Source organism: Carassius gibelio, chromosome B16 (genome assembly GCF_023724105.1).
Source record: "Carassius gibelio isolate Cgi1373 ecotype wild population from Czech Republic chromosome B16, carGib1.2-hapl.c, whole genome shotgun sequence".
Taxonomy (NCBI): domain Eukaryota; kingdom Metazoa; phylum Chordata; class Actinopteri; order Cypriniformes; family Cyprinidae; genus Carassius; species Carassius gibelio.
The window spans coordinates 23743942-24032299 of record NC_068411.1 but is presented as its reverse complement, the minus strand read 5'-3'; the positions used below and the strand labels follow the sequence as shown (position 1 = coordinate 24032299).

General features: G+C 36.7%; 17 protein-coding genes across 42 annotated transcripts; 12 read left to right on the top strand and 5 right to left on the bottom strand.

Annotated features, from left to right (window-relative positions):
• The first annotated feature begins 74387 nt into the window (after positions 1–74387).
• Positions 74388–76291, top strand: si:ch211-198c19.1 (uncharacterized protein LOC100151013 homolog). 2 transcript variants are annotated; one of them, XM_052579325.1, is made up of 3 exons: positions 74388–74805; positions 74925–75012; positions 75728–76291. In XM_052579325.1, the coding sequence occupies exon 3, from the start codon at positions 75738–75740 to the stop codon at positions 76263–76265; it is 528 nt and encodes a 175-aa protein (XP_052435285.1). In that variant the 5' UTR covers positions 74388–74805; positions 74925–75012; positions 75728–75737; the 3' UTR covers positions 76266–76291. The 2 variants fall into 2 exon arrangements, with proteins under 2 accessions (XP_052435285.1, XP_052435284.1); XM_052579324.1 differs by lacking the exon at positions 74925–75012 and having other exon boundaries at positions 74410–74805.
• Positions 76292–83754: 7463 nt separating this feature from the next.
• cep162 (centrosomal protein 162) lies at positions 83755–99512 on the top strand. 10 transcript variants are annotated; one of them, XM_052579318.1, is made up of 26 exons: positions 83755–83921; positions 84271–84336; positions 84561–84705; positions 88067–88204; positions 88279–88453; positions 88568–88638; positions 88732–88802; positions 89541–89571; positions 89655–89780; positions 89869–90030; positions 90715–90796; positions 90875–91115; positions 91316–91535; positions 91640–91788; positions 91867–92055; positions 93903–94040; positions 94547–94659; positions 94777–94882; positions 94986–95112; positions 95210–95478; positions 95935–96183; positions 96999–97648; positions 98252–98393; positions 98562–98660; positions 98764–98898; positions 99047–99512. In XM_052579318.1, the coding sequence occupies exons 2-26, from the start codon at positions 84277–84279 to the stop codon at positions 99266–99268; spliced, it is 4110 nt and encodes a 1369-aa protein (XP_052435278.1). In that variant the 5' UTR covers positions 83755–83921; positions 84271–84276; the 3' UTR covers positions 99269–99512. The 10 variants fall into 10 exon arrangements, with proteins under 10 accessions (XP_052435278.1, XP_052435277.1, XP_052435274.1 ...); XM_052579317.1 differs by having other exon boundaries at positions 88052–88204; positions 88580–88638; XM_052579314.1 differs by having other exon boundaries at positions 88052–88204.
• A 989-nt stretch (positions 99513–100501) lies between these two features.
• mrap2a (melanocortin 2 receptor accessory protein 2a) lies at positions 100502–103828 on the bottom strand. Its single transcript, XM_052579323.1, has 3 exons — positions 103319–103828; positions 102730–102829; positions 100502–101645 (listed from the first exon to the last, which is right to left on the bottom strand). The coding sequence occupies exons 1-3, from the start codon at positions 103434–103436 to the stop codon at positions 101219–101221; spliced, it is 645 nt and encodes a 214-aa protein (XP_052435283.1). The 5' UTR covers positions 103437–103828; the 3' UTR covers positions 100502–101218.
• Positions 103829–116639: 12811 nt separating this feature from the next.
• Positions 116640–137994, bottom strand: plekho1b (pleckstrin homology domain containing, family O member 1b). 2 transcript variants are annotated; one of them, XM_052579319.1, is made up of 6 exons: positions 137599–137993; positions 136291–136437; positions 126822–126962; positions 124083–124187; positions 120592–120693; positions 116640–119833 (listed from the first exon to the last, which is right to left on the bottom strand). In XM_052579319.1, the coding sequence occupies exons 1-6, from the start codon at positions 137623–137625 to the stop codon at positions 119159–119161; spliced, it is 1197 nt and encodes a 398-aa protein (XP_052435279.1). In that variant the 5' UTR covers positions 137626–137993; the 3' UTR covers positions 116640–119158. The 2 variants fall into 2 exon arrangements, with proteins under 2 accessions (XP_052435279.1, XP_052435280.1); XM_052579320.1 differs by lacking the exon at positions 120592–120693 and having other exon boundaries at positions 137599–137994.
• Positions 137995–149273: 11279 nt separating this feature from the next.
• Positions 149274–155548, bottom strand: si:dkey-23o4.6 (retinol dehydrogenase 13). The gene is made up of 9 exons (XM_052578243.1): positions 155406–155548; positions 154711–154845; positions 154442–154633; positions 154193–154354; positions 153540–153659; positions 153213–153379; positions 151681–151718; positions 151473–151607; positions 149274–150484 (listed from the first exon to the last, which is right to left on the bottom strand). Exons 1-8 carry the CDS (start codon positions 155470–155472, stop codon positions 151502–151504), a joined length of 987 nt encoding a protein of 328 aa, XP_052434203.1. The 5' UTR covers positions 155473–155548; the 3' UTR covers positions 149274–150484; positions 151473–151501.
• Positions 155549–156896: 1348 nt separating this feature from the next.
• pogzb (pogo transposable element derived with ZNF domain b) lies at positions 156897–174024 on the top strand. 2 transcript variants are annotated; one of them, XM_052578242.1, is made up of 21 exons: positions 156897–157047; positions 157531–157599; positions 157815–157927; positions 158024–158140; positions 158553–158737; positions 158832–158931; positions 159011–159262; positions 160050–160229; positions 160335–160435; positions 162492–162772; positions 163230–163384; positions 166147–166247; positions 166526–166672; positions 166879–167013; positions 167117–167310; positions 167398–167538; positions 167638–167688; positions 167770–167882; positions 168861–170513; positions 170771–170804; positions 171090–174024. In XM_052578242.1, exons 3-21 carry the CDS (start codon positions 157819–157821, stop codon positions 172861–172863), a joined length of 5823 nt encoding a protein of 1940 aa, XP_052434202.1. In that variant the 5' UTR covers positions 156897–157047; positions 157531–157599; positions 157815–157818; the 3' UTR covers positions 172864–174024. The 2 variants fall into 2 exon arrangements, with proteins under 2 accessions (XP_052434202.1, XP_052434201.1); XM_052578241.1 differs by having other exon boundaries at positions 157531–157608.
• Positions 174025–174906: 882 nt separating this feature from the next.
• selenbp1 (selenium binding protein 1) lies at positions 174907–186254 on the top strand. The gene is made up of 12 exons (XM_052578666.1): positions 174907–175149; positions 179850–179906; positions 180556–180668; positions 180796–180981; positions 181715–181835; positions 181913–182095; positions 182169–182350; positions 182445–182523; positions 182949–183070; positions 183166–183258; positions 183473–183591; positions 183737–186254. The coding sequence occupies exons 1-12, from the start codon at positions 175146–175148 to the stop codon at positions 183897–183899; spliced, it is 1422 nt and encodes a 473-aa protein (XP_052434626.1). The 5' UTR covers positions 174907–175145; the 3' UTR covers positions 183900–186254.
• An 870-nt stretch (positions 186255–187124) lies between these two features.
• On the top strand, positions 187125–204765 carry pi4kb (phosphatidylinositol 4-kinase, catalytic, beta). 3 transcript variants are annotated; one of them, XM_052578663.1, is made up of 12 exons: positions 187125–187371; positions 189690–190732; positions 198494–198538; positions 200753–200980; positions 201099–201326; positions 201412–201521; positions 201610–201714; positions 201799–201922; positions 202103–202368; positions 202450–202582; positions 202692–202812; positions 202927–204765. In XM_052578663.1, the coding sequence occupies exons 2-12, from the start codon at positions 189713–189715 to the stop codon at positions 203106–203108; spliced, it is 2562 nt and encodes an 853-aa protein (XP_052434623.1). In that variant the 5' UTR covers positions 187125–187371; positions 189690–189712; the 3' UTR covers positions 203109–204765. The 3 variants fall into 3 exon arrangements, with proteins under 3 accessions (XP_052434623.1, XP_052434624.1, XP_052434625.1); XM_052578664.1 differs by lacking the exon at positions 198494–198538 and having other exon boundaries at positions 187129–187371; XM_052578665.1 differs by lacking the exons at positions 187125–187371; positions 189690–190732; positions 198494–198538 and adding an exon at positions 191393–192134.
• A 357-nt stretch (positions 204766–205122) lies between these two features.
• Positions 205123–218261, top strand: LOC127974988 (unconventional myosin-Ie). Its single transcript, XM_052578661.1, has 27 exons — positions 205123–205493; positions 206519–206656; positions 207041–207130; positions 207511–207605; positions 207714–207801; positions 208308–208397; positions 209016–209147; positions 209368–209502; positions 209594–209726; positions 209871–210067; positions 210564–210644; positions 210734–210820; positions 210904–210990; positions 211088–211255; positions 211852–211937; positions 213337–213418; positions 213655–213860; positions 213958–214102; positions 214729–214843; positions 215039–215208; positions 215325–215470; positions 215918–216064; positions 216171–216328; positions 216736–216810; positions 216901–217093; positions 217486–217655; positions 217745–218261. Exons 1-27 carry the CDS (start codon positions 205491–205493, stop codon positions 217819–217821), a joined length of 3294 nt encoding a protein of 1097 aa, XP_052434621.1. The 5' UTR covers positions 205123–205490; the 3' UTR covers positions 217822–218261.
• A 327-nt stretch (positions 218262–218588) lies between these two features.
• prune (prune exopolyphosphatase) lies at positions 218589–229096 on the top strand. 2 transcript variants are annotated; one of them, XM_052578660.1, is made up of 9 exons: positions 218609–218756; positions 221684–221770; positions 221847–221951; positions 222076–222278; positions 223198–223382; positions 223590–223748; positions 223871–223965; positions 225612–225770; positions 226884–229096. In XM_052578660.1, the coding sequence occupies exons 3-9, from the start codon at positions 221883–221885 to the stop codon at positions 227295–227297; spliced, it is 1284 nt and encodes a 427-aa protein (XP_052434620.1). In that variant the 5' UTR covers positions 218609–218756; positions 221684–221770; positions 221847–221882; the 3' UTR covers positions 227298–229096. The 2 variants fall into 2 exon arrangements, with proteins under 2 accessions (XP_052434619.1, XP_052434620.1); XM_052578659.1 differs by lacking the exon at positions 221684–221770 and having other exon boundaries at positions 218589–218756.
• Positions 229097–229851: 755 nt separating this feature from the next.
• On the top strand, positions 229852–238669 carry LOC127974986 (BCL2/adenovirus E1B 19 kDa protein-interacting protein 2-like). 3 transcript variants are annotated; one of them, XM_052578656.1, is made up of 11 exons: positions 229852–229907; positions 230037–230089; positions 232608–232688; positions 232771–232841; positions 233329–233580; positions 233675–233866; positions 233939–234041; positions 234140–234271; positions 236560–236646; positions 236751–236849; positions 237651–238669. In XM_052578656.1, exons 2-11 carry the CDS (start codon positions 230046–230048, stop codon positions 237673–237675), a joined length of 1086 nt encoding a protein of 361 aa, XP_052434616.1. In that variant the 5' UTR covers positions 229852–229907; positions 230037–230045; the 3' UTR covers positions 237676–238669. The 3 variants fall into 3 exon arrangements, with proteins under 3 accessions (XP_052434616.1, XP_052434618.1, XP_052434617.1); XM_052578658.1 differs by lacking the exons at positions 229852–229907; positions 230037–230089 and adding an exon at positions 231981–232080; XM_052578657.1 differs by lacking the exons at positions 229852–229907; positions 230037–230089 and adding an exon at positions 232075–232223.
• A 1906-nt stretch (positions 238670–240575) lies between these two features.
• On the bottom strand, positions 240576–249696 carry LOC127974985 (CDC42 small effector protein 1). 2 transcript variants are annotated; one of them, XM_052578654.1, is made up of 5 exons: positions 249528–249696; positions 248178–248502; positions 244706–244810; positions 242497–242568; positions 240576–242411 (listed from the first exon to the last, which is right to left on the bottom strand). In XM_052578654.1, exons 2-4 carry the CDS (start codon positions 248238–248240, stop codon positions 242500–242502), a joined length of 237 nt encoding a protein of 78 aa, XP_052434614.1. In that variant the 5' UTR covers positions 248241–248502; positions 249528–249696; the 3' UTR covers positions 240576–242411; positions 242497–242499. The 2 variants fall into 2 exon arrangements, with proteins under 2 accessions (XP_052434614.1, XP_052434615.1); XM_052578655.1 differs by lacking the exon at positions 249528–249696 and adding an exon at positions 249252–249473.
• An 812-nt stretch (positions 249697–250508) lies between these two features.
• LOC127974983 (GA-binding protein subunit beta-2) lies at positions 250509–255868 on the top strand. Of its 2 annotated transcripts, none has more exons than XM_052578650.1 (8): positions 250509–250800; positions 251569–251676; positions 251765–251932; positions 252020–252214; positions 252358–252508; positions 253305–253472; positions 253548–253666; positions 253753–255868. In XM_052578650.1, exons 2-8 carry the CDS (start codon positions 251569–251571, stop codon positions 254086–254088), a joined length of 1245 nt encoding a protein of 414 aa, XP_052434610.1. In that variant the 5' UTR covers positions 250509–250800; the 3' UTR covers positions 254089–255868. The 2 variants fall into 2 exon arrangements, with proteins under 2 accessions (XP_052434610.1, XP_052434611.1); XM_052578651.1 differs by having other exon boundaries at positions 250512–250800; positions 253308–253472.
• Positions 255869–255914: 46 nt separating this feature from the next.
• Positions 255915–257833, top strand: LOC127974984 (elongator complex protein 6). Its single transcript, XM_052578652.1, has 8 exons — positions 255915–256046; positions 256212–256338; positions 256415–256493; positions 256669–256739; positions 256839–256963; positions 257074–257278; positions 257364–257519; positions 257599–257833. The coding sequence occupies exons 2-8, from the start codon at positions 256285–256287 to the stop codon at positions 257719–257721; spliced, it is 813 nt and encodes a 270-aa protein (XP_052434612.1). The 5' UTR covers positions 255915–256046; positions 256212–256284; the 3' UTR covers positions 257722–257833.
• A 638-nt stretch (positions 257834–258471) lies between these two features.
• On the top strand, positions 258472–266685 carry LOC127974982 (succinate-semialdehyde dehydrogenase, mitochondrial). The gene is made up of 10 exons (XM_052578649.1): positions 258472–259171; positions 259976–260059; positions 260160–260330; positions 260443–260559; positions 261039–261182; positions 261256–261399; positions 262298–262456; positions 262588–262751; positions 263009–263067; positions 263608–266685. The coding sequence occupies exons 1-10, from the start codon at positions 258884–258886 to the stop codon at positions 263817–263819; spliced, it is 1542 nt and encodes a 513-aa protein (XP_052434609.1). The 5' UTR covers positions 258472–258883; the 3' UTR covers positions 263820–266685.
• kiaa0319 (KIAA0319 ortholog) lies at positions 266425–276029 on the bottom strand. 5 transcript variants are annotated; one of them, XM_052578646.1, is made up of 21 exons: positions 275816–276029; positions 275348–275479; positions 273839–274545; positions 272878–273034; positions 272667–272765; positions 272503–272600; positions 272310–272397; positions 272127–272222; positions 271903–272035; positions 271504–271732; positions 271181–271304; positions 270969–271098; positions 270501–270649; positions 270029–270180; positions 269789–269927; positions 269199–269358; positions 268924–269060; positions 268723–268845; positions 268385–268475; positions 267379–267470; positions 266425–267239 (listed from the first exon to the last, which is right to left on the bottom strand). In XM_052578646.1, the coding sequence occupies exons 2-21, from the start codon at positions 275394–275396 to the stop codon at positions 267076–267078; spliced, it is 3117 nt and encodes a 1038-aa protein (XP_052434606.1). In that variant the 5' UTR covers positions 275397–275479; positions 275816–276029; the 3' UTR covers positions 266425–267075. The 5 variants fall into 5 exon arrangements, with proteins under 5 accessions (XP_052434606.1, XP_052434603.1, XP_052434607.1 ...); XM_052578643.1 differs by having other exon boundaries at positions 270969–271102; positions 271182–271304; XM_052578647.1 differs by having other exon boundaries at positions 270969–271102; positions 271182–271304; positions 272503–272597.
• A 381-nt stretch (positions 276030–276410) lies between these two features.
• Positions 276411–287938, top strand: LOC127974343 (tyrosyl-DNA phosphodiesterase 2). 3 transcript variants are annotated; one of them, XM_052577538.1, is made up of 8 exons: positions 276411–276636; positions 280960–281045; positions 281199–281256; positions 284192–284754; positions 286122–286213; positions 286292–286410; positions 286516–286686; positions 286770–287938. In XM_052577538.1, the coding sequence occupies exons 2-8, from the start codon at positions 281005–281007 to the stop codon at positions 287073–287075; spliced, it is 1350 nt and encodes a 449-aa protein (XP_052433498.1). In that variant the 5' UTR covers positions 276411–276636; positions 280960–281004; the 3' UTR covers positions 287076–287938. The 3 variants fall into 3 exon arrangements, with proteins under 3 accessions (XP_052433498.1, XP_052433497.1, XP_052433499.1); XM_052577537.1 differs by having other exon boundaries at positions 280928–281045; XM_052577539.1 differs by lacking the exon at positions 280960–281045.
• The last annotated feature ends 420 nt before the right edge of the window (positions 287939–288358 follow it).

Here is a 288358-nt window from a genome sequence, read left to right as displayed (position 1 = left end):
CTAAAACAAGGGAGATATCTGATTGGTTGCAGATCATTCCCTGTTTAAAAAAAGGCATTTGTGTGTCGAGCGAAGTCAAGGGAGTCTCAAAATTCACACACAAATGCAGTGAAGTTCACAGACCGCAAGCAGTTTGTAAATCAAGATATATGTGTGTGTGCATCAGAAATACATTTCTGAATCTTGTCCTGTGCATTTGTGAATCTTGAGTGCATTTGTAAATGTTGTTTGCATTTCTGAATTGTGTGTGTATTTCTGAATTTTGTGTGCATTTCTGAATTTTGTATGCATTTGTGAATCTTCTGTGCTTTTTAAATTTTGTGTGTGCATTTGTGAATTTTGTGTGCATTTGTGTATCCTGTGTGTGTATTTATGAATTATGTGTGTGCATGTATGGATCCTGTGTGTGCAAATGTGAATGTAGTGTGTGCATTTATCTTTATTGAGATTCTTCTGGCTCCATAGTTTGAGATCACATGCCTACATTTTAGTGCATAAAGAGACATGCCCAAAGAGCAATAGTCTGGAATCAGTCATGATGATTTAGAGGACGGACATGTTGATAAATATCAATGCTTATTTAAAGCAGGATCCAGTCAGATTTCTTTCCAGAAAATTTCAGATTTTGGATTTTAGCGTTCCGGTAATTGTTTTTAAGGATCCGGCATTATATCGTGACAGTGCATGCGTGCATACGACAGCGAGCACAGGTTTATATAGATGTATTTGGAGGTTATGTAGCCTTTTGGTCCACAACATATTTTTGACCATGACCATCAGCTTTCTTAAATTCAAACACACTCTCATTGATTGGTGTTTACGGTTTATTGTTTTGTCAGTAGAGGAACGTTTGGAGAGAGTGTAACAATACCAGAAATAATACTAAATAAAGTGAAATGTTATAAAGTATAAACATTTAAATGTAACTGTATTCAGAACAGAACAAGAATGAAATAAAAATATATAAAGCTAAAGCAACCAAAACAAAGCTAAACTTAAAGAACCAGGCATTGGGCTCACATACCTATCTCATTCGGCACAAATCCTAATTTTTCATATTCACAATGTATTTGAATGTTAAACTGTTATTGAATGTAGAAGCTTGTACTTCACACACGTTCAACATAAGCAAAAATGAGCTTGGCATAATAAATTGGACCAGTTATAGCACAGACTATTTAAATTGGCCAGTGTAACCTTTATATTTTTGGTTGACTGTATTTTATTTTGATAATAAACAGAACTGCGATCTCAAGTTTGAGTTGTGAATATGTGGTGTGTTTGTGTGTGAGCGCGCGCGAGGCACCAGCGCCACTGAACAGCTGAAACATATAATACATACATTTTGGTCATAAAGATGAGAGTAAGACATAATTCAAATCAAAAGTGCAAAGGGTTAACTTATTTTTGCACACTCAAAATAACAACAGAACATTTGTGCTTCTGTAAAATAAAGCAAGGATGTGCGTTTGTGGAGCACCGCACCTAGCATCTTTTTAAAACTGTTAATTTTTTAAGTCAGATATTTTTCAAATATCTAGCTATGCGTTTTATTTATATACTATGAGTAAATTGTATTTTTATGATTTTTTTTGTGTGTGTGATTTTTTTATAGCTAATATCTTAGATATACATTTTCCTTAAATCATGCTGGCGACCCATTTTTGACCCAGGGTTTGAAATCCTGTGCCCTAGTTAGGTCCATGCAGAAATTGTGAATGTTGCTATACTTATGGCATCACTGTTTAGTGATGTTATTGAATGTTCTCTGAAAACTGAAGTTGAATTGGCAGTGTCAGTCACATCGCCTTTTAATTGCTTTTTTAGATGCGGTAATTATTCATTTAAAAATTAAGCACTGACAAATATGGTTTAAATCTGAAATCTAAAGACTGCCCATCCTCTCTTTTGACACCCCTCAGAGCCAGATCAAAAGTGAGAAAGAACCAACGAGAGACGATCCGATAAGAATCGGTGTCAGCTCAGGTGATATCACAGCTCCACTGAGTCCTGCATTTCCTCAGAGGAAAACATTCACCCAGCACCAACTATAAATACACCCCACCCACCCAAAACCATTTCCTGCCTGATAAAGATCTATATTCCTGACGGAACTGCGAGAATGGACATAGAATAATGAAATTCTCCATTGGAGAGAAACGAGAGGAGGAACAGTGTGTTCTTAGTCTCAGTTGTGCGAATTTCTCTTCATTTTGTCTCCAGCAAACATGGACTGTGTGACAAGACCCATCACCCTGTGAAGAAGAATGAGACACAGTAATGAGACAGAGAGAGTAAGAAAGTGAGGGGGGAGGGGCAGCGAGGTGGGGGCGTTGAGTTAGAGAATAGTGGCGATAACCTTGTTTTTGTCCTTAGGGAAACCAAGAGACGGAAGCCCTAACTTCCTAAAGGTCAGTCACCATAAGGAATACCTTCTGTAGACAGAATGGAAAGCACATCAAGGTATTCCGTTCATAATGTCAAGTGGCATAAGCGTTTACTGTAGAGATAATTCATGAGGTTTCTTCTTCTTTTTTTATTGCATAATGGAGGTATTGCATAGTCACAGTGACCCTGCTGTTGTCAACCCAAAGTGGTCTAAAATGTCTGGAGATTTTATAATATCTGGAGAAGCCATCTATTAGCATTCCCATTTATCTCAGTGACCAACTGGTAAACGATTCCCCTAGAACAGTGGTTCTCAACCTTTTTTGGGCCAGCAACCATTAACCAGGTCCCTCAGTGCCCCCCACCCAAAAAAAGGTATAAATGTCTTTCCTGAATATACATTTTTTTAATTATGTTTTATAATAATAATAATAATAGTTTTTATTTATTTATTTATTTATTTATTTATTTATTTATTTATTTATTTTTTTTTTTTTTTTTTTTTATTTTTTTTATGCCTTTCTTACTATATCATATCATATGATTAAAAAATGCAATGGTTAGAAATTCAGCATTCAAACATATAATGTACATTATGTGCATTGTCACAAACAGCAGCCAATCAGCAAACAAGAAGCATTCTTATTAATTATTCCAGACAGATCTGGTTTAAATGTCTTGTCTGGTTTAAATGTTAGACACTGAGTTCACAGGAAGTTCGCCAGATCGCTAGCAATAAACACAAGTAAAGGGTGGAATACACTTAACAAATTTTTAAATCGGAACACATTTGAAAGCACTAGGGGCCAGTTTTACCAACAGTTTGTGCCAGTGCAAACCATCTTTTGGCATTAAAATTCTACTGTCAGGTTTTACTAAAGGCACACACTGAATAATTATTTCTGAAAAATATACAGTTATTTTGGAACCTGACCTTACTGAATATGCATTTTTAGGTGTTTCCTTTCAGATGCAAAATGCGCTTGGTATATAGTATTGTGTTGGTCGTTATGTACATAAGATGTTGCGTCCGTGTTCTTTAATTTGCGCATTATTGGTAAATCACTCCCAGAAATTTCCATTTTGGAATTGCGCTCTCGTGCTTATTTGCCCTGTTTAGTAAAACTTGCCCTAGGGATCATACAATTTCCAACTTTGTAGATAGTAACAGTGGAAAAACTGGACATAAAACACCACGAGATTATCAGTATATGAAACTAAATTTGAATGCCTGTCAATGGAGGAATGTTTTTGTAACCAAATGGCACTAACAAACCTTTACTCCTTGAGCTAGTCTTGGGCCGTTCATAGCTGGGACCCAAGATTTGTTTCCACATCCACATTGTGTCCATACTCGCCCAGACAACAGCATAGTGTTAGCCCAGATTTGGCCCACATCTGGAAAAAAACAACTGTTTAAACCCAATTGTAATTATTTTGCCTTGCATAAATTTTTCCTTACTTTATGGCATATTAAGCAGCTGAAAAATTGTTTCAGAATTCATGAGTATTCTATTCTCACCCAGATTTATCAGACCTTTTAGGCAGCCTCTTGACAACTTTATCTCTGTTCTGCCACTTTAAAAGCTACAGATTATTTCTAAATGTGAAAAAAGTGGCATCATTTACCACAGTGTCCATGTGTGTGGAATCATTTGAACCCAATTTAAAATGAATTATTAATGTCACCCAACAGTGTACTCACTTACCAGATGACATGAAGTCAACAGTTCTACTATTTGAAGAGAGCCATCTAGAACATGATGAGCCTGGTGGTCTGCAGAACAAAAGGACCAGGTGTGTTGAACAGGTGTTTTAACATATCCAGTGCTAACTAACCTAGGAAGCCTATAATAAATGGAGACAATCCGTTAAAATCCCCTTTGGTTTCAATGGCAGCTGCTCTACTGGCGCAGAACCCACTAGAAGAAGATGATTACAAATTTGCAATCTTTGCTTCTGACAGAACATGGCATACAGAGACAAACAAGGCATAATTGCTGGTGCTGATTGCATGATGGTACTGCAAGAGAAGGAAGGTAAAGGAAGTTAAACTTGAATCGGTCATGGTGGGCCACCTGTGGTGCCACATTTGTCACATTAATAAAACATATTCCTGATCCCACTGCCACTTCTCCTATGTGTACACAGTAAATATTCTATTATTTCACACCTCACAAAATGACCTGCCCAGCAATCGGGCACTTGGCCATCATCACGTTTAGATGGCAGAAGATCAATAATTTTGTTCCTACATCATGAATGATGGAAAACGATGCTTATTTGAGCAGAAGTGCAAGGCACTAAAAGATTCACTCGCCTCCCTCTGGGGTCAGCGGTCTCGTACGCCTACTTTGTGTCTTTCTCCTGATGGTGGATCGGCACACATTGGCTGTGGGAGGGCTGACTCACCGCCTCATTGCACTGAATGGCCTCTTATGGGTTTAATTGAACATGAACAGGAGCTGTTGGAAACGCGGTGTGTGTGTGTGTAAGTGTGTGAATAGGTATGCATAACATGGCACTATTTAGCTGTCATCCATAAAAAATTGCATGTAATGGCTCATCCCTTTAGAAGGAAGATGAGAGGGTGCTATCACTGTCATCAGCGACTGCAAGCTGACAATTGGGCCAACAGACAAGGTTATAATACCTCACCTTCCGATTGAAATCTGTTACCATTACAGGACTGTCACAAGAAGGAAAGCGTGTGTTTCTGTCAGATGCTTATGTCAGTGATTGTCAGTTCATCGTCCTCTGGCCCCCTCACGCAAAGCCTGCTAAAACACCTGGTGATACAAAAGTGTGTCATCGATCAATCACAAAGAAAAGAGTGTGGGCAGCAGCAACATCAGTGCAAAAATGTCCTATTCTCATACTGTGAGTTCTTACTCGGGTTAATTGAATCTTTATTTTTCCCTTTCTCATTTCATGTCGTTCTAAGCACGGAGGGTCGTAATTTAGGGGCAGCGAACTGAAGCTTCAGCAAGCTGTAACTGTAGGTACATTTCACTCTGCAGAGACCCTCGCTGGGAGGAAGTGGGCAGGAAGGGAGATGGGATAAGAAAATCAATAAAGTCATCAAACATGAATTGCACTCTGAAATGACTTCTTAAGTCCCATCAGGCAAAGGTTGAGGAGCAGAGGGGACTCAGGCGATGACTTTTAAACGTCCTTCAGTAGCGCAGACGCTCAGTCAACATCTGTGCTACCTTCACTGAATGGATGCCTACACTGTAAATGCATTTGCCTATTCTCAGTCCCGCTTTTCTTCGATTCCAAATGCACATAGACACAAAGATTTGTTACTATTGTTCAGACTTCAAGTCCTTTATTGAGGATGTTTAAATATGGACAAAAATTCTTAATTTTGACTCCTTTTAATTTTGAAACAGAATCACAAAAAGAGGAGATATGGCACTGCTATCAAAAGAATTTCCATATTTACATATTTTGGTAGTCCATCACAAGATTTATTTAGAAATATTTATATATAAATATAAAAAACACTAATTTTGACTAATTATGCCTATTAATATGGAAGCCTGTTTCCACAAGTGAATAAAGTCATTGCAACTTTTTATCTCACAATCCTGATTTTTTCTTTTCTTGAAATTGCATGTTGTGGGAAGTCGTGGCCTAACGGTTAGAGAGTCAGACTGGCAATCGGAAGGTTGTGAGTTCCAGTCTCGGGCCGGCAGGAATTGTGGGTGGGGGGAGTGCATGTACTCTACCTTTTAATACCATGACTTAGGTGCCCTTGAGCAAGGCACCGAACCCCCAACTGCTCCCCGGGCGCTGCATCATAAATGGATGCCCACTGCTCCAGGTGTGTGTACTTCGGATGGGTTAAATGCAGAGCACAAATTCTGAATATGGGTTATTTTTGTAAAGTCAGAATTGTGAGATATAAACTTGCTATTCTGAGAAATTAAGTCAAAATGTCAATACAAACTTGCTTATGTTAAAAAGTCAGTAAAAAGAAGTCAGTATTGTGAGATAATAACTCACAATTACCTTTTTTTATTTTTATTTAGGAACAGAAGTGGGCTCGTGAAATGTAAACACACTTTTTCAAATAATTAAATTCTTAATTAATTTAATTTAAAATTAATTTCAGTATTTGCAGATTTTGACCCAATATACATATTTATGCTTAAAGGGTTAGTTCACCCAAAAATGTAAATTATGTCATCTCACCCTCATGTCGTTCCAAACCCGTAAGACCTCCATTCATCTTCGGAACACAGTTTAAGATATTTTAGATTTAGTCCGAGAGCTCTCAGTCCCTCCATTGAAAATATATTTACGGTGTACTGTCCATGTCCAGAAAGGTAATAAAAACATCATCAAAGTAGTCCATGTGACATCAGAGGGTCAGTTAGAATTTGTTGAAGAAACTAAAAATATATTTTGGTCCAAAAAAAAATAAAAAATTACGACTTTATACAGCATTGTCTTCTCTTTCGGGTCTTTTGTGAGTGTGTTCACAACACTGCAGTGATGCTGCTGACGTAAAACACTGCTGACATGTTATCTTTGTTTTCAGGCACACCAGAAAACACCTTAAGGTGCGGTCACACTAGCCTTTGAGCGTGTGAAATTATTTCGGACGCCGCTGCGAAAATGGGCGGGAGCAAGATATAATGGTTTCCCCTCAGTTATCACAACATGGGTTAATCTGTGCTTTTACTGTGTCTTTGGCGACAGCGTCGAAAGCGTATTATATTGTACTCTGTCTTTCTCTCTCTCTATGAATATATACACAATAAACAATAAAAAAATATACAACGTGTCTTCATTCAATTGTGCCATCTGTTCCTGTTTCCATTGACACTGCGAACCATGCAGCTTCTTTTTTATTATCTTTTAAATATGTATTTTATAAAATAGGATGCTGTGCTACGGCTAAAATTAGCACTTCTTTTTTTAATTTCTGTACAGAGAGGTCATGCAGTGACGTATCGATCATCTACTGGTCACACGACTTCATGTGATGCGAATTTGCAGGTCAGAGTTCAACAAACTTGAATGCAGCGAACGCAGCGAAATGCGGAATTTTTCGCATGAGCCTGCGTTTCCGGTCTGACGCATTCGCATGCGTATGAATGGAAGTCAATGGAACGAAAGTGCAGTGTGACCGCCCCTTTAGCAGCGTTGTACATCTGCTGCTTCGTGAATGCACTCCCAATTTTTGTTATTTTTCGACCAAAATGTATTTTCAATGCTTCAACAAATTCTAACTGACCCTCTGATGTCACATGGACTACTTTGATGATGTTTTTCTTACCTTTCTGGACATGGACAGTATACCACACACAATGGAGGGACTGAGAGCTCTCTGACTAAATCTAAAATACTGTATTTTAAACTGTGTTCCAAAGATGAACAGAGGTCTTACTGTTTTGGAACAACATGGTGAGTCATTAATGACATAATTTTAATATTTGGGTGAACTTACCCTTTAATATACATTCAATATGACACACTCACACACACACACACACACACACACACGTATACATAAAATCAATAATTATATAAATAAATTATAAATTAAATCAATAAATTATAATGATGAAAAATATAATAATAATTTTGAATGTGCACAATGTGACACTTTGGTAATCTAAGTATCCATATCTGTTAAAATTACTAGATTACCTAAATGTCCCTGTTCTGCTTGAAATGTAATATTATTATAAATATTTACTAAAACTTGTGATTCAAACTGTTGACTCAGTGGGTATTCTTTTTCCAAAGTTTCACTGGAGGCATTGATTATTCCATAAATATATGTTATGCATTGCCAAAGAGGATAGCTGAGAATCTGTTTAAAACATATTGTACTCCCACTCAGACCTGATAATAAATCCCTTTATAAAGATCTTAACTTTTCTATCCAGCTTGATAATGAGTTGAGAATTTCACAATCAAGATTTAAAACACCCATACACCTCACATATATAAAGACTGGACCTTCAAATTACCATCATTATCTAAAAACACTTATTTCAAGCCTTTATGACACTTTTAATTTACGAGAAAATATCCTTTCATTTTAACAAACAGAGACGTGACATTGTTACAAGCCCAGCGTATAATGTGTAAGAAAGACTCCATCCCTCTCTGGAGGATTTAAATGGCCTTGTACGCCCTTGTCTGTTCCCACGCAAGAGGTAAATAAAGGTGAATTAGCGAGATTACTCACTTATCCTAATTAAGCTGCTATGAATGACCCCTTGACAGTGGCAGAACTGCCCTTATGAGCTTCTAACCGAGGTGGTGTAGGAGGAGCCCTTCCTGAATGTGGCTTTTTATCTCTTTGAGTCACAATAGAGTCCCATCACACTTAAGTCTTGAGAGAGAAACATTACTGAAATAATTAATTCCCAAACACTTATGTACCCAGACGTTTCTTTCTATTTTTACTCTCTTTTTTCCTAAAGACACACAGACATATGATCCAACACAAATATGGGAATATGGTGGTGCAGTGTATCTTCAAAGGTTGCCCACACACATCATTGTAAATAAATATATATAAAGCTATAAATTCGCTGCACCTGGTGGCTCCTTCTCAGAGTAAATGACAGACAATTATTGCAGTCCGGATCCACAGTAGAAGGGCATCAGCTAATCTGTAAAATGGACCTGAATGTGAAGGGAGGAAATTAAAGTCAGGCCAGTCAAAAGAAAGTTTAGTTGTCCTTTGATCCATTAAAGGAACAGTTCACTCAAAAATTTGAATTTGTTAAAGGAAATTTCACCCTCAGTCCATCCGAGATGTAAATGAGTTTGTTCATTTTGTCTTTTTTGGAATGGATTTGGAGAAATTTAGCATTACATCACTTGTTCACCAATGATTGTTCAGACAGATAAAAACATCACAATTATCTATAAGTCTACACATCTGTAACTCATATGACTCAAGGCAAGAAATGAATACCTCATGAAGCCAATAGCTACGTGTTCGTTCATAAGAATCAAATCCGTCATTTTAACTTCAAGCTTCAAAAAAATCCTGAAGTCCTTTATCCATAATATTAAATTCTTGGGGGGGGGGGTTTAACTTGTCTGAATTATTCACAAGACATTAATTGACAGACTGAAGTGAAATAGATTACTTCTGGATTATTGTGATGTTGTTTTTTCAAAGATATATTTATGGGCTTTTTTATGCCTTTATTTGGACAGGACAGTATAGAGTTGACAGGAAAGCATTGGGTGGTGAGAAGGAGGGTGGGCTTTACTCACAAATATTGCAGTAAAATGTATATCTCACACACACACACACACACAAGGGATTTCCATTAACACTTCCATTTTGTTTTTTCTTTATCCATCATTTTGTGCAGTTCTGCACATTCTGGAGCAGTAACCGTGTTTTTGACGCTGTGACCAGCAGCTGGCACAGCTTTTTCCAGCTGCCTTTAGCAGTGGATTCATGCTGAGAAATGACCAGCTCAGCAAATGACACACAGCAGACAGAGAGGAAATAAGAAGAAAGAATCAGGTTGCTTTTGCCAAACAAAAACCCTTAAAAATGTTCAAATGGAATCTCTATTTGGAAAATAGAGAAAAAAAAGTATGTTTCTTTATTCATTATGATGATTTTCTCTGTGAATATGGAAGTAGGGCAAGCAGTCCATTTGAAGCTGAATTCTACACCAAGAGCAATACAGTTCATCAGGCATGAAGACAGCAAAAACGGAGGCAATAAAATTCTGCCTCAAAACTCTTATGCTTCCCCATTTAGCCTAAACCAGGCTGCTTATTAGATTATTATTATTTATTTATTTTATTAAGTGATATCTAAAACTAAATCAAAGATGAAAAAAGTAACCCAGTATTCAGACACTCACTGAAAGGACAAATCAGACTCGAACAAGAAAAAAAAACTGAAGGATAGACAAAAGGGGTGAAATTATATTACCACCTTTACCGCAGGGTGGAAAAAAGAAACAAATAGGTAAGGAATCAAGAGATAACATGAGAGCGAGAAGCAGCCTGGCATCAGCTGCTTCAACAGCATTTTCTCTGCTGTTCCACCCAAAATCCTGAGCTTTTTACTGTGCCTCCACTGCAGCACAACTGTTTGCATTGATTGATCTGATTGTTTCAGAGGGAGAGAGGGTCTGCAGTTAATGGGAGGATGATCACGACTGTGTTTCCCAAAAGCATTGTAAGCTTAAATAGATTGTAGAAAACATTGGCACCAATGATCTGTACAATCCAGTTAGGCTTATACAATGCTTTTGTGAAATGCAGCCCACAGGTCTCCAGCCTCTCAAAGGGTTTTTGACATAAACTGTGCTTCCTCTTGTCGATCCATGAGTTGTACTATGTGTAGTCATTATAGAAAAAGTGAACTATTTTAAATAAAATCTAAATTAGTATCCAAAAGCCTTTGGATTAATAAAATCAAGCATATCTAAATAGAATTCAGCAAGGTCTAAAGCAGAGAAGAATGTTTAATGTGCTGATACCTCATATAGTTTTCTTTTTCTTTTTATACCTTATAGTTTTTCTCAATTTGTATAATTTAAAGGGGTCATATTTTTATTGCTAAAAAGAACATTATTTTGTGTATTTGGTGCAATGCAATGTGTTTATGCATTTTAAGGTTCAAAAAACACATAACATATTTTCCACATAATGTACATTATTGTTTCTCCCTGCCTTTCTAAAACACTCATCGTTCTGAAACGCATGGTGTACACTGATTGGCCAGTAATCCAGTGCATTGTGATTGGCCATATGCTTTAAGCATGTGATGGAAATATTACGCCCCTTACCATAGTGTGATGCCATGACCTGGTGCGTCGAAACAAAACCAAATAAAACCCATTACAAATGAGGCATTTGTTACATCCAGTGGGGACATAATTATGATTATAATAACTTATACTGTTGTTTTACGCGTTGCATACCATGCCACGTAAACATAAAACCATGTTGTGAATGGAGAAATGACAAACAACAAGCGCTACTCTACACTGCTCAAAACTCGCATTTGAATCATCAGTGGCAAATTATTTTAATATGAAAACGTACTTATAGACTGTGAGTCAGAAGTGCCAGACTGTCCTTACAAAGTTGGAACTGCCCCACTCTATAGAAACCTTTGTGTGGATGGCATTGTAGGCCACTTTCCAAGGTCCTCCGTAAAATGCGCTGCACAAATCTGAATATATGGGTTGAACAGTGTTGTTAATACAACTTAACAACTGCTTAGTTTTGTCCTCTTTTAGAATTCCAAACAAAGTAGTTTCGCTTTCCTACTGAAAAACACAGCATCTCCACAACAAGGTGGCAGCAACAACAATACTACACAGAGAATAAAAGTTACGCCTTCTTTCTTTGCGTGAACATTTGGGCGCTGTTATGCAAATCTTCCCACAAAGTCACATAGAACTGTGGGGGCGTGATTAAACGAGGCGTTTTAGAAAGTAGTGGTTGAGTCTTAACTTTTACAAAGAATATCTCTTTGGTTTTGAAACCTTAGTCTTTGCAACTTTAGGGCTCTTATAGGCACAAACATTTTATAACACTCCAAAGAGAAAGGAAAACTTGAAATTGCATCATATATGACCCCTTTAATTGTTATTTCCATCATTGTATTGTATTGCATTGCATTATATTCTAATGGTAATAAAGAAAAGACAAGAAAGGAAAAAAAATAAATAAAATAAATAAATAAAAATAAAGCTATATAGAAGTATATAATAGAAAGAAAGAAAAGCAGCCAAAATACTAAATTTTAATAAAATTAATTTTACTAAAATTACAACTGAAAATATAAAAGCATAAACCTTAGAATATAAAAATAAAAGCTAATTCAAAATTGTAATAAATAACATAATAGCTTATAAATAATGCTAATACATAGCTACAAAACTACTGCAAAACTACTGCACATTTCACCTCATATTTATGCATCTCTTAATCCCCAACAGCATCTTCTGAGAGCAGCTTTATCTAATAATTTCATTGATTAGTCTCCACTCATAACATACTCCATCTCCCTCTGCTGCACATCTGGTACATCAACCGCTGAGACTCAAGAGCACTTGTTGTTCCACTTCTCAAACACACACACACGCACACACAGAGTCAACAGTGCATTAACCTGCCAATACAACTATACAAAAGAACATTTTAGAAGCTCAGATCTAGCAAACCCCAAACTGTTACATACTCTGTGGCAAGAACCACCACAGGGATAAAACCTAAGCTGAATTCCCTATCATCTTCCATCATCGAGAGACAAAAGAAGCACCACTCATTTATACTGAGTGTTCTGACGGCAGGAGATTAATCAGCACAGCCAGGTCAGGGGGAACTGCACGGCTGAATAGCCACACGAGAACACCGCTGGGTCTCAGTGGAGAGCTAACTTCCTGCTGAGACAGGAAGTGTTCTCATCTTTGGGGCCAATCAAGATGTAATCTGCACTGCTGTGTTATGGAATAGTGGCCTTATTCTGAGGAATGGGGTTGGCAAGAATGGCTTCTAGAGGAAAAATAGTAACACCAATACTCATTAATTCTGTCAAATGCCTTATGAACAATATTAATAATACATTCAATGGTTATAATGCTCTAAATGCTTTGTCCTTGTGTTCAAAAACATTTCTGCAATGCAGACTACCAACACTATACATATTATTTTCCAGTTTTATGATTGCAAGGAAAATGCTTCACTACCTCAAAGTAATTTTTCTTTTCCTGTTTTTTCCTGCTGTGTTGATAAAACTGTTATGAAGCCCGTTGGTCACAGCAGTTACGGTCCAGTGAGCGTCACTGAGTATTAGGCAACAACAGCAAACCCTGATCAATAATTCCAATTTAATGAAACTGTATATGCGTCAACACCATATGGATTTTTGCTTTATGGCCTGGACCTAGAGGTCATTGTTAGACAATAAGGTTCGAGCCGTCATACCGAGGAAAGCAGATTGAAGTTCAGGCTCTCCTCCCAGGAGCTGATTTTGATGAGCTGTCAATGGATGCGGCACAATGAAGCACCACAGAAATCTATGCTCAGTGACACATTAATGTTATTATCTCCCTGTCACACTAAACAAGCCGTTCACAGGAGCAGAGGAAAAAATTACAAGCACGCTGAAGTAGCTCATTGCCTGCCCTCGCCCGTTACCTTAATAATAAGGTATTGATTGGATTTGCACAGACGGAGTTAAAGGTTCAAGAGCAGGAAAAAAACTGGAACGTGTCATTTAGAGAGTAAAATGGCTATTAAGAAAAGCACACTTACTCTTGGGGTTTACAATGGTGCACATAAATGTCACACCAGGTTATGGCTGCAAACACACTTTGTTTTCTATACCTGTGCCATGGTATATGGGAATCTGGGGCAGGGAAAAAAGGTGAGAGAGGCAATAAAATAGTCCATTATAGGAATGGACCTTGTCACGGCAAAATGGATATTTGATTTGCTTTTGTAGGTTGGTGTAGGTCAAGGTTTGGCTGGTAAGTATGGCCTAGTTAGTGGCTGCTGGTCGATGTCCTATACACCAGCTGGCTTAAAAAAAAAAATTATATAGAGTATATATATATATATATATTAAAAGAATGTTTCTCAACTGATACCAATTGATATAATATGCTAATTTTTCATTATTAAGTGGATGCTTTACCAATGCCCAGTTTTTGGAAAGCTCTTTAATGCATTAAAATGGACATATTTCCTATAATTTGTTTTTTTATAATAATAAAAATATGAAAAAATGTGCAAAAAATTTAAAACAATATATATATATATATATATATATATATATATATATATATATATATATATATATATATATATATATATATACACTGCTATTCAAACATTTGGGATCAGTAATATTTGTACGTTTTTTTTTAAGTCTCTTTGTGGCGAGTGGGGCGGGGCCGAGAGGCGTGGGAACGAGGAGTGAGGCCAGGTGTAGTGATTGGAGATGAGCTACACCTGAGCCCCACCGTCGGTATCGAGTCCCACGTAGGAGATGGAAGGATATAAAACTGGAGTGACGACCATGGGACTCGATACCATGGCACAGGTATAGAAAACAAAGTGTGTTTGCAGCCATAACCTGGTGTGACATATAGGGCCCTATCTTGCACCCAGCGCAATTGACTTTGTACACCGACGCATGTGTCATTCCTATTTTGCACCCGCGCAAAGCGCGCTTTTCCCTCCACAGAAGCACGTCGCTAAACTAGTGAATGAACTTGCGCTCCCTGGGCGGTTCAGCGCAAAAAAGGAGGCGTGTTCCGGCGCAAACAATCCCTGGTGCTATTTTGCTGTTCCATTAATCAATTGCGCCACTGACCAGAAAAAACCTAGTCTAAAGTCAGTGGCGCGTTGCGCGTTGTTCATTATGCTATTTTAAGGGCGCATGCTTGACCATAATGTATAGCGTGCACAACGCGCATATACTTTGCTCATGTAATCTACACAGATGCTACAGTTATTTTTGCAAATCATAAATTGTTACACTAAAAAAATATTAACACATGAGATGACGGAAATCATTGTGAAATCTTGCTTACAAATTATTCAGGCTAATTGTAGTAATTAAGGATCAGACATGTTTGAGGTCATATATGTATATAAGGACATCTGACAAATTTGTTTGTCCGTCAAGAACCAGGAAAAAAAAAAATCGATGAAACAATTGTGGCTATTTCCTCCCACGCCTGTTTAACCGACGCTATTTTGGGTGGGTTTCTCCCATCCCCATACAACACAACTTCTCTGTCTTTCACTGCTCTTACAAGAACATCAGTCTCCTCGGCTGTGAACCGCTCCTGGCGTGCGCCTGGTAAATACGCCATAATAATAGCAATCCATAATGGAACTTGCGCACCTGCTTTTAAAGGGAATGTTGGATGACGCTCTGATTGGTTTATTTCACGTTACACCCAAACCACACCTATGAATAATGAAGCTACTTCAGAGCAACCCATTTTAGATTTGCGCCGGGCGCAAGAGCCATTTATCCCGCCGGGAAAATAGCAACAGCGCCGAGACCCGCCCACAAAGTTACTTGCGCTTCGCGCTTTGACACTTGCGTTTCAGATCGTTAAAATAGGGCCCATAATGTTTCTCAACTGATACCAATTGATATAATATGCTAATTTTTCATTATTAAGTGGATGCTTTACCAATGCCCAGTTTTTGGAAAGCTCTTTAATGCATTAAAATGGACATATTTCCTATAATTTGTTTTTTTATAATAATAAAAATATGAAAAAATGTGCAAAAAATTTAAAACAATATATATATATATATATATATATATATATATATATATATATATATATATATATATATATATATATACACTGCTATTCAAACATTTGGGATCAGTAATATTTGTACGTTTTTTTTTAAGTCTCTTTGTGGCGAGTGGGGCGGGGCCGAGAGGCGTGGGAACGAGGAGTGAGGCCAGGTGTAGTGATTGGAGATGAGCTACACCTGAGCCCCACCGTCGGTATCGAGTCCCACGGTCGTCACTCCAGTTTTATATCCTTCCATCTCCTACGTGGGACTCGATACCGACGGTGGGGCTCAGGTGTAGCTCATCTCCAATCACTACACCTGGCCTCACTCCTCGTTCCCACGCCTCTCGGCCCCGCCCCACTCGCCACATACCCCCATCGCCCCTCGCAGGCCGGGGGGTACTCCCGAGACTGCGCTCTACACCCCCCCCCTTCCCTCCGGGGGAGACCGCTCACGGGGACCTGCGGGAACCTGGGGGTAGGACAGACGAGGCGAGAGAAAAGGAGATGGAAGGAGGAGCGACAGGGACGAGAAAGGAAAAAAAAAATAAAAAAATTCGGTTCCCAGACGCACTGCTGCTCGCCCTCCACCGGCTGGGTGATCTCCTCCGCGGTGCCCGGCGGTGGCACTGGACGGCCCTCGGCGGACGGCACGACACTCCTCCGCCGCCCGGTGGACGGCGACGGCTCCTCCGATTTTGGGCAGCGGCAGGAGTCCCCCGTTCCCTGCCCCTCCGGATTCCGTCACGGAGGCGGCAGGCTCCGGCCCCCTGGCGAACGGCGCCGACTCCTCCGCTCCCTCACGGACGGCAGCCGCCCCTCCCTATCGTGGGCGGTCGGCAGCGAGCTCGCCCGTCCCCGGCAACTCGCTCCAGCCCACCGCCTCGAGCGTCCATGGCGGCACATACTTCGCCTGCTCGAGGGCACCGCGGATTCACCACAGCGGCGAGGGATCTTCAGCAGCGCGTCCCTCCTTCTCCCGGGCTTCGGCACCACTGTAACGATATACAAATCTCCATATTCATCGGGAAGAAGGAGGCGGGAACCGGCGCACAATCAAAATGAAACTTTAATTACAAAAATAAACACAAAACAGCGCGTCAGCCCCTCACGGCGACTGACGCGCACAAATAAAAGCCAAACACATAAAATAATGTCCCAGGCCTGGTCCTCTCTCGTCCTTCACGGTCGTCACTCCAGTTTTATATCCTTCCATCTCCTACGTGGGACTCGATACCGACGGTGGGGCTCAGGTGTAGCTCATCTCCAATCACTACACCTGGCCTCACTCCTCGTTCCCACGCCTCTCGGCCCCGCCCCACTCGCCACACTCTTATTCTCAAAAATACTGCATTTATTTTATCAAATATAAAGAAAAACACTATAATATTATATATAAAGTAAAAGATTACTGTTTTAATACATTAAAATATAATTTATTCCTTTGATGTAAAGCTGAATTTTCAGCATCATTACACCAGTCTTCAGTATCACATCATCCTTCAGAAACCATTATGATCCGCTGATTTATTATCAATGTTGGAAACAGTTGTACTGCTAAATATTTTCTTGGAACCTATGATTCTTTTTTCAGGATTTTTGATGAATTAAAAAAAAACTTTTAAGTGGTATTTAAAAAACCCTAAACTTTTAAGTGGTATTGTTATCTATAAATAATTTATTTATTTTTGGTTTTGCACTCCATGCAATATAACCTTACCACCAGACCTTCAATTCAAATTTAATGATCGATTCAGGTCAAATGTAGAGTAGAACAATTAAATCTAAATTAGAAAACTTACTTCTACTTCCACCCTAGCCACTGTAAAAATCCTACATTGCACTTTTCCAGAAATGGGACAGGAGAGGCCAGGAAAAAAGCACAATCGCAGTCATCACATGGCTTTGTTTGACATTTTTAGAGGATGGGAAAAAAAGAGTAGATAATTTAAGCTAAAGGAAGTACAGTGGGTGGGAGAAAGTAAGAGAGCGAGAGGAAGATTTCAAGCCTGAATAATAATCGCAAATAAACTTGAAGCAGTAACACCACAATGACCCAGCAATAGCCCTCCCCCATACCTCATATTTATTCATCAGATATGGCTTCATGATCTTTTTATGGAAAACTCAAACATCTTTCAAATGCTTTCCTTGCTCCATGAACCAATCCGGCACATTTGAGTGTGTGTTTGCGAGCGAGTTTCTCCTGAGAACCCATTTCAAACTACACACCTCTGTTCCTAATCGATGATCTTATTATTTTTGATGCACTCCCCTTACTGCCTGGAGCGATTTAGCCGATAAATGCAAGTCTCTGTATCAGTCACTCTCGCGATCTGATCAATCTTTGTTCTGCTATTTGAGAGAAAAGCTTTAACGTGGATCTAATTCTGTTACACCAAAGAGACTTATAGATTGAGGGAAATCTTTGTTCTAGCAGATCTCGGGCCAAAGTGAGTTTGCTAGAGGATTTTTGAAATGAAGCGTTGATAGATATTGGTTTCCACGGTCATTTGTGCTGCCCATTGTTAGTAGGCAGGACAAATAAAGCTTGTAGTATTTTAATAAGTCTTTTTTTTTTCTGTCAATTTTTCCAGACTTGCCAAATATTGGACTGTCAGTGCAGTATATCAGCTTTATTAATGAGCCTTTTCTCTTGGGTAAAAACAAACAGTTTTACATGCCAACTCTGATTATGTCATCATTGAAGGATAAACTGGATACAGACAGTTAGAAATTCAAGCTAACTATACTAAACAAATGATGTACTGTAGTCTATTAAGGTTGATTTTATTCTGTGGTGGGGTTTTTTCATTTCCAAATTTGACTCTGATAACAATCACCAACCTGTAGGTGACCTTCACACATTTAATGTGTGCAAGAGCTTATTCCGGGAAGATTGAGTTTTAAAGTGGGTCTAACAGCACACGTGAAATCTCACACTGACGCATCTCATCTGGAATTCGAAGGCGTTGTTGTCCTCAGGCGGCGGGCTGGACTGCCAGCCATCTTGGCGAGGCCTAATCTCATTTTAGATGAATGTAAATATTTATCGAGCCTCTGATTTAATCACAGAGAAGCATACTGAAAATGCAGCACTCGCCCATTAACTTGTAAATCTTGCCGCACACTTCTCCTTTTTCTCTATTACTGCACACCGTAATGAGTTGAGGACTGCCTAAAGGAATAATCACCCAACATGCTGAGTGGCCACGTGCCTCCTCGAGCACTTTTTTTACAGCACTTGTCCCTGGCTGTCACATCTTATCCTGGATATCACATATCTTAGGAACAGAATTATTGGCTCAACAACTTTAAATGTTAAGTGTCTTATTTAAAAAGAGGAATGATTTAAAGCTGGTTTATGCTGAAATATATACATACAAATATGAAGAAACTGTTTATGTGCATGTGTGCGTACGTGTGTATGTGTGTGTTAATTTAAATAATTAATAATAGTAATACTATTATTCCACTTTTAGTTAAAACAGTAAATAAAGCAATAATTATTATATTTTAAAGGGGTCATATGATGCAATTTTTCAATCATTCCTTTCTCTTTTAAGTGTTACAAGCACGACAAACTGGCACTTCTGAATCACCTATTGTAAGTATGTTTTAGTTATTAGTTTAAGTCTTTTCTATTGAATGTCACGTTGCGCGCATGTGTGTGCGTGTGCGCACATGCACGTGTGTGTGTGTGTGTGTGTGTGTGTGAAAGAGAGAGAGAGAGGGTCATACAGTGTTAGCTGTCTTAACCGTCTGTGGCTTGTGTACTGCAAACACATACAAGCTTCATCACTGTGTCTGTCATGCGTTTCTGTTCCCCTTTTGGGCTTGGACTGATGGTAAAACTATAATAAACTGGGACCTGGGAGTGGGACATTATTAAAGGGGCATTTCCGACGAGGGCTTGCGGTGTTCAGCACAATGCACTGGGTCATTTGGCCAATCAGAGAAGACTGCTCTTGTCTGAAGGAGGGGCTTTGTAGAAAACGACGTGCTAGAGAGAGGCAGGGCAAAGAGGACCTACAATAATGTACAGTATTTCAAAAATATTGTGTTTTTTGAACATTAAAGCATGTCAAAATATTCTGTTACACAAAATACACAAAATAATGATCTTTAAAACAGCATCATATGACCCCTTTAAAATAAAAAAGTATGAAATAAAAATACAGTATTTTTTTTTATTATTACATTTTCATCATTTTCAATCCTAAAATCAGAATTTTATTTGTATTTATTTTGCCAGGTGAAGTGCATCAGTGAATGAAATATCATGAATTTTATTGTATTTTGCTCTGAAACTAACAGAGCATAGCATAGTCATGCTTTTAGTTTGAATAAAAATCGTATATACAGTTTTAAAGTTCAAAAACAGCTGTCAACCCTGTCAATATGCAAATGAGTGGTCTGTACCTCTTTACCCAGCACATTTTTTATCTTGGCCACACATGTGCACCTGCCCACCATCCCAATTATATGTAATTCCACAATAGTGTGTAATGAATGCTGTAACTTTTTCCTATGTGAACTTTCACCTCACAATAGTGCTTTTTGCAGTCGTCACAATGGTATTTCGATGGTCTTTCTGCAGAAGGCCATAATCTGTGGAAATCACTCAGAGTGAAGTCCAACCTCGGGATCTAGAAATAGATTTTTTTAAAAGAGAGAGAGATCCAGGTAAAGTCACTCACAATGTAAGATGTTGTTTCTTAAAGGTTCAGTGTCATGTCTCCTCTTCTCAAATCTTTACTTTGGTTTACAATAGAGTTCTGCTTTTTCACACTCACTATGCTTCAGAGGATTTAAAGCACCGTTAAGCTTTCGACTTTACTATTATGGTTTTATTTCAAATATTTTAACTTCAATCAGTGTGGCACTTGAATACATAGCACATTTTTGTTATATGTTCTGTTTTAAAGTATGGTTTTTACCAGTTTGGGCCCATGACTTCTGATATTCAATGTCAAATCAAGATCCTCAAATAAAAAATAAATAAATGGTATGATTTTCTTTCAAAATGCATCAGATAGAAAGTCATACGGAAAACATTAGGGGTTTTTGGTAAACTATTCCTGTAATTGTGCATGTCTGTTAAGAGTCTGAGGTTTTTGACCTCTCTTAAAGTGCCTTGAATGGGTAAATGTTTTGAGTCTAAGGTTGACGTGTGTAATGCAGAAGCTGACATATAGCATGTCAGACACATCCCAACCCTAGACAACTTTCCCTGTCGAGCTTCAATCAAACTCCAGCCGACAGGTGAGATGACCTTTTAATGTCAATGCTTGGTCTTTTGTTGAACCTCACTGACAAATTAGAAATGAGAAAGGTCGATCAGGCCAGGGTGGAAATTAGGAGGAACACGGAAGGCTGTTTTGAACGTTTGTTAGTCAAAACTCTTGTAAACTTCTGTTTATCGCACACAAAATAGGATGCATTCAAAATACCACTCAGTTGCACAAATGGGTCACTGATTTTTGGGTAAGGTCACACTGCCTGGAGGTAAGTAAAGTAAGGTTATTTAAATTATTAGTGAATTTTACTTTCAAGTTTGTTGAGGTGCTTCAAGATCCGTAACTGCACGTTTTAAAAAAATTATAACAAACTACCCTTGACTTTTTTCAGTGTAGCTTGACCAAAAATTACTACACACATTGCTTTTGATTGTGCAGCAAGCATACTGAGCACATACTGAGCTTAAACAGCAAAATGTTTTTTGCTTTTCATTGCCACAACTAAACAATAGACATTAACAATTCAAATAGCCAAACAGAGCGGCAGTAAATTAGCTTATAGCTTTGGCACCTTCCAAACATATTGACTCCGTGAGGTCTGAATAAGGGCTCCCCTAATTGTGCACGGCACCAAATTTACATTTATGACCTCAATCCGATATAAATCCTCATAACTCTAGATTAGATTGATATTATGTCAGGCAAGAGTGCAATAAAGAGTTGATCAGAGGTCCGGACAAGCTGCATCAAATCTATTTCTGATTTATTCTGAAGACCGACGTGGCTTTTGCTGATGCTAATTTGGGAGTGATGAATTGGCACAACTCATTCTTGTAGCCAACTCCCTGCAGAACATTAACCATCCACCTGGCCACCGCACAGCCAATGATGTGCAGCACTGATATATATATAAGGCATCGATGCGCTCTGAGAAGACGCAGACCCCAAGGATGCATGTGCCCTAGAACAGATTCTGCAAGGCTGATAAACATTATGTTGTAGATTTAAAACAGTTATAAATTAGGTAAGCCAGGTAATTTTCTTGGAAGAATTTTTCACAATAACAGCATATTGGTTCATTACGGTGGAAAGTATCAGGGGAGTGATACTACACCGATGAGCTGAGAATATAATGTGCAAAAATCTATGCCAAAATCCCCTTGGTAAAATTGTTGTGAAAATCACCCTACTGTATCCATAATGCTTAGAATAGACACAGTCTATGAGCATTTGACCTGTTCTGTGACCCAAAAACAAAACTGTGTATCCTGATTCCGACGGAAGGATAGATGGATGTATGGATGGATGCATGGATGGATGCATAAATGGATAGACGGATAGATCAACTTTCTGTGGGGTGTGGCCAATTGAGGAATTGTGAGAAATGGTTGGGTGGCAGCATTGTACCGAGTTACTGTGGATTTTTAATCTTTCGTAATGCCACTGTAGGCCAAACTCTGTCAGGAGTGATTCGTCGGGCCGGATAAAAATGGAAGAAGGAAGGGAGAGGAGAATTTGGGTTGATTTATGGCAATGTCAGGCAGATGGTTATGCCTGCATGCTTGAGGTTGTGCCCTGTAATGGAGCGTCATTAGCGAGTCGCATGTTTGCTGAGGACGGGGCTGAGGCCTGGGCATGGGGCTCAAGACCGCTGATTAGATATGCAGAAAAATAACTGTGACTGCCTGAGGGGAGGAACTTGATGTGTGGTCAAACGAAAATGAATTTAACGGGATCTAATGGGGTTTGAGGCCTTTCTCTCCCTCCCGTGAAGTCAATGGCATAGTTAATATAGCGGGAAGACGGGCAGTTCATGGAATGTAGACTGAAGGGAGCATGGAAGGGATTCTGGGAGCTCTGGAGTCAGTGCCGCTTCTGGAGAGAATGCTCACGACTTGCTACTGTCAGATCTGAGATCAGTGGAGTAAGGCTTTCGTCTGCCTCGATGGAGCTGCCGCACGAGTTGTCGCCTTGAGTTTAGCTGATGCCAGCGTCGTGCTGTTTAACGTGCAGGGCATGACTAAGCAGCCGAGCTGCTCCGCATTACTGACTGCTGCCTCTACGAGACCTTGGTGAGACATTAACAGCATGGAAGAGGTATAATTGCCAACGTTGCATATGGACGAGCAGAATGGACTCACCTTGAAAATGTTTTACAGCCAAATGGGGAACGGACCCTGGCAAGTGTACTTTAGTTCCCCAGTGAGGTGTTTAGCTTCTTTATGGAACACACAAATGGCATAATGGTACAGTTTTTGGTTTAACTGGTCATTTATGAGGAGGTCATCTCGTTTGATGGCCGAGGTCCACGTCAGCACAATGTTATTGATTCATATTAGAGAGCTGCTGCTGTTGATAAGAGTTTTGCTGCCAGAGAGTTTTACTGCTTCTGCAAAAAAGAAAAAAAAATGATGACAGCAAGAGAAGGCATTAGGCCGGTGTTTTTTTTTTTTTTTTTGAGAGGAGGATTGTTTGTATGTGTTTGACAGGGGCAACAGTTTCCTACTGTAATCGCAACTGTTGCCATGCAATTTCAGAGCCATTACCGCTGGCCTGGATGGAGAGAGGTATCAAAACTCCTATTGTGAATGGCACTCCCTAATGACCATCAACTTTGCAGTTGTTCTGTTCTGTTCTCTCTCTCTGTCTCTCCTTTTATTTATTTATTTCCCCTTTGACATTCCATTCCACCTGTTTGTGGAGACTTGCATGCAGTGGTATGTGAGTGTAATAATAATAATAATAATAATAATCATCATCATTATTATTGTTGTTGTTGTTGATAATGTTATCATTAATAATGTTTCTTAACTCCAAAGGTTTATATTGATAATAATAATTATGATTATGATGATGATGATGATGATGATGATGATGATTATGATGATTATGAAAAAAAATATGTTAAATAATAATAAAAACTATAATAATGATTATAATTATGTTTAATAATAAAATGTTTTCTGCCCACAATGTTTCTTAACTCCAAAGGTTTATATTGATGATAATTATAATAAAAATGATGATGATAATGATGATGATGACAATGATTAGTTAAATAAATAATAATAATAATTACAGCAACAACAACATTAATAATAATAATAATAATAATAATCATATGTTTTATGGCCACAATGTTTCTTAACTCCAAAGGATTATAATAATAATAATAATTATTATTATTATTATTATTATTATTATTATTATAAACGTTAATTTAAACCATTGGCAAGATCAAGGTCACAAGTAATGTGCAATCGAACAACTAACAAATCTAATTTATTATACATATGAAAAAAGAAAAAAAAGAATGGTGCAGTCACATGGGACTTTGCAATATTATATACTATACACTACTGTGCAAAAAGTGGAGGAAATGTGATCATACATGCATGCATAATTATATAGCATGTACAAGCCTTTATACAACAATTAAAACAGCAGTAGTCCACATTTTGTATGCCAATTATGGTTACTGAGCGTAATCACATTAACATAATCACAGTATTCTATGAGCACCAACTAAATTGCAGTATTGCTTTAATTACAGTATAGGATGCATGTAAGTCTAGCCATTGACACACCCCTGACCAAAGCTTTGTGGACACTTAGCTGTTAGAGAAGGAATCGTTGGGGTGCATGTTAATGTCCATGGTGTCTGCTGAGTACTGTCAGGTGCGAGCGGTACAGTGCTTCTATAATGAGCATGGCAGACTGTGAGCCAAGATCTGGAAAAGTGTGTGTGGGGGAGAATGTAAAAGGTCACCTTGTTTTGCACCTCTTACACTCCACCTAGCAGTGAACTCATTCGAGATGTCAAATTTTGTCTTCTGAAACTCTGAAAACTGTCCATGTGTGGCACTGCAACACACCAAAGATATTGGCATGCACACAAATACACAGACATTGGCATGTTTGTTTTTCTGGAACTGTGCCATGTTTGCAGACACTAATAAATAAATCTGTGCAGTCATGAACATGCAGAGGGTGCATTGTGGGATCCTCTTCTGACTCCATCCACTTGACAGAGTCAAGATCATAAAAAAGTGTTGTGTCTCTCACTTAAAAGGTCACTGTTAATAGTCAAGGCTCAGGTCACTGCAACTGATGAATCTCATCTTTATAAGTGCAAGCTCTCTCCAGTTTTGCATTTTAATCACTATAATTGAGTTAAATGAGAAAGTTCACTTCTCTGGGTGGAATGCTTTATGCACGGACAGACTAGCTTTGTTCAGACTGAACAAAAATCTGTTTTTTTTTTCTTAGCATATCCAAATCAAATCTATTTAAAATAAATAATCATAAATGCATTACATCATATTTTATTTTTTTTTTAATTGGAAAACTTTTATATGATGTAGCAGTCTTTTACATTGCAATTCAATTGCTCATTCAATCATGCATATGCGACTAAATTTTGAGCTATAGGCAACTAAATAATGTCTACAGTTAGCCATTGGATAATAAATTGTAAAATTTTGCTCAGCAATGTTTGGGTTAAAAGCTAAGAATAAGTTTAGTATAGATTTATTTTTACACATTTTCAGCCTCTGAGCGCTGGAGAGTTTCACTCGGCATCTATACAACGCACTATTCTCATTGATATTAATGGATGCGCAGTGTATTTGACATGCTGTAGCTTCTAGTGTAGGCGGCCATTGTCGCTTGGCTATGAGAACTGTGTTTCTCACACAAATCCAAAGACAAAAAGTGAGAGAGTTTTGCATACCACAAGTAATTTGCATGCTACATGTTTGTTTGGAATTATTCAGCCTTGAAGAACAAGCAGAAGACACTGCCGGTTTCTTCAATAGTGGGCGGAGCTTATGCCCAAGCAGCTGGCGCATTGGCTAGTGCTCATTGATTACTGTCCATATTTTGATTTTAGTAAGTTCAAATCAAAGCAGACAACATGATTAATACTCATTAGCCCAGTAGCTCATCAAACTTGTTTTTCTGTTGTCATAGAGGGTTGTAAGGGGGTACTGTATTCATAATATTTAAAATAAGTTTTAAGAGTATTTACAGAATAGAGGTCCTCTCGGTTGTATCTGGCCGTGTTTGATCCAGCTTGCCAAACATGACAGCATCATTAACCACCCTGTATTGTTGACAAGAAAGATATGAGTGCTAATCCTAAACCAAAGTGTTAAGTGCTAAGATGTTGTTCTGAGGACAAACTGCAATATCATTTTGAACACCTGGGCACCTGCTTCCTGTGGCTCTGACTGTTCTGCTTCATCTTATTGTAAGAGCACAAGAAAAGCAAATGCATATCAATATTTGCTAAGAAAAGGCCCCAGATAGAAATAATTTTAATGTTAAATTGTGGCAGTTAAGTAAAGCCCTGAATAGACATTTTAAAAAAAATGTCATTAAAAGTCAATATATTTATTTTTTCTGCATGCATTTTTTTATCATTTTGAATGGTAAATTAGAAAAAAAAAACATATAATTAAACACAAATTTGGAGGAATTATATTTGGTTTATTTGTTGAGCATTTCTTCCAACAGTCGAACCAGCGACATTAATTCTGTGACAACAGGCCCATCTGTGCTACAGTACTCTGACAATTAGAGTCGTTTTATGAAGTATATTCACAAACACACACAAACAAATAGACGAAAAAGGGATTTAATTCCCTTTGAACCCGAATGCTCCCTTAAGAGGGACTAGACCTGATTAACACATCAAAGAACTAAAAATCACAAATGCAATCCACACAAGTAAATAAACAATGCCACATACACACACACACATACAAACACACACACACACACACACACACACACAAACACAGACAATGTCCACAGACACACATGCACACAAAATTTACTTCAACAAACAGCCTGTGGAAATGAGATTCTTTTCATGGCTTAAGTGCTTCTCCCAAATTTTGCACATTTAATCAGAGCAGGATAAATGCTAGGCAGAACATCAGCAGACCGATTCAACAAAGCACAGCATATAATCGCTCTAAAAAGTTCAGGGCCCGACCGAGAGAATAGTGCTTTGAGGCAATGACATTGACGTCCATCCCATTGAGAAATTGGCCAGAGGACATTTACAGGCAGCCAAGTCTGGTAATTCTCAAACCATCGCGAGCAATAAAAGCATGACTAGAAGCCCATTGCACATCTTCCTCATCCTCTTTTGTCAGAAACGCTGGCTTCTGTAGCCTTTTATCCACTAAAGGCACTGGATTTCAGACAATTCCAATGAGGTATGGATTTATATAATTAGTATTAGCTACACAACAGCCAATAGAAGACAAGATGAAATTATATCATTGAGAGAGTTGTCCATCTCACAGATTTTAAAAGGTATTAGAAGCATTTAAGAGATGAAATCTGCTCCGCTCAGAACCGGCCATTTTGGCATTGCTTGCTTTTTTGCTTTCTCTGTATGATTGATCGCAAAAAAAGGAAGAGAATTAATTAAGCCAACACAATTAAACAGAAATTCTCTGGGCTGTATTCATCCCCTCTGATATTCAATCATGGAGTAATATTGTTTCTGCCACTCACATATTGATTTAATTGTCTCATCTACTGTGTTAATTAACCAGGCTTGACAGCCAAGACTGGTGCCCACCGTTTGGAGGTTACAACCCTGAGACAAAGAGCTAAACAGGAACAGCTGCACAAGTGCAAAACTAAAGTGGCACATGGGATGCAATGTAACACTATGTACATTCATGCTTTGGTTAAACCAGAAAGCTTACTGTGGCAAAAATACAATAGCTAATACTTTATGAACAGTGGAGTGTTGAATAGAAATGCATAAACTGGTCATACATTGAAGCTTTGAATGTTTTTTTTTTGTTTTGTTTTTTTTTTAGTGTGATTAACAGACTGAGATTTTAAAGTAATCTGAGTGGATCAGTTGATTCAATAATAAATCAGTTGATCCACCAAATAAAGATACGGCAGATATTACATGATATTTAAAACATAAAACCTTTGGTGCTTCAACATCTATTTTAGAGTTATGCAGGTTTGGAATGCTAAGATGAGTAAATGATGACAAGCTATTCCTTCAGCTGGCTTGTCTAGGACATTTCCCCCATCACTGATCAATATAAGTGTAATGAGTCGGCTCTCCAGTCTGGATCTGTATTGAGCATTCCACATTAATCTTTCATCTATCTTTCCAAAACTTCTTATGTACACTCCTTTTTTGACCCCGTCAGAGAAACCAGCCTGCAAGGCCCAGATGGTAAAGACGGGAGCACAGCATTTTTAATTAGCACGAATGAATCCTAGTCTGTTTGGACTGGGCCGTTCCACCTCCTGGCAAGTGTTTTTCTGGCTCCTTATGCAAGCCTGACATTTGCCGCCCCAACAGAAGGGCTGATGGAAAAGCTAATGGCTCTGTGACATATAGGGGTCAGGGGGTCACAGGATAAGTGGCCCTAGACCCACCTGAGAATAACATGCACATATGGAGTCCATTGGTGCTTGTGTGTGCATGCATCAGATAAAGAAACCCATCTGAAAGACATATAGGTTTGCATGAGAAATAGAAAAATTTGCATCGTCTGCCAAAATATATTTTGATGCATGTGGCTTTCACCATGGGAATAAATGTTGTTCCCACCACATATGCACACACACAAGCACAAACATCTGTTTTAATTACTCTTCCTTCTAATTGAGACTGTGGAGGAATTCAATTAGCCATATTCTGCGTGCTAAGTGGCTGCGCCGCTCCACAAAAGCAAAGGTTTCCAAACAGGCCTGGGCAGCAGATGGGCTCCATTCAATGCAAATGGGCCCTCCTATTGAGGTAAGGCTGATGACATATCACTGCTAACAGGTTTGCACCAGCTCGCCACATATCATTCACATGCTAATCAAGAGCGGGTTGCGTGAGGACTTTTTTCCACCCCACCTCTTATTACCCACGTCAATTCAGCTCCTGCTCTAAAGCTTTCATTGACTACAGTGCCAATTACAGCTCACAATATATCATCATCTGCTCCCGCAGACACGGCACGGCCGAATTCATATATTAGAACAGATGATAATATGCAGAAGACTTGTTATATATGGAGTGTAAATGCACTTGTGATGTTACCCGAAGTGACGCATGGGAAAATCTGATGAAATATTTATTCAGCACAGAGCGAGCAACATCTTTGACCTCTCTTGGCTGGCAAACCCAGACCACTCGGTGTAAAATTTAGTGTATCTCTTTCTATCTTTTTGTCATAAAGTTTTTATAGGTATAACGAAATTAAAAACAAGCCGTAATGACTGCGTCTCTCAGCATGATTGAACCTTCATGAAAATTTAATGGGGTTTCTTGGCATGCCACAGAAGCCCACTTCAATGCTGACTTCCAAATAACTTCCTTCTCAAAAACCAACACAAACACATTTGTTGGGAAGTGACTAACTAAAAGTACCAGCATTTAAAAATTAACAAGCATTAGCACTGAAAAATTTTTGTTCATGCTAGTGAATCTCTTCATTTGAATGGTTTGTGTAAAAAAATAAAATCATAATTAATTACTGTTTTTTGTAGTTGTTGTTTTACTAAGTTGTGTTTTGATCCTGTTCCTTGCACAGAATTTTTTCTTCAGAGCCCATCACATGACATGCAGAAGATATATATATATATATTAGAGGTGGGCATAGATAAATTTTTTAATCTAGATTAATCTCACTGTGATCTCGAAATGAATCTAGATTAATCTAGATTAATTTAGATTAAAATGGCTCATTCGAATTCTGCCAAAGGCATTCAGAATATGTGTGTTACCCAAATAAAATTGACAAACAGTAAGTCTTTGAGAAGGGGTTTATCAAGCTAGGTGGTGCATTAGAAAAGGGGCTCATCTCCTGTTTCCAAAATGTATCATAAAGTGCTTGAAAAAGCTGTAAACTAATTCCACATTGCACAAGGTGCAAACAACATTACTCCTGTTTCACACCAATGTTTAAGTTTTTCTTTTGAAGTTTGTAGGTGTCAAGGTACAGAAACCAAATAATCAAATGTAAAACAGCACTGGACAGTCTTCAATGTAAAAATGAAATATACAATCAAACCTTTATTCAGACACCTTCAACATTTCTCACATTATTACAGTTTTGCTATATATATCAAAAATTATATCTGGTTTCTGAATAATTTTTGGTTTGACTGTTAAAACTACAAAGTAATTCAGTCAAGAGCAGTGAGTGATTTTCATTTTCTTTTTCTTGGATTAACATTACAGCAGCCAGTAGCTAAATTAGGCGCGGTCCCTTTAAGAGACCATGAACGCATCCAATATAATACACATCCCATTTTTTTCCTCAACTGTTTACTTTCACTTAAGAAATAACTGACAGTTTTTTCGAGCATAATTTCCAAGGTGGATATTTTGACATATTTTGTATGTATGTGTCGGCACAAGAGCAAAAATAAGCAAATTTGATGTTCTAGTGTTTTGAGACGCCTTTCCCTGCGCGAGCCCTGAACACCAGAACACCGTGGTATTGAATTGGTCTCTTTCACATCTTTTTGTTTGTTCAAACTGCGATTTGCATTTGTTCGTTCGGGTGCAGGAGGAACTTCGAGGTGAACTTCGCAGAAGAGAGCTCGGTTCAGTCTCGCTGTCCGTGATACGCGGCTCTCTCTCTCGTAACGGCACGCGCTACTCTTTTCAGCTTTTCCGAGTCTTGTGTTTGGATGCTTTAATGTTTAAATCGACAAGCGGTACGGCTTAACAACACGTGAGAAAGATAAGCTTTCGTGACGATGCACAGCAGTGGCCCGTCAACTGTTTTGAGCATCTTTTTAGGCTGGCCTCAGCCAGTCGGTTATATAAAATATCAAGGTGAAAGTCATCATAGATTGCTTAGTATAGACCCAGCTCCCAACCCAACTTTGAGAATAGATTAACGGCGATATTTTTTTTATCGCCCAATAAGAGTCTCGCGATAACGGCCCACCACTAATATATATATATATATATATATATATATATATATATATATATATATATATATATATATATATATATATATATATATATATAAATGTCTGTACTCTAGATTTATATAATTTTATTTATATAACTGATATAAATTAATACTAATTATTTTTATACAAACAAGCATTTTGATTGGACAAACATTTCTTGTTCATACACCTTCCACAGAATATATTAATACAGATAAATACATTTAGACCACTTAACTTAATGATTGCTATCGGGATGTGAAGAGATTTTTAACCAGCATAACAAAATACGTTTCTGAAGACAATCACCTATTGCACCTTTAACAAGTTTATGAGTAGGCAACTACTTCAACTTTAGAGTAGCTTCCCCAATGCTGATATACACACATAAATATGCATATGCTGCTATGCTGTAACCCTACAGATTTCTCTGGAAATAAAAGTTCATAAATCTATCACATTAGCCATCCTCTTGGCAGGTTTCTTGCATTGGTTTTCCTGCTATATACGTTAGCCAGGTCATATCAGAAACATGGCCGTGACCTCAGCACATAGGCAACTCAAGAGAGAAACACATACTGTACTCCCACCTGTGTTTCCACACTGCAGACCAGCACACAGAGCACGTGTTCATCGTTTATGGTCCTGCTGTATAGTTTAATGTCTCTCTGCGCTGTATGACAGAGATTATGTGTAAGATATAGCAAATATTGGAAAGGAAATCTCTCTCGCTTCAGTAGACGCTCAGGTTTTTGTGTGTTTGATGATGACAGCTAGAACAAATTTAGAGCCATAATCCTCTTAAATAGTGTTTGTTGACTGCAATCATTTTATTTCTGTTAGACGGCACAAACAAGCTTTGAATGACAGATATTATCACTTGATTCAAGCAGATTATACCAGCACCACATGTCTGTTTAGGTTTTAGATTTATGAGGTCACTGGGCCAGCGGTTAAGCTATTTTGCAGTCCCTTTCTGTCCACAAAGACTGAAATTATAGTAACCGAATTTGGAAGCAGAGATTACAGGTTGCAATATTGTCTAATTTTTGCGTTACATATTACAGTATTATTGCAAAAAGATCAATGCAGTATTATTGATCATGTATATATTTCCAACTCTATTTAAAGGGCGCATTATCTTTTCAAGGATTGTCTGTGTGCAAAGGATTGTGGGATATTATGATTTCAAATTAGAAATACATCGAAGTCATCATGATCATCAAAGACCCTATCAAATTCACCCATACCACCAACTGCGCCTGTTTGTGTGTGTGTTTGACACATCTGTATCACTGCATGTGTGTCTGATTAGACAGAGAAGAGTGTATTACCCCTAATGAGGGTTAATTGTTACTGTTGTGTCAGAACATGTTTCTTGATTAGCTATGTGCTCCATGCTGCGAGGGGTTCAAACCCACCCCACTGGAATGGATCCCATCTCATCATTGAGTCGATTCCTCAACACAATCTGACACTGCTCACTGCAGAACAGCAGCAGACAGACAGCGGGCAAGAGAAGGAGAGACAGATAGACAGCCAGCACTGGGGTGATGTTAATTGCAAGTTAGAGAGCTTTGGCCACAGTTTTACATCTGGACGACACGCAAGAAAGGCCCCTCACACATCATAATTTATGCATCTTTTTACATGCATAACATGATTTACACAAGTATGACATGCTCTTGGATCAACATCATTTGTTATTCGTACAACAACATTCCTGTCAACCAGTCATAGATCTAACTATAGCTGCCATATTGCCATATAAATATCACTTTTATGTTTGCACAGCTTCACTAACCTGCAATTTTGCATTGAAGATCCACATATGCATCCACTCCTAATTTACATAAACAGGATGCCACCAGTCACATTGTCTACTGCATTAAAAAAAAAAAGAAGTAATACAGCATAATGTTACTCTCTGACCATTTTGTGTTTTCTGTTGTCCTTTAGTGTTATATGATCAATATTTTGTTCAATTCAGACTCATAGTTACAGTTGATTTGCATCACAGTTCACATACTGGCTGAACTGTACATGGAAAGATGTGATTGACCAGGCTTTCCTTATCAGCATGCCACTGATTGTTTTTAATTCATAGGAATATTTCACCCAAAAATAAATTCTATTTTCCATGAAATTAGAAAAAAAAGCAGATTTAAATGCTTTAGGACAAACAAAAAACAAACAAACACATAAAAGTATCACCAAAAGTGTTCGTATTACTTGTGCATTACAATGCAACTCTTCGAAGCCATTATTAAATCATAAGATAAAACAGATAGAAAATAAGTAGTGATTCGTAAAGAATCTTTACTTTGTGACAGATCTTTCAAATGAACTGGAAAACAGATTTGAATAATTTGTTCCCAAATTGGACCAAATCCTTCTTGAATTCAACTCATTGACTCGGTTCAACTCACTGAATGATTCAGTTGCAGTGGTTAATAGCTCAACAGAGGGGAAAATTAACAATGAATAATGACTTGAATTTTAGTCTTTTCTTCACACAAAACTATTAAATTAATCCAGAAAATTTAGAATATAATGCACAACCTACATTTTGAAAACACTTTTCTGTTGTCCTTTTTGAAGCGTTAACTACCACGAACTTCCCTTTTAATTTATAGCTTGCAAAAATACATATAAAGGCTTTTACTTATTTCTCTTTTCTTTATCCAAGAAAACATGTTGTACTGCAGTGTAGCATCTGTGTTTTATTATTATCCACGTGTACTAGATCTACTCAGACTGATGACCATCAGGAATAGATCAAATAATTAGACAACAAATCTCCTCCATCTTTCATTCCCGCATACACATAAACAAATGCAATCTCAAGAGCTAAAAGAGCCTCGTACAGTGGCTACCTAGTGATTCCTCCTTGTCCGCCCACAGCTCTCTGATTATGCCTGCACATGGAAGATGCTTGTTTGGATTGGGTTCATCTTTCCCACACAAAAACAAAGACGACCTCCACAACACCATCTACTAATAGAACAGGCCAGCCTGCTCTAAAACAACCACCACCGCCTCGATGCGTGACTCCATCAGAGCACTCCAGCTTAAGATCGCTCCATGTTTCGCCAGAGTCTGAAATACAATGCAGCTTCTTAAACATTTACTGATCCAAACAAAGACATCTTATGGGACTTCCTCAACAGTGGTGGTGTACAGAGGGAGTAAATTAACCTCTGGTGCCTTCATTTTTGAATCCTGCAGAAACTAAAGCATCATGAATATGGAATATGGAAGTAAGGAACATAGAAGAATGAAAGAGTAATATAAAGTGACACATCTGTGGTGGGCACTGAGTGAAATGGCGTGCCATTGTGGGGTGAAGGGGGATGAAATATTCAAATGCTTCTGAATGAGGCACGAGGCAAAAAAGCCACTCGTATACTCATCACACTGGAAATTTGAAGGCCTGCGGCCAAACTCAAGCATGAGCGATAAGCATAACATCTGCTTCCCGTCTCCTTTGTACGTGATATCAGCTGTGGAAGAACATTCTTTCCATGGCGAGCAGCTTCTCAGATTCCCTTTTGGAAATGAAGCTAACTTTGACTAGTTTCTCTCTCATGAATATGTGGGTTTTACCATAATAACAATAGCTAAAATCATGTTCTATCCTAGAAAGACAGGCGTAGGGGTGCTAAGGCCTCAACATTGTTGGTCCTCAATTGGTTTACTTCAGGAACAGGATTTTACAATTGACAACAACAAATGGCAACTCGACATAGTTTCAAAGTTGTACAAAATGTCCTTAACCTCACACACTGAAATAAATCAATATCAAGAGGAACTACACTCTTGGTTCCTTGAAGAAATGAATTGAAAATGATTTTATAGTAATGACACTTGGTGGAAGTAAGAATAATAGTGAAACCAAAAAACAAAATATGAGTTGTGTTTCCATTACCTTTCAAACTGCAAAAATTGAAATAGTGAATTTATGCCCAATGGAAACACGTCAATTTTGCAAAAACTCACATATATCAGAAAAAAAAAATATTCATGATAGTTCATCCATAATAATCTCCGGCGACATGGCATACTGTATAAAAACTTTCATGTAGCATAAACAGTAGCACATGGCACTAGTAACAAGGCCATGGGTTCAATCTCCAGGGAACATAATGGACTGTTAATACGTGTACTTTGATTGCAAATAAAATTTCTTTAGATAAAGCCATCTCTATGAATGCAATGTAACTAACTAATGTAGCTTGAGTACAGTAATTTTGATATCCCCCTCATGTTGTTCCAAACCTGTATGATTTTCTTTCTTTTGCAAAACAAAAAGACGTTGAAAAGGTCATGTTATTTTCTTACAAAAGTCACTGGGGTCCAATGTTTAAGGTGGCAATTTTTTATACAAATATGGCAGTCTCTTGACCATAGGTTGCTTCTTAGAACAATTTACATCACTCTAAACATGATAATGATGAGGCATCCAGACACCACAGTTATGTTAAATATAGTTACTGTACTCTGCAGGAACAATGGATTCATGACTGTAGATGATTTAATTACTGTTTAAGTAATCTGTTGTTGCTTTTATTCAAAAGAGCCTTGTTTATTTATAAAGTCATGCCAAGAAGGGTTTTGACATGCGTACGTTTTTGTGATCTCTGACAGCAGAGTGGCTTTGTAGAGGACAGGGTTGTAATCATCCATATGGGTGTTGCCAGTCACAAAAGATGGTGTGTTTGCTACAATAGTAAGAGCTTCCCTTTATCTACCAAAAGAACATGGTGTCTGATCTGATGCCAGAGTTGTGTTGCACACAGGGGGAGAGCGAGAGAGAGCAAAAGCAAGATCCAGTTTCCCTTTATCCGCTCATTTTTATCTAAAAGCCTGTCTCTCCCCACATTCTTGTTAACGGTGGTCGTTTTGCGCTCTGAGGTTTCAGCAAAAGGCGATAAATGGAGCTACTTTAACACTGGTCATTAAAAGAACCATGGAGAAAAAACTGAAAACATAAAAGCTACCCATTCATTTATGAACACAAAAGATAAATCACTCTGTAGTTCCTACGTACGCGTTTGTGTTTTGTGTGCATGCATGCTTTGTGAGGGAAACCAGCAGGGTCGCCACCTCAGGGTGTCAAATCTTTTTAAAGCAACCAGCTAAATTCACTGGCCGTACAACCTGCGTTTGCTGCACAATAGAGATGTTTAGACAAAGACGAATGGGGGGTAGATAATTTCAGCCATTTGTTATTCTTGATTACCGGCACCCATCGGTGCTAATTGGGTTCTTTCTTTCATTTTTGCCACTAATACAAAGGCATTTTTCCCCTCAGGAAGCCAGCAACACTCCAGAGGTTTCCTCTCATCCCTGATAAAACCCTAGAGTTGTCCATGACGTAGGCCCTAGTGGGGGACTTCCTTATTTTTAGCATTTGCTGGATAACTTTTTGATACCAAGCACCACCAAATATGATTCCCTTCTTTATCACATATTATATGCAATATTTAAAAGACAACTGTGTTTGTGGGCAGGCAAGTAGGTGACCTAAAACATGGGCAGACATTGCGCAAATGTGTTACTTCGTGACGTAGAGCCGTAACAGAATAAGATTCAAATTCCTGACAACTCGTTTCGGCGATTGCGAGCAAACTCTGTTTTGTTTTTATTTGAAAGGAAACAGTCAACAAGGCATAATATGGCCACGTTAAAATTCTGTCTGATATAAAAAAGTCTCTAGTACTTATTTTTTGTCTGATTTTTTTTTTTTTTAATACTACAAAAAAAAACTGAAACTAAAATAAGTTATTTTTAATGCTACATGCGAATTTAGGCATCACATCATTATAATGTACAAAATGAAAACGTTTTGCAACATTTAACAGTTTTACAGATTGCTTTAAATGAGCATTAAATGATGGTGAATGTAATCTAAATGAACAAATAGGGGAACAGAGTATGATTAAGATGTCCAATATTGCTCTTTACCAACACAACACAAACATATGTTAGTAGCTCGAAAGGAGAAATGAGCACTTTTATTTTATCAGCAATATGTTTTTTTTTTTTTTCATGCTGGTAAAAATTAAGTATATTAATAAAATAAATTACTGTAATTGTAATCTCAATTTCAAACCGGTCTTGCTAAAATATTTATAATTTGTTACAAGATATAAATAAAATGAGGTTTCACAATAGAAGTTTTTCACAATAGAAGTTTTTACAACACTAAAAAATTCCCCTCTAGCACCCTCTTGCGGCCCCCTTAGAGGTCCCTGGACCCCAGTTTGTAAACCCTTGGTCTCGATAATTGGATGATGGGAATGGGATTGTTAGTGCTTCCATCCTGACCTCTCGACTCTACACAGTTCATATCAAAGCCATTTAGTCCTACCTGATAGCATCTCTCACTTGCTCACAGAGCACATGACGATGTAGCTTGAATGAGCGGCAGCGCTTTGGGAGACCCTTTGCACCGGCGTCCGTGGCCCCTACTGCTCAAGGGCCACCAGCGAATAATCAGGTGCATCGAGCACAATAAAAATCAATGCGGAAAAAGAAGAAGGTGAGGCATTTACAGGACCACTCCTGCTCTGCAAAAGCTCATCATTTTTATTGACTCTGCTTTTAACTGCCTCACGACCAGCTTGCAGTGCGTGCATTTCTTTATTGGCTTCAGACTATCTATAAAAAACAGTGGGGCCAAAGCAGCTGCATATCTCCTGAATAAATCATGCATGCACATACACACACGCACACACAAAATGGGAAATGCACATAAGCGCCAAGGGCAATAAGTAAACCGACGGTCTCAGAGAGACTGAGGAACATGGTGCCCCTAAGGTATGAAAGTCTGGTATCATTTATCTAATCAGTTGTGGGATTAGTGGTAAAAATATACTTTTATCTGTTCAGTTCAAAATGATTACATCTCTGTGCATTATATAATGTTGAACGTTCATCCAGTTTTATCCAACAGGCAGCAAGATTCAGAAACATGTGCAATATCATACAGCACAATCTGACATAAATGGGCATGGGCTGCAATATGTGTACATACACATACAGACCAGCGCTGTGAGTGAGTGATATCTCTGTTATCCAGCACCTATAGGAAGCTCCTGAGACAATGGGCGGCTCTGATGTCTTCTGGGATTAGGTGTGAAGCTCACATAACAAACACAATGGCCTCTTATTGATCCCAGTGTTTCTCAGAAAGGTTTATGACCCACCGATGCTTAATTTGCCAGGGCGTTACAGGAAGTCTTGGACCAAAATGGTCACAGATACTATCAGTGACCGTATGCTTTTTTTTTTTTTTTTTTAACTTGGTGCTCCCTTCTCCTTTGTGGGAATTGATTGCATGGTTCATTAACCGAATGAGTGGTGCTTCAGGATGCAGAATAAGGCAGATGCTTGAGTAATGTGCTCGTGAAATATGAGAGAAAATTCGTTCGAGAGTACAGTTGAGCAGACATTAAATAGACACTGGAACTGCAGTGGACCACTGATAATAAGAGGCTCCTGTCTGTTTGGATAGAGGTATAAGAGGAAATCATGATGGAGAGAAATAAAGGCCTGGGATTGTGCTTGACTTATTCAACTTCAGGCTAGTGTGTGCATGAGTCTGTCCTTGTGGGAACCGAATAGGGACCAATATCCCATAATGACCACCCTATACCCATACAACATACTTTGTGAGAAAACATCATGATAATGTGTTATTTATCATGAAATGTGTCAAAAGGTATCTGTAGGAGGTATGGTTATTATTAGCTTAGCATAAAAACAATTCAATAGTCAATTGTTGGGTATTACCTTGATATAAAATATGAGATGTGTGTGGTCATGGTGGCCAGTGATGGGGGCATCACTGAGGGTCAACCTTGGTGCAGCGTTTGTCCTTTGAAAGAAAGGGCGAGGAGACAAACAACTAAAATTGCTGAACACATCTTCTTTGGTGTGTGTATGTGAGGTTAAATGCCAGTAAAACCTTATAATCAGACAACTAATACAGCCACACGCAGGTGTCTCGAAATAAATTGAAAAACACGTCCAGCTGCTTGTGATTATACTAAACCAGACATGTGTGATGTGTGCTGAAATATAATACACTATTAAATATAATAGAGTACAACCGCCTACCTTTTTGCTAGTCTTGGTTCTGGTAGTTTTTAAAAAGAAAAAAAAATTCTCCATAGCGATAATTCTTTAATAAAGAGTTATATGCCATAAATCACAACATTACATATATATATAATGGTGTTTGATTGTTGTGTTTACCAAGGCTGCATTTATTTGAATTAAAATTAAACAGTAATATTTTTAAGTATTACAATTTAAAATAACAGATTTCTATTATAATATTTTTTTAAATGTTATTTATTCCTGATAATTTGGCGCTCAATAAACATTTATTTTTGTTATCAACATTCAAAACAGCTTAATATTTTTGTGGAAATAGTGATATATTTCTACAGGATTCTTTGATCAATATTAAGTGCAAAACATTAGTATTTATGAAATATAAATCTGTTGCTATATATTAGAAAGGTTTTTACAGTCAGTGTTGATCAATTTAATGCATATTTTCTGAATAATCCTTAATTTTTTTAAAGAAGTTTTTACTGATGCAAAACTTTTGAAGTGTATTTTGGTTTTAATACAATATAATATAAATCAAAATATTATGTAAATACAGTCTGTATATGATTTTTTATGAAAAAATGAGCTACATTAATCTCTGCAGCATTACTAGACAATGTAAAGTTCTATTGTGAACCTAAAATGTAGCTATTAAATGTAGCCATTTTTTTATTTTTTTTAGTTGAAATTACACTGACTGATGGCTTCAACAGAAGCTTATACAATTTATTCATAACGTCAGGGCCCATGGTAGGTTAGTCTTGTAAAGTTTACACAGAATCGTTAACAATCAATTTCTTTATGGACAAAATTAATGACATTTTTTTTATTCCCAGAAGCCCATATAAGCACTACAGCACAGCAACTCAATCTCCCCCTCTCTAATACACACATATTTATCCGTACATACCCTCAATTACTGAGGTCAAAAAAGGAATCAAGCCAGGTTTTTGCCACACTTAAGGAGAACAAAGGAACATTCAGCAACATAGTTGATTAGCCATTAAGAGTGTATGTATAAGAGAGAGAGAGAGAGAGCGAGAGAGAGAGTGAAAGACATGATGGACACTGAGTGGCAGTCAAAGCAATTTAGCACTGACCTCTTTCCCACAAGGAGACTAAAGCCTAGCGCTAATGAGCTAGTCAAGTCAAACTTATGTACATTCATAGTGTCAAAGCCTAAACAGGCAGGAAGTCACCCTCAGAAGGAAGTTGAATCCTTGCCATCAAACCCGGGGAAGGAACCTTGTTGAGCCTTGTCTTTATTTAAAATGCTTTGAATGACAAAAGAGAGAGTTTAGTTCATCCAGGCACACAATGTTTTAAAGACTGGATTACTCTAACTTCCTGCTTACTTAAAGTCAAAAACACAGGTTTGCTTTGAGAACTGCTCTGCTCAGACTCATTGTGCATTTCAAACAACACACTGAGATACTACCATGTCTTGACATTTCATTAAACGGGCTCCACTCTCTACAGCCAGTCTGAGCTGACAACATTGGCGGCACAGTGCCATCTATTGGTAAGAGGAACCTGAAAGCTGGAGCAGGTTTTCTCTTTTTTTCTATAAATCATAATATTTAGTCTACAAGTCTAATGCTTAAAGGAATAGTTTACCCAAAGAGGAAAAAGATGATACGTTGAAGAACAGTTAAGCTATTTTTGTACATACAAATGCAACAAAAAGCCCACTAACTACCACTGAATGGATTAAAAACTCTTGGAGACATTTTCAAAAGATTCCCAATGCCACGGAATAAGAACATCACGCGTTTCGATCAACATGAGGGTAACAAAATTGTCCGAATTTGCATTTTCGGTGGACTATCCTTTTAAGAACACAAACTCACAATTTCGTGATCATCAGCTTACCAAGAAGAATGAAACATTCATTTAGACCAACAATAGAGGAGCCACTAGCATGGCTAAAGCTCCTCAATAAAAACCAAAAGCTTGCTGGTCTGATTCCTATACAGGAAGAAAGCTATAATCCATTAAACTGTTCTTTTAAACAAACCGCTTAACCTCATTTTACTCTAGAGGGATTGTCCCTTAAGTGTACTGTAAGTTGCTTTACATAAAACAGTCTGAGAAGTGCCTACTTAACAAGGAAGCAAACATGCATGACAATAAGACACAGTTTGGCTCTAACTGCTTAGCAGAGAGACCACTGTATCCTTTAGCCTTGCTTTTGAAGATGGATCATTTTGGGAGGTCACTGAAAATCGATGTTGACTACACAGTGTAATCATCGCCGGGAATGCCATTAGCATATCTTAGCATGGATTGAGTTGTCTGGCTGGCAGGCAGAGGGAGGGAGGAGTGATTAGGGATTGATTGTTCTGGCTGGAGAGGCTTCGAGTTCGGAGGACGGTATGGGAGAATGTTAATGAAGGCTGAGTTGGAGCCTGTGGCCCCCGCTTCTTTAATTACCTGAGCATATCTACATGTCCAGGGGGCCCAAGCCTGCTCCAACGTGTCTGATAAACATTGAGGGAGAGTGTGCGTCTGACTCGGGCTCTGATTAGAAGGTTAAGACTGCTACTTTCTGGATGCTCTCCCCTTCCACACTTCGTTAATGTGGAGTGCCTATAAACTCTATCTCTTTAATGACTAGTTGATCTGCTGAGTTTGGATAGCCTCGACCAGTATAGGATCTTTGGCTTAGTTAAAATACAGGGCAAACTAGAGTTGTTTATGTCCTTTCCTTTATTCATGATTTCTGCTATACAGACAGACAGTGTCTCCATCTGCTATGGAGCACCCGCACTTCCCCATGATGCTTCGGTTCAGAATTGGCATTAGGTGCGGGCCACAGACGTTTATTAATATTCATCGGATCTCATTCTGCCTGTTATAATCTTTGACACAGCTGTAGAAAGCTTATCTTAACATGCTCTCAGTGTTTAGACGTACATTGAAGTAAAAAAAAATAATAAATAAAAAAATAAAGTGAAAGGTGGGCCAGTGGCATGATGCAATTTTTTTCTAACTGGTTAATAAAAAAAAAGATATTTATTAATATAATGACTTTAAAAAGTCTCTTCTATGATGGTTTTACAAAAATGTCAGGGTATAATATATATATATATATATATATTATACAAAATAAAGAAAACAAGCCTCATTAACAAAAATTAAACTTGAGAAAATAAGTAGTTTGACACATAATTCCTTTATTTCTTAAAAGAAATTGTAAAGAGCACCCTCGCACACCCATATGTGTATTAATTTTTTTTTTTTTAAATATGGTAAACCTGAACATTTTATGACAAGAAAAGATTAGTTGACGTTGTATGTTGTCATGCAGTGCAACTCACCCAGAACTTAATAAATGAAGTAATAATTTGTTTTATTTGTAAAAAAAAAATACATAAAAATATAAAATATATAAAAATATTTTTGTTAAAAAATGTACAACTGTGTATTTTTTACATTATATATCTTTCTTTCTATCTATCTATCTATCTATCTATCTATCTATCTATCTATATATATATATATATATATATCTATATATATATATATATATATATATATATATATATATATATATATATATATACACATACATATATATATATACACATACATATATATATACATATACACACACACACACACACATATATATATATATATATATATATATATATATATATATATATATATATATAGATGTAGATACCAAAGAGCAATGATATGCAAGTGCTATAAACAGCAGCTTAACACATAGCAAGGTTTTTTTTATAATTATAATTATTATTATTATATAATAAAGAAAGAAAGAAAGAAAACAGTTTGATTGGAAAAAGAATAGAGCAAGCTAGGGTTAGAGGCCTTTTTTGCTTTTGTTAAATGGGTCAAAGGATGCTACTTTAAAAGTTGTTTGAACTTAAATGTGTGAAACTTTTAAATGTGTTAAAATTTTAATAAAAAATAACAAATTTAAAAGTATATAGTCATAATCTATGACAGAAATATTATTATAAACTATGTTAGTGGATAATTCAGAAGCAAAGGATACTCTAGATTCTCGAAAAAAATCTAGGGTGCACAATCAGTTTATAAAATCTAGTAAAATATTTCATTTACAAATTAAAGTGAATAAGTCTTAAATCTGGTAAATGTTGCACATTGCTCTTTGTGTTGTTTTAAAATACATTCATGAAAAAACAAGTATACATTTATGTAGAAATCGAAAAGACATTTCTTTCAAATGTATAGCACAGTAATAAAGGCAGCAACATGTGAAAGATAGGACAGAGCAAGAAAGACTATTAATAGTCTTTGATTGCACAGAAAAGTATTATAATAATAAAGGTGAGAGAGGCACAGAGCGCGTATGCGTGTCCCGTGTGCAGAATGATAAGCTTGAAACAACACAGAGTCACAGTGCACAGGCTGCACAGCCCTATGAGTCCACATAGAAAAGTTAGTACAACACACCAGCTGCTCGGATCGAGTTCATCTTCAGTTCTCTCTTCACAGCAGTTCAGTCAGTGTGCTGTTTGAGTAAATTAATTACTTCAGGATATTGGTTGATTTTGACTCAGAGGGAGTGTTAGCCATGTTAAAAAAGTAAATAACCTAAGTAATTTGTTGATTAATGCTTACTAAGCCCCTTTCACACTGCACGTCGGACCCGCAATATTCCCGTAACATTGCCTGGTCGCCTTCTGTGTGAAAGCAACCACGTCCCGGAATTGATTACCGAATCGAACCCGGGTCGGGGACATAGTAACATTGCGGTAATCGATCCGGAACGAGCGCTGTGTGAACAAAAGCCAGATCTAATTCCGTATCGAAGTGATGACGCGCGTTATCGCGCGACCCTTTTACCGGCTGTTTTGAAGGAAGATCAACATTCGCGACGAAAACATATGTGCAAACTGTAATGAAGCAGAGATCAGTTAGTTCCTCACTTTCCGCGCTGACTCAGAGATCGTTTGCTTGCTTCAGTTAAAGTATAAAGTGCCAAGCGTCGTCGACTCGTACATTACACGTCACACGCTGATGTCACGTGTCGTTACGGGATCTTCAAGGGTTGTGTGTGAAAGCACGCACATATAACGGGTCATCACTGGCAGTGTGAAAGTGCCAAATCTAGCGACCAGGGAACAATTACAGGAACACTTTACCCCTGTATTTGCCGGAATGGCAGTGTGAAAGGGGCTCTAGAGACACGAATCGTTTCAAACAATTCAGTCGGGTTTGGTGAACTGGTTCAACCGGTTCACTAAGAAGACCCAGTTAAATTGAACGTTTCGTTCAGCCAAATATGGTGATCCATACTAGGAATTCATGCTCTGCTTTTAACCCATCCAAAGTGCACACACACAGAGCAGTGAACACACACGCACACTGTGAACACACACCCGGAGCAGTGGGCAGCCATTTATGCTGCAGAGCCCGGGGAGCAGTTGGGGGTTCAGTGCCTTACTCAAGGGCACCTCAGTCGTGGTACTGAGGGTGGAGAGAGCACTGTACATTCACTCACCCCACCTACAATTCCTGCCAGCCCGAGACTCAAACTCACAACCCTTTAATCGCAGGTCCAACTCTCTAACCATTAGGCCACGACTTCCCCTATAAATCTGTGTGTTAGTTTATTGAGCCTTTTCTTTGAACAGTTTTAAACCTCAGTTACTGTGTGCTCTTGAACAGGAAAGGCTCTTGAAGAGAGTTTCATCATTTTGACCATAGTAACCGAATGCAACACGACAGACAGCCACAATGGAAAGAAGAGTTTAGGTGAACTTGAATTTAATGACTTAAATATTAATTTGTACCTCACGCTGAACTATGGAACAGCTTCAGAACACTTAAAATATAGTGCACAAAAATGTGTTGGTAATGTTTTTGTGCCTTTCGTGGGGCTCAGCAATAACACAAACCGATACCTGATCCGCAGAAAATGCCAGTATCGGAGCCGATACCGATCCTGAGTATCGGATAGATGCATCCCTATTTGTGATCCAGTTTCACCTACAGAAGAAGGGAGTCTAAGGTCTTTTAATAAATCTTTGCAAATCACCTTTCCTGATAATGTGCTAATTGGCTAGTTTCACATTGAATGCAGCTAAAGTAAACAGTCTGTCTGAGAGCAGAAAATGCAACAAGACGTTTTTTGACGGTAAAAAAAAAGTGTTTTTTATACTACCATTGAGAATTATTAACCACAGACTTTGTATTAATACGCTAAAGAATCATATTTACATATGGAAAATGGGCATCCGATGACCCCTTTAATTGTATAATCAATAAAAAGAAAACAAATAGATAGAATACAAAAAGATTAGATTGTTTTAAACAAAACAAGCAGTTAGTAAATGAATAGAGTGCAAGTCTAAAAGGGAAAAAAATAATAATAGAATTAGAAAAGAGAGTGCTAGAGTTTGAGGGTCAAATAATTGTCGTATTTTTAGTGATTGTTATACCACCTGACATCCTTAAATTTCAAATGTTTTCAAAACCAAATGAAACTAGCATAAATACAAATTTTCAACATGATATCTCTGGATTGCATTGAGGAGATAGCCTGAGACAACAATCCTAATGGCTTGTTTTAATGGTTGTATTCTGGCTTCTGCATACATGATTTTGGCAATTCCATTTTTATTTACAGTAGGTCATATCATGTATGACTGGCATATGACATATTTGATTAGCTGCAGTCATCTGATTGGCAGGTGCTACATATCCATCATTGTACATACCTCGACTGATTTAAAACAAAGCATGGAATCTAGCAGACATCCCTAGAGGACATAAGCTACTGCTAATGCTAATATCCTCCTACAAGCACAGCTGGACATTTGGATTTGGCCCTGCTTACCAAGAGTTCACCCAGATAAGCTATCAAAGCAAGGACAGCCAATATACCACCACCGATTAAGGGCAGCCTGCCCATAATTAGAGAAGGTCCCAATAGACATTCCCTAGCCAAACGCTCTCCCCCTTTGAACACCGAGACATCAGCCATTCAGAGACCGGTACCTCCTGTTGTCTGGGAGGGTGGCTTGATGCCACCATATTCTCATTGGATTGTGCCAAATGCAATGGTTAAGTGTAATTAGCGAGCTCAGTGTCCTTGAGATGTGAATGTTGCTTTCCAATAGTCTAGTCCCCAACAAACCACATGCACTGTACTGCTCATAGACGCCAGCCAAAATTCTTGTGCCATATTGCATGGGTTCCATAGGCCACCAATTGCTGGTGTGGTTTTTTTGTCCCTCAGGCTATTGCAGATCTACTTAAACCAATCTGTCCAATGTCTCTCTCCTATTTCTCAAAATAGCATCTCGCACCATTCCAGATGGATTGGTATCTTTGAAAGAGGTGATGAAATAGAAAATAGGAAATTGGAGAAGAATCTGTTTTCTGAGCATTCACACACTGAAGTTTTCCACTAGGATACATTTTCTCTACCTGGTGTTCTGCCAAAGCCTGCGATATTGTTGTGAAAGAGGAAAAATTGCTGTCTGTGTGTCGATCTCCTACTCCCTGCTGTATAAAACTCTAGCAGATTCAGGTTGTACTTATGGTGGAACTCAAGTTGATTGTGCATATGTATCAGTTTTGACAAAAGAGTTGGAATCGAAATTGGTCTGGAACAGCAGAGTTGTTTGCTGTTCACATATGAGTGAGTATGGTATGAAAATACCTGTTAAATTTCAACTCAGTTTCTGAATTTGAATAGCAAAAAGGATCCAGTTTTTAATCAAATAAAATGAATTGGGTTGATTGAAATTGTATTTGAATGTTTAAAAAGCCTTAAAGCTGCAGTCCATAACTTTTGCCGTTCTAGAAGTTAATAAACAAAACTGTATGCATCTTGCAGTAGAACATTGTAGCCGGAGCGAATCATGCAGGTACTGGGCTACTCCGCTGCTGTACCTTCCCGAACCAGTCTAAATAGTCTGAATATAAAAACACTTATTAAAGGTCTACCATAGTGATTCAGGACAAGCCTAAAACACTGTTTGGAAAATGGATTCATGGTGTAATCGCTTATGGAAATGTTGAACATTTTTAACACAAAAAAAGTTACGGGTATGCAGCTTTAAGGTTTGAAAATGTATATGCCTACCTGTAGATAGATTTGTTACTTTTTATTTTACAGTATGTGTAAATACAGTGCTCTTAAAGGGCCCTATCATACACCCGGCGCAATGTGACGCAAGGCGCAACGCAAGTGTGTTTGCTAGTTTCAGTCCGGCGCCATTTGCATTTTCCCTTCCAGCACCACATCGTTTAATTAGCAAATGCATTTGTGCCCATTTGTGCACCCATTTGTTGTAAAAAAAAACAAAAAAAAAACAAAGACTGCGCCATAGACCAACTCAAACGTGGTCTAAAGTCTAAAGTCAATAGCGAAATAATTTTTTGTTATTTAAAGAGCGGATGGTAGCAAATGCGCCTCTGGGGGGTCCACAGTGCGCGTTGACTTTGCTTATTACACACAGGGATGCGCATCACACAAACATGCCAAATATTAAAAACAAAAGGATTACAGTGTAAAATAATATTATTGTGTAGGCTACATAAATATAAAAATGGAATGATGGATAGTCATTGCGTGTATTAGAATTAGGCTACCTGTTTGCAATTCAGCCTATTACTACTTATAATGATAAGCTTTGGTGGACTCCTGCTTGTCCCATAGATGATCTGCTCAGTTATAGGTTCAGGGTTAGAACCTATTACCAAGTTATTGTAATTACTACAATAAGTACACTTTTGGTTAGCGATCTGCAATGGACTACCTGTAACTTGTCAATTTGTGAGTCATTGTCATCTTAGACTAGTTATTAGCGGCTGGTTAATGGATGAGTACAGAGCAATTCATCGTAAATCAATGTATTTTCCTTTTTCAAATTGAAGCAGCACATGATTTGTGTAAATACGCCAAGACTAAACAAATTGGCTTTGCTGAGTAAATAAAATAGTTACTGTGCAGTTGGAGCTTTAATAGAATAGATCAGTGGCTGGGCCAACACAAAGCGGGAAAAAATCATAATGTATCATATCTAATCCTGTCTATATTAAAAAGAAAAAAAATCATGCAAAATACAGTTTCATGGCTGGTGAGAAATATAATATAATAATCTAATTTGTCTTACCATTAGTAGGTGTAGCAAAAGTTAATTTTGGTCCCTGAATACATTGTAATGTATTAATGCTTTGAGCAGTTACTGGTAAAACAAGTCCATCAGTGATATAAGATTTCTGAGAAGAATGACTGACGAGGTTCTAAGAAGATACAACTTCTTGACTAAGATGCAACTCTGACATCTGAACTACAGTAACCTCTTTTAACAAGCATGTGGCTATTAATCCAACCAACAGCTGAGGCTGTGGACAGTAATAAAGAGGTGGGGCTGCTAAAGCAACGGTGAAATGCGTGTTTCTCCTCGTCAGATCATCCGGTGCATAACTCAAAGCGACGACCAAAACCAGCACCAGAAATCAAAGTCTTCATTCAGCTTTCCAATCCTCTGACTGAAACTGTTTGAGTGGCTCGGAGAAACTTCAAAGCGGAAGGAAAGGGGAGGGTTTTTTAATTTCAGATAAGGCCCCCTGAGCTGAATGTGAACTGCTGGAACTCTAAAAGTTCACATCTTAATCGACGTGACCAGCTGAATTGGGGAGTGAAGAACTCATCTCCAGAGCCCTCATCTCCTGGCCTCTTTTTTCCTCTATAATCTGTATAATCAAAACAGGACGGAGAGCCTACAGCAGAAAGAGAAGAAAAACAGCTACTCTCACTGAAGCCCAGGCTGCTGAGAGACTTAAGCATTATTATGTAAGGAAAAACACATTTGTATTGTTGAGCTGGAGTCGCATCAAGTTTATTGATTTACTGTAATGCTGCAATCATTATCGAGGTTGTATAAATCTCTTCTAAAGCAACCAGTCTTTTCTGGTTTATTTGGTTTTTCTTTTCTTTTCTTTTTTGTAAAGGTTTAATATGTTAGATCATTGAATTTCAATTAATAGGAAAACTCCATAAGTGTGTACATTTAAAATGAAATGGCCAGTATTACTTTTTAAAACTCAATTACATAAAGTTATAATAACAATAATAGGGCAAACAAGTGAGAAACATTTGAGTTGTTTTGCAAATATCATGCACTGTATTCACATCAAGTGCATTCACATTAATTGATACGCCCACAGTACTTGAATGCAATAGCAGCTGACAGAGCATAGTATGATCCATTAGGCTTTTCAATGTGCTCTGCTATGTTATCTACTAGTAAAAAGGTAACCCCCACTTAATCTCCAAATATTAAAGAATTAAGTTTACTGCAATTAAAATATTTCCAAATGTACGTTTCATAAAACTCTTGTCGAATTGAAACAGTTCTACTCTGAAGAATATTAGTACAAAATTCAGCATTTCAGTAATTAATGCTGAAAAATTCAGCTGACCTGAATGTATTAAGTAAAAAAAAAAAAAAAATTATTTTGTTTAACAGGTTTATAAAAAGGTAACATCAGGTAGTTACCAGTACATTACCAGGAAATAATAACAATAATTGCTGGAGTGATATTGTATTTTTTTAGGCCAATCTGAATTTTAAAACACTAAAGGTGTTTTCCACTAACTTTTGGATTTTTGCAGAAAAAAAGCTCTGTGACCAACAAATGTTTATAATACTCAACGTGTTTAATTCATCATTATAATTTTTCGCAAATGAATTTATGAATTCTTAAGACTACATACAACTGGCAGAAGTACAAAAGCTTTAAATGAGTGTTCCTGTAGCCCATTTGGTAGTGCATTGCGCTATCAAGCGCAAGGTTGGAGGTTCGATTCCCTGGGAACACATGATAGCTAAAAATTGATAGCCTGAATGCACTGTAAGTCGCTTTGGATAAAAGTGTCTGCTAAATGCATTAATTTTAATTTAAATGAACTAGTCAATTAAAGTCTGAGTTAGAATACTTTGTGTAATTATAAATGTGAGGCCCTGAAAGCGGACTAGTGAGTAGATGAGATGAGTTTACTTGTTCAGCTTGATGATGTTTAATGTTCCAGGCATCTTCTGCAGTCCCATTTAGCTACTTGTTAGTAACCTCATTTTTCAAGACAAGTAATTCACTGGCCAAATATAGGCTAAATTAGCTCACAATCAGCTTGTCTCATATGGACACTGTAAAAAGTGGTAAAAGTGGATAAATTAGTATTGTCACTATATATTAATGAATTTAGGTTGATCCAGTGATGTTAAATAAGACCAGTACGTATAGATGGTACTATTTTGAGGTTACCATTTCTTATATATAATTCAAAACATGACTGAAACAGTCAATATTTGCTCCCATTACCTTGATTCTGCTCTGTATGTAAATGCTTGTCTGTTTGCATTTTGATGTTGAAAGCAACCTGACAATTTCCTTGCAGCTATTTTTTTTTTTCAGGCTGCACCACAACACAACAGCTAACATAGGGAGGAAAATCTTGGAATGGTCTGCTTTAAATAGCAGTATAGTGTGAGTCTTAACAGAGTGTGGCGAGCAGATCAGATAAAGGGTTTTCTGTGCAGAATAAAACAGATCCTCTTCCGAGGCATTGGCCAAGAGTGAAACAAAGAATTGACTCTGGGTTGATTCAACTAGCTGCGGTGCTGGGAATAAAACTATAGGGACAGCTGATGTGATTATCTGAAAGAGTACTAATCCATCTATGCATGTGAATCAGAAGGCAACCATTTCCAGCATGTTTTTGGAAAAATACATTAGAACATTGTAGTGTTTACAAAATCTGGACTGCAGAATACTTTCTGGTGAAATATTTATTATTATACTGAAAGCAGCTGTCCTGCTTAATATTTTACTGTTCATAAATATTTTCAGTCTGGTCTTACTTAAGCAAAACAACTCAAATATGAAAAAAATGATACAGCAAAACAAACCATCAGCCCTAACATAGAGGGCAATAGAGACCATGTGAGTTGGCACATACTTGATGATTTGAATTAGAGAGGACGAAAGCCTCTATAACAACATATCTGTATTTACAATTTTCCCTCTCTTAGTAGTGCTTATCTTAAACAATAAAGCATCGCAAACTGGTGAGGGCCTATTTCTTGTATTCATAAATGAACTGAAGACACTGTGTCCTTGCCTGCCTGAAAATCTCAGACATCATTCATAGGAAAGATGACAAACAATGGGGGAAAAAAATTAGTTTACAAAAGAGCAAAAATGGTGCACATTTACAGTAAATAGCCCAAGCTCAAGGTTTCTAAAAACGTTTTTAGAAATCATTGTATCCACACTCAGGGCCATTCAGATATGCCCGATTACATTTTTTTTGAGCTGAGTGGATTTTAGATGCAACTTAGCCTTTGGAAATTACGTGTTTTTGTTTTTTGTTTTTTTGTTTTTTGTTTTTTTCATTACAGTGGCACTTATAAATCACTTATTCACGTGTCAGTCAGTCCAAGTTAGTCAAACTTTGTGCAATCTTCACACCAATATGTCATTGAAAATGCAAAGTACTCATTGGCTGTCTAGCTCAGATTAAATTTTGGTTAAATATTGAAATATTATAAATATAAATATGCTGGGATTTGCTCTTATTTAGCATTTTCAAAAATGTGTGAAGTAAAAGCACAGGTCTTACACTGTTCTCCCTTCGGAGCACTTGGTTTGTGTGTTTTCTGCTCTCTTTTTTCTTGCTGAAGGCCTCTGAGTTTGTTTTTGCAGTAACAAAGTGTGGTAAAGCAAGCCCACAGCAATCATAATCCAGCGGTCTGTGGCCCTTTCCATGGCGGAAATTCATGCCTCATCTTTCAAAAGCGGTTGTTCACACTTCAGAGGAGTTAGACAAGCTGCTGGAGGCTCTGGGATACCGCAGAATTCACAAGCATGAAAATAACAGTACATGCAGACGAGCTGAATGGTTATGAACAGAAGGGCAGTGGTATGAGAAAAAAAAAATCATTTCAAGCTGATCCAGTCTTTGTTTATTTCACGCGTGGTGGTGTTCATCATGACCTCTCCGCAATCTAGACGATCTCCATGGAGAGTCTGTTACGTTCTCACAGTTTAGCCAGAATACATTTACATATATTTGCTAGTTAGCTCTCAGAATTGTTTAAATTCAGTATGTGTTATGTCAATGTTTTATGCCGTTTAATTCATGAGGGTTCCTTTGGAGATCATTTATATGCTAGTGTATTCCTAAATGTTGACTATTTATTTTTAAGCATATACTGTATACACAAATGTACAGTCTCTCTTTACCTATAAACACAGACCAAAATATTGATGACTCATCCAGCACTAGCATACACATTTTTTTAAAAAAAATCAAATGCTTTCAACAAATGACAATGTCCCTTTCTATGAAACCACCCTGTTAAAGTTTTCAAATACTGTCAAAGCTGACAAATATCATACAGATATACAGATTTAAATTGTACAGTCTCCCACCTTTGGGAAAACAGAGCAAAAACACTGATGACACATCTTGCACTCAGAGGCATATGCAGCACAAAGGAAACACATCAACACATGATCTCACTGGGCTTTCCGCCTCCATTCCACATCATTAAAATTGTAGCTGGAAGCAACAGTAATAAGCTTTTTCACTTCACAAGACAGTAATTATTGTATGGGATTATTGTGATTATTGTGTGTTTTTATCAGCTGTTTCAACTCTCATTCTGACAGCACCCATTCACTGCAGAGGCTCCATTGGTGAGCATGTGATGTAATGCTACATTTCTCCAAATATGTCAGAATGAATACATAAACTCATCTATATCTTTGATGGCTGGAGAATGGATGCATTTCATTTTATTTCTAGGTGAAGTATTTCTTTAAATGTATATTAAGACTTTTGGTAATGAATCAGATTTAATAAGATCAACATCATCATCATCATCATCATTACAGTGAATTTCAACATTATATGTAAAAGCAGTTTTTCAACTAGTTGCTCAGCAGGTGTGCTCTCTCTCTCTCTCTCTCTCTCTCTCTCTCTCTCTCTGTCACTATTACTTTTAGTGTCTCTCACACACACATTTCTCTTGATTCATTTCAGCCTCCAACTATTATTCACATCTGATACTACAAATAAGAGCATTTTGACATCCCCACGGTCTCTCTGATGCGTTCACTCCCCCGCAGTGCTGTTCCCATTCCTCTTTCCCCCTCTTAAAATCTTTGCCATTTTTCTTCATTTGGTCTCAGGCTCTTTACACTCATGTCAGTCCGATCGTGATGTCTGAGGTATCATTTTGCAAATAAAGGTTGACGTTCCTTCAAGCTTCTAAGTTACTCATAATGGGGGGGGGCAGGAAAACGAATCATACTGTCAACAGGAGTAATTTTAAAAGGCCAGAATAGGCAGTGAAATACAATGCTGTAAGATTGCATCTTAAGTCTTAGCTCACACACCTAACACACAGGTATTATTTTTCACAACCTTACAATCATAACATCATGTCACCTAATTGCCTATCAAATTTGCACAGCATAGCAGTGCCCCTGAGGTCCCTACTGAGACCGCTCTGATTTGATTTCAAGGAGATTTGTTGGCTGGATTCAGTGGACCACTGAAGGAGGATTAGAGAGGTTATTTCAGGATTAAAACGGGCTTGTCATTTAATTTGCACTCTCTTAGGCAAATGAGATCAAGCAACATTGCCCAGGAAGGTCTAAATCTTTGATATATTAAGTATGCATTTTGCCTATTTATATTGGTGAGTGGCACTTTAACCCAGCGTAAGATTTGGCATTTAACCCAGAGGACCTCAAAGGTGCACCAGCTTGTAAAATTCATGAATATGTGATAATATTTTTGGCCTATGTACTTACAGTAATACACCCAAAGTCAATTTATAGTTACAGCTTTTAAAATAAAGTGTTTAACATATAGTGAAAGAAAAATGTGTGAGAGGAACAGAGATCAAATATAAACAGTCAAATTATCGTTTTATATTTCTTTATAATAATTTGATGTTCTGAAGTATGCTGTATGATTCTTGTAAATCTACAACAACACCTTACTGTATCTGAGACTTGACCTGAGAAATTTGCTGTTCAAAAATTATCAAAAAAATCTTAAGAATTAACTATTGCTGTTTAAGCCTTGTTTAAAACCTAGTGTTTAAATATTGTGGTCTGTAGAACCTGTTTTCATATTGACAAGTTAAGTATACTTAGAAGACACCTACCAAAGTTACAAACAAAAATTAAATCAAAATTACAAGACATAAACTGCACGTCATGTCTTAGTTACATTTTTTTATTATTAGTGTGTTTAGTTAAATATATTTTAGAATAATGTAATAATAAAGACAGAATGGGTGACAAATAACAATATAATAAAAACAATTATATAAAAACAAAACAATAAGAAAACTTTAACCAGTTTCAAATCTGGAAATGTGCATAAAAAAATAAAAAAAATAAAAAACCATGAATCCAATACCAATAGTTTGTTTGCAATCTTGTCAGGTTCAGTGTTATTTTAGTATGATTAAGTTTAATTTTAGCATTTTAATTTATGTAATTTTTGAATAAATAATGTGTAAATTATAATATTTTTGTAATTTTTAATAGTCTCTTTTTTAAATGTAGTCCTAGATTTAGTTAACTATAAAACCCTTGGTCAGGTGGGAGATTCCTACCCGGTGAAAATACTGCATCTTTTTTGTCACTTCCAAATGCTGTGATGGCTTTGATCAGGACTAGTTCTATATCGTCTGCATTTGTCATTGTCAGTTGAGACAGTGCATATTTGGCTTGGCCAGTCAGCTGTGAATATCTCGTGTCTTTCCTCAAAAGCTGAAATTTGCTCTGAGAAAGCGGAGGCTGCTGTGATTGATGACTACACTCGCCCCAAATCTAAATTAAAAAAACTAAAATGATTAGTTCTTAAAAGAGATTAGAATGAAAGACGAAGCTTCCAACTACCACACAGAGTGATCTGGGAATCAGTTACACTGACAGACAGCAGGGTCTTCTAATGAGACACTCCCTACTGGTGAATATTCATATTTATTTGCATTTATTCTCTCAGCAGATGCTTCCTACCGAACTAAAGCTGATGGCATTCGCGTGGCAGGTAGATTAGGATAAAAACAGAAACAAAGTGCCAATAAAACCATTAACAGGAGGGTTGAGCAAAAGCTTTTTACACACAAACAAATGATAAACAATAAGTCTCCACAGAGAACAGCATCTGTAAGAGAAAACATTTTAGCTATTTCTCTTGTGAATCTATCAAACAGTTCGTTTAAACAGACCCTCTTTTTCCATCCAGAGGCTCAAAGCATTGAAAGTCCCAATAGTCAACATGACAAAATTCAAAATCCCTACGTTTTATCCTGTCAGCATGTCTGAAGCAACAGAGACTTGCAAAACATGAAGCACAATAAAAAAGAGGGTTTTCTTTTCCCCCATGACAAACAATGACAGACTTTTTTTAATTTAATTTTTTTAGTACAACAGAAATTGATTTTTTGAATCACTTGTCTACCACAAAAAACATTGTCTCTGCACTTTACATCAACATCTCGACCTCCAAAATAGTCTGTCTATACTGTCTGGACTTCATGTGCCAAACTATTTTTGTCCAATGGTGCCAATGGTGCTAAAATAAGAAAAAATTCTAAAAGAAATCAGTTTTAAATTAAACTAATAAAAATACAGCACAAAGCCCCACAAACACTTTTTCGTAATTATAAATACAATTATATAAATCTGCAACATTTAAAAAAATAATTATAATATTAACCTCTTTAATTATAACAATTTTGACAAGTGTATAGAAAACAATTCGAAGGGCTATGCAATAAACAATATCATATCAAGATTGTGATCAAATTTATGACAATAGCAATGATAAGATCTGGACAATTTTACTAGAAATTAATTAATTTAATAGCCTATCAAATAAATTTGACAACAGCCAACAAAGTCTGCATGTTCTGCATGTCTTTGTGTGAAAGAGTGGCATAGTTTCATCTACTACACAAACTCATGCTCAAAGTTTTTTCAGTGCCATCTCAACATGAGCACATAAAAGTTTGGTTTAACTTGAAGAAATTATGACAGAATGTACTAGTTAATAATACTTTTATAATTTAAAAATAATAATAATGTTTCATGGTAAATTAATTGTTATATTTTCGTTTTTCATATTTCATTTCATCAAATTGTTAAAATGAAATTAATTAATTTCATTTTTGATGATAAATTTGTCAGCTCATCAAAACGCCAATCATAAAACACAGATTCCAGTAAAAAAAAAAAAAAGTGAATTACAAGATTTAGAGGAAAATAAAATGGATTTCATGGGGCCCTGATATGTTATATTCATTCATTCATACTCAAGGTCTAACAAACAAAAAACATTTCCTTACCCATTATTGGTTTAGGAATATTGTGATTTTGTATGGCATGGGGAAAATATTGGGATAATATTTCTGGCCATGTTGCCCAGCCCAAGTGAGTGAAAATGAAAGGTCTTTTTACCATACTGTACTTAAAAAAAGAAAGTCATTTATTTTGTCCCTGCTTCCATTACCGCACATTTGTGACCCTACACTACCTCCTCAATAAGTGGCCCATCTGTAGATTAATTTTACAGTAATGCTAGGCAATATTTCTTAGATTTTTTGAGATGTATGAGGAAGGAGATTAAATAATTACCAGATGAATTAGAGGTCTTTTAAAGATACTTGACCCTCTGCTTACAACCATTCAACTCCGCCCATGCGCATTCGTTAAGTGTGCTCCTTTCCTTATTAATAAGCAGATATACATGACAGCAAATGACGATCCAAGAGAACAGCCTAGGCCTGAGACACAAACAGCTTCCTTCCCTCTCCAGAGCACCATAGAAACATAGCAAATCTATCATTACTGTGACATCACCACATCCTGCCTGTATTCAAACTGATGATGGCCTTCATGGAGAGCTCAGATGGAAGTTTTATTCAAATTATATGCCGTGCACAGAGGGGAATCAGCCATGAGGAGAAATTTGCCATGGCTGAAATGTGGTCCTTGTAGTCTGTGAAAGGTGATTAAATGAAGCTTCTCTTTATAAATTAGTATCAAAGCACAATCGTACACTATGCACCAATATATATCTACATACAGTGGGTCTAAAGGATTGAGACCACATGAAAAAGATCAAATTTTAACCTTAATATTTTAGACATTATTATTAAATTATATTTTTGCATTATATTATTATATTTTAACATAATTACTATTATTAGAAATGTTATATCATTTCAAAAGTTTATGGTTTTAGACAAATTGAAGATCAAAGAAAAATAACAATGTGAAATCGGGGGAAACAGACTGGATTAGCTTAGATTTCTATTCTCTCCTAATTGTGACCAATAAGTGGTGCATCCCGGTGGTCCACTTTCAGCCCAAACACATTTATAATAGCTGTCACTGCCTGTATGCAACAGCCTGCTGTGATGACTGAGAATAAGTGAGGTTACTTAAGTTTCTTAGTGCGTAGAAAAGCCAATTAATCTCCTCTTATTCAGCTCATCGATTGCGTCAAGTGATAAGTCTGAAAAGGCAATTTCAGAAACTAATGCTGACAGTTGCTGTTGGCTCATCACATCTTAAAACTGCTTAATGGTGTTTCAGTATATCACTAAATACACAGTGAATGATATCTGTCTTGATTGTCTGTCATGGGTGGATCGATAAACCCTTGGAGATTTCGTTTTGGTTCTTGTCCTCAAAGTTCATGTGTACTTGTATATTAATTATGATGAGAGAGGTTTTATTGCCCATCTCAATCAGTCTCTCCATTTAACAAAGTTAGACTGTGAAACTGCTTTAGACACTGCTCATCAAAAACTCCTGTTTTACGTTGTGATCTGATCTATCAAATAGACCGTTTAAATTGATTACGTAACACAGAGTAATATTGGACCCAGAAGGCAGCTGATACAACACAAGAAGACTTGTGAAGCACAGGGCCTTCACTGTCAAAATACTGTGACATAAACACACAACAATGACAACAGATCAACTCCCTGCACTCAGTTCACATGCTGCCTGTGGGCTTTGTTTTAATAGGAAAGACAGAGATCAATAAGAAACCAAGAAGAACTGTTAATGAAAGCATGTCATCTAGGGCAATAAAGTGTCTTTACGTAATGAACTATCACACTTCAATTGTTTCCTAATATTCTCAACATTAAGAAAAAAGGAAAAGAAAAGAAGTTTAGAAACTAAAAACAATACGTTTTTTTTCTGTGCAGGGTTGTGTACTATTCAGCACTGGATTCAGAATCTCAAATTCAAATTGAATTGCTTAATTTGATTTGACATTAAATTGAGATAGCAAAAAGAATTCCAATTTTATTCTGAACTTAAAAATTAAATTTAAACTTAAATTTAAATAAATTTGACAACTTAAACACTAATAAGCCAACATGTAAATTAGCTTATTACACGGCTCTGTGGAATACTTGATTCTGATTGGTCAGTCAAGGTATGTTATCCCTTGATAACAACTGGTAAAAGCTTATAACACAGCTTAAACTATTTTTTTCTTGGTGGAAGCTTTGTGTTTGTTTAGCTAATAAAATATTGAAACTCGATTCAAAATGGTGTACAAGTATTTAATTATGTTATCCTGGTATCACAGACTCGCTTCCGATTCATACAAACGCAGCTGCTGCCATTTTGCTACCATGGTTTTGTACACTGTAATGGATTATAAGAGAACTAACAAACTGGTAACTCGTAGCTTCCTGTTCATCCTGTTGGGGTTTATTCTGAGATAACAACCGGCTGGGTGTACATTATTCCTTACTTAAAAAGTTGTAAAGTAGCCCAGACGGACAGGCAGATATAGATAGATAGATAGATAGATAGATAGATAGATAGATAGATAGATAGATAGATAGATAGATAGATAGATAGATAGATAGATAGATAGATAGATAGATAGATAGATAGATAGATAGATAGATAGATAGATAGATAGATAGATAGATAGACAGACAGACAGACAGACAGACAGACTCTGATATACCAAACCATGTGTTTTTTGTCCCTTAAGCAGAAGTCAATTATTTGCCTGCTGTTGTGTGGGTTTGTTGAGTCCCTCATATGAAGCTGAGACTGTCTGCTCTGGAAGTCTGTGCTCTCTAATGATGGCAGGTTAGCATGAGAGTTTGACAGGCACATCTGCGCAAGGTTTGCATGATGCCAATTCTAACTCTTTGTAAGCTACGGACTGAGGGCACCACAGATTGTTAAAAGGTTTCAAGCATAAACACCCACCAAACTCCAGCTCCATTCACTGCATTATTTCAATTGTATTTTTCTCTGTCAAGTCAGCATGCAAACACCTGTTCTTGTCAACGTCACAGCAAAAAACTGTGACTTCTGTGACTGTGACTTTAAATGAACTTCTTAAAAATGAGCAACTATTTGAATTTATCATTGTGGTCCTGAAATACATCCAGAGCCACTTGTATCTGAACCCTTTCACTGAGTCTATTCTTTCCGAACACTTTTCTTCGCTACTCATTCATTCCATTGAAGCTTTAATAACATGTTTCTTTTTACCAGGTGTGCCTCATGATAAATGTGAATGTTTCTCATCTATAGCTGCACCCGTTATTTCTTTCCACTAATTATTATACAGCGACTTTGCGGAAGGAAAATCGCTACTTTCCTTCATGTCTTTGACTTTGTGTGATCTCGTTTCCTTTACACAGCGGGGATCAGAATTTGCATGTTAAATTTTGCCTTGCACAAATCAAAATCATCTTTTCCCCTTACAATACACTGTCAAGCATAAATATTTGCATATTAATCTCATCAGAAGCAGAGTTTTTCCATGCTAAAATTCTATTCCTATTCCTATTCTTTAAAAAAAACAATGCCATTATTAACAACAAAACTCTATTGTGAATGTGTACTAAATTACTTCATATAAACAATCAGTCATTCAGTAAAACAATAAGTTGTGGTCAACTGATGCACACTTTGGAAGACTACAGGTTTTTTTTATTAAATGTTTATTAAATATTCAAAGACTTGTTTAAATAATATAAATGTGTTCATCCTGAATGCTGACAGTAGATGAAAAAGCATTATAGCATTTGTCTATTACTAATATTAGATAAGTAAAGACTATAATACTTTTTCATATACCAGTTCCTTCAAGTATTTTAATAGACAGAGGGTATTGTAGTTTTGCTGGAAATCAAACTTCTGGAAAGGTATAAATAGTTTTAGCCCATCTTTACCAAATGTCTTCAACTTTATCAGACTCAGCTTGCATTCACAGTTTGTTGACATCTACTTAAGTTGATTTTAATTTCAATATATTACCTCTGAGAGATATCCTGTCATGTGAGGTTAAACTTTAATGAAGTCTACAGACAGGCAATTTGCCAAGCCACAGGGTACATTGCTCCTAATTCTACCGGAGGATGCGAGACAAATCAAACTTTATAGACATTAAGAGAAGGAGAGCCCTTCTCCACAAGTCAAACTGTGCTGAGTAGCTTTTAATCAAAAGAAAGAATCACAACTAAATTGAATAAAACGTTATCTAAGAGCCAGAAAGTGAAGGTGGAATTTATGGTACATTATGTTGCCCTGATAAACAGACTTGATCTGAAATTTAGCCCACATATCTCATTCATCACCCACTGTTCAAACTCCTCTCTCCTACTCCTCACCTTAAACCAGCTTGGAACATTGGCCAAATTGATTTCATGAATACTTCTACAATACACTGGAGACGTTCAGAGTGGTGAGAAGCACTTTTCATTCATCAGGCATTTCATTTTCATTTTTGCTTTTCATTCTTCAAGTACAAACATAGACAAAAATACAATAATAATAATTAGTGTCTTCATGGACCAAAGCATTAGGTCTAACAAGAGGGTTTTGTGCTGTATCAAAATGCTTCAATTATTGTTCTCATTTGAAGTATTTTATCACTTCTGCTTTGTTGGAATTTTATTACTAAAATATTAATAAGACTTTATATTCCTGGTGTAGGTTAATACTAATAATGCCATATACTGCATGAAAAATAATGCACTCAATTCTGCACTCGTGTGTCCCATTCTTAATTTATGACTAGCTCTCTGCTTTTTCAAGTCAGGTGTGCTGACTGAATGTAACATCTAGTCATAATGGCAGATAATAAACGTCTGATATTTGCATATTGTACTTTTCAAGCCAAAGACAGTTTCTGCGTTGCAGGGATTCAGATAATCTCCCCCACAGATCTCCAGCCTAAAATGCCCAAAATTGACGATGACTGGGAGATGAGTACAAAGTAGCAGACATGGGGACTTGTGACTTGGTGACTTGGACTCGAGTCGACTCGAGTCGCTATTTTTAGGACTTGAGACTTGACTCGGACTTGGAAGTTAAAGACTCGGGACTTGACTTGACTTGAGACACGATGACTTGAATGACTTGAGTGTTAATCACATCATGTTTTCAGTTTGAATATAAAATATATAAATTATTTTTTTAAATAAAGTTGATTACTCAGCTGGAGCGCAGGCTGAGAATAGCGTCGGACACTGGATCAGGACACTATCATCAGTCATGCCCTCTCTACCTTACACACACCACGCCCACTTAAATCAGATATCACATCACATCAACATGTCAGCCTGAGAGGTACCGAGGGTCCTCGCCTTTGTCTTCAATAGTTCGCGACTAAAAACGCGTGGAAAACGCTAGTCGCGCCGCTTTCTCCTTCTTTCCAAAGCGCTCGGACAGAAATGCTCCTGGGGCGTCTGTCGTTGCTAAGCATTCATGACACGCTCTCTCTCAATGAAGACGCTGAAATTTCAACAAAGTATAAATGGATTTGCAGCACTAAAAATCGCTCGCAGTAGCTCTGCTACTAAATTCGTTTCAAAATGGCAATCCATATACAGCTATGAACAGCTGTTCCTTCATTTTAGCTGAGCTTTCAACGTTGATACGGGAAAGGATGAAGCTGATTGGTTAGTTATTGTCACATGACCTGCGGTGCGCTTGCGGCATTCTGAAAAGTTTAGATGTTTTTAACTCGATGCGGTGCGACGCGCGCGCGTTGCTTCCATTATGAGCGCGCATACCGCGCGCCTACATTGGAAATAACGAACTTGCAAAAGACGTGATGTGAACGGCCCCGAATATTTTGTTACCTTGTCTTTCTCATAGAGCAAAACAATTAATCAGAAAAACTAATGTAGCTGCCGCGATTACCCAATCATGAGAAGTGCATATATATATATATATATATATATATATATATATATATATATATATATATATATATATATATATATATATATATATATACAGTACAGAAAATAAATATGACGTATTTTAAGTTGTTTCATACTTTTTTGTTATGTACAGTACAGACCAAAAGTTTGGACACACCTTCTCATTCAAAGAGTTTTCTTTATTTTCATGAATATGAAAATTGTAGAGTCACACTGAAGGCATCAAGGGCTATTTGAGCAAGAAGGAGAGTGATGGGGTGCTGCGCCAGATGACCTGGCCTCCACAGTCACCCGACCTGAACCCAGTCGAGATGGTTTAGGGGTGAGCTGGACCGCAGACAGAAGGCAAAAGGGCCAACAAGTGCTAAGCATCTCTCTGAGAACTCCTTCAAGACTGTTGGAAGACCATCTCAGGTGACTACCTCTTGAAGCTCATCAAGAGAATGCCAAGAGTGTGCAAAGCAGTAATCAAAGCTAAAGGTGGCTACTTTGAAGAACCAAGAATATTACATATTTTTGGTTGTTTCACACTTTTTTGTTATGTATATAATTCCATATATAATTCCACATGTGTTAATTCATAGTTTTGATGCCTTCAGTGTGAATCTACAATTTTCATATTCATGAAAATAAGAAAACTCTTTGAATGAGAAGGTGTGTCCAAACTTTTGGTCTGTACTGTACATAACAAAAAAGTATGAAACAATTGAAAATGCGTCATATTTATATTCTATACTCTGAGAGAGAGAGGGTGTGTGTGTGTGTGTGTGTGTGTGTGAGAGAGAGAGAGGAGAAATGTAACAGTTTAATGTTGTATGTAAACTGTGTTTGAGAGAGAGAGAGAGAGAGAGAGAGAGAGGTGTTCAGAGAGGAGTCTGTTGGATGTTTAGCTGTTATTTGTTTTATGGACTCAATGATGAAAATGTAAAACATTTCAAACACTGTTGGCAGAAGTGAAAAATAAATAATTTTAGGAAGTTACAATTTTGTTTGATTCCATGATGTATTTTACTGAACATGAGTATTTACAATGCAAATCCAAATTATTTTAATTTACTGACAGTTACTTATATCTTGTCTTTTAACTTTATTAAGATCAGATTCTGCAGGTAAAATAACAATATTAAGGTGACTTGACTTGGACTTGACTTGACATAGCTTGTGACTTGACTTGACTTGACTTGCCCAAGAAAAAAATACTTGGGACTTACTTGAGACTTGAAGGTTAAGACTTGAGACTTACTTGAGACTTGCACATGTGTGACTTGGTCCCATCTCTGCAAAGTAGGCACACAAAGCCATAATAAACAGTCTAGCAACGGTCCTAGAAACCAGAACTGATTTGTTTCTCAGCTCCAGGGTTGATGTTCCATTAAAGTCTTACACTACGCTACACGTTTATTTCCTCACCCAATGCTTTGATTTATTTTTGTTTTATTAATCCTGTCTTATCCATGCTTGGTTCTCCCTGAAACTTTCATTTTAAACTTAAGGTCACTTCTGCCCAGAGGTCAGGGGACTTCAGAGTCCGACAGTAATTGATGGTCCAGAAGCGAGATACAAAGATGAAGTTCAAATGTTCAATGGACCAGATAGGTTTTCCTAGCGGCAAAAGACCATCTCCCCCCTCCTTCGTTATTTCACACATTTTCTTTCCTTATCTTCATTTAACCTTGAATCAGAAGATAGAAGCCCTCGTCTGTGGTCTCAGCCCCCTGATAGACACAATTTATTATCTTGTCGCTTGTTCATGCACTTTCATATTTCCCCCCCCACCATCATTCCTTTTCTTCTCTCTAAAAATAAATTCAAAGCCCAGGCTCAACGACAGGAACAAATCAATGTGTTTCTCATTTTGGACTGTAAATTCAGACTTTGTTCAGAAAGCTCTCGCTTAATCTAATGTTAAAAAGTGTGTGGAATGTGTTGAAAGAGCAGGCGATGGATGAGGCCATTTAGTTTTGATGGGATTCTTAGATCATTAAGTTGTGCTGGATTTCATTGGGCAAAAGGGGGAAAAAATAATCTTTCTTTCATCTGCAGCTGTCCTCGTCTTTGTAATTCACCACCGATGTAAGAGTCTAAAATAGACTCTTGTAATTTAACTGGAAATTTTGGAAATGGCATTTAATTTAAGTAAAACTGGGAACGGTTTGAATACTTTTTGAGTTTGTTATAGTTTAGTGCAATGGTTCTCAACTGGTTTAGTCAGGAACCATATTTACATTGGATATCAACTAGTGACTCAACATTATACAAAAATAAGCTAAAAATGTCATTAAAGGGATAGTTCACCCAAAAATGAAAATTATGTCATTAATGACTTACCCTAATGTCGTTCCAAACCTGTTAGACCTCCATTCATCTTCGGAACACAGTTTAAGATATTTTAGATTTAGTCCAAGAGCTTTCTGTCCCTCCATTGAAGCTGTGTGTACGGTATACTGTCCATGTCCAGAAAGGTAAGAAAAACATCATCAAAGTAGTCCATGTGACATCAGAGGGTCAGTTAGAATTTTTTTAAGCATCGAAAATACATTTTGGTCCAAAAATAGCAAAAACTACCTCTTTATTCAGCATTGTCTTCTCTTCCGTGTCTGTTGTGAGAGAGTTCAAAACAAAGCAGTTTGTGATATCTGGTTCGCGAATCATTCGATGTAACCAGATCTTTTTGAACCAGTTCACCAAATCAAACTGAATCATTTGAAACGGTTCGCATCTCCAATAAGCATTAATACACAAATGACTTAAGCTGTTAACTTTTTTAATGTGGCTGACACTCCCTCTGAGTTAAAACAAACCAATATCCCAGTGTAATTCATTTACTCAAACAGTACACTGACTGAACTGCTGTGAAGAGAGAACTGAAGATGAACAAAGCCGAGCCAGATAACGAACGAAAGATTGACTCGTTCTCGAGTTAGATTAGAGTCATTAATGATATAATTTTCATTTTTCGGTGAACTAACCCTTTAAAAAATCTGAATATAAATTTATGAATGGTACCTACAAATCCCCAAAAATATACTGTACTATTGTAGTTACTAAACTTTTTTGTGGCTTATGTTCTAGTAACACAAAACAATAATAAAAAAAAATGAATTGCTTTTTATATAAGAAAATATGCAAAGAAAAATGATATATAATATTTTAAAAAAAAACTAATTGTGTTTCTTTGCAGGGCAAACTCTCTGCACCTGCAGTCCTGATCCCAGTTCAGACCATCTGTCACAGTTTATGAAGAAACCTCTTGAGTCTTGATTGGTTTGATTTACGGTTAGGCCATTTCATCCTGTGTTGTCCACTATTGTCACAGACAATGAATGTAATTAGCATTGACAACTGGATTAGAAGGATACGGTCACTTAGAATTTGCACGGTCTTCTAAACATTTATATTTACATTTAATCATATTGCAGACCATATCATTTTTTATCCAAAGTGACTTACAATTGGGGAATATATAAAGCTATTCTTCTTAAAGAGGAAAACAGACACAGGCATGCTCATAATGCCAAGTTTTAAGCATTGTTCAAATAAATAAATACTTTTTTTAATTTAGGATGAAGTCAAGTAGCATCGAAAGAGATGAGTTTTCAGCTGTCGCTTGAAATTGTCAGGGATTCAGCATTCCGGATAGAGGTAGGAAGATCATTCCACCAGCCAGGAATGGTGAATGAGAATGTTCTGGAAATTAATTGCCGCTGCATTCTGAATCATTTGTAGAGGTTTGATAGTGCTTGATGGAAGTAATCCAGCCTAGAAATGACAAGGGCCTGGACAAAAAGGTGTGCTGCATGGTCCGTTAGAAAGGGCCTGAGCTTACTGATGTTGTGCAAGATCGAGCAGTCTTTGCAGTGTGGTCTTTGAAGGTCAGCTGGTCATCAAAGATTACAATAAGATTGATAGAAGAACGCAGCTTAATGGTGCAATCATGCTGTGGAGTTGGAGTGGCAGTGAAGACAAGAAGCTCAGTCTTTTCCAGGTTGAGCTGTAGGTAGGTGATGTTCAGCTAAGTGGAATCCATGTGATGTCAATGATGAGAGGGCAGACAGGAGGATCTGATGATTGACAGTGTCAAAAGCAGCAGATAGATCCAGCAGGATAAGAACTGATGATTTGGAGTCAGCTTTTGCAATCCGCAAGGCTTCCGTGACCGACAGTAGTGCATTCTCAGCTGAATGGCCACATGAAACCTGACTGGTTAGCATCCAGTTTGTTGTTCTCTGAAAGAAACAATGATACCTGGTTGAAAACAACTCATTTGAGGGTTTTCACAATGAATGGAATGAGTGAGACAGGTCTGTAGCTGTCTATAAGAGAAACATTTTATGTAGGTTTTCTTTTTAGCGTGGGTTTACCTGAGCCTGCTTGAATGCTGTGGAGAAGGTGCCTGTGAGGAGAGATTTGTTGATGATGTGTGTGAGTGCTGATAAGAGTGTAGGAGAGATTGCTTGGAGAAGGTGTAAGGGGACTGGGTCTAGAGGGCATGTTGTAGGATAACTGGAGAGGAGAAGCTTTAATACTTCTGCCTCAGTGAGGGGACAGAAGGAGAAGATGGCAGTATTAGCAGTGAGTCTGGTTGGTTTGAAGTCCTGTGTGTTGGGAGCTGAGAACTGACAACTGATAGTTTTGTCTAGAATGTGCCAAAATCATCAGCTGTTATAGAAGTGGTGGGAGGTGGTGGAGGGGGACAAAGGAGAGAATATAATGTTTTGAAGAGTGATTACGTGTGTCTGGAGTGCTGTTGATCTTGTTGTAGAAGTATTAAGATTTGGCAGTATGGACATCAGCTGAGAAAGATGAAAGCTCACACAGAACATTGGATAACCAGGGGTTAGAAGGGGCAACCCGTGTTGGCCTCGAGGAGAGAGGACGAATATTGTCTAGACAATATCCAGAGATGTGAATTGGGAAGTTGAGGGAAGAGAGGAGGATACTACAGAGGAAAGATGTGAGGGGGAAAAGGGTCATAGGCTTTGTCTTAAAGTAACTGGTATAGGGATTGGAAGCACACAGGTAGCAAAATGTAGTTTAAATGTAATGAAGAAATACTCAGAGATATGCAGGGGTTCTACCAAAATGTTGTCAGCAATACAATTGTGTGTAAATTAAGTCAAGTTGTTTGCTTGATTTGTGCGTGCTTGTAGTGATCATGATAGTTAAAGTGTTTACAGCTTACAAACCAAACCAAAACAGTCCACAATTAAATAATCACTTACTGCAGCATCTTTGTAGTTGAGTTAGCTTTGATTAAGCAGTATTCAGTAGAATGAAACATTTGGAAACTGTAAAAGGTTTTGGAATTACCTAGACGTAAAGACAGCACATTAGATTACTCTATTTGATTACTGATGAGTTTAACAATGGTCATTACCAGTATGGGGAAAAAAAACTTTTCCAATTTGTCAAAAACATAGACTCTAACCAGCATTCCACTGATCTTCTTAAGTCTGCATAAAAAATGCATCCAGGCTGTAAAAATTACCATTACAGCACCATTTCCTATTACCAACCTCAAGTTTTACCGGTTTTATTAATTTTGATGGGTGACTATGCTATTAATTAATGCAGCAGATTCCATTTTCATCAGAAAACTTGCCAGTGCCATAATGAATTTTAAGTCTTAGTGCCAATTCATAATAAAAATGGGAATTGTTAAGAGATCATGGATGAACTAATAAAGTTTCTGGGGGTAAAATGGATAAATATAAACCAAGTGCCATTTGAACAGGCACTTCAGTTCTAATGTGTGACCCCTTTATCTACTGTAATAAATTTCCTCTTAAAGAAATATTAAAATGACTGCTACACCGTGGAGCTCTTCTCAAGCCATCAAAACAAAGTGCTCAGAAAAGCCCCAGCATTCAAATGGCCATTAAAAATGACCCCACTGCTTAAATGACCCTTGGAGTGGAAATTAATTGGGCAGGGTGAGTGGGAAAATGATTGAATATAACGGCTATGAAAATCTAAATTCTTAAATACACCTTTTCACATATCACAATTCAAACACTCATGTGTTGCCTAAGAACAAAAAATATAATTTCACAGTAGATTTCTAATAGGTCTGTTGTGAATAAATTAAGGTTGCAATGGCTAATAGATAAAAAAAGATAATCAAAGTAATCAAAAACAAATTTCAGTAGTTTATTTGGGTCAGCACACTATACATGGAGAAGCAACAGTTGATAGTAATGAAAAGGGTATGACTGTTCAGAGTAGAACACTAGCTTACTACTGTGCAGTGCACTACACAGTATGATGCTTGCTATTTTAAAAAGTAAGTATGCATAATATTTTCTGAATATTTTTTATTATTTATAAAGTCTTTATTACAAAGTATTCAAGAATCTTTTTATTTTAAAATATTATATGTATCGGGGTTATTGTAGTTGACTAAAACTAAAACAAAACAATAATATAAAAAACTTTCATTACTTAAAATAAAAGATAAAAAAAGGAAATAAACATTTGTCATTTTCATTTAGTTTTAGTTATTTTAAACTAAATGAAAATGAGATTTTTTTCTCTATTTTATCTTTTATTATATATAGTATACAGACTTATTTATAAAAAAAAAACATTAAAAATATTAATTTTAATATATAGTATACAGATTATTTATTAAAAAAATTAAATGACAATAACATTTTAAACTATAAAATGTTTAAAAATATGAATTTATTTTTTCATTAATTAAATAATCACTTATTGATTTATTTATTCTAAACTATAATTAATATATCAGTGGTACTTAATCAATAAAACTATAGTTCAGCGTAAAGAATTCCATTTACAAATGAATTACTTAAAAATTACCAAAAAACGTCACTGCAATTGTAATTTACACTAATTGTAAAAGGTTATGGCGATATAAGGATCCTAGATTCAAATCCCAATAAAACTGTTGTCAGGTGGCTCGGCATCTTTCCAGGTGGGTGAGCCAAAGAATAAGTCCTACAGGGTTTCTTATTCTTATCCTAAAAACACCTTGTTATTCAAGCTGCCACGGCCAAATCAGAGTCAAAATGTGTAGTGTTTTTACACTGACCTCTACAAGGGCAGTGCTGTAGCCTTTTTTATATGATCACTCTTCATCCCTGCCTCGTGCCCTTCCATTTGTGTCCCATCTTCGATGCCAATCATCTTTCCATTAGTATTTATTTATCTCTTTATAGCGTACTCCCTCTTAGCCTCAGGGAGGTGTCGCTCCCATCTTCCTCCCATTGTTTTTATCTGCCCACATCGACATGCTTGGCAACCTGCCACTCCGCCACATCTCTCTCTCACCAATACACACACAAAAAGTCCATCAATTAATGGTCTGCTGGAACAGGGACACACAAACTTGGACTGAAACACTCCCACCATAAAAAGGAATATAATTGCCATGTGTCATCAATGTACTTTTTTATTTATTTTGCTGTGACTTCATTTCGCTATCTCATGTTCACCAGCTTGATGCACTTTAATAATTATTAGCCAAATGGCACAGATTATAGTATTCCTTTGATTACGTAGACGATTACGAGATTGTTCAAATGGCATCCTGGCCTGTTGCAAAGTGCGGTTTGATGAATAGAAATCACATGTTGGATGAGCTCTCATTTGAATTTAATGATTGCAAAAAACTTTCTTTTCGCCCCTAAAAATGAGCTGCCATGTGATAATGCATTCAGTCATTACTCTTTGATTCTCTAAAAGTTTCTAGATTATTATTTTTGGGCAGCACACCTGGCTTCAGTCAAACTAATCAAACAGCCCCCTGTTTTTTGAATTTGTGCTTCAATTCGGTGTAAAACTAGCCGTCATGAGGATATTTTTTTTTTTCTATTCTGCAATTTGACAGCATTATTCCTGATTTATGGCTTCTTAACAGGATTGCTAACAGATATTTTACTTCACAAATGATAGCGCTTCTTGACAAGCTGTATTCACAAACTTCAAGTTTGTCTCTCTTGCCCCCTACACTCATTGCATAATTATTACAAGCCTACATTCCCTGTCTCTGCATAAGCACACATCAGACATGCAATATGATGATGCACTCAAGATTCATTATAAGAAACTACATGTAAGAATGATTATACATGTCTTCTGCTGTGGGTTTGATGGAGACCCGTTTCATTGGGGAGAAACACAGTGTAAATCGAGTGTGCAGAGCAATTTAAAAAGTGCCTTCTCGTGCAGGCTGACACTGCAGAGAGAGGATAAAATATAAAGCGGACCCTGGAGCGCTTGGCAATGCTGTGATAGAAGTGTCAAACACGCTTATAAGAGAGTTTTTACTGCCTCTCTAGCCCCCGCAGTCAATGCAGACAGACACTAAAGGATCTACCAGCTTGTGTTCCTATTGTGCCCCAGTGGGACTCGGCTGTCAATTCATCAGAGATATAAATATACGTTCACAAAAGTACAACAAGAAGTGGCCTCTGCTCACTCTTCTGTTGGCTCATCAGATGAAGACGTTCCTGGTTGGAACTACATTAGGTCGCTGAGCGCACAACATACATCTTCTTAATATCACTTCATTACTGTTGTATCAAACTCTTCAGCTCCACAGTGATCTAAACTAACTTTTATATTCCTTGCTAACTGAGTGTCCTCCAGCTGTTTCAGATGATGGAGAAGCAGTAACACCCTCACCCTTTTTAAGCGTGAATCATATATTAAATGCAAAATGGTTGCAGTTCTTGATTGATTAGTTTAAATGAATAATGTACACAATAAGTTCAGTTTTTTTTTAAACTGATTGTGTTTTAGTAGGGGATGCACATATAAAATATACAAAAAATGATCAATAAATATATCTATTAGATAGATAGTATAGGTTTCTGTAAAATGTCAAACCTTTTCTACACAGTCAAGTATAATAATGTTCACTTTTGATATAATATAATTGCTGTATCTTTGCCATTGTAAAGTATCTTCCAAATATTTCACACCAGGAAAGTCCTCTAGTTCACTTGCTTTGGTCCGGACTAAATAAAATGTTTGCAGTTTCACTTTCACACTTACCTTTTTTGCAAGTGGACCAGAAATAGTAAACAAAACCGCACTTGTGCTAAGGTCATCTATTCATTGGACAGAAGTTCTCAAGCTGGGAAAAACAGGAAGTGCAAGAACAGGCTAATCATGAAGATCTTTCACAGTGCAATTTTTATTCTTTTACTGATTATAGTGTTATCAGATACTAATGCAATATGAAGAAATTTATAAGAATCATATGAGATAATGTCATATGATGTTGTAACTATGACTTGCCGAAAATAAAATCTCTCTCTCTTCTCTCTCTCTCTCTCTCTCTCTCTCTCTCTCTCTCTCTCTCTCTCTCTCTCTCTCTCTCTCTCTCTCTCTATACATCTAAAACATTTAAATTATATAAATGTGCACTTTTAGGTGCATATCCAATTGTTTGTGGGCAGAGCAGACATCAGTTGAAACCAATTAAATTCGGCATCATTTTTGCACATAAAGGTTAGAATAATACTTCGTTCGTAACTCGTAATGGTCTATTTTTATTAGCGTGCACCTGCCATCTCTGTCTTGAACTGGAGCGCTTTACAAAAATGAACTGAAACTTAGCAAACATTTTCCTTACAGACATGATGAATATAGAAAGCTTCAAATGACTACAAAATGAAATAATTCAAATCCAAAACAAATACTCGTATTATTATGTAATCCGTAAAAATTTCTTTCTTTCTAAAGGAGCATCCAATGATGAGATGGCGAGTCAGGATCATCAACTTCATTGCTACACTGACTCATGTTGAGATCATGTTGAGGTTTTTGTTAAATGTGATCCAACCTCATCACAATTAAAAGAACCAAAGACTTCAGTCTTCAGTCTGTGTCCATTAAATTTAATACACAAGTGTTGAATTACTGAAATACTGAAGAGTTGAATTACTGATATAAATGAACTTTTCCATGACATTCTAATTTATGGAGCACTAATTTATGCACCTGTTTATGCAATAATGGCAATATTATTGCCCAATATATAATTTTATCATGACGATAAGCCTTTTGCGCCAGCATATCGATGCTAAGGGTTTCTTATTCATAGCAATGTAGGACCCTGAACATTGAAAATGTAGTCTAAAGGGGGAGTCCTGTGCGTCAAAAAGCAACGCCAAAGTGTCCTGACCAAGCGTCAATATATGACGAGTTGGGAGTGAGAATTTGTTGCTTCAGCTGGGTCTTGGTATGGTTGTTCGGTCCGCACCCGAGTGTGATTGCTGTATTCACACCTACCAAAAAGGTCCGCACCAAAAGGGGACCAATCGAACCAAACAAGACAGGTGTGAATATACCTCTACAGACTTTTTTAAAGTATCTATAATTTATAATAATATATTACACAATTAAAATATGAATGAAATATATTTTAAAAGCCCCTTTCACACTGCACGTTGGACCCGGCAACTTGCCGGAACATTGCCGGGATTGATTCCGGCATTGAACCCGGGTCGGGGACCTAGTAACATTGCCGGGTTCAATCCCGGGACGAGCAATGTGTGAACAAAAGCCAGATCTAATGTGTGTCGTAGTGATGTCGCATGTTATCGCGCGACTCTTTTACCGGCTGGTTTGAAGGGAAGATCAACGTTTCGCGACAAACAAATATGTGCAAACTGTTATGAAGCAGAGATCAGTTGGTTCCTCACTTTTCGCGCTGACGCCGAGAACGTTCACCAGCTTCAGTGAAAGTATAACGTGCCTAACGTTTTCGACTCATACATTACACGTCACGCCGTGATGTCACGTGTCGTTACAGGACCTTTACGGGTTGTGTGTGAGAGCACGCACATATCCCGGGTAATCACTGGCAGTGTGAAAGTGCAAAATCTAGTGACCCAGGAACAATTGCTGGAGCACTTTACCCATGTATTTGCCGGAATTGCAGTGTGAAAGGGGTTTAAAGAGATAGAGCTGTGAAAGGGGCTAAAGAGATAAAGCAAAGCTATATAATAAAGTTCACTATGAAGCATGTTACATTTACCACAAACTATAGCACTCAAAATTGTCAAGAATTCTATTGTTACCTAATTTCCATTATTTTATTAATGAGTTGGCCACTAAAAATGCAGACAGCACACACACCGAAACAAACAATAGGCCTACTGTTAGTGGCAGCAGTTCTTTTTTAGTGAATTCGCCCCATAGTTTGTATTCCACCAAGTCGTTTCAGTCAGACTCAGTTGGTTAACTTCAGGTCACACTCAGCACGGAATGGAAGAAACTGATCTTTACACTCAGTGCAGCTCTGGATAGCTTATAGCACCCAGAGGCAGGGGGAACTAATACGGTGTGACCCTAAAGTCGTGTATACATACACCAGAGGAATTAAAGAAACTACCCAAGAGCGAGAGTGCCACGTTGCCAGGGAGATTAGCCCAGCGAGCTTTTATGTGTGCATCAATGTAAGCAGGAAGATGGCAAAATAAATAAATAAAAGCGGCAAAATGGAACATTATTTGGTGTTAAATCTGTAAAAATGAAACGCTAATGCCTGCTCTATCTCGCTGCCTTCCTGTCTCTGTTTTTTATTCATACCTTCCTCTAAAAGCTGAGCTTGTTTGCCATGCTAGGATCATTTAAAAGTCTAATTTATTTGTAATGAAGTCAGGAAGCATTTGATATGACACTGTGAGTTAGAACGAGGGAACAGTCAAGAGAAAAGCCACATGTATTACATGCAATGTGTACAGGAATGTAACCATCACGGTCGCTGCCCACCTCAAGGCACATGCTAAACCTATTCATTTCATTATAGTGAAAGTAAAGGGAAATCATGGAATATGCTTGACGTGAAATCGAGTACATTCACATTTTGAATAGTTTGTTTAGTCTGAATTATACATTAGCTGGACCTGCTTGGGAAAAAATGCAGTGTTTTAAGATGAATCTGAAACAGTTGTTGTCAGATTTAGTTGAAGATGCTATTGAAACATGATCTTGACAAAAAGTTGACACTTTTAATGCTGATTTCAAGAGTTGCACTGAAAATAGCTGCCTGGGGGGTTTCCAAAATGGTCATGAGTGAACTGACTTTAAAGGGAGGAACTTTGGACATAATCTGTGAGCAGAAACTGTACTTTCCACCTGCAAAAATTCTCTGAGAAAAAAAATCTCAAAGCACAGATCACCTGCAGGCTATTGCATGCCATATTTGCTTTTCTGTAGGAAAGAAGAAATGTGTTTTCTCTCTTTTCAGTCTGCACATTATGTGTTTTAATTTCACAGCTGTCGTGTTTTGAATTGAATCAGAGCTGTTAGGATTAAGATGAATGCATTTTGATAATTCATAATCCGGAACTGAGACCGGGCAACAGGGCAGAACACATCTGTCATGTAGGCTTCACATATTTAACCACTTCCTCTTATAGGGTGAAAAATTGCTGCAGAAAACATAGCTCTCAAACTAAGAGCCCACATACTCTGAACAGACTCTACACGCACACAGTTTGTCCCAAAATATCCACTGCCTCCTCAAGACATTCCTCACCCACGTTCTGCTGACTCATTCAGGTAAATTAACATGAATACCGCTTAATCGAGAATGCTATTTTCACTGTTATTCTTTGCTTTAAACACCTCAGCACAGGTTTCAAAACTGTAAATGAGGTGCAAGTGTTTTATTCACCTAGAAATTTAGAAGAAGTGTCTATGTTCCTGTTTAAGTTGGGAAAAAAAAGAGTTTGTCTGGATATGTAACAATACCAACAGGAGAAGCAGGTACAAGACATTATTTCATGCCAACATTATAAAAATAGGTGATAGAAAAAATGATTGCTAAAAATGTTGAGCTTTTAAAAAGAGTGTATTAAAGTCAACAAGAAACAGCATTTTCTAATAATTTGTATTTCCAAATTCTGACATGTTTCAGATTGAAAAATTAAGGATGCTTAATATATAGGTGTAGTCTCAACTATCAGTTTATTTAAGAATTTTTCAAATCTATCATTAATCATCCATGTTAGATTAATATCAGCCAATATTGTATATTAATTGTTGATCTGCTTTTTTTTCATTTAAAAGAGCTACTAACATGCTCATTTTACTTTAAAAACACTATAAATGTAATAACATCATTATCTTTAGCAGTTCTTATTATATCCAAATATCAGTTTTTCATACTGTTCATTATAATGTTTTCCTAAATTAACTTTTTAGCATTTTAAATGGTTTTAGTTCTTAATGTTTATATTATTTTGATTTAGACAAAATAATATTGAATTTTAATATTGTGTCATTTGGTAATTGGTTTTGGCAAAAAATTTAATTATCAGTACATTGCTTAGTTGAATTTTTTTTAGGAATTAATTAGATTATGTGTCTTTAGTCAATATTTGGATGTGCATAGTAAAAAATGGCAAATTAAAATGATTTTATATTTCAGTCATTATTTTCCAGCTGTTTTGATCTTAAATTGCTTTCTTTCTCCCTGCAGATTTTATCCAATGATGACAAATCATTTCAGCCTTTTGATTGCCATCTTGGTCATAGCCATTCAAACATTAAACACTGAAGAAGAGCTGAAGGAGACTGGATTTGGATATCCACCTCCCCGACATGGACTTGCCTTAATAAAGTGGTATGTGAAAGCGTGCATTGACAATAACATGGTGGCTCTCTGTGACCCTTTGACTGGACAGTTTGGGTTCCATGAGTTCCATAACAGCGGGTTCCTGCTCCCTCCACTGAAGGACAAAAGCATGTATATGTACTTCACCATAGGAAACCTCCACTACCACCACTCTGAGGATCTTCCCTATGAAGTAAGGAAATATTATGATCCACATAACAAAATGAGCAACATGGACAGAGTCATTGTGAAGCTCAACAGGAACAAGAACAAAATCGAGGAGATCTACATATCAGAGCACTATACACCTCAAAGAACTTTTCAGTTAGGAGCCTCTCTCATCAGTGACTTAAGACAGCAGCAGAACTCTCAAAACATTTCACATAAGATCTTCCATTATTAAAATAAAATAAAAATCCTGTATTACCACATTTGCTTCCACTATTTCCCCACAGCTGCGCCTTTTTGCACTTTCAGTTTACTAGATATTTTAACTTTCACTTCTGAGTTTTTCTTCTGTACAGCCTATTTTATACCACTTCTCTTTTTTATTCTCTTCATCACATGCCAAAAAACAGTTTAGTAACTTCCTACATGAAGCTGAATGTGGACTTTAGATCTGGGTAGGTTAACAGTTTACGGCAATGTGATTAATTCTGCCTACCTTTGGTCATATCAATTATAAAGATGGGCTTAAAAGGTGAAGTGTGCAATTCTTAATTTTTTCTATCCCAACTCATGCAGCCTGATCTCATTAGTATTCATAGGTATTTGTATAGAATTTACGTTTGCATTTCTTTATATTCGAATATACACTGAAAACACAATACATACAAACTGGCAGCATCTTAAACAACCATATTTACACTTGCACAGCTAAAAAAAAAATTTCTTTTTATGATTAAATGATGAGCCCTTAAACCTCCCCCTATCCTGATTACTTTCTCATATATATATATATATATATATATATATATATATATATATATATATATATATATATATATATATATGCAATTGCAAAATGTCTGTAAAATTTTGCAGAGCAAAAGGTCCTTAAGTGTTAACTTTGTGTTGGTAAGCTTGGCAAATTTGTTTGATCAACTTGATGCCATTGCAGAATCTGTAATGATTGAAGTTACTGGAATGATCCATGGCAATAATCGTACCTCTGAAGCGCCAATACATATTAAACGAACAAAATCACATTGCAGAATACAAAAACAACTATAAGTATTTTTGGTAGATCTTCCCGGGAAAGCATATACAACAACCAGCCCAACAGCAACACTAGCTCAATCAGTGTAGGGGAGTATTCAGGGAACATTCAAATATCTTAAAACATTAGTAAATCCATTTGGTGTTGTGGAAAAATTACACATTTCACCTTTAATTCTAATGTAATTCAGATTATTAAAATCGCTCCTTGAAGAAAGGTTACATTCATTAATTCTGCTTTAATTAATGCAAATGCAAGACAATTTCACTACTCCAAATTTAAAAAAGGAAGACTTCTGACAATAAACTGTGATTCAGCTTTTTTTGAATAATGTGTTGAAACATGTGTATATGCATATGCATAAGCAACAGACAGATAATGAGTAATGCTTACTAATGCACAGACGAAAGTGTTCATTGTGACGTGCTATGTAAATGCATCCAGTCTGAGACTATTAAAGACTGTTGCAACACAACAACAAAAAATGCTTGAAGTTTCTTATAAGTGTTCCATTAGTTGTTTTAATTTAGTAAGAGGAAAAAGAGTCTCAACCTCACTCAATTCAAGTACTGTACAACATATTCACTGTAGAGGTGTAAGTGGACAGTGGATTTCAATCATGGGACAAAAGATGTGAACATGTACAATACAATAGTTTGAAAATCAAAGATTTGGGTGAAACTTTTGGTCTCTGAACAGCAACGCTGCCACCAAAACCCAAAACTGTTTGAGACATAAAAACCAAGATTACAGTACATATTGCTAAATGTCTTCAGCGTCAAAGATAGCTCATCAGTGTCTAATGTGTCTAATTTAATTAGATGCGAAGATCATAGACTTGATTGTACATTTCGCTCAGTATGTCTAGGGCAAAAAGATGACAATTTTGGGCTTTTTTCCACCACCACCATTTTCTTTTCTTTTTTTACATTTTCCTTTGCAGCTATAGGGGGGGAAGTCAGGAGTACTTTGACAGAATTCTAAAGCAGCAGACAGAACAGATGTCTTGGGATGATTAATGTGCCTCTCCTCCTCTCCTCTGAAGAGCAGTGCGTCTGCGCCTCTTGCACCCTCCTCTCCAGAGTTACTGTGCAGAGTCCCTCCCGGAGTCAGGGCCACCCTCCACCTCTGCGCCTTGCAGCCCATCTCACTCTTAACCGAGGAATGATGGGACAGTGAGCTGCAAAGTGCCGGTCAATGAGGAGACACGATAATGTGCCATCTGAAAATCCAGCACTTGTGAAACGTTTAGGGTAGGATAGCTCACTGGAGAAGGGGCCTCTGAGAGATGAAGTGATTCTGTGACGATAATGAGCGATATTGAATATTGCAGTTCTGTTTTCTCATAGTAGGCTGTTTTGACAGAGTGTGGACGCCTTTGTATTGGTCTTGAGATTCTTGAGTGGGCTTTGGTCGGTAAAGGAGGAGTTTAGAGGGCAGGTTTGTATGCTCAGGGGATTACAACGAAATCCCATAGATAGAGGAGGGCAGAAAGATGAGCAGAAGCCAAGTGTGACTGTTTCTAGTGGTGAGGGTTGTTACAGCTGAAAACACTTCCATAGAGCAATCCTGCCCCCTTCTGGAATATGTTGTATGTGCAGTTTTCCCACGCAAGCAGACTAAATAAATAAAGGCTGCATCATCACATGCAAACTTCTGTGCTATAAGAACAGACTCTGAAAACAGTACGGACGAAATGACAGTATAAATAAAACAGTAGACCAAAAATACTCAGTTGACCAACAGTACAACTTCTGATAAAATTACAAAGTTTGCATCCAGTGGTCGCTTTCTAATCGCATGTGGCCATGGGAGAGGATTTGTGAATGGCAGCTACCAAATTAATGTTGGAGGGTCACATGAGGATGACAAGATTATGGATATATAGTATGTTATCATACATTTAAGTAACAAAGTAATTCTACTGATTTAAAAGAAGTAGTTTGCAAATTTTGAACACTTCCTAAGTGTTTTGGACAATGTTCTTCTTCTTCTTCTTCTTCACACCAGTTTGTTTCTACAAAGAAAAAAAAACAGCTTAACCAGATTATTTCGGCTGGTTTTAACTGGCCATCCAGCCTGATCAGTGCTGGTCAGCAGGCTGGTTTTAGAGGGGTTTTGGCCACAACAACCAGCTATAACCAGCTTCACCAGCCTAGCCAGGCTTTTTTTGTACTCTGTTTGCTTCATACGTGGAATATTGTGCAATAACCACCTAAGAGAAGAGGAAGTGAAAGTAAAATGACATACAGCCAAGTATGGTGACCCATACTCAGAATTGCAAAATTCCTGCTCTGCAATTAACCCTTCCAAAGTGCACACACACACAAACCATGACCACACACAAAGCAGTGGGCAGCCATTTAAGCTGTGGCACCCAGGGAGCAGTTGGGGGTTCAGTGTCTTGCTCAAGAGCACCATGATTTGTGAACAAATATGATCACATATGCCAGAGGCCCTGTATAATTCAACAGGCATACAGTTTCTTGTGTAAAGACCCAGTTTACACTGAGAACTTAGTTATATGTCTAAAATATTAGTAGTTTCTATTAGTTTCTATTCAATTCGTTGAATTATTACGGAGTATCTTACTCATTATAGTGTTTCTCTTTCTTTCTTTTTATCATTTCATTTATTTATTTACCCATATATTTACTTTTAATTCATTTATTTTATTTAACCTCATTTTTCTCTAAACTTTCCTTTAGACCCCCTAGCCCTCTCTCTGTGTCCCTTGTTTGAAAACATCGCCCTAGACAACCGCTTATTACATTTTAACCATTTGACTATGATAGAAAGCTGGTATTAAATATTAATGCCTAAATTTTGTATTACATAGAAAGCCAATAGCAAGTGCACTTAAACATGACATCTCTGGATATTAAAAGTTAAAGTTCTCCAGGCCCAGTCCTCATAATTCTCCATTTATTCTCCCAAAACTCTTGGTTTTCATCAACAGATGTTACGGCAGTTCAACAAAACTGAACAGAAGGGCCTGAAACTTATTGAAACTTAGATCATGAATCACACTTATAGATAATGAGTCTATTCAGGCAGGAATTACAGTGAAGAAGCTCTACGAGTGTGTGTGTGTGTGTGTGTCCGCACCACAGACCTTAGTGTCACGTCAGGAGCAGACTCACACGTCTCAATGGCCAAAGTCCCCTCTCATACCATCATAAACAGCTTCTTCCCCTCCTCTCCATGGCAGAAATGGGCCTGAGGCAACGAGCCCAGAAAGCTGATGATGAAGCGGGCTGCCAGACTTGAGTGTCCCCCGCCAAAGCGTTTCAGGAGGCAGTAGTAATTGATCGGCTAGGAGAAGAGCACAAGTGAAGAGATGATGTCTGAGAGACTGCCAGCCTTAGTGTCTAATGGGCCTCATCTCTTCTCACACGTGCAGGCTCATTTTTCTTTACCACTTCTCAATCTATCTAAACCGCATTTAAGGGGGAATCTACATTTATATCCTTCTTTTCTTTAAACTTAAGACTGGAGGGTGGACACGAAATTGACTATGAATGACTATTTTTCAGATTTGTTTTGCTTTTGTTTTGTTTTTTAAATCTAAATGAATTTATAATGTAATGTTCACACTATGACTGAACAACAAAAAAGATAGCAGTGTTATTTTAGTATCGAGATACCACAGTATTATAATTTTAATTAATATTTTGAAACAGGTTTTGATTTCATGTTTTGTTTTATATTTTAGTTTTAGTCATTTTGTTGTGTTTTAGACATTTTTAGTATTTTTTTTAATATGTCTTTTTTATTATTTTAGTTAAAGTTAAAACTAAATTCAAATAAATGTTGCAATATATAATGTTTTTATATATTTTATTTTAATTCAGTTCATGTTTTATTTCAAGTATGTTATTTTATTTATGTTATGTTTTATGTTTCAGTTTCAGTGGTAATATTGGTAATAGTGGTAATATTTTGGCTGTTTTTTTTTCACAATTATATCTCTGAAAACAATTCAGTATAACAGGACAGCAAAGTTAGAAGGACAGCACTACATATTGTTATAGAATCTAAAGAATTGGTCACCAATCTGACGGATGTATTCTAACTTACCTAACTAATTCATTTCAGAGCCATTCCAATCTCCAAAAAAGCTGAGCCTGATGAAAGGTACTCCATGTGGATTTTAAATGTATAAGTTTGCAGAAGGACAGTCAATGTCAGTGTACTGTATTACGCTGAAATACAACTGAAGGTCAGTTCAATTATCTGTAATGGAGCCCCTCCTTTGCGAGATGCCCACCCCACCAAAATATTAACAGGCCCTTGCATGAATATGAATTACAGTGAGGGTGGGGTGGACGGGGTGATCCTGTCCGGCTCCTATCAGCTAGCACACCAACATCCCAATGTCAAGTCGACAGGAGAGGACACTGCCTTCATTAAGGTATAGGGTGCGTTTGGTGGACGATGGGGCGCATTTACATGAGAAAAGAGGGAGGAGGGAAGCATTCACATCCTAATCACTCATTCACTTATCTCATTCAGTCAGAGTCAGATAGAGCTCTGATGACACCAGGGTCACGATTAAAATGCATTAAGCATTGATTTAGAAAAATCGGAGACAAAGATGAGCGTGAACCATGCTCTTAGATGTTAGTTTTTCTGTATTCCCGGCAGTGATTTTGCTGATTGTCCCATTTGGGCACCCATCAGGGGGCTAATGCAACAGAAATGACAAGGCAGATGACATTCGATGAAAGAGGGAATTTTATGATTTTCCTCACTTAAGGTTCATTCATACAGCATATGCTCGATTATGAAATTATATTTCAGATGGTATCAGTAGTAGCAGTTGCGACTCTGTGTATTGTTGGGGATACACTATTATTTGCTGTCTACAAATGTTCTAGCCCAATATCTGTATGCAAGACTTGACAAGGTAAGAGTGGCTGATTTGTGCAGCAATACTGCCCCTGGAGGTGATTCGTGGTCAGTACAGGACACAGTGTCAGAAGAGGGCCTGAATAGTAAGTGGTTTTGGAATGCATTGATTAATGCTATGGTGCATGGAAGTTTTATTAAAAAGGAGGGTGGTGTTTGATCATCTGTTATCCAGAAGTAAAAGCATACTTTTAAATGCTTTTAATACCTTTTAAAAGCATAAGATTGTTAAATAATAGTCAATTATTATTATTATTTATTTTTTCCGATATATAAATAAATGGTAACACTTTAGAATAAGGTTCCATTAGTTAATGATAGTTAAATACTTTATTTAACACGAATTAAGCAAGAACATTTCTTCAGCTGCATTTATTAATCTTAGTTCATATTAATTTCAACATTTACTAATGCATTATTTAAATAAAAAAGTTGTGCTTGTTAACGTTAGTTAATGCACTGTCAATTAGCATGAACTAACAATGAATAACTGTATTTTCATTAACTAACATTAATAAAGATTAATAAATATGGTAATAAATGTATTGTTTATTGTTTGTTCATGTTAATTAACACATTAACTATTATTAACTAATGGAATCTTATTCTAAAGTGTTACCAAATAAATATTCAATATGTGCTTTATTGGCATGACAATTATTACAATGCATTGTCAAAGCATGTTTACACAGAATCTAAAACAGATACGTATTAAGAAAAATGTAAATGTATATATATATATATATATATATATATATATATATATATATACATATATATATGTAATGTGTGTGTGTGTGTGTGTGTGTGTGTGTGTGTGTGTGTGTGTGTGTGTGCGCGCGCATGCATTTAGGTGCATCCCTGTTTTGTTGACTTCTCCCTCTTTTATGACAGGCATCAATATATTGTGCAGCTATATATTGTTTTCACACATAATATATATTAAAGTTGTTTTTTCAGCTGTATCTGGGCAGCCAGTGCTGTCGATATCTGTCCGTCTCTATCATTAGAATATGACTGCTCAGTCTGTACCTCAACATTTGTCTTCTTAATTTACAGTCTTTCACTGTACTCAGATATTCTGCAGTGTAATATCTGTTTAGGGCCAAATAACATTCAAGTTAACTTTGTTTTTCTGTTGTTTCAGTCCAATAGGTTAGATCATTTTATTTTTGTGCTTTTATCATTTGGTTAGGCCGATTATTGTGGATGAATATTTCAGAGTCCTGATGCTGGATTTTGTTAGTCATGTTAGTTTGTTTCTGCAGCTTCGGGAGCATCTGAATCAGGGGACTTTTGCAGGAATCATTTCATGGCTTTTAAGGTCGGTAGAGTAGGGGGTCACTCATTTTTAGGGGTTTCCAAAATTTGATGGCTCATTTCTCAATGCACATTAGTAGAGGGTTTTGGTCTAATTCTACCCTGCATGCGTTGGTCGTAGTGTTCCTCTGTACTCTGAGGATAATTTACTCTCTCTCTCTCTCTCTCTCTCTCTCTCTCTCTCGCTCTCGCTCTCTCGCTCACCATTTCACTTATGCCTTGTCCAAATACTCACACTTGTGGTCTTTGATTTCGACAAGGCTCTTAATTATTATTATTATTATTATTTTATTTATTTATTTATTTGCTTTTTATTTCATTTTATTTTTTTTGGTAGCTTGCAGGCTACATTATTTCCAAAGATGTAAGCCATGGTGATGATCAGGCACAATTTATCTGGAGGGTGGCGGTAGTGCGCTAAGTTAGTACGCATCCGCCGTTAAGCAGCCAAAGAAGAAGAAGAAGACGTATCATGGCCAATAAACTGTCAGTAATCCCCCGGTTATTGTAGCGGGAAACTTTATGATAAACAGTAACAATACCAAAACAATGTGAACATTAAATTATTTACTGAATAGCGTTTTTCATTTTTCAATTCCTTATGTATGGGTGAGTCTTTTGATTCCTGTTTTCCATTACTTTGACTAACAGTTGAACGTTTCGCTCGGTTGCCATAACAAACAAGCTAACGTTAGTGAGCTAACCTTAATAACGAAACCTAGAATCACACAATATAAACATTTTCTCTTTCTTCAGTAACAGCCTGTTTGTTTATAATGCAGCTCGAATAGACGCTTCTGTCTCTCTTCCAGACTCTTTTAGGATGTGTATTAAATGTGATTTAGCATTGTTTACTTGTTTGTATGCAGTTATTCTTATATAGCACTTGTACGTTAACGTTTTATAAAACTTAGTTTTTTATAAAACTAATTCTGATGTTTGTCTCGCAATGTTTCAGTGAATTATGGCTCATAGATTGACTAAAGAGGAGCTGGATCAGCAGTTTGAACAGTTCTTGAAAGAGGTACAATATTTTGTTAACTATTGACAGTTTTCTGTTTAACTATGTATATATGCTCATATTATATGTGAAAGTTCGTGCTTCTTGTTATATGACACGTGTTCTTTTCAAATTATTTTCTAATTTTTCTATATGAAGTGTATTAATTGAAAGACAACATGCGTTACATTATTGTTGAGCAAAGTATTCCAGGTACATTTTATTCTGTTGTGTATGCTTTTTTCCAGTCTGTCTCTGATGACTCTGTTGATTTGGGCACCAGGCATACTAGTGTTCTTGACAGTTTGGGACAAGCACCTGTCAGGCCAGTAAAGAAGGCTTCAGTGTCTGTGCCGTGGTGGCAGGATGATGATTACAGTGAAGAGGGACCAGGTGAGTGCTGGAGTCCAAAAGGAGCTTGGCTTAAATCTCCAGCCAAATCTTTAGCATAATCTTTGTCCTGGATATGAAACCCAAAGGTTTACGGTTCAGACATTGAAAGAGTTTCTGAAATCCATTGAGATCTCCTTTGAGCAAGATACTTTATCTCAAATTTCCAGGGACGCATGCTCTTCTAGTAATAGATGTATTGTGTGTGTGTGTACGTGTGAATAGGCAGGTGTATCTGTCTAATAATAATCTTGAGGGTTCAAGTATCAAATATTGTAGTTTAGAGTTTGTCCACATGAGGGCAGCAAACACAAAGCAGTAGACATTATAACTAACGCGAAATCAACTGAAGCTGCAGATGTGTCATCATCATGGATTCTGATGACTGTGAGTTGCACTGCCTTAGTTTGTTTTGTTATTTTTCTGACTAGAATAAATTAAATAAATAGGTGGCTGTTGTTGTTTTATGTTGTTGGCTTACATATTATAACTCAAATCTACATATCAACTGATGCATGTGTTTTTTGATATTATTACACTTGATTTAGTCATCACCTGCTGTTATTCATCTAGGCAGCTTAATTACTTCGGTGATGGAAGAGCTGCCATTTTCTTGTTTCATTACATGCTCTTAATAGGCTTGCTTTGTTTTGGGGATTTGGGTTTCCCAGTGCCTTTGCACTTGCTTGCATGTAAATTGACTTTGCATTTAGTCATTTAGCAGATGCTTTTATCTAAACTGACTTACAATTGAGGGACGTAAAGCAATTTATGATGGGTGCTAATACCAACACCTAACAAAAAATATTGTGGGAAAGTCTGTCACAAGTGCATTTATATCTGAACAACAGTAAAGAAGTGTGCCATAAAAAGAAAATACCTAAACTAATTGTGCATTGTTTTACCATCCCTCAGTGATTATGGTGTTGTTTGCTACATAAACATATTACTTGTTTCTCAAAGTCATTCTGTAGTTCTGAGATACGACATCTTTATTTTCAGTCATTCTGAAATTATAAGGTATGTGTATGATTCTTGATATTTTTACACGCAGTAGTGTATTGCTTTGCTTTTCCTCTCAATGCATTTTGAGTCGGAGGAATTTTTAAAGTTTTAAATATTGTCTGCATGGTTGTTAAGAAGTTTGTGGTCATTAGGTTAATTTTTTTGTTGTTGAAAGAAATTGATATTTATATTCAGCATGGATGCATTAAACTGATCAAAAATATATATTCATCAGGAAATTCTGAAAAGTTTCCACAAAGATTTTATGATACACATTTTCAACATTATTAATAATAATAATTATAATTAGACAAAAATGTTTGTTGAGAACCAAATCAATCAGTATATTAGAATGATTTGAAGCATCATGTAACACTGAAGACAGGAGTAACCATCAAAGGAATAAACTACTGATATATTAAATATATGAAAATATCAAGCATTTGTTTTATTATATTTCACAGTATTACTATTTATACTTTATTTTTGAGTAAATAAATTCAGCTCTGCTGAGTTTTTTCTAAGGATATTTAAAAACATTAAAAATATTACAAGCCCTGAACTTTTCAACAGTACTGTGTATCTGATATATTAGCTTTTTTTTAAGAAAAGAGCTCCATAGGCAGATCTAAGAGACATCAGTAAGTCTAGTTTTCTGTTCAACAAGTGTGTTGTAAACACATTGTTCTGTTTTAAGCAGTAAACCATTTTTGTGTCTGATAAATAGTAATATTTCCAAGAATGGAGGTTGTGTTCACTTTTTCTTGAACCTCTAAAGTGCTGTGCACAGAGATGTATCATTTGCTGCTATTACTGTTATTAGCGTTTCAGTAGATAAAAAAGAGTGCCCCACAGGGACCACTTAATATGTCATTTGTCCAATTTCACATTTTATCCATCAAGCTTTAGTAATTCTTCCTTTCTTTTTTCTATTTGATATAATCGTCTCTCTTTCATTCTGCTTTTTTTTCCCCCCATCCCTTTTGCAGAAAAAGCCACTAAACGCCGTTTTACTAAAATTACAAAGTCCCAAGCTGTGGACCCTCAGGTGGAATCCAGACACCGAGAAAGCCCTCCTCTGGGTACATCTTATTCAGTAGTCAATGATGTACATGCAACATAATTGCTAAAAATACTGTTTTCAATCAGGTTTCCTTTAAGTATAGTAACATTGAAAACCACACACTTTTACCATAGTATTACTTGGATATTCTTTTAGATCTTTAATGGATGTCAACATGTGTCCTGTGTTATTTAGTTTTTTTTTTTTTTAGGTTTCATACTTGAAAACAACTCATTTAGAGTAGCTGGTTAAAACTTTGTGTCATTTAGTATTTTCCTGATCATTTTATGATTTTAACTCTCATTTGGAGCCTTCTTCCTGTTTTACGAACTTCTTTCATCTTGTTTTTCTTCCTTTGTTCATTACCCCATATAAAAGTAGTCCCTATTAAACCCACCCCTAAACCTCGTAGCAATGCACTTGACAGGGTGAGCCAGTTGTCCAATCAGAGGGCATCCCACAACACGAGTCCTGAACATGATGCAGTAAATGAGAAGATGCTATCACCTGACCATAGTTACTCTGTAGAGGAGCAGAGGGTCTCAGAGGAAGACTCTTGCTGCGTACCAAGTCCAGCGCCTGATAACCCCTCCAGTACATCAGGACACAAGAGTCCCATTCACTCTGGTTCTGATGAGTTGTCTGTGCAAAGTGATGCTAGTGATTCAGTCGAGAGAGAAGATGGTAATAGTAGATTGTTATTTAGATTTGTAATGTTTTGTGAGAGTTTACTTACCATTATTGGCTTTATTTCTTCATAAGTTTACCTTAATACATAATTATATGCCGTAATTAAGCACAATAGACCAGAGCTGTTGTTTTGGTTATATGTAATTGCAGCTGTTTTTGCTGTAAACAAATCCTTGGAATAGTGCCTGTTTGAAGAACATGTAGTGCCAGTTAGTAATTTCTCTGATGTCTAGTTAATTGAATATGTGCTCCTCAGCATAATAATGTGCCACACAGTGGGCCAATATATCAAACAGTGGATTTGCTCATAATAATTTATCTTTTATATATATATATATATATATATATATATATATATATATATATATATATATATAAGTCGGTTAAACTCTGTAGACATTCTTTTGTATGTTCTGACATTTAGAATTTTTTAGAAATTCAGTGGCTTGTGAAATAAAAGTCTGTTCTGGATAGTTTTATTTATTTGAAGGGTAAAGAACAAACAATAACTTTAATAGTATGTGGTACTTTTTAAAAAGGTCTGGTTTGGAAAAATGGCCACTGCAATACTTATGTTTTCTTGACTTGTAGGGATGTCATCAACAGGAAAGTCCTTCCTGAAGTCTCTGAGGAAGACTCCGTCCATTAAGGAGGTGGATGAAGAACAGCCAAAGGAGCTATTCTTGGAGGATGAAGGGAATAGGGACCAAGTCATCTTTAGCAGAGACAGCCTTGAACCTGAAGGTCAGGCTCTTTTAACCGTTTCATAATATTTATCTTCACTCTCTTTATTTGACCTGTAAATTGCTTCTTTACAGATTCTGTAATGGTGTCTGGTATGGTATCAAGTACAGGTGTTCTAGGGCTGGATACATTGGATGAGGATGAGAATATCAGGTTCTTATCCAACCTGAAGAAAGAATCATCATCTTCCATTGACTATCCCAGAGTGAATCAAGAACAGGAGCCATCCGCCCTCACGAGCCCACAAAGGTGCACCAAGAAATGACATTTCTTTACTTTAACTTTAATTATGTGACTTAAAGCACAATTAATTCCTAGGATTCTTTTTGGAGCATTTGTATATGTCCCTTCTTTTAAATATAGTGTTCCTTTCAGAAGAGAAGAAATGGATTTAACAAATGAAGAAGGACAGAGAAATAATAAAGACTCTGCTGGTAAGAGCAAAGCAGAGAGAATTTCAAAGGGATGTGTTTTGTTGTTATTGCTTTCTGAGGCAATAAAACACTTGTATATTGCTTCTCTGTCAGCATCGCCTGCATATAGTGAAGATTTTGAGGAAGAGGCCAGTGAGAAAAGTGACAAGGTGCCTCAAGAGAAGGTAAATATACATTTTTAATGCACTTTAAGTCTATGAAATGAGCTCTGCCTTAAAAACTGGTGAATTCAGTCGTGAGTTATGTAGAGATGCATGAATACAAATGCAGGTCCCTATCTACATCTTGCAATATATGTTGCCTGAGAAATAATGAGTTCATATTAAACAATATTTTATTTTAAGAGTGCTGGGCAAATTATCAAAGCAAATATTTCGTAAAAGAGTGTGTTATGAATATTTGCAATTATTTTGTTTTATATAAATTTGTATGCATTTATTTATATTTATGCATTGGACAAATTATCAAAGCAAATATTTCGTAAAAGAGTGTGTTATGAATATTTGCAATTATTTTGTTTTATATAAATTTGTATGCATTTATTTATATTTATGCATTTGTTCTTGTAAATAAAATAATTATGTAAAGTTTTTAACACATTTACTCTAAAACGCCAATAGTAATCTATCTCTGTGTTAATATTAAATTTGACAAATTCTTAAATTGACTAGAGGTAATTACTGTAGTCACTGGTGGCCTAGAAAAAGCTGTTTTATTCTACATTAGGTCAGTCACCTTCTCATGTGGGGCTGATGTTTTTTTTTATAAAATTATGGATGACATTGATTTATGATTTTTTTCGTACCTTTATAATACATTTAAAAAATAATTTAGAATATATAAAACATAATGTAATTGTACGCCCCCTAATTTTAACAATTTCCTGCTCTTTTTTTTTTCAGAAACCTGAAAGGCAAGGGATGCTGGCCAAAGGTAAACCACAATTTACAGTGTGTAATGTTGAAAATGGTAATATCAGGAGGTGAAAGGCTGTTCTTACTGTTCGTATATCCAAGTGTCACTGCATGACTCTCTCAATTCCACGGATGGAGCGTTGCCTCCTGCAGTTCCCAGTTTGGCACCCAGGACAGAAAAATGGCCAGACATCAGACAAACAGAGATGCCATCATTGGAACCTGCAGGTTTGAGAATCTGTCTCTTTGCTTCGAGCTTGTATTGTTGAAGTAAACTTGTAACAAGTGATTTAACATTTTCTCTGCCATATGTAAGTTCAATCATATGGTCAGAGTGGAGGGAGTGAGATGGAGGCACTGCAGGAGGCGTACAGGCAGATCAGCGGCTCAGCAGGGGAGTGTGAGGACAAACGAGCCGAGGGCAGCAGGACGCCCCTCTCTCTCTCTACGCTTCAGCCTGCCTCCACCGTGGAGTCAGGTCAGAATCAGCACCTAGCTAATTGTTGCCAGTCACTGTGGGCATGCCTGCGCTTTAGAACTTTTGATTTGCAGCTTTTCCACCACAAATGCTTCCAGTTATGCTTGAAACTGAAGGACGTGAGGTTTTTAGCTTTGGCTTTGTTTGCGGCAGGAGTCCCGCTAGCTGACTCTAAACAACTCGATTTTGTTGAGGATGTCACAATGACTAGTTTTCCTGGAATCTCGAAGTCTTCTATTGGAGGTCTGTCACCCTGATTGAATGTGAACGGAGGGGGTGGTGGACTAAACTACTGCCTCTGGCATTTCTTTCTAATTCTTTCCCACATGTTCTTCAGCGCCTTGTTTTGGAAGCAAATCCATGTAAAGCTTGCCAAAGCAAGAACATAAGTTTTGTTCTTTTTGTAAATATTTACAATCAAATAAATGCTGTTCTTTTGAACTTTTAATTCATTAAATAATCCTGAAATAAATATCATGGTTTCCACAAAAATATTAAGGTATCACAGCTGTTTTCAGCGTTAATAAGAATATTTATTTTCCACTTACTGGTGACTACCAGAGAGACACAGCCATGCACACAATATCCCTATCATTCTAAATAAAGCTTACCACTGAAAATTGGCTAGTATGATTCCGGCCTAGGTGAAATTTTTGTCACCAGGGTCTCGTTTATGCACCACAGATTTACCCACTGCTGAGGAATTGATGCGTCCGATTGGACCAGACTCTGGATTCACCCGTGGCTTCTCTCTCCAGCCCATAATGTGAGTTAACTAGTTACATTCACACACTATGAGTCATGTTTTCTCATTTCAACAGCATTAGACGTTTTTGTCTTACAGTGAGGCTGTGCCTCGAGGCAGCGAGAATCACAGTCCATTAAAGATGTCTTCAGATGGGAGCCCTTTCAGTTCTGTTAATGAGGGCTGTGGAGGGAGTAATACAGCTGGTGTTACAAGAGAGGAACATCCAGCCTCTCTTCAGTACACTCAGAAGAGCATCGCTGAGGAGATCAAACGGCTGATGCAGGAACAGGACAGCTCCTCCGTGGAGCCACCTCCTGTCAAGCCCAAAAAGCGCCAGGTTAGAGACTCTGCTAATATGAGTCATTTGCCTCATGAATTTCCTCTGTAAATTAGATCCTGTAATTTCTGGGGTTTTGATAAATGAAAACGGAAAGATAGGAGCACGGACTTTGCAAAGTAAATGATAGCTTTTTATTCACATCAAATGTGATAATCACATTTATATAGCTTATAATGAAATATTAACTTCTCTCTCAGGTTCCTGCCAGAAACAATGCGTTTGCATCCGGTTACTCTAGAAAAACTCCTGTTCCATCAGCAAGGTCCAAGAAACCCGAGAGCAGGCCATTACCCAGAGCACCTGCACCCAGCAGAACCACCCAAGCTGCTAAACCTCCATCTCCTCTAACACAGAGGAAAACGCAGAACCAGCCCCCTAAACAGACTCAAACCCTCAGCCAAACACAAACGGTCAAAGGTACCTGGGTCACCAAAACGGTCATATATTTAACCTCAAAATTAAATAACACAAAGAATGCAATTATTATTATTTGTAATTAACATTTTTTGCATCTCTTACAGGCTTAGACACAAGGTTAGGACCAAGCAGTGAACTGGTTGCATCTGTGCAGTCCTTTGCTACATTCCTACAGCATCAGGTTGAAGCCAGCAGTCTACAGGATAACATCCCTCCTCGAGCAGACAGGATCTCATCCGAAGCAGTGGCAGGAGTGAGTTAACTGGGACTGAATCAGAGCATTGAATCAAAACCCCGAGCTCATTCATTTCCTGTTATGTTTGTCTGTCAGCACCAGGTGATGCATGAGAAGGTGGATGGTGGTCCGACCTTTCAGCAGGAGCGCTCATCGCTGGAGCGCTTCCGTCTCCAGCTCGCACAAAAAGAGAGAGAGCTCCATCTGAGGGAAGAACAATTACAGGAGGAGCACAAGCAAGAGCTTGCAGCCCTGAGACAGGAGAACTACGTGTTACAGAGCAAGGTGAGCCCCTGTAAAACTAGCTGTAAAACATATATATTCAGAAAATGTTTAAATGTAAGAAACTTTTGTTCTTTGGGGGATCATTCTGTCATGGCTCTACCTCAAGGGTGGGTAATTTTGTGTGGTCAGATTTTGTATAAACCTCATGGAGCTGCTTTACCACTTTGTAATTGCTGCTGACAGATAACTTAAAAACCACTCAAGTTCATCTATTTTCCTGGCCTATTTATCCAGCCTTAAAGCACTCATGACCTCGTATCTTTTGTTAAAAAATCAATAGAAAACTCTTGCTCTCCTTAATGTGAATGTGGGGGAAATTATATGTGTGCCACAATAAGTGTGTTTAGTAAAAAGGGCAGGCTTTACTTGCAGGTGAATGCTTTGGTAAAGTAATCATGATGTCTATAGCAAACAAATTTCTGTAGCTACTCTGCCCATGGAGATTTTTACTTGAATGCTGTTTAAGAAGCTGTTCAGCACTCTTAGCGATGATTAATTGTGCTTTTAGCATAAATGCATTAGGTAAGGTTTGTTCTAGGCATTTCTTTGAATACCCTCAAAGTATTGAAGTATTGTTTTTAAAAAAAAAAGCCATGCTGTGCTCAGTATTTGGTAGTGCTTTTTGTTGCACTAGCAAATAATGACCCTCAACAAAATTCAACCTTGGATTCAATAGGAAATGAACATAAGACATGGGACATGCAGCATTTTATTTACCCTTCTGGTGAAGTATAAATAGTGATTATAGACAACAGATCTAAGGAACAATAATTCTTATATAAAGTGCTTTTGTCGAATGGCAACATAAACATATTTGAAGGACAATTGTTCCTGGAGAAACTTGGGGTTAAGGGCACAATGGTGAACAGCTCACTCCTTACTGAGCCACTAAACTACATCATTAGACCTTTTGAAATTAAATAACCACCTAATCATGATTATTTGATCTAATCAGGCTTAAGTTAACTATAATCATCATTCATGTTTAACTTCCTATTGTTACTTGATTCTAATAAAATTAAAGGCTATTTTTTCGCCAACCTTTGCATTGCTAGTGCATTGCGCTATGGTTTGAGCTACAGAAGTGCCTTTTCTGATGCAGCAGTGTTACGTGAATGCTCCATCCTTTACAAATTGGCTGTCTTCTTGGGAGGTTTTCTGAATATGATCCGAAAAACACAAAAAGCTCTGTTCACTTTTACATTTACCTAGTCTTAAATTATTTTTGCCAGGTAACCAGCTTCAAAAGAATGAAAAGATGAAAATGTTTCCTCCATATTTAGAATAAAGAGAAGATGAATTTTTCAAACTTTCTTCATTTGTGTGAAAAAAAAAAAACGTACATTATTACTGACATGAGCAAAAAATAATTTACCAAATTTAAATTATTAATCTAAATTATTTTCACTACCATTACCTACAATAGTGAAATCATTGTGATTAAACAGCCATATTTACCTGGAACATATTTTATATTTTATTTTTCGTGAAAAGTATAATGATTTCAAATTATTTTTTGCTGCTGTTTTGTAACCAATTCATTTACATGGACCTGTCTAAACAAAGCTGCTATTGAAGAAAGACTGACTAGGAGGAGGACAGCCCATCTCTGCCCACTCTGTTTAAAGGTTTATACAAATGTTACAGCAATGTCACAAAAAGAAAAACGTTGAATAGAAAAGCTACAATATAAAAAAAAAAAAAATCTATTTCCATGCTATTGAAAAATATATTTAAGTTAGTAGTTTCAATATTTAGTTACTGTTCCTAAAAACTGTCTAAAATCTGAACAAGCAATCCTCATTTATCCAAGTTAGATTCTGAACCGTTAAATGCTTTCTCCATAGCTACACCGTGCCGAGGAGGCCAGTAACAAGCGAAAGTGGAGTTTTGGCGAAGCTTCGGACCCTGTGACTGAAGAGAAACTCAAACTGATAGAGAAAGAGATGAAGGAACAGGAGACTCTGATTCAGGGTTACCATCAGGTAAGTCTGTCTCTCTGTCTCTGCTTATTTTCTGACATATATTAGAATGAGGCATTCTGAAACATGGCTCTTATGACATGCATTCATTATATAAAGGTTTCATTTTCTTATCTCTATTCCTAGATGCTTTCTTTTGGTGAGCTATTACGAATGTCAGTGAATAATACAACACAAAACTCAGTAGTCATTTATTTTTTAGGCCATTTTACAGTATAATGAGACATGTAATTAAACCCAGTTCCATTAAAATTACACTATTACCAGCACTATTACCAGAATTTAGAATAGCATTGATAATTACTTCTCACATTTTCTGTAATTACAGAAGAACTCGTGGCCTTTCCAGAAACCAATTCCAATTCTTTTTTCTTTTTTTCTTGAACTATATACAGTGTAGAACATGCACTGAATATATTTGCATTTCTGTCATTAGTATTCATATGCGCACAAATAGGTTCAGAGCAAAACATGTCTGAAACTTCTTTCTGATGATTTTAACTATAAAGGAGAACGAGAAGCTTTATCTGCAAATTAAAGCACTCCAAGCTCAAAGCAAACAAAACGAGGAGGCTTTGTTCATGGAGAACCAGAGACTTCTCACTGAGCTTGCCCTCACCAGGTCAGTGAACTAAAAGTTTGCCGGTATAGTGATCTAATACATATCACAGCGGGTCGTTACTATTCATGCTGTTCTTTGCAGCAGCTCATATAAAAGTGATACATATTCATTTCCCAGGGACCGACTGAACCTGAACAGCATTCAAAGAACCTTCGGAGGGAGAAACGTTGCTGACCAAAGCTTCACCATTGCAGATTTGACAAGTCAGGTACAAGCCGCACAGGTAATTGATCTGCAGTACGTACGTCAACAGCTCTTCCAAAACCTAGTAAGCTGCCTTTCTAGATCGCAAGGTGCACTCCTGATACAAAAGTCTTTGTGTGTAGAAAAATGAGCAGCGACTGCAAGATGAGATCCATAGGCTAAAACAGGAGAAACAAGCACTGCATGTAGACCTGGACATGATGAGGAAAGAGCGGGACCTTGCCAGAGTTCAGGCTGTCTATACATCAGGTAACAGCTTCAGATGTGGAAACATTATGGTGGCAGTCTGTTTTCAGCCATGTAATTGTCATCATGATGATAACAAGCATCTGGATGTATCTGCCAGGTGATAAAGGTTTCGAGCTAAAGATGCTCCAGGAAAAACATCGAGAGGAAGTCACAGAGCTGAAGAAGAGACTGCAGTGGTATGCCGAGAACCAGGAGCTACTAGACAAGGATGCGGCCAGGCTCCGAGCCGCCACCGCCGAGACTCAAATGCTCACTGAGCAGGTGGAAAAGCTAAAAATGGAAGTCAGCAAGAGGGCCAATGAGCAACAAAGAAAGGCAAAAGAGAGAGCGGGTGAAGCTAAAAGAATCCAGGACCTGGAACGACAGGTCAGACACATACTCTCCACAGACTTTTGTTATCTTATTCTGCAGGTACAGCTAATTCAGGGCACGTTCTTCTTTGTTCTCTGTTTGCTGAGAGGTGGAATTATCCAACCGTGTCTGTGAGTAACAGACCATCTGTCTGCTCTTTCTGTTTACCACCTTCTCTTTCTGTTAAACTCCTTTCTTTGACTGATGTGCAACTGAATGACTAAATTAATAACTTTAAATTTAATTGGCTTAATGGTAAGTGTGCTCTCTCTGTTCTCTTTAAGTTGGTTGCTCATGTAGGTTTCGAGTCTGGCTTGCAACATTGCCCACACCCTTAAAATGTTCCTGTCACTGTCTGCTGGGTTTCTATTCCACTTCCTGAGTGTGTTGCAATAATTAACATTAGCTGCCTCAATAGAACTCTTTGCATTCTGTTCCATCTATCACTCATGTTTCCATTTCCTGACTCAGCTCAAACAGATGGAAGAGCTCTTGAAACGCAGGCATCCAAACTCCCTGCCAGCCCTGATCTTGGCCGCTGCGTCTACCGGAACAGAAGATAATGGATCAGATGTTCGTCCCCCAACTGCCCCTCATTCCTCCCAGACAGCAGCTCTGTTGGAGAGACGTGTCCATCGACTTGAGGCGGAGCTAGAGGGCCGCGATGAAGCAGCCAAACGCAGTCTCAGAACGATGGAACAAGAGTATCACAGAATCAAAGTATTCATTTCAGATTTAATACAAATGGGATTTAGTTTAAAAGCACTAAACATTCAATCCATATTAGTTTGAACTATTGGAAATTGGTGATTGTGAGCTCACTGACTGAAGTACAGTGTTTTCGTTTTTAATTAGTAATGGAGAAAGCAACTCAAAACTACTTACTTTTTTCCAAGCATGTTTTTTTACCAGAGCACACAGCTGGATCAATCTATTTCTAGAAAAAAAAAAGCTTTGCCAAGGAAATTAGGTTTCTATTTAAAGTCATTTTGCGCAGGGCTTTTAGTGTGCTATCAGAATGGCATCATTTCTCTCATTTGTAAACCCTGCTGTGTGCCCACATAACTTATATTATATTATTATTATTATATTATATATTTGATTATATACATACTACACTACTGTTCAAAGGTTCAGGGACATTAAGATTTTTTATGTTTTTGAGTCTCTTATTTTTACCAAGGCTGCATTTATAAAAAATAACAATAAAAACAGTGATATAACATGAAATATTATAATAGTTTAACAGACTATTTTCTATTTTTAAAAATATTTATTTATTTTTTTATTTGTATTGGCCTCAAACTTTAAAATAAAACTAAAAGAATATTGTTTTGAAAATAAAACAATATTGTAAATAACGTAGTTATTATAATGCAAATTTTATTAGTCCATAAAAACTGTAGAATTTGTAAGTTTGGTTCATTGTAAAGAATCAGTTCAGACTGTCCCATTTTAGTGAATTGTTACTTTTGAGTTTATTTCGGGCCAGCTCAATTAAATATGTCTGCATGTGTCCTTTTCTCCATCTTCAGTTGCAGTATGAACAGCAGATCTCAGATCTGGAGCAGCGTTTGGCTGAGAAGAACCAGAACAATCAAGTCATTTCATCAGAAACTTTGTCACAAACTCAGGGATTGAACGCAGAAATGGAGGAAGTGAAGAAGGCCTATGAGAAGCAAGAGAGTTCCCTCAAGGCAGAGGTGGCCTCTCTGCAAGAACAACTCCGTCAGGCCCAGTCTTTGACGCAAGCAGACAAGCCTGCCCGCAGCCCCTCACGCCACCAGCTCCATGCGGAGGCGGCACAAGCAACCCGCATTGAGAGACTGACCCAGGAACTGAGCTCCAAGAGCCGCACCATTCAGGAGCTGAGCCGTACTGTAGAGCGCCTGCAGAGGGAGAGGAAAACCATGCTGTCAGGTCCTGGCTTGGATCGCGTCGCCAATGAGCCCAAGCGACATTTTGGTACAGCCAAAGATCCCAAAAAACCTGCAGCTGAGACTTTTCCCCCTACCCAAGATGAGAAAGACTACCATCCTGGAGCGTTCTCAGGATCACACATCTCAGAGGTGCAACTGGAGAATGATAGTTTGAGGATGAGATTGGAACAGCTAGAGATACAGAAAGAACAAGAGAAAGCTTCCTTGCAGGCTGCAGTCACACATGCACAAAGTCAGCTCCTCAGGTAAACTCTTTTGGAGTGCTTCAGTCATGTTTTTATAAACCTTTTACAGCACCCTTGAAGTGTTCTGAACAAAACATGAACAGTAGCACACAAGGCCCTATTAAAAGAAAACAAATTCCTTAAAAATAATTATATTTTTCATCAAGAACATTAAGGCCATTGTAAAAGTAATGAAAATCAACCCATCGCCCCAACAGTTAATTCAGCATAAATATTCAGCACAACAAATGGTGATAAACAAATGGCTTCAAAACTTTACTTTAAAACTGAAATTAAAAAAAATTCTATACATTATAATAAGATAAAGGCAGTTGGGGATTAGTGGCTTAAATGTGCTGAATTGTAAACTGTTATTGGTCCTAAAATAAAATGAAAAAAATAATTAAGCTTTATTTTCATCATTATAATAATAAAAAATTATAATAATATGAACAATATAATAACATTTATTTTATACTAATATAAAAAATGTGAAGAATTGAAATGCACTGTAGGATGTAAAGAATGTATATAAATTTACAGTAACATTATTCAGAATCAGTCATCTCTGAATCTCAATTAATGGCGCATTAAATGCATTAAAATAATTTCTTTTTTTTTCAGGATTCAGGAGCAGCATGCTGAGCAGCTTGCCTCGGTCAAGGCTGAGCATCATAAAGAGATTGAACGCCTCCTGGCTAGCCATGCCCTTGAGCATTCCTCCTCCAAAGTCGCTGAACTCACGAATCAAGTGAACACACAGGAGGTTGGTCATTCCAACAGTTCTATTTATACGGCTATGTGCATTTGTTTGGTGCTAAGTGTTGCCTTGGCCTGCTACTAAAAACATCAAGGTCATGGGTTTGTTTGCAAAAGTCACTTTGGGTAAAGGCATCAGATAATAAAGCTTTGGATTCTGAATTTCTCTATTCAGATCATAGTGCAGCATTTAAAGGGGCAAGTGAAGGAGCTCCAGGGAGCCAAAGATGCTCTGGCTGTGTCTAAGATTAGAGAGGAAACCCTGCAGAATCAGGTAATGAGTGAGACTTTGCCACCCAGGTTTGGTGATTCAGTTTCAGATTCTGTAGGATTTCTCAGGTCCTCTTCATGATTTCCTGTTATGTGTATGTCAACAGCTGTCTAAGCTTCTAGAAGAGCTGAAACAGGCCAAAGAAGCTCACAGTCCTGAACTACGACACTTCACTAGCCTGGAGCAGAAGATTCAGTCCATGGAGCTCCGTTATACTCAGCGTGAGAAACAGCTTCAGCAGGTAACACTCACACATTCCCACACACACATACACACATACATGCACTATACATACACTTCAGTTCAAATCTAGTGTTTTGTTCCACTACAGTATATAGTTTCTGCACCTTGATTATATGCGCTGATGTCAGGTGGTGTTGTGTTTCCAGGTGATTGCAGACACACGGCGGGTGGTGGAACAGGAGCAGCAGGGTGAGCTGGAGCGCTGGAAGAGACTCGCTCAAGGCAGGGCTAAAGAGCTGGAGGTCTTCAGACTGGAGCTGGACTCCATACTGGACGTGCTTCGTGAGCTCCAGAGACAGGGTGTAGTCATTCCCATCCCAGAACACACCTCCACCACCACCCACACATACCTGCCCCTCCGCTCCTGAGCTGTCTTTGCTTCACTCAAAACACTCAAACCTCTGTCTCTGGCTAGCAGAATTCCTGTGACAGAACTAATCTTTGGTTTAAATCTGTGGGAATATTTATTATTATAATATAGTGTAAAAACATTATTTAATTATTGTCAAGGAACATGCAGGGTGTCTAACATCAAATACAAACAGTTTGGTGTTAGTAAATTGTAGCATAAATCCAAATGTTATGTTGTATTAAAGTTAACTGTTATTTGTACTTTTTGTCCTGTTTTGTTGCTCCTTTGGGTTTTGCAACATCTGCTTGAGCAGAATCCAGGCTACTTGAACAAGCAACAGCAGTAACATTTCTCTTGATACACCACCCACCCAAGAGTTCTAAAAAATGCTGAACTCAAAAGCTCAACCCCTAAAAGTACATTCGCACAACAAATACTGCAGACGTCATGATTTATTACTCTCCTTAATGCTGGGCTCAGAGGACATGGTCTGAATGCTAATAAACTACTAAAGAACATAAATTGCGTAAGAGGCTGGAGATGGAGCAGCAGTGTTGTGTGATGATTGATAAGAGCTGATCAGCATGCAGCACTGTTTATAAACACCATGGGTCCTGATAAAATATTATTTAATTGGGCACACAGGAATACATTTGAGGAGAAGTCGTGGAGTATAAAGAATTTAAGTGACAAATTTACTTGATAAAAGCAATTAAAAAAATTATAATTATTTGTCTGCAAGTTAGAAGGTTAAATAATGTCACTCTGTAAATCATGAGTCATGTCTTTTTTAATTTTTCCGCAGGAACAATTTTCAACAGTGCTTATTTTTATTTGGCTGATAGTTTATAATGACCTGTACTGTAATATATTACTGTACTGAATGTTTTTAAGGTTTAAACATCGTATGTGATCCCATAGTTCTGCACTATAGATTACAACAGTATATTAAAGACTTTTTTTTTTTTTTTTTACATTTTCTGAAGAAATAAGTGGTGCTTTCTCATCACCTGTCACCTGAGTCTTCTCAGTGGTTGCCAGGACATTGCTCAGTGGTCGCTAAGTAGCAACTTTCAAAACCAAGTTGAGACATTCTGTTCTCAATATTGGTCCCTCAAAAATGTGTGTTTTATTTGTCACCTGTTTTATCATTTGTCAGCCTAAAAGTCAGGTCAAAAAGTAATAACACAAGCTGTATAATGTGAGGTTTCTTTCAGGTGTGGATTTAAGTGAAGATTTCACCACAGGAAGCTTTGAACGGAATTTTATTGACATGTTAAATGTTCAATAAAATGGGAGACAGAACTGTAATTCAATTGTTCAGGCAGCTGTATTCAGACAGAGTTAGTATACAAGTATACTCCAGATATTCTGCAGAAAGCCACTGATTCAATTGACAGGTGCAGACAGCGAGCTATTTTCTACACAGGCATTTGCTCACAAGGCCAGAGAACCAGGCAATACGCTTCAAATTTTCCATTAGGTTACATGAGTACAATACTGCATAAAGCATCTTCCTACTGCACATCAATTTATTTTATTCCTTTATTTTTTGAATCATGCTGATAGTTGAAATGAAGTTGGAACCAATAATGTATTGCAATCTACTGGAATGTCTTCCTACAACCAGAAACAACATCCTTTCCCTTGATTTCATTGTTTTTCTTGAAATATCTGGCATTTTTTCCCAACAGTCTTTTAGCATGCTGTCGCTGCTGTCAAGTACACAGTTGCCAAATCCCTTTCGTGCAATCCCTCCTTTTTTTTTTTTTTATCTTGCGGCCTCACATCATGAGTCACTGTAGACCCCAGATGTCAGAAAATAGCTCAGCCTTAAAGCGCGCGCTGCAAAAGCTAAGCTTTTGAAGCAAAATACCATCACTTTTCACTTTTCGAGATCACAGGCTGAGTTGAAAACAATAATGGAGCGGTATTGAGTGAAAAAGGGCACCTTTAAACGGGTGGATTAGTCAATGATATGATGGGTACAGCGTGGACGGGCCTCCTCCATGATGATCGGTGGATCGCCAAGTAGTAAATCTTCATCCCCCAACACAGAATTCAGTTCTGAGTTCACAAAGTTGGGGATGTTAAAATGCGCCAAGAGTGCCGCCTCTCGTTCCGCCCTGGTGTCCATGACCATGCTTTGCACAGCTAGGCCGACCGTTTCCACCTGGTCTCTGGAGTTGCCGCTTCCTGTACATCCATGGGCGGCACCAGCAGTGGCCCTGCCTCCTTCTCGCTCTTCTTCGTTTATGTAACAGTGAAAAAAAGACCGGGACTCTTCCAGCAATGGGCGAGAGAGACTCGTTCGGGGGTCTGCCTCACGTTGGCGGCCCAGACCCTCGGCGCAGCTTGTGAGACGCATTCGTTTCTCATAAGGCTCCGTGGCCCTGAGAGATTGAGACAGATATTGAACTCATTGCCTCATCACCAGGTTTAAACAGCTTTATTTCCCTTTTCTAATAGAGGTAAAATGAGCACTGGTGCTTCTGGTGTGTGGGAGCACCCTCATCTTATATTCTATCCTCATCCTGTGTCTGTGTGTGTGTGTGGGAGCACATATTCCTATCCTCTCTTTTCAATGATCTTGAGTGTAAGAGGTTTCTGTTGGACTCTGTTAATGGATGACACATCTATAGAGCAGTTTAATTAAAAGAGCATCAAACAGACTGTCAGACCGGCCCCTAAGCTTCCCAACTGCTCCATTAGACGAGAGGCTGGGGACTAATAGTGCTGCACTATTATAACTGAGGATAATTACATGCAATAAACAATAAACGCCCTTAAAATTATTTGGCCAGTACATTTGAATGTAGAAAGAGGGCATTATTGGGCATGAATTTGCTTTTAAATGAATTCTGGTTGGTTACCAGTACACAAGACAGAGATAATTATTGTGTTTGTGTATGTGCATGCATATGGGGGTATTTGTACGCATTAATAAACATGAGCTTGCGGCAAAACAGATGCAAGGATTGATTGGATTAAAACAGCATGAAATGAAATGACTGTCGCAGTGCCTGTATTTCTGAGTTTATGAAGGTTAAAGTTGCCAGACTTCATGCTAATTGGACCAAGATTTCAGATTGTTGTTTGTTTAATCAAAGTTTTCTGAAAAGAATCTTTGTTGGTCTAAAGAAGTGTTACATCGGAGACACTGACCTAGCAGAGAGCTAATGAGAGTGAGGGAGGCTGTAAACTCGGACACACACACGCAGAGAGAGCTCTCTCTGGAGCTAAGGATAATGAGGCAGCTAGGTGGGCAAAACGCAGGCAGCGGGAAACCGAAAACCCATGCTGAAACACTGGCTTGGTCCAGTAAATCGTGCTTGTGGTGCAGATGTGAGAGAGATGAATTGATCTACTGGGTATTTACATGGTCTGGACTTTTGTTTGGTCTGTTCTGTCCTGTCCTTGCCACAATGCCTGATCACCAAAACTGGTATTTCACAGAATATTAAAATCTATACTTACTCTGGGTGTGGTGCTCCTGTTTTGGTCAGAAGAGTCAGAACAAAAAACATAAAAATGACAAAAACTGCAAGACCCACCCAAAAGCCGATCACAATGGAATCTGCAGAAGGAAACAAAGCTGAGTGATCTAAAATGCAACTGATTTTTTTGCTACTGACTCTACTGGCATTAACCCAAATTACTCAAAACTGGAAATACAGTTTATATATAAATTTATATTTCGATTTTTAACTGACAATGTTCCTACATATTGCATAGATAGATGACTGCTACTTTTTATGTGATTTTATATGTGTGTGTGTACAGTGTATATATGTGTATATATATATATATACTATACTATATATACTACGTTTTAATGTCATAATTCACAATGTACCTATAAACAATTATATTTACACAAATATCTGAATAATTGTTATTGTACTGTGGGCTGGATAAACTTTTGTTATTCATTACACATTACACAAGTAGCATTTTTATATTTAAACATGCATCTTATAGTATTTTACTACTATCCTACAGAAAAAGATGACAAACTGGAGAAAACACATCAAGCTATAAGGGACTAAATGCAGCAAACACTTACATCGATGTGCTTTGAGTCCCTCAAAAGACACAGGTTCTTCGTCGTCGTAGTATTCGTAGCTCCATTCATAATTGTGATTTGGTATACTAGTGCTGTTTAAATGCTGGAACCTCGGCATCTTCAGTCACAGATCAAAACTGCTAATAAGAGCGCTTAGGGGAAAGAAACATCACGGTACCTCACATCAGTCGGTGATATCTCACAATCATCTGCAGCATCCAGAGCTGAGAACCTAAGCAGCTGTTTTAACACCGATACTGCCGACGAATTCATCCTTATCTCGCGAACATCTCACGTCTGTGTGCTCAAATGCTAAAGTCAAAGAAAATGTGCTGTAGGTGGGCGTTCTGTAAGTAGTGCTACTAGTGAGGACTCCAGTGGAGACTGAATATGATGAGATCACGCTTCTATCTCATCCATCAGCTCGCGCGTGAATGGAGAGATTTCACGCGCCGCGGGTGGCATCCGAGAGCGATTCTTTCATTCTTACTTTATTTTACAGCCTATGATATTTTTTACATTTATAATATACGTTTAGCATTTGTCATACTTTTTACTTTAATATTTTCGGTACATCATAGTTTCATTTTTTTTTTTATTTCTACTAGGCTATTTCAGTATGGGGCATTAACCTAAGTATTGCAATAAAATCTATTTTATTTCCACAATTATTGTCTAGAAAAAAATACAGTTCATCGAACGTACTTTTCTTTTGTGACAGCATGCCCCATTTTGTTTCATTATCCACTTATTTTTCAGAGCGGTTAAGCTATTTTCTGTGAATGTGCGAGACTTCCGATTCATTCGCCGCTAATAAAGGATAACGAGTAACGTTAGAAATATAACAAACGCGCTTTAAACGGTAAAACTATTTGCGCTTCAAATCAGTGTGTTTATAATTACAATATAGTAAAATAAAAAGATAAGAAACAAATACCAGGGAACACGAACTGAGATCCGTTGAATAGCAAATCATTGTTTTGGGCAAAATAACGACATTAATTCGTAATTATTTTTAAGAAGTGGCAACTTTTAATAATTTTTTTTTAAGTATAGTTATTTTTGTATAGACTAATGATATTTTCCAGTTGTTAATATATTAAACTTTCAAACGTGGGTTAATATAAAAAAAAATTACACGCAACTGGATAACAGTTCTGTAATTTGAGTAATGTGCTGTTCCTGGCTCAGTTATTGATTGGAGATGCAATCTTATGTCACTGAGACAAGAACATAGAGAATACTGCAGTCTGCTCAGTCATGTTAGTGTTTATTTTTGCAGCAGGCAGAGCAGCTTGAGCCCTGGGACTCCTCTCACATTAGATGAGACAAATATGATTTATGGTTCAAGCTAATTAAAGCAGCATGTCTGAAATCTGTTTATAAAAAAAAACATTTTTGAAGAGGTCACCCAATAATCAGTGATGAGTCTGCAAATGCACAAATATGCATTTCTCACATTACTATTATTTATATTAAAACTTTTGTTATACTTAAAATAAACTTTAACAGAAAAAAATATATATATTTAATTTCAGGCTAGTTGCCAAGCCAACATTTCTCATTTCATTTAGTTTATATTATCTTATCTTCGAAAAATAAATAAATAAATGAAAACTGATACTAAAATAACCGTGCTCTTCGGTGCTTTTAGCCTCATCATTTTGTATTATTTTTGTCCGGAGTGTTTGTTTATTTTATTCAGTTATTATATTAGTACCTCATTAAGAATTTTTGAAATATATAAGGTTTGCACTTGGAGCTGTTAAAGGGCTCATGTGATTTCAAGTTTTCCTTTCTCTTTTGGAGTGTTACAAGCATAATGAGGATCTGTAAAGTTGTAAAGACTAAAGTCTCAAATCCATAGAGATGTGATTTATAAAGTTAAGAGTCAACCACACACCCCCTAAAACAGCTCGTTCCAACACGCCCCCACATGACTACGTCAATGTGTGGGAAGATTTGCATAATGCCGCCCAAATGTTCGCGCAAAGAAAGAAGGCGTAAATCTCTCGCTGTAGTATTGTTGCTGCTGCCATGTCGTGGAGACACTGTGTGTTTCATTGTTAAAGCACAACTACTTTGTTTGGCCTTCCGAAAGAGGATACTACTAGAAATTAGTTGTTAAGTTGTATTTACAACACTGTTCCGGAAGAGTTCAACCCAAATATTCAGATATGTGCAGTGCATTTTATGGAGGATGAGGACTGTTTCCTGGAAGAGTAGCCTACCGTTCCAGTGTTCTGACAAATAATGCTGATTCACAGTCTGCAATTTTAATATATAAAGAAGTTTTCAGCAGTGTAGAGTAGCGCTTGTTGTTTTTCCTTTCTTCGATCACAAATACAGACATGGTTTCATGTTTACATGGCACGATGCAAAGCAGGACGTAAAAAGACAGTATAAGTCATTATAATCCGTAATTATGTCCCCACTGGATGCTACAAATGCCTTGTTTGTAATAGGTTTTATTGGTTTTGTCTAATATTTCCATCACATGTTTGAGGTATAAGGCCAATCACAATGCAATGGATAGCTGGCCAATCAGAGCACACCTCGCTTTTCAGAACAATGAGCTTTGTTAAAATCAATGCGTTTCAAAAAGGTGGGGCATAGAGGAGAAACAATAATGTACAGTATGTGGAAAAAAGTTTTTGTTTGTTTGTTTTTTACCTTAAACGGCATAAACACATTGCATTACACCAAATGCACAAAATATATTTTTTTAGCAACATCATATATCCTCTTTAATCAGACATCCTGACTTGTGAAAGCAATAAGTAAAAAATACCATGTTAATTTTTATTTATTTTATTTTTTTATGCAAAAGTGAAAAGATTGGTTGCAGTTTCATAAAGGCTTCTAAGATAATGATTGTTGGATAATTCATAGACCCAGTAAAGCATCTTAAACAGCATAAAATCTGTGGTAATTTCAAATCACATATTAAAAGTTTAACTGCCTTGAACAACACAGATACATTTAGTAGAAAGATTTTTCTTTTTTCCAAAGCTCCCGACTTTAATTCAGTGAAAATCTCAGTTATGATGTCACATGTGCAACAAAGAGGATGTTCTGGTCCTTCCTCGTAGAAGACATCAGCAAATCGGTATCTTTAAAATATAAAACAAAACATGCAAGAAATGACTGTAACACTGTTATCTGACATGTAGCACAATAATAAATGATCACACTGCTGTAGCTATTATAATATGCTAACAGTTCAGAATGGTGCACTTAATAGAGATTTCATCAGTCTCTAGACAGATGTGACTACATATAGATTGATTTATGCATGATGAACAATACATTTCTAAGAAAATAACAGTCACTCCAAGCTGTGAATGGACTGTAAAGCATCATAGAGGAAAGATGAATAAGAGACATCGAAAAAAAAAACTCACTTTTGTTTAGTCAATAGTAGATTTTCATGTCTGCTGGCAGAAGTGCAGCACCAGCAGTCCTGCTAGTATTCCACAGTGTATATACACTGACACCGAATCCTAAAAAGCATAAAAAGAGTTCATTGAGCAGTCATTATAGTTAAATATTGAGATAGTTTGCTTTTTGATTTCCTTTTTTGGCCTGCAGCATTCTTGATAAAACAAAGCCATCAAACAATAGCTTGTTCAAAAGATGGTCCCTTAAATTTCTACAAACCTATTTTTGTTTTAGCAAATCTCTGCCCCTTTCCTGTCCTCCATCATTTACGAATCTGCTTAATTGCTTATTTTTTCACTTCATGCCATGACAATCTTAAGCCAGTTTAGTTCTATTCATTTCAATTGTCACAAGTACCAAAAACTGAAGGTGTTTAATCAGGCTTTTAGAAATGAAATACCTGTGGATAACATAATAGAGAGTTTATGCCGCCATACCGTATTTCCTTGATTTTTAGTATCTTTGAGAATTTCATAACCCTCGTAGTTAATTGGCGTGCCATCTGAAATTGAAACGATTATTAAAAATGTCTTTAGACTTCAGGACAGCTGTCTGTTATATGCTCACCAGTGCTCAAGAATAACATGACTTACTGTAGTCGTAATCTGGTGTTGGCGTCACATCTTCATCATTATCTTCACCGCCTAATGTGTTATCTGAGAAGATTTGGCAAACACATTTCTCTTTCATTGGATATGAAGGTAATCTTGAGAAATGCTTTCAATCTATTTTCCTTTTTTTTACACAACAATACCCCTATATGCAAGTGATAATAAATGGATATTCAACTATTAATGCAAAAAAAAAAAAAAAAAATTTCACACTGAAACAGTATTGAGATACTATTTAGTTAAAGTTTTTATTTCTTTTTTTAAATTTTATATTTAGTTTTAAGTTAAAAAAAACATATTATATGTATTATATGAAACAATAGAACAGTTACATTTATGGTAATACCCACATTTTGCCATTTATTGCAACACATTTTAATTTGATAATAATACATGTTTCCTAGAGAGCAATGTAAGGGGTCATTTGATTTTATGAATTGGCTGACTTGTAAAAAGTGTCACATACCAGAATCAGGCCAAACAATAAAAGTTTGCTAACACAGCACCTAAATAGCTATGGCTATTGGTAAACATTATGCATAATTGTTATTAGATGAATCTCTGGAATACTCAATTCTGACTGGTCAAAAATGGCAGCATTCAGTGTTCAGATATTTCGTAATATCTACTGCCGTCCACTGTAAAGTTATTTGTCAGTCCATCCATCCAGTATTATGTATCTCATGACATTACAAACTGGCACTTTCAGATTGTATTAAAAATGTCTTTAGATTTCAGGACAGCTGTCTGCTATATGCCCACCAGTGCTCAAGAATAACATGACTTACTGTACGTATAGTAGTCGAATGTAAAATTGTTGTAGTCGTAATCTGGTGTTGGCGTCACATCTTCATCGTAATCTTCACTGCCTAATGTGGTATCTGAGAAGACAGTTTAAATAAATGCATCTTTGAATCATGTTATTGTCATTGTAACTTTTTTAATTAAAACTATTTGGGTGTTGGGTTTCTATTATTCATTGTGTTGATATCATCTTTAGCCAAGAACGGAGAAGTTATGATTTTCGATTCAGGGCCTGTTTTCATGTGATGCTATCTTTAATTCCAAAGAATGATATATGATCAATGAGAAGACAGCACAGCAAGAACAGATGACGAAACAGCCAGATGACTGAGCCAAATCTATATATGATTTTCAGGGCAGAAGCCTGTGGAGTCTGAGTCAACACCCGTTTTAGCCTTTTAGATGAAAAGCAAAAGGACCTTCCCATTTGTGTGAACCGTTCTGTGCTAAGGAACTTTTCTGGCCTTCTTATCTAAACATTCTTTCTTTCATGCATAGGTCATTTTCCATTTTATTTAAGAAAAGCATTTCTTAAGCATGCCATTGAAAGCCCACTGTGTCCAATCCATCTTTCTTTATAGCAATATTTTGATATCAAACAAACTGTCAATAATTTCAATTTAAGAGACCATTATTCCTGTAAAGACGAATGCCGCGGTGTTTGAATGGGTTCTGTTTTAGTGACCTCAAGTGAACTGGACCTTCACGGGGCAAAAGAAGACATCTCCTCATAGCATCTGTCCCACCAGAAACAAATGAGACAAATGAGCCTTGGCAAACTGTCATTTTGGCAGGTTCTTTTTTGCCTACATTTTACAACAGGCAGAAACACGATCTAGATGTGCTCTAACCTTAAAGAAGATTAAAGAACTCATTTTCCCCCAAAATTCCTATCCTGTCTTCCCACCTTTAGCTTTCTTTTGTTATTGAGACTCACTACCTTGGGCTATAGTTTGTTGAGTGTAAGATGAAGCTAGTACAGATGTGTTTCTTCATGTTTTCTTGGTTACATCACAGGCCGTGCAATACACTGACAGAGACAGCCTTTATTTCATCTTTGAAAGCTTTTAAGCAGCTTTTAAAAGAAGAGTTCAACCATAAAAATAACAACATTGTCATAATTTATTAACCCTCACGTCACTCCAAACCTGTTTCACTTCACCATTCACTTTTTTATTTATTTTTACAAAATCAGAAAGAAATCAGGGTTTGGAACAGCAGAATCGTGTGTAAACATTAATAGTCATTTCTGAGTGACATGTCCCTTTATATCATGTTTGTTATGCTTCGGCACTGTTGTTGAGTGCTGTTGGCATATTGGCTGCAGTGCTGAAGAACTGGATGTGCCAAGAACAGGGCCAAAACATTCTCAAATTATTGCGTGATTCTTAAAGATGCTATATTGCGGTGGAAATTCCCTGCAAATGTCATCTATGTGAACAATGCCAGTCATGCCCCCCACCACAGATAAGGCTCAAAGCAGACGCTCGTCTCTGTTACCCCTCAGATGGGCATCAATACAAGAAACAAGATGAAGAACTGTAGAATATTGCACTTAAAATGAAAAAGGTTTATATAGCGTATTAATTTATTATTCAGACACCATAAAAGATTGTTTATATATATATATATATATATATATATATATATATATATATATATATATATATGTATATATATATGTATGTGTGTGTGTGTGTGTGTGTGTATGTATATATATATATGTATATATATATATATATATATATATATATATATATATATATATATATATATATATATAATTTTTTTTTTTTTTTTTTATGTAATGTAATGTATTTCTGTGATGCAAAGCTGAATTTTCAGCAGCCATTACTCCAGTCTTCAGTGTCACATGATAATGCAAAATTATTAATATGCTGATTTGGTGCTCAAGAAACATCTCTTATTATTATCAACACTGATAAAAGTTGTGCAGCTTAATATTTTTGTGGAAACCATGATCAGTTTAGTTCTTTGATGAATAGGACAACATTTTTATTTATTTTTACAGTTGAAGTTTTTACTTTCACTTTTTGATCCTGCTTTTGAATGGCAGCTTAAGCAAGTTATGACAGCCATTGTTTCTGTTGCAGTGACTGTGTCCTGAAAATCTAAGCAGATCGCCTTCAGTTCCTGAAAAATGACATTTGTTCTAAAACCACTTTTTTTTCCATCACATCTTGTTCCTCAAATTGTCAAGAAAAGCAGTAAAACGGCATAAAAGCATTCGGAAATTTCTTCGGTGGCTTACTTTTCTGCTAAATAAACCCAAGTAAGCATCAGGCAAATCCATTCGCAAAGGAAAACAAATAAAGTTAAAGAACTATGAAGGGAAAGCCATTTCCAAGGCAGTACAGAATATAATATGTGTGAATGTCCTCTAGCTCTTGTGAGAGGTTAAGGGCAACAGTTTTGTTCTTACCCCAGTTCAGGAGCAGCAGTAACGCCCCAGTCACCCAGAGAGAGAGCAGCCGTGTGAACATGCTGGAGGAGACAGAGGAACTGGCTGGGATCCTGGCTGCTTGTCTTATTATCTATCTATATATGAGCACATGCTGAAGTGTAAGGGTGGGAGTCAAGCCTGGGAAGGGCTTGAAACGGTTACGGGAAAAGTTGTGGCAGCATTGCTAGATCATTTAAATCCAGTTGCGTAAGTTAAAAGTGTTTAATTTATCTATCAGTAATTCTTCACAGCTGTCTTAAGGTCAAAATACTGTCCCTTGCTTCAGTTTTTATGCTTTTTATTGTTCTTTACGAGTCTCAAGAGGCTTTGCACCCCTAAGAGAAGTGAAACCATAAGGTTTGCACACTGACAAAACCAAACATGCTCTAGATATTTATCTGTAGTTTCATCTTGACATTTTTAGCTTGATTTAAGTTTCAATCTTTCATGGACTGAACGTTACTGTCTCAGCATTAATAATATTCACACGATCTGAATGAAAACAAAGGATCCTGGGAAGGTGAGAAGGCTCTAATCAAAAGGCTCTTTAGCAAATATAATACTTTCTAAGGATTGCTTTCACAATCTCACACGATAACCACTTCTAAGTCCATTTCAGTTTTTCCTTTTTCCTTTCTTCTCTATTTCTAATAAGATTTCCATATATTTTGAATAAAAAGATTTTACTTTTTCACACAGGAAGATCAAAGTTGGCACACCTCTCGTCTCAGAAAATAGTAATTTCTTGAGTTATCAAAACGGATGACATTTTTCACATCTGCATTGAGCTTTTGGTCTTTTGGATGTGCGTACTTTGATTGTAATCTTTGTGGGTCATTTTTTATATATATGTTTTTGCTGTTCCAAGTTTCATAGCTGTGAGCAGTAAACCTGTTAACATCATCTGAGAAATAATTATGGGACAAGTTTTGACAAATATTTTGAAGCCACTCTTTTTCTTGCTAACCATAATTTCAGGCTGTGATAGATTTAATTTTAATAATGCAAACAAGGCTGACAGTAAATTTTGGTTCCGGGTACATCATCCCCCAGGACAAGATGCTGTAATACAAGGTATTCAAAAATGTGCTAATCAAAAATAATCTGGAGAAGTCAAATTCTAAGTGTTAAAGACCATTAAGGCCTGACAGGGCTTAGTTTAAGCCAGGACTAAGCCATAGTTCAATTAGGATTTAAACATGTCTTAGAAAAAAAAACATGACTGGTGTGTATCTCGAGACAAAACAAGGGCACTGACATATTTCAAGATCAATCAGTGCAAGTTTCTTTGTGCAAACAAAATCAAGGCTGTGTTGGCTGTCAAGTGTAAATCTCTCCACAAGATGGCGCTAAATACTACTATTTCAGAATGAGTACAGTCTCTGAAGTTTCTCCTCAAGCTTTTCCTCAAGATTTCCTAAATGTTTTATGAGACACCTTTTGAAGCTGAGAAAATTGGTAATGTAATAGATGAAAAGATTTTAAAGACAAACTTTAATGTTGTCTTGAGAAAGCCTAGCCTGAAAGCTTGTTGTAAAAGCTTGTAGTCTGAAACAGTTGAGATAGATAGATAGATAGATAGATAGATAGATAGATAGATAGATAGATAGATAGATAGATAGATAGATAGATAGATAGATAGATAGATAGATAGGCTACAAGGTTAGATTTACCTGGATAATATGTACTAGTTTTATGGCGGTTGTTTAGAAAAAAACACAGAATCAGGTTTATAATGATAGTAGCGACGCCCTTTTCGCCGAAGAATCACTCTTCGAGTCGATTGGTTTTAATGAATCGATCACAGATCAAACAGTCTGAATCGATTCGTGAATGATTCACTCTTACGACTGCGAGTCAATTATGAATCGGTTTCAGGGGTTGTCATCTGATCTCTCGCGTACAGATTTGTTTTAATCTTTGTCTAACTGCGTAAAAATTGTTATGTTTATGAACGGAGGACAAAAAAAGAGCAGCTGAATAGTTTCTGACTACTCAGTGAAAGCATCAACCCCGCACATTTCTGTTACAGGCTATAATTCACAATGTTCTTGTTTTTATAGCATACAGAAAGGTTAAGCGATATCACATGAGGAAGAGTACTGTTTTTCTTGAATATCAGCATGATTACAAATATGATATTGACTTTATAACCATTCAAAAACACTATGTTATTATTAATTTACTCATATTATGCCTTTTTAATGTTGGGATGCTTTTGAAGCATGTTTTTATAACTCATTTTAAATTGTGTTAATGTTAATGTCTCTATAAAATAAGTACAAACACAATATTACCACCTTAGTTTTATGTTAATGCTCAGTTCTGTAGTATAGAGGTCACTGGTTAGTGGACAGCTTTCCTGACTGGATCTTTCCAGATCACAAACTTTTTCTTTATGAATAAATGTAATTATAAACAGCCTCAAATGTGGACAAAAGAATATTAAAACATTACTTGGACTGTTTAATCTCTTTCTGTTAACAGGATGTCCCCCTGTAGTGTCTTATTGGAACATGTGGACGAGCTCAACAGCTGTAGGGTTTCAAACTACTGGACCTTTGAGATTAATTATTGCTTGGTACCAAATGCATCATTTCCCATGGAAGTCACCATGGAAACTCTTTTTGCCAGTTTCAGAGTGCTGGTTTTGTATGTTTTTTCTTTTCACAAAACATCTTGGTACTATGAATAGAAGCAGGTCTGCTTGTGATGTTGATAACTCAAATTTTTTAAGCTAAAATCAGAAAAAGTCCATCTAGTTTCCCCGTTGCAATATCTGACATGGTATATGTTAAGTGGTTTGTGCTTGTCTGAGATGCTTATTAGATGTTGCAAGCTGATTTTTGGAACATGCTGGGTGGTCAACCAATAAATAGCAGCTAAGAACCAGTTTAGACCAGCTAGAAACCAGCTACCATGTTTCAAAAAGACAGCCACTAGTTTAAGCTGGATATTACAACAAACTGCTTTCATAAACCTATAACGGGAACAAATATTTGCAGAAGTGAAACTTGCATCAACATAGCATGAGATATGGTCACATTTGTCTGAGACAGTGTTATTTTAATATTTTAGAGATGCTTGTAGTTTTTTTTTAAATATTTAAAATGATTCTTTTTTTGTTTTTTGCATTTTTCATTTTAGTCATTTTTCTGTTTTAATTCATTATTCATTTTATTTCAGTTTTAGTTAGTCCTCCTCATCATTAAACCAAATGAAAATGAGTTCTAGTTGAGTTTTCTGTAGTTTAATTTTATGTAACTTTTTTTGTTTTTGTTTCAAGAAACATTTTTTTAAAAATGGTTTAATAACCCATTTCTGAGTTGAAGCACTCCTTGGGTATGTCCTACAGCTACAAGCTCTGTGATTAGGAAGAGCCTGGTAACGCCTTCTCACTTCCCTGTATGGAGTGTTGGGAATGCATTTGACACCTCTTGACACAGTCCTAACTAGGTGAAACGTTGCTGCCATAGCAACACTCCCTACTCGGCTCATAGCCAATCAGTGGCTTCTGCTGTCACTTGTCTGTTAGTTTGCTTGTATTTCAGACCACATGCGGTTTGTAGAGTACGTATAGCTCCCTCAGTATAGTTTATTGTTTGTTTTATTTCAGTGTAAATGTGTAAACCATGTAAGAACTCTGTTCATAATTACTAATTGAATGAAAATAAATAATATTCAATTTCATTTTCAAGTAATAATTCATTTGACTTTTTAGATAATTGTTAGTTGTGTGATTGTTAATAATCCAAATTTATGTCATGAAACTCTAGATGGTGCAGTCCAGTAGGTTCTAACTTAGGCTGATATAACGTCATCATTATTCACATTGATTGATTCTTTTAGTATCAGCAGCCAATGAGCTTGATGCTTAACATTCAAATATTTAGCTAGTGCTAACTGTGTTAGTTGCAGTGCAATCCAGAAACCCTCCACCTTCCCCAGCTCCACCTGTATAGACCTGCTACAGCATGAGTAGGCAACGTCAGTCCTAGAGTGCTGAGTTTAGCTCCAACCCTGAAAATTAGTAATCCTGAAGACCTTGATTAGCTTGTTCGGGTGTGTTTGATTAGGGTTAGAACTAAACACCGACGTTGCCCATCCCTGTGCCACGGGATGATTGTGTATTTTATATAGAGTTGGTAAATTTAGAGATGTGTTTCAAATATTTTTAGTGAAATTAAAGATTTTGTAATATAAGTCTCAAGTAAATTTACTACATTTTGCAGTTAAGATATGAACACTCAGAATTCAGGGATGTTGAATGAGGATCACTTTAATTGCACAAGTGGTTGTGTCTCAAGTACATCAGAGATTAGCCAGTCCTGAGCTTACAAACACCCATTGAGAGGGTTCTGCTCTCCACACTGCAAACTGACCCCAATTTACAATAAGCTACAGAAGTGTGAAATAATGTACACAGAGATTTACAAATTGTCCATAGAAATGTGTTTAGCAAGAGCAGTAAAGACATTTGAGAATCTTGAGTTGTTTTACCAGCAGCTTGTATCTAACTGTCCATCTGAGAGATTGTGGGTTTGTGAGGATAATGGAAAAATTCCAAAAAACATTCAGGTTTTCTTCTGTATTAGATGTGCATGTCTTTAACATAAACCTTAAAATAGCCAGACTCTGTCATTTGAAATCAATTGTTAGTTCCTTTGTGATTGCATAAGACTTTTTCCAGTGGCAGTGACCCACTAGCTCACAAATACAACATCCCTATGCAAAATTACTAGTTTGACCACAATAACACAGTCAAGAGTCAAATGAGAGATTTTTCTCTTCATTCACATTTTATCAAAGGTCTGCAGAAGTTCCGGAAAATAGCGACAACAGGTGAACAATCTTATGGCATACATAAATAGTTCAAAAAAGCATGACGGAAACATCAGCTCTAAGCAGTCCCATTGTTTATGATGTAGACTTAAAGTAATAGTCATAAATTATTAATGTATGACTATCAGTGTACAGAAATAGTTTGGCTCTGTTTCTGTTATTGTACGTGATAGGACCTGTGCGATAGGAAAGATGTCAGGATTGGTTTTGATGTAATCGAATATGATTCTGGCTACCTGACAGATGCTCAGGTAATTAGATTCACCTTCCGCTGGCGCTGGCAGAAAAATCAGATCATAAAAGCCAGCTGACCAAACAAAACCAGTTCATCTGATTAAACCTGAAAAGATCACACAACATTGCTCTGTTTGAGATAAGAGTTGTATGAGGATTGAGAAACAGAAAACCTTTGGCATCTGTGTGGCGATAATATAATAAGAATAGATTTAAAATGTGAGGGGTAGTGAATAAAAGCAATTAACTATACTATTTTTTATTTATTTTATTTTTTGAAAGCTAAGGACTGCCATAGGCTTTGTGCTTTATTACCTTTGGAAGCGAAAATGTACAGTTTTTTTTATGACAAAATTCCAAAAGCAAGGAATATCCAGTTGAGTTGCATTTCCAGGGGAGTGGTCAAAGTCAAAGTAAAACGTTTAAAAAGCAAAAACTCTCCTCAAAGTCTACAAAAAAGCACTTTACAATACAATGTACAAAAAATATAACACTGTTTATAATCAAGTCTCCGTAACAGAACAGGCTGACCTGTACCCATAGAATTGTGCAAACACATTATTAAGCTACTAACTGTAAAACAAGGTGTTTTATACTGGCAAGACATACCCTTTGGTCGTTTAACGCAACACCGTACTGCACATTACCAGTAAATCCTGATACATGTGGATTATTTCAAGCTTATATGTGGGGGAATCTCACTAAACCTGTCTGAGTCACATCTTACACCTAAATTAAGAAAAAAAATATATATATATTGCATAAAGATAATGAATTGTATATTTTTTCTTTTATGAGGTTTCCTTATTATTACAATTTTGCACTTGTAATGTATTATAGTCATATTTTTGATATTGTATATATATATATATATATATATATATATATATATATATATATATATATATATATATATATATATATATATATATTAGGGCTGCACGATTCTGGATAAATTGAGAATCACGATTTTTTGATCTCATATAGAGATCACGATTCTCCTACGATTCTTTATTATTATTATTACTATTAACATTATCATTATCACAAGTATATAAATTAATTATTTTATTTTGCAAGGATTCTTTAAATTGATCAAGTGTGACAAAGACATTTATAACAAAATATTTCTATTACACACAATTATTGTTCTTCTGAACTTTCTATCAAAGAAACCTGAAAAAAATCTACTCATCCGTTTTCAACATAATAATAATAATAATAATAATAATAATAATAATAATGTTTTTTTTGAACGGCAAAACAGCATATTAGAATGATTTCTGAAGATCATGTGACACTGAAGACTGGAGTAATGATGCTGAAAATACAGCTGCACACCACAGAAATAAATTACATTTTAAAATACATTCAAGTGAAAGCAGTTATTTTAAATGGTAAATATTTCAAAACTTTACTGTTTTTGCTGTACTTTGGATCAGATAAATATAGTTTGGTGAGCAGAAGAGACTTTAAAAAAACATTACACATCTTATGGTTCAAAAACTTTTGACTGGTAGTGTATATATAATATATTTAAAACCCCAGTTTTTTTAATATTAGAATGATGAAAAAGTTGTTTAGATCACTGATTCAACGACTCACTCATAAACCTACTACACTTGTTTCATTTCTGAATGAATCAGCGTTTTTGAACGATTCTCTTGAATGAAAAATTAATTCATTGACAAATAAATTAAGACACTTATCGCCACCTATTGGTGAAACAATGCAATCGACACAAACGTTATTTAAAGCGCAGTACTTTCAAAAGGGGATTTGTTATATTTTGATTGCTGCCATATAGACATCAATGTTTATATTTAAACTATAAACTTTATCCCAGTATTTCTGTGATAATATAAATGACTGTAAGACAGATATAATACTGTGTAGTTGAAAAGACTGTTTGTGAAGATGTTTCTTAACCAAACATGGAGCTCTCTCTGTGTCAGCGGCAGTGCGCGCACGGATTTGAATGATCCGGTAAGACTTTGTCAAAGGTTTAACAGACTCGGGGAATCGTTGTCTTTTAGAAATGAGATCGAGAGGGTGTCTGAATCGAGATCGCGATCTTTTAACGATTAATCGTGCAGCTCTAATATATATATATATATATATATATATATATATATATATATTGCATTTATCAGAATAAATTGATTATGGTAATGAGAATTGGGAGGGGATATGTGCTTGATTTTTCGTAAAAAGTAAGAACAAAAAAATATTTTTACTTCTTTCTTAATTAAATTAACAAATAACCTTCATGTACTTTAAGCAAATCACAATTTCTTCTTTTTCTCAAAGCAATTTTGGAACAAAATATGACTCTTGACCGATTTTGTGAGTTTCACCCATGCAACCTTGCATAGTTCCCCAGAGACGAAAATCCTGCAAAGCGCAAGCAAAATAAAATCCTGCTTTAAAAGCTTCTCTTGAGGTGCAGGCAACTTGTAGGTAAATTTTGGAAAATTAAAATATACAAGCATTCAGAGTCTTTGAAGAGTTTGAAATGCAGTTTGCATGTGCCCTTTTGAAAATACACTAAGGCAGCTTTTGATTTTCAGAGATGCCAACATATTTTCAGAATACCACTTAGGTGTAAAGACTAGGAGCTACACGCCCCATGTTTCCCTACCTACAGTAGATTGTCTGTTCTGCCTCTTAGGTTTGAAAAGATAGCTTGCCAGTGTCACTCTCGTTTTACAGCATTCTCCATAGTGCAAATGTGTAATTATTAATAGTTTCCTTTACTGCATGGAGTCTCGTCTTTAATGGCAGCTGACTTTCCAATGCAACACTGGCACCAGACGTCATCTGTGTTCATGTTCATGGCTTTGTTCACAATTGGATATTGAGTGCCCCCGGACAAGGAACACGCTCAGCTGTCCGTGATCGTTCCCGCCAAACGCCTTTGGCTGCATCCTGATTGCATCTTATTATGAGCTTAGTTTGTGTTAACAGCAGAGCAAGTGTGCTGGGCATTATTATTATTATTATTACACACACAAATGACCCTTGAGGTCTGCAACCATTTCGAAACGAAGCTCCTCCAGTGTATTATGAATCAGAAGGAAAACATTCACATTGTGATTGGCTGGTGATGATGACAACATCACCGCCGTCTGGTGTTTCTCACCCTGTCTTACCCTGATGGGCCGCTCAATGACTCGGATCTTTTACTGTCCCTGTCGACGTCACTGTGAAAACTGATAGCGCCGGGTACGACGCAACAGCTTGTGTTTGGTAAAACCACCAGGCCCTCGTATTTCTGCTCTGACTCTGATAGTAGGGAGTGGAAGAAACTAGATTTGCTCTTTAACAATGCATACATACACGTATAGCTCATGTTATTTCATTTTTTGTCGATTCCAGCAATGCTAAAGCAGTCAACAGGAAGAGTTTACTGAAAAATGGCGCCATGGAGGACTTTGTATGATCTCACATCTTGCTTTTCTGGTGGTTTGCTTGTTGAGGGCTGTTTAGTTTGCCGTTCTGTGGAGGACTGAGTGTGACGGAAGAGGCGGGGTCAAGCTGCTTGTATAATGCTCGGAGTTCTTTCACTTCCTCCAGCACGTCACGAGCCTGTCCCCAAGTGGACGTTGCCTCCTCCAGAAGCCTCTCTGCCTCCATCCGCTGACCCTCCAGACCTGAGCTCTTCCCAGCCGGCGAGCTCTTCCCCTTGCCTTGCCCCCGTACCTCAGTCAGCAGTTTTTGAGTTCTTTCTAGCTTCTGGGTGATGAGATCCTGGAGCTGGCTGATGGGCTGCACGGGCGCTGAAGTCGAGCAGTGAGGGAGCGCTCGCGTCTCGCAGTGCGTCAGGATCTCATCCATGGAAGCGCAGCGGTTCTTGTCAGATGTGCCATTTTTTTTGCTGAACTGTGGCGTCCTTTGGTTCTCTGACCAGTCGAAGGCGCTCTCACTTTTCCGCGGCAGACTCTGGGACTTTCCAGGTGTCTCTTTACAGTTTGAGAGCTTGGAGGTGTCCGTGATGGAGTGCTGAGAAGCAGCTTTGTCGAGGGTATCCTCGTGAGAGTCCTGACACTGTGTGGAGGGGACATCTTCTTCCTGGATGAGGTCAAGTGTCAGCATGCCATCCGAGTTTGTGGTAGAAGCCTGAAAAGGGTGGGGAGATTTTAGACTTTAGACTGTGCTTCTGGAGGGTAAATGCAAAAATAAAACTTCTTCATTCATAGTGACGACTGAAATTAAATATTGCTGTCAAACGATTAATCGTAATTAATAAAAGTTTTTGTTTACAAAATATGTTTTATGTATAAATACACAGATATGCATATTACTGTAACTGTAAATTGATGGTCATGGAAGAATTAGTAAAAATGGTTTTGAAAATTACAAACCGGTTATTAATGTTTTACTATGTATGACTTCATCATACGTTCTTGAATGTTATTGTAGCTTTTGGAGTAATTGAAATTCATGCATTATTTTTATTTATTACCGCACACTTTCTTTGTTAAGAAAGTTTAACATTTCGAAAAATAATATATATCAAATAAATTATGAAAAATATTTATTATAATAAATGATAAATGTAAACATTATAATTATTTAAAATTATAAATGCAAACCTAATTTTGTTAAATATACAGTATATAATGGACTAATGAAAATGTAGGAGGGGAAGTAGAAATCTGGGCTGGCCTGACCTGGACAGCAGAAAGATTCTTATTGTTTGGCCCTAAATTGTTCTAAAATTAAAAGTATGTAAGAGAAAGTATTATTTTTTTCAGTAAAATCTTATTTACTACACACTTTGTTACTTTAGGGACTGTTTCATATGTATCATTCCAGTCTTTTCCCAAAATGAGGTTCACATTTAATGAGATATTCAGAGCAAATAGACTGCTAACCACAGCCATGAGATGCCCGCGGGTGGGCAGACGGCGAGTGTGGGGTATCTTAGCTCTGTCGCGCGTCGGATGGGCCAACAAGCTGTCCTCTTCCACTGTCACCTAAAAGGGGTCGAACAAAGAGCACTGGAATGAAGCCCAACTGAACAAATCAGTCACATACAAACTAGCAGCAGCTACATGTCTCACGCAAGCCTGCAGGAGGACAGCCAGGACATTGATCAACCAGTCAATGGGTCTGCCTATTATTTGTAAGTGATGTACAAATAATGACACAAACAGTTCGGCAGTCTGGATGAATGTTTGAGTTCTGGGCAAAATGGTCTTACAAGGAGATAATCGGAGAATATGTTACACCGAATCAAGTGTGTCAGTACAGCCTGTTGTTTACGAGAAAGCTTATGCTGTGAATGCTAAAATCCAAGACTGTGTGTTCTGAGATGGCTTTTGTTTGTTGGGCAGGAGTGTACGGCTAATCTTACTGTGTTTGGTCAGGGTTTATGAACAAAGGGAGGGGTGGTAAACTGCCACCGGTGGTAATGCACGTGACACCGTCCACTCTATGGCAAGCATAATACGAAGTTTTGTATACATGTGTAATAACAGTAATAGTTGCAAATTGTTTTATTTAGACTTTAAGTCTATGGTAATTCACAAATTACCTCAAGCACCATACACAGGATTTCCTTTAAACTGGCAGGTTTGAGCGCAGGAAAACAGTTTATGCACTCAGAAAATAAATTTTTTGTTGGGCGATGGACCTCGCTGGGTACATGCCGCTCACGTCCGTTAGACAGGGTGTATTTAACTTTCTTATTTAGGTTACGTTCTTGTTAAATGTATTATTTCTTTGATATTTTTTTGAGTGTTTTGCAGACTGCATATTCATTGATGGAAGTGCTAAAATAAACACAAGCTGATGAGTTAAATTGGGTGTCTTAGATGAGTGAGACAGTGTTGGGCTGATTTCAGAGAAGTGTATATATATATATATATATATATATATATATATATATATAGCTTTAATCGCCTTTTTTCGCCATTCTTATACATATATGTCAGTTGTTGGTCCATTACCACCGTGGTAGTAAAAATCGGCCACCGTCACAGCCCTACTCTTGGAACACTATACCAACTAACTAGCAACCATGTATGATGGGTGACCAACATATGACTACTTCCTGTATCCTACCCTTACCCTAACCGTGGTGGTGAGTTTCACACAAGCTCAGAATGTGTAAAGTTCTTGTATGTATTTTTGTGCATTGTGTTGTTTGTGGCTAAACCTGCTGCCTACACATTTCACATACTTGTAACATACAGCAGTGCTTGGCAACAGATAAGCAGCGCATTGACAAACTATAATTTGCAAAACCAGAAAAAGAATATGGCCGAAATTGATTATTAAAATGCGAAAATCGATTGCTCCTTTGATATGTGTTTTCCTTTGATGCATGGAAAATAATGCAAAACAACTGTAGCATGCCATTTGTCTTTATAGATGTTGGCAAATCAGTTGCGAATCATGGGGTGGGTGCAACTGGTTTCTCTGTCACTTTTAATTCCACAAGCAATCTAAATAATTGAAGCATGCCTGTAAGTGAAATACAAGCAAATTAATAATTATAGAATCAAACAGAAATCAAAAGGTAGACCTTAGTCAACAGAAACTTTCAAAAGGGAAAGTTATTGTTGAAAACACTGACATTTTGTCAGCTGAACAGCAGTACAATCTATTGAACTGCATTTCTATCCCTCACAGGCTCATTTTCATTCCTGTCATGAATGAAATACGTTGCTTCCCTCACTAAGGTCTAGTGGAATTGAATTGACTTTGAATCAATACACCCAGCATTATAAAAAAAAAAATATAAAAAAATATGCAAATGCAAAAGACCCTTTTATCATTATTAGTTCTTTCTTCATTAGCAATATTTATTAAATTATTTGATCCATATTCGAAGACTACATTTTTAAATTTGTTAATACTTAATATAAAAAATAGCACTTTAGGTTTTGTTTGAATGTTTTTGTATTTAAATATTTGTATGAACTATGTGAATGTTGGTATTGCGACAACCCTAAAAAGAATAATGTGACATAGTTGTACCATTTTCTCATTTTTAAATTGGTATAATGAATAGCCATAACAACAGTGTCTACTAAGCTTCAATAGAAGATCTGACAACATAAACGGCTGTTCTCGAGTGCTGACTTGTCTGTTTCCTCTCCTGTGTTGAGTGGTTTGAGAGATCTAGGGTATGAATCACACCACATTGACGTGAAAAGGAAAACACATGGTCTCTCTGGTCTATTTGAAGTCCACATGAAATCGAAATGAAAGTTTTTGGGTGTTAGTATCAATATGTTTGTCTTAATGTTATCTATAAGGCATTGTGCTCCAAAAAAGCATTTAGATAGAAGATACAACCATTCAAAACTTGCAATTCGTCACTTACGCCAAAACGGCTCAACAATTTTTTTTCAGCATATCATCATATCGCACTTCATCTTCTGACCAATCAAATGCTTTCCGAAGAATCCGAAGCACCTGCCCCTGCACTATAAATAGAAGTTGAAGCACTGGCTAAGATCGGTCACTTTAATTACCACTATTTTGTTTTACTAAGAGTTTCATATTGAATTTTAGGTGGTAATCTATTATACTGTGGCTGTCAAATGCTGCTTTACCAAGCTCAATGGCTCTGGACCGTGCAGATATAAATATGTCCCGCCCTCTCTTCCTGTTTCAGTTGAAATTACGTCACCACATAGAATAATTCTGTGTGTTTCAAGGCACTTCAGGGGACCTTTAAATTCATATCTAGTACACTGAGTGTGCTGTATCGTTGTCTTGAAATGCCTTAGTGAATGTTTACAGTCCCAAACAATGACCTGGTCCCCAGGAAATATGGAGGATGCCAACAGCTTAGGCCAGGATAAATCTTGTTCATTATCTGAAGCTGAAGGTGAAGATAGGCTCTGATCCACCTGGTACAACGCTGAAAGTCGTGACTGCCATCTATTTTTGGCGGAGTGATTCATTTTCTCCCACTGTGTGCCGAGCGTGATTATAGACCAGCTTTTAAATTGAGCAAATCCCTTCGCAAACAAACTGTGAAAAGATCAGGGAATGAGAGGGCAGGAAACTTTGCGATTAGAAGTTTTCATAAAAGAGGCTCGTCTAAGGACCTGTGAATGACAATCCGTGATTTCACATCTTTTGAAGAAATTGGAGTGGTGCTTGTCTATGCTAATTGCCGCTAGGGTGTTGTGGGAGGTTGTCTGAGCATTACTGTGTAGCAGATGTTCAGATGTTGCAATGCTAGAGTTTTTGGGATGGTTGTTTATATCCCTAACCCTATGCCCAGAAACCTACTTAATGTAAGTGTACAAAATACGATTGCTTGGTCAGTGTTTGCGGTCTGGTTGTAAATGATTAATAGCAAGCAGCACTGGTATATGCAAAGATATGGAAATGTCTATCTTACCTCATCCAACACGTGATTCTTGGCCCTAGTGATGGCTGCGTTTAATGAATTGATCCATGACTCCTTCTCTTCTGGACTGACAGCCAAAAACACCAGATTTGGGACCTGCATGTGGCAGATGAGAGAAACTTTAATATAGTGTGCTGCTGTTTGAAAAGATCATTTATCTAAGCACAGTGCAGGTTATAGAGCAAACACAGTTTGATGTATGACCAATATGCCCTGAACCCTGCTGGCTTTTAATTTTACGCCTACACACGTGGTGAAAATTCCTTCAGGCTTGTGCTAGGCGGACACAAACATGTAGCGAGCCAAGCATAAATGAGCAGGTACGGCCATATGGCTCTGTCTATGGACAGCTGATGCAGCAACAGCGTGAGGCAGAGACCACCATATTAGGCAACAACACTGCAAGTCTTCCAAACACAGTCTGCTGGAGCTGTGACAGGCGGCCCTTCTGTTGATGCTGCAGCTGTGTAGATAAGACACTGCTATGCGCCCTATGCTACGCATTTGTACAGTTGTTGACGAATCACTTTGACCATTAAAGAGAACATATCATGGGAAACAGAGAAACACCTTTTCGGTCTGATTGCTGCTGTCTTTGTTATTATTTGGGGTCAAAATGATTTATTTTTAAAACAAATAAATTATTTTGTTCAGCATAAATACATTCAGTTGATCAAAAGTGACAGTAAAAATATTTATAATGTAACATGTTTACTATTTAAAATAAACAGTTTTTTCAAAGAATTAAAAAAAAAAAAAAAATGTTTCATGGTTCCCACAAATTTTAAGCAGCTTAAATCTGATAATAATAAGAAATTATTCTTGAGCAGCAAATTGAGCTGATTTCTAAAGGATCATGTGACACTGATAATTTGAGTTATTGCTGGGTAAAATTTAGTTTTGCCATCATAGGAATAAATTACATTTTAAAATATATTAAAATAGAAAACAGTTATTTTAAATTATGAAACTGTTGTAACTATATCAAAAATGTGTTGTTGTTTTTTTACATTGGTGGTGCTTGTCCGATGCAAAACCAGACATTATGGTGCACTGTTATGTAATTTCTAATGTTTTTAGTGTTGTTGCTAAGTGTTTTGGTTGGTTGCTAGGGGAAGTTCTTACAACAGCAAAAATGTTCTTTAAGATTGGGTCCAAGAAAACTTGGACTTGCTTCATAGGTGGATCTCAGGGGTAAAATATAATGCTATAAAATATATAGAAAATGGTTTCTGTAAGGCTTTTGAATTCTTTGGTAATGGAAATTAGATCATTCTGTTTTTAAAAGGTGCAAAAAAGAGGCAGGAGGCAGAAAAGAGCAGAAGGATGATGATTTTCATGAGGTCATGTATTAGGGTGTTTCCCCGTTGAGCTGCATGTGGAACAGCTGTAGTATGTGGGACAGAGGGACTTATTAACCATGTAGTGCCATGTTTCTGTGGGTTTGGAATTGGAGGGTGGCTGCTGCTGGATTTTCCTAAGACCCCTCCATGTTTGTTTCCTGGGGATTAACCCCTTGTCTCAGCGCTGGATTTTAAAGGATTGGTCAGACGTAACCCCTAATGTTTCATCAGAAGTCCTTAAAATGTGTTATAGACAACCAGAAAAAGCTTTAAATCTACATAACTAATGCAGACTTCTAAAAGGACTGATACTAATCAAAAAAACGCATTTCAGAAGAGGTGAAAATAAAATTATATATAAAACATTTCATTTTCCAATTGCAAATTGTAATCGAACTGCAAAAATGATTTCTCTACAGATTCTCCCCACACAATAAGTTGAGCCAGGAGATCAGAATTTTATTTGACTCAGAACTGAATTGAAAATGCCTTGTAAATTCCTGAATTTGTTCTGATTTTTAATAACGTTAAAAAAAACAGGAGGCTGAATTGCAATTTGAGTGTAATGCCAGAAAGCAGAATAAAAATGTTTTTTTTTTTAAATAGAAAAACAAAGTTTGTCTAGACTAGACTAGTTTGATGCTGGCTTTAAAAAAAGCTCTGAAATAGTTTGTAGGTTTATGGATGGATGGATAGAGAGATAACTTATAGTCTATGTATTAATTGGAGACAGGAAAAAAAAAAGATATAATGAGAATAACATTAAAAAAATCACATACTTTGCCTTTAAGAAACAAGAAGCCTTGACAAAATTGGTAAGATGTGCTATTTGTGATGGTCTAAAGGATGAAGGATATCCGCGGTGGCCTGTGGTGTGCTAGTGAAAGCAATAAGCTGAGCCGTTCTTACTGAAAGCCAATTACTCAGGACAGGATGACTACAGAGGTCAGTCCAAGTCTGTGCTTACAGACCAGCATGCCAACTATGCTGGAGTATGATTTATTGTCTAATATTGTCTTAGACTTGAGACGTAATGGGTGCGTTCACACAGTCAGTGTTTGGGTATTTAAAACCGTGTTCTCAAACAGTTGTGACTCTTGAATTGTCCTGTTCAAAGTACAAAAGCCGTTTGAATACTTTCTGTGTATAAAAAATAACCAGTCAAAACCCCTTTTTTATTCCTGTTTAGTTTCCTTTTGCTATAATATGTTTGAATGTATGTAGAGACACAGATCTTTGAGTTGTGAAAAAGGTGATCACTGTCCCACAGCATGACTGCAAACTGACTAATAATGAAGAAGCCCAGCAGTGCTCTAATGCTGACTGAGGCATAAAGCCATTAGCTATTATCCACTGCTGTGAAGCCCGACTTCCTGTTGAGACTGACCGTGTTGCCTGGCTGCCGCGAACGTAGAAGCGTGAACTTGCTGTGATTCTTTTTACTCCTGCTTTTGGCCTTGCGAAGTTCTTCAGACCTCTCGTAGTCGGTGAGATCCACCACCTCCTGGATTTTCTTCTCATCTTTGACCTGTAGAAAGCACAGATTTGGTTTTAATACTGTGCTTTACATTTGTTCGATTGCGCACATCTCAATATTTATGTATTTGTTCTTAAATAACTTTAAGGGGTGATTTAATAGTTTGTTTGACTTAAAATATTGATTAATAATAATAATAATTAATAGTATATTAATTAATAATATAATTAATTTAATTATTAATCATCAATATAATTATTATCATTATTAAAAATAATAATAATAATATTTTTGTACTTTTGTACTCAATGTGTGGTGGTGCAATTTTTGTAGACTATGTAGAAATTAGAAAATAAATTTCATTTTGCTTGATTATTCCCAACAAAACCTTTTTAAAATCAACATTTTTAAGGGAAAAAAAAATTAAGGGCAAAAACAACAACAGCACGGCAGTTTGTGGTCAGTGTTTGGTTTAGTGTAGTTGGTGCAGGGGCATCTGAATGAAAGTGAAAGTGAAGTGACATTCAGCCAAGTATGGTGACCCATACTCAGAATTTGTGCTCTGCATTTAACCCATCCGAAATGCACACACACAGAGCAGTGAACACACACACACACACTGTGAGCACACACCCGGAGCAGTGGGCAGCCATTTATGCTGCAGCGCCCGGGGAGCAGTTGCTCAAGGGCACCTAAGTCGTGGTATTGAAGGTGGAGAGAGAGCTGTTCATGCACTACCCCCACCCACAATTCCATCCGGCCCGAGACTAGAACTCACAACCCTTCGATTGGGAGTCCAACCCTCTAACCATTAGGCCACGACTTCCCCTTGACCAATGATACTAACTTTTAACTGGAAGAGACCTCAAAACGTAGCTCCCAAATATCATTGGTCCAAACATGGAAGAAGAGAACCTTTTAACCCATATTCCCAGTGAACACCATGGTCTGATTTGCCATCACCTGCCAAACGTACTCATTAAGTCACAATCAATTTCCATTAGCGTTCCACTAAAGACAAAAAACACTGTCTCTGCACGCAAGCACACATCTGGTTGTGTTCTGTACTATAGAGCCACTCTACAGTGCAGTACTTAAGAGATTGGCATCACACCCAGTGCACTATGGGGTGTCACGACAGGGAATGGCTGTACAAATAGTACATCTACTGTTCCAGCAGTACAAAGGCAGCAATTAACTGGCAATCTGATGCAATCCTTTTTTCCAGGAACGGAAATTTGGGGCACAGTACACAGTATTTGCACTCAATACTGGACATTAAGACATTAAGAAGAAAATACTGAAGTATGCTGTCATGACTTACAATGCACTGTAGTGAATGAAAATGAGGCATAGAAGTGAGGTATAGAAATTATGTTAAAAAATGAAAATGATTGATACCACAATAAGATTCGTATATTTCCCTGTCATTACGTGTAAAATGATCCTGATATATCTGATGACAAATCAGGCACAGTAAAAGTAATCTGAGATCCCACAGAATACGGATTAATTTAGTGGTGAAATTCATTGAATGAACGAGGACTACACTACTATATCTGTAGTTTTGCTCTTTGCTCCTTTAAACGAAGTATGCACAGTCTAATTAAGTGGTTGTATATATGAATCTGACACCATGTCTTTATGCTTTATTTGGATTTCATAACATTTGAAACTGCATCTTTAAATAAGAACTGCCAGATGCTTGAGCAACAGGCCAATTTTCGCCTTATAATTACCTTTTTAACTGCAAATAAAGAGCATCATTTATATTTAATGTTGTGTGCATTAAGCTTTAAACAGAAACATAATTTTGCAGAGGAGATGCACGCACACACACACGTATACTGTGAATAGATCAAAATAGCATCTTAAATAACCAAAAGAAGGCTAGAGAAAATTGTTTGCCAAACCTTGTGCTTCTCAACAGAAAGAGTGAAGGGACAGAGAAATACTACTGAGAGAATAATTTCACAGTTTTGTGAGGCTGTCTGATATGTACTCTGTAATCAAGCTACTTTCTGTTATGTAACTAAAGCTGTCTGGAATTGTAAACAATATTTTTGTTGTGTGAGGTTACAGAAATGTTCCTGGTTTTAAAAAAACTTGAGCTCTACAAATAGCAGCTGTGGCGTGCTGTTGAGTCCCACAGAAAATCATTTTGGCACAAATTTGTGTTTACATCGATGCACTTATAATGGAAGTCGATGGAGCATGTTTCTTAAATATGCCACAAAACTGCTGTTCACAAAAGTTACAGACTGAACAGGATATTCAAAGAAAAAAAATTTGCAAGGAAATCAACTGAATCCAGAAAAGAGTGGATGATTAACAATTTAACCTTTAAAATTGTACAATTATTGAAGTTAAAAAGTCCAAATGCTCAAATTTTTTAGTCCTCTGTCATACAAGTCAACTTTTTTTTTACATTATGCCAGCAGTTTAGAGCTTAAAGGGTTAGTTCACCCAAAAATGAAAATTAGCCCATAAATTACGCACCCTCAATTCATCCTACATGTATATGACTTTCTTCTTTCAGACGAATCCAGTCAGAGTTATAGTAAGAACTGTCTTTGATCTTTCAAGCTGTTTCATGCCACTCAGCGGGAGTTGCATGCATCAGTCCAAAAGAAGTTAAATACAAATCGCCAACCCATTAAAAAAAGTGTCTCACACAGCTCCAGGGGGTGAACAAAGGCCTTCTGTAGCGAATCTATGTCTTGAATTTGTTTTGGGGGTGTACTAGAACATGTTTGCATGCCTGGTGGTTCGAAAAACACATTATTTTTCACATACTTTATTATATTATAACAATACATTTCTCCCCATCCTGGCACAAACGGCTCGGTTAGTTCCTGGTTTGATGAAGGCCCGCCTTCAAAAAACTAAATGTGATTGGTTAGCTGTCCCAGTGTGTTGTGATTGGCGAACAGTTAAGATGGTGTTTCAATACTGCCCCGCCCCTTGCCAAAGCAGCAAGTTCCTCTGTATGCTCTAGTTTAGTTAAGGATGGCGTCAATATGACATATCAATTTGAGCCGGAATAAGACCCAGATAATACTGAACAAGAGGGTCGCGCAGAACCTTTGCACGCACGGTTATTGCAAGCCATATTACAGTGGTAACGTTATTGTTGTTAACCTCCTCTAAAACAAACTGCTTTATCAGACATTACATGCAAGATGTCATTTAAATTAAATTTGTTTCCTTCAGAAATACAGTGATATAAAAGCACCCGCACTCAATGTATAGGAAACATTGTAATCTCATAATTGAAGTGTAAATTCTGCAGATTACATCATTGTCCAGTATTGTACTGTCAGCAATTTATTATAAAAACATTTTAATAACTGTAACATACATAATTATTCAAATAAACTTGAGGCTAGAGCAGCACTTCTTCATCAACATCTTGCCTCATGCATTCAACCAAGCGTTCTATCCATGACCTTGCCCCTCCCCACCCCCCAACCATTAAAATTTCCGTAGGCGAGAATGTTTAATAATATTCTAATGGGCTGCTTTGAGATATCACAAAACCCGGAAAACAAACGCTGTAGTCCAAATGAGCCATTCATTGTAGTTTTTGAAAAGGAATTTATTTAAACCCAAATATCTCCCTTGGAGTGGATTTTAAGATTTGTAGGTTTGAAGATAAACACTACACTACACTAAAATTCAAAAAGTGAAAAATCATAATAGGACCCCTTTAACAGGAGCAAAGGAAGCAATGTTTCCTTACTTTAGCAAAGTAAAAGTTTTGTCTCCTCATTGCTTATATCAAAATCCTGGATATTGATATATGGATATTTTTCTTATAAAAACTTGTCGATTCACTACAGAAGGCCTTTGTCCACCCCCCCGGAGCTTATAGGATATTTAACTTCTTTTGGACTGATGCATACAACCCCCGCTGAGTGGCATGAAACAAACAGCTTGAAAGATCAAAGACAATTTTTTATATAACTCTGACTGGATTCGTCTGAAAGAAGTAAGTCATGTACATATAGGATGACAAGAATGAGTAATTTATGGGCTAATTGTAATTTTTGGGTGAACTAACCCTTCGTACAAGTTTTTTTTTTTTTTACATTTTCTTGTTGGCCATTGTATTCATGTTATTCAATGAATCAACTGGTGAATTTCCTGTTCGGGTGTCCTTTTGTTTCAGTCTGAGGCCAGGTGGATCATTCAGAGATGAGCAGTCATCGTTTCGTGTTTCACTGTCTTTCAAAGGACTGGTCAAGTTCCTTCTGAATGGAATTTCGCAATTCAAATTCATATTTACCTTCTCCATTAACCGGCCTAACCTTTCATGAACATCCATTAGGGTCACAAAACATTGCAGCTAAGAGGGTATATCAAAAAAGCCAAATACCCTGAAGAGGAATTTGAAATGAATACTCCTCTGCAATGTGTCCCATCAGCCTACACATGAAAAATTAATTTCCAAGTGTTAATGTAGAAATCCCTGAATGGTACGACCAATGCTGCTTTATGATATGAAAGCTGCAGGAGATATCTTAGGGTTAAATGCAGCATGTTTACTTGGCCAGGTGAGGGAAGGAAGGGCAAGCTACACATTGACAATTAGCAGTTACAAACCAACCAAAGACAGTTTGAAGGTGTTTCCTCTCTGACTTCTCACACAGTGGTTTTCATCTAGTCAGGTTGTGACCAAATACAGTGCAAAAAATTATTTATATTAGGGTTATGACAAAAATCATAATCATGATTATTTTGGTCAATATTGTAATCACGATTATTTAACACTATTATGAGGGGGCCATATGGCCAAAACTTTATATGAGTGATTTATTTAAAGATAATTATCAAATATGCATTTCCTCTAAATAAGGTTGCTATGACATCTACATTGTAACAACCAGCGGAACTGCAAACAAACAAACAAACAAAAAGTACTCGAGATTATAGAAAATAACGAAACTCTTTTTTTATGCAAGTCTCAAACAGTAGCCTATGATTATTTCATAAATTAACTATACTATTTATTATTAATGTCTCATACACACTGTTGGGAACGTTACTTTAAAAAAGTAATTAGTTATAGTTACTCACTACTTGTTCCAAAAAGTTAGTAACTGAATTACTCTATAATAAAAGTAACTCGTTACCAGGGAAAGTAACTATTTGCATTACTGTAAAAAAAAAAAAAGAAAAAGAAAACCTGCTATATGTCAAAGAATTTGTATTTTTTTAGCAGTTTTCACAAGTCAGTTGAAATGAGTAGAACAGACAGGTGTTCATGCATAACTTTCAATATTTATTGCACGTCAACAGACAGCAAGAGTTTTATTCTGCACTTCAAGTATTATCAAAGTGTTTTTGGCCACTAGCTTTGTAGATGTGTGTGTCGCACATTACATGTGCACATTACATACACGTTCTTGCCTTTGACCACAATGAATTTGAAGTAGTGCCACCTTGAAAATGCCACCTTGAAAATGCCAACTTTTCATCGGATTGCTCCTGACTTGCCATTTCTGCTGCTGCTGCGAATCTCTGTGTAGCTGTTGTGTGTGTGTGTGTTTGGCGCTGCTGGCGTGTGTGCCTGCATGTGTGCCGGCATGTGTGTAAAAACACTGGCTCTGATTGGCTACCATGAAACACATAACTCTGCCTTAGCCAATCATAATCGCTTATCTCGTTATTAACCCACCTGGGGTGCGTTCGGATTGCATAGTTTATTAAATCAATGCATAGTAACGTTCAGTAATGTTAACGGCGTTGTAACGATAGGAAAAGTAATTAGTTAGATTACCCCGTTACTGAAAAAATAACGTTGTTACCTAACGCTGTTCTTTTAAACGCCGTTATTCCAAACACTGCTCATACATTGCTAAATATATTTTAGTTTAGAGGCACTGTTGTACATTTATCATTGAGTCTAATAAACTTCTCATTTTGAACTTCCTGATGCTATTTTGCAAACAGCTGTTCCAGAGTATCAGCTTGCAACTTGGAGGGTTTTTCTCTCCCGTCATTTCAAATTCTTTGAAACAACTTCCAATTGCAGTAATAACTGTCTGAATTTGTGAAACTAGACAGAGAAAAAATGGTTTCATCACTATACAGGGCACAACATCCTCCGCTGATCTCCCTTTCCAGCAAGTGAGTCAGAGCTGTGCCAGGCCCTGACGTGTGAAATGATTCATCCGTCCATTTCATTTGCGAGTCTACTTGTGTAACTGTAGCTGGGCAACTGCACCCCATCACCCTAGAGAACCATGCCAGTGGTTGTAAAAAGAAAAATTCACACATTTCTTCTTGAGTATTTGTGCATTTAACGTATACAATGAAGTCTAAACTTTTACTATTGCACTGCATGATCTTGTGATTTTATTATGTTTATCATTTATACTAATTCACACTGCTTGAATAATTCAGCACATCTGCAGATCTCTTTATTAGGGAATGCACTTCATATGTACTAATATGACATCTAAACTGGAGTGATATAAATGGTATGCATGAACTAATTCAAACACTTGGCTAATTATCAAAGGTGGAATATTGTAGTGTCATTATGAAACTGACAAGGTTGTTTCTGTTTAGGGTGGATACTGTGTTGTGAGTCACCCAAATAGAAAGACTATGACTTTAATGCACTTTTATTGGCATCATTTTAGGCAAACAAGTTGAGCAAAAGGGGGAAAAAAAAGTTGAGTTGTGGCCATCACACCCATGCCTACCATCTATTCATATGGCTTCAAAAAGCAGAAGAGCAATATAAGACACTTTCAAAATAGATGAAGACCACAGCTTCCTTATTTGGGCTTGAAAAGGCAAGAAGTAGACAGACAGACAGACAGCTCTTGTCTTCTACTTTCATACTGAAGTTCCGGTAGATGCCATTTAGTGTAAGCGGAACAAAGAAGACAGGAAATAACACCTGATTAAAGTTTAGATTGTGAGAGAGAAATGTCCCAGGATAAGTGTGTAAATGTGAAGACAGTCCTGGGTGAGTGGGAAAAAGCTGTGGACTCTCCCTACATCTGCCACAACAGTGGCCAGAAATCTGACCCTGGCCTGAACAACACTCTTGTGACATCTGCTCCTTGAGCTGTTCTGGAAGAGTTTTGCAGGAAACATTCTCAGTTTACTGCCACCCTTCAATCTGCTATCATCTGATTCGAATATGTCTATTTGATTTAAGTGGAATCCCATTCAATGAACGGCCAGTGGTGCTTGCTGTTGCCATTGCTCATACTTAAGCCTTAACCCTGCAGATATCAAAAAATGTTGTTGAGTTTGTTAAAGAGGCATGCTTATACTTCTCAAAGCAATTTATACCTGGTAGATGATACATTTTGCTAATAACTATACATAAAAATAGGGGCCTGAGCATTACGTAGAAAATGTTTTTATCCATTAAATCAGCATTAAATGCAAATGTTCTAAATGCAGGTTTGATCTTTTTGTGACTAATTCAGCATGTTCAACATGTTTTTTTCATAATTCATAAATCAGTGAAACAACAGATTTCTCTTTGTTGATGTAACCACCTACATCTTACTGGCATGGCAGCTAGTTTTTCCACAGGCAGTTATCACCAAAAAAAAAGAAGGAAAAAAAGTAAGTTGGTAGCTATTAATATGGGCACTTTAAAAAAAATTCTGTCAGTTTCATTTATGTTTGTTGAGACCAGCAGTAATATTTTAGTAATTTTGGTGAAGCTAACTATGGTATTTTTGGCAAAAACTACAGTTATCATGGTACATTATCATGGTACAATATTCTCCTTTCGTGTTTCTGCAGGAATAAGTCATGCATTTGGAACAATATCAGGGTGAGTAAATAGTGAACTGTCCCTTTAGCTCTTAGGGGACTGTATACAAAATATATTTTTTTAAATGTATAGTATAAGTCCAGATACCTGATGGTAAATATGTTTTAGAACTATATTTAACTCCTCAAGCTTGGATCTTCAGACAAACATATAAAAATTAGATTCGTTCTGGCATTTATCTATTAGGAAACATGATACCAAAACAACAGCATCGGATCATTAAAATCTGTTGTCTGTCTAGAAACATCTAGACGACAGCATGATGAAACCTCAGTCTGTTAAGCACTAAAAGGGTCAATCCTCCCTCTGCGCTGTGAGCCAGAGCCCATATGCTGCCTCGGCATTGTTTGATCTGATGCTGAGCACAGCAAACAGTCTTCTGCGTGACCATGACTCAACCGCAATCCTGCTTTCCTTCCCTTCGTCCTCCCACACTGCAGTAAATCAGCCTCACTCCTGAATAAAGGCCCTTTATTTTTCTATTCCTTCATGCTTGGTGAACTTGTTAAACCTCTCTTTAAACCTTCACTTCATCCAGGCACAATAATGTCAGGCACACGCTTGACAGTATGTGGTGCACTGGACTTGGAAATGACAGTCAGCCAAGTGAATGTTTACATGTTTATCTCATCATGTTTGGCCTTTCAGCACATCCGGCTCTAATTCCAGAACAATGTCTGCAATTGGATAAAGGTGTTAACACTGTAAGAAGCAGCTCTGTGTACCACAGTGAGCCTGATCTGAGCAAAGCTAAATATTAAAGGGACAGTGACTTCAGGATAGACACACAGTCCAAACTGCTGTTTTTTTTTTTACAATGAATACAATGAAGAAGAAGAAGGAGTTGTATAGTCAACTTTTATGTTTTATGAAGCTTTTTGTTTGACCTTTTTTGGAGATTTACAGGCCCTAGTTACCATCTTCTGTCATTCTCTTCAACTTCTCCTTTCCAATAAACAAAGGAAGTCTTATGGGTTTTAAAAAAGACATGATATGAATAAATGATGACAGCATTTTTATTTTTGGCAGAATATTTTATTTTGGGCTGTCATCGTTTACTCAGTTTTTTTTCCCTTCTGCATATGTTATAAATAAGATAAAACTCATGTTATTTGACTGGGTTGATGTTTTTATATATATATATATATATATATTTAAATGAATCTCTAGCTTTAAAATGAATTTTCACTGACCAATTATACATACGACTGTTATGTAATCAGTAATCAGAAAACACTAACATGTATTATTATTACCATGGACTAGATAGGCTGAATTGGAAAAGTGTGGGAAAAGTTTGCGTGATTGGTTTCTTTTGTCACATTTATTTGGACTGGAAGTGTATTCTCATATTGCAGTGTGGATTGTATTTTTATTTATTTTTTTACTTCGTGTAGTTTTATTATGGTTTTCATGTAACCCATCTGAAGCAACTGGAGCACATTTCCGAAAACAGTGCTAAATATCATTGTAAGCATGTTACACAAGTAGCATTTCATCAATCAAATGAAGATGATGTGGAGAAAAGCATAAAGAGAGAGTGAGCAAAAAGATTTGTCCGAAACTAACCTCTTTTTCGGAAATGTAGAGTTGGTCTCCTTTCAGTATAACAAATCTGTTTTTCCAAATTTCCCTGAAAATTCCTTTGCCACAGAACTTGCGAATCCAGCCAGTTTTGTCGGGCTGTACGGGCTGTTGATTAACATCCTGAGGGCCCTGTGTTTACAGAAAAAAATTAGAGACATGCCTGTGAGTCTTAAGGTTTCCAATTGGTTATGATCTAATTGTCTGCATTTCAGGCCTAAACAGCATTTCTGGGTTTTTGCAGGTCAATGATACACATTATGCTGTCTAGGAACGCAGTTCACTAGGTTTTGAGACACAATCATAGTCTCTAGAGAGGGGAAATTTTCTTAAAAACCATGTGATTGTATTTGTCATGTAGATCATAACACATTCCTGGCGTTTACTCACTTTTCTCACACAGCACATTCACACACACCAGTGTTTCCTCAGCCTTTTACCCGAGCTGGGATCTTGCAATCTTAACTGAGTGTGATGAGAAAAGGCAGTGTACAAATACAAAACTGACAAGACAAATGTATTTCTAGTGCACTGATCTCACAGACAGAGTGAGCAATATCCATAATGATTATTATTCAGAAAAATACTTTCCCTCAGCTATTTATGCATATAATCAACATATTCAACATGAAACGCTGTTCTTCACCTGCTAGTCTAGACAGGAAACATTAAATGTGTCATTTATTATGCGTTCTAGTCATTTTGGACAGTAATTGAATCAACTCATCAATAGTGCATGTTAAGTGTTCAGTTTGTACTCCCAGCAGATAACTAGCATTTTTCAAACCGTGGGTTCCCTTGGGAGTTTCCTTTTGGGGATTCAGAATGAATGTTTTCGATGCATTAATAATTCAAACTGAAATGAAATTATAGTCTAATTACAGAATCAAAAAGAATTGTAAAACTCCTGTTTTCTAGAAACTGTAATACTGGTTATAGCAATCGGGTTCTGTTTATTTTTTGATGTGATATGAAATAAATCAGTTCTTAATTGAGTTGTTTAATTGTTTAAAGCATGTACAGTACATATTTAATAAACTTATTTAAATGCATATTAAACAGTATTACTCCTTTCACTATATAAGCCTGGTAAACTACTTCCAAAAAAAGGCGTGCGAAATAATATCATGTCGACTTCTACATTTACAGCTACTTTAAAATAATTACAATACGTGTACTGCATTGATGCATTGCAAAATGTTGTTAAGTGCTGTAACGTTAGTGTTCATTCTTGTGCACAAAGGCTCGCGGCGCTCCTCACTGACAATAGAGTGGACTGACTCGATGTCTTACCCGCTTTGTTGAACCGTTCTTCTTCATGGCTCAAAAAAACGGAGCTTCCCGACTAAACTCCCACCGCTAAATCCAGATCCTTTCGTGCACAGCGTGTTGTCCACAACGCAACAAAATGAAAACGTTGCACTCAAAGAAGAGCTCGGTGTTGAATGAGTCGCTTCCCCGTTTGTATCTCACGCCTTCTCTTGTCTATTTACTTCCATTCAGTGTCCTGCAGATTATCATCCGACGGCCTTTTCTTTGTGGTCACGCAGACAGATCTGAGAAATGTGCTTTCTAGAGCAGCAGATGAGTTTGTGCTGGTGCCATCATCTTCGTCGATCTACTGCCGTCATGTGTGTGTCTCTGTGGAGTTCTGTGAGCTGGAGAACTTATGGCTGTGAGGTCCCTCTCTTTGTCCTCGACAGCTCCACCTATGGACACCACAATGATGTCACTGGAAAGACAGAGGGGGGACTTGCTGTACTGAAAGGAATGTGTAGTATTTTTACAGTATATTTAATTTAATAATAGTAATGTTTTATTATTAAAGATTAATAACGTGTAATTAAAGAATAATTACACTAAGAACATGCTGTTCTAAAAGTGTAACTTTTTACTAAGGAGCGATATTTAAACCAGGATTTGAAGAACATTTTAACATTTTTAATATGACTTAATCAACTTTAATTAATTAAGTCATATCAAAATAGCCTCTGAAGATACAAACTGCACAATTTCATTTTTATTTTATTTAGAAAATTTCTATTTTGAATATATAATTATTTATTTATATTTTTCTCTCTTTCATTTTTTTAAAATCCCCTTTTATGTAAAATGTGTGATCTGAGCAGTTATGGATGGTATATCTTGGTATATTTTGATATATGAATTACTAGTTTTGGAGCATTTTTCTACACATTCACTGTTTTCAGAGCTGTGTTGTTGTTTTGCATTATTTAGTAGCACACACAAATGTCAGGTAAGAAAATATGTGCTTTTGATGTTAAAATCTAAATTAACTGGTTTTATGGCTTTTATAATTAATACATCATTAAAATGACTGAATCAGCTTTACTGTATTCAAGTCATTTTTATGACCCTGAGATAGAAATAGGTGTATGATTTCAGTTTTTACACAGTATATGTTATTGTTTACTTCTAAATAGTGCTGGGCAATTATTAATCGCATTCAAAAAAGTTTTATGTACATAATATATGGGTCTGTGCTGTGCATATTTATTATGTATATATAAATATGCACACATGCATGTATATATTTAAGAAAACTTTGTTTACATTAAAGACATATATATATACATATATATATATATATATATATATATATATATATATATATATATATATATATATATATACATATAAATATTTTCTAAATATATACTGTAGTTTGTCCCTTTATATATACATAATAAATATACACAGTACACACACATATATTTTATATATTTAAAAAAAAAACACTTTTATTTTGGATGTGATTAATCCTGATTAATCGTTGCCCAGCACTACTTATAAATAAATATATTTATTGATATATTTATATTTAAAATTTCTTGAATCTCCATTTGATATTAGCTATATTCATACAAATATATAAATATGACTGGTAAATACTTGAGGAATTGATGAATTCTTTAATGCAGATTAAAATGAAAATTCTGCAGTTCTATTCTTACAGAGCAAGCAGCCCCTGAGGGGTTTGGTGGATAATGCTCCCATTAAGTGATGTAACTCAGCAGCAATAGAAACATGTCCACCTGTCGTCTTAAACCTATCATGGCCCTTCTTAAGTGTTCAAAAATAGTGATGCATAATGCCTTGATAAGCCTTTGTCTGCAATGCCCCCCTACCTACTATGTTTTTAGAGAGAAATTATTAGGTTACCTGATAAGGTAACATAATAGTTGGATAAATGTTCTGTGTATAATTACAAATGCAAACAAACATGTGATGCAGCTTTATTATTCATTGATAGTAATGCAAAATTTAAGTCAAGCTGAAAACATGGTTAGCGTAACATTGACTGTTTAATACATTTAAGGGCTTAATATGGGTCAGTCAGAGCGGCTGTTTTCAGGGGTATGGTACATGGCTGGTTATCTGTTTAAAGTGAGTCTGTTACACTTTGTTCAAACAGTCTGTTGCTGTCCGTTAACAGGAAGCAGTTGTTAATATGTAATACTTTTTTATCAATTGCTAAAACACAAAATGAATATTCTAAGTATAACTGAATTTTTCTGCATAGTAATTTTATGTGAAATCATTTTCTAGTCCTTGTATGCATAAATACCCATTTTTTAGTTAATGCTGGCTTTTATAAACCCAGGTAATCATACAGTAGCATCATTGTAATGACGCGCTAATCCAGCAATAAAGTGGAATTAAGCAGCGGTGCTGTCCCAGTTTAAATAGAGCTCTTGCGCAACAAATCAGCTTACAGGGTGGCTCTTATAAGGCTTTCAACTGCTGCCGAGAAAAAATAAGAAAAATAAGCAGCCACAAGGCTTGAGGACACTTTTCTCATCAGGTTAAAGTGTCCATGTGAAGAGCTAGTCATTTTGTGCTGCTAATCATCTCTGTCTTAAAATGAATGCTACCTTGATCAGTTCAAGAGTTCCCGTAAGCACCATGCGACATGAACAGACCGTCTTATATAGTGCTCAGGCCCACTTTATTATGATTAAAAGGTCATCTGTATTCTGTATAAAGAGACGTGAACGTGTTGTGTTATCAGCAGTCTGTCATGCTGTGGCCTGCAGTGAACTGATGGCAAACTCATGGCAAGGAGTGCTAGCCTGGTTCCTCACCGCTGAATGGCCAAGATTATAAAATACTCTATGATTTGATAGGATACGCTGTGTACAGATCTGTTTTGAGCAGATTCAGGTCAGTGTTTTGGGTGTAGTTGTGTTGCAAAGTGCATTGAAACATTTGTAATGGCATACAAAGTTCAAAATGAGGTGAACTATGCCAAAGTGGGACAGTTTTTTTGTAATTTCGTGATGGAGCACAGATAAAATCATTTAATATCATCTTATTTTATCCTTCATCCATCCTAAAATTGAATATATTTTAAACAACATTTAAAAAAATTGTCACAGATATGAACTATTAGTAATTAGTTCCTACTGTTAATATGATGCATAGTATGATAAGCAATTCAGAATAGTCCCATTTTACCTAGCTGCATAAATAAAGCTGCATTCCTACAATATTTAACAAATTAAGAAAAAGTGGGAAATTCAATGCCAACACAGTTAAATGAAATATAGTTTTGAAACTATAAATATATATATATATATATATATATATATATATATAAAAATATGTCTCCCAACGTGAGCCACTATTGCACCGCTGGACAGTCTTGGTTGGAGATTACACTCCAGATGAGAAATGTAGGCCATGATGCAGACACAACTTGTAAGAGATTGAGAAAGAGGTTGCATGCCAGATCTTGATACCTTCATTGGTGCAGAATAAAAGTGATCAAGAATAAAAGAATCCGATCTGTCTCCAGATTTGAGAAGAAACAGATCCAAGTGTAGTAATTTACAGTGGAATCTCGTGACAGACGCAGAGAAGAAATTGATCCAAGCAAGCAACTATATAATGAGCAGATGTTACCATGCTGCTTGGAGACTTGCATTTGACCTCAGCCACAAGATACTGCAAAGCTGATTGAATTCAAAAATATAATCACAGGTTCTGGTCTTCTTAAATACCAATTAAATACCACTAAAGGCACTGAAATGACACGAGATTGGATAGTACAGGTTTAAGAATGCATAAATAATAACAATGCTCGTTTTTGGATGAACTATCCCTTCAATTCTTTAGTGCTGGAATTATAATGGGATTGTTAGCTGTGTTGTTATAAGGAGATGACGGGTTCGTTTCCTGTTTATGTCTCAAGTTTTCTTCATCCAAATGAAGTTAAATGTTTGGTAAATCTGACCACATCCCATTGGCCACTCACACAAGACAGAAACATATACTTAGGTTTAAAGGCAAGAGTTCCTGAGACTGGTTTAGGAGATTTATAGCAGCCAAGAGTGAAAGTGGAATGTGAAATAAAGCCTTAAAACTCAAAGTGGCATTTCAACTGTGCTGACACAGACAGACAATTACGACACTCCGTCCCACATCATCTTTCTGCGGGGGCTGATTCGACAGAAAAGCAGCCACAATAATAAAAGCCGCTCCACCCTAATTGGCTTGATGTTTTAGTTTGGACAGGAAAATGTGCAGTCTTCAGTATGCCTTTAGTGATTTTCCGTTACTCTTACTTTTTAGTAAGTTAGTAGTATATATCCTTCCTATCCTAACTTTGTGAAATATACCCATCACTTCAGAGAAAGACTGTTGGCTCTCTGTCATTTGTATTGTTACCTTACACTAGTCAATGAAACATTCAGTGAAACCTCATCTCCTGACACTGATTAATCTACTCGTCAACCTTTGAGTGACCAGGTAGTAAAATGTTAGTGTAGAGTGAGTTGTGGAACTGTATCCTTTTTCAGACTTGTTGTCCCACTGACATTTTCAGGAAATATCAGACACAAGGGGGTCTGATTTCACCCCTTCAGAATGCCCTGCAACACAGGAGCACTTTACTATTGAAAACATAACCAGGGTCAGGGTTAAGTCCATTTCACATTCTCTTTTCCGACAGGCTCTTGAACTGATTGATTGGGTTGATTCAAAATCGCAATGAGGAGGAAACAATATGACTGATGTTGCATACAAAAGAGCAGCTGCTTCTACATTTAGTTCCAGAACCACAACAGCATGTTGTTCCACTCTATTCATTACATCAGAGGGTCATGCAATGCTAATCGCATGGAGAATGGACTCTTGAGCTAATGTCCCAGCGTCGTTGGGACTATAAATGAAAGCAGGTGGATTTGGGAGTGTAACAGAACCTACTGTGCTATAAAACTGATGCTGTCTTTTAAAGGTACAGCACATCCTTTCTGTATTTGACTTAGATTCATATATCAAGCCAGTTATGCAACAATATTTACTGCTCTGTGTGCCCTGGGACGAAAAAAAAAAAACCCAGCATTGGTATACTATTGTATGGAAGCCCATTTTTGCCACTGAAAAAAAAAAATAAAAAAAGGTAATTATGACTTTATCTCACAATTCTGACTTTTTTCTCGCAATTATGAGTTTACTTGTCGTGATTCTGACTTTTTTTTCTCAGAATTGCGAAAAAATAAAGTCAGAATTGCTTTTTTTCTCACAATTGTGAGTAATAAAGTCCAGATCATGAGGAGAAAAAAGACTGATATGTCTTCAGAATTGCAAGTTTATAAGTTTATATCTCACAATTCTGAGAAATAAAAGTCAGAATTGTGTGATACAAACTCACAATTCTGAGAAAAAAAGTCAGAGTTGCGAGATGTAATTTAATTATTAAATTAAAATAATTTAATAATTAAAAATACATTCATTTCTTTATTTTATTTATTTATTTTTGATTATTATTACTATTATTATTTGTATTTATTTTTTGCTGATTTCCCCCTGGGCCACAAACCAGATACTATTATCTTATTTTGTGTTTTTCAGTAACAAAACATTATTTGCATAGTCTGTTAGTCTCTGTTAGGGAAAGACGTTACTGTTATGCCTTACTCCAATTAACACAAAAGTGCAAAGTGTCATTAGCAATCTGATGTGTCACATTACAACAGTACAGTACATCAAAATGTTCACAAAAGAAAAGAAAATCTGTTATTAATTAAATGAATTCTTAGTTCTACATATTCAATGCTGGTACAAGAGAATCTTCTAGTAGTTAGAGAAAGTTTTGGACAAAAGATGGATTTCTTTTGCTCTGACACAAGCGTAGCTTTACCTGAAGGAGATACGATTGTATCTTGTAATGCTAGCCATGAAATTCAACTCTGGAGACCTATCAATTATAAAGTAGACTAACGTCAGGGACCTTTAGTGACACTCTTTGCTGCCTGCTATCTCTCTTGAAAACATTTTGGTGCTATTCGGAACAATAGAACAATAGCAGCAGTTTCATTTTCCGAGTCTCACTGTGCTTTCAGGAAATAGCAGAAATGCACACAGGTTTGTTCATTCTCTCTCTTAGAACCCAGATTTCTACATGCTTCGCATCACTAAACGATATGTACCATCAAGGAGTTACTGAACCTTTGCAAGATCATGTAATATTGTAGAAACAATATCACATTTCATGCATAAGCACACAGTGAAATTACAAGAACCGTCTTTCTCGTAAAAAGGTCTCTCAACATGACAAAAGCATCATTCTTTTTATGCTTCTTTGCATTTTCTATTATATTCACTTATGCCGGTGTCAAAGTCTGCCATTTAAGGCTTGTATTTTAGCATTGCAGTCTGTCTGAGGTTTATGTGTGATCTGAGTGCCCCTCATTTATTATTTAAGCATCTTTTATTGGGTTGCACATTATTTATAAGCTTTAAAAAGGGAGCTGTGCCCTCTCACTCATCCTTTAGAGATCCTGTCTTGTCATTAGACCAATCCATCATATACCAGAAATAAAACTGTACCATTTAGAGCAGGGGGTTTTAACCTTTACAGACACAGGAAATCTAAGCAAACCAATATAAAAAAGCGAGATGACAACGATGATAACACTTCATGAAAATGTTAAGATTATGTATTTAAATAGCTCAAATAGTGTGAAATGTAATGAAAAGAAAGAACAGCAATAGTCAGTGTAATCTAAGAAATCTCACAGAAAGAGTTTTCAGGTGAATCTCACAAGGAAAAAAAAAGGCAAAGCAACAACTGTGTAACATATATCTCATTGGTCAATTTGCAAATAAATTCATTAAAAATCCTACAATGTGATTTACTGGATTTTGTTTGACATTTTGTCTCTCATAGTTGAAGTGTACCTATGATGAAAATTACAGGCCTCTGTAATTTATATATATATATATATATATATATATATATATATATATATATATATATATATATATATATATATATATATATATATATATATACAGTATATATATGTATATATATATATATATATATTCCTGAGGATCAAATTGTTTCTGAAGGATTGTATGACACTGAAGTGAAGGCTGCTGAATATTCTGCCTTATCATCACAGGAATTAACATATTAATATTGTGAATTATTACCATTTTAAAAATAATTTAAATATGACTGTTTTAACTGCATTTTAATGAAATAAATGCAGCATTGCATTTATATTATCTTCCTAGACCATCATAGAATGTTGAATATAGCTAATCATCTGTTTTATAATTGGCTAGAGGGAACACAATTCATTTTTATTCACTCAACATGCAAATTTGTATATATCCAATAAGAAAGCATAACCTGACTCTGCAAGAGCGGTTTTACGATATTGTTATTGTTACATTGGCACCACCTTGTCCAGTCAGTTCAAACCAGGACACTGTTTGAGATATTGGCATTTTCTTCACTGCAGCACAGCACTGTTGAGTGCCATGTGATCTTTCTCCATCACAGACAGACAAAGTTTTGTGTTTTTCCATTTAGCGCACAGTGTGGTCACTTGAAAATGTCTGCCGGCTACATTGGGTTAGATAACACAATCGAAGCTCTGGAGATCAATGCAGCCTTCTCTCTCACTCATTACAAGGCCTGTGATCCTGCACCAAAGTCACAGTGACTTTCAGTCAACATCTGAGCTTGAAAGTAGTCATTAGAAGTCAAGGATATATGAATATTTAGTACTGTTATTAATTGTGTTACCAAACGTAAAATGTCAAAAATAAAATGTGAATACTAAATAATGTGAAATTCATAAGTCTGAACAATCCACATTATTTGAAGTATCATTCAATTGTATAGTAAAAACAGTAGAAAGATTTATGCAATTAGGTTTAATAATTATGTCTAATCTATTAACCATAATGATTAAATATTGGTGCATTATTTTTTTCATGAGCATTAAGCACTCATTCTAAACACTAAAGGTCATAGTAGTGAAATTGGTAAAGTTAGTAATCAGTTAGTTAGTGGTACACTATTGTTGGGTTGTTCTCAAGAAATTACCACAATAAAAGGAATGTAGATTTACAGTCAGGAGCTTTACTTCCTGATCCATTTTAAGATGTCTAAGATGTTGATTAGGTCTAAATGGATAGGATTAAAAATACATCAGTATTGATCAAAATGCCAGGAAAGAATGAAAGCACTGTTACCAAGCCACTATAAATGAATATCACTCTTCCAAAATAACGATAGTCAGCATACAGTAAGCTTTGAAAAAAGACATTCTTTTCAGATGTCTCATAAAAATGCCAATAAAATGTCAAAGTCCATATAATGATAAATTATTAATACAACATTATTAATAAGAATTTAACTCGTGAAAGACATTTGTAAAACTGTAAATATATACCTTAATAGTATTTTTTGCACAACTGTTATCATTTACTGAACATAACATACTGAACATGTGTGTGTGTGTGTGTGTGTGACATATCAGGACACAACTCTGTATGATGACATGGGTATGACACAGGAATTGGAATTGGACTTATGAGGACATAACCCAAGTCCCCATTTTTCAAACACTTATAAATCATACAGAATTAGTTTTTTTGAGAAAGTAAAAATTAAAAAAGTAAAAGTTTCCTGTGAGGGTTAGGGTTAGGTGTAGGGTTGGTGAAGGGCAATAGAATATACAGTTTCTACAGTATAAAAACCATTACACCTATGGGATGTCCCCACTTTTCACAAAAACAAACTTGTGTGTGTGTGTGTGTGTGTGTGTGCATGAGTGAGTGAAATACCTCTCAAATAGGGTCCTTGTGAGCTTGACACTAGTTGAGTTGGCGATATGACCAAAATCTTATATCATGAGTTATTTTATTGGTTTCGATATATATCACAATATTGTTATTTTTGCTTTAAATAAATTCTTTATGATATCGAATGGTATTATGAATTTTTGATACATTTCATAATTCCAAGTGTCATGCCAAGTGTCCGATGTTAGACAACTGCCAAAACATCAGAAAGTTTCAAGAAAGGTCTCAAAGTTCAAAAGCACAACACTCACTAGATACCATGGATCCTTGTGTGTTTTGTCAAGGCATACTGACCTGCATTTGTAAAAGCATGCGGCCAGCAGTTTCTAGCACTCATACTGTATTTGTGAGCATGCCCATGTGTCTGTATAGCATAAAGCAGTCTGCACTGATTACTGTACCCAAGCAGCTGCAAGCTGCCGTTAGAGATCAGCATTAATTACACAGCAGCCCTGATCTGCTGCCTTCCTCTAAAGAGCCCAGCTTAAACTCCCATCAGACCACCGCAGATTCAGGGCATGTGAGAAGCTGCTGGGGTGCTGGGTATGATTACGCTCTTGTTCTGTGTAACCTATCCTTCACAAAGAACAGTAAGGAAAAAGGATGTTTGAGGTAGATACCTCTCAACTGGCAGCTTTTTTTAAAATGTATTTTTATTATAAATGTATATCTATCTATCTCATCATATCAATATCAATACACTATTATATTTTTAATTAGTTTTTAGATTTTCCATTTTTATTTAAATTAAAAAAAAAAATTTTTTATGCCTATAAGGTTTTTTTTCACTTTTAGTTTGTTTATTTTATTACTTCAAGTTAAATTAAAAGAAAATGATAAATGATGGCTTGGAAACTATAGCTGAAATAAAATAATCTTTTTATTTTATTTTATTTCAGTTCATGTTATTTATTTAAATATTTGTTTCAGTTAATGATAATAACCCTGATCAGCATAACATACTTTAAATACTTTATTTGTATTTAAATTTATTTTGTATAATTGGATTGGATTACTTTATTAATTGCTATTTTCTTTTAGGGTTAAAAATGCACCAGTATTGATCATAATGCTGCAGAAAATATAGAACTAGTGCTTTTCACCAAGGAACTACAAATTTTGGTTTTAGTTTAGTTACATAGCATAGCATTCATTTTATAAGTTAAAGACATGCCACATATTACCTCAAATTTTGGGGTCTTGTTGTTGGAGGATCAGAGGACTGTTTGTGAGGTCATTTTGGCCCTGACAGCAACAAGTACAAACATGCACATTTGTATCTCCACAGATCTTAAAATCCCAAAGCAGGTGTATTTGCAGGGGGTGCCATGCTGAGTAAGCAGCCAGTGGATGACCGTGCTATCCCATCAACAGTTGGTGGTAACTGTCGGTTATCCTTCTCAGATTTCACTCTCCCTCACCTGTTCTCGGCCCTGGCCCACCGCCCCGACATGCCCTCCACCTTCCTTCATAGTCGCAGCATGTTTACTGTAGTCGAATCCAAGATCAGGAAGATGAGCACTCAGGTTTCTATGGACTGTTATTCATGCTGGTTCTCGCCAAACTGATTATCTCTCGAGATAAAAACAGTTCCTTTGTGAGCAACAGAGGGAGATATTCCTCATGTTATACCTCCCTCTCTGTGTCCCTAGGCTATTTTTATTAGTAGTTCCCTTTGTGCCAGCACCCCATGGTTGAGATAGGTTTAGCGGTAGTGTGTGTGTGTACAGGGAAACTCGTAAATAACAGAGAGACCGCTGATGACCCCTGAGGCGGTGCAAATCAGACCGGCTTTCCCGGAATGGAGTTCTGTACACTAGTCCATTCTTTCGAATGAAAGACCTCTCCATGTACAATTATTATCAGGTCTGCTGCATTCCAGCACTAAGTTGGCCAGAAAAACACAGCAGTAAAGCTGAATCAAATTCCCTCAGAGCCAGTGAAGGGCTGACATTAATGGGGCCCTTAACAGTCGAGTCCCCAGAACGGGTCAGCAGTTGTCGTGACCCCTTGGCTCTTGGAGCCAACCACACTGGGACTCAGGAACATGAAGCTTTTATGATCCTTTCAGAGCTCAACTGGTCTCCATTGAGGTTTGACTATGGCCCTCCCGTTTCCCACAAAGCCTCCCAAAAGCCTTATCAAGGCATAATGGATAGGGGGTGTGCACAACATTAACCCTTGGGGCAAAACAAAAAGAGATGGTCACGATGACATTGTTTTATAAGAACACAACAATTCAGAATTGTAGCCTTGCTTTTGTTTGTATTGTTAATGAAGTGCATCATAGTTTTGGTCATACAGGTGTGGAACATTATGAGGGTTTCGCTGACCAGTATTATGGAAGCTTATGGAAGACCTTTTCTTCATAATTCTGAGTTTACATTCATGATTCTGACTTATTTCTCAGAACTTAGTTTATATTTCACAATTCTTCTTTCTCTTAGAATTCTAGGTTTACATTCTGTGATTGTTATTTTCTCAGAATTTTGAGTTTACATTTTACGATTCAAGACTTTTCCTCAGTTTATATATTTATTTTCCCTGAATACTAGGTTTACATTCTGTGATTGTGATTTTCTTTCTTTCTTTCAGAATTCTGAGTTTACCTCTCACAATTCAGACTTTTTCCCAGCATTTTGAGTTTACTTCTTGGGATTCTGACTTTCTTACCATAATTCTGAGTTTACATCTCACAATTCTGTTTTCTTATTTCTCTGAACTCTACATATGCATGTAATCAGGTGAGAAAAGAATTGTGAGCTGTAAACGCAGAATCCAGAGAGAAAAAAAGTTAGTACTCGTAAGTCTGAATCTCGTCTATAAAAAAGAAAAAAAAATTATATTTGAATATTTTTATTCCATGGTAGAAATAAGCTTCCACACAACATGACTTATGCAAGAGCCATCCTTCCCTTAAAAAAACAAGGTCATCAGACCACACATTTGAATGCTAAATTCTATTGGGTTACAATGTAAATTATAATCAGAGCAAACTGCACAAATGTCACGTTGTACTACATCCACTGATCATATCAGCACATTATGGATATTCAAGAAAATGCAAACCTATTAGATTTGTGAAACAAAGTTATTTAGTTTATATGAACAGTAAATTTTAGTATCTTAACTTTTTAGTTTAGCTTTATCTTGTAATAATGTAATGGCACATTTCCATTTAATGCTCTTCCTCTAGTGTGAGTCCAGCGGAGACAGGCAGGCGCCGGACATTGCCCACAGGGGCCACACATGCAGAGCGCTCATTGATTGGGTTCAGCTCTTCATGAGCATACGGTACTATATGATGGAATGAGTTCAGTGAATTATGCTCTTTGTTGACCATAGACGATGTACTAATGCTACAAGCTAAATTACGTTGGGATTGTCCCAGCAATGGTTTTCTAATTGGATTTCCTCTTTATTCTCCGTTGCAAAGCACTCAGAAATGACTGAGGGAGTTGTGCATTGTCAGGCCTTGAAGTCTCTGATTTATCACTTTTTTTGACTAATCATGTTTACACGAATTCTTTGTGCGACACTGTACACATCATTACCAGTCACTTATTATCAGTAATGGGCTTCCAAAGAAATGAATACAAGAAAATGACTCAAATTTGGAAGCCAATTTCACCCACAAATGATTCCCTGGAGGAAACTCTTAGGGACAGACTTGTTGTTTGCTGGCAGGGAACTCATCGGCATTAGTCTTAATCTGACATTTATTTACTGATCTGTTAGCTAACATTGTGCAGCACTAAAATACAGTTTAATGTTTCGGTAATAAGTCTTTTATGATCACCAAGGCTGCGTTTAATTGATCAAAAATACAGTAAAAACAGAAATATTATGAAATATTATTACACATTTTCTATTTGAATTTATTAATATATATATAATATATATGTATTTCTTTGATGAAAGCTGCCATTACTCCAGTTTGCAGTGTCACATGATCCTTCAGAAATCATTCTAATACACTGATTAGGTGCTTCTTCTTCATTATCAATGTTCCAAGCGGTCATGATGTTTTTTTTTCTTCTTTTTTAGGAACCTATGATAAATAGAAAGTAAAATAAAAACTGTTAACTGTCATCTTTATTGCATCCTTTCTGAATAAAGGATTGAATTTTACTTAATTTATTTTAATAAAAAAAAAAATTTAACAGTAGATGTACACAGTGACAGTGTAACAGTGTATAATGATTTTTAACAAATTAACAAATAATGAAGGCATAGCAATAAAACAATATAAATAAAAATTTATAATTATGAAATGGCTAGAATTTTTTTTATTTTATTTTGTTTATAAAAACCCAAATAGTCTGGAATTTAGTGGCATTGTTAATGTCAATAAAAATGAAAAAGCTAAATCCAATAAAGAAAAACAGGAGCTGGACAGTTTTATATTGATTGTATAGTAATTGTTACATAACTGCAAATGTACAACCACATCACAAGGCGATCATGTGATTCAGTCTCTGCTTCTTTCCATCACATCATTTATTTCTTTTCAATAGACTTGCAATGCTCCATTGTGAAGGGATACAGTTTCATAATTTAGGGAGGGGATCTTCAACGCCATCTAGTGGCTACAGTATATATAAATGATAATAAATACAATCTATTTAAATAGGTATGCACATTCTGAACACGATACAGCTGTAGTTTCTTTGTTCTAATAAGATATAGACACAGTGTAAAGAGTGCTAGAATGGGCAATATCCCATCATCAAGTATAAATCCTGAGAGCAAAGCTTCTGATAAAACTTAATTCATGTACAGATGATAAGAATGTGAATTTGTTTTTTGTTTTTAGAAAACACAACAAGGCATCTAAATTCTCTGAGACTTTTTCTTGATTATCCTTTTCCAAAAAAAAAAAGAAAAGAAAAGAAAAAAGGCTGATAAATGATAATCTTTTGATGCAAATCATGTAATTTGCCTTGACACTATTTCTGTCACGACTTCACTCACATCTGTGGCCACCTCAGTGGTCAGAGTTTAGGGTGACAGGTATCACCACTAGGTGGAGCGCTTACAGTCAGGAAGAGTGTAGTACTATGACGTATCAATGGCGGCTGTTTAGTCCAACCATCCGAGCGCTTTCCTCCCACAACCTTCTTGATACTTCATCATCTTTTCCTTCTGGTGCAGGGTCTTTTTCAGCACAATCACTGCACAAACACATATGCACAAGACATTCTGAGGTTACAAATGACTGACAAAGTTACAAATTATTGCATTTACCTGAAGTAGCAGCCAGACTTGCTCTCTAAGCCCTCAGTAGCCGCATTTCCACTGTCGGGCCAGTGCGAGCCAGGGCTTAAAGCGGGCCGGGCGGGGCTCATAGCCCCGGGCCAGTAGCACCGAGGCCAGAATAGCGCAGGGTTTCCACAGTGGAGCTTGAAGCACCGCTGCACGTCACTAAAACACGCCCTTACACGCCTCTCAGAACAACGTCATGCAACCTCATTATTTCACCAACAAAGAGAAGTTATCAGACAACTAAGAAATAAGTCACTGGAACATGCGCGATCACAAAACGAAGATGATAAAAGCGGCCGTTTGTTTGCATGCTTTGTTATATATTCAAATTCAAAAGCATGATGTTTTAACTACCTATAGAATAAGTGATACATTGATCATATTGTTTTAATTTATCAGGACTCAAAATAATTCACACATAAATACACTTATTTCTATTTTATTTATTTATTTTTAACGCTCATGAAAATAGCCTGCTTATTCAGTCGAGTCTGTTTCTGCTTATTAGCCACAGCCGTCACATTTAGAATGAAGCTCCCGAACAAAAAAACATTGTTTGGCTATATTCTTTTATGATAGGCAACGTGAGAAAAACTCTCGAGACGAGGCTTGTGACAGATAATATAAGTTACTTAATAAATACACGATTGTGATAGAGAATAAGAAGCTGACGTTTGATTTCTTCAAGCTGTCATATTTTACCATGTTTACTATGATAACATGTTTACCGTGCATATCTTTTTCATCACTTATAAATATTTCTGCCTTGTTTAGTGATTATAATCCACATTGGATCAAGTTATTTCAAACACTCACTGCTGACTGAAAGAGAGTTTTGAGCTCGACTTATTTAAAAAAAAGTGTTAAATGCTGATGTTAAAGCGGTTATCTTTTTGAAATGATCCTCAGCGCAGACTCTCTATTTTTATAAAAGCTCCCAAACAAAAATCATTATTATATTTTGATGATATGCAACGTGGAGCTAAACTCACGAAACGACAGATACAATGTTACTTAATAAATGTGATAGAGAATAAGAAGCTGACGTCTGATTTATCCAAGCGGTCATTTTTAACATGTTTACTATATAACGTTAATGTTTAGCGTGCATAATCTTTTACATCGCTTATAAATATTTCTGCCTTGTTTAATGATTATAATCCACATCGGATCAAGTTATTTCAAACACTTGCTGCTTACTAAGAGTGAGTTTTAAGCTCAACTTATTTTAAAACGTCTTTAATGCTGGTGTTAAAGCTGTTATCTTTCTGAAATGATCCGCGCTGACGCTCTCCAGACACGGAGAAACTCCGCCTTTGTTCGTAACCCCTCCTCTAGCCCCAGCTGGCCCGCTTTGGCCCAAGGTTTTCGTCGGGCCGAAAAAACCTGGCCGTTGGCCCCGAGGAAGCCCCGGCGAGGCACGATCAAGCCCCGGAAGTGACAGTGGAAACGCGACTGGCCCTGGCACGCACTAGCACGCCCGGTCCTAGCTCGATAGTGGAAACACGGCTAGTGACAGCGCAGTAGATGGAGGTCTGAGCACCCTGCCAAGGAGTCTTCATCAGCAGAATACAAGGCACAGACAGTACAATCTTCAGCACTGGGTACTGTACCAGAATATGCCTAATCAGCTCTGTTCGAATCACTCCTGGATGAAGGCAGTACGAGGAGACCCCTGTACCTATGAGTATTCATGTAATTACAGTATGTGACAAAACTAATCAAGTCAGAACACTAAAACATAGAATACTATTTACTTTTTGCTCAAACTAAACAACTTTGTTAGTTTAATAATTAGATTGCAAATTGTTTCCTATACCAAAAACTGCAGTATATCTTACCTTTTATTCTCCGTGCAAGCTCTCTAGAGAAAAGCACATTGGCCAGCTTACTCTGTTTATAGCTGAGCAAAGGACTGTAAGGCCTTTTGTCAAAGAACAGGTCATCAAATTCAATATTTCCTGTTGGAAAACAGTGACAAATATGGATATATCAAATATGGTATATGGAAACTCAAAGTTTTCCATCCTTGTAACATATTTACTTTAACAACTAAATTACTGTTCAAAAGTTTAGGATCAGTAAGATTTTATTTAGTAAAGGAATACATACTTTTATTTATTATATATATATATATATATATATATATATTAATTAAATAAATGTATGCATTTAGCAGACGTTTTTATCTACAGCGACTTACAGTGCATTCAGGCTAAAGTTTTTACCTAACATGTGTTCCCTGGGAATCAAACACACAACCTTGCACTGCTAACGCAGTGCTATACCACTTGAGCCACAGGACCACATCATAATATTACTGTTTTTACTGCATTTTTATCAAATAGTAAATTGTGGTGTATTTTCCACATATATATAAGCAAAGAAATAATGTAGTCTGGTCTAAAAAAGTCTTAATTTCAAATCTTAACATGCTTATATCTTAAAATCTTAACATTCTGAGTATTTCAGATTTTTAATCAAAAGAAATTACCACCAACATGTGCAATACTAGACAAATTAACTACGCGGCTGGGGGAGGATCTCTTTAGCATTCCCAACAGTAGATTGGTCAGAAGAAAGTGTCCCAAGTGATTGACAGCCAGCTGTTTCTCAAAGCCATCCTCTGTGACCCACTTTGGACACATCATAACACCTGTCAGAAAAAAAGGGACTTTAAGATTTGTCTCTGGACCCCTTGCTTTTAAGAATAAAATCAGACTGTGTTGACAGTCTGACTCACCTGCATTGTTTATAAGTATATCCAGTCGTTCCTCTGTTGCTATGAACTCTTTGGCAAATTCTCGGACAGAATACAGAGATGCCAGATTTAAGTGTCTGATGACTACATTGCCATTTCCTGTGGAGCGTCGAATATACTCTGCAGCATTCTCGGCACGAGTCAGGTCTCGGCAGGCCATCACTACCCGAGCCCCTTAATGCACACATAGTCACATTTCCAAGTTAAAAGTAAGGGGATTAATAGATGTGGTCCTAAATAATATGGCATACCTCTACGAGCCATATCTTTTGCTGTTTCCATGCCAATCCCAGTGTTAGCACCGGTAATCACAACCGTCTTTCCATCGAGACGAGCACAGCTTTTGCAGACACCACCAGCTATCCATTTCCGCAGCAGCATGAAGCCTGTAAGGGAGATGGAACCATTAAAACAATGCTTAAAAGAATTTAAAACACATATTGGGCTGTAGAATCTTGAAAATCTGTAGCATTTATTATTATTATTATTATTATTATTATTATAAACACACATTACTGTTCAAATGTTTGGGCTTACCAAGGCTGCATAATAATAATAAATACTCTAATATATATATATATATATATATATATATATATATATGTGTGTGTGTGTGTGTGTGTGTGTGTGTGTGAGTGTGTGTGTGTGTGTATGTGTGTGTGTGTGTGTTGTTTATTCCTGTAATGTCAACGCTGAATTTTCAGCATCATAAACATACATTTCAGGATTCTATGATTATCAGAATGTTCGAAATAACTGCATTTTTAAATGGAAATCTTTTAGAATATTTATACGCTTTTTATTTAACACTTAATTGCTAGATGATAGTATTTATATATTTCATAAATCATTGCTTTAAACAACTTAATAGCCTTTAATAGCCTTTTATTTTAAACAAAGGTTCTAATAAAGGTTCTAAAGACGTCAAACAAAACACGTAACTTACTGATTGCGGCCAGCGCGATGATAGCGCCATAATTCACTCGATCAGATGATGTGACTTTATCCCTCATCCCTCGTCTACGAAATCAAGAATGTCACATTGTGTCGTCTCTGTGCAGAATGCTATATATAGGGCTTAAGCAACTTAAACAACAGCTTAGTACCTGCTGTACCCTTCGCCAAATGGCTGATTATGCGCGCCAGATAAACATTTAGAACAGCAGATTTCTCCATGTTTTAAAATTGACGTTTATCCGACGTTTCTCTCATGACTATTAGTGGTCAGATGGTAGATTTAGTAATATTCAAGTAAATTGTAAAACAGGCCTTGTATTGAAAATGGCAATAATACACTTTATTTTATTTATTTTTTCCGTGGGTGAGTTTGTTAACACGAATGCAACATCTATGCATGAAAAATGTAAAATGGCGTAAGTACGTTACGCACGAACGTACACGCCCTCACGCCTTCCACCGCAACAGAAATACATTTAATATTTATAATACTAATAATAATAGTAATAACTTTTTTTGCAAATAGTGTTTACTTTGTAAAGGGTTTTCAAAGTTTTTAGAGGCGACAAAAGTGCACAATACCTATTTTAACTATGGATTAGGTCAAATTTAAAACAATAAAAAAATTATTAGATTACTACAAAATTCGAAGAGTTTATTTTAAATAACACCATATTAAGAACCATTCATAAGTCCCACACAAGCCTTTACAACATTGTACAGGTTGGTGAAATAGATAACCTGTGTTTTGCCTGGCTCCTTCTAATGATTTCAAGACAATAAAAAGAATCGGTTCAGAAGAGTCATTTGTTCGGTACTCGTAGTACACTAATTAAGATCATAGACTGTATGAAAACAGGTTTAGATGTATGTTTTTGATGCATTAAAATAACATATTAGTTAGAGTCGTTGGTTCAGGATTCGGTCCTTACTGGTCGTGTCGAATATTTTGTGCTGCATATTCAATAACATCGTTGCAGTGAGTCTGAGCAGTAGAGCAGTAAACACTGATCTGTGATGTTCCGCCCACATTGGGAAGACCGCCCATTCGGAACAGAATGTCTTAAAATCATTCTGTTCCAGCACCTTTAAAAAAATAGAAGCTGTTCTGGAAAAGTACAGGTTTTTGTTTCCTATATTACTTATCAGTGCTTTGTGCATCTAAGGGGCTTGTATATGCTCATTTTTGGCCAATATTTTCATATAGGAGATGTTTTCAGTGTTCAATAATAGAACATCAATAATTCTGTTCAAAAAAGACTAATCTATGATGGTCTTGACAGATTATCTGTAAAACACCAGCAAAGTAATGAATAAAATAACAACAGTATCTGCTTTCCATTATTAAACCAGCAGTAAGTTAAACAGTGTAAAACGTTGTCGTTTCAAGGAAGGAAGCCATTTTCTTGTTCCAGTAACCACTCCTCCTTATTTCAGAGATTACAGCCAATCAGTGCTCAGAATCCAAAACCGGAAGTGGCGTTTTGGGTGCATCAACCAATCGCTGACGCAGAAAGAGCAGAACCTCTGCCCATTTAGCGCACTTATTCGTCTCGTCTGTGACGTACCGGCAGGCTTTGTGTTCTTTCAATATATCACATCGAGCATATTTCCATATGCGCTACAATCCGGTGAGTATTATTTATAAATTCGATCATTTTTGATGGATTTGCGTTTTAATTCACGCATCCGATGACCGTCGTATATTATGTGCGCAGAGTGTGCGGAGTGCGCACTCGGTTGGCGCCGCGCGAGGGGGGTTGCGGCATAATTTGTGACCGAGTATTTGTAATAAACGTCGAGCTGGCTCTCGTTCCGACTCACTTTTGAATTTTAACCCCATTTATTGTTATTGTACACAAACCTAAGTCTTATGCTTTCGTTTATGTCTGTCAAATCATCCAGTCTCACGCACTGAATCTAATGGTACAGGAACTACTTTTCTCTTAGCTCGTTTCGGTTGGATGAAACCACATTGCGCGTACTTACACATCTGAGGGCTTTTCTTATGTGACACGGTGGCGCGCTGGATATCAGACCCATCTTTTTTCATATTTTACTAATGTATGAAAAACAAAATGTGGTTTACTCACTCTTTTTTGTGTCATTTGCAGGATGAGATGGTTATATAAACGCCAGTCTTGACGTTGAAACCGGTCGGAGCTGTATGCTGTCAGAGTCCGGTGAATATTGTGAGGGTCTTCATTTTAAACATGTCACTCACCTGTCCAAAATAAAACTTAAACCTAAAGTTTCCAGACTTCTTTTACTAAACGTCATTGGCAATAATAGTATTATTATATCTTTTTCATCTTAGTCTTAATGTAAAGGCACGTTTACTGTTTCATATGTTTACTGTTCAAATGTTTAGCTCAACAACAAACGTTTTATATTTCAGAAACATGGATGCGGATTTGTTTATGGAGTGTGAGGAGGAGGAGCTGGAACCATGGCAACAGCAAAATTCAATGGATGATTCTGGGGGAAATGCTGAAAGTAGTACTTCCACTGGTGTGTAATTTTATAGGTTTTCTGTAACCTCTATAGTTAAATGTATAAAAAAAAAAATCATTATGCTAAATAAAACCTGCCTTCTTCTCTGTTTAGTGTCTTCAACTCCCACTGCGAAGGTTGATATTCCAGCTGAGCCTAAAACCATGGTGATCCCAAAACTACCATCTTTAGTGAACACAGCAAACACGGTTCCACTGATCACAAATACATGTGAGCATTTGTTCCTTATAGCATTTTTGAGTGATTATCAGTTATTTTACCCATTTAAGGAATATTCTGTCATTATTTACTCATTCTCATGTTATTCCAAACCCATCTAACATTCTCTGTTTTGTTAAACACAAACAAATTAGGTATAATATCTTGGCTGCTGTTTTGCATTTCATGAAAGTGAATTAGTTCAATTTTAAAATGGCAAAAGCATAATAAAAATTAATTTGTGGTCCTTATATTTACACCGTGTATGCTTTATACACTTTGTGTAATGTAGAGACTGAAATTCTTACTATTTACACATAATCCATGTCAAATACTGGAAGCATAAAGTCATATAAACTACAAAAATGGTACATCATTGCCAATGGCACCATCTTGATGAAAATGTTTTTTTTTTTTTTTTTAGTGACTCAACGTGTAGTTCCTGCTGCTGTCCCGGCAGAAATTCCTAAAGCAGTGCAAGGGCAGCAGGTCATCTTGGCGCCGGGAGGAGGAGGGCTCGGCACTGTGGCTCTGTCACAGTTTCTTTTGCCTGGCACAACTCAGATTGCCAATGCTGCCAACAGTCAGCCGATTTACTTTACCACACAGGTGCTACCATCCCACCTCATAGATCCCAGTTTATTTCTGATCATTTCAGCTTTTCTTTTATCAATCAACACGTTTCCAATTGTGCATGATTCAGGGTCTTCCTGTCCAGAATATCCAGCCTGGCCAGAGCCCAATGAGTTTGGTACTGAATGTCCAACAGGGCCAGACTGTTCGACCCATTACACTAGTCCAAGGTATGGTAATGTGCTCCTAAAACTTGAGTTTTTTGTTGTTGCTTATTGATTAACAATTTTTTTTTACATGTATTCTCAGCACCTGGCACACAAATTTTCAAACCAGCTGTTGGAGCAACCCAAATAATTACCCAGCCAGCTCAAATGAGGACTGGAGCTCCTGTTGCAAACAGAGCACAAACACCCAGCACTTTTAGCACCGTGCAGATACCTGCTACTCTAACCATTCGTACCACAACAGCAGTCGCCCCTCCTGCAGCCAATTCTCTACCCACCATGTCGTCTACAACAACTACCCAGCCCTCTGCAGCACGAACCACGACTAAAATCTGTAAGATGCTCCTGTTGAGTACAGTTTTCATTCATTATTTCAGAATTCTTTTTAGAAAGTGGTTTGTAGTTTTAATTTGAAGAAACAGTGATAATGATTTAAATCTCAATGATATTAAAATTGCACTTAAAATGCTTTGCATATTTAACGTTCACAAGATTAAATTATGTTAACAAGGTAGTTCCTGTTATAACTGTTACTATATCGTGTATTTATCACAGCTTAAAGTGATAAATACATGATACACAGCTTTTTTTATTTTTTATTTTTTTACACCGTTTCTGAGTCCATTCAGCTGATCTCCAGGTCTAGCTGTGGCACTTTAGCTGTAGCTTAGCATAGATCATTGAATCTGATTAGACCGTCAGCATGACCAAAGAGTTTTGATATTTTTTCAATTTAAAACTTGACACTTCTGAGACCGACGGAAAATAAAAAGTTGTGATTTTCTAGGCCTATACGGCTAGGAACTATACTCTCATATCCGGCATAATAATCAAAGAACTTGATTCCAGAGTCAAGTTTTAAATAGGAAAAATATCAGAACTCTTTGGTTATTTTTGAGGAAGATGCTAATGGTCCAATAAGATTCAATCATCAATGCTAAGCTACAGCTAAAGTGCTACCGCCAGACCCAGAGATCGGCTCAATGTATTCAAAAACGGTAAAACTTAATTGTTTAACTCTAGGAGAGTTTTTTCGGATTGTTTCTTTAATGACTCCATTGACCAATCAGCATCAAGAACTGCAATTATCAGTTCTAAAATTGTACTATTTCTCTTTACAGTGACAATAAAGCCAGGAAATGGACCATTGGACATGCAAAATATAATGAACCTTGTGAAATCCGTGAACCTTCCTGGTGGGGCTCAAGCGCAGACATTTGTTGTCATGAGCAATCAGAAGACCAACAATGGCCCTATTGTTTCATCTGCTGTACCTGTCATGACACAAAATGTTGTCCAAAGTAAGCTTTTTGTTCTGCATCTGTGATAGCTACTATGATAGTTCCATATTAGAGTAGAGCCATGCTGATAAAATCGAATTATTTTTTTTCCTCTTTTCTTTGTAGCAATCCCTATTACACATACAACAGCATCAACAACTAGTCATTTTTGTACTCGTTGTGGAGCTCAGTTCAAAATGATTGAGGCTCTACGGAGTCATATGTGTGTAAGTATACACTTTCTGAAGATATACTCATGTATAATAAGGGGCAGCTGTGGCCTAATGGTTAGAGAATTGGACTTGTAACACGAAGGTTGCAGGTTCAAATCTCAGTGCCGGCAGGAGTTGTAGTTGAGGGGAGTGAATGAACAGCGCTCTTCCACCCTCAACGCCCATGGCTGAAGTCCCCTTGAGCAAGGCAATTGTTCCCCAGGCGCTGGAGCAAATAGATGCACAATGCTTCGGGTGTGTGTGTGTGTTCCGTACTTGCTGCTTTTTGCACTTGGATGGGTTAAATGCAGAGCACCAATTCCGAGTATTTCCGACTTTCATTTTTTTCATATATTTACATTTGGCAGATGCTTTTATCCAAAGCAACTTACAAATGAGGACAATAGAAGCAATCAAAACTAACAAAAGAGCAACAATATATAAGTGCAAATGAATTTGCGGTTAGTCTGAAGTCTCGGTTAGCCTAACGCAGTACAGGTAGCAAGGTTTTTTTTTTTTTATGTACACAAAGCAAATGAAGTAGATAGAATAGAAAAAAAATAGAAGGCTACTTTTTTTAATATATATATATATATATATATATATATATATATATATATATATATATATATATTAAAATAGATAAATACAGTGCCATCTTTTTTCATTTTGTTATGAAGCAGCCTTATGTAAAACTGCTTTAATTGACACCTTTTTCCATATCAATCTACACTCCATTCACCAAATGACGAAGCAAAAACAGAATTGTCACAAATTTGTACATTTATATTTAAAAAAAAAAAAAATATATATATATATATATATATATATATATATATATATATTTTTATATATATATATAGCAGAAGAACTTTAACAGCCTCAAGTCTTTTTGGGTATGATGCGACAATCTTTGCACATCAGCATTTGGCAATTATCTCATGCTCTGTCAGGTTGGATGGGGGCAGAGGCACATTTTCAGGTTTCTGCAAAAATATTTGCCTGGGCCACTCAAGGACATTCACAGAATTGTCTATAAGCCACTCTTGCTGTGTTTGTCCTTTTGGAAGGTAAACTTTCTACCCAGTCTGAGCTTCTGAATGCTCTGGATTAGGCTTCCATTAAGGCTATCTATATTTTGCTGCACTGAGCATTCTGTCTACTCTGAGTCCCTGCCGCTGAAAAACAGCCCCTACTTTTGGGTTAGTACTCTGCAGGTGATGAGGAGAGCTGGTTTCCTTCAAAAATTATGCTTAGAATTATGGTTCATAAGACCAGAGAATCTCCTATCCACATATGATCATGGAGCTCAACTAGAGCGACCATCAGGTTCTTGGTCACCACACTAAACAAAGCCCTTCTCCATCAGTTGCTCAGTTTGGCCAGAAGGCAGCTCTAGGAAGAGTCCTGTTGTTTCAAACTTCTTTCATTAAAGGGATAGTTAACCCAAAAATGAAAATTTGATGTTTATCTGCTTACCCCCAGGGCATCCAAGATGTAGGTGACTTGTTTCTTTAGTAGAACAAAAACTGAGATTTTAAAAACAGACCATTGCAGTCTGTTAGTCATATAATGCAAGTGGATGGGAATCATGGCTAAAACATACAATAAAAAAAAAATAACATACACAAACAAAAGCAAATGATACCCTGTGGCTCGTAATGATACATTGATGTATCATTTCCACCTGGAGGGAACAGTTAATGAAAAAGTCTGTGAAAGGGATTTTGTGCCTCACATAAATCTGAAGTAATAAATTTAGGTAAAGGGGTGCTGAGCCAGTGGGGGTTTTGTAGGCAAACATTAATGCCTTGAATTTTATGTGAGCAGCTACTGGTAGCCAGTGCAAATTGATTAAAAAGAGGTGTGACATGCATTCTTTTCAGCTCATTAAAGATAAATTTTTAAGTCCAGCCTGGATAGAACTAGAGCTTGACCCAGGAGTTGTGTTGCATGTTCAAAAAAGAGAGGGCCTGATCTTACATTATAAATATACATTATATGTGTATGTTATATATAAGTGTGTTTTAGTAATTTCAAAGTGGTCAATTAATCTCATTCCCCCCTTTAGTTCTGCTGCCCAGATCTGGCCCAGACTAACACGAGCAGTACTTCAACTGCTGTGAGCACTCCAGCCACACCACCTAAAAGCCTCTCTGCTGTGCCCAGTATCAAGCTGGATAGCCCACCTACAAAGGCCGGAGATACCCAGAACAGACTTGTCATGCTGGTGGATGATTTTTACTATGGCACATTTGAAGGGAATCGAGTTTATGTACCAATGGACAACTCAAAAGAACCATTATCATTCAAATGCCTCACCTGTAACAAGAGACTAAAGAATAATATTAGGTATGTTGATGGACAGTCAAGTTGGGATGGGAATTATGGGTATATACCGTATTTTCTGGACTATAAGTCGCACAATAAGTTTTTTTTATAAGTTTTATACGTTTTTTTTTTATATAATTTGGCCGGTCCTGCGACTTATAGCCAGGTGCGACTTATCAAAATTAATTTGACATGAACCAAGAGAAAATCAATGCGCTCTATGCTGCTCAGTGCTTCTGTAGCCTACACTCTCGCGGCTGTAGACGGTAATGTTTTCTCTTGGTTCTTGGTTCTAAATAAATGCGACTTATAGTCCAGTGCGACTTATATATGTTTTTTCCTCATTATGACATATTTTTGGACTGATGCGACTTATACTCGGGTGCGACTTATAGTCCAAAAAATACAGTATGTCTAATTGCAGTAGATATGATTCCTTCTAGATTGGTGCAATTATTAATGTTTGTTCTCCTTGCAGACTTATGAATCATATGAAGTATCATGTTGAGTTGGAGCAGCAAAATGGGGAGATGGACACACACACATCCTGCCAGCACTGTTTCCGGCGCTTTCCAACACCTTTTCGTCTTCAGTGTCACCTGGAGAGTGTCCACACTTCTATAGAGTCATCTAGTGAGAACTATTTTCTGTTTATTCATTCATCTTAGGGGTCTGTAAGGGTTTTTATGTATGTTCTGTGTATATGTGTATATATATATGTATATGTGTGTGTGTGTGTGTGTAATATATATATATATATATATATATATAAACACACACACACAGTACAGACCAAAAGTTTGGACACACCTTCTCATTCAAAGAGTTTTCTTTATTTTCATGACTATGAAAACTGTAGATTCACAATGAAGGCATCAAAACTATGAATTAACACATGTGGAATTATATATGGAATTATATACATAACAAAAAAGTGAGAAACAACTGAAAATGTGTCATATTCTAGGTTCTTCAAAGTAGCCACCTTTTGCTTTGATTACTGCTTTGCACACTCTTGACATTCTCTTGATGAGCTTCAAGAGGTAGTCACCTGAAATGGCCTTCCAACAGTCTTGAAGGAGTTCCCCGAGAGATGTTTAGCACTTGTTGGCCCTTTTGCCTTCTGTCTGCGGTCCAGCTCACCCCTAAACCAACTCGATTGGGTTCAGATCCGGTGACTGTGGAGGCCAGGTCATCTGGCGCAGCACCCCATCACTCTCCTTCTTGCTCAAATAGCCCTTGATGCCTTCAGTGTGACTCTACAATTTTCATAGTCATCAAAATAAAGAAAACTCTTTGAATGAAAAGGTGTGTCCAAACTTTTGGTCTGTACTGTATATGTATGTATGTGTGTGTATATGTTTGATCCATATATTATTCCAGTTAAACATGTAAATGGGCAGTGACACATTCTAATTAGGGATGCACCGATCATGATTTTTCATGGCCGATTCCGATTTTTTACAAAGTAACTGGCCGATTTTTTTTTTATTAATTTTTTATCTTTAAGCAACAAACAAGGAAGAAGGAAAGTGTGCATAAACAAGATGTTTATTTGGTATTTAATAGGCCAAACTGGCTTTTAGCTATTGAAAACAATAACTATAACCATCTGAAATTAACAGCTACATTACATACATCAGCATTTAGCTTTTGTTTTTGAATTGGGTTGAAACTACAGAGAATTGGCCTTAAATTTAAAGATTAACTGTAACCATGTGAAATTAAAAGGCAATAACTGCATAGTTCTACAATCCAAACAACACACATTCAATAAGATGTTTCTTGATCAGCATTCAGTATTTTAGTTTTTAAATTTGGTTTTAAATAAAAAAAGGTCTTTACCAAGTGTCTTTATTTACAGACTAAATAAAAGTATGATATATAAATAGATTATTCCTAAATGTTAAAATCAAATAATGTTGGTGTGAATAAAACAAAGATGCAAAGTGTTTTTATTCATCCAATAAAAAAAAAATTAAGGCTAATTATTCACATCTATATTTTTTTCACTTGAGCCAGTGAAGAGTAAATAAATAACTATTCTCTCAAGTAAAAAAACATAGATGTGAATCATTACCCTAAATTTTTTTAATTGGATGAATGAAACACTTTTTCTCAGTGTGCTACAGCAGGTGATTTTTAAATCAAATTAAGTCGATGTAATTTTAAGGTAAAATGAAAATAATCTACTTTCATTTACTTCTGGCTTTTCAAACGTGTATGCAAGTTCCACTTTTCAAAAAAAAAAAAAAAAAAGTTTCGTTTCTCATCCAACACGTGAGAAGTTGATCTGACCATCTCTTCATGGTCTACTCGCGTTCAGGGCTCGAACTGGTAACAGTAAGCTCGCGCAGCTTTAGTGCGTGCAGAAAAGGGACTCTTATTTGTGCGTCTGTACACCAACGGCCGATCGCTTCCTGCTATCTGTGCCTCAGACATGAAGCTCTACATTTCCAGTGCTGAACGGCTGCCCGTGTCCTGCGCACAGATTTCGAAATACTTCCACACAAATGACATAGCAAGCGATTACAATGTAGTCTGTGCACGTGGCCGCACTTCCGGAAAAAATCGGCCTAAAGAAGACCAAAAACCGGCCGATTGCCGATCGCGTATTTTAAGCAAAAACCGGCCGGTTCCGATTTATGGCCGGTCAACCGGTGCATCCCTAATTCTAATCAAGGATGTCCCTATTTAATCAAAATGTATCCTTATGCAACTGTTCTCAAATCATTGGATTTTACATTAGTATTTCCTACAACACAGCTGCCAACCAGTATTTCTGTGAAGCAGGGTTCTGTTGTTGTTGTTGTTTAATTTTTCTTACTTTTTGAAATTCTTATACACCAGCAACATTAGAAGCTTTCCTCACAGAGAATCAGGTCATACAGGCACAGATAAAGTTAAACATTTAGTTTCTAGAAGTTGTTCATTTATCCACTCTTTGTCCCAAAATGTAAATTGTGCAGTTTTTTGTTATCAACCAAAAAAAAATAAAAAAAAGCTTGCAGGACAGGTTATGCTGGTACGAGAATATGCAGATAGCTTCTTCAACCGACACACACTCTTGATATGTGCACTAGTTTATTTGACTAAATTCAAACATGAAGGGACCACTGGGGTAATGTCCAAACACAAAAATGGTTTTGTAACAGCCAACTTTCATATCCTTTTTTCATAAGGCTTTTAGTTCCACATAATGTCAATTTAACACTAATTGTATTTGGATGTTGCATGTTGTCGTGACCATTTTTTTGGTTTACTTAAGTGACAGTAAATGTTTAATTTCTGTTGACCGACAAATGTTTCATGCTTGCTTTGATTTGGATTTGCTAGTTACCAAAAACTGCAGTTAGTTATATTTGATTAAGTGGTTGTTATGCTTTTCTGTTCAGCCAAGTGTAAAATATGTGAGTGGTCTTTTGAGAGTGAGCCAGTGTTCCTGCAGCACATGAAGAACACCCACAAACCTGGAGAGATGCCTTATGTGTGCCAGGTAAATTGAGAAAAAATAACTATCACTAGTGTTTACATACAATATGAAATGTAAATAATAGCCATGCTATGGAGAATTATCAGATATTTTTGTTTACCTTACTCATAGCCAAACAAGTAAAAAATCCTGCAACACAGAATTCCAGGTTGAGAATGGTTTTGCTGTGCCAAACAAAGCTTGAGGGAAAATATAACTGTGACTGTTCCTTACCGTTTGGCCAGACAGTGGAAATGCGGCTTATAATAGTAGTAGTGTTTGTAATGTCTTGATACTTTCAGGTGTGTGAATACCGCTCCTCCTTCTACTCGGATGTGTTTAACCACTTTCGTACTTGGCATGAGGATACTCGCCACCTCCTGTGCCAGTACTGTCTTAAGGTTTTCAAGCATTCCACCAGTTACCAGCAGCACTATAATCGTCACCAGGTGAGCATGAATGAAAAATTGCATGCAAACACATATTCAACATGCTCTCTTTTGTATTCCTGGCAATGTTATAGTCTTCTGAAAAGATCTAAATGGATGCATTGCTTTAATATTTCGAAGAAAAAAAAATCCTGTTGTTACCAATTGACCCAACATACATTAACAAATATTTTGAGCCATTATATGACATTCTTTATTTTCTACAGAAGTCAACAGTTTACCACTGTAACAAATGCCGTCTTCAGTTCCTGTTCACAAAAGATAAAGTTGAGCATAAAATCAATCACCACAGGACTTTCCGAAAGCCTTGTGAATTGGAGGGACTCCAGCCTGGGACAAAAGTAAAATAATTGTCTGTTTGTTTGAAAACAAGTTGTAACTTGTTAACTTGTCGGCTGCAACAAAGTATTTTATGAATGTTTTACGTCATCTCCTTATTTCCAGGTAACCATTAGGGCATATGTTGGGCTTAAGAAGTCACCAGGTCAGGCAGCTTCAAAATCTTCCACTAACATTCAGAAAAATAGTAATAGCAGTACACAAGCTTGTAGTGGTGACCAGAAATCACAAAGACATGGACCTGGGAAGAAACAGGTCAGCAAGATGTTTGACTTCTTATCCAGGTTTCAAGAGCAGAGGTAAGCTCAGACTGCATTTTAACAGATATGTTGATTAATTTCAACTGGAAATCAGAAATTTGAAGGATGTACTTTTCCTCTCTCCAGGGCACTGATGGGCAGACATAAGTGTGTGGAGTGCACTTTTGACATCCCAGACTTTGCGAATCACTACCCTACTTATGTTCACTGCTCACTCTGCTTCTATAGCACTTGCTGTTCTCGAGCTTATGCAAACCACATGATCAAGTAAGTGAAACTGAAGGTCAAATTAGTTTAGTATTTTTTTTTAAATGGCAGATAATCAATGTGACAATATACTGATGGCAGTTCATTTATTAATTTCAGCAATCATGTTCCTGGAAGAGTCCCAAAAACTTCTAAAAAGGGGCCACCAAGGTAATATATTATCAGTTTTGAGTTCTGTTTTGTATACAGTCTGAAATTGTTGCTTATGGCTGTTTCATTGCTCTTTTCTAGTGGTGTTAAGCTGAGCTGTGCAGGTTGTGAATACTCCACTGCTTTAGGGAACTTGATGGCCAAACATCTCATTAAGTTCCCTTCTCACTCCTACTGTATCTTCACTCGTAAAGGTGGGTGTTCTCCGACTTAGTAGAACAATAAAACATCTATGTTTTCCTGAGTCTTTAAAAACTTACTGCATGGTCCCCTACCTGCATGCTTGCTTTTCTCTCTCTGCTTTCTTACTCCTGTAGTAACAGGGCATCAAACTCTATTGTAGGTGTCATTAATTGCATGATTATAGTAATAATACACTGTAGACACAAGTGAAGCCTTAATTAAGTCTTAATTAATAGTATCATGAAATACACTGCTACTATGAACTTATCAATTCAGATCTTTATAGGATCAAACTCATTGACAGTAGATTTCTAACATCCGAGCGTCTTAACATCGTGTGCAACCTTTGCCAACTGTTAATCTTCAAGCTTGTTTTACACACTGTTTTCACAGCTTGAATGATATTTATTGTGTAGATTAGACAACTACAATAAAGAGGGATCATTTTAACATACTTTTTTCCGTGCATTATTAGCTACACTCGAACATTACAGATATGCCTACAACATTTGCAAAGTGGCCAGTCTTGAGTAATAGCCCACAGAATGTGATCTACAACAAATCACAGGTGTGGACTATGAGCTCAAGCTGTCCATTGTCAAAATGGACAAAGTGGGCCTTTGAAATTGGTGTGACTCTACAGGATTTACAGGCAAGCCTTTGCGAGAGCACTCTGGATGAGTAAATGAGTATTTACACAAAACCTACAGCACACCACCTGAACTGGAGAATATCAGAAGGAATACAAAAAAAAACCCCTAAGTGGATTAATTTAGAAACATGACAAATGAATAACAACAAGGACTATCCATCGGGGAATTATCTGCTGCTTCTGAGCTGCTTATTGTTTTCTTTTTTCAAAAGCTAACTGACCTATCAGAACCACATGTACATTGAGCATGGTGTTATAAAATGGATTATTGGTGATGGTAAAGACACCAAGGAGAAGACTAACTCTGTGTTCCTATAATCCCTCCCCTCCCCTACAGAGTGTTTGGAGACAGATATTGAGTTCTGCCAGGTTGAGGAGGAGGTGGAGGGTCCACAAGGGGATGAAGCTAGTGATGTTGGGACACAGCCTGACTGGTTGTCCATGAAGCAGTGGAGTGTGCCCAAAGAGGAAGGAACTGTGCCAGAATTCATGGAGAGTTGTGGCCCGCAGCATATAATGACCAGGAATAGCGACGTCCTCGACTACTTCCAGCTTATTTTTCCCGACACCCTTTTTGAGCAGATTGTTTTTGAGACCAATGCCTATGCCTCTTATTGCTGCTCTCTGGGGCAGGGGGACCCTTCCTGGAAACCGGTGTCTGTAGAGGAGGTCAAAGGCTTCTTTGGACTCTCTATCCTCATGGGCATTCAAGGCCTGGGGGAGCCAGAGTTATACTGGTCCTGGGACCATCACCATGGCCGCTATGGCTCCAGAACATGGGAGCTCTTTTACAGGACCATGTCTGTCAAACGTTTCAAACAGATCGGCACTCACATCCGAATGAGCAGTATGCTTGTGGAAAACGATAACCAGAGTCCTGACAAGTTGTCCTTTTTTCAGCCCATGCTGAGCATCCTGCAGACAAGCATGCGAGACGCCTACAGGCCAAACAAGTGTCTGACAGTTGATCAAGCTTTTCTACCGAGCCATGACAAGGGAATAGCTCAGGTGAAGAGTAAAAATAACCAGCCGAGGATATGGCTACTGTGTGACTCAAAGTCAGGCTACTGCCATAAACTACTGGTCTTAACGCATCAGGAGAAAAACAAAGACCTGGGAAAAACAGTTGTATCGCAACTCTTAGAGGGCCTCGAGGGTAAACATCACCACATCTTCTTGTCCAGCTCACTTGTGTCTGTGCCACTCATGAAGGAGCTGTATGATGTTGGAACATACTGCTCCAGCTCCGTCTTGCCTCAAAGTCCAATTTTGCCCAAGGAGTTTTGGGATGAACCTATACTGAAAAATCAAGGAGATTTCCAACAGTATGAATTCGCCCCACTTCTCGCCACCAGATGGAAAGATAACAAGCAGCTGGTATGTCTCTCGACAAATGCTAGTGCAGGCAATCCGGATGTGGTGTGGAGGAGATCTCCCACTAAGATAGGAGAGCTTTGTGCTGTTGAAAGACCTCAGGCCTTCAAGTTGCTCCAAGACAACATGCGTGGTGTCGACATCTGTAATCAGCTCCTGACGTGCAACCAACTCGGCGGCCTCGTTCTCGACACCAATTGGCGGCGTCTCTTTTGGTTCCTTGTCAACTTGAGCATCATCAACTCTTTCATTGTCCTACGGGAGACCCGCAAAGACAATCCACCAGGGTGGCTTCAGGGGGGACATTTCTCGCAGGCCATCTACCGTAAACGTCTAGGGTACCAGCTGGCCAAGTGTGCCGCAAGATTTGCTCGCCAGAACCAGGTCCACGATAGCATGCTTGAGCAACAGATTGTTAAAAAAGAAAATCCGGACATGCAAGAAGGGGTCAGACATCGATTAGCCAAAATTACCCGTAGGACAAGGAGATGTAAAGTTTGCAACTTGAAAAACATGCGTCATGAGAGTGTATATGGCTGCACAGCGTGCCATGTGAATCTGTGCAAACGTTCTTGCTGCTTCTGGGACTTCCATGGTTTCTCACCTAATTTCCAAGGTTATAAAGCCCAAATTCTGACACTAAATATTAATCAATGGATTTCCAAATGTTTATCCCCTCATCAAATGTGCACAAAATTAAGGAATTTATCATTTTCAAAGACTTTTTAAATTGGCATGCATTAATTTGAAGTGATTTGAAATGCATTGTATTATATATTTTTAACATGAAATATAACAAACACATTGTTTATATTCATTATCATAGATTATTATAAACGATGTTAGAATTAATTATCGTATTTTCCTCTACAGGTAACCCAAAAGTGGGATTCGTTGACACCAAGAGGTAAGTCTTTTAGAAACCAACCGTTTGATTAAAAATGGCAACCTTGGGTAGATAAATTTGAAAATGGAACAAATAATTTGGATACACCAAATTGATCAATTAATTTCAGAATTAGTTATTGCATGCACCTTTTTTATTAAATTTAAATGTAAAAATTATGGAAGAATATGCAGTTTATGCAGCTTACAGTAATGTGTGAAAATGGCTTCTTTTTTCAGCTAGCAAATTTTAAGTTGCCACATGTTGTACAGATACTGGAAAGTGACCCATTATTTTTCCTTCCAGGGAAGGCACAGACTCTGGAATTAAATACAGAACGGAAATGTTGGATAGAGGCTTGAACAGACCTTCAGCCAACATTAAAATCTCAAGTGGCGCCGATGCTGGTCTTGATGAAGACATGGACCAGGAAATGGCCCCTCTAGAAGATGAAGATACTGACTCGGACTCTGAGAAGACTGAAAGTGATGAAGACATGCCACATGAAACCGAGGCTAAAGAGGAGGTAGAGGTAACCGTAACCAATACACTTACTCAACCTGTGAAAAACAGAGAGGAGACTCTGTCTATTCATCAGCGTCGAATACTACTCCTTGCACTGTGCTCCGGGGTCCAAAAAGCGGCTAAAGAAATGGACACCAAACCTCAGCTTATCAAGACTTGGCTTCAAGACAAAGAAGATCAATTAAATGAATGCAGCAGCACAAGCTGTGGAGAGGCCGTTGATCGTCTTGTTGAGTGGGTTTTGACTCAACGGGAACAGCAGCGTCCAATCAATGAGGCAAAACTATTTGAAAAAGCTTCAGAGCTCCAAAGCCAAACCAATGAGATAAATTCTTTCCGTATTTCATACGAGTGGGCTGTGAGCTTCATGATGCTGCACAAATTGGGCTTGGATACCCCTTTGACAGTAGATCGGGAACTCCCTAATGCCATGGAGGAAAACTGCCATCGCTACACAGAGTTGGTGCACAGTAAAATAAAGACAAACAACATTTCACAGTCTGTCTTTGGTGCTATGGACCAGCTTTCTGTTTTTGTGGACTTTAAAATGCTGAATGAAAATACCAGAATAAACAGAGAGACTGCTTTTCAGTTTACTGGGTTTGGGAAGCCCTTCTTAAAGATTTACCTTTCAATGCTTGCAAATGGTACAATGCTACCTGCAGTGCTCTTCACAAGTCAGAGCACAAAAGTGCTGAACAGAAGCCCACCAGACTCAGTCCTACTTATGACCAAGGAGGAAGGTTTCACTGCAGCGGAAGAGCTTGAAATTTGGGCCACCAAAGTGTGGAAGCAGCATCTCGACTCACAGAATGAAAATGATGCTCTGCTGGTTATGGATGGACATCATAGCCAAACATATGAGAGTATCATATCTGCAGTCAGTGGCAGCAAAACATTCCCTGCCATAGTTCCAGCTGGTTGTACAAGCAGACTTCAACCTCTAGAGATGTGTGTACGTCCTGTGTTGCAAAGGTTACTTCTAGCTCGTTGGGCACAACGACCTATCAATTGTGCATCTGGGGTTCAGCGTGAAGCTCTGTTGGAGCTTCTTGTATCCTGGTTGGAAGAGGCCATGTCTTGCTTCTCTGGTAGGCCTGAATTTGTTCAACACTCATTCTGCTTGGCTCACCTGCTTCCTTATCAGGAAGCACATACGAATTTGCCTGGTTCACCTTTGGAGCTATTAAATAAGCTGTCGGAGGCCACTCTAGAACCTGAAGTTGTAGAACTTGATTCAGAAGAAGAAGAGCCCATGGATGCAAACACTGTAGACAAAGTGAACCAAGTAACAGAGAAAATTGATTTGACACAGGAGCCAGAGGATGAAGAAGTCAGTCAAACAAATGATAAAGATGTAATGCCAATTGAAATAAAAAACACAGACCAACAAAAGGAAAGATTTGATGAATGTTTGGAAATTGCAAGTGAGTCCACAGATGTCTCGCATTCATCCCCTGAATCAGAGACTCCTCCACACAACTCTGAACAAGAGCAATTCTCAGAATCTGGTCAGGATGCTAACGCTTCCCAAACGGACTCTGCAAACAGGTGATAATTGATCTACAGAGACATTGTGAAGTTGAACGGAAGGAAACCTATTTGGACTGAATGTCACTCTGAATATTTAATTTACATCTACTTTAATTTACCTATTGTGTTGTGGAGTGAAAATGTAAAAATATTTTTTTTAAATTCTAAATACTGTATAGATTTACAGGATAGACCTTGCATGATTGATTTTTGCAAAGTTTTCTACTGTTTGTTCTTTTTGTTTATTCACTAGCATAAAATGATCCAATAACTACCAGAGTGTTAGGATTTTTTTTGGTTTATCGACCGATATTATTTGTTTCAATTCGACATCCTCTGAAAGCAAATCAGCATTTTTGCACCTGCTTAAGTTTGTCATTTCAAAGCTGAAATGCCTCTACACGATTGTCGTACTCTCACAGTTGATGTGATATAAATCTCGTCATCAGCTTTGCATGTCGTCTGCACATGTGCCTGACTGGAGGTCGAGTATCACAAAGCTTGCATCAACCATTTGAAGAAGCAGAAGGCAAAAGAAAATAATAATCTGAAGAATCATTCAAAGGCTGTTTGGTTAAGAGCTATTTAAAATGGTTTAATTCAGTAACCAATTACTATAGCTCTTGAAGTTAGATAGGCCATTACAGAACAATACAACTTTTATTTCATAGCTTTACAGAGTCTGTTATTACATTATGGCTGTTCTAAAGTTCAGCATGTGGGCTGGTAGCAGGCTCAGACTGTCTTAAAGTTCTTCCATTTTGGTTATTTAACTTCTTCCAGAATGAATAAACAGTAAGACCTGCTAAAGAGTCTTAGCATTGCAGCAGCAGTGAATGGAGTGGGATCAGTATGTATATTCAGTATTGATTTCAGCATCTGAATTTACCGTAGCAACCACAGGATGGTGTAACTACACTCCGGGTGTCATTCATTGACATTCAATAAGACATTAAAGGCTTACTTTGGTTTCATCTCCATTGGCTGCAACAATTTTGTATGTAATTTACATGTACTAAATAGTGGGGCTTTATGTAAACAGTCTGATCATGAAGGTAAGTGGGAGTTCATATAACTGGGGGTCTTTTGGATGTTGTTTTGATGAAACTGTCAAATCTGAGGTAAAAGTGTTATATGTGTGACTTCGCATTTTTGACTAATGAATAAAATGTAAATAAACTCAGTTTGTGTATAAAGCCCTCTCTTTTCCCTATGCTTCCCTGCTTTGTTTTAATGTGGACAGAAAGAGGTTTCCCACACTGCCAGCCAGAGATCAGCATCTGCACTCAGATTCCTACAAACTTGTACCTTCAAGTTTGTGCTCTATTTTGAAGAGAATGCGCATTACCTGAATGTTACGTAAAAGTGATTCATACAGGACAGTGACAGCACAGAGCAGGATATTGATTTGTAACAAAGCATAAATAATTCTAAAAAATAATTTCGACTGATTCTGACTATATTTGACTTTTTGCCCTCACACAAAGAATACTTAACAGATTAGATACATTTCTCTAAACTTTGTAACTTTTTTCTGGGATGTAGCACCACCAAATTGTTTTCAGATAACTTAACTGAAGATTTGATTGTTCATTTTTAAGTTAAACCATTTTTGGAAATTTAATATTTATCCACCGTGATACCTAAAATGAAAGTTAATTAAAATGTAAACCTGAAGTTGTGTAGGTGCTAGTGGGACTTAAAACATTCAGAATTTAGAGATTCAGAAAATAAATCCCACATTCTGTATACGTTTATAGGCTTGCTTTTCATTAAAATGTTTTAAACCTGAACATGCTGTAAAAATGTTTGATATTGGAATTAGTTATTCACCCTTGATAACTTAATTCAAATCCAGAAATTGATAGAATTCAGTTTCGAATTGCGAATATTACTGAAAAGCTGTAGATTTACTATAAATATGGAAATATCCGATTTTTAACATTGCAGTTTGGCGATTTGTTTTCTGCTACGGAAAAGAAAAAAAGTGTATAGCAGCTGCAGAGCTAACCAAGGTTATTAACCTGTGAATGAGCTAAAGTTATGCAGTAGGCAAAAATAACCCAGAAAGGGGCCGCGTTTCCTGTTTGTGGGCTGATTTCCTGAGACCTAGGTGACAAACAACATTGATCTATTTATTCTGCAGTCGAATACCTGGGTTTGGTTTTAAGTATCATCTCTCAATTCCCTGTGGTATTATCACTGAAAGAGTTAATTCAATAGATACATAAACTCTTTTTGCACGTCCGCGGCGCTTTGTTTGGTCATTAAGTTTTTCCCGCGTTTGGAAGCAAAAGCAGCAGCATGGGTGAGTGTCTTCTAGTGCACTTTGTGGCATTATGGCAGACTTTATTTTAAGTATTAGATATTTCCGTCTGAAGTACACAGCTGCTTCAGTCTGGAATAAAGAATTGCTTCGCTACAAATGCTTTACCTTTAGGCATAATCGTGTTATTTGTAAGACTACCTGTAAAAATTATTACGTTTGAATTCGTGCAATATCTTCGGAATGCATTACATTTAGTTTTTAACGTGTTAACGGAGGCTATTTAAATCCTTAATGTAGTTACAAATTTGTATCGGTGGTTGAAAACAAACACGCTGTTATTGTAATTATTTGCTAAATTTTTTGCAAATATTAATACAGTGCAATAGAGAAATAATTATGTGAATAACATATGTAATAAAAAGATTAACTTATATGTTATGGGTTTCTACAAACACAGCCCTTTAAAATTGTTGTTTCTTTGTGTGTGTGTGTGTGTTGCGATGTGGCTTCATGATGATTAATGATTAAACTTCAAAAGGCTATGATTTCATGATATAAAGACGAGCGCTGCAGGTCAAAGTCCGATGCTGCGCTGCTTTGCACTCTGCCATTACATATTTCTATATTTCTACCAAACGCTCCACCTGCCGGAAGAGAATGAATGTGTAATTTTAATACAACTGTTGTTTTGTTCAGATTTCAGACCAATGCAAAAATCGACCAATGTTTTTATCCTGCAAACATGCAGAGCTTTAAATGTGAACTGGTGGATCGATAAAAAGACAATGCATTATAAAAATCTAAACATTATAGGGGTGTGCGGTAATATCATAACCGTTATTTTAACGATGTGCGATTTGATATTATCGAGTATATCAAGAAAAGCAAACAAAACACATATAGTATGTGGTGAAGTCTAGTAGCATTTAGAGTGCGTTCTTTCACTGCATGAATCTGTCTTTTAAAATGAATGATCATATAATTCAAAATATAGGGCAGAAAATGTATATACTGATATAAATTCATATAGTTAATATCACAAGAGAAGTGCCGTTTTATCACCAAAAGTAAGCATGATTATAAATGTGATATTAATTTTATACAACAGTTCAATAAATAAGTAGTTAATAAAAAGATACTTATGTTTTAGACACCACATTTCCTGTTTTTGCTCTATTTCTCCAACAAAAATCATTCCAAACAGCCACAGCACTGTTATGCGTCTCTGAGCAATGTGATAGTGTTTCATTCCTGAATGAATCAACACTTTAAATGACTCACTTAACAGTGACTTGCTGCCACTATGAAGGTATTTTTGGTGCAAAACAACTGAGCGTCTGTGGCAGAGGAATTTGTAGTTGTAGAGAATAGCCACACATGTGTACCAGTAAATTTGAAGTCACAGACAAGAGTTGCAAACTGGTAGTTTTTTTTTTTTCCTCTTCCACAAACACAATAGTTACAGCTTCTCGAATCCTCCACCGCAGGTGCACAAATCCTATTCTACGAATCACAAATCAAGAAACACTTAGGCTCTCGTTTTGCTACTATTGCTGCAGTGAATATGGTGCAAAACACATTCGTCACGGAAAAAATTTGTACATCCGCAATCAGTATGTGAATTCTTGCAATGAGATTTGCACACTTGTAGAATGTTTTCTTACACATATGTACAGTATATTTTTGCTTCGATGATTTTTCTAGCATAAACAACAACTGCGTAACGACAACGGCTTGAATCTGCTGCTACGAGTTGCAAAACATTGTTTTTCACTTGCAAAATAATAAGTTTCGCTCACTCTGACCAATGGTGCAAAAGTGATCTGTGCATCTGTAGAGGAAATGGTGGGCACTGTTTAGAGTTTAGAGATCTAGTGGGCGTCTATCAGCGGGGAGGAATAAGAAACTTTTGTGAGCTGATAGAGCATCTTCCGAAGCAGATAGCGGAAACCTTCTTTTTCGGACATCACTCACCATTATACTGTACATTTGTTTATAATTTAAATATTAAATGAGTTTAGCTCCAACCCTGATAAAACTGATATAACTTTTAAGAGTATGATTATTTATAACACACAATGAATATCATTGTAAATCTACTACATTTATATATTGAGTTACATTTTATTTTGATGGTCAGATCTTATGGCTGTTTGAGAAAAAAAATATATTATTATTATTTATAAGTGGTCTTTGTTTTTCTGTAAAGTAGCATAAGTAACATAGCAAGATTTATGACTTATTATAGATTATAACTATGATAAAAATAATCCATTGTTACTTAAGTGGATGCAACATTTTCATTGTGTTTTAAATAATCATACTCTTAAAAGCTATAACCACAAATAAATCAATATTATAACATATTAAAACTGTTCTTATGAATATTCATATGATGATACAACATATTATACGTTTTTCATAATGCATTGTGCATTCATTATAATTCCTTGAGAATACCCGTATAATGTATTATAAATAAGGGCTCCATAGAAAGTGTTACCAAACATTCAACCCAGATGTGCTTGTATGCACTTTGGAAATATTAAATGCACTATATACTATCTGAATACACCTACAAGGAAAGTGCAATTTATTTATAATCCATCACATATCATTAAAGCTCCATTCCTTACAATATATGGTATATGGTAAGCAGGAAAAACTACCATACAACAACAGAACAGTTTATAATAAAATAAAGTACATTTAAAATATTTGTTAACCAATCTTTCTAGATTAAAATATTGCTAGTCTCGTTCTGTGGGTTAGTGAAGAGCAGGAGCCGGTTGTTAACTCAGCTAATGTAGTAGTTGATGGCAGATTACTCACCTGTTGTTAGCACCGCTATGATGGGTAGAAAACACTCCAATACACCTCCGTTACAGAACAGATGACCACAACCTGAAAATAAAATATAGAAGAAGTACATAACAACGGTGTTTATTAACTTTACTATTTAAACGTTAGCTCACTGCTATCAACGTATTTCTGACATATCTTGCGATAAAGAGTCAGCGAATAATTATAATATTCTCTGATTGATGTAATAATCACCGTCAGGCTCTCAAATACCCCCTACAACGATAAGATTCACTAACTTCAACATAACAAAAATCGGATAGTGTAGCTCTTCTGATTGGCTAAAACTCTATGATCTCTGAACAGTACCCACCGTTTCCTCTGCAGATGCACACAGATCACTTTAGCCATTAGCACTAATTGTCACACAGATATGTGGTGCGAAGGGGAAAGCGCGCGAAACTTAACATTTACAAGTGAAAAACAGCTTTGATACTCATAGCAGCAGATTCACGCCATTGTTGTTATGCACTTGTGTTTGTGCTAGAAAAGGCATCCAAGAAAAAAAAACATATATATATATATATATATATATATATATATATATATATATATATATATATATATATATATATATATATATATATATATATATATATATATATATATTTTATATATATATATATATATATATATATATATATATATATATATATATATATATAAGAAAACATTCTACAAGTGCGCAAATCTACCCCTACTGGAAATCTTATTTCAAATACTCAAATACTGATTTGCGGATGTATCATTCGTCCGTGACTTAACTTTTTTTTTTATGCAGGTGTGTGAATGTGTTTTGCACCATATTCACTGCAGCAATAGTAGCAAAACATGTGAGCCTAAGTGTTTCTTGATTTGTGATTCGTAGAATAGGATTTGTGCACCTGCAGTGGAGGATTCGAGAAGCTGTAACTATTGTGTTTGTGGAAGAGGAAAAAAAATCTACCAGTTTGCAACTTTTGTCTATGACTTCAAATTTACTGGTACACATGTGTGGCTATTCTCAACAACTACAAATTCATCCGTCACAGACGCTCAGTTGTTTTGCACCAAATAACTTAACATGCCACCTACTGCCATTTTTAATTTCACATTTAAGGTACCTTTTCATTAAAAAAAATATATAATTTCAAACATCAGTTTTCAATGTTTAAAATATCAAAACATTATTCATGCATTTGTAATTGCAGGTTAAAGTATTTAATTTCCCTTAGAGTTACAGTAAACAGTGTGTAAGTGCATTTAAATGACACTTGTAATACCAGCCTCTGTGTTTCCACTTCATTGCAAAGATACATTTTGTTGATACTGATTTAATTTGCTTGATAAAAAACCAAATGCGAGAATTTGACTCAAAAGATGACGCACACTGCTAGAAAATGGTACGCTGATATGGTATTAATTTTATTTGTGCAGGTCTTAAAAATCTGAGCTTAAAAATCCTGCAGAAAGCTTGGGTTGATCAGTGTGTGGGTTGACCTGCACATAACCCAAAAAAACTTGTCTAGCTATCAGGGGATGTTGAACAATCCTTGGCAAGACACAGTTGTCCCTCCTAGACTGTGATATTGACCATCTGTTGTAGTTGGTTTGTGTACTTGTAAGTGTATTGTTTTCAAACATTTACAGGGCAGTAAAAAGTGTAATATAGTAGTGTCCAGTAGTTCACTTGTCGATCCATCATTCATGTCTTTTAAGAATGAACACATGAGTTTAGGACTCACACTTATATGATGGTGCACTGTGCAGGTCAAGAGATCATCAAACCCTCCACACTTAAATAATAAGCAATCATTAATGCTTTAATAATTGCTCAACTGAGTGTAACTCACATATTAATATTTGAGATGTGACATATGCTCTTTCTCTGCTTGCAGCTTCAACCTGTTCAAGATGTGGACCAGGATATAAAACCCCTTTACACGCCATGAAAGGTGAGTTGCTTTAAAAAATAAGACCATATATTGTTTGAATAATAAAGTGGTAGTTTATATTAACATATGAGTTGGTAATATATAGTTGCAACTTGCAAGGTACTACAAGGTAACAGTGACCTTTGCTTTGGAGACTCGCTGAAAGTTTCTAAACTATATTATCAATGCAAAATTTCTATTCCTGCAGCTCCTCCTGCACACCACTAGAGGTCCTCCACACTTGTAAATTGTCATTGTTCTTGAAAAGTCGAGGTCCCAATGCATTGTGAACCAGTGCCTAAGCTTGTGTGCATGATACACTTATTCACAATATAGGGATCTGATTTAGATGCATCTCATGTCTCTTTTGAATTGGCTTACTTCAAAAAAAAAAAAAATAATAATAACAATTTATTTTTAAAATTATACAATTGAATAAACAACAACTTGTTTTAATTGTATTTTTTAAATAAACTGGATAAATATGTTTATTCTAAATTGTGTATTTAATCATGCAAAACACTTAACAGCAGATTTTTTTTATTTTTAGTGCATTACTGTCACTAGGACACACATGGTACACCCTTTATGGAATTTATTGAAAAAATTATAAGACACAAATATCACTCTGCATTTAGACTCTAAACTTTAACATAAATTCTTCCTACAGGGCCTCGAGAAGAGATTGTCTACCTACCATGCATTTACCGCAACACAGACATTCAGAAACCTGACTATCTTGCGACTGTTGATGTCAATCCACAATCTCCCAATTTTTGCAAGGTAAAAGCAAATGTGATTTATAAATATAAACTATTCTGGATTCAAATGTGTCATCAACATGTTTCCTTTTAATATTTCTAGTATAACACCTATTGAGATGCATTTCTTTTGTAATGCAATGGTCTAGGTGATTCACAGGCTGCCCATGCCCAATCTAAAGGATGAGCTACACCATTCTGGTTGGAATGCCTGTAGCAGTTGTTATGATGATCCCTCCAAAAGACGCAATCTTCTCATTCTGCCTTCCATGATCTCCTCTCGTATCTACGTCGTTGATGTAGGGACGGATCCACGGGCCCCACGGCTTCATAAGGTTCATTTAAGTAAACACAAGAGCTGTCTGTAAAGGAATACCCTTATTGTGATGGTGTTAACTTTGTGGATGAACATCTGGGTTAGTAATAAAACGTTGATCTATTATATAGAGTTTTTTTTTTAGCTGCATGTTATAGAACTTGATACTTCATGTTTGGTCAACTCAGCCAAGCAAATGAAAAGACTTGAAAAGACTTTTGACCAATGGAGGTCACAGTCTCAAAGATGAACCACATCAAATATTGTGATGTTTTCATATCTTCTTCATCTATAATACAAATCTAAAGCAACATTTTTGGTTAAAATACATGTCCTATATATTTTGGCAGTGAATTAAGAATGAATTCCCTTGTTTTTAGTAAATCATGGCCAGGTTATACTAATACATTCCCTAATTTTGTAAATCGTGGCCATGTAGTAAGTATTAATTCATACCCTCGAATAAGTGAACACATTCTTAATCCGTAGCCATGATAAATTTATTTTGATCATGTGTGGGGCTCCATAGTTTACCCCCAGTATTTGTTTCAATTTCTGTAAAAAAAAACTTTAAAAGCCCAGAAGCATGAGATCAGTTATTAATCAAGTATCACCCATATTCATTGATTTTGTTTAACATCTACAACATAATGCTTACATTAAGTGTGACTGTCCCTTAATACATGACTGTTGACATTAAGAAGTTTTGTTCTTGCCAAGACCATGAATTCTTTCCATCTCTCCTCCTCCAGATAGTCGAGCCCATAGATCTGTTCTGGAAATGCGGCCTTGCCAACCCCCACACTTCTCACTGCTTAGGCAGTGGCCAAATCATGATCAGTACCATGGGCGATCCGTCTGGCAATGGCAAGGGTAAGATGCTGTGTTCACCTCTATTTATTTTCAATACACATTTTAGGCTTACCTTTTTATTTATGGTCATTTTTAAGGTGGTTTTGTGTTGTTGGATGGCAAGACTTTTGAAGTGATTGGCAACTGGGAGCAGCCAGGTGAAGCAGCACCCTTTGGTTATGACTTCTGGTACCAGCCTCGCCATAACGTCATGATCAGCACTGAATGGGGAGCACCCAAGGCATTGGGAAACGGCTTCAACCCTGCAGATGTCAAAGCTGGTATGTGTGTATTCAAGAGGAAGTTCAAGAGTCGCTGTAGCTGACTGGCAGTAAAGATCAGATCTGTTTGTAGGTCATTATGGGCAGCGCCTTCATGTGTGGGACTGGACCACACACAAACGGATTCAGACTCTGGATCTGGGGGAAGAGGGTGCTATTCCTCTGGAGATCCGCTTCCTGCATGACCCTGATGCGGCAGAAGGGTTCGTGGGCTGCGCGCTTCAGAGCACCATCTTCCGCTTCTACAAGACTCGGGCAAGTACATAAAAAGTGTTTTCATTAAAATCTTCTCTAAACATTTTCTAAAGGCTTCAAAAAAAAGGTTTAAAGACCAGTTGTCATTTAACAGAAAGGGGACTGGGCAGCAGAGAAAGTCATCCATATTCCAAGCAAAAAAGTGAAAGATTGGGCTCTTCTTGAAATGCCAGGTGAATACTTTTAAAAATGTAACAGTATTTTTACTTTTTTTACTTTTTTTTCACTCAGGGGATGAACAAACAATAATTAGTATATGTACAATATAATTTCCAAACAAAAAAAGTACTATAGTATAGTTGTACTGTAGCACAGAAGAATTTTGACATCAGTAACCTCCTAAATACAATGATTCCCTTGGCAAAGGACCCTTTCTAAAACATAAAAGTTGCTGTGTATGTATATATATATATATATATATATATATATATATATATATATATATATGGGTATGTATATAGGGTATGTATATTTCTAAATATTTTTTGTGTGATGTAATGCATACCCCCCCCCCCCTTAAATTATTTCCTGTACTCCAGTTTGACAATGGAGGAAAAGAATATTAGACACTGATTTACTCATGTTTTTTTTGCCATAGGTCTCATAACGGACATCTTGATCTCACTGGACGACCGCTTCCTGTACTTCAGTAACTGGCTGCATGGAGACATTCGACAGTATGACATCACGGACAGGAGGAATCCACGTATGGTTGGTCAGGTACGACATCTTGGATTAGAAGGATCAAGACACCTTTGTCTACATATCTAAAATCAAAAGTGTCAAATAGTAATTTAATGAAATGGATTTTTTAGGTCTTCGTTGCAGGCAGTATCTTAAAAGATGGACCAGTGAAAGTATTGGAGGACAAAGAACTGGATAACCAGCCTGCCCCACGGATAATAAAGGTACCTTTTTTGTTATTCCCAATTATGCTTCCTGTGAACTCTGTGAACACATTTGAGTAAGCCATTATGTGAAGGCAAACAGCCTAAAGCTGTTGGTAACTAATTGACAGATGACCCAGCTTATTGAACTCCAAATCACTAGGTCATGCAGACGTAAACAGAGCAATTAGAGCACATCATTTGTTGGAGGTTAAAACGTTCCTTTCCTCATCAGGGCAAGCGTGTGCAGGGAGGCCCTCAGATGCTCCAGCTGAGCTTGGATGGAAAACGTCTGTACGTCACCACCTCTTTATACAGTGCCTGGGACAAGCAGTTCTACCCTGACCTCGTCAAGTGAGACAAAAGGATTTTTATTTTTAATTTTACTTGAGTATTGTATGTAAATCAAAGATTAAGAAATAAGGCTTTTTCAGAATGGTTTCAGAAGTAACCTCTGGTTTGTTTATTATGCTGCAACATGTGTCTTATTTCTCTTGAGGGAGGGGTCGGTCATGATGCAGATTGACGTGGACACAGATAAAGGCGGCCTGAAGCTCAATGAGAATTTCCTTGTGGATTTCGGAGCAGAACCAGATGGTCCTGCACTTGCCCATGAGCTCAGATATCCTGGTGGAGACTGCACTTCTGACATCTGGTTATGAAATTGGGGCCAAGCCATTATGTTCCAAGGAAGAGAATTTATTATTCCCATTTTCTCAGTGGAGATATCACCAGTATCATGATCACGTTTAATATATGTATGGACCAAATCCTTCAAGGGATAATCTGATTGCGATTTCAAGTTTTCCTTTCTCTTTGGAGTGTCACAAGCTGTTGGTGCAAAATGAAGATCTGTAAAGTTGTAAAGACTTAAGTCTCAAATCCATAGAGATGTTCTTTATAAAAGTTAAGAGTCAACCACACACCCCCTAAAACAGCTCATTCATACACGCCCCCCACGACTACGTCACTGTGTGGGAAGATTTGCATAATGCCGCCCAAATGTTCGCGCAAAGAAAGAAGGCGTAAATCTCTCGCTGTAGTATTGTTGCTGCTGCCATGTCGTGGAGACGCTGTGTGTTTCATTGTGAAAGCACAACTACTTTGGCCTTCCGAAAGAGGACACAACTAGAAATTAGTTTAGTTGTATTTACAACACCGTTCCGGAACAGTTCAACCCAAATATTCAGATTTGTGCAGTTCATTTTAATGGAGGATGAGGACTGTTTCCTGTGAGAGTAGCCTACAATGCTGGTGTCTGTTTCTATGAAGTGGGGCAGTTCCAACTTTGCAAGGACAGTCTGGCGCTTCTGACTCACAGCCTGTAAGTAAGTTTTCATATTTAAAGAATTTGCCACTGACAATTCAAACGTGAGTTTTGAGCAGTTTAGAGTAGAGCTTGTTGTTTGTCGTTTCTCCAATCACAAATGCAGACATGGTTTTATCTTTACAAAGCACAATACACAACACATTAAATGTTGTAATTTTAGCCGTAGTGCAGCATCCTATTTTATAAAATACATCTTTACAAGATGGTCAAGAACATACTTAATTTTGTTCGTTATTTTATATTTTTATATTTATATTTTCAGACTCATTTTAAAATGAATTTTGCACATCACAGGAACTTATAAAATGACCTGTTTTAAGGTAAAATCCTACAGCACTCAAAGCACAGCACTTATATATATATATATATATATATATATATATATATATATATATATAAAAAATGTACAAATAAAAAATTACATTTATGCATTTATCAGATGCTTTTATCCAATGCGACTTACAGTGCATTCAGGCTATCAATTTTTACCTATCATGTGTTCCCGGGGAATCAAACCCCCAACCTTGGGCTTGATAAAGCAAATGCTCTACCAATTGAGCTACAGGAATACTGTGTGTGCGCGTGCAGTTGAACCAAAATTTATTCAGACAACTTGAACATTTCAATCATTAATACAGTTTATTCACTATAGTTTAAAAAAATGGAAATAAAATATGACAAGATCTCAGAGTTAAACTGTTTCAGAAAAATATTATCTTAATTAAACAATGGAACTCTCCTTGCTCATTCCGAGTCTATAGAATAGGGTGTCATTGCTAAAAAGAACATTATTTTGTGTATTTGGCAATGTGCTTATGCAGTAGGTAAAAAAAACCACATTATTTTCCACATCATGTACATCAACATCTTTCTGAAACACATAGATTTTTACAAAGCTCATCATTCCGAAAAGCGAGGTGTACACTGATTAATCAGCTATCCATTGTGTTGTGATTGGTCGAATACTTCCAGCGTAGGACGAAACTGTACATTCCTTCGTAAAATGTGCTTCACACATCTGAATATTTGGATTGAATTGTTCCGGAACAGTGTTGTAAATACAACTTAACCACTGATTTCTAGTGGTGTCCTCTTTTGGAAGACCAAACAAAGTAGTCACAGTGTCACAGAGGGCTGGCTTGAGAACGGTGCGGTTGGTGGGTTTGCGGCAACCACAAGTGACAACCCTGGGCTTGACTCTGCTTCGGCCATGGTGAAAGCCAATCCAGCAATTTACAGTGCTGGTATCGCTTTCACAACAATACACACAGTGTCTCCACGACATGGAGGCGGAGGCAACAGCGAGAATAAAAGTTTTGCCTTCTTTCTTTGGGTGAACATTTGGGTGGTGTCATGCAAATCTTCCCACACAGTGACATAGACATGTGGGGGAGTGTTTAAACAAGGCATTTTAGCAGGTTGTCTTAACTTTTATCTCTTTCGGTTTGAGACTTTAGTCTTTGCAACTTTAGGGATCTTATCTATGCATGAACAGCTTGTAACACTCCAAAGAGCAAAGAAATGTTTTAATTGCATCATATGACCCCTTTAATCATATTATGTGTCAATTAGCAATTACAAGAGTGAACAATGTGAACAATAAATCACATCTTAAACAAAAACTGATTTTCATTGTCTTTATATGCTTTAAACATTTTTGGAAATAAATATTTTGCATCCCAGTGAATTCAAAGGCTTTCTCATTTGTTGGTGAAGGCTTTCCAAACCATAAGAATTGCAAAGTAGATTTTAAACACGTGGTGCAAGTGCACAGAGTGAGAGCACTCAATCATCGCTATAAATGCACACATTTTAAAACACTTCATTAAGAATACATTCTAAAACAAAGAAATCAATGTATTTTGAGTTTCAGTGCTTAAGAAACCCTCAAAGAACAAAATGGTCATGTAAGTGGAATAACAGGAGTAAATATTTGTATGTGTCATTTTTAAGGCATGCTTTTCTTATCAAGAAATGCAATTTTGTTTTACAACAAACACATGGAATTACAGCACTACTTAGGTTAGCTTTGTTTATTGCCACCGTAGTGCACAAGCATAAAAAGTTATTTCTCAGAGACTGAAGACAGGGACAAATATTACTTAAATGTACTTAAAATGTACGCCCCCCCCCCCCAAAAAAAAAAACATTCTGTAATTATAAATAACTACAATACAACTATAAATAGGAGGAATATGTTTAAAAAATTAGTAAAAGCTGTAATATGCATCAAATATCAAATTAAATTCGTCATCTATTGATTCAACCAGATTATACACACACCTATACATTTTATAAAATAATAATAATTGTATAAAGTGTAATATAAAGATTAACAATTGTTATTGCACTAATATTTCATATTATTATTCTTATATAATTGAGAGGCAAACGACTAGGTTCAGTTTATTTGAGTTTACAACAGCTAATATTTTTTAACCCTTTCACAAATATTTAAATGTACTATAAAAGAACAGCAAGCATGTAAAATATTTATCACCCTCTTTAGCTGTGTCTCAAAGCCTAGTGGGCTTCCTGCTTAGACAGCATTTGTTGGCATTGCCTTAATGCCGAAGAATGTTGTCTTGGTTGGCAGCTCTGTCTGTGTTTTGAGGCACAGGCTGTATGTGTTGTATGCTGGAATCAGGCAGTTGATGTGGGCAGCCCCGGTGTTGTCATCTCTCCACTCACTTTCTTAGCGAACCGTACCGGTTATTCAGCAACAGGAGAACCGCAGTTCCCAAATGGGACAATTAAAATACAGATAAACCGATCATCTAAGCCTTCACCCGGTTTATTTTGAAGTAAGTCATGTGCTTTTATGTTTTCTTTGAGCGGTGCAAAAGTAGAAGAACGTTCTGAAGTAGAGACGTTGCGTTAGCTGCTTGGCTAAGTGTAGCATCCGTTTGTGTTTTTATGAGGCTTATCGTTTCAGGCCTTCATAACAGTTGCACATTTAATAATAACTAGTGTTAATTAAATAATGTTGTTGTTCAGTACGTATACTATTATCCTGTTTTGAAGGAAAAGTCTCTGAGCCCTACAAGAGAGAAAAGTAGTCGACGTGTCGCTTAAAGGTCTCAGCTAAACATGCTCAGATGCTAACTGGAGTGCAATAGTCATCTGACTGATAGACTTTCTAACGTCTGAAATGGGACAAAACAAGTAATGTTTTGATTATTAAGCAGATCAGCGTATAAATATGGGTGCCATTACGGTTTTTGGCAGCCAAAACTATTTGGCTTGATGTGCTTGTGCTCTCAGTTGTCTGTAGATGTTCAACTAACGCACGTAACATAAAAATAAATAAATCTGACAGTGTTTTTATGGCAAGTTGATTAACTAGTTTATCGTTGTTGTTTTAGTTGATCTAAATCATTATGTTTAAATTATAGCTAACGTTACCGATTGTCCTTATACACTGCTTCAAGTTTGTTGATTTTATTTCAGTGTGTTTGATATCAAGATTATCGGATTGCATGGTTTATTTATACTGTTGCAGGCTTGTTATCTAGTTACTCAAGGTTTTCATCAAATAGAAAATAATGGTTTTGGATTGTAGAAAGTGTAGTGAGTGTTGGCATAAGGGGACTCTTGAGACTGATCGTTCATGATCTACAGGTTTTGTGTTCCTCTAGATCTCTGTCTTCCTCTCACATTTCAGGGTAAAGGCTGATTGAGAATATTACTCTTTCCATTGGAATCGGAGAAGTTCAGTGAAAAATTTGGATACCGAATAATAGAAGGATGCCTGTACTTGTGGTTTGATTGGGTGAATCAGTGTTGCAACTTTTACTTTTATCAGTTGAGGCTTATTGTAGAGCAGTGTTTTTCTGTTAACTTGGAGAAAGTGTTGGCAAATTAGAACAACATACAACTGTCTGTTTAGAGAGAGAGTTGGAGTCAACATGTGCTATGTGAGAGGAGATCTGGCATCTTCGTCAAGGCTGACTCAGTCTCCACAATTCGACATCGCTTTCAGAATCAGTTTTGATTTCATCTGTTACAGTTTCAATTCTTGGTCTTAAATTTCAGTGGTTTAAGAACAAACAATTTTGCTCAAGTTGGTTTGTCTTTCATTTAGCTAAACTCGTCTGACTTTCCATTGTCAACTTGAGGACTTTCCATCACTACTATTTAACATGAAAGCAGAATTGCGGGTGCTTCTAGAGGTGACTGAGCTTTATATGGCGAACTGCCTCTTTCTGACAGCCTGATCTGTTTTAAGCACAATCTTTTTTTTTTTTTTTTTTAGAATGTAGCAGCTTTGTGGAATCTGAGACTGATGCTTTGCTTTATCTGATATTGGCCTGCTGGTAATGGTGAGGTAATCTGCTGGAGGCGGATTATGGCACTGTCCTGCATAGCTGTGGATCAGTGGGACGTCGTGACGCTGGGGGAATGGTGCTTAGTAAAGCCTGTTCCTCTGGGTTATTGTGAATTTTATATCTGAATGGCTGTTTACAATGTGTACAAAACTTCAGTTTTTAGAAACAGTTCATTATGGAAGGTCTTTTTGTTCTCTTAATTCTCAAACTTTAGGCCTGTATGTAAGTTGATATTTTAAAGGCAAAATTAAATCGAACAGACCCAGTTTACTGTCTTAGATGTTTGTTTGCTTTATCCAGCATGTACAAAAGTTGGGGATTGCTTAGAATAATAATTTTTTTTTGAAAGATGTATGTTATGCTTACCAAGCATGTTTTTTTTTTAAAACCGAAATACAGGAAAACATTCATATTGTGAAATATTATTACAGTGATTTCAAAGTGTAATACATTTTAAAGTGCCATTTATTTCTTGATGGAAAAGCAGAATTTTCTGCAGCCATTACTCTGGTCTTCAGTGTCACAAGATCCTTCAGAAAATAAAATCCTTCTAATATGTTGATTTCCATTCAGTATGCATTTCTTATTATCATATTGTTTAAAAAGTAAATGTGCTTCTTAATATGATTCTTTGATGAACAGAAAGGTCAAAAGAAAAGGATTTATTACATAACACTCTATTTAACTCCTCAGTTTCACATTACATTGTAATGCATTGTTTTGTCATGCTGTTGTCATTACTAAACCTCGCTCGCTGATGGTGTGTTTTTTTTTTTTTGTCTCTCTGTGTTTAGCAGTGGCCCGAGAGTGTGTGGCCATGGGTGACACAGAGCTGGAGCTCTCCCCTGCCCAGCTTGAGGAGCTACAGAAGAGTCCATCCGCTTCCTCCACCTCCACCACCTCCTCGCTGTCCCTGCCCTCATCTCCTTCCTCTGGCCCTCGTCCTCTCACCAGCTCCAGCCCGAGCACCAGTGAAAGCCTGCCCACCTCCAGCCCCCCTCTAGATGTCATATCCGAGGGAGTGGGTGAACTCAGCCTAGTCATCGATACCGAGGTGGCTAAGAAAGCCTGCCAGGAAGTTCTTCAAAAGGTGAAGTTCCTGAAGGCCGATGGAGAAGTATCTTCATCCAGCTCAGAGCCAGTTTTAGTGAACGGTACAGCACACCCTGAGTCCACAGATGGAGGAAAACCTCCCAAGATCAGCCAGGAGGAGGCGGAGCTTGTGAAGAACGTGCGGCGCCGGCAAAAGAACAACTCATCCAAGCAGTCCTGGCTCCTGCGGCTCTTTGAGTCCAAGCTGTTTGACATCTCCATGGCCATCTCCTATCTTTACAATTCTAAGGAGCCCGGCGTGCAAGCCTACATCGGCAATCGACTCTTCAGCTTCCGGAACGAAGACGTGGACTTCTATTTGCCCCAGTTGCTCAATATGTACATCCACATGGACGAGGATGTGGGCGACGCCATCAAACCCTATGTGGTGTACCGCTGCCGGCAAAGCATCAATTTCTCCCTGCAGTGCGCCTGGCTGCTGGGGGCCTACTCTTCTGACATGCACATCTCCACGCAGCGCCACTCCCGTGGCACCAAACTGCGTAAACTCATCCTGTCAGATGAGCTCAAGCCCTCCAGCCAGCGCATCCGCAGGGAGGTGCCGCAGCCCCCCCCTTCCTGCCCCCCACCCTTCCATCACGGTCAGGGCATGAGCGAACACAGCCTCTCGCCCTCCAAACGCACCCACCAACGCTCCAAATCCGACGCCACCGTCAGCATCAGCCTCAGCAGCAACCTAAAGAGAACTGCAAGCAACCCCAAAGTAGAGACCAGCCAGGATGAGGTGAGACCCCTGTTACATCACATGCTTGTTTACCTGGTTAGTTTCATGTGAGCTGCTTTTAGATGATCCGTCCCCGGCCGTCGCTTCCACCTCCCACAGATGTTGTTTCTCAGCTGTTTCATGCAAATGCAGAACGCAAACAACTCAGATTTGTGTGGTTTCTATGGCAGCACTGGAAAAGGCGTGTCGATGTTCCACTCGATGTGGTGCTGACTCTCAGACAGGCTCTGTAAAAGAAATATTCATGTAGTTACTTTAATGGCAGATGGATGAGCAATGGGAACTTCTTTCCTAGGCAGCATCCTAACTGAAACGGAACCTAAAAAGCATAGAAGAGTCAGATTAGAAATTATTCTGATATACTTTTATGTTAGCATGGAATTCATATTGACATCTAATAAGCATTAGAAATCTAATAAGCTTCATTAGAAATGTTGACATGAAATTAAATGCATGTTTCTATTTTCTAAATGCAGGTTATTGATCTCATTTTGCGCAGTTCATTCATGCATATGTTTTGAAGTTGCTTTGACCTCATAATTTTTAATTTCCTTTATGGTGATGTTTGCAGGACTTCTTCAATAATTTAGTCCGCTTAACCCTTTTTGTTTTTTTTATTTTTTTTACACAATCGACTGCAAGCTCACATAAAGATCAGCCTTCATCCGATCCACAACTGACAAATAGAACCATGTTCCAACCCTATATATTTTTTTCTTTTTCCACAATCCATTTCATTCCTATATAAGTCACAATATGGAAGAAAAGATCTGTCGCTGTTTCCGTTTCATCAAGATTTGAAAATGCTGTCTAGATGGGTAGTTTACTAGGTTTTGAAACCGGGAAGTGTCATTTTTAAGTGTGTATGAGTTGGTCTGCCACGTGGCACCTATAAATGTAAATTTTCAGCTCTAATCACAGTGAGGCTGAAGCCTGCAGGGGGATGAATATATTTTTGTTTTTGCTCTCAGAAAATAATTAACTACCACTGCTCACTGATTCCCAGAAGAATGATAACAGCACTGCAGCTCTTCTGTTAAGACAGGCCCTCTCTCTTTGTTTTCATTTGCACAGTCATTATGTTCGTCCTCAGGTCTACATATTCATGCCATTAACAAATCACCTCTCATGCTGTTAATAAGTGGCACGTTGTGATTCAGTTGCGGGATTAGATCCGATGTCAGTGTGACAGACAGATCAGATCCTGTTTGTACCACATGAATCAGATTCTTTTATCACAGGAGATTCCAGTTAACTGCCAGGCTTACATTAAAGAGAAATTCACCCGAAAATTAAACCCATAAGAACAAAAGGGTCAGAAAGCTCTCAGATTTCATCCAAAATATCTTTATTTGTGTTCTGAAGATGAACAAGGGTCTTATGGGTTTGGAATGACATGAGGGTGAGTAATTAATAACAGGATCTTTTTTAGCATTTTAACCAAATTAGCAAATATCTGCTATACACACTATATACATACACCACTGAGAAGTGAGCTTAGTTTTTAATGGTTTTATTTTTGTAAAGAGTTTTTGCAAAAAGTATTTTATGCTCACCAAGGCTGCATTGGTTTGAACAAAAGTATTACAATTTAATTTATTCCTCTGATGGCCAAATTGAATATTCAGCAGATATTATTACTCTAGTCTTCAGTGTCACATAGTCCTTCAAAAATCATTCTAATAGGCTGAGTTGCCATTTTAAACATTTTATCTAATTATTATTATTATTTTCTATATTAAAAGCGCTACTTAATATTTCTATGGAAAAACTGTGATGAATTTCTTCAGTATTTTGTTTTTTCAGGAATAGACAAATAAAACTACCCTCTTTATTTATAAAAGAAGATAATATAAATGTCTTTACTTGTTGCTTTGATCAATTTAATAAACCCTTTCTGAATAAAAGTTTTCATTTAATAAAAAAATATATATATATTACACTGACCCCAGACATTAGTGTATCGGTCACTTGTATTAGTATAGTCTGTGGTTTTTACTATAATGTAACAATTAATAAATTAGGTTTTCAAACGTGAAGAGCGGTGATCAGTTTGAACTTCAGATTGTTCATTTATCTTTGTTCCCGTTAATAGCAGGCTAATCGTTGTGGTCATGTGGAGTGGAGTTACAATTTAGCAATATACCATATACATGCTGTATTTATTTTCTGATAAGACTTTATGGTTTGTAATCAGAAGTCATGACCGTTTTATGTAAATATGTTGATAAGGATATTAATTCATTTGTGGGTGTCACTGTGGTTTTTACAGATGTGTGTCTTAGCCAACCATAAACCCAATTGGCAAAATTGGTATTAAAATAAAACTGACTGTTTAATTAGTCTGGCCAATATGTCAATGTCTTTTTTATAGTAAGATTACAGTTTATGTAATAGCTTTTCACCAGTCAGGATGTTAGTATAGAACATATTGATTTGGCCATACCTTTTGTGTGTCCCGAGTAGTGTATCATTGAAACCGTAGGGCAGAACCTACCATGGATCAGCTTCTATTGTGAGAAGTAACTTTAGAGCTCCCTTCCGATTTTCTTCATTTTAACCTCGTCGCACAGCACACACCCTCTGTTCTGACGTCCAAGCATGTGTACATGATCACTCGCCTTCCTCTTTTATTTTCGTGAATAGTTTCTTCCCTATCCTTCTTCCTCCGAACATGATCTTGGTGCAGCATGTGCTGCTATGGCAACAGTGATGTCGCCATTCACATAGCAGTGAGCCACTGCACTGGTAAATGGAGGAAAGATCAGCTATTATGAAATGTGTTGCTCCACAACTCCTCCAAACCGTTTACACACTACAGCGAACAACTTTTGAGAGCCGAAGGTGTTAACGTTGGAATGGCACTTTGTGGTTTCATCTCCACCTTGTGAAGTGCAGTGTAGATGTCTAATGTGAATTGCGTTAAGGCTGAACAAACATTAGTCAGTATAGATTTGCTCAAAGGTTAAAGGGCTTTCTTTGAGGAACAGCTGTGTGATGTAAATGAAAATCCAGAAATGTTATATTGGACATGAATGTGCCTTGTTTTTTTTAAATACAGCTTTTCTTGGTTGTTTGAGCATTGTGTCATGCTTATTTTTCTATTGGTGGATCGGGTGCAGAGCCTTATTTTATATCCCACACAAACTGCACTGATAAGTTAACAGATCCACTGTGATTTATTTGCACTTCTCAGCTGTAGTTTTCAACCTAATCATGTAAATATTTCAGCCTGCTGGATTTTCTGTGTCCAAACAGTCAAGATTTATTTTAGAAAGATAAAAGGAGGCTTATCATCTCCATTTTTTTTTTAAACCTTTGAGGACAGAGGTTTGCCATGAGGGAAAGTCCACTGTGTGTTATCATGTGGAATTTGGACCCCTGTTTGGTTATGAGGACTGATGTTTCTCTTTCTCCCCCATCACGCCAATTCAACCAGAGCTTAAATCTGGGTCACAGTGAAGCAATTACAATGAAATGGGTGGGGGAAATTATTTGATCATATTAAAATACTCATGGTTTCAATAATATAGCTGCAAGATGTAAATAATGTGTGGTCTGACATTATTTTAGTGCGAAAAAAATACTGAATAACTCTAACTTTGTCTCAATTGGTAACTATATATATGTGTATATGTAATGTCTAAACCCCTAAAATTACCATAAAAATTTACAACTTTACATTTATAAAAAAAATAAAAACAAATCTGTTTTTATTAATCAAAAACTGACCCATTATAAGTAATGGTAAACTTGATTCTTGCTTTTTATTAAAAAAAGAAAAAAAGTGATGAGTCATTAATTTTTAGTGGTAATCAGCAGTTTTATTATTATTTTGTTTGACATTTTCTGAGATGTGCCTGCTTGTGCAAGAGTCACCTCCACAGGACACATGAGCACATCTTCTAAAAAGACTGAATTGTAAAGTGTCTGTTTGCTGGATGAGGTACAAGTAAACATGACAGCTGTTGATACTCCCTGAAAATTGGAGCAAGGCCGCTGTTTGACACTCCCTGAGAACTGAGAGACAACAGCTGGTTAACAGCTGTAACACGGGCCTGGAGAACAGTATGGTCCATGAAAGTTGAATGCAAAGTATGTTTATTAGTGGCCAATGCAGGGTTGTAATTATGATTGCCGATCTGTTGAGTTTCAGGTGGGTGGAAGCAGCTTAGATGGCCAATGATCATACGCTGTGGGGGAAGAAGCCTGGCAGATCTGGCTTGGATACTCTGGTATCTTTTTCCAAATTGCAGAAGGGAAGGGTAGAGTCTTCATTTTCTTAGCTGCAATATTTTAAGGGGCACTTTTCTGATTTAAGGGCTAGTAGTCAGGCTCCAGTGCTCACTGTGCTTGTACTTTATTTCATGCAACCAGCTGGGTTGTGTGGATTTGTTTATTTGCATAACCAACTAGTGCATCATAGACCAGGGCTCAACAATCAGGATGTTTCCATAGTTCATAGTTTTGGCCCTTGCAAAAACAATTGTATTATTTTTATTTATTTATTATTATTATTATTATTATTATTATTTGTATTACATTACTTTTTTTTTCTTCTATAGGTGAAATCTTTGTAAAATACACTACCCTTCAAACATTTTGGCTAAACAAGATTTTTTGATAACTCTTTAGTATGGGGACCAATTCCCACTATTATTGTTAGTTATTAGCATTCCTATTATGAACATTTTGGCTGTTTATTAGTACTTATAAAGCACATATTTTGCATTACCATATTCTACATCTTTAATCGTACACAGTAACTAAACTTAACTACCTTACTAAGAACTATTAATAAGAAGCAAATTAGGAGTTTATTGAGACCAAGTGATAGTTACTGGTTTGCTAATAGCAATTGTTGTTGTTATTATTTAATTTTTTTTGCTCATCAGGGAAACATTAGATTGGTCAAAAGTGAGAGGAAAAAGATTGTACATTGTTACAAAAGATTTATATTTGAAATACATGCGTCAATACGTCCTTTACAGGGTTTCCGTTGTCCGGTAATTGCCGGACATTGGCCGGAAAAAAAATGAAATGTCCGACAAAATTAAATCTCTCCGGTCAAATTGTCCGAATAAAATTGCCTAATAATCCCGCCCCCCTAACACAGTCTGAATTTGAGAATAAGCCTAAAATGTATAAAGCAAAAATACACCGAACTTTGGCTATGTTATGAAGGAACAGGCTCGTTTGAAAGTTATTAAACATTATTACATGGCTTGGTTGAATTCCAATGTGGAATGCGGTCTGTTATTTCTTGATATCAGACCGCTGCGAAGCACTAGCGGCGCCAGGATTTTGATTGTAGGTGGGCCTCCAGAAAACTGGATGGGCCAGTTAAAATAAGCCAAAAAAAATAAATAAAAAATAAATAAAAACGGGTTCCCCTTTCAGCGCTTTTCTGGGCACTGAGGACAGCGACTCAGTAGTCTACCTGAATTTAATGTATAATTAGCATGCGAAGCACTAGCGGCGCCAGGATTTTGATTGTAGGTGGGCCTCCAGAAAACTGGATGGGCCAGTTAAAATAAGCCAAAAAAATAAATAAATAAATAAAAACGGGTTCCCCTTTCATCTCCGTTTCAGCGCTTTTCTGGGCACTGAGGACAGTGACTCAGTAGCCTACCGGAATTTAATGTGTAATTAGCATAGGTAAAAAAAAAAAAATCGTTTTAAATTGTTAAAAAGACATTTCAAGCTTTCTTAAGATATATTTCATGTCAGTGAGGCCTACGCTGAGTTTCGTTAAATTAGGATGAGATGCACTCCAGTTCACTAGCAATGCAAGTGGCCGCGAGGGCGCCTGCATGATTAGGCCTGTCGTCTGCTATATTTTCTTCTTATGTATTAAAACCAGGCAATTGGTTGATAAAAAAAAATTATTACAATTAAGATACAATTTATACAAAACGAAATTCACTTCAAAAAAGTATTTCTACTAAACAAAACTTAATTAAGTGGTCAAAATCATGTCTGACCCGCTCCATGTCTCTCGATATTGCGCATCTTATCTTACTTGTGCGGTTCACTTTTCATAATCAACATAAATTAAAAAATAACATTATAATATTTTAACAAATATTAAACTAAATAAGCTTATTTAATGGCTACAACATGTATAGTAGACCTAGAATCTCTATTTGTACAAATTGCTGCACATTCATTTCATTCTGAATTTTGCACACATAAGTTGAAAGGCATTTGTTTGTGCATGCATGTAAAACATATCTGCAACTTTTATCAAGTTCACTGATAATTATGCGTGCATTTATGAATTATTATCTTAATCTATAATGAAACAAGGACGAAACATATGCTTTGTTTGTTTAGAATGGAATGGATCGCAAATAGATCCGAATGAAGAAATTAACCATAGTAGAAAATGTTTTTTTTTTTCGTCTATTTGAAAGTTAGGCTAATAAACATGTTGCATTCGGCGGCCTGATTATGTCATTTTTTACGTTACATAGCCTGCCTCCAGTTTTCCTCACCTTGACTAATTAAGAGGCGATACTTGACCGGCATATCATCAAAATGTCCGGAAAAGGAAACCTCTGCCGGTCACTTTGACCGGCACCATTTTTTTCTAGCGGAAACTCTGGTCCTTTAGATCTTTCTATTTAACAAAGATTATTGAAAAAAAAACTGTGTTGTTTCAAAAAACATATTATGCAGCACAAATGTTTTTAACAAGAAAAGTTACTTGAGAACCCAATCAGCATATTGGAATGATTCTCAATACATGCTTTTGTTTCTTGAATATTTGAATCCTATTTGGCCTTGTTCTTGTCAACAGTACTTAACCATGGCAGAACCACTGTAATATAGACTTTTGTGGCTTACTGCTTTAGTATCTGGAAGGAAGTAATCCATTTTATGTTCATGGGCTCTTTGTTTTTGCCTAGTGTTAGTGAGCAGGAACACACAGTGTGTGTCATGTGAGTAAAAGCCTGATGAATTCATGCAGTCTGGAGGTTATAATGAATAGTGCTGTTAGCATAATAATAATAATAATATAGTAGTACTATTATTATTTGGATAATTAACAGAAGGACAGTAGTTGTTGAAGTCTTCATGTTTAGCACTGTCTTAACCAAACTTGGCTTGATATATCAACAAGCAATTAAAAAGTTTTTTTGTTTTTGTCCTAACCAGCAGTGACAAGTGACAGTTATTTATGTCGCATTACCACACCCAATGTGAAAACTGCATCTCATTACAGTACATTAGACATTAAATATCTTCTGATTTGCTGATCAACAGGTTTTTTTGTATAGTCCAATAACAAACATCTTCGGGAGTGTGCGTTTGGCAATCCACCATGATGGCTAATGAGTAAACGTCATTTTGTGATAAGGGTTTACGGTTTGGTTTCTAAATCGTAGCCATTTTATTTTAATATGTAGATCATAAAAGTAATCCAGCCGTGAGGCGTGGCCTTGCCGGAGGAGTGTGTGTGTGTGTGTGTGTGTCGTGTAATCCCTCATCTTGTCCTCACCAGCATCACTGTGCTTTACATGGGTTTGATCAGAACGGCTCTCAGAGATTAGGCCCAGTCACCATCAGCAGCCAGAGATAAACATGACACAGTCGTTTTTTCAGGCCTGCGGAGTCACGGCCAGGCCCTGCTGCTCAAACAGATGCGACTAGTGTAACCTTGAGATGTGTTTTTGTCTTGTTCTGACCCCCTCCACCCTCCCCTGCTCTTGCACTATGACTCCCCCCTCCCCGCTCCCCACTCCCTGCTTTTCCCAGGATCTGAGCTCCAGCTCCGACAGTCTCGAGCTAGAGGCTGGTACAGTAAGTCTCTCACGTCTAATAACACTCCTCTGTGCTTAGTGGGATGATGGCTGTGTTCGTTTGCAGGCGGGGTTGACTCCACAGATTCCTTCAAATGTGTGCCTTCAAGATTTGCAATCATGTTATCAAATGTCACAAATTGGGCATATTGGCATTTTATAAGAAAAGGTACAAATAGTTTGTGAAATTCTTAATCTTAATATCATTTTTTCAATAAGGTTTGTTAACATCTGGAGTCAAACTAGATGTAAGATGTTATTAAAATTGTTATAATTTATTTTCTATTCTATTGTACTGTTTGCAATGATTTTTTTTTTATATTTTTTTAATTATAATTATTTTTTAAACCCTTTTAGTAGCCCAAATAGAGTTTAAAACCCCAGTTTTATTATTATTTGTATTATTTATAAAAAAAATATTTAATCACTACAATTTAATAATAACAATAAAAAAGCTGCGTTTAGTCTTATATTATATTTAGCATAGTTCTCCAGTGGTGTTCCATATTCATGTGAAGACAATTCTTCATCCGTGAACTGATGGCATGCTTGCAAACACTTGTTCTTTGTGTGGTTGTTCTTTTCAGTTTTAGCTGTAATAATTATTTGGATTTGACATTTTCCTCTCATTCTCTTATTTAATCAATCATAGTGTAAGTGTAAGAGTTTTTTACTTTTAATAATGTTAATAAAGATGGGACAGATTTGTTTTGGGTTCTGTGATCTTTGGTTTCTTACAGAGAGTTTGTAAACCTTGGCAAAGGAGAATTCTCTGGAAAGTGTTTTAATTTGGTGGAATGAGTTCTTTCCATTGGTGTTTTGGGCGCTCTTTTGAATGTTTGCAAAGGATCAAGTGGTATTATTAGTTCTTTAAAAAAAGAAAAGAAAAAAAATTGTCATGTTTCTGTAACCCCTTCTACATGGATTAGAGATATCCATGTATCATTTGACATCTATGAACCATAGGTCGCACATGTGGAGGAGTTTGATGAGTCTTTCTCCACATTTTCTGTCTTTGGATGACCATGTATTTGTGTTAATACTTTTTCCTCATTTCAGGTGATGCTATTCATTCATGACTCACTTGCTCTACCCTGTGGTCAGCTGTTGCTAAAACACTCTCGCTCACTGTTTCTCATTTGTTTTTATGTCCATGCTTCACTTTGAGTTTAGAGTGCTGTACCAATCATGCATGCCGATATTTAGCAGTTTTGAGTACTGCTCCACATATTCCTGTGCTGAATAATTAAACAGTCATGTGCAATAACTCATCAATAGAAAATTCAGTGACCAGATAGGTTTGGGTGTCCAGTCTTTGGGGTGTTTTAACATTGGGAAATATGACACATCGCCTTTAAAGGGATTGTTCACCCAACAATGAAAACTCAGTTATTAATTACTCACTCGTTCCTAATCTGTAAGACCTTTGTTCATCTTCTGAACACAAATTAAGATATTTTTGATGAATTCAGAGAGCTCTCTGACCCTCCCTTAAGGATCCTTACACAACCAAGTTCCAGAAACGTAGCGAGGACATTGTTAAAATAATCCATGTCACATCAGTGGTTCAATCGTAGTTTTAACAAGCTACAAGAATACTTTTTGTGCAACAATTTATTTTTCTTCCGTGCAGAGAAGGAATTGGTGAATAAAGTCTTTATTTTTGCACAAAAAGTATTCTCGTTGTGTCCTAAAATTATGGTTGAACCACTGATCTCACATGGATTATTTTAACAATCTCCTTACTACATTTCTGGGCCTTGAATGTGGTAGATGTGTTGCTGTCTATACATAATCAGAAAGCTCTTAGATTTCATTAAAAAAGATCTTAATTTGTGTTACGAAGATGAATAAAAGTCTTACAGGTTGGGAACAACATGAAGCTTAGTAATTCATTTGAATTTTTGAGTGAACTATCCCTTTAACTTTGCTTTTATGCTTCACGTCACACCTCCTGAATATCTGAACTGTGCTGAATATCAGCGCATTGTTATCGGGTTACAAAATTTGTGAAATATTAGTATCGTACCATTTTTAAGTCAGTGGTACTTTTTTTTTAAATTAATTTTTAATCATTTTTTTTATATCACGCGACCCTTTTTGTTAGAATCATTTCCAAATCCGTTTGCATACGTTTCATTTTGTGTGTTAAAATGACTTTTCTCTCTCTTTCCACCATCTTTCATTTCCTCTCTCAATCTTCATTCGCTCTCAGCCTGTGCGTCTGACTCCTCAGAGGGAGTTCATTAAGTCTCTCATGGGGATCGGGAAGAGACTGGCCACTCTGCCCACTAAAGAACAGAAGACCCAGAGGCTCATCTCAGAGCTGTCCCTACTCAACCACAAGCTGCCTGCCCGGGTCTGGCTGCCCACCGCTGCCTTTGACCATCACGTGGTGCGTGTACCCCACACACAGGCCGTCGTGCTCAACTTGAAGGATAAGGTAAAGTTGTGCTGAGATAAGAATTTAAATAGTTGAGGTTCTTTGTTCCCATGGGTTTTTGAAAGACTCCTCCTTTCTTAATTTCATGTCTAAAGATTGTTAAACTATGCTTTTTCAGGCACCTTACTTAATCTACGTTGAAGTTCTGGAATGTGAGAACTTTGAAACGTCTAGTGTGCCGGTGAGAATCCCAGAAACACGGATCCGCAGCACGCGATCCGTAGAGAATCTTCCCGATTGTGGCATTACGCCTGACCAGCGTGCCAGCAGCTTCTCCACAGTTCCCAATTACGACAATGATGACGAGGCATGGTCTGTAGATGACATCGGAGAGCTGCAAGTGGAGGTACTCACACAGAGTGACTGTAAGAGCAACATCTACAAATTTGCTGCCGTTTGAGAACTGACCTTTATTTTTTTTGGTCCCTAAGCTTCCAGAGATCCACACCAACAGTTACGACAACATTTCCCAGTTCTCAGTAGATAGCATCACCAGCCAGGAGAGCAAGGAACCTATTTTTATTGCAGCTGGAGATATCAGGTACCCCTGGAGATAATGCATCAATATTTCCAAACAGTGAGAAATACAATACTAATTTGATTTAACTGGAATGTTTTTGTTATCTCAGACGACGCCTGTCTGAGCAACTCGCCCACACCCCCACCACATTTAGGAGGGACCCAGAGGATCCCTCAGCTGTAGCCTTAAAGGAACCGTGGCAGGAGAAAGTGAGGTAAGTGTATGACATTCTCCATCAAGGATGGTTGGTTCATTTGTTTGTTGAGTCTGATTTAATGATTCCTGTGTCGTTGAATAGACGGATCAGGGAAGGCTCCCCTTATGGCCACCTGCCCAACTGGCGTCTACTGTCTGTTATTGTGAAATGTGGCGATGACCTGAGACAGGAGCTTCTCGCCTATCAAGTGCTGAAACAACTGCAGGTTGCACTCTTCGTATTTTGGTTGTTATCCTTTACTCATCCTTGCTGAGTAAAGTTATTATATATAAATCTTACTGACCCCAAACTTTTGAACAGTAGTTTACAACGTGTTTATTGACGTGAGGTCTGCTTAGGCATTATTGCTATACTGGATCTTCTCACCATCTTTGTTGTCTTCTAGATTATCTGGGAGCAAGAACGTGTTCCCTTGTGGATCAAGCCCTACAAGATCCTGGTAATCTCCTCGGACAGTGGTATGATTGAGCCGGTGGTCAACGCTGTGTCCATTCACCAGGTGAAGAAACAGAGTCAGCTTTTATTGCTCGACTACTTCCGGCAAGAGCATGGGAACTACAATACAGAGGAATTCCTTACCGCTCAGCGCAACTTTGTTCAGAGCTGCGCTGGCTACTGTCTCATCTGCTATCTGCTGCAGGTCAAGGACAGGTGAGAGAGACGATGCTGGGATCATGTCAGAAAATAAAGCATTTGGATACTTTGTGACCACCTTTTTGTCTTGTTTTCCAGGCACAATGGAAATATCCTGCTAGACTCTGAGGGCCACATCATCCACATCGACTTTGGCTTCATCCTTTCCAGCTCACCACGTAACCTGGGCTTCGAGACTTCTGCATTCAAACTGACAAGTGAATTTGTGGATGTAAGCATTGCTATATTAATACTGCATGAAGTCATCATCGAATGTGGAGAAGGATTTAAAAAGAATGATCATCTTCTCAGTATCGTTCAAATCTGTGCATCTCTTTTAGGTGATGGGAGGACTTGACGGAGACATGTTCAATTATTATAAGATGCTTATGCTCCAAGGCCTCATCGCTGCTCGCAAGCACATGGAGAAGGTCATCCAGATTGTAGAAATCATGCAGCAAGGTATTGGTCATCAGAAGCTTCAGGGGATGGAGCATCTTTGTTTTTCTATATTCATTTGATGACATTCGTGTTACTGTTTAGTTTCTCTTATAAAGCGGTTTATTTGTTCTGCAGGTTCTCAACTTCCTTGCTTCCACGGCTCCAGCACCATCCGTAACCTGAAGGAGCGTTTCCACATGAACCTGACGGAGGAGCAGCTGCAGGTGCTGGTGGAGCAGATGGTGGACGGCTCCATGCGTTCCATCACCACCAAGCTGTACGACGGCTTTCAGTATCTCACCAACGGCATCATGTGAGCACTGGCCGGGGTGCACATGGACTACAGCGCTAAAACTGGAAAAAAAGGCTGCACCACTTTGAAAACCACTCCTAACGTCTGTTTCCCATAACCACCCGTTGTGTTTCTGCACTCACTCTTCAGACTGATTATCTTTGAAGATGTTCTTTTTTTTTACCCTGACTGAAGAGGTCTCGAGCTGTGAAGTAACTGTTTGTAGTCTTTTTTTCAACAGCCTTTCCTTTCGTTTAAACCCTCGCTTTTTTGTCACGTCATCTTGCAGAACTCTGGATGCCCAGAGTTGAATTTTATTCAGCTTTCCAGTGCCTCATTTAAACACTACGCTGCTCCGTGACTCACCTGTGTACTGACTGACTTCAACACCCCAGATTATCAACATCATCAGCTTTTTTTGTTGCTATGCCACTAATGATACATACTTCGGATGAATAACATTCAGAATTTCAACACACACTCACACAGTGGGGCGGAAAACAGGAGATAGTGTATCAAAGCCTGTAAATTGCATTGTGAAATGAGCGAATACACTGCTGTATTGTTCAGCTTTGTGAAGTCAGTGTTACATGAACTGTTTAAAAGAGATCTTCGGACTCAGAGACCATTAAGCCATGAAACGTTTGCTTAAGGCGCTCTCATTTGACCCTGTGAGAAGCGCTTGAGCCGTAAAAGGGTTAATGAAGCTTTTTAATTCAATATGGATGTGTTAAATGTCAAGACACCAAAGACACAGACCAGTGACTAATCATATGAGAGTTTTAATCTTGAATTGATAAAGCCAACAACGCAAAATAATTAGGACTTAATTCAAATAACCTGCTTTGTTTTCTAGGTCAAAATAAATGTGTAAAGAAACTTATTTGAGTTTCCATAGGTCTGGACTGGAATATGGTGGACTGAGAGATATGAACACTATTTATTGCCCTTTTACAGATATTTCATATACTTACATGACACTTATGATATGACTCTTTCTCAACGTTCTCTGTGGATTTCATTTCATTTTGTTGTTTTGTTTGACATGTTATAATCCAAGTTGTGCTAGTTTGTACAGCTAAACTGAATTTATAATGTGCATTCTTACAGCTGATCTCAACCTGAGGTGGGCAGCCATGTTTAACTGTGTGACTGTGAGCCACTTGTTTTTTTCTTTATTAAACCAAGAGAAGTTGTTCAGAATCTGTTGCACAGGAGAAATGGTAAGGGCTATGAAAAAGCGAGAGAAATCAACACATTCTTTCTTTGTTTTTATTTCCTACACATGTACAGGTATAAAATTCCCTGCCTAAAATTTCTATTTTATTTTTTGTTTATATATATATATTATTATTTTTCTTTATTTTCATAGAAATTTGGTGCGTGTTGAGCCTCGTCTTCTTTACCTGTGACATCAATGCTTCTCTTAATAGTTTTAATTGATTCTCTTAGCGGAAGCCACAATTTATTTTCATTTGTTTGCTTGTGCGAGGGCAGTTTAGACGATGTGTACATTTTCAACAAGCTTATCTTTACTCTTTACTATTTTATACTTCTATTGTTTCAACGTCAGACTTTCCTTTGAATCTTGTAAAACGGACCAGCTCTTAAGATCATGTGAATAACCTTCCTTGTGAATGTTCCTTTGTATAATAAATTAAGTGTGTTTCCCGTTACATAAATTGTGTTTAAAAAAAAACAAAAAAAAAACATTTGGTGCAAATGTGAATATCACAATCCTACATACCACTATTGAAATTCTAGTTTAGTGTATGTTTGGCTGGGCCTAAAAAATAATGATAGATAATAGTGTTTAGTACAATAATAATTTCATATTTTAAAAACGCTGTTTTTATTAATGATATTTTACTTCTGTAAACTACATTTAGATTTTTACTAGCAATATCTGTAGTTATTTTAGTGGAAACTATGGTTAACCGTGGATGTTATAGATATCAGGAAGAAGAAAAAAGACGTACCGAGTAGGAACATTTTTTAGTAGTTTCCAGGCCTGGCCCAGGTGCTGATTTTCCTGTTTGTTGTGTGCTGTGATTACCTGTGGCGCAGGTAAATGCGTTCAGGGTCGTGGGGTGGCGCCGTTATGTGCAAGTACCTGCGATTCCTTCCGCAACAGAAAGAAGGAAAAACTCTCCAGTACTTGCCGATGCATGGACTACACCCGTAAAACCAATTATTTAATAGTTTTACACGTGTTTCTGATATATGAAACACTATATCCAGAGTCGTTTATGCTTTTATAGAAATAAGAAATCGTATCGGTGGAATATCAAATGGACGACTAGTTAAATCCTGGAGTTTCACCTGAAACCTGCAAGATTTCCTCGAAGAGTCCACACAGGACTGAAAGTTACACAGGGTGTGATACAGGAAGCACCTTTAATTCATCATGGTAAGTGCTTTTAAAACCCAATAAAACTTAAGATCCTTATAAATTGAACTAAGAGATTAAGAGCTGCAGCTGGCTCTGTACACAACGTTACTGTTCGACGTCTGCTACTATAGAAGTTGCATTTTAACTAGTCAAAACATTTAAAAAAAAAACATTTATTCCATTATTTTCCTGCCTAGCAAAGTAAATACCAAATCATTAGTATGGTTTGAAGAAATAGTCCGGGAATAACTTCTGAAATGCATAGGCTAGCTAGATATTTTGGTGGCCAATGTTTTGCCTACCAAAAACTCCATAAAAACTCGGGTTTGGGACATCATATAAAGAAGAAATCTGACTAGAAAATGTAAATCAGAGTAACTTTAGAAATTCCTGGATTACATTTGAGGACAAGGGAAATTCTGTTGAGTGTCAGTGAGAGCACAAAGTAATGATAGTTTGAATTCAAAGTCATATTTATGGGAGCCCAAAGTTTCCTCAGAATGATTGCTAATGACTTGTGCAAGGAGGATATACTCTTATTTTATTTTTCACACATTTAATTGGCCATTTCTAATTCTTAATCACCCGACTAGGCATTTTCATTTGTTTATGATGTGAGGGAAAGAAATATGGCTCACGTTTTGTTATATTGCTGCACTGCATATGGCATATGACTTAATGACATGCTCATGAAACTGTATAGCTTTAAAGAACAGGAGTAGTTTCCTTGTTGTAATAGTCCTGTCTTGTCAAAGTGTAAGACGTTTTAACGCTTCATAACAAAGTATTTTAGAAATGTCATTTCCTCCTCCATGCACAGTTGGCTGGCTTAGTTAATCAGTATATTCTTACACTTATTAACCCTTTAATTAACTTGTTAACTTATTAATTCTGCTCAACAGCAGCCCTCTTGTCTAATGCAATGCCGCCAAATGCATGAAGTAGCGAAATGCATTTAAATAATCTTTATGTAACCCAACAGTATGTCAGCATTCAATTGCATATGAAAGTGACCATATGAATAAGCTAACTCTCTCTCACAGGGGAGCAAAGACAAATATCACTGGCAGACCCAGAATGTGAAGGTCAGTGGTGTGGACGACATGGTCCTCCTCTCCAAGATCAGTGAAGATGCCATCACCGATAACCTGAAGAAAAGATACATGGATGACTTCATTTTTGTATCCTTATGTCTGTAATAAACCGTAATTATTTGGTTATTTGGTCTGGCATATTTAAATATACGCTACAGTTGAAATTGAAAAGTTTAGGGTCAGTAATTATTTTGAAAATAAATTAATGTTTTTTTTCAGAAATGATGCGTTAGCAGCGATCAAAAGAGACTGTAAAGACATTTCTAATGTTGCGAAAGATTTGTGTTTCAAATAATTTGTTTTGAACTTTTGATTGTTTCCACAGGAATATTAAGCAGCACCATTTTCAACTTTGATAATAATCGAAGTGTTTCTTGATAGACATCAGTCATAATAGAATGATTTTTGAAGTATCATGTGAAGTCAAAGGAATAAAATTCATTTATTTTTGCCATAACCACAACTCTTCAGACATACATAGGCCCAGTGCTGATATCGGTGAACCCTTTTAAACAGCTGCCATATTTCACAGATCGTGAGATTGAACTGTATCAGGGAGCCGTAAGTACAATATACATTTCCTATTAGTGGTCATCCAGGGGAAGAGGGTACATAACTCTAAATATATGGATACTAAATGAAATTAAAGTTTGATGAATAATCATTCCTGCAGGATAAGGCATTTAGACGTGTCCATAGAGAACAGAGCAATGCCACTGGATGCACAGACTTGACATTTAGCTCGAAAATACTGCCTATAAATCTGTATTTGTTAATGTCTTCCCCCGGATGGCCAAATCATAGAGAGTGCATATGCAAATCAGGAAGTGTTACTGGTTACGTAATAATGGCTCTACCTCAATTTCATGCAAATGTGATTTTTAATTTTCCAGGACAGTTGTGTTTGACCCTGCAATGTGTGTGTATTCTGTCATTCGCAGGCGCAGTATGAGAATCCCCCCCACATCTACGCTCTAGCCGACAATATGTACCGCAACATGATGATTGACTCGGAGAACCAGTGTGTCATTATCAGGTCAGGGGTCAAGGATCTGGCGCCCGCACCCTGAAACACCTTAGTTTAAAGTATTGTAAGGCATCAAAAGTTTGAATTATACGTGATCTGAATGTGTTTGTAATACAGCGGAGAGAGTGGAGCTGGAAAGACAGTGGCAGCCAAGTACATTATGAGCTACATCTCCAAAGTCTCAGGAGGCGGACCTAAAGTACAGGTGAGTTGTTTTTTTTTTTTTTTTTTTTTTTGCTGACTTTAATGTTAAGTGACCATTAACCAAATGTCAGAAAATGGCGAACATGCAAATTTGTAGCTTTAATTGTTGAAATATTTACTTAAAATCTTAGGGGGTACTTCCAGTAAATATTTTAGGTCAGACAGGTTTTGCTAACAAACAGGTTTTGTAATCCATTTGTTAGAAGACCATTTGTTTAAAGAGAGCCTGGTTGAACTCAACCCAAAATTCATGAGAACTAATGGGTGTGGTTGTTTCTCTTGTTAATATTGCCCACATTCTGTGCTCATTGTAGGTGAAATATAGCACTTTTAAAATCACCTAGACAGTTATCTGACAATGATCTTTTTGTTCCTCTGTGACACTGAACACTTCATTTCCAGTCAGCATCAGCAACTATAAAAATGTAATGATTCAAAAAGTGTTGTGTACATATCTCATGTGGCCCATCTGAACTGTCTGTGATGTCATGTTGTTTCCTCTTTTAGCATGTGAAAGAGATCATTCTCCAGTCCAACCCCCTCCTCGAGGCTTTTGGGAATGCAAAAACCGCCCGCAACAACAACTCCAGTCGCTTTGTAAGTCTTGCTGCAATGATTCATCTCAGAAGAAATGTATTTTAGGTCTTTTTAATATTTTTTTTTTTTTTATCATTTTATTCCATTATTTAGAGTTAAAATGTTTAATTATATATATATATATATATATATATATATATATTACAAACTATCTTTGTATTAATAAATATATATATTTATTTATTTTAATAAATACATATAATTTTTAATGAAATATGTATCTTATGAATATATTTTGTGTAACTGGTAAAATAACATTGAAATTAATTCAGTCATATATTAATATTTATCAATTTTATTATTTACATATTTTTAGAAGGAACATGTAAGGCTCTCTGTTGTTTAGTATCTACAATCAGTGTGCAATCCAGGTCTCAGAATGTCATCTGGAGCATGCTGGTTCTCAACATGTGCTAGCTTGTTGGCTCCTTGTTGGCTGCAGGATTTGTTTGTAGGACTGCAGTTTGTGTGTGTGTGTGTGTGGGCTGAAGTTGTAGTTCACTAGGCTATACTGTTCGTTTCTTTTCTGCAGCGGTATGCTGCCAACACATGCATATGCAATAATGTCAATGCACAAGCTTTGAGTTCACTGCATATTATATTTATTTCATACCTCAGGGAAAATATTTTGAAATTCAGTTCAGCCGAGGAGGAGAACCTGATGGCGGGAAGATCTCCAACTTCCTATTGGAAAAATCCAGAGTAGTGTCTCAGAACCATGGGGAAAGGAATTTCCACATATATTACCAGGTAAAGCAGTGAGCTCATAGAAACACATCCAAGAAAAGGTCACTTTAGTGTGTGATGTGTTATGCAAGCTGGCGAATTGTTGTGTGTCATGTTATGGCAATGTGATTTAATCTAGTTTAGGCCAGCTGTGGATTGGATTGTGTCATATTAGTCAGCATGGAAGATTACTGAAATTGGATAAAATTCCTGTAAGTTGTTGTTAACAATGTGTCTGTATCAGCTCTTGCAAGGAGCCACCAAGGAGCAGAGAGAGAATTTAGGCGTCACAACCCCTGATTACTACTTCTACTTAAACCAGTCTGAAACCTACATCGTGGAGGATATTAATGACAAGAAGGAGTTTGAAGACACAATGGTGGGTGTGAAGCATTGAATCCCCTGATAGAAACCTTCTGCTTGTGTTACTGCCATTCAGTATAAACATAAATGGTATATTGCATTTTTAGGCTGCCATGTCGGTGGTCGGCCTGTCTCTGGATGCTCAGGACACCGTGTTGCAGATTGTGGCAGGAATCCTCCATCTTGGCAACATTGCTTTCAGAGAGGAAGGCAACTATGCTGTGGTGGAGAGTGAAGACTGTGAGTTTATGCTTGCATTTTATCGTTTAGTTGGTCTGTGTATCTGATTCCAAGTGAGAAGTAGTACAAAACAAGCAATTCTTGAGGAGCTTGTGGAAAGATGTTTATTTTAGCTAATGAATTGGCTTTCTCACTCTTCTGCAGTCCTGGCATTCCCGTCTTACCTGTTGGGAATCAATCAGGACGGTCTAAAGAGCAAACTGACCAGTCGCATCATGGACAGCAAGTGGGGTGGTAAAACAGAGACTATTTCTGTCACCTTGAACACGGAGCAGGCCTCCTTCACCAGAGACGCACTGTCCAAAGCCCTGTACTCTAGACTCTTTGACTACTTGGTTGATGTGAGTCCATTTAAATGACTATAAAAATGCTATCGGGTCAGAAAGATTTTATTTGTATTTTTTTAAAGAAAAGAGTATTACTCCGCAAGGAAGCCTTTGGTTTATGAAAAGTGAGAGTAAAGACATTTGTTATGTTGCAAAAGACTTCTATATCAACAACAACAACAAATTCTGTTCATCAAAAATATTTTGCAGCACATCTGTTTTCAACATAATATTAAGAAATATAACTTGTCTACCAATGAGCATATCAGAATGATGCTGATGAAAATTAAATGGAATAAAAAATATATATATTTTTAAAATAGAAAACAGTCATTACACACTTTAATATATTTCACAATATTACTGTTTTTACTTTATTTTGATTAAATAAGTGCAGCTTTAATGAGCGCAAGTAAAAAAAATTAAATAAAATAAAAACTTTTGAATGGGAGTATATGTCTCAAAAGGCAAAAGAAAAGTAATTTCAATTAGTTTGTGCTTGTGTTTGAAGGCCATAAACAAGGCGATGCAGAAAGATCATGAGGAGTTAAACATTGGAGTTTTGGACATCTACGGTTTTGAAATTTTTCAGGTGAGTTAATTTGTGTTTTCTAAATGCACCTCTTCTTTTTTACTCGTCTTGTTCATTTTATAAGTAACCACATGCCTTTACCTCTCTAGAAAAATGGATTTGAGCAATTCTGCATTAACTTTGTGAATGAAAAACTGCAGCAGATATTTATTGAGCTCACACTTAAAGCAGAGCAGGTGAGAATTTAGTTTTTTAATAAACGTATACACACACAGGTCTCAAAGGAGATTTTTGCTGATGTTTTCCATCTCATTTGCAGGAAGAGTATGTACAGGAGGGAATCAAATGGACACCTATTGAATACTTTAACAACAAAGTTGTATGTGATTTAATTGAGTCCAAATTGGTGAGTTTACACTTGTACACTTGTAGCATCAAATGGGTGTCATATGCATAACAACATCCGTTCAACTAATGAAATCTTGGGTATCTTAATAACCCAGAATCCTCCTGGCATCATGAGCATCCTGGATGATGTGTGCGCCACCATGCATGCAAAAGGAGAGGGTGCAGACCAGACTCTGCTGCAAAAACTGCAGTCGCAAATTGGCACTCATGAGCACTTCAACAGCTGGAACAAAGGGTTCATAGTTCACCACTATGCAGGCAAGGTAAGAGACACTTTTCAAATGTTTAAACAGAGCTATATATAAAATCTTTAGCAATATAATAAATGGTAAAAAAAATCAGATTGTATAAAATGCACTTTTCTGATGGCTGGCAGTAGTATGGATGCAACACTGCCCCCTACTGCGGATGAAGTGTGTGTGTCATACCTATGTCATTTTATTTATTAAACATTTACTAATATTTTCTGTTTCAAATCTTTTTGTCACCTTATAGGTTCCATAAAACATCACTAACTTTGCAAATCCATAAATATTTACATTGTTGGCTTGTTTGACAGCAGTTTAAAATTTGCTGTAATTTTGGAGATTTTTTACGGAATGGATGGTTTTTAAATTATCAGAATTCCTATTAATAAGATAAAAGCACTGTCAAATCTTCTAAAATATTTAATAAATGTCAATAAGGGAGTATTAATTATTCATTAGGAGTTCTGTGTGCCTGCACATTGGTAACATGAGTATTATACGACAATGAATCATCTGAATTTAGATGCCTTGAGTGTTTTAGTGTGCTTCCAGCGAGTCACTCTGATATTGATTAATTTCTTGGTGAGAGTAATAAGAACCCTTATTTCCAGGTGTCTTATGATGTGAGCGGCTTCTGCGAGAGAAACAGGGATGTGCTGTTCAATGACATCATCGAGCTCATGCAGAGCAGTGAGTTGTAAGTGGTCATCTGGTTATTTTTACTAGTATTTTAGCTAATGTCAGCTGGATTATAGCAGAAGCTGTTTTTTTTTTAAACTATATTCACATCTTTTTATTGGTATTTTGTGTGACAATAGAGACTGAAATAATGATAACAAGGTGAACAGTAGGATATTGTCCATTTATTAATCCTTTCCACAGTCTCTCCATTCATATAAACTCAGATGGACAGGAAAGCATTAAATATAAATAAACAATAACAAATTAAATCAAATAGATATAACTAACCAATATATAAGTAAATAACAACAACCCTCAAAAAAGATGACAAGCATAACATGTTGCCAGTTACAGGTGTAAAAGTTAGGCCTTTTAATATAGTCCAAAAAGGATCATAAGTTTTATAAAAAGATTTGAGTGAACCAGAGAGTGAACATCTTAACTTTTCAAGTTTGATACCTTAAAAAAAAGTCCTGTCTCCTCCTGTCATGTGTTGGGGGTGAGGGGTGCTTCCACTTTAGAAGGATAGCTCGCCTGGCCAAGATTGTAGCAAAAGCAACAACCTTTCTATCTCGGGCTGTCAGATCAGGTCTAATGGATACTCCAGAGAGGGCTAACAAGGGATCAGTGTCTATATTAGTGTTGAGAGTTTTATTAAATGTATCAAATACACCTGACCAGAAATCTTCCAACTGTGGACATGTCTAAAACATATGCAGGTGATCAGCAACGGTTACAGGCAGCGCTTCTGTCTGGGGAAAATGTAGAAAACTGGGCACTGGTCAGGTGAGCTCTGAACAGGATTTTACACTGCATCAAACCATGCCTAGCACATAAGGAAGAGAAGCGTGCCTGGTTCAAGATGTTATGCCATAGATCCTCTATAATAGTAAGTCCTAGGTCATGCTCCCAAGTATCTTTAAGAGTGTCGGTCCACATTTGTCTCGCGTAGCCAGACCTTCAGACTGAAAAAGCCTTGCCCTGGAGGTTTTTAAATCTCCAAGGCTCAGAAAGTCCCAGTTGAGAGGTGTAGTTCAGCACCACATTGGCTGACCTAGAAAGAGTAGACTGGTTGGGGGAAGACCTGTCGAGGGAAACATCTCGGACCAGGTTAATATCTTTTTAAAAGCCCCTAAATGCACTCATGCACCAATGCAGAACATCTGCAGTCTTGCAGTAATTTCTTAATGACATTATAAATCACATAAATAAATCACAAAATAAATATGGTGTAGCATTTTTATGGAGGATAGTATGGTTGTTTATTTTTTCTTGTGAGAGAGATTCTGTGGTGTATTACTTCACTAAAAGGCAGCTCTATGATTATTTCTTCCATGTGCTGGTAAAGAGTAAACAGTATTAGGGCTTCAGAGAGGTTTGAAATGATTGGTCTCTTTTTCTGGTCATATCCATAGTGCCTTCATCAAAGATTTGTTCCCAGAGAACCTTGAGGCTGAGAAAAGGGGCCGTCCCACCACTTCAGGTTCAAAGATTAAGGTAAAATAACTGATTTCCAAAACAGAGAAATGCACACTTGACTAGAAATATTCCTACAATTGGATTTAAACCATGCATTATGTTTCAGTTCCTAACAAAGTTACTCGGCAAGCTTGCATTTAGTGCCTGGCAAGTGTGCTGGATGCTGTGTATAATTACAGTTTTGTATGATACATGAATGTGATGTTGTGCTCTTAGATTTGTGTTATGCAACTGTTTATTTTTTTTTCTTACAGAAACAGGCAAATAATCTGGTCCAGACGTTAATGAAATGCACCCCTCACTATATTCGATGCATCAAGCCCAATGAGACCAAAAAGCCTCGCGACTGGGAGGAAAGCCGCGTCAAACACCAAGTAGAATATCTGGGATTGCGGGAGAACATCCGGGTTCGCAGGGCTGGATACGCCTTCCGACGCGCCTTCAAGAAATTCCTGCAAAGGTACAATCCGCTCTTAACAATGCCTGTCAAGATGCCAAATGATATATATATGAAAATTTGACATAATATAACTAACTATTCCATTATATTTGCTCAGATATGCCATCTTGACCAGAGAAACGTGGCCTCAGTGGCGAGGAGATGAGAAACAGGGTGTCCTGCACCTTTTAAAATCTGTCAACATGGACTCAGACCAGTACCAGCTGGGCAAAACCAAAATCTTCATCAAGGCCCCAGAATCTGTATGTACTTTTTTTTGTAACTTGACAGTAGTGATGTGAACCGATAATGTTACAGTTTTAATTTAATGGGATGTTTTCTTCAAATACGAGAAATAATAACTTCATTCATTAACTGAGCATCTGTTTTTTTGCTGTTGTAACTGAATTTTTTAGAAGTGGGTCAGTTTATTTTAGCCATGGACAAACTGAATTACTTTGCAGTTTGGCTACGTAAATGCATTCCTTTGGCGATGTGCAAAAGATTAAAAGTAATTCAGACTTAAGTGAATATTATTCAGCTGTGGTTCACATGGTTTCTTGTAGAACTATGTTTTTAAAAACTTTTTTTTAGTATAAGTAGTGTGAAAAAGTGCATTTTTAATGCCCAGATGATGCACTTAATTAATCAAAAAATGGTAAAATGTTGGACAAGACTAAATATACTTAATATAATATAATTTGCATACTAGACGACTGAGTATGCCTATAGTGTGTCATTTGTTACACACCTAACACTGTGAGTGGACGCACTTGTCAAATTTGCTCTGGTCATTTTGTGTTTTGCATTTTGTTCATATTCTGAAATATTTTGTTGATATTCAACAGTGATGACAATGAAAACTAAGCGCGATTATGTCAATCTTTAGTTGTTCCTGCTGGAGGAGATGAGGGAAAGGAAATACAACGGATATGCTCGGGTAATCCAGCAAGCCTGGCGCAAACACATCGCTGTGCGCAAGTACGTCCGGATGCGAGAGGAAGGTAAGAGTTCATTTAGATTCCTCTCTTTGATACATACAGAAAAAGAAACGAGTTCAGATCCCATTGCTCTTTGTAGCCCATCTTCTGTATCAGTCAGTAAATATGGACAAAAGACTCAAATCTAATATATAGGGCCTTTGGATTAGAATCAGATGTACTTCATTTTCAATCACACTCATTCTGTAATGCTTTCAGCCTCTGATCTCTTGCTGAACAAGAAGGAGAGACGAAAGAACAGTCTGAACCGCAATTTCGTGGGAGACTACATTGGCATGGACAACCATCCAGAGATTCGGCAGTTTGTGGGTCGTAGGGAGAGGGTTGATTTCGCCGACGTGGTGGTCAAATATGACCGCAGATTTAAGGTTTGACTCGACGTCCCCTGTAACATTCTGTTTAGTAGTATTTTGTGCTAGTTTACTGAACCAACAGAAGTTTTATTCATCTGACACATACTCGCATGCTGTTTCAATGCCCACAGACTGTCAAGCGTGACCTCGTTCTCACCCCCAAGTTCCTCTATTTGATTGGACGTGAGAAGGTGAAACAGGGTCCTGAGAAAGGCCAGATTCAGGAGGTCTTGAAGAGAAAAATAGAGGTGGAAAAGATCCAATCCGTCTCTCTTAGGTACTCTCTCATATAATGTGCATGATAACCTTTAGGCCTTGAAAGATCTCCCAACATAAAAAAGCTTCAAAATGATTAATAAATCATACATTTAAAGTAGAATGAAAATAAAGTTCTTTAAAGGGATAGTTCTGTAATTCTGTCATCATCTGCTCACCCTCAAGTTGTTCCAAACCTGTATGAATTTCCTCCTTCTACTGAACACAAAATATATTTTGTAGAATGTTATTAACCAGTTTCTGATTCCCATTGACTTCCATATTTATTTATTTTTTTAATAATGTTGAAGTTTTGCTTATCTACATTCTTCAAAATATCATACAGGTTTGGAACAAGGTGGGTGAGTGAATGATGCCTTTAAACAAGCATTTAGGCAGGTTTTTATCATTTCTAAATTGAATATGTATGATGGGTTATTGATCAGTTATTGTATCTCTCTTTTCTCAGCACATTACAGGATGACTTCTTCATATTGCACGAGGATCAGTACGACAGTGTGCTGCAGTCTGTCTTTAAAACGGAGTTCCTCAGTCTCCTGTTCAAGCGTTACGAGGAAAAAACCCAGAAAAAGCTGCCGCTGAAGTTTAACAACATGTGAGCAATGTTTCCCTCGCTGAGAAATTTACTAGGTGCTGTATTATTCGGAAAAGTAGGATATGTTGATCTTGTAATTTTAACATCAAACATTTTTCTCTACCAGACTTGAATTTAAGGTAAAGAAAGGAGGATGGGGTCCATTTTCATCTGCGGGCTCCCGACAGATCCAGTTTCAGATGGGCCAGGGTGATGAAGCAGTTCTGAAGCCCAGCAGCAAAGCCCTGTCTGTCAGTATTGGACCCGGTCTGCCTAAAAACGCAAGTGAGTCTATGTTGAAATTTTGTGTTGTAGTAAAAATATTTTAAAACCTTACAACACATATAGTATCACAAATAAGTGGTCTTGAGACACCCATTTTGCATATAATTTTAAGATCATGAAGAAATATCCCCATTCAAATTTTTTTTTTAAGATTTATTCTCAGTTTATTTTATCAATGCAAAGCTGAATTACTCTAGTCTTCAGGATACACGATCCTTCAGATTAGAAATAATTCTGATAAAAAAAAAAAAAAAACATGCATATGCTTACAAACGTTCTTATTGTTTTCAGTGTTAAAATCAGCTGTGCTGTTTAATGTTTTTGTGAAAACCAATTGTTTTAGAAAGTTGATTGAATAAAAAGTGAGATTAAAGACTTTTTCTAATATGTCATAATCATTTTCGCAGGACCCACTCGCCGTGACAACCGAAAAAGCAGGTACATAGGGAGCCAAAACCACAATGCAGGCCAGTATTCACGTGGTAAGACCCCAATTTTAGATATTTTACAAAGGTTTCAGCTAAAATGTTTTAGAAGTCATTTTAAAATGTTCCTATGGCCTGTGATTTCAGAACCTCCCAAGTCTGCTAGTCGAGGAAGAGGAACCCAGGGGCAGCATGCCGGTAGAAACTCTCTGCTCCGCCAGCAGTCCAGTAAGGATCAGCCCACCCTTCCCAGACTCAAGGGATCTCGCCGCAGTGAACGCGAGAGCCAGATCTACACTGATATGGACTTCATGAACGTTCCTGATCAGGGCGTGGCTGGGTGAGATCACAGAGCAACTGACAGCAACTAATTACAAGATACAAGCAATTGGAAGAATTCTATCCTAAACTGACTAAAGACTTTTACAATCTTAAAACCACAGATCGGTATGTTAGTAATGGTAACACAACTTTTTACGAAATGAATTCTGTCGTTCTGTTTGTTATTATAGTATTTTATTTCTGTTTTCAGTATCATTTTAATTTAATTCTATCTTCACTCTGTCAGTATTTGTTTTTCCAGAGATACCTAAAGCTTAAAATAATGTCAATTGTTTAATAATTTTACTCTATTTTTAGTCGTAGAAATTTAGTTTCAGTTTTTATGAGAATGTTTAATTACAATTGTTATTTCAGTCTTTCGAAGGAAATATTCCCTTTGTTTTCTCTCAGAATGCATCGCAGACGTTCAAAAGAGTACAAGCCTCTTCCAGGTTCAGGGGGACCCAAACCCAAACCCAGACCCCGCACCCCACAGTGCAGAGCACTCTACGGTTATGATGCTCAGGACACAGATGAGCTCGGCTTTCAAGCAAATGATATCATAGAAATCATACATGAAGGTAATCTATTTTTATAATATTGAAAGTGAATGTTGTACAGATTCTATTGGGTGAATGCTGCACTAACCCAAGATGTGCTGTCTGCCCAGATCCCTCAGGTTGGTGGAAAGGCCGGCTTCGGGGAAATGAAGGCCTGTTTCCTGGCAACTACGTTGAGAAGATCTAAACTGGCTTGCTATTTGGACAGAATGTGTTTCATAAGCAGAAATTCAATCACGAAGGACAAAGCCTCTGCATTATATCAAAGCATCATATCCCCAAGATCACTGATGTTTACTATACAAGGTGCAAAGATGCCACCCTGACAAAGATGTGTTGATAACTTGCTAATAATTACTTTTATAGAAAATAATGTTAGACGTAACTGTAGAAGAAAAACTATAGTACTGTTTCACCATGTTACCCAATGTAATTTTTTTTAAATATATGTTGTTGTTGTTGTTGTTTTTTTTTGGAAAGTAGATTTAATTAATATTTTAATGTATTTTACTAGATTTGTATTTTAAAGATCCAATTTCTACTTTTTTACTGATATTGTACAGTTGTATAAAATCAGAGAAGCTGTTTTCACATACTTGGATAAAAAAATAAAACGGAATAAATTTTCTGGTAAAAATGTTTTCATTATAAACATTAAAAAAAAAAGAAAATCTAATTAAACAGCAAAATTGAGGGACTTCTAGTTTGCATTTGATTGGACACAAATCTGTGTAGAACAGTAGTTTATTTTTCCCTCAGAAAAATATTTTACAATTCAAATGTCTATTTTAGATGAAATATCAGAACACTTAAACTTTGTCAACGTTTAGGAGAACACTAGCACAGAGAAGAGATTGGATTGGATCTGTTTTTCTGGTTGCTCGTGTGTCCACAACAAACTACATTTCCCGGCAACCATATGACGTCAGGACGTAGTTGGTTTTTGCTCGCGCGCAAACCTCTGAATGCGAGTGGCTTAACTTACACACACTTGAGACACTGCACATTTGAGAGGCAGTGAAGGGCATTTCATACTCATTAAGTATATTCCGTTACGTGAAAACGCTCGGGCTCCGTGTAACAATGGAGGCATATTTACGTAGTTGTCGCGATGTGCTTAAGGTAAGACTATGGTACAGTAACGTTACGCTTAAAGAGAGAGGGGGTTGCTCGTGTTATGTTTTCTTCTACCATTTTACCCACTTAAAATGTGGCTAGGGGCAAGAGCTTCCACTGTGCTTGTTTAAACATTAATAATCTCGAGTGTGGTCGCCGTTTATGATTGCTTGGTGTGATAAATAATGACTGCTTTGTTTGATACGCTCGATATTGACATAAGTCATATGGTATGACGCGCAGGCGAAGACCCTGGCCGCATGCGCCATTGATAGAAATAAGCACATGCATTGAAAGTACGCAGACATGTTCGTTTATAGTTGTTATTTATATAACAATACTTTTAATATAATTTAGTCTTATGTTATATATATATATTTTTTAAAAGTTTTTATTTATGTAACGTTACCAGTGAATTATATTAATATATTTGGAACAAGTATGAATAAAATGTATAATTGTGTAAGTGGTTTATATATATATATATATATATATATATATATATATACACACACATGCATGCATACATATGCACTACCTTTCAAAAGTTTGAGATCAGATACATTTTTAATGTTTTTTTTTTTTTAAGGGGTCATATGATGCTTTTTTAAAGATCGTTATTTTGTGTATTTGGTGTAACCGAAAATGTTGACATGCTTTAATGTTAAAAAAAAACAGGTCCCTCTTTCCAACAAGCTGCAGTCTGCTCTGATTGGCCAACTGACCCAGTGCTTTGTGATTGGCTTAACACCACCAGCCCTTGTTGGAAATGTAAAAGCCCCTTTCCATAATGGCGAGTTTAATCTTTTTTTAAAATAAATATCAAGACAGTTAATAATGTTCTTATTTTTACCATCAGTTCATGGCTGAAAGGGGAACAGAGTAACGCAGTAACGAAGCTTGTGTATTTGCAGTATTTTTATGTATTTGTTTTTTTAAAGAAAGAAATGAATGTGTTAGATTAATAAAATGTGATGGTAAATACTTATGTTAGAAAATATTTCTATTTTGGATGAATGCTTTTTTTTAATTCATCAAAGAATTTTGAAAAAGTATCCAACATTCATAATAAATCAGCATATTGTTAATAAATCAGATCGATCTCCTAATGATGATAATGTGACAGTGATGACTGGAGTGATTTAATGAGCTGTTTGGTGCAAATGTATCTTTTTGAGCTTCGGATACAGACTATTTTCTAAAGGTGCTGTCAAGTGTGTTTAGTCAATAAGAACAATTCCCACTTTTCTAGTTTTTCAGCTTAATGCACTCGCTTTCAAAGCTGAAGGTGGCCTTATTTGCAGAGAAAATAACACCTGCTGTCTGGTATACATGATCCTGACAGCGTCTGTCCAACAGCAGTGCATCTCCCCACCCTAAACTGTTGTTTTTAACCCAAACACCCTGACACCTGCACTCACCCACCGCTGGGTGGATATACTGAAGCAAAGCCCCTGTTTACCTTGAGACTCAGCTCATGGAAGCAAGCAGAGATGGGTTCTTTAACTAATTCAGTCAATGATTGAAGAAATTATACGGTTGCACTTGTGGTTAAAGTGCTTTTTATCTGCACTGAAGCGTGATGTTGTAAATAGAGCGCACAGAAGAGCTCTTTTCCACTCTGACTCGAGACCCGCAGGTTCTGTACTGTTTACTCAATGTCCTGTGGTCCATTTCACATTGCAGTGACTAGATTTCTGTGCTGTCCTCTGGCCATGCACATATGGGTATGAATAAGCATGTTTTGTTCCTGCACTTCCCCATCTAACAAGGGTTTCGGTGATGATTATCACATGAGAAAGAGAGCTCTTGCCGAAACCTCAACCTAAACGGGCCTCGTCACCCCTGATCTGTGCCAGCTGTGAGCTCAGTCACTCTTGTGTTGACTGTCCGTCATCCAGCGTTTCAAACAAACCCCAGCTGGTTGCCCAGATCAGAGTACATCATTTAATGCTGATGTCACAGATGTTTTCTGTATTCGGCTGGAGTAATGGAGCAGGCCAAATGCTAATCAACGCTGGACGAGGAGTCATCATGGGGAGAGATAAAAGGTTTTATTGAATCCAGGGCGATGCATTCAGTGTTATTCTATTAAAAGTGCTCTTCATCTCACTGGTGATCCAGCAAATAGGCTGCAATATAGAATTGTGGGTTTTTAAGTTCCCAAAAGACAGAGAGCGCAAGAAAAGTGCATTTAAAGTGACGTAGTCCATAACTACACTACTGTTAGAAAGTGTCAAAACTCAAAAGTAATACTTTTATTCAGCAAGGATTTGTTAAATTGACCTATAATGAGCACCAAATCAGCATATTTGGAATAATTAATGAAAGATCATTTGTCAGTGAAGACTAGAGCAATAGTGTCTGCTGAACTGCATAAATGTGAACATTCAGCTTTGCCGTCACAAGAACAAAATGTTTAAAAAGAAAAGTTAAAATAAATGCAGCCTCGGTGCGCATAAGAGTAATCTGAAACCGTAAAAATCAAGATTTCAGATTTTTAACAGTAGTGTAACTCTTCTGAAGCCATACTATTATTCATGTTAGGAAAGCACTGAAATTGACCAACCACAGGACATTTATGGGAAAAAAATAAAAATGTAAAATACAGAATTTTTGTGTGACCAATCTACAAATCCCCCCAACAATGCAAAAAAATTGCACAGCAATGAAGAGGTGAAACTCAAAAACATCTAGAGTGCAAAATCACCACTCACTCACACATATACGGACACACACACACGTTATCATCTGTTAAAATAAGCCATGCTTTATCTCTGACACATTGTGCTCCACCTCCCACTGGCTGCTGGTTATATAGAGCGACTGGGTGATCACAAGTTCATCATTGTTTGTCAGATGAAGTACACTGTGGAGCTGGAAGTCCCCGCAGCCTATTGGATGCATTTTAGCTTGTCAATATTTGTGCATAGGTAATTTGTGCACGGAAACCACAAACAGATGTTTCAGTTTTGGATTTCAGCCTGAAAAGCCACAAAAGCCACATTATGAAGAACTAGGTTTGCAGTTATATGTTACGAATTCTTGTCCTATATTCTTCCAGCAGCCTGTGACACTGTTCTGTTTCATTCTCAGGGTTGTAGTAAGAACAGCCCAGGGCTGCATGTCATAATGGGAAATGAGGCTTGTGATATGGACTCCATGGTATCAGCCCTGACCTTCGCCTACTTTCTTTCAAAGGTATGCAGTGCCCAACCTAATAAACCACTTTTGTTGCAGTGTTCTTGGAAAATTGTGCCAGATATAACAGACGTGATAATTCTGGATTATTGTTCTGTTCATCATTAATGTTGTCATCTCGTAGAGTCTTGATTGTAAGAGGATGCCGGTCCCTGTGCTCAACATCCCACGGGCTGAGTTCCCCTTGCGCTCTGACAGCACCTTTCTGCTGAGAGAGTCCGGTCTGTCCCAGGACTGCCTGCTGTTCAGGGACGAGGTGGACCTTCACGGCCTGCACAAGAACAAACAGCTGACACTGACATTGGTCGACCACAATGTTCTGCCCAGGTCAGATTTCTGTTCTGTAGCACAAATGCAATGTTTGTACTACAACATGTTCTGTTTTCCATCGTCATGCATAAAAGAAATGCAGTTTTAGAGTAATGAATTAACTGATTTTTTAATTTTAATATATAAAATATAATATCAAAATATATATAATTTGTTAAAAAAAATTGAGGTCATTAAGATTAAATTTTTGTTTTTGAAAGGAATTAACGTTTATTAAGCAAGGATGCATTAAATTAATCAATTTATTAATTGCAAAATGTCTATTTCTGTTTATAAATAAACGCCATTCTTTAAAGACGTCACGATTTAAAAATAAAAATAATTAAGCAACAACAAAACTGTTCTCTGATTTTACTCACTGACTTACTGTTTATGATAATAACAGAAAATGTTTCTTATGCACCAAATCACTGTATTAAAATGATTTCTGAAAGATCATGTGATGTGAAGACTGGAGTTATAACTGCTGAAAATGTAGCTTTGCCATCACAGGAAAAAAATTATGCTTTAAAATCTATTATAAGTTAAAACTAATTTTAAATAGCAATTTTATTATAATTTTAAAATGGTGAGCATTTAAGACACTTAAAAAATCTATCTTACCTGCCACAATCTTTTGAACAGTAGTAGTAAGTAAATAATAAATGTGTTAATAAATAATATAATATGGAATATTATATAAATATTTAAAATATATATGCAAATCATATATATATATATATATATATATATATATATATATATATATATATATATATATATATATATATATATATATATATATATATATTATTATTATTTTTTTTTTTTATTATTATTATTATTTTTTTTAATCTGTGCAATGCAAGTTAACTTTTGAAGTGAAGATCAGGAGATTTGGTCAGTTCTTTTATAGTAAATCTGTGTTATTCTGTAGTGCTGACAGTGAGCTGGAGGACGATGTCGTGGAAGTGATTGACCATCACCCCCTACAGAGGCCCACATCCCCTTCCTGTCCCGTCACTGTGGAGCCCGTGGGCTCCTGTGCCACCTTGGTGACTGAGCGCATTGCCCAAAAAGCACCTGAGGTTCTGGACCATCAAGTGGCTCAGCTTTTATACGGTGAGTGTCATGGCGATGTGATAAACACGGAGAGGAATGTGAGCTCTCACAGCATGACTGCGGCTCAATCTGTTAGATGCTGTTAGACATCAGATGGACTCAGCATGGGCTTCAGTGGCAATAAGCCAGAAGAGATACTTGATAGAGATGTGAGATGTCAGCAGAAAGATAACATCTTGTTAACTTGCAAAATGTATGTGTTGACAGGTACCATTATTCTAGACTGTGTTAACATGGCACCTGAAGCAGGTAAAGTCACCCCTAAGGACAGCCAGTACGCCGTCTTTTTGGAGAAACGCTTTCCAAAACTGCCTCAGAGGGGTGTTCTCTTTCAGTCGCTACAGAATGCCAAGTTTGATGTGTCAGGTGAGAGGATCTTGTACTGTGTAGTTTAATGAAACAAACCACTTGATATAGACATATTAACAGTATGATTTGAATTCTTGAATTCATTGAATGTAATTTCACGTTACTGTCCTGTATTTCAGGCCTCTCTACAGAACAGATGCTGTTGAAAGACACGAAAGCAGCATCTGGTGGAGATCTAAAGTTGGCTGTCAGTGTCATTTATATGACACTAGAGGTCAGTGCTGTTATGACATATTTCACTTAAGGCTTCTACAATCTCTGAAGCTTGGAATGTATTGATTTGGCTGATACAGCTTTTAACCAAAATTGTGTTATTTATACTGATATCCATGCAGATGTATACAATAATTTTAATAATAGCATTTTTCTTTTTGTGACCTGATCTGTGTTTTGCATTTTTTTTTATTTTTAATCATACCCTTAAAAACAAGTACAAAGTAATTTTTTTAGATGCTATATTATACATTTCCTTATATTCCTTATATAAATAAATAAGAATAGCATTTATTTTTAAATTGCAATATTACATGGGAACAATGAAGGAAGTAATATACTATTAACATTATCATTTCTATACAGGTTTTAAACAATAAAACTCACTTTTTAACTATTAAATGAGATCCAGTACTGAATAGTTGTTATATATATATATATATATATATACACTGTGTGTGTGTGTGTATGTGTATATATATATGTATATGTGTGTGTATTCTTGTTCTCTTAAATAATTATTAATATTTTTTTTATCTTCAAGTTATATAATACTTATAGTGCAAGTTGCTGAATAAACAGTGCTGCATTAAGATAAACTATGAGAATAAAAATGCTGATTACAAAACACAACATAACAGTTTGTGTGAGTGTGTGTATATATGTATGTATGTTGATCTCTGTAAATTATCAGTTATGTATGGAATCTCATTGCATGCTTGCAGCATTTCTAAAACACGCTTGCATGACTGTTTGTGATGCTTACTTTAAATTTAGAAGATCACATGCAAATTACATGTTTTGTCCTAAATGAAGTGAATCTTATGTTTGTGCTGTGCATTTAGCCTCAGTACTCCGTTCCACAAGTACAGAGAGGAAATGTGGACTGTGAAATGTAAGGAGCTACAGTTGTGGGCACAAAGTGTGCTCATGTGCCCATCCTCATGACTCATGTGAATTCCTCATTAATACTGAAGCACAGCCGACTCCAAGTCAGACACACCCAGACTCACCGCAGGGCTGGGCGGCCCGTCTCGCACACCCACTGATTACACCAGACATTAACCTCCGTGACAGACTCTCCTCTTCTCTTGTTAGGACATACAATAGCAAGTTATAAAGGTTGCTGAATCAGATGTGTGAAGTATCAAAACCATCTTTGTTCACCCTACAGGAGACTGGGGGAAATTGTTCAATTATTTATTTTATTTTTTTATAAATGACCCTGATGTGCTATTTATAACACTTGAAAAATGGCATTACCCATAGAATCTCAATTAATTAAAAGTAATAATGCCATTTATTACGTAATTATTTTACCTGTCAAATTGCCAAAGAAGTTAATCAGAAATATTTATCAAATGATTCAGAAGAGATTTGAGGTTTTTCCTAAAATTAAACTGTTTGATCTCTGCATATTTTAAAGATGATATTTTTCAGTAATATATTTAGATTTCATTAAAATACCTTAAGCTAATGAAATTTTCTTCATATCTAAGCTGAAACAAACATATGGTTGGAGCCATCAAAACTTAATACAACAGAAATAAATAAAATATTGGGCATTTTGGGTCTCAAAAAGTGAAATTAGGTTTTTTTTTTTTTTCTTATGATGCTCACGTGTTAAAAGTGCCGTTCTGTTTTCAGTCTTTTCTTCAGAGGCGAGGACTACAGCAGGACCTCTGTGAGTTCTGCCACAATCACAACTACAACCTGGTGCTTGCCATGACAATCTCTTTCATCGACAACAAGGAGCCCCTCCGTCAGCTAGCCGTCTACAGCTCCAGCACTGTCTACAGAGAAGAGGTACTCATTACCCTCATTTCCAGGAATGAAGATACAAAAGAAATTGACTACATACTACTAGTTAAAAAAATTGCAAATTAATTTTGAAACAAAAAGCACACTCTTCACCATTTAGGTTCAACAAGTCTTTTATCAAAGGAATTTATGATAAACGCTCGGTGAGAATTAAGATCAGCATATAATAATAATTATACCTTACATTTATATAGCGCTTTTTCTAGACACTCAAAAGCGCTTACATAGTCAGGGGGTATCTCCTCATCCACCACCAGTGTGCAGCATCCACCTGGATGATGCGACGGCAGCCATAGTGCGCCATTTGCCCACCACACACCAGCTTACTGGTGGAGAGGAGACAGAGTGATGAAGCCAATCAGCAGATATGGGGACTGTTAGGAGGCCATGATGGTCAGAGGCCAATGGGCGAATTTAGCCAGGATGCCGAGGTCTCACCTCTACTCTTTTCGAAAGACATCCTGGGATTTTTAATGACCACAGAGAGTCAGGACCTCGGTTTAACGTCTCATCCGAAGGACGGTGCTTGTTGACAGTATAGTGTCCCCATCACTACACTGGGGCAAAGATCTTTATAACCAGTTAACAGGGTTTCCCAGCTTGTACTTTTATAATGCTTTATTTCCAGTCTTTTAATGGTGGTTAATGTTCTAGTAATGAACAAAACATACAGGTTTGGAATGGAACATGGACAAAATTTTTCATTTAATCAGTTAAAAACACATTTCTTCCATCTTTGACCCTCTCTATTCTAATTCTAGTCTTTAAAAAATTCCCTTTTAGATTTGCACTCTATTTATTTACTGCTTGTTTTCTTAAAATAAAAAAAAAGCTTTTTCTAATCTTTTTGTATTCTACCTGTTTGTTTTCTTTTTATTTACTATAATTAACAAAAGCAAAAAAGGGCGCTAACACTAGCTTGCTCTATTCTGTCATTTCTATCAAATAAATGCAGCATTGCTGAGCACAACAAACTTCTTTCCAAAACATTAAATAACCCCAAACTTTTCAACAGTAATGTATAAAATAAATAAACAGTGAAAGCTAAAATTAAAGATTTTTCTCACTAATTGAAAGCTGTATTTTCCTTTTTCATAGATGAGTAAAGCACTAGAAAAAGCCAAAAACCCCAGTCTGGACCTTAAGCCAGTGAGCAGTCCATATCCAGATGTGAAGGCCTTTATACAGGGTAACACATTAGCATCCCGCAAGAAAGTAATGCCCATAATCACAGACTTCCTGAAGGAGAGGGAAAGAAAAGTGTATCAAAGTGGGAACATAGAGGACCTAGATCTGGACGATGATTCCAATCTGGACCAGAGTGACTCACAACAATGTCCTGAGGATACTGGGATGGAGGACGATGTCCAGGTTCCTCCAACGCCAATGAACAGTCTTGTCGAGGGTTGTCCCTTGGACAATGGCCTACCAAAAATCAGTCCTGAGGTTTTGGTGGAGAAAGTTAGCAAGATGGCCAGCATGGAGGAGACGTCGTCTGAGGGACAGTGCTGAGAATCTGTTGTCCGAGAGAGTGTTGAATAAGGGCTGGAGAAAGAACGTCCTTCTGCGTCTTCAAGAGGATGAAGTTCATATCCAACAGTGCTGCATCAGGGCTTGAGACTGAAATGGCACTTTTTAGACCTGGTTAACTCACAAAGGTACGATACAGTCTGAAGAGGCCATTCTGTTGACTTTCTAAGGACTGGTACATGATCATTCAAATGGAACATTACAAAAACGCATTTATATATAAAATGTTTAAAGTTTGACTATCGTAAAAAAAAAAAAATTCAGGTTTAGGCTGTTTATTCAATGTTCGCGGTCATATATGATCTGCTAAATTAATCAGAAGTGTCTCATTTAGACATATTATCTAAAATTGACAATAAGCACCCAGTGCTAGCTTGCAACTGACAATTAATAGAATAAACTAATTCAGAATGAATTTCCAGTATTATCTATCCAATTAATTATAACGTGGTAGCTATCATTGCTTATACAAATAACATACTTAATTCTTGTGTTAAGTAGTATTAAGTACTTGTTGTGTTAATTAAAAAGTTATTTCCAGCTTGTCTGCAGATCATGTCTGTGGCATGGCATTGATCCCCCAGAAAATCCTTTTGACTTCTCCCTTGATTTACAAAACTGAATGGAAAATGCATCCTAGTCACGATTTCAATTCAACTTTAAAACAATGCTAGAGTTGCATATTTACATTTATCCATTTACAAACTATATATATTTATCTACATATTTTTCAGTGCTGCCTGTTTGTCTGCAAACAGTGCAAGTATATCAGCATTTAGGCAGTTCCTGTTGGGATGAGTCAAAATGATTGTGTGGTAATTGGAAGCGTGCCAAAGATGTAATCCGTACAGTAAACCTTAAATTGATGACGTTATGTCATTTTATCTCACACACCATTAAATGTAAGTGAAGATGAACATTCTTTGGATTAGTACATCTGTTAATATTGTAAGTAATATTGTAAAGGAGTTATTGTGGGTACCCTTCTGTGGCCTTTTGCATGATCTAGGTGTGAACTGACCTGCTCCTTATTAGATTAGAGTCACGGCACCTGCATTTTAGTCAATGAGATTTTACCATTAACTACCAAAGACCTCAGTTGTATTTGTGTGTTCGGCATGATAAACATTTCAGCATTTGAGATTTCAAACTTTAGTATTCTGTTTGTTTGTTTGTTATCTTACGTAATTTATTTTATGATTTGATGGCTATTGGGTACATTAGGGTTGAAAATGTTGTTTGTTCAGCCAGAGCAGATTAGATCATACTAGACTATCGTCATAATTATAATATTCATTATATTGATAAATACAAAAGCTCAATCCAAGGCATTTTAAAGATCTAACTGGAAAAATCCTATGTAATGACATACCCCCCATTCCCCCACCCCCCCCCCCCCCCCATAGAAGATAAAGAGCTAATTAAGTTACGACTTAATTGACTGTTAAACAAAATCAGTTAATATTGGACGTGAAACATATTAGATGGTATGTTGTTGTTCTGAGGTGTTGTGTATGCCCTGTGATTTAACCCTGACTGATAGTTTGGTAAGATTTGACATGGTGATATCAGAGGATTGCTGCATGCTGCCTCGGGAGAACGAAGTACATACTAGTCGATTCCGCCAGTATCATAATAATGTTGATTTAATGTAAATGTATTAATGTTCTATGGTCGTGAAACAGGACATTCAAGAGCAAATCCTCTGTCAAGTATTATATTGCCAAGGACTTTATTTCAAGTGCTCTGTTACTCATTATAAATAAATCCTTTTCAAATTCTTCCGTATGTGGTTTGTGAGCTTTGTCTGTAAAGACAATTTCATTGCATTCATTTTTATGTTTATTTTGTATATTGTATATTATTCTTGTACGCTTTGGCGTCAGTTCCATTTTTTTCTCATCAAGGCTGTGTTTATTTGGTTTAAATATTTTTATTATTAAAAATATTAGTAGATAGTCACTTGTAATTACACTTTTTTTTAAAATACAAACATATATAACATATCCCCAAGGCTGTATTTATTTATCTATCAGGAAAACTGTCAATATAGTGAAATATTATTACAATGTAAAAAATAAATACATAAATGTTTTAAAAATATACATTAAAAAATATAGGTAAAAAAAAAAAAAAATCCTGAGATGGCAAAACTGAAACATTCAATGCTCCAGTTCTCAATGTCCCATGATCCTTAGAAATCATTCTAATATGCTGATTTGGTGCTCCAATAACATTTCTTATCAATGTTGAAGCCATTTCTTAATTTTTTTTTAAGACTCTTTGAATAGAAAGTTCAAAAGAACAGCATTCACTTGAAATCGAAAAAGCATTTTGAGTTACTGACATAGTGTATGTACCTAATTGAATATCAACAGCTAAAGATATGGAGAAGCTAATCATCTTCTGAAGGGGCCTGTAACCTCAAGGGTATTAGGACCATGTAGCCATGCCTGTCTGTGGCGTCTCACTCCACCTTCCCAGCCTTCCCTGTGGGGGAGCAGAAGTGCTCAATGCAGCTGAGCCAATGGGAGACAGACAATTCAGTCAGCAGAAGTCAGAAATGTTGAAAAACCTGAACTGACAGTCAGGGTGAGTTCCCTAACACAAGACACAAGATACAGTCACTGAAACTGCTGAAGCTCATGAAACACCTCAGGTCATGGTCAGCAGCTGAGTTCACTGAATGCATTTCTAATCTAGACACTTTTAATTTGAAAGACTTTAGACATGGGGACTAACTCAGACCAGAGGGAAGGGTACATGCCAAATGGGTAAGTCAAAAATTACAATGATGATACTATAATACCTGGTCAAAACATGTATAAGATCAAAACATGTACCAGTGCATACTGGATGAACCAGAGACTAACGTACATGTTGTTCTGTTGCGCTTTGAAGCGTACAGCAGAAGGGCATGAGAGAAATCATTGTAGCACTTCTGTGTCTAGTTATTTAGAAAGAGGATTACAGAAAAAGGAAGTTGCCGTTGAACTGATTTCCACTACTTTGGCCAATCTTCTTGACTAATATTCGAGATCTCACAACCACAGAAGGACATCATCTCTCATATCCTGTCATCTGACAGACCATCCGATTTTTTGTCATTTATATTCAACACAATAATAAGAGTTTCACTGCTGTCACAAGTTAAACATCCAAATGGAAATGGAAAATTTTTTTACAAAAAATGTACGTTCATGTCATTATAACTTTTGATGGTTTGAGACGGTAAAATTTAGATGATTTTAAAGCTCTTAATTCTACTATAATCACAGAAAAGGTCTTTTGACTTGTTCATTTCCATACCAAATTCCAAGTTCATGTTCAGACAAGAAGAGAATGCATGAAATATGACCTATAATAACCCCTATATCCTTAATAACAGAAAGTTACAGAATATGTTACTGTAGCATTTTACAAGCCAGGACAAAGGTTTTCACAACAGGTGATTACCAAATCTTATAAGAGTTACATCAAAGAACAATTGCTGAAACAGTACACACCTTTTATGCTTTGCAGTGGAGATATCATGTTGTCTGCCACAATTGTCATACATTGTTCTAAAAAAAACTCCCTACATACTTTTTAAAATACATTTTGACATCTGATAAGGTCTTAGATAGGACAACACTGGGCTTGAGATTACACAACAGTGTCTTGAGTCAGTAACTAAAAACATACAGCCTTCTCGGAGCAGTCATGTTTGAAATAATGTACAATCTCGGAGCAGTCTTGCTGGACAATAGTGTATAGTGTATGTAAAGGTTACAGGCTTGAAGTGAAGAAAATACCATCAAGCTCTGAATGAATCTGATAATGGCTTCACATCAGAAACAGGTTGAGTTATGTGACGTTTGTTCTGCCCGGAATCATCTGTAAACAAAAACAAGATTTTCTGGTCATTTGTGCCACGTGTAATTACCACACGTGCTGTCGTAACAAAATACTTGAGGTAGAAACAAGGACAAGGCTTATATTTGAGTTTGTCTTTGACATGTTTGACACGATAGAACTTCTTTTTTTTTTTCAGTCAATTTGAATAGATAGAAAATACAAGCTACAATATTGGAATAAAATTAGATGTTTTGGATGAATCTGTTTGGGATCATATGCTGCTGTTTCAGTTTTCTTACAAACAAATGCATGAAAATAATATTATCTCTATATTGCACAAAAATGTATCTCAAATATTAATAATAAATATTGAGATATCATATCAGTTCAGTAAATTGTCATCAGCATCAGAAAAATGTCAGTAATGTCTCAAATTTTACACGCATTAAATGCAGCCAACATTTTGTTTATATGGTTTTTTGGAGCTACCTGTAGGAAATTAATTTAAAAAAATCAACAATTTCGTTACAGTCTGTGTCAACAAAGCTGAAGGAACTCTTCAGAATTTAGCTGAAAACAACTTTAAAACTCACTAGAGTTCGTGTGATGTTGTTGAACTCTCAGGAGAATAAGGTATAGAAATATTAAGGATTTCATAAATGTTTATGTTTTCAAAACTAAGGACAACTAAGGTTAAAAGTTTGCTGTTTGTTATTTTAACTGGCATAAATCTCCGATGTCCTGGGCTCAGTGGGCTGACATCACAGACAGTAAAAGAACATTGAACGTGTGCAGCTGTAGGGATGTGGGCGGGGCGTTGAAACAGCGCTCTCAGGTGCGGAAACGCGCTCTGATTGGCTGAATTCTTTGGCGTGAAGGTGCTTTGCTTGGGCGAGGTAGAGAAAGAATCGCTCTTGCCGTTGAAAAGGTAAATGGCTAGGACATCAATAGCCTATAATAAATCAGTTTAATTATAGCGCTTGCAATGTTCTTAGGAATTATTAATTTTTTTACCAAATGAAAAAGAGGTTTGTTTTTGAGAAGCATCTCCTGTACGAGGTTAGTGAAAAGGTGAGTTTAGCATGTTTACACTGCCATTATTTACATAATTATGTCCGTAAAGAGTGATGTGATGGGCGTTAGCGAGTTGTACACAACCCTGTTTCTACGTGCAGTCTACTATCTATCTATCTATCTATCTATCTATCTATCTATCTATCTATCTATCTATCTATCACCAGTACTAAGGGTCTGAAAACAGCACTCACAATACATGAATCTTGTACTGACCTGTTCTGTAATTAAAACAAACAACCCTGGATTTTTTATTGTGACTAAATTGAGGATTAAGTTATTTTCCTGGTGATCATTTAATTGTTAATAATTCATAACATTTTGACATGGGGACAAAAAAGTCCCATTAACCTTCTTTACATTTTCATTTTATTTCTGCAGGCATTCAGAAAACGGGAAGACATCAGCCTTCATCCCTGACATGGAGCTCCGGGAGGAATGGCAGGATGAGGAGTTCCCCAGGTAAAGTGCACTACATGCATGCAGCTTATTTATTTTCATATTCATCAAGTGCAAAAGGGATTCAAATATTTGGTCTTTGTAGGCCTCTTCCTGAGGATACACAGAGTCCTGGTGATGAAGAGGAAAGCCCTGGAGCTGAGGGAAACAGGCCTGGTAACCTCATTTCTCCAATTAGTTACTGGCCAAATTACCTGCCTCTTATATAATATCTGTCTCGTATATATATATATATCCAGTAAAAACAGCAATTATGTGATAATTTACAATTTGCAATAGTATTGCAATAAAAAAAACCTCTTTCTGTAGTACATTTTAAAATGTGATTTAATCCATATTTTATATTCTGTATATAATTAATTCATATATTGTGCTGGCAAAGATCAGCAGTCATTACTCCAGGCTTCAGTATCACATGATCCTTTAGAAAGGATTGTAATCTGCTGATTTGGAGCTTATGAAACATTTCTTCTTGTTATCAATAATAAAATTAGTTATGTTGCTTAATATTTTTACTTGTATCTTTTGTCTTCAAGTATTTATTTGAAACAGAGAAATTACAAAAAAATACCTGAATTTTGTCAAATTGGTAGTGTATACACAATATATGCCTGTGACCCCTCTTTTTCTTTCTTTCCTCTAGTCCCACCAACTAGCCTGGCCCTCACAGGTGATGCCGTCAGGAAGAAGCGACTAGTGGCGCCCACTCTTAGTCTAACACTGGACAAAACCTCTACTGACCGGAGCGTGAAATCTGACGAGTTTGAAGCCTCTGCTCTTTCACCATCTCTTGATGATGACCCAGAGATGGACATTAACCTGGAAGCCCTAGAGACACCCTCAGACAGCGAGTCTTACAACTTCCCAGACAGCATGCACGACTTAGAGTGGGAAGGTATTCAGTTATTTTGATATTCATTAGAGTTGTGTCATTGATCAGTTTCACAAGTATGGGACATAGTTTACCACTAGTACTGTGGGCATTGCAGATGATCTTCCCAGGATGGGCAAAGCAGCGATCAGAAAGGCCAGTTTACTGGAGCATGCAGAGATGGGACACCTGGACTTGGATCAGGTGGACAGCAATGGGCGGCGATGGAGGCGTTTCCATATTGGCGGCCAAGACTACCAAGTCAACATGAGTGTTCTGGAGCCGTACCTTCAAGTTCTTTCCCACGGAGGTGAGCTTTTGTTGAAAAGGCTGGGATGAACATGCTTTACTGAAATTACTAACTAAAATTGACCTTTTATAGGATATTATGGTGACGGATCGACAGCCATCATCATGTTCACTTCCTGCTACCTACCAGAAAACACAACAGAACACTATGAGTATGTGATGGACAATCTCTTCAGGTAAAACCTGATTGATTTGGGATAAATTTTCTTTGCAATGACTTCTATTTTCTGTAACTCAAATGTTTATTCCCATTTAATGATTTATTTGGATTTAGGTACATCATTGGCACGTTGGACTTGATGGTGTCTGAGAGTTACATACTGGTGTATCTGTGTGGAATGGCCCCTCGCAATAAGATGCCTGGGATTAAGTGGCTTCGACAGTGTTACATGTCCATCGACAGACGGTGAGCCATACTAGATTTATCATCAAATAAAAAATTGATACAACCACCCATTTCAGTTGTTATATAATGATATAATTGGCTAATTCTTTTTTTATCCTTCCATGTGGCCAACAAGAAATGTATTGTTTTAAATTTTGATTTCATATGGGTTTTAAAGACTTCATGGAATGTTTTAACAAGTGAAATTTTCTGTCTCATGTTGACATATTTATTTTTGAAACAGGAAGTTGTGGCAGGGCAGATAGCCAATTGACTTTAGTTTTAGACACAGCCTGGAAAAGCACAACTAAACAAAGTTACTTGCTTTTGCTAATTAGTGGCAGGTGAAATTTGGGGATGAGACGTTCTTATTCTAGAAATCATTTTATTGGACTGAAATACGCATACACCCCTGAGCAAAAGATTATATCATCAATAATTTTGGTTCAAGTTTCCAGAAGAGACAGACTAATTTTTAAGTCTGTATATCAGATAAAAGTTTATTTTGTCATCTTTTAGGAAAACGATAGAATATGCACAACAGTGCAAATAATTGGGGTCATAAGATTTAAAAAAAAAATATATATATATTTTTTTTTAAGAATCAGAGACCAGATTTTCAAATAGTTTTATCTCGACCAAATCGTACATCAATGGAAAGCTTACATTTTCAGCTTTCAGATGATGTATAAATCTAATTTTCTTCAAATTGACCCTTGTGTTTTGTGGTCCATGGTCACATATTAGAATGATTTCTGAAAGATCATGTGACACTGAAGACTGGAATAATGACTGCGAAAAAAAATCAGCCTTAGCATCACAGAAATAAATAACATTTTAAAATATATTAAAATAGAAAATTTTTTTTTGGTGAATTTTTTAACAGTAGTGTAGAAAAAACACATGCACTAAAAAAGCAACAAAACTGCCTTGATGTTTCAGGTGGTTTCCATCAGTTCCAGAAGAGGGCGTGTGAATCTAAGCTTTGCTTGTGACAGTCTTCGTGTTCCTCTAGTTTAGTTCCTGTCAAACATGAGAGCCCACCTCCACTCTTTCTTTCTTAAATGCCCCTCTTATGAAATATGATAGGAATGTTGTGGACTCCTACATAGAAGGCCATGTTATCAGAGTTCTTCCAGACATTCCTCAGATAACCCTTGACCTGTTCTCAGCTGTCATGTTTTCTTGTTATATTTAGACGTTTTTAGATTGCATACTTCATTACGGAATTATCTGAAAGGTTTCAAATTCTAGTGTCAGCTCTCCAAGGTCAGTGTGACTGTTTTCAATGGACTGTTTTTGAATCTCTACGTACCGATCTAGTAATTTCTGGTTATGTACATCCAGCCAGTTATTATCCCAAAATAAACCCGATGGGGCGATAAGGATCAGGACAGGATTCTTAAATGGTCTGTTTTGTGGTTATTGACGAACCAAAGAATTAAAAATGGTAAATTCTTGTTTGATTTCCCTATATTATGGCGTAGCTATCTGACAGCTAATCTTCCAAGTGAAGGTCAGTCTCATAAATGTTTTATGTGAGGATTTTGTATGCTCAGGAAATTCGAGGTCATCTTATCATGTAAGATCAGCTTGGGAAATGAGGAACTAAGGAGTGTGGGATGCTCTTGGAGGCCTGATTTGTCATTTCCACTGGCTCCATTGCATCACTGCATGACGTTTCCTCTGAGATCACTCATGAGCTGTTGACGGCAACAGAAAAAACACTAAGCGTGATGTCACACAATCAAAAAGGATCTGCGAGGAGGGAAATGAACTGATAGGATTCATTAAATAATTCACACACACAATCTTTAAAGTGAGAAAATGTATCTATTTGTAATTAAATTGTAAAATGTTATGTATCTTAATTTTAAAATGTTTAATAAAAAGATTTTTTACTTGCAACCCAGTGTAGATCAGAAGAAAGTAGCACTTTTTGTAGCATTCAGAGTAATGTATTTGAGCCTTACAGCACTTCCACTTAAATGATATATGACAGAAACCAAATAGAAATGGTTAGACTTGTGGGTGATTTTTGGGCTAGGACACCAGTGAAATATGTTGTAAACAGATGTCGTCTCCAAGTTTCTGCCTGTCTGTGTCCCATGATTCAAGGCCCTGCCTCTCATGGTTTCACACGGGTCAGGGTGGTGCTCGTGCCAGTCAGCGATTGCTCCCTTGTGTCGTCATGTTCTGCTGGGTTATTGTTACTGGACCAGTTATTGGAACAAAAAATAGTTTTAACTTCTAATACATTTGCATTTGCTTTTCTGATGGAGGTATTAAATCTGTTTTCTTTCCTGAAGGTTGAGGAAAGAACTGAAAGGCCTCTTCGTGGTTCACCCGGCCTGGTACGTGAGAGCTTTAATCACAGTCATCAAACCCTTCATCAGGTGAGCACAGATGATCATTAGTTTAACAAACAGAGCTAAAAAAGCCAATAAACATTATTAATACCTAAAGCCCTCCGTCCGACCCATTTCTTTCTCTCTTGAAGTGAGAAATTCGGCAGGAAGATGCGCTTCATCCACAGCTTGCAAGAACTGGCAGAGTTTGTTCCTGTGGCCCAGCTGCAAATCCCAGACTGCATCAGACAGTGAGTGTCTACATCATATATATAATAAATGCATCTTTCCATAAATCTTAAATGTATTTGTTGTTCTATAGTTTTCTGTTTTTCCCGTCATATCTGCACATTTCTCTCGAAATAATTTACAAAAAAGTGTATATATATGTGTGTATGTGTATGTATATATATATATATATATATATATGTGTGTGTGTGTGTGTGTGTGCGCGCACGTGTATATATGTATATGTATGTATAATAGATAATTATTGTTCTTATGTAAATTATTTAGAGAAATGGCCTTAAACATATCTCATTCACTGGTATCATTTCTGTGTGTTAAAAAGTTAAATGTATTAAGTACATATATATTTTTATGAATACATTTAATGAATAAATCTGTTACATTTAAAAAAATTACTACTTTTAAAATCTATTCATAAAATGTGTTAATTTTAATTTAAAAAAAATATGTGTGTGTATATATATATATATATATATATATATATATATATATATATATATATATATATATATATATATATATATATATATATTTATAAATTAACAAAATCTCTGTAAATAATTTACACCAGATACATATTCAAATATGTGTTTTAGAAATCAATATTATCAGTAAATGTAATTCTTTGTTGTTTCAGATCAATGATAAAATAGATGTGAAAGTGATGTTTGAAACTTACTTGAATAATTACATTGTTATCCCCACAACAGCTTTTTCTGTAAATAATTTACATAAAAAAGGATCTTATCTTAATTGTTGTCACTAAATAAAAAGTGATGGAGGTGATTTGTTTTGCTCTGCAGGTATGATGAGCAGATGAACAGGTGAAGGTGTCTGATGGGAAGAGAGCAGAGGTGTACATACTTTATAGACTTCACACTGGGGTGACATGCATGTGGGAATTGGAGCTGGCTGGGGTTAAAGGTCAAGCTTTAGGGCAAATGCCCTAATGACAGAAAAACAGCTTCCTACCAGAAGAATCTTTGATGAAATACAAAAAGACAGTGTTGTTCTTCAGAGAGAAACAGCCGTGTCATGCTGTAAGGCAGGTCAGGAGAGGTCTGTGTGCAACATGAAAGCCTGTTTGACGTCATTGCATTTAAACTGTTACACAAAAACAGACAAACATGTTTCCCAGACTCTAGAAAATGACAATACACCCTTCACTCTTCATAGAACCTATTCTATTTAGGCGTGAGAAATGCCAATAACATTTCCTTTTGGATTTGTGGTGAACATACCCAAATTAGGATAAATATTAGTTTTAATATTTGCACTAAATTGTTACAAAATCTTGTTGTATGCATGATAACTGAAACCTGTACGGAATATGTGTATGATTTAATCTCTCTAAATCTACTATCTGGCTTTTTTTTTTTTAAACAAGTCTTTTAAAGTGGTATTGACTCTATTTTATTGAAATAGTTTTTATATATATATTCTGTGAAATGCATTGTACTTGAGCATTTAATCACATGTGAATGTTTTCATCACAAATGCTCAAACTTTGAATGCAATCAAATCAGAGTTATTACACACAAATGTGTGAGTGTGATATTGCCATAAGAAGCCGCATTGGTCAGTTTATACTGTACATACTTGTCACATATATAATCGTGCCTGGTTTTCTTCTTGGGAAATGTTCTCTAATATTCAACTGCTGCTGCTGCCTGTAAAGTGGCCCATTGAATGTGCTCGCATTTAATAGACTATGTGCAAATATTTATACAAGGCCACACTTGAACAACCTGAGCTTTTAAACTGCACATACTACATGTATGTCCTTTCTATGATATTTAAGGAAATAAAGGGTTCTATTAAACAGCTGCTGTGATTTGATTTTGTGATTTCACTGTTAATTGCATTGAGGAAATAGTGGGAGGTTTTTTTTTTTTTGAGAGAGAGAGAGAGAGAGAGAGAGAGAGAGAGAGCCGCCATGGAAACATTCCTGGGCCTTTCAGGAAACCAGCTCTGGGAGGAAGTGAGGTAGCTGAGAGGTGAAACATTTTTCTTTATGCATTGAAGTCACAAACAGGAACAGAGTGAGAACTACTGGAAGGTTAAATAACAGACTCCTGTTGTAATGCTGTATGTGCCAGGTGATGGGTTATGCAAGTCAACAACGTTTAGTAGAAATTAAAGTGAGGGTTGGAGGATTTAGCTAAGCGGAAGTCACTTGAATAAACTACAGAATGGCAATTTATCTTAAAAGTACTTTAACAGAATGGATTTCCACATGCATACATATAAATTTTGCCACAAAAATAAATATTTTTCTCTCTAGAATCTAGTATCCTACCATTTCAATTAAATGAAGAAAAAAGTGTCCTTTATGAATTTCTGATTGAGACAATGCTTTGAATGTGGAGGCATGTTCAATAAGTGTAAGCAACTGAAACCTCTCAAAACGTGGACACAATCAGTCCCTGAAGGCACATTTTACTGTTTTTCAAGCCATTGTGAGAAAACGGAAATTAAAATGCAATGTGCTCTGTACCGGTGTGAGACCTAAATAATCTTTGTGCCAAAGGTCCAATGTTTGTTTTTGTATGTGTCTTGCGCAACTTTTCCGTAGTGATCCGTGAGCGGTTTTACTAATGAATGTAAGAGTAGATGTTAAAACATGCTTCAGGGATCAGCTTTGATTTCTTTGCCCATATATTTAAGGCTTATGTTTGTACAAACATGCATGGCAAGAAAAAATAAAACATCAAGTCAAGGAACAGCCCTCACTAAAAGTCCCGGATACATTTACAGTAATAATACATTTACAGTAAAAAGAAAATCCTGTTGAAGTCCATATTTATTTGATTAGTTAAGTGCATCTAAACTTTAAAAGCACCTTTTCCAGCCATGGAAGCTTGTTTCCATCACAGAATAAAAATAGCAATTTTTACTTTTTCCTCTCACAATTCTAAGAAAAAGTCAGATTTGTGAGGGGGAGACAATAACACAATTTTCATCTTTATTTTTTATTCCATGGCAGAAAATGTATCAAATAAAGCAAAGCAAAAAAAAAAAAAAAAAAAAAAAATATATATAATAATAATAATAATAATATAATAATAATAATATATATATATATAAACAATTGTAGTACGTAAACTTAGAATTCAGTTACAAAGGCAGAATTCCGAATTTACATCTTGCAATTCCTGACTGGTTTATTCCCCTTCTCAAAACTGAATTAGAAAAAGATGAGTCCCGTTCACACCAAGCACGTTAATTACAAAGATAACGATAAAGATATAGTTCTAAAAATCGTTCTCAATATTAAAGAATAGCAGAGTCCACACTACAACTAGGCATAGGCATAGAGAAACGATATCGTTGGAATCATTTTAAGAACGATTTTTTCCAGCTGATGAACGATACAAACATTGACAGCCAATCAGAATCCATCCTGCCATAACGAGCTCGAGGATTTAAAGCTGCAGTCGCACGTGCGCTCAGAATAAACAGACGATATTGTTAACTGGTGTGGACGCTAATATCGTTATCTTTATAGTTATCGTTCTTGGTGTGAACGGGGCTTTAGAGTTTCTATTAAGGTCATGCAAACACAAAGTAAAATGAAATGTTATTTACAGTAAAAAATATTTTATATATATATTGAGATTTTTTTAAGATTTGGTGAATATCAACTGATTATATCAAGAGCTTTTCTTTTTTTTTAAATATGCTTTAGAAAATTACTATCAGTGTCTCGATTAAAACAAAACAACATATTGCTCTTTGTACAACTGTATTGTTACAAACCAAAGCACAAAAGGATTCATCAACATAACACCATGCCATATGAACAGAACACTATTACTGCTCCCATTTAAACGAAATCAATCAGTTGGACTAATAGACTTAAAGTAAAGAATAATAAAAAGAAAAGCATTAAAGACAAAAAGAGCCTAATGAGTGCTTTGCACAAACATTATGGCTTTAAAAAAAACAAGACAGATACTTAAAAAAGAAAAGGACAAACATTCACATAAAACCAAAAAGTGAGAGAATCTGCAAGGAACATGTATAATAAAGTTAAGGGAGCTGTCGAAATCTTTGGCAGAGTTTCTCTATACTGTCAGCTTAGAATGAAATGCATTCTCACTAAAAAAATACTCTAAAACATTCAAAAGCAACATACAAAATCTTAAAGCATTCAACATTTCCCAACAAATGCAGCCAACACAAAGTAAATTACAGTTTGGGATCTTGCAAAGCAATGCTTTTGAAATAAAACATCACAATTATAAACAAAAACATTGTGTTTAACATTGCAGCCCAACCTTGTGCCACACTGAGCTGCATTCAAAAACAAAGTACAGAGTAAAGTATGCAAAGTGTGTGTGTAAATCAGTGATTTAATCATTGAGCCGTGTGAGGACTGGAACCTTGACGGTGGTGTGGGGTGGAGCTTGGTGTGTGAAAGTGAGACTACATGTGAGGTTTAAATGACAAAGGGCAGTGGCTCGCTGCTGGCAGGAAGCCACCATTCAAAGTCTCCACTCACATAAACAGATAATAGCCTTTTTCTAATACTTAAGGATTAAAGGAATAATTCACCTAAAAGAAAAATTATTTACTCAAACTGTCATTTCAAACTATTTTTTTTTTTACAGTGGAATTTTTTTTAATGAATTTTCATGCAGATTTTTTACAATGTAGTGCCTAGACGCTCTCCAAAAAATTATAATAATAATAATGCAATTAAAAAAAAAAAACATAAAATATGGTCCTCGAAAATCCAAGTGGTCTGAAGCTATTATGGTGCCCTTTTGGATTTTGTATAGCTTATTCATTACATCATTATGCACTGATGTTGTACTAATAATCACAAAAAAAAGCATACTCTTAAAAATAAAGGTGCTTAAAAAGTTCTTCAGATGTTAAAGGTTCTTCATTGAACCATTTCGACAAAAAGGTTCTTCTAATGGCAATCGTGAAGCACTTTTATTTTTAAGTGTGTGTGTGTTTGAAATGACAGTTTTATTTTAGGATTTTTTTAAACTATTCCTTTAGAGTTATTAAGGCCATTACACATTATTTGTTAATGCAATATCAGACATGCGGACATAAAAAAAGACATATTTTCATACTATATCTTTGTACTATACACATACCAGAGGGCTTTGTATAATACACTAATTTGTGCAACTGTTAATGACAAGCAGTTGGAGACACTATAATGGTATAGGTGCACATATATTTCCATTACAAAACAAAAGCAAACACACACTTGCGCACATCCTTATCAACGACAGACTATGACAAACATGCCAATTATAACTTTGAGAGGGCAGTCAAATAGTCCCCTGTGTTAAAGCGATAAGAGCCTTTCCTCTTCCACAGCAAGCACAGCCAGTGTCTCAAACGCACACGTCACACATTCACAATCCGCTCCAAATTGAATAACAGTCTTAGAGTGGGGGGGGGGGTCTCCTCTGAGACATTCCAGAGGATCCAAAAGATAAAAAACCTGCAGAGGTGGTGTCCATGTTGGTGGCTGCAGCAAGGAGGTTGTCTCCTCTTCTCTGGTGCAGTGCAGGTCTTTACGGAGCTTTGAGGGAAGTCTGGGGAACAGATGAAGGTCTGTGGTTAAATATGAGTAAATGTGAGAGGATGGAGAGGAAGAGGAAGGTGTGCGTTCATACTCACAGGCTATAACAAGCTGTTTCGTCCATTTGCATGAGGCACTTTGGATCTCATTTGTTCCTGCATTGGGCCAGACTGAAAAAGGAAGTGACACAATCAGGTAATTAGCATGGAAAACATGCATAATTATTAACAGTAAGTCCACTTTAACAAACACAACAACTATGTAGTCCAGCACGATTTCCATTGATATGACTCAAGTCATATAGTAAAATTTCAAACTTCAAGTGAGGTCAAATAATCTGATACACTAGAGAAAAAAAACCTAACTTTTAGACTTCAAAACTTCCTCCTAAGTCAAACAAAAGAGCATTTATTGAATTTTTTAATTATAAGAATAATACACAAACAAAGAAATAAAAAAAAATAAATTAAAAATTAAAAATCATTATAGTATCAGTGATGATATTATTTTTAAATGATTTATATTTAATATGACATTTTTATATTATTTAATTATATATAATAACATAATAAATACAATTTCAATATATGTAAATATAATTTTTGTACTATATACATAATACTTTATATAGTAAAAGTGACTATTACTAATAATCGCCACCATATTACCATTACTATATTTCTTTACTTTTTACTTTTAAATGATAGCAATGACATTAGAGCAATAACATCAATTTATTATTAATAATAATAATAATAATAATAATAATAATAATAATAATAATAATAATAATAATAATGTGTTAAATATAATTTTAGTACTAGTATATAAACAAATACTTTATATTGCAAACATTTCTAATAATAATAATGTCATTAACATTATCATGCTTTTTTTACTCACTACATTACTATAATAATAACAACAATAATAATCAGTAATAATAATAGAATTAATATTAATACAACAAAAATAATACAATTATAAATAAGGAGTGTCATCTCTGCACATTAAGTTTTTTTTTATATGGAATAGTGTTCATTAAATAGAAAGACTGGATTGCTGCATGATGTTTAAACTGTAAAACAAATTCACATTTCGTGAGGTGGGGCAGAAAAACAGAAATCGCTCTTAAAGAGCTCTATTCTGTCCTTGACGGGCCGCCTGCCAACATTCCTCTGAGCAAGTTGCAGTCTGCTTGATTCTGCCCAGGTATTCAGTCCCTCCGTGAGCTGCAGGATTAGGTAACGCCTCACCTTCTTATTTGACAACACAACAGCCCAATGATCAACATGAGCGAAGACAGCACGAGTCCACATCTTACACATGCAGCATGACTACCTTACTCAAATATGCATTTGATTTGTTCAATTTGACACTTTAGAATAACTATACATCACAATAATAAATATTATTAGTAGCAGTATTATCATAATAAATATTTTTTAGTAATAGCAGCAGCATTATAAATTAAAAATATTTAGTATTATAAAGAAAAAAGACAGAAAAAAAAAAAAAAGTGTCTGCACAGGCTGACCACTTAATCGGGGAGCCTTCAACATTCATGTCAAGCATTTAAAGAGATAGTTCACCCAAAAATGAAAATTCTGTCATTAATTATTCACCCTCATGACGTTTCAAACCTGTAAGACCATTGTTCATCTTCGGATCACAAATTAAGATTTTTTTGATGAAATCCAAGAGCTTTCTGCATGGAAAGCAACTGAACTGCCACGTACAAGGCCAGAAAGGTAGTAAGGACATCATTAAAATAGTCCATGTGACATCAGTGATTCAACAGTATTTTTATGAAGCTACGAAAATAATTTGTGCACAAAGAAATAAAAAACAACAACTTTATTCAGCAAATCTCTTGCACTGGCAGAAAACTCTTTGTTTTCATTAAAAAAAATCTTAATATGTGTTTTGAAGATGAACAAAGGTCTTACGGGTTTAGAAGGACATGAAGGTGAGTAATTAAATGACAGACATTTTTATTTTTGGCTGAACTTCCCTTTTAAACATGACTTGTTCAGACAACTGGCAGGTACAGCAGATCTGAGGGCAAAACTGGAAGGGAAAGTTCTAAAATTTTAAAAGGTCTGGTAGTGGGTGCCAGGTACATTTTTTACAAAAATCCCAGCATCCTTCTTTGGGTTTTTAATGTGTCCACTTATGATTAACCAAAGGTTTAGTAAAGAATCCATGCAGAAGCATTTATTCTGTAATTGTAAACAGATTATACCCATGCCATAAACATTAAAGTGAGAGAGTCTCACTGTACCAATGTAATAAAACATGTCTTACCGGTTGCATGCCATTTGCCATTTCACCAGAGCCTATATGTGTCAGATGAACGAAGTTTGTGGGCTCTCCGATCATGCTGCGGTCAATTCTCCTCCGTTTCTTCTTCTGTGAACATAGAGGCTTAAATTGACAAAGGTCCAGCACAAAGATCCAAAGCACCTGATTGGCAGATTGGTGAAACAGCTTGACGTAACCCAAATGTGTTGAAGATCTAAGTGTAGTGAGTGAGCTCAAAGAAGTCTGTCATGTGACCATACAACAACTGCACCAGTGCCTGCGTGATATTACACTAATCTTTCCCAACGGAATCTATTCCTGGATGCATCCTGAAGATGAGCAGGATTCATAGAGTTCCTAAAAATCCCCAACCGTTTCTTTTCTTTGTTTCCCATAACTGTGCAGTAGAGTTAGTCAGAGATTATAGAAGTAAATCAAAAAACAAAACCAAAATAAAAAACAACCAGAATAATTATTTGATGAGATCATGTGCCATAGCAGGGGTGTTGGCATACGAGTCATTACTTGTTAGTCCAGAGTGAACAAGATGCATTTCACACGACATATAGCACTGGATTTAAAATGTCAATAGTCAAATATGTCTTCTAGTCTTACCTAAAATCTTACACTAGTTTTTTAAATGGACCAGAGTTTATTTGATGTCAGTTTTCAGATTGTTTGGTTGGTGTCACTAATAATAATAATAATAATAATAATAATAATAATAATAATAATGCTTTTAATGTCAAGATTATTATTACATAAATGGTTATTCTTTCTAAAAAAGAAAAAAAAAACAGCATTAAGCTAAATACAATTAAATAATCATCCATACAACAAATCTAATGAAAAATATGAGGTACAATTTTACATTAAACAGTTTTTAATTTATGTTGTTAAAAATAATTATTTTAATTTTTAATTATCATATATTTTATCATACTATATTATATTATATATTAAATTATAGTTATTAGTAAATATTGGTAATATTCGATTTAAAACAATTAGTCAATACGACAAACCTCTCGGGCACTTTGTGGTACCATTTGATGATAAATGCTTTTCTAGCTTATGAATAATAATGAAAATTACAACAATTTAAAAATAATAGCAGTAATTATCAACAAAAACACTATTCTTATTGTTTTTATTATTGCTTGTTGTTAAGCGTTATACCTTTTATATCTTTACTTCAGGATTTGACCTTGTTAATCATTATTTAAAAAGAACATCATATTTATTTATTTATTTATTTAGAAAGAAAGAAAGAAAAAAGCCCTTTGTATTTTTTCGCTCTGGACCAAGCTTCTCAGTTTAAAAACAGTTACAAGTTAAATTTAGTTTTTCGAATGCAACATGTCTTCTGTAACTCCAGACATCCTTGAAGGTGTTTACTTCCATAATCTTTGCAGTCAATGGCCCATAACATAGCAAACCTTTGGCACATGCTTTAGTTCTTATCACCTTCTCTGGTGTAAGGAGACACTTTAAACATAATCATTTCATCTAAATCGGTTGAAGAAATTAGCTTTTGCACTGGTAAGTAAGCACTGGTCTTTTACAGATGCCCACTACTGTCTGACCTCACCCCCCACCCGACAATAGAACAAATAAGAACCTAAAAATAAAAAGAGGAAGGGGGGAGGAAAAGAATGAGCACTCCCAGCTCGGAGGAGCCAGCTTCCCTTCAGAACCCCCCTGTCATTGTTACAGGAGACTGTGGTAAACCTGGGTCACTCATCATTGGCTCAGAACCTCAGTCCAGATAAAAACAAACTGAATAACAAAGACTGAATTAAACCACTAATCTGTCAAATATGCAAAGCTATTCTAGAAACATAAACATGATTATTTTACTTACAGGAATATTAAAGGGGAAAGTCCACACCAAAATATATTTTTGCTATCATTTACCAGACTCTGACTTCCTTTTGCTCATGCAATACAAAAGTAGATGTTTAGCAGAATGTCTGAATGTCCAAACTTGGGCTTTTCCAATGAAGTCAAAGCAGACCGCCAGGGACTATCATATGCCCCAAAAAAGAGATGACTCATGCTCTTAGCCATATGATTTTTTTATGTGTGAGGACCAGACTGATATTCAAGTCATTATTCAAATAAAACGGCTTTTCAAACTTGCCACAACAAGATGTGCACGAGCATCTCAACATCAGGTCAAACATAGTGCAATGCATTTTGTGGTGCCACATTTGAATATGCAGAAACACAAATGAGATTTGAGAGCTAAAAAAAAAATAACAATTGTTTTCGACAAAAGCAACTTATATCATACAATCATATGGCTTTAGAAAATGTAATAGTATAGTATTCCTATAATCCAATAATACAATATATTTTTACCTGTATTGCCCAAAACAGATTTCCCTTAAAGGACTATATGATGATGATGGTATGAATACAGTATTGGAAAATATAGTATGCAAGTCATATGCAGTACTTTTATAGTGCTTTTTTCTTTGTTTTGGAGTCTGACAGATGGTGGTCACTTATTTCATTGTATGAAGTTTAAGAGTCAACATTATTTTTTGTTGAGCTTAGAAAAAAAGAAAAGAATAATCTTATGATGCACTACCCTTCAAAAGACTGATGTTGGTAATATTATTTTATTTTAAGTATAAGTATCTTATACTCATCAAGGCTGCAATTATTTGATCAAAAACTCAAAACATTATTACAATTAGAAACAACAGTTTTGCATTTTAATATATACGACATTACTCCAGTCTTCAGTCACATGATCCTTCAGAAAACATTTTAATAAACTAATTTTATGCTTAAACATTTCTTGATAATAAATGTCAGAAACAGTTTTTAATCTGGAAACCTCTTTTTTCTGGATTTTAATGAGCTGAAAGTTGAAAGAACAGGATTTATTTGAGATAGAAATCTTTTGCAACATTATGAATGTTCATAATGTTGTGTTTGAGCAAATGAATGCATCCTTGCCTAATAAAAGTTTTTTTTATTCTTACTGACCCCAAACTTTTGAACTGTAGAGTATATTCTTGATAAAAACTGAATTATGCATGTGTGGGCACATTTATCAGACTTCCCTCACATGCGAAGTGGTGTGGATCCATACCTCTACACGTTCACCCGTTCGATGACAGAGCATTCTTTGTCCATCTGCGTTACACGTCTGGCTTCACTCTCAAAAACACATTTGCACTCCTGACAAACTCCTAAGACTATCTGGGTCACATTCACATCAGCTGAAAGGTCTCTTTTCTGCCCTAGACCAGCGTGAGTCATTCTTCGCGTGATTAGCAAACACAAAACTCGCATGAGCCATGGGGAATGCCTAATTGATGAAATTAGTCCAGATGTTGTTCACAAAAGAAGCCTGATATCACAGTACCTGATTCCTGAAAACTAGTTTTACTGTATTAAAACGCCTTATGACGGAACCCTGGGAAATAAAACTATAAATCTCTTCAAATGAGTAACTTACCGGAGGAGGTTTGGCTACCACGCAGCAGCCGATCTTATGCCAGAACGCACTCATCTCCGGCATGCACCGGTTGGGTTCCCCCCTCTCTCTCGCCACCCTGCAGGCCGTTTAGAGACAAGATAGAGAGAGAATATAATCCTCAACACCCAGCGATAGAAGCCGTGGCTCGCCCGAAAACCTCTGTCCTTGAATCCTTGTTAATGTCTCTGCTTTAAGTATATACACACACAAGACCCCTTATCCCCGCAGTTATTCTAGGCCCCTGATTTCCAGTTGATTCTTGGGACTGTGGGGTTTTTATGAGGCAGAGCTGTTACAGACGAATCTGTTCAATGAAAGAAAAAATAAGAATTTTTAATTAAACAGACCTGAATTCATCATACAAGCAGACCATATATCATATATTTAACATGCTGCAAACAAAACAGCAAATGACATTGATTAAGAATGAGGCAAATCTTAAATTAAAGAAAAGGAATACCATCTTGAAACTTTTTTTTCTGTGGCATGGAGACATATAATATGGAACTGAACAATTACCAAATTCATTTACATGATAGTACTCAAATTAACTTTAAAAACAGCTTGTAATGAAGAAGCATTAGACCGTGGTATATTACCATATAAGTTACATCATACTGTAATACCATGATACTTTGAAATATACAATTGTGCTAAATGATTAAAATATTAATGTTGGTATTAACATGGTGCCCCAATTAAAATCAAAGAATAACATGGTGTTACAGTGGTATATGGAAAAACGAAGTACTACCATGCCAGTTTTTAAGAAATAAAAAATATTAACACAAAATAATCTTTGTAGCAGTGTTCATTTTAGAGTTGAACTCCCCAACTAGACAGTATGGCTCTTTATGCTGTCTAGGAAGGCAGTTTTCAATTTGAGACAGTCGCTTTCTTGGGCACTAAACCGTTACAAATAAAGGAAAATCAGTGTATTAACAAAACCCGTTTACATTGACAACTAACCGAAACACACATAGACTGGACTCGGTAAACAAGTAAACACAGCAGAAAAACAATAAATCTGTGAGAGAGAGAAAAAAAAATCACCTCGAGTGATTAAGTTTTCCAAGAGTCACCAGACTGAAGTTAACTAGACTATCGGCGCACATCTCGTATCTTTCTCGTCTTTATTACTGAAGCACACAGGCGCTGGTCCGGTTCAAACTCAACTAACGTTACAACTGAAAGTTTGGCACAACAAGCCGGCTCAACCGATCCCGGGTCATGTTGTTAGCGGCTCAAACGAAATAATAAAGTTCAACTGAGTCTCAGAAAAGATATTTTATTTGCTAGCATAAATCAAAATAGAAATAAAAACTTTACCTTGTTGAAAACGAGAGCTCCAGTGAGCCGCCGGAGTGAAGCGACTCTTGTGAGGGGAGTCTGGTAAAGTTACTGTCTCCAGATCACTGAGGTGTGGTTGAAGTTTTCCCATTAATATGAGGAAACACTTCAATCCAGAGAGCAGCAGCGCCACCAATGGGCTGCAGATTCCGACAATATATTTGATGTACTTATAATAAAATGTCTCTCTTTTAAGCTATAGTTTTGTTGAGTATCTGATGACAATAGAGAGGTTTAGGCAAATTAATTACCTTCAACTTTTTTTTTTTAAAACTCCATTTAAATCATCCTCTTTGGGATAAAATAGCTGAGATTTCTCCGTTTACTAGTGCTCAAGATTTAAAAGCAAACGAGTGTGCTCTTTTGCTCTAAATCGTGTATTAAACAACGTATGAACATCATATATCATATGTCATATCATGTCATATACAGATCAGTGACAGTCACATCTTTTTGCCATTATAGTGTTTGTACTGATGAAAAACAATAGCATAAAATGTATTTTAAATATGTTGTATTTATTAAAATATATTTTAAAGCTGCTTTCCCCCCAAGATTATACATTTTACAATGTAAAAAACAAAAACAATAATAGCAGTAGTAGTAGTAATAATAATAATAATAGTGCACACCGATAATCTTGAACTTTGGGAAACTTTAAAATCTCAGCAGTCCTATCCTAAATAAAATAACAAGTCGGAGGAAATGTATTTCCATAAACCTATTCGTTTTCAAAAGCAGAGAAGTGATGAGCTGGCGCCAGTGTTTCCCAAACCTGTCCTGCAGGACCACCTGCCCTGCATCTTTTGTCTGTCTTATCTAACACATCTGATTTCACTCATCAGCTCGTTAGTAGAGACTGCAAGAACTAAACTGGGTGTGTCTGATTAGGGAGACATACAAAATGTGCAGGGGGTCCTGCAGGACAGGTTTTGGAAACACTAGCCAATACATCTTTCGTCTGGTGTCAGGATCTCGTCATATACTGGATATGCAGTAGGGGGCGCTACAAACATCTCAATTTTTAAATACTACCAAAGAAGAACCAATCAAATATTTCTACATCCGGCACCGTTCGTGCGCCATCTTTGACGACAAATAGCCCATCAATGTTATTTTGTTTTCAAAAAGTATCGAAAAGTATGATAGAACACCAAATCGCATAAAATAACTGAAGCATACGGCTGTTTTTTTTAACGGGATCCAGCGTGTTATAATACAATAAAAGTCTTCGGGAAACATTTTTGGCGAGGTGAGCAGCAGAAGTTTTGCTTTATTCTGTTTACTAGCAACTGACTGCAGGAGTTTTTAAATGTACTGTTATAAAAAGAGATTTAATTACATATTTTATATGGTATTGGCGATATGGTAGCTGTAGACGATTACATGACAATACGAGGACTTGTTTTAAGACTTAAGCGCAACTTGCTAAAACTTGTTGTATTTATAAATGCGCACTTTTAGTCATGTTCTCTAACGTTACTCGTCTTATTATTAGCCTGCTCATAAAAATAGTTAGAAAAAAATACTGTATGTATTACGAAAATGTCGTTAACATAACCAATAAGGTTATAGAAATCAACCCTTTTTTTTAAAACGTAACACTATCTAATTGACAGTAAACCTGACTAAAAGTTTGTGAAAATGTCCGTCCAGCCACACAGTAATATTGTCAACAAAAGGACGGAACCGACTTCCCCCGGAACTTGCTTTTTCACACAACGATGACTATTTCCCCTTCTGTCATTGATGATGAATTGTGTCGAAGATTAATGTACACATCCGCTTCCTGGCACTTAATAACACTTGATCCTTATGGAATAAAGTCTTAAGATTAATATAACCACAGTGCCACCACACTATACATTTTGTATATATGGAAACCAACTTTTGGGCATTTTCTTTGAAAAAGTGCACCTTGTTAAACACCTAAATGGTTGTAAACATGGTTGTCACAAAATAAAGCAATATTTCACTATCAACTATATTCTGATGCTTTAGACCTTATTTGTGTGATTAGATGTCGCTTGTGGATTTGGGAAAGCGCTTGTTGGAGGCAGCACGCAAAGGACAGGATGATGAAGTGAGGTCACTTATGGCCAATGGAGCTCCTTTTACTACAGACTGGGTGAGTTGTATTTGCTGCTCAATGCTTCTATCATCGGCATTTCATAATCTGCATTTTACTATAACATGAGGATGGTAATCTGTTTTAGCTGGGAACCTCACCACTTCATTTAGCTGCACAATATGGGCACTACTCCACCGCTGAAGTGCTTCTCCGTGCTGGAGTGAGTAGAGATGCCCGCACTAAAGTGGATCGAACCCCCCTCCACATGGCTGCGGCAGAGGGCCACTCAAGCATTGTTGAATTGTTGGTCAAGGTAATAACCGATGAAAGCAGAACAGCATTAGTTTTGTTTTTTGACATTTGGACTTTTTAGTTGAGATATCTGTTATATCTGGGACAGAGTGGAGCAGACATCAATGCCAAAGACATGCTGAAAATGACCGCCCTGCACTGGGCTACGGAACATGGGCACAGAGGAGTCGTGGAGCTGTTGATCAAAAACGGCGCTGATACTCACGCCCTCAGCAAGTTTGACAAGACGCCTTTTAACATTGCGGTGGACCGAGGAAACACTGAGTTGATGCTGTTGTTACAGGTAAAAATTAAATCACATTTTAATGATGTGTTGGTTATCAGATGTCAAAACATAATGTAAATTCACCGTTGTGTATTTAAAAACATTTACAGGCAATATCAAGGCTGCAGTCTCATAACTTGATGGTTGGTTTGTTATTCTAGGAGGGAATGCAGAACCAAGTGAACATGAATCCAGAGAGGACTATCCTAAGCAGCACGTCTCCCTCCACCGCCAGCCCTCAGTTCATCATCTCCTCCTCTGGAGTGGTCAATCTCTCTGATATTGTTCTTACTAATGCTAAGGCTAACACAGGTATGAGTTTCATTACATTTTGTTTTTCCATGCTTGTTAGTAATGAGTTTTAGATAACTTGAATAAAAAAAAAATGTCCCTATGATAATGGCTCTGTCAAACTGTTTTCTCCACCTGCCCTGTCAAAAATCCTATAGATCATAATTTATTGCTTATTTAATTTGTTGCCTTAATGCAAGGAGTTTTTTTCCATTTACAGTACACTATCCATTCAGAAGACTGGGTTCAGTAAGAATTTTTAAAGGAATTATAAATTTTTCACAAGGACACTTTACATTGATTATAACTGACAATTTATAATGTTACAGTTTTTTTACTTTCTATTCAGTAAGCAATCCTTAAGTATCACACTTTACACAAAAATTTTAAGCAGCACAACTGTTTTCAACACTGATTATAATAACAGATATTTCTTGAGAACAATAAATAGCATATTAGAACATTTTCTAAAAGATTATGACACAGAAGACTAAAAGACTCAAAGAAAATAATTGTTGAAAATGTAGCTTTTCCAATCATAGGAATTAACTTTTAAATATACAAAAATATTGGAAAAATAAAAATAAAAAAATAAATAATAAAAAAAGAGAGAGAGAAACTGGCATTTTATTTACTCACTAAAGACAATTTTTCTTGCATTTTGTGCTTGATGAATGTTTAATTTGACATTGACATTTTGCAGCAGTATTTAATTAACCAGTTTTATTTTATGTAATGTTTTATTTGAACTGAATGCACATAGAAAATGTGGATCATATATAATATCAGTGTAATTCTGACTGCTGCTATATCCCAGCAGGAGCTGCAGAGAGTGTGATTGCTGCTGATTCGGTAGATTCTGCCATCCAGCATCTTGTAGGGGAAGATGGCCAGAGAGTCATCACCATAGTAACCGACCAACAGGGAAACCTTCAGACTGGCAATGTGGGACAGAAATTCTTTGTCACAATGCAGGGGCAACAAAGTGAGTAGAATGCTAGTTTATAGTTTACAGACTTTGATGCAGTATTTCTATTCTAACATGTCTGTATATATTTAGTGGTTGCAGTGCCAGCTGGTCAGATTTCAGAAGAAATCATAACGGAAGACACAAAACCAGTTCCAACACGGAAACGGAAATTTGAATTAACCGTCAACCACACAGATGTCAAACACAAGGTCTGACGAGCAGAGGTTCCCATTTAATTCTTACTTTTTGGAATGCAAAATCAATTTGAAAGTAAACTGTTTGGGGTTTTCTATAGGAGCCCGATGAGAAGAACAGTCGGGAACTACTGGAGCAGCAACTTAAGGAAGCAAACAGAAAAGCCCAGGAGTACAGACAGCAGTTACTACGAAAGGAAGAGGAAGCTGAGCAGTACAGGCTTAAACTAGAGGCCATTGCAAATGGGCAGACCAATGGAACCAGCACAGAGCCCCAAGAGGAAGTGGTGCTCCAGGAAGAGGAGGAGGAGGTAGTTGGCGAAGAGGAAGTTGTCATGTTGCCAGAAGGGGCCATCATCATTAAAGAGGAGCCCCTTGACTCAATGACAGGAGAAACCGTAACATTAGTAGAAGCCGCCTCTGAGGGCACGCCGTAGCAATGAACCCAAAGACTCAAACACTCAGGAATGACATACTCTGTGTGCCTGGAGAGTGACATTGTATTTATTTATTGTATATCATAACCTTTTGTTTTTATCCTTTTTTTTTTTTACTAATAGCATTCATTTTCTGTACAAACCTCTTCAAAGATGTAGCATGAGTTATATTTAGGTGGCCACAATGATGCTGAGCTGCTCAGTTTTACAGAATTGGAAGACCAAGCGTGTCTTTTTAACATACAGCAGTGCAAGTTATGAAAGATTTAGTGACAATGCTTTTCAATCAAGTCCCATTATGCACTTAGAATGCATACTATATAGTTAGTATGCACCATAGTGTACTTAAAGGATCATTCTGGGGTCAATATACATCATTTTGACTTATTTTTTTTAATGTGCAAGTTGCGGTTATAGTAACGCACTTTCGATAAAACATAATATGGGACAGTGTTCTGGTGAAGCTGAAATTTTTGTTAAATCACCTGAAGATGCAAAATTAGCCTTTTTAAAAGATTCCCAGGGTCAGTGAACCATGAAAATATTGTGCAAAAATTTCTGGGTTTACTAGCTGAATGTTTCTTGCCTGGTTCAATGTTGTGCGGTATTGTTAGCACGATTTTTGTTTCTTTAAAAAAAGAAAAAGCAAGGTCGTCAAAATTGCAATCGCAAATGCTGTCAATAGAGCTTAACTTGAGCTTAGGACATTCCTAAAATAGTGACATCAAATTTAGAATAAAGTTTAACAGTATATCATATAAAGAACAATACTAGACATTATCTAGCTTTGTTTAACATTGACCTGCTCCTGCAGTGTGAGGCATGTCTTACTGATGCGATCAGCATCTGATGGTGTGATAATCTATCAGTAGCTATATATTTACTTAGTAAACAGACTCTTTCATGTATTATATTACTTTTAGCTGTTTATAAAGATAATTTACTCCATTCAGAGTAGAAGAATGAGCAATGGTTGTTTCACTTTTTTTTTATCTTGCATCTTTTCTTTTGTTCTATTAGACACTAAATCACGATTTGCATTGCAATGTTTTGTGCTCTAAAAAGTATGCAACATGTCTTTGCTTGCATTTCATGGTCTGGTCCATGAGCCTGTTTTGACTTTCCCTGTAAAATTTACCAGCTGTTTTGTTATATAGATGTTAACCACTTTTACAGTCAGTTATCTTTGCATAGAAAAAAAATGTTTTGCATTATCTTTGACATGTTTTCCGGGTGCACAGCTGATCATTAACATTCCATGAACTGAATTTCAAGGGCTTGCATTACCATTTCTGTGCAAAACATATTTGAAAATGTACAGTTTTCTTCCATCTAAACCCATGAATATTAAGATTTTTGGAGGACAGCATGCTATTTATTTAATGGGTGATTCATGTGCTCAAGACAATGTTTTCCCTCGCTTTTTATGTATTTAGAATTTATGTTAAGCTGTCATCAGCAGTGCTTTATAGGTAAAAACATTGATGAACTGTTGAAATTAGTTTTAGGTCTAAATCAAGTTATGTTACACTTTTGTGGTAAAGTTTAACAGGCAGAATAACTTGTATTTCAGTGTTTTGAAAGGAAATGCTTAGAATTCTAACTAAAAGCAGACCCAAGGACAAAATGCATAACAAAGATCAACAGTTTGTCCCTGATTTTTTTCATTTGTATATATTTTTTACATGTATATTTTGTAACGAAACACTATCTGCTCCTGTTTTAGTGCACTTGCAGCGTTTTTGTCTCTGGTCAAAATAAATATTTTTAAGGTTTGGAATATCTACCAGTTTTTAAAGGTTAAATAAAAATGTCTCTACCAAAACGCGTTTTCGGAAAGATTGTACTTATGCGGTTTCCGTACCCTCGTTGACTAGCATAACAGGCAAACTTGAAATACTTCTTCATATTTATTTGTAGATATTTAAAAGAAATTTTTGTTATTTCAGACCGTACGGGTACGTTATTAATTTTATTTTTTAATATTTTCTTCGTATTTTCGATACTTTTAATACTTAACGCTAATATTAATTTAGCATGCTAACAGCGGTAACTTACATATAACAGGAACCTATGCACCTCAAATGCTTTGCTTTAATTTACAATCGGTTTTTTTTCAACAGCATTAGAAGGTCTGGAGAAATAGAGACGAGACATTTCCTGCATAACTGTAAAGTTCATCTCTATCTCACAAACATGTTTCCAGAATTGAACAGTATTCTCAATTCCACTCCGGACAGTTTCAAATCGGTAATTTACATCCCTTTACAAGCTTGATGTAACTTCCTAGATGTCAGAGTCTGACCGATGTTTTCTGTACTTGTAGAGTGACTTTATCCTAGCGTCAGACAGACGAGCTGATGCATCATTCCTTATTCATCACTATCTGTCTTTCTATTTACGTGGTAAGCGACTTACTGTTTGTATGTACATATATATATATATATATATATATATATATATATATAGAGAGAGAGAGAGAGAGAGAGAGAGAGAGAGAGAGAGATAGTATGTGTGTGTGTGTATATATATATATATATATATATATATATATATATATATATATACTTATATTTCCAGCTGGATGTAAGGTGTGTTTTCTGGGTCTTGTGCAGTCCTTCAGTCACTACAGTGCTGTTGGTCAGAGGCTGGTAAGTTTACATCAACTTGATCTATTTAGACTGTTTTTTTTTTCATTAGACATTTTGTTGATGACATTTATATTTCTTGATTGTAATCTTTTTGCCCAGGGAGTGAGTCTGGCACAGGCAAGAGAGAAGGGTCAGCTCGTGTTTCTTGAAGGACTGAAGGATTCTTTTGGAGTTTTATTACAGGACACCAGTCAGCAGGAGACACAACCTTTGATTTTTCTCAGGCACGTTTAGTATGTTATAAAATCTAGTTTAAATACCTCTACCCCTCATCTCTATTCCTCCTCCTTATAATGTTATGACGGATAAATGAATGTTTGTTTTGTCTTTCTAGATCCCCAGGTGCTGGACTGGAAGGTCTGTTCAGATTCGTGGAGCGTTCTGTGCGTCAGAGTGGAGATGGTGATGCTGGTGAATCATGGGGTCCTCCAGTGTTACTCATAGATGATCTCAGTGTGCTCCTGAGTTTAGGTGTTAGTGTTGGAGCAATACTAGACTTTACCCTCTACTGCCAAGCCACCGTGTGCTCCGAGTTACAGGTGAGTCAGTGTCTGAAATAATGCCAGATGCAGTTGGTTTCACATTGTATTATGAAATATTAACTATAAATGTCTTGATATCCAGGGAAATATGGTAATTCTGGTGAGATGTGAGGAGGAGGATGCAGATGATGATGAAGAAGGGTCAAACCTGCTTCAGAGGGGACTAGTTCATCAGTGTAACTTGGCTTTACATATAGAGGGGTTACCCACGGGCTACTGCAGGGACATACATGGACAGGTGCGATTTCATGTTAAATTTTATGCTTACTCTAATAATAAATAGCTCTGAAGTAAGCTGATATTTTGGGATTTTTTAGATGGAGGTTTGGTGGAGACCGAGAGGAGAGACCATCTACAATCAACGAAAAATATTTCACTTTAAAGTCCATGATAAAGGAGCATCGTTTTTTGCTCGAGGGACTTCTAGTGCTGTTCTCTAAGTTTTCAAATGAATATATACGTTTTCACATTGAATCTCTTACTGAACAAATGTCATTATTTAGTTTGTTTTATATTAATATATATTAATATAATAATATATTTAATACATCACCAGTTGCCGTTGATTTGTTCACTTGTATTACTTGCTGAGATAACTTATATAATGGGTGCTTGTAAAAGTACCAACATGTATACATGTACATCAAGAGCTGGAACAATGATGCTAGTTGATGTCATTGTTTAAAGAGACGTAAAAACAAAGAAGAGCTCAAGGAAAATCCATTCTTATGTTGGGAATATTTGAAAATAATACTTGATTTCAATGAATACAAGTTCACCATACATTTGAAGATCAACTCGCAAGTTTTTATTCTTCTCCTTGAAGAATAGAGACCATGAGAATCTGAATGATAGTTTCTTAAAGATACATTATGAGATTCTCTGTAGACTAATCAGTGGTTTATTTGTAAATAACCTTGAAATATATACTTTAAGAATATATCTGTAGATTGTAAAAGACTTAAAATTATCCTGTTATGTAAAGTTGTCGCAGAGGGCGCTGTGGTGCTTTTTTTTTTTTTTACAGTATTGTGATTAAAACACTTCTTTTGTGTGATTCATTATGATTCTTTTCGCAAATCGGTTCCTTTGAACAGTTCGGTTCATGGCTAATTACGAATCGGACATGTAATATGGTTCTACCCTGGTTTACTCTGTACGGATTCGTGAACGAGTCATTAAGATGTTGTTGTTTTTTAACAGATTCAACCACTATATAGATCAGTCGGTTCAACTCATTCCTCGAAAAGATTCGACCCAAAAACGATTCATTCATGAATCGGACGTCGTTAGAATAAGGTCAGCCCACCAAATCGTCTCTCGAGTCGGGTTGTGTTTCCTGCAGTAACGTTAAGGAAAAAGCAAACGCAACACGCTGTCAACTGGGCAATTACTTTTGTTACTTATTATTTTAATCTGTTTTAGGAGTGACCGCGGAAATTAATTAAGATTAACTTGGAATTTGCATGTGTGTGTATGTGCATAGCGGTTGTTAGGAACAATGTAAACAAGCCTGGACCGGACTGAGCTTGATATTAGATTACTGCACCCATCAACCTCCTCACGAACATCTAGGTTTTATTAGACCTTTCACATCTCATCATGGGCAGTTTATATCTCTCAAGAGGTCGGTGTATTCTCCGGCAGGTGTTCTTTGGCCTACCCAGCATGCTGCAGCGGCATTACAGCCTCGATGTGTCAGCGCAGCTCCTGCGGACTCAAGCCTTCATAGAAGGGCGCTGGGTCTCCGCTGCATCCACGTTCCCCGTGTTAGATCCAGCCACGGGAGAAGAGATCGCGAAGGTGTCAGACTGCGGTACAAAGGAGGCTCAAGACGCTGTCAATGCTGCATACAACGCGTTTCACCTGTGGAAGAATCACACAGCCAAGGTGAGATGAGGGGAATGTTTTTCATGTGCATGACTACATTAGATCGAAATTATTAACTGGTATGTACGAAGCATATTTACAATATCATATATTTACTAAAATTTTTAAAAACGTTCTGGGGTGGTAGTTACACCTGATATCAGATGGTACGCAATGGTGCTGTGATTTTTATATCAGGGTATTTTCATGTTACCCAAAGGTACTTGACCAAAATCTTAGTATTAACTTGCCGATCCCTTTCCTTCCTGAAAATAAACACAATTCTGTATGTTTTGTAATGTGTCCAGTTACATAGCGCTGTGTGTTACATTGTGAACATTGTGATTATTTTCATGACAATTAAGCATGTTGCCCCTCATAATTATCATTAATTTAATGTGACAAAATAACAATTTGAACGAATGACAATTTTAATTAAATAGTAAGTATTAAGTTAAATGACAATATTTATTTAAATGTTGAAGTGTTTATTCATCATGTTCAGAAGTTCTGATATACAAATTGATTTCTTTGCAAAAATGGTTTGATCTGAATAATATTTTTATTTAGCAAGGATGCACTAGATAAAAGCATTTTTGTCATTTTTGATTTAGGTCACAAAGAATGACCATTTTAAACAAATACTGTTCTTTTGATCTTTGTATTCATCGAAGAATCCTGAAATAATTGTCAAGGTTTCCACAAAAATATTCAGGGGTACAACTGTTTATGAAATTGCAATTATATGTAATTATTTAAATGAAAAAAGTATTTTATCATTATATTCAGAATATCTGATATATATTAATCTATGCTCTTTTGCAGGAAAGAAGCATTTTATTACGAAAATGGTTTGACCTGATCAATCAGCACAAGGAAGATCTTGCCAAGTTGATCACAGCAGAGTGTGTAGGTATTCTGACCCATTACATCCAGGATACAACATCTAATGATTCTGTTTACAAGGATTGAGCTATTAGTATTGGTTAGAGCTCAAATGTGTGTACAGGGGAAGCCTATGAAGGAGTCTATCGGTGAGATGACATACTCTGCCTCCTTCCTGGAGTGGTTTTCTGAAGAGGCCAGACGTGTGTATGGAGATATTATCGCACCTCCAGCCAAGGACCGCAAAATCCTCTTACTCAAGCAGCCGGTGGGAGTGGCTTCCATCATTACACCTGTGAGACTTCCTGCTTCTTTCTGATAACATAACACCATCAGGCTGTAGGGTCAATGAGCTTAAGTAAAACAGTCAGCTCACAGTTATGATTTAAAATGTTCCCTCTTCACAGTGGAATTTCCCCAGTGCCATGATCACCAGGAAGGTGGGCGCAGCACTGGCGGTGGGATGCACTGTGGTGGTGAAGCCAGCCGAGGATACACCTCTCTCTGCTCTGGCCCTGGCTGAGGTCTGTCTGTTTCCATGCAAGACTGCTTAACTTGACATTAACCAGTCTGCAAGACCAGGCAAACTTTGTAGATGAACTACCATTCAAAAGTTTATGGTCGGAACGATTTTTATTTTTTAAAGTAATAATTAATCAGGGATGCGTCAAATGTAAAAAAATTTAATCTAAACATTGATCCTTTTAAGAAATGTTTCTTGAGCACCAAATCAGCATATTAGAAGAATGTTTTCTGAAGGATCATGTCACACTAAAGAGGAAAATTCAGCTTTACTATCACAGGAATAAATTACATTTATGTTTAAAATCTAAAACTGCTATTAAAAATTGTTATAGTATTTCATAGAATTACTGTTTTTAGTGTATTTTTAAACAGAGAAATTAAGTTTAAGGATAAGAGAATTATTTCAAAAACAATAAAAAAAATCTTACATGCTGTATGTATATGACAGAATGAATAATCCATTGTATTTCTTATCTAGCTGTCGGTTCAGGCTGGTATTCCTCCTGGGGTGTTTAATGTAGTGCCCTGCTCGAGAGCAAAGACCCCTGCTGTGGGGGAGCTGCTCTGCACAGACCCTCTCGTTGCCAAAATCTCATTTACTGGCTCCACGGCCACTGGCAAGGTAAAGATCTCATTTCTGTGTGCAGTCCATGTTCACCATAATTTAGTAATCGCTTAAGTAAATGCTTTTGCAGATACTACTAAGACATGCTGCAGGAACAGTCAAAAGGGTCTCCATGGAGTTGGGAGGACATGCCCCGTTTATTGTATTTGACAGTGCTGATGTAGATAAAGCTGTTGCTGGAGCGATGGTCTCCAAATTCAGGAACTCAGGCCAGGTGAGTGTGTTTCAGTCTTAAATTAAATTGATTTTATTTAATGCAAAATTTTCCTGTTTATTTTTGGGATAATTTTGACCCTTACATTGACCCTTAACACACTTTTAAAGGAGTCATGAACTGCCTTTTTTAAATTTTGAACTGTTCTCTGAAGTCCACTTATAATGTTATCAAGATTATTACATCAAAAAGCATAATTTAGAAGTGATAGGCTGTTTTCTGTCCTGTTTTTGACCCCTCTCATCAGAACGCTCTATTTGAATAGGCATGATGGGTTGTAGACTTGGAAGTTAACTGTTTTCATACATGGATGCTCCTGTGATTTAGTTTAAAAATGTGTAAATACTCAGTATGTGTCAAGCGATCTGTAATAACAGACAAAGCAATAATGACCATGTCATAAAACAGTTTCTCAAACTTGTGTTGTAACATTACAGTCATCTTTTAGTTTCAATTTTTCTGAAAACCTGCATGTCTACTACATGCATTAATCGGTGGACGGGGCAAAAAAGGCAGCAATGTAGAAGCAGGTGTTGATCATCTTCTTTTAGACACACTATTACATCTTGAAGTGAAACATTCCACGACCTGTGGTTTTGTCAGACTCCCTTCCTTCAAAATAAGCATCTTTAGACTAACAAGAATGTTTTGCGTTCTGAAACTTACAGGATGTTTTTAAAGTAAAATGACCTCTTATATCTCAAAAGAATAAAAGTGAATGTTTTTCAGAAATAATGAGTGAAATTGTGAACTTCAGTTACTCATAAGGTTTCAGAACCATGCCATTCTTTGAAGTACCTTTTTTAGTACCATGTAAACAATATGGTGTACTTGACATATTTGTCACTGTAAACAGTTATTCTCCATTTCTGACCTGTAACGTGCCTCTCTGCTGTAGACCTGCGTGTGCTCCAACCGCTTTTTGGTGCAGAGTGGAATCCATGATGCTTTCATTCAGAAGCTGGCCAAGGCTATGGATGATGAACTGAAGCTTGGCCATGGCTCAGAGCCCACCACCACACAAGGGCCGCTCATCAACACCCGCGCCGCAGAGAAGGTGCTGATACAATAATCAGTTGATTCTGTTGGAAGCAAACACAGATGTCAATGTCAACAAGCACACACAAAACAGATCATTTGGTAAAGATGATGGGTTTAGTGGTGTTGATCAGCTATTGTTTCCTTCAGGTGGAGAACCAGATTGCAGATGCTGTGGCACAGGGAGCAGTCATAGTTCGAGGTGGGAAGAGACTGGAGGGCTCCTTCATGCAGCCCACCCTGCTGTCCAGTGTCAACACTGACATGCTCTGTATGCGAGAGGAGACCTTCGGACCCCTTATTCCTGTTGTTAAGTAAGTATTTAATATTTATTGGATTACATGGCTTCATATTAAATCCTCAAATTTAAAACAAATTTTATTTTACATATTTCATATATTCATATAACATTGTTTCTGAAAAGATCTTGTTTGCATCTGATTATTAAAATTACAAAAATGTATTTTATTTATATTTATTTAGTTTTTTTTTTTTTTTGTAAATAGGTTTTAATGGGCTGTATGTTTCAGTATGAAAGTCTGTCAGCTGCTGAATTATTTTTCTTCACCAGGTTCAACACAGAAGAGGAGGCACTCGCCATTGCCAATGCTTCTCCTGTTGGTTTAGCAGGTTTGTCCTTTTGTGCAAATCAATCTTTTTTTTTTCCTGTGTAGTTTCTGATTTTACAAAGGTTTATTGAACAGTCTTGAGTTTGCCTACTTTTTCCTCACATGCCTGTTTATTTTTTAGCTAAGAGTCTTTTTATTGAAAGCATGTATAGTAGGCTACATTACAATTTTTCTAGTTAATAATTTGACAAGTCGAATTAACCAATCATGAAATAGGTCTCTTGAAGCGTCTTGGAGACATTGCCACAGTTCTTTTGGATTGCGTCTGTCTCAGTTTGTTCTGTTTCTTCATGTCATTCCAGACAGACTGGATTATGATGAGATCAGATTTGTATATATATATATATATATATATATATATATATATATATATATATATATATATATATATATATTTGGGACCAGAAAAAGTAATATTTTCTCTCAGCTTCACTGTATCGTTATGGGTGTAGATGGTCAAGTAAAGCAAAAAGCTGCAACATAACTTCTATCACTTGTCTCTTTCTGTGGCATAATATTCAAAACTGTTTTCTTTCATCAGGTTACTTTTACTCCAGAGACATCAGTCAGATCTGGCGGGTGGCGGAGCAGATGGAGGTGGGCATGGTTGGGGTCAACGAAGGTCTGATATCTGCCACAGAAGGCTCATTTGGTGGAATCAAACAGTCTGGAATGGGCAGAGAAGGATCCAAATACGGCATTGATGAGTATCTAGAAATAAAGTACATGTGTTTGGGGGGACTCTCTCTATAAAGACTTTAAGCAATACTAAAATCATGAATCCACTGTGAACTATTCTCTTTTAATCATATTTAACTGGATAATGACTATACTGACTATAGATATTTGTTGTAGAAATGGGTACAAATAGTCCTCTTTGAGATTCTGTCCATCATAACTGATTGATGTACAGTATTGTTCAAAATAATAGCAGTACAATGTGACTAACCAGAATAATCAAGGTTTTTCGTATATTTTTTTATTGCTACGTGGCAAACAAGTTACCAGTAGGTTCAGTAGATTCTCAGAAAACAAATGAGACCCAGCATTCATGATATGCACGCTCTTAAGGCTGTGCAATTGGGCAATTAGTTGAATTAGTTGAAAGGGGTGTGTTCAAAAAAATAGCAGTGTGGCATTCAATCACTGAGGTCATCAATTTTGTGAAGAAACAGGTGTGAATCAGGTGGCCCCTATTTAAGGATGAAGCCAACACTTGTTGAACATGCATTTGAAAGCTGAGGAAAATGGGTCGTTCAAGACATTGTTCAGAAGAACAGCGTACTTTGATTAAAAAGTTGATTAGAGAGGGGAAAACCTATAAAGAGGTGCAAAAAATGATAGGCTGTTCAGCTAAAATGATCTCCAATGCCTTAAAATGGAGAGCAAAACCAGAGAGACGTGGAAGAAAACGGAAGACAACCATCAAAATGGATAGAAGAATAAACAGAATGACAAAGGCTCAGCCAATGATCACCTCCAGGATGATCAAAGACAGTCTGGAGTTACCTGTAAGTACTGTGACAGTTAGAAGACGTCTGTGTGAAGCTAATCTATTTTCAAGAATCCCCCGCAAAGTCCCTCTGTTAAAAAAAAGGCATGTGCAGAAGAGGTTACAATTTGCCAAAGAACACATCAACTGGCCTAAAGAGAAATGGAGGAACATTTTGTGGACTGATGAGAGTAAAATTGTTCTTTTTGGGTCCAAGGGCCACAGGCAGTTTGTGAGACGACCCCCAAACTCTGAATTCAAGCCACAGTACACAGTGAAGACAGTGAAGCATGGAGGTGCAAGCATCATGATTTGGGCATGTTTCTCCTACTATGGTGTTGGGCCTATTTATCGCATACCAGGGATCATGGATCAGTTTGCATATGTTAAAATACTTGAAGAGGTCATGTTGCCCTATGCTGAAGAGGACATGCCCTTGAAATGGTTGTTTCAACAAGACAATGACCCAAAACACACTAGTAAACGGGCAAAGTCTTGGTTCCAAATCAACAAAATTAATGTTATGGAGTGGCCAGCCCAATCTCCAGACCTTAATCCAATTGAGAACTTGTGGGGTGATATCAAAAATGCTGTTTCTGAAGCAAAACCAAGAAATGTGAATGAATTGTGGAATGTTGTTAAAGAATCATGGAGTAGAATAACAGCTGAGAGGTGCCACAAGTTGGTTGACTCCATGCCACACAGATGTCAAGCAGTTTTAAAAAACTGTGGTCATACAACTAAATATTAGTTTAGTGATTCACAGGATTGCTAAATCCCAGAAAAAAAAAAATGTTTGTACAAAATAGTTTTGAGTTTGTACAGTCAAAGGTAGACACTGCTATTTTTTTGAACACACCCCTTTCAACTAATTGCCCAATTGCACAGCCTTAAGAGCGTGCATATCATGAATGCTGGGTCTTGTTTGTTTTCTGACAATCTACTGAACCTACTGGTAACTTGTTTGCCACGTAGCAATAAAAAATATACTAAAAACCTTGATTATTCTGGTTAGTCACATTGTACTGCTATTATTTTGAACAATACTGTATACTTGTTACTCTGAAATAAGGTTTTGAACACTAAAAAAATATATTTTTATCACTGAAAAATATCTAAACAGACTTAAAGCAGGATAAATTTACTTTTGTGTTAGATAAGATAATATATATCTTGTACATTTTTAGTTTATTCTTCTTGATTTAATTATAGACAAAAAAATAAGACAAACTGATGTTTTTTTTCCAGTGTTAATAATTTGGCCACAAAATACAGGGATGGGAGAGAAATCAAAGCACAATATTTCTTAAAAAGTCATTTAAATGTTTAACTTAAGTGTTCTATTTTTGTAATTCTAGAAATAGATTAAAACCATTACAAAAGAAACTGTGATGAGATGTTTTTTGGTGCTTATGCTGCTGGATAGAAACTTTTTATTTCAGGCAATACAGCATAGAGATTCAAATTTGTCATTGTGGCCAAATGTTGTAATTGTCAGTGCATTTTTTTTAACTGTTCTCTGTTGTAATGTTTTTTTTTAATTGGTGCAAATATTAATTTTCTATTGATATACCTAATTGTAAGTGTTATATGCATGACAATGTTTAGAAGTATATTAATTTTCTTACCTTGTAAGTGGAAATTTGCAGAAAAGCACACAAAGGTAAAAAGACTATACATACATCTGAAAGCCTTGGTAAAGAAACATTTCAACTTCTGCTGTTCATTTACTTGAGCCATTTTTATCACTTATTTAAAATTAATCCTGAATAGGCACACTAACACAGAATTGCACACTACTATTATTCATGTGAACTCAACTCTATAAATATCGAACTTTTGGAAATAAAACACTTTTAAACTTGGTAAAGGGCCATATGTCTTTAATTTTTTGCATCTCCAGCTGCATTAAAACCCCCAAAAAAAGAATATAGGAGAAATGCATCTCCTTGTCACAATGATACAGATGGCTTCTATTGCAATTCCAGCTAAAGCAGACATTTTTAAAAGGTTGTAAAACCAGAAAGCTATAAAGACAAACACAAATGTACAGTATCAGGGCCAAGACTGAAGTCTTACATGAACATTCAGAAAGTTCAGTAGAAATAAAATGTTTTGCATAAAGAATGGTATTTGTTTTCTTTTTTTGATTTTGCTTTTCTATGCATAAGTTACTTGCAACTTCTTCCCAAAATGTATGGTAGATGCATCATATAAATAACAAAATAACTGATGTCAATTGCTTGCACTGTCACCAAAACATACAAGCGTTATTAAGAGCATATTGAGGACTACTTTGATTGTGTGAGTTGAATGCACAGGTCTTTTTATATCCATGAAGAATATGCTAATGTTAATTGAAAGTAACATTCAGCCAACCGTTGAATATTCATTACAGGGCCAAATGCATTCAGTAGTCAGTAGTTTAAAAGCCCATTCCTTGTCTGCATCTGTATTTGTGGAACATCCAACAACACCCTTAGTTGTAAATATTCATATGACGTGTCCATGTGAGACTCAACTCTCCACAGGACAAAGGCTGAGAGTGTCTCCATTTCTGAGCGCTCCATTGGCTCTGTTCCGAGCTTTCCCATAGTTGAAAAGGTTGTCCTGCTCACTGTCCAGCTCTGATTCGGACATCATCAGGCTGGAGTTGTGCTCTGTGCTCCTGTGTTTAATGTCTAAAGATGACAAATGCAGAAAAGTGAATGCAATAACTGCAATTATAAGCCTCATAAAAGATCTACCCCAAACTGTATCAAACTTCTTTCCTCACTACAAAAATACTGGGGCATAAACTAATCTGAGTCTTAAACTTACTGTACTTTGGCTGAAGCTCCATCCTCTCTTGCTCGTCCATGTTGTCTAGTATTGTGTACTTGGTTTTCTTCCTCACTTTAGTGCGTTTCCCTCTACAACAATCAGAAACAAACATATGGCTATAGAAACTCATACCACAGGTACACAAAATCACAAATGTGTCATTTTAAAAAGGTTCCTTCTTTCCCATAGAACAAAAACGCAATCCATTGTCAAAATATCAAATGCAATAAACGACTCCAGTAAGAAAATCATAAAGGATTCTAACTAGAATTTCTATCTATATTTTGGAACCATTCCTGTAAGATTCCCCTCTATGAATTCTCAAGTCTTATAAGAATCCCGTTGAAATGGTTCCAAATTATGATAGAAATACTAATTAGGACAATTTTTTTTAATTTTTTAATGAGGAAGGAATTATTAGCGTTTCAGCTAATAATTCAAAATGTCTTATTTTGAGTTCCAAAGAAGTAGTCATACAGGTTTGAAATGACATGAATAAATGATGACATAATTAACATTTATGGGTGAACAATCTCTTTAATACTGGCAGTACTGACATTAAAACATTTTAAATGCTGAATTTATTTGATAGGAAATACTGTAAAAAGAGTAATTACTACAATTACTATAATTAGAGAACAATTACTACATATATTTTCATTTAAATCTCAGTGCCACATGATATTTCAGGAATGTTTCTAATATGCTGATTTGGTGCTCACAAAATACTTATTTTCAATATAAAAAAAAACAGTTGTGCTGCTCAATATTTTTGTGGAAACCATTTTTCAAGATTCTCTGATTAATAGAAATTTTAAAAGAAAGGCACGTTATGAATAGAAAGTTCAAAAGAACAGCGTAAATATCTGTCACATTCCATAAATTTAATTTGTCCTTGCTCAGTAGTCATTCCTTTAAACAACAATAAAAAAAAGCCCAACATTTTGAATAGTAGTGTATGTGACAAATATTTGTCTACATGCAGTAACGGAATCTTTATCACCTTTTACAGCAGCAGACACAAATCCAGCTGATGGACAAGAGGAAAATGATGGTCACGAAACAAGAGATAGTGACATACAACACACTCCAGTCTATAAAAGGAGACAGAAGATTAGCACTCAACCTTTCCATCACGCATTCTAATATTTTCATGACAGGACATCAGCAAAACGGAAAGCATCGAGGTGTCACATAAGCAAAATTTCATGGGCAAAAACAATCCGCTGCATGAAGCATCTCTTCATGTACCACACCTTACGACTAAACCTTCTGCTATCTTATTTAAAATTTCTCATTTACATGAAAAAACTTATTTGGAGACAAATAGGTCACACTAACCACAATTGCTCACGCCATCATCAAGAAAGCGGCGAATGGGGTTCTCCATCCAAAGAGGATCACAGGAACAGCTCTTTGTTATGGGATCACACTGACCACGTCCAGAACACAGCAGCAAACACACTGAAATATTCACAGCAAAGGTCAAATCAGAAAGACTGCATTGCCAACCTTTTTATTCATTATATAAAAGTCACTTACTAACTGTGTCCACTCTTAAGACCTTAAAGAGCAAGAAGTCACTTTTCTCTCGCAATAGCTGGTTTCTCAGCAGGCGAGCGAGCTTAGGCCCCGGAAATGTACCATCAGGACCCTGCACTGAAAACCTAAATACTGTGCTAAACAAAAGAAACACATGTAGAGTTTAACTAAACTAGGGTTAGTCTCTAGTAATTATGATGATTAGCTTCATTTTAAAAACCACACAAGTTCTCATTTGACTGGATCAGTGAGTTTGGTTGACATATGTGTAGTACCTGATGTCTGACTGGCCATGCAGGCCCTTCAGTGCAATGTCTGAGTCCAGGACGTGTAGTAATGCGGCCAGCTGTCTCACCACTGTCTCCTTCTGCTGCTGACTGACCTGAGCCACGCCCACCTGCAGCTCAAGCTCCACCTCTTCTCGCTCGCGTGGATCTGCATACAAATATCAATGGTATCAGATGAGCAATTTGTAAATTAACAGAAAGCAAAATGACTTATTTTTTTGTATTTCTATTCAGCAAAAATATTTAAAAAGTGACAGTCAATATATTTACAGTGTTACAAAATAATAAAATAAATGCTTTTTAAAACTTTCTATTCATCAGTGAATCCTGAAAAAAAAAATTGTTCAACAAAAATAATGTTCACACTAGAATTTGTATAAACCCTTTAGAATATCAGTTTTTATTTACTGTATTTTTTATCAAATAAAGGCAACCTTGGTTATATAGTATAAAAAATTTGCCCCGAACCCCAAACTTCTAAATAGTAGTGTATTCTGAGCAGGTACAACATGCCAAATAAATGATACATTCTGAACATCTAGCAGCCGTTGTCCTACTATGATTGAGTAATATCATACCAGGGCGTACTTCCACAGTAGCTGTAGCCATGCTTGAGCGGCCCTGGATATCCATGACCCGGAGCTGGAACAAGTACGTTCCTTCTACCAGGTTGGCGAGGTAAAGGAAGGCCTCATGATCTGAACCATATAACACATCCTACTCTCAATGGAAGTGAAACAAAAAAGAGAGATTATCAGGAAAAAAAACACTGAACCGCAGCAAATGGTATAGAAAGAAAATACAAATATCTCACTCACCCCGGCAGCAGGGCTCTGTTCATCTCTGACCCAAAGAAAAGACACATTTCCTGTTCCAGTGTTGGATACGGAGCCCCTGAGCACCAGAGAGTTGTTGGGGAGAGTCAGTGTGTGGCTGCCGCTGGCATGGGCGACCAGTGGCAAGCTTTTTGCTGTGAATTTAATAACACACAGAATTGCTGGAAATTGCTCTCTTTTTTGAACAGCTTTTCTATTGTTTTGTCAAACGTCTAACAGTCTTCTTCTTTCATGAAATATTTCTCTTCATAAGTGTTTTTGTGCTGTCTTTCTTTAAAATAATTGTAATCTGGTTTGCTGTTTTCTGACATGCATGCATTTTAAATGTGGATTAGGTGTCCAAATATTTTGGGGGGTCAGTGTATTTACACAAAGAATAAAGAAAAAAACACAAAAATTACAAGTGTATAAATATATAATAATAATGTTAAGACACTTGCTTGATTCTGCTCACCTTCTTTAATGGTGACGGTCAGGACTGAACTGTCTGTTTCTCCCTGCTGATCTGTCACAGTCAGCCTGAACTTGTAATTCCCAGATCGTAGGCCAGTGGCTATGGCAACTGCTTTATTGGCGTCTGTTATCTTCAAGCCTGGAGGGCCACTTCACGGTTACATATGAGGAGAGTGGTGACGGCACATCAATACACTTTTCACCAAGGGTGAGTGAAAATTTAGAAATGTTTTATAATGTCTTCTGAAATACTAGACAGTCGATGATGCAATAACAGTTCCTACCAAAGCATTCGATATGCCATATTTGTCCCGTTATTTATGTAGTGGATGGATATTTTTAAGTTTTCGCATGTTTACATTTATTTAGTCCATGAACCAGCTCATTGTAAAGAACTAACTACTAGATGATTCATTCATTGACCAGACATCACTAGTTATGCCAAGTCAGTGAGTCAGTGTGCTGGTACCTGATCAAGTCCCATTGGTAACTGATGATGGCCTGATCATCAGTGCTGTCACTGCCATTCAGTGTGATGCTGCTGACAGGGAGGAGAAGCTGCCTGTCTGGTCCTGTTACAGCGACTGGTGCTTTGTTGGCTACAACACAACAAAATTTTAATAAGAACATATGCATAGTTTTTCATCATACACACAGATAGGTGAAGTGGGTTTGTTTTACCGGGCAGCACTGTGACAGAGACGGTGTCTGAATCCTGTTGACCTCTGGAGTCAGTGACTGTCAGCTGAAACATGTACCGACCCTCCTGGAGATCAGAGAGCTGCAGGAATGGTGATCTCACATCCTGAAAACAAGTAGCATATGAATACATCAACTCAACATTTTTGTCTCCATAAATTCACAAATTGCATTACAGTTGTTTCAGCAAATACTATTTAGTGCTGCAGCGTTAATATTAACCATAACTGAAAAACTCCAAAAAGTGTCCTTAGCAACTTCAAAACAAGACATCTGTGGACTAGAAAAAGTAAAGATCTTATTACCTGCATAGTGACCTTTTGGGTCAGGCTGCTGGGATGGAGAGTCCAGAGGTAGCTCATAATGGCGTGGTCATCTGTGCTGCGGTTACCCCACAAAGTGAGGAGGGTGATGGGCAGGGTGATGACCTGGTCAGCGCCTGCTCTGGCCTGAGGAGGGTCATCTTTTGGTATGCTGACTCTTACTGTGGCAGTGCTGGAGTCAGTCAGCCCATCAGAATCAGTCACTGTCAGCCTGATGTGGGCCAATCAAAAATCAGGTCAGGATAAAGTTAATGAGTTTAAACCAAATTAAAAAAGCCCTAGAGGAATTGGCCACCAAAGATTTCAACAGCTTCAGAGACAGCAAATGAAAATTGAAAACTGCACCATACACAGGCCTATTCATAAAGTACAATCCCTTACTTGAAGGTGTATTCTCCTGGTGAAAGATTTTGTAGCTGCAGTACAGGTGTATCAACAGGGCCTTCAGGTTTCCAAAAAGGGCCATCCACCTTCTCCCACAGGTAGCTGACTATTCCAACATCATCCACACTTTCTGGGAAGCATCGAGATGTACACTTGGTTAAAAACTTATGACCTAAATGATGTAAAGGAACAACAGAGAGAAACCGACACAAGCTACATACGACTGCCATTAATGATGAAGATGGAACCTTCTTGAAGAATCCCATCTTGGCTCATGGGCAGAGTGACGGCTTTCGGAGGCTTGTTTATATTCACTGCTGTAGATTGAAAATTAAGGCTCATAAACATATAATACATGCTCGGTAAACAATATTAAAGTAGATCCAAAGAGGGTGCAGGTGTACCAGAGCGTACTGTGAAGTTCACAGCACTTTCTCCATACGCTCGTTGTGCTTTCACACTCACTCTGATGGTATAAACACCCACTGAAAGCTGCAATAAAGGAAACAACTATTTTTTCAGAAAAAAGACAATTGTCACATCTTCTTAATTATCACTTGGCAGTCATAGTGAAAGTGACAAGGAGTTGAATCTCACTTCTGAAATTTTGACAGACTTGTTGTGCCGCCCCTCCATTACTCCATGATGTCCATCCGGTGAGGTTACCAAAGTCCACTCATACGTGTAAGGAGCTTCTAAGGAAAAATGCACTTTAATTATGAGTCAGGAATGTACATCATTTAGAACGCAGAAGGCCATACCTGTAGTGTCATCGTGATTTACAGAAGCAGTTAGTTCAACAGTATTTTGAGGCAGTGTTGCTTCCACAGGGCCACTAATGGACACAGTCAGCGCTATTACTGTATGTGTGTGAAAAAAAGTATGAGATTATCTGAGTAAGAATCATAGTCATGCCTGCATTAGTAAGCACCACTAATAAATGGAAATGATGCAGTAACACATCTGTAGCACCTGGCTCTTCTGAGATCATTCGTGGTGTGGTCTCAGTGCTTGCTGGAGTAGTGGAGGAACCACGGACTGTGCTGAACCCCGATGGCTCTGTGCTGACCTCTTGCAGGACGTTAGGCGCAATAGCTGCAGATGAAGTGTTCTGTGGGTCTTCTTCAACCTTTAATGAAAAGAAAGATTGCTTTTCTCAATTACTCAACTGTGTCAACACAAAGCTTGTGAACTAATACAGGAACCAGTACCAGTACAAGAGAATAAAAAGTCAAATAAGAGGAAAATATTGTGTGGTTTCCAGATTTCACACAGCAGATGAGACATGAAAGACTGATTAAGCACTTGGCCAGAGTGAGAGTACATTTAAGACACCATGTTCCCCAATGACGCCGCAACATTAAAATAGAATCATGACATTTCTAACAGTGATGGATTGGCAGCTATGTATTAGAGAAAAACCAGTTCCTTTCATTTTAATTACCATGCCAACAGCCTTGTCAATTTTATATTGATATTTAAAAAAAAATATTTTTATATTATTATAGAATTTATACTGTATAATACATATATACATATATTCATATATATATATATATATATATATATATATATATATATATATATATATATATATATATATATAATTTGTAATTTATACCTATGAGGGTAATACTGAAATGTCTTCACTCTAATATCTTGATTTGGTGCTCAAAAAGCAATTATTCTTATTATTACAGTTATATTGCGTACAGTTGTGCAGCACAATATTTTTATGGAAACTGTGATATATTTTTTTCATTCTTTGAGTGACAGAATGTTCAAAAGAACAGAATTTATTTCAAATACAAATCTTTTGTATCATTTTAAATCACTTTACTTTTGCTCAATGTAATGCATCCGTGCTGACCCCAAGCTTTTAAACAGTTTTTACTTCTCTCTGAAAATAGCATGCATAATCTGTAACACTCACTCTTGTGTTAAGTGTTGTCATTAATGAGGGCTTAACATCAGAATCCGCTTCAATAAGAGATGATTTGCTTTCATTCCTCATTTCTGGGAAGTGACTTGGAGGAAAGGGGCTGCTTTCGAGAGGGCCCTGCACTGTTGTCAGTCTTTCACCAACTCTCTCTATCTCTGATTGGTTGAATTCTTCTTTTCCTTGAACAACTGGCCAATCATACAGTCCAGGCCGCTCTTCTTGTTCTACTGTTGCTGTATCTCTGTCTTCAGCTCTTTTGTCCTCCAAACTTCGGAAACTCTCGGCATACTCCGCATCAGTGTTGTCCAAATCCTGAATGCCTTCTAACAAGGCAAGGTCCTTCATGGGGTCCTCCGAGCCTCTGTGCCTGGGCAGGTGCTGCCAGTGGTTTGGGAAAGACTCTCCTCGAACCAGGGATTGCAGAACTAGTGTCTGCGGGGGCCCACGCTGCAGAAATGCCAGGAGAGAGTCAGTACCAGGTCTCTTCTTCGGCTGGCAGTTCTCTTTGCGCTGACAACTAAGGACATAGCAGCGATGTTCAAAAAACCAGGCCAGGTCACAGCCCGAGAGATCGCAGCAGGCCCCTGCACACTGGGCCAGAGATGAAGCATCCGGAACCCGCAAAATACTGCTGCTCCTCAGCTCCGGAGACACTACACTCTCAGAGTAGGTTGCAGCCTGCCAGCATTGTCCCGATACTGCATCAACAAAACACGACAAATGCATGATGAAAGATATTGGGGTTTATCCTTTTAGATTCAATAAACTATATAATAAAAAAAATCTGATTATATATATCCATCCTCAAGAATCGGCTAAAAACTCATCACTTCCATCTTTATTTGACCCTCTAACTCTAGTACTCTCTATTTTAATTCTAATCTTAGAAAAACAAAAACATGCACCTTTTGTACTTGCACTCTATTTATTTACTTGTTTTCTTAATTAAAAAAGAAAGAGATTTATTTTGTATTCTATCGGTTTTCTTTTTAATTTATTAGGCTATACAATTAACAAAAGTAAAAAAGACCTCTAACAGTAGCTCCATAACTTGCTCCATTCTTTTCCTATTCTATCTTTTAACTTTATTTTTTATTTATTTTTATTATTTTTTTTATACGATTTAAAAAACCTTGCTACTGTACATGTACTGCATTAAGATGAGACTTGTTATAGCACTGGCATATCATTGCTCTTTTGTCGATTTTGATTACTTCCATTGTCCTCATTTGTAAGTTACTTTGGATAAAAGCGTCTAAATGTAAATGTATATTAAACATATGTCAAGCTTTACATGGCAAGGCAAATATTTATATAGCACATTTCGTACACAATGGTAATTTACAGTGCTTTAATTGAAAGTAAGATAATCATAAAAAATTAATTTAAGAGCAATAATGGGATCTTTTTTATACTATTTATGGATTCTAACAATAATCCAGAATGGCAGTGCAGACTTGTCTTGGTGGTAATGTAAGTACTGCAGAAATATATACTTGCCTCTGATACAGAAGAGCAACACAAGCGAGAGAATTGGTGAGAAGTTCATGATGCCACTGCTGCTTTATCACAGCGATGGATTCTGATGGTCATTCCCTCTTCAAACTTAGGTCAAAGATAGAGGAGACAACACTAGAGTATCACAAATAAACAGGACAAGAATAACAATATGGCAGGAGAATCAATCAATTAATAATCATTCAAAGCAATTCTAGAATCTAGATCCTATTTGTGGCTGGGCCTTTTGTGATTTGACTTCATAGCAACCAGCCCCTACGGCTCAGATAGCCTACCTTTGGAGAAATTACGTGATACTAAAATACAGTATATAATCGGCGTTGTGTTATAGTATATTATTAAACACAACTACCACCAGTTGTTATATAAAACAAGCAAATCTCAAAACACAACAGGGATAAATAGAAAGCCAACAGCAAGAATGTGCGCTATTGTGAATTGCAGCTGTACCAGTGGGATGTGACGCTCTTATTCAAGCATCTGTTTCCATGACATCGAGAATCAGCTTCCGTACTGCTGCTCCATAGCGGACTCGCGCTGCTGGATTAATGTAGGGATGAAGGTCTGCTGTTGCTTCAGGGATGCTGAGATGAAGGTCTGATATTGCTAGAGAGATGCTGAGGTGTACGTCTGCGCGAGGGAGTGTGAAACTGACGAGAAGGGCGGAGGGAGGGAGACACGTGACGTCATCTCTGTGTTGTTGCAGAAACACACAAAAGGCTACATCCTTAGTATATTAATTGCGTCTTGAGACTCGGTAAAAAAATAAATAAATTACCTTTATTTATTATAATATTACTATTAGGCCGGCCATAGACTGTAACAACATAATTTTCACCATTTTCACACCCTTTTCTTTTGAAAACCATCTTTAAAATTCACATATCAAAAAAATTCTACTTTTCATAGTTGGAGGAACCAAAGCCTTTGAAACCGGAACACCGGCTCTGTATGGACCGGAGAACTAAAAAGGGGCGTGGTTAATTCGTGAGTTTCGGAAGGGAAGGAAGGAAGGAAGGAAAGGAAGACTCCTTTCCTGAATGAAGTGTATATTCATTCATTATTGCAATTTATTAATCAGTTTATTACTTTATACCATGAAGTGTGACAAAACGTCATGAGATTTGAATGTGTTGCCACTGCCCCTCAATCTGACGTGACACGTCTCAAAATCGAAACTTAACAGCAAGCAGAGAAATAAAAGAGAGAAGGAAAAAGGATTAAAGGATGATGCTTTATTCTTGAGACTTCAGAGTTAAAAACAGTTGTTTGTAAGTATTAAACTTACGTTATTGCATGTCATAAATAAAAAACTGTTACTGTAATGCTAGTAGGCTAGCCTACTTGTTATACTGTTTCTCAGTATTGAGTGCATATTGAATGTATGGTAGTTCGATAAATATAGCCTAATATAAATTATGTAAAGGTGTAAGATTATAATCAGGGTATCTTCCGTCCATTCCAAATCCGTTTTAAATGAAAAAACAGAAAACGAAAGACTCAAGAGGATTCAAATGAGAGAACATGAATTAAATAACGAGAAATGGAAAAATGGCTCGTTTATTCGTTATTCCATCTAGGTTAACAAACGGAAAATGAGTTTTTGATTTGATTTCTCATTTTGTCGTTTGGGGTTTAAAAAACGGTTTATGGTTTCAATATTTAATTCGCACTTGTGGGCGGAGCTGAAACGCTCCTTTCATCTGATTGGTCGGATCGCTCCGCCTTCAACTCGGTTTCCTCCGTCTTTCAGAATAAGAGTCTTACAAGAGCAATATCTGAAACCAGATGTAGACACATAATTAGCGTTGTTTGACTTGCAAGTCACCCCTTTAAATTATTTCTAGGTTATAGTATTGTATGAATATTGTCCCACTGTAAATACAGTGCAAATATTTTTGTCTCCTGGGATAAAAGTGAAGTGGAAATAAAAATCAATAATAGACTGAACATTTCCATGATAATATGTCTGTAACATTTACCACTCTCATATTTTAAGTCTAATGGCACTAGGTAGGTGTGTGTGTGACATTAAAAATTAATTGTGGAAATTAATATCGTTAAATTTATTAAATAAATTAGAATTATTAGTTTTATTACAGACAAAATTGAATGATGTTTCTCTTTTAGTCTTCTTTGTTGGCCTTGAGAAAGCCAACATATATTTGAACGTTATTATCATTTATTATGAGAGTAATTGACAACGACTAAAATTTTATTGTTTCACCAAATTCAGCTCTGATCTTCAGACTCGTTTGACTCGTTGCTGTAACTGGTCAGACTTTTTCCTTCTCAAAAGATCCTAGTGACTTTCATTATCTGAGCGATGAAGGTCTTACACTTAAGGTCCACTAGAGGGGGAGACAGGATTTCTGTTAATGTAAGTTTAAATGACAGATAAATACATGAATTTCACGTGTAACACAGGTTCTTCAATGATAGATGAGGTGGTAGGGGGGTATACCTTAGCTCAATGACAGCTGTATAATATAAAACAACATTAACTACTGCAGCTGGTACCAAATAAAAATGATTAAGTTTTGGAAAACTGCAAGTCAAATGTACTTGCACAAATGACTTGCTGTTACATAATACCCCATATGCGTTGTTGGGGACGTTTTCGTCCACTAGGGGGTAAAGTTGAGTCTTATTTTGGCCACAACTTTCTCTGTGTTGCAGCTAATGGAATGATTGGTGACAAATCTTATTTTGACACTTATTTTGGGAAAATGCTTGAAATGTTTAAAAAACTCAACAGTATTCTGTGGGTAAATTCACTACCCTTTTGTTATGTTCGGGATGAAAACACCCACTAAATTAAAATGCTGTAAAAATGTCTCAGATAAAGATTTTTTTTTTTTTTTTTTGCATAAATCTATTAATCACCCTCAGTCCTGATCAAACTTCAAAAATAAAAAATAAAAAAATCCAAGATTTTAACTCTTTAATTACCAAGTTCATAAATTATGTCACTGATTTGGGAAGAAAAAACTATGTGTGAAATGCTTGTCTTTTCTTGATGTTGAAGCCAGTTTAAAACCTTTAAATCTTATAAAAAAAACTACTGTGAACATAATTGATTATGGACCAAAATGCAATACCAACTTCAAATAAGCAGCAACTCGCTGGAGGGGTCAAGCTGCATAATCATTTCTAAAACTCTGGTTCAAGTCAAGCCCTTTCTCGTATTGCTTGCTGCTCTTCTCACCATCAGATGACCAGAAGGATGGCATGCAAGTGTTTAAATCCATGTACTGTTTTTGTTTAGTCTATACTTCACCACCATTAAAAGGCAGCAGGTGCATAAATACACTTTTGTTTACTCCATGTAGTTCTGAGAGCTGAGGTGTACATTTAGATTTTCTCAAATACATCAAGGTAAGTGCGCAAAAGTCTCTCTCTCTCTCTCTCTCTCTCTCTCTCTCTCCTACACACATACACACAATATAATTTGCTGTTAAACTCCACATAACTCTATATACAAGTCAGAAACTAAGCTTTTTTTTGCACAGGCCTATCTAAAGGGTTGATGGTCCCACCTAGTGATCAACTGTAAAAAATAACAAATTTTACCTCTTCCCAACAGGGAAAACCACAAACAATCAAGAATGCATGATTATGTTTCATGGCTTTGCAATCAAAAATGTAATTATAATGGAAGTCAGTGAAAAAAAACATCCACCAACAATAAATTAGGGGGAAAAAAATGTATCTAATGCTTAAAGCTGTTTAATTGAGTGAATGTTTTCATCGCGAACATAACGAAAGGGTAGTGAATTTGAACAATGCACAAGGGATACATAATAATTTTTATTTGGCACCAGCCGCAATTAATGTTGACAGCTAGCAGGAGTGTGGTGGGGTTTAAGGTCTGTTTTGACCAATGGATGGAGACCTCAAGGCAGTGGCCTTAATGCTTATCTGAAGATTTGTCTTTATAGATTACAGTTTACATTGTACTTACTGAAGTACACCTCTGCATGCAGACACCCAACTGTACAAATTCATTTATAGATTTAAAACCCAGTCCTGAACCGGGAGAACCATGTTCTGCAGAGTTCAGTTCCAACACACTTGCTTGGACATTGCTACTGATCCTGAAGACCTTGCTTAGCTTAGGTGTGTTTATTTGGGGTAGCTAAACTTTGCAGGACACTGGCCATCCAAGAGGAGGACTGAGAGTCCTGACATTAGCACTTTACATTCAGTGCATGTGATTTATCAACACCGAGTACATCTTAAAATGTACAGCTCATGAAAAATAAAAGTTCCAGATGGACAAACATTAAATGCATAAACCAGTGTGAATAAAAAATATATTAAAATACATTTGGAGGTAGGTTGAAAAAGCCAGAATGGGAAGTTTTAAAGTACAGCTTGAAGTGTGAAGGTTATTCTTGTACACAGATATGGCATATTCATGGTAGTACACATGAAATTAATGTATTTATTTGCCATTTTACGTAAATAGAAATCCTATCTCCCCCTCTAGTGGACATTTAGTGTAAGACCTTCACTGCTCAGATAATGAAAGTCACTAGGATTTTTTGAGAAGGAAATTTGGTGAAACATTAAAAATGTAGTCGTTGTCAATTACTCTCATAATAATTGATAATAATGTTCAAATATATGTTGGCTTTCTCAAGGCCAACAAAGAAGACTAAAAGAAAAACCATTCATTTTAGTATGTAATAAAATGAATATTACTAATTTATTTCATAAATTTAACTATATTAATTTTCCCAATTAATTATTACTATCACACACACCTACCTAGTGTCTTTTGACTTAAAATATGAGAGTGGTAAATGTTACAGACATTTTAACATGGAACTGTTCAGTCTATTATTGATTTTTATTTCCACTTCACTTTTATCCAAGGAGACAAAACTATTTGCACTGTATTTACAGTGGGACAATATTCATACAATACTATAACCTAGAAATAAATTAAAGGGGTGACTTGCAAGTCACAGCAACACGAATTATGTGCGCAGCAACATCTGACTCAAATATTATGTTAATTAACAGTGAGCGGTGGTTTCAGACACTACTCTTATAAGACTCTTATTCTGAAAGAATGTAAGACCGAGTTGAAGGCGGAGCGATTCGACCAATCAGATGAAAGGAGCGTTTCAGCTCCGCCCACAAGTGCGTATGAAATATTGAAGCCATAAACCGTTTTTTAAACCCCAAACGACAAAATGAGAAATCAAATCAAAAACTCATTTTCCATTTGTTAACTTAGATGGAATAACGAATAAACGAGCCATTTTTCCATTTCTCGTTATTTAATTCATGTTCTCTCACTTGAATCCTCTTGAGTCTTTCGTTTTCTGTTTTTTAATTTAAAACGGATTTGGAATGGACGGAAGATACCCTGATTGATTATGAACATATATATGGCAGTTCAACAGATATTAATAAGCTATATAAAATTAACTAATGAATGACTAACCTGTTGCATATATTGTCGGTATTTATTGGACATAATGCATGCTGTGACTAATGAGCTAACTATGCTTTTCATAAGTATATACTGACTAAACTTGTTCATGTCAGGTTTAACTTGACTTCATATTAATCACTGTCAGGAAAGCATCGATCCCTAGAACAGAAATCGAAGTGCTCACACACATATGTTGCCTATTAAAATGGATAAACCACCGTGTTCACCAAGGTAAGTCAATTATTTAGTATTATTTTAGTATTGATTTCAAAATGTCAAGCTACTTTTGTCATCCTAGATATTATGCTGCCACAGTGTTTTATTTTTAATAGACTAAACGTATATGCAAAACAATAGGCATTATCTTTTTTTTTTCTGATACAGTCATACTTGCTCAGGGGAGCCCCCTTTAGGGTGTAATGACACTGCATCAGGTCTTGTGAGTAACCCCAGAGTGCAGTCTGGACGATGGGGCGGGGCGACACTTCGAGGCGGAGCGACACGTGTCGCCCCGCCCATATTTGTTTTCCCCGCCTTTGACATTTTCCTCCGAGCCAGCAGGGGGCAGTTTGCGTTGAAACAAACAGAACGGTGGCAAATACAGCAGCAGAGTAATAACGCTATTCCGTTGATTGCTTGAGGTGAGTAAAAGTGGTTGTGTAAATATCTTATAATATGAAATGCGATGTTGGATCATTTATTTATCCATGGTACGTTCAATTTGAATAATTATTGTTAATAATTGTTATAAATTGCTCATTTTATTGTTCTTTGTGGATTGTAACAGTACACTCTGTACATGGCTTTAGTTCATAGGTTCGATTTTACAGAGGTATGGCATCACATTTGTCAAGTTATTTGAACAGACATGCATGATTTTTGTGTGTATATTATTATTATTATTATTATTATTCAGGATGACATGATCAGGAGGTGGTGGTGTTCTGTACTCCTGGACAGCTTTACTCCGCAAATGTATGTAGCTGTTTGAATGTTGCTACATGAAACATTACTCTGTACTATATCTAGCAATATACCTACGTCTTGACATTTGTTCTTTTAGAGCTCAACCACTGAGGGGAGGAACTTCACCATTCACCATGTCTTCAGGCAGAGTCCAGCAAAGCAGGTTATTTGTGCACATACATTCATTAAGAACTAATAATTACATATGTGTGTACATGCAGAGGTATTTTAGTTATTACAGCTACATAGTTGTTCAGATGTGAAATTGGTATTATGTACAAGTACTATATTGGTCAGCACTGTGGATTATTTAAAATATAGCTATCAGTTAACATCAGCATCAAAGACATTTAAAAACATTTCAGCTTAATTCATTTTCAGTGAGTTTTTTAAATAACTTCTGTTTGCGATCTAATGTGGATTTTGTTCACCATATAAGACAGAAATATTTATATTCAATGTAAAAGATCTTCATGTGGATCATGCATACAAATATATACAAATATCTCACTGGATTATTACAATTAATGGCAAAATGAATGTGTGGAAATGTAAACTAATATATCCTACTGACACACAACAGCAAAAGATATAAATAATTGTCACATTTTTTTCAATGTGAAAATACTAACATTCCTAATACTTCTGCACAGTACTGTATATATTAACATTTTATTAGTGTTATTATAAAAGAATGAGTATGCAGTTGTGACAACAATCTATAGTTTTTAAATGAGAGTTTTAAAGCACGGTTGTCTGTATTCAGTGTTTATATAATGTTTAATAACTTTTATATACATGTACAAATAAACCTATGTATGTTTTTGATTCAACAGCTTCCACTGGAAATCCTCAGGGAAGTTATTTTGTCGGCGGGTGACTCTGCATATTTGACACTTTCTCTGGTTTGCAGATAGTTTAGGGATGTGCTCCGAAGTTTTTCGGAAAGCGGCAAAGTTTGCCTGGCTAGACAGTAAGATTTCCCTGTTTAATGCTCATTCTCCAATTGAATTTTGTAGTTGAAGGCTGTTAAACTTTTTTTGAATTATTATTATTATCTTTCATGTATTTTGTCTTTACACTATAAGTTGTGGCCAACTGGAAGAATTGTCCTCCTGTCTCCTGACCGGAACGAGTTCAGACGGATGTACTGCATCAGGGAATGCTTGCAGTGCAGAGCCCTTTTCAAGTTTAACCCACTGGGTACAGGGAAGAGACCGGCGTGGTGATCTTCTGAGCTTTTGTTTACACAGGATTTTGTTCCAAGGACTGTTTTTTTTTTTTTTTTGCAACATGAAACACATTTGTGTGTTAAATTCATTGAAGGGAAATAGAGAATGGACTGAGATGAACTGGTTTTGATGTATTAATTGATGTCATTTAAAGTTAAACTTTGCAGTGTATAATGTTTTAATAAAAAAGCTATGGCAAACACGTGCATGACAACAGGTTTCAGTCATTTACATCAGTCTATCATTCTTTAAGGTTTCTCATATTTGATGATAACATCATTTGCTATGCATTGCTCATAATGGATTCTTAATTTAGTTGTGACAGGATTGTGAGGATTAATGAGTTTTTCAGTAGTGCAGTTCAGAAAACAAATAGCAGAAAGTAACAAGTGTTTTTGGGCAAGTTCTTTAGAACCTATATAGTTCCTTCCTTGCAAAAAGTAACCATGGATTTATTGTAGTAAAAATATTTGTTGGCATATTAATTACTGTGAACTGTAATTATAAAAACACCATAGTTTTACTATAGTTACTGTAGCAGAACCATGGTAAATTTTCGTAGGGGCAAAGGGAATGTTCAGAATATTATTGGTGACGTTCAGAGACTGGTGACAATTTGTTACACACACACACACACACACACACACACACACACACACACACACACACACACACACATATATATATATATATATATGTATGTATATATAATTTGAATATATAAATCAAGGTACTCCATGACTATCTACATAACCATACTTCGCATAATATTGCCGTGTCATTTTCAAACCAGCGAGTAATGCCGAGGTAGCGTCTACACTACAGCCATTGAGGGAGTAGACCATTTATTTCTATTCTGTTCGTCGTAATCCAAAACTCTTTGTATTTATACGGGATGTTGTGGAAATGCAACAATAAATGCAAAAAAAAACAACATTTATATTCACTTTTTAATTTATATTAAAAGTTTATTCATCTGAGTGTCTACTTCCGCATTCCAATCCTGCTAATAGCGTCATAATTCTCTATATCAATAAGCTGTAAAATCGTCACTCATCTGTACACCAATAAGCTAATCTTAATCATAAACCAATAACCGCTGAGGTGGGCGGGGCGACGCCCCAACGTGTCGCCCCGCCCCATCGTCCAGACTGCACTCTGGGATACTTGGGTCTTGTGGACACCAAAGTTAAAGGGAAAACTGGGAAGAAGAAAAAGCAGAAAAAGAGACAAAGTGCCCCATCCCAAATGAAAACAGCCAGTGAGTGCTCTCAGGTCACTGTTGAAGAGCAGTCATCATCCTCACAACTCCTGCTTGAGAGCCTTGAAAACAAGTCTGCAGGATCAAAGCATAGCCGAAAAAAAAGAAATCAGTCTATTTCTCCTGCAAGTTCATCTCATCAAGATAAAACCCAGAGTGCAAAGCAAACATCAGCTCGCTTTACCTGTGACCAGTCAACCCAGACAGAGGCTTCCCAATTCCAGTCTGTCCAAACACAGTCAACACAAACCCCTCCGATCCAGGATGCACACACACCATCAACAGAATGCAAGTCCACCCAGACACTACAGACTAGTTTTTCGTTGCAACAGGCATACTGGGGAAGATCTTTCACTGAACAGTCAGCTGATGAGGAGAAAACCCAGTCCAGTCATCTGACACTCTTATCCTGGAATATAGATGGTCTGGATACAGATAATGTCTTTGAGCGGGCCAAAGGTTTGCTTTCACACTTAGGAAAGTAAGTGTTACTATTGTTACGAACCTCACTGTTAGTCTAGGGGTTAAATGACGTCGTAACAAAATGTAAATAAATAAAAAGTCTGAAGGTCACATCAATCCCCTGATCCAGAAAAGCACAGACACTAAATTAAGCAAATAACTTAATTTATTAATAACAAGAGGAAGCAAATCTTCAGGAGAGGGCCAGGCCAACATAACAAACAAAAAACCCTCTAGCTAAACACAGAAACTCTAAATAACCTTAACTAAAAAGAAAGAAAATAAATGACAGAGTCTTACCTATCTCCCTGTCTACCATAAACATAAGCAATATTATATATTCAAAACAAATGGCACCCTCTCCCTACCGCTTCCTAACAAAGACGAACAAAGATATTTACATAAATTAGAAAATAACACAAAAGAATCATAAACACACCCACCATAACGTTCACACACTCTCTCATAGTTTGTAATTGACAAGTTCATTCACAAAGTTAAGAGGTAATAAAGACCACACTTGGTCCCACTGAGATACACCAAATAACACCAATCTGGATCAGGACAAAGAGTGAGCGCGTAGCCGTCAGTCCTTCAGCATTATTTCTTTGCCATCTTATACACCTTGGATCTCTGTAGCATTCACTCAGTACTGATGAATGATGGACATCAGCTGGAATCCAATTAGCGATCTATAGTGGAGAGAGAGACAGAAAGAGCAAGAGAAGAAAACATGCAATGCCGAACTTGCCCAGTAGGTGAAGTCACTCTCCCAAGAGCGCACAATCCCCAAATACGTCCACAGGACGTAACACTATTGTTTTTTTAGAATGCAAATTTCTTTAGACAACATTTTAATACAATATGTTAACACTGTAATACAATGTCCAAACATTAATACAATATGGATAGGTTTCTTATGCACAGATTTAATGATGAATAAGTTAAATATGTTTGTGTTGAATAGCATTTTTAAATCATGGTTTAGGTCAGGATTAGGAAGTTTAGAGAGCATTATAGTGTTTGGTTAATTAATATTATGAAGTGGCTCATTTTCCCCCTACAAGTGTGCCTAAACAGAATAAAAAAAAAAAGATTTTCAAATAATCAGTTTTCCCTGAAGACACCCGTTTGTCATTGGTTAGACAAACAGGTAGTCCTGCCCCAAACTTGTTGAGCCAGTGTTACTATATACTAATAGATATACTCAAAGAAACAATTATTGTTTTGAACCTACAAATAAGTGACTTGTTTTCTTTACATATTATGTTGAAATAAGTATTTTAACATTAATGGTATTGCGCACTTCATGTCCACATCATTTAGTACTCTGAATTACGAAAATACTTTTATGTATGAGTTACCAAGTTTTGATTTTTAACGCAGGTACCGTGCAGATGTTGTACTGTTGCAAGAGCTGGTTCCTGTTAGTTGGAAGATTTTAAAGGACATTATGAAAGATTATCAGTTTTTGCAAGGTATGTCAATAATTGCATGATACAATAGATACATAAATAGTGTTTCTGGTATGAATCTTAGATCATTTTGTGTTTCAGGCAGTGAAGATGGCTATTTCACTGGCATTTTGCTCAGAAAGGACAGAGTGCAATTCCTCCAGAGCAATATTGTGAAGTACCCCACCACAGAGATGGGTAGAAACCTGCTAATAGCACATGTGGGTTTTTGTTATGCCTTTTCCCTTTTGAGCTTACTTATAATGAAATGGTCATACAGCATTTTAAATATTTCACTTCCTGTTTCTGTTAACATGTTTATTTAGGTAAGCTTTTTAGGCCATCCACTATGCATTATGACATCTCATCTGGAGAGCGGTAAGGCAAGCTCTCAAGAACGCTTGAATCAGCTGCGGAGAGTCTGGAAATGGATCAAAGAGGCTCCACAGGACCACACAGTTTTATTTGGAGGAGATACCAACCTTAGAGATTGGGAGGTTGTGTATGATACTAACACTTGTTTGCCCTGATATCCTCAAAATCTCAATAATGAGTTTGTTTGACGTGTTTATTATGACAGGTAAAGAAGCTCGGGGGGTTGCCGGATGGTATCTCTGATGTGTGGGAGATGCTGGGTGCGCCGGAGGAAAGCAGATACACCTGGGACACATCCATCAATGATAACAAAGAAATCCCTGATTCTATACGCCTGAGATTTGACAGACTCTTTCTCAGAGCAGCCGCAGAGGGTGCCAAACTACAGCCAGAAAGCATGACCCTAATCGGTCTAGAGAAGCTGAAGTGTGACTATTTCATCAGCGATCACTGGGGCATCCTTTGTACTTTCATATTTGGAGCATCAGAAGAGCAGTGTGTCACTGACTGATTTTTTTTAATGGCCTGCACTTGATTATATGAATGGGTTGTTAAAGGGATAGTTCACACAGAAATATTTTTAAAAAATTCTGTCATTAATTACTCACCCTCATGTTGTTCCAAACCCCGTAGACCTTCATTCATCTTTGGAACACAAATTAAGGTATTTTTGAAGAAATCCGAGAGCTATCTGACTCTCCATAGTAACGGAAATGTTCCTAGACCCAGAAACGTAGTAAGGACATTGATAAAATTGTCCATGTGACATCGGTGATTCAACCGCAGTTTTACGAAGCTACGAGAATACTTTTTGTGTACATTAATCCAACAATTCTTCTCCTCCAAATCACATACTGTGTCCTTTGGAACTACAAGTTTAAATGACAGAATGTTTGGGTAAACTATCCCTTTAATGGTTTAATATTATATAGTTATATAGCTTTTTAAACAAATCACTGTTGATGTGAACTCTGAACTAGAGTTTAAATGGTCTCTGATAATCATAAACTGTTGGGAGAATAACCGGTTGTGCAACAATATATACTTATGGGGAAACCAGGGTTATTTGTCACCCTTTTTTGCTCCAGTAATTCAGTGCTTATTTATTTATAGTCATGTACTGTATCTGACATCTTGCCTACAAAAAGAGCCACCACAAACATTCAGTTTGTTTGGGAATATTGCCTAGGAAAAAAATATATAGTTCACTATACTGTACACACTGAACGTGTGACAACATGCCCTTAGGAGTGGAAAGAAACCTGCTATTAAATAGCCTATTATTGGATTTTAAACAAAATTAAAACTGATGAAAATCAAACCATTGTTTTGGCCAACAAATATTGTGAATAAAAATGTGTAATATCAACAATCCTTAATTTGCAAGATTCTTCTCTTATTTTTCCACCAGAGGGAGCTCAAAGGACAGAATATGTTTCATGCTGTGCCTGAGAACATAAAACCTAAAGCAAGCACTATTATTTATTTTGTTCATTTATTTTAATTCATAATATTCTGGGTTTAGAACAGAGTATGTAGTGTTACATAGCATATATGATTACTTCTAATGGTTTTATGTTTACATCTAGGGTAGTCATCAACCACAGATTTAGGATTACTACCTATTTTTGAGACCAGTATAATTTGGCAGCATTGCCACATATAGTTTAAATGGACAATGAGGTGTAAAATAATGACATTTAAGACTGTATGCATTTTGATTCAATGCAGTGAAATATTTAACGCAGTAAAGGGATCAATGTTCTGTCACGCTAATCTATTTGTTTCATTCTC

Coding starts and splice junctions, on each gene's coding strand:
- si:ch211-198c19.1 (XM_052579325.1), top strand. CDS start 75,738: ATGATGACAAATCATTTCAGCCTTTTGATTGCCATCTTGGTCATAGCC.
- cep162 (XM_052579306.1), top strand. CDS start 87,058: ATGATTTTAACTCTCATTTGGAGCCTTCTTCCTGTTTTACGAACTTCT. Junction 88,803..89,540: donor ACAAGGTGCCTCAAGAGAAG/GTAAATATACAT, acceptor TTTTTTTTTCAG/AAACCTGAAAGGCAAGGGAT. Junction 91,116..91,315: donor TCAAGCCCAAAAAGCGCCAG/GTTAGAGACTCT, acceptor CTTCTCTCTCAG/GTTCCTGCCAGAAACAATGC.
- mrap2a (XM_052579323.1), bottom strand. CDS start 103,436: ATGCCGAGGTTCCAGCATTTAAACAGCACTAGTATACCAAATCACAAT. Junction 102,830..103,318: donor GGGACTCAAAGCACATCGAT/GTAAGTGTTTGC, acceptor TTCCTTCTGCAG/ATTCCATTGTGATCGGCTTT. Junction 101,646..102,729: donor ACAGGAGCACCACACCCAGA/GTAAGTATAGAT, acceptor TCAATCTCTCAG/GGCCACGGAGCCTTATGAGA.
- plekho1b (XM_052579319.1), bottom strand. CDS start 137,625: ATGAAGAAGAACGGTTCAACAAAGCGG. Junction 126,963..136,290: donor TCTACATTTCCGAAAAAGAG/GTTAGTTTCGGA, acceptor TGCTTTCTACAG/GTCAAAGATGAGAAGAAAAT. Junction 120,694..124,082: donor AGAATCACGTGTTGGATGAG/GTAAGATAGACA, acceptor GACCCCTTTTAG/GTGACAGTGGAAGAGGACAG.
- si:dkey-23o4.6 (XM_052578243.1), bottom strand. CDS start 155,472: ATGAGGGATAAAGTCACATCATCTGATCGAGTGAATTATGGCGCTATC. Junction 154,846..155,405: donor CATCGCGCTGGCCGCAATCA/GTAAGTTACGTG, acceptor TCTCCCTTACAG/GCTTCATGCTGCTGCGGAAA. Junction 154,634..154,710: donor AAAAGATATGGCTCGTAGAG/GTATGCCATATT, acceptor GTGTGCATTAAG/GGGCTCGGGTAGTGATGGCC.
- pogzb (XM_052578242.1), top strand. CDS start 157,819: ATGGATGCGGATTTGTTTATGGAGTGTGAGGAGGAGGAGCTGGAACCA. Junction 162,773..163,229: donor AGACTAAAGAATAATATTAG/GTATGTTGATGG, acceptor TTCTCCTTGCAG/ACTTATGAATCATATGAAGT. Junction 167,311..167,397: donor TCCAGGTTTCAAGAGCAGAG/GTAAGCTCAGAC, acceptor TCCTCTCTCCAG/GGCACTGATGGGCAGACATA.
- selenbp1 (XM_052578666.1), top strand. Junction 180,669..180,795: donor AATCTCCCAATTTTTGCAAG/GTAAAAGCAAAT, acceptor GCAATGGTCTAG/GTGATTCACAGGCTGCCCAT. Junction 182,351..182,444: donor TCCGCTTCTACAAGACTCGG/GCAAGTACATAA, acceptor GTCATTTAACAG/AAAGGGGACTGGGCAGCAGA.
- pi4kb (XM_052578663.1), top strand. CDS start 189,713: ATGGGTGACACAGAGCTGGAGCTCTCCCCTGCCCAGCTTGAGGAGCTA. Junction 201,715..201,798: donor CCGTGGCAGGAGAAAGTGAG/GTAAGTGTATGA, acceptor GTCGTTGAATAG/ACGGATCAGGGAAGGCTCCC. Junction 201,923..202,102: donor AAGTGCTGAAACAACTGCAG/GTTGCACTCTTC, acceptor GTTGTCTTCTAG/ATTATCTGGGAGCAAGAACG.
- LOC127974988 (XM_052578661.1), top strand. Junction 210,645..210,733: donor ACGGTTTTGAAATTTTTCAG/GTGAGTTAATTT, acceptor TTACCTCTCTAG/AAAAATGGATTTGAGCAATT. Junction 213,861..213,957: donor TTCAAGAAATTCCTGCAAAG/GTACAATCCGCT, acceptor ATATTTGCTCAG/ATATGCCATCTTGACCAGAG.
- prune (XM_052578659.1), top strand. CDS start 218,718: ATGGAGGCATATTTACGTAGTTGTCGCGATGTGCTTAAG. Junction 222,279..223,197: donor GACCACAATGTTCTGCCCAG/GTCAGATTTCTG, acceptor GTTATTCTGTAG/TGCTGACAGTGAGCTGGAGG. Junction 225,771..226,883: donor GCACTGTCTACAGAGAAGAG/GTACTCATTACC, acceptor CCTTTTTCATAG/ATGAGTAAAGCACTAGAAAA.
- LOC127974986 (XM_052578656.1), top strand. CDS start 230,046: ATGGGGACTAACTCAGACCAGAGGGAAGGGTACATGCCAAATGG. Junction 230,090..232,607: donor GAAGGGTACATGCCAAATGG/GTAAGTCAAAAA, acceptor TTATTTCTGCAG/GCATTCAGAAAACGGGAAGA. Junction 232,689..232,770: donor CAGGATGAGGAGTTCCCCAG/GTAAAGTGCACT, acceptor TGGTCTTTGTAG/GCCTCTTCCTGAGGATACAC.
- LOC127974985 (XM_052578654.1), bottom strand. CDS start 248,240: ATGCCGGAGATGAGTGCGTTCTGGCATAAGATCGGCTGCTGCGTGGTA. Junction 244,811..248,177: donor TGGTAGCCAAACCTCCTCCG/GTAAGTTACTCA, acceptor CTATGTTCACAG/AAGAAGAAACGGAGGAGAAT. Junction 242,569..244,705: donor TGGCAAATGGCATGCAACCG/GTAAGACATGTT, acceptor TTCCTTTTTCAG/TCTGGCCCAATGCAGGAACA.
- LOC127974983 (XM_052578650.1), top strand. CDS start 251,569: ATGTCGCTTGTGGATTTGGGAAAGCGCTTGTTGGAGGCAGCACGCAAA. Junction 251,933..252,019: donor TTGTTGAATTGTTGGTCAAG/GTAATAACCGAT, acceptor TATCTGGGACAG/AGTGGAGCAGACATCAATGC. Junction 253,473..253,547: donor CACAATGCAGGGGCAACAAA/GTGAGTAGAATG, acceptor GTATATATTTAG/TGGTTGCAGTGCCAGCTGGT.
- LOC127974984 (XM_052578652.1), top strand. CDS start 256,285: ATGTTTCCAGAATTGAACAGTATTCTCAATTCCACTCCGGACAGTTTC. Junction 256,339..256,414: donor CTCCGGACAGTTTCAAATCG/GTAATTTACATC, acceptor CTGTACTTGTAG/AGTGACTTTATCCTAGCGTC. Junction 256,964..257,073: donor CAACCTTTGATTTTTCTCAG/GCACGTTTAGTA, acceptor TTGTCTTTCTAG/ATCCCCAGGTGCTGGACTGG.
- LOC127974982 (XM_052578649.1), top strand. CDS start 258,884: ATGGGCAGTTTATATCTCTCAAGAGGTCGGTGTATTCTCCGGCAGGTG. Junction 260,331..260,442: donor TGGCTTCCATCATTACACCT/GTGAGACTTCCT, acceptor CCCTCTTCACAG/TGGAATTTCCCCAGTGCCAT. Junction 262,457..262,587: donor ACACCCGCGCCGCAGAGAAG/GTGCTGATACAA, acceptor TGTTTCCTTCAG/GTGGAGAACCAGATTGCAGA.
- kiaa0319 (XM_052578643.1), bottom strand. CDS start 275,396: ATGAACTTCTCACCAATTCTCTCGCTTGTGTTGCTCTTCTGTATCAGA. Junction 273,035..273,838: donor TGACAACACTTAACACAAGA/GTGAGTGTTACA, acceptor TTTTCATTAAAG/GTTGAAGAAGACCCACAGAA. Junction 269,928..270,028: donor AACAGAGCCCTGCTGCCGGG/GTGAGTGAGATA, acceptor CATTGAGAGTAG/GATGTGTTATATGGTTCAGA.
- LOC127974343 (XM_052577538.1), top strand. CDS start 281,005: ATGTTGCCTATTAAAATGGATAAACCACCGTGTTCACCAAG. Junction 281,257..284,191: donor ACACTGCATCAGGTCTTGTG/AGTAACCCCAGA, acceptor TTGGGTCTTGTG/GACACCAAAGTTAAAGGGAA. Junction 286,411..286,515: donor GAAACCTGCTAATAGCACAT/GTGGGTTTTTGT, acceptor ATGTTTATTTAG/GTAAGCTTTTTAGGCCATCC.